The sequence below is a fragment of the Copidosoma floridanum genome, unplaced genomic scaffold (assembly GCF_036245765.1).
Source record: "Copidosoma floridanum isolate Cflo_tuat_1 unplaced genomic scaffold, Cflo_Japanese_pri ptg000040l, whole genome shotgun sequence".
NCBI lineage: Eukaryota > Metazoa > Arthropoda > Insecta > Hymenoptera > Encyrtidae > Copidosoma > Copidosoma floridanum.
Genome location: NW_028321917.1, coordinates 5,244,352 through 5,526,329, shown reverse-complemented (window position 1 = coordinate 5,526,329; position 281,978 = coordinate 5,244,352). Strand labels below are relative to the sequence as shown.

At 35.4% G+C, this 281,978-nt stretch overlaps 2 protein-coding genes and 1 long non-coding RNA gene across 3 annotated transcripts; 2 read left to right on the top strand and 1 right to left on the bottom strand.

The window, feature by feature from the left end:
• Positions 1 to 74,732: 74,732 nt before the first annotated feature.
• On the top strand, positions 74,733 to 244,939 carry igl (IQ calmodulin-binding domain containing protein igloo). Its single transcript, XM_014356023.2, has 4 exons — positions 74,733 to 75,156; positions 191,420 to 191,692; positions 191,960 to 192,072; positions 243,656 to 244,939. The coding sequence occupies exons 1-4, from the start codon at positions 75,021 to 75,023 to the stop codon at positions 243,797 to 243,799; spliced, it is 666 nt and encodes a 221-aa protein (XP_014211509.2). The 5' UTR covers positions 74,733 to 75,020; the 3' UTR covers positions 243,800 to 244,939.
• LOC149373136 (uncharacterized) lies at positions 91,962 to 92,262 on the bottom strand. The gene is made up of 2 exons (XR_016293441.1): positions 92,174 to 92,262; positions 91,962 to 92,093 (listed from the first exon to the last, which is right to left on the bottom strand). It is a non-coding gene; the product is annotated as an uncharacterized LOC149373136 (long non-coding RNA).
• A 3,759-nt stretch (positions 244,940 to 248,698) lies between the features above and the next one.
• Positions 248,699 to 249,873, top strand: LOC106641552 (zinc finger matrin-type protein 5). The gene is made up of 3 exons (XM_023389791.2): positions 248,699 to 249,028; positions 249,117 to 249,254; positions 249,341 to 249,873. The coding sequence occupies exons 1-3, from the start codon at positions 248,899 to 248,901 to the stop codon at positions 249,571 to 249,573; spliced, it is 501 nt and encodes a 166-aa protein (XP_023245559.2). The 5' UTR covers positions 248,699 to 248,898; the 3' UTR covers positions 249,574 to 249,873.
• Positions 249,874 to 281,978: the final 32,105 nt, after the last annotated feature.

Below are 281,978 nucleotides of genomic sequence, written 5' to 3'. Positions count from 1 at the left end.
GTAACAGCAAACGTTAAATTTTTAAAAAACTGTGATTGCAATCGTCTGTGAGTGTACACTGACAATATAAATAATAATATACTCATACATAACACACGCACATTCGTGCGTACCTTATATTTCTACATATTTTTGATTTCTACGTTGTGATTCTAACAATACATAAATTTTATTTAAATACTTGACTTTAATTTTCTTAAAAGAAAATTTTTGGTTCCTTTTTTTTTTAAGTAATGAACTTTTTGTAAATACGTTTGAACATATCATAGTAAGCTTGAGATTTATAGTTGTACGCAAAATAATTCCTAACATCAAATGAAAAGAATACTAAGAAATTTTTTAAGGTCTTTTAAGTAGATGATCAAAAATATGACACGCAATTTTTTTTTCTGTTAAAGTTGCTCGATTAATACAGTGAAGTGAAAAAAATATAGAATTAATAGAGAAAATCATTTTAAATTCAATTGTTTTACTACGAACTAACGTGACTTCAAATTTTGACGAGCTCTGTACACCGCATTAATTTTTATTTAGGTATAGAAAAAAATTAAAAAATTTTTTTCTCATCTTTTTCGATAATCTAGGTGACCGATCTAATAAAAATGAAGAACAAATTTGGTGTTTTTTAACAGATTGGGACCTAAAAAAGTGTAGGTAAATAAATTGAGTTAAAAGATATTAAGAAGTTAAACTAATTAAGAAAATCTGCCCTTATGTGTAAATATGTGTAAACTGCTGAGTAACAAAAGTGGACTGCTATACTTACCGACTTGTGATTTTTCTTGATAATATATACATTTTTATGAGACCACTTATATAATTTTTTCGACTGCGCATCAATAGCTGGAAAATCTCATACTTACTTCTTTTTATACATAGATTATGAGAACATATGAAGAATACAATATGTTCACATAGTGTAAATTGTACATTAAAGAACGTAAGTAATAACTCTCAAGTAAAAGAAGAATTAAACTTTGTAGGTACCCTATGACATAAAAAGTGTATAATGGTACGCATTTTTCGTCACTTAAATCAATCAAATAATTGAGTCATGTTCGAGGTCATGTTCTTACTTTTTATTTCCATTTTTTAATGCTAATGTAGGGGCCTGAGTTTTTCTGATTTTTTTCTTGTCAACTAACGGTGTTGTCAAAAAAATATATATATAAATAGATACACCAAGTACTCTAATTAAAACTATCAGGGAATAGAATACACTTCTGAAAAATGGTATGTAAATTTTACTATCAAACTTTTCAAGGGTTTACTAAATCTTGCTGCCAAATCAGTGATAATGTGAATACGAATTTCCAGTTTAAGCAGTTTTCTTGGAAAAACTTTTTTAAAGAATAACAGTTTTTGCCAAAATTAACTACATACAATTTATGATTTTTCAGAGTCAATTACAAAAGATAAACTTCGCGAGGACACTACAAATACTGCAGTTTTCGTAAGTGGATCGAATGTCTGTGATCAATTAGGTTTAGGAGATGATGTGATAGAAAAAATTCGCCCCACGCCATTACTGGAACTCAATAATATTATCGATTTCGCAGCAGATGGGATGTTTTCTATTTGTATGACAAAAGACGACAGAATCATCTGGTTTGGTTGTAATGAAAACGGAGAGCTTAGTAGAGATTCTACCAAAATACCTGAAACGAGCCGCTGGATACGTTGAAAGTTTATGAAATGTCATACAAGTTGATTGTAGAGATTCGTTTGTAGCAGCATTACTAGAAGACGGGTCTATATTCTATTGGGGATGCATTAAGGTAAGAATATATAACTTTTTATTTTTAGAAAAATTACGACGTTAGTTAATTGTAATCTAATATAATTTATTAAACAATGCCCAGGACACTTACGGAAACATGGGACTGGTAAATTGAAAGTTGTTTTGAAATCATCGGAAGATTCGATGAAATATGTAGTCTTGGACTGGCCATCTGATACAGTAATTATATGGTATTGTAAAGTTATACATCATTTATAATTGTTAATTTCTTGTATTTTGAAATATAAATTAACACTGTATACACTCATTCCCACCATAACTGCATGACCTTCGTACACAATATTGTTTCACAGAAAATTTTTTTACACTCGTGATACTGTTGGCCAAATAATTTCATAGAAGTATAATTTCATTTTTGGGTAACCAAGCACTCACTGTCCACTGATGCTTTTATGACATGTTTTTTTTCCTCATTCTAACGCCATTAAAAAAAAATTCCAACGATTTTTTCGGATACTTTTTTTGACAATACATTATTTTTTCTAGGTAAAAAAAATTGTTGAATACATCATCATTAGATTAAAGAAGTTCTTGAAGTAATTATTTAAAAAGCCTTGGTCCCATAAAAAAGTGTTTGAAGTATAAAGTTCACTTTACAATTAAAGTTGTTCAATAAACATCTTTTAGGTAAAGACACCAAAAACATCCACTTAAATAATAATAAATCTGTTCTCCTGACAATTTTTTAGTGCTGTAGTTAAAAGCTTCAACAATCTAAAACTTTCATTAGCCTATTACTGATATCGTTGATATTATGATTATATTTAAATGTGATATTTTTAAATTCATTTGATCGAAAAAGTATCTCGAATGTTGTTGAATAATGTATCATAAACATCATAACGCACATTTTATCGTTTGTACTGTTAATAAAGGACCAAGTAAAATTATAGAAATTATAGACTAAAAAGCATAGGGCCTAAACTTTAAATTTATGGAATAAACTTGATCAGAAAAAATAAAATTAACTTTTTTTGTTGCAAAAACTTAAAAATGTTTGCAAAATTTTTGTTTTATTTGAGTATTGTGGTATCAAAATTAAATATAAAAATATTTATGGGGAAAAAAAAATATGGTGTTTGATGGGATTCGACCCCATGTTAGTTATAATCAGGAAAAAATGAAAAAAAAAAAGGAATAAATCAATTGATTAAATTACAAAAAAATGTGTGTGCACTCGGTGCATCACAATGGGTTCGAAGAGGTGAGGTCGTTCGCAAAGAGGGGTATAATCTGAGACAAGATTCTCTATACCCCTAGACGGGTCACGTACCATCGGTATCTCCTGGCAACTCAATGTTCAATATGCCTAGCGCCTTCATACGCGCTTAACCACTCGACCACCGAGCTCTTGTTTTCCAATTCGTTAAATAGTCGATTTGAAGCTAGCATAGATAAAAAATGCCATTAGGCAAGACACTCGTGGATGTGTTAATTGCTTAGCGTTGTAGTCAGTAAATCTATATGTCCGACCAACGTGTCTGCAATCGGTCATATAGGTATACTGGTAACGTGTTAAAAGTATTTACAAATCGTTCTAGAGTTCCTTGCTGGAGGGCGCTGTTTTTACATCTCTCTCGAAGTTAGCTGACGGGTAATAATGTGTAAACACAGCTATGGGTATACCTCTAAAGTATAATCACAATCTTCCATCTTAAAGCATATTAGAAAAAAACGACATTTTGGAGCCAATCCAATGCTATAAATAGCACATTTTGGACACTAACTCATAGTTTCTACACTCGCTCATGCGGAAAAAACGAAGTATGTATCGTGATCAACGTCAGCTTCTACGGCTAAATAGTACGGAAAGCGTGACACGTGATTAATTGAGAAAATATTTTGTTTATTGAATCGACAAAAAAAAAAAAGCTCAAATCTCTAATTAAAAGATTATTTATAATTAGTAATTAAGTGATTTGTTAGTGTCAAGTTCATACATTAGCGATTAGTACGTCGTTCGGTCAGATCTATCCACTTATAAAGTATAACTGTCTGTAAATATTATTTGTCGTCCATTGACTTCTCATGATTACGTTTAAGATGTAAAAGTGTATTACATAACTGTTGAGAAGTGTCATTTTTGAGAAAAAGTGTGACATAAGTGGATTTTCCTTGATTCTCTCTCTTTGCCCCCCCCCCCATGCCATACTTTCGGTTTTCCATACAATTCAGAAGGACATTACAGCACACCCCATCACTACAACACATATTTTGAATTTTTTAAATTTTATTTATTTTTTTTTTAACTTAGTTCCCACTCATCGTAGAACCCAGCATCTTCTGCACTATGGTCAAGGCCCTTATCTACTCTGCCATGGGCGTTACCTGGGGTCTTATTGCGTGCTTCGATGTACGCAATATGGTTCGAGATTTACCGTCACACCTCTAACTTTATGGCGAAAACGTAACAGAAAGTTATCTTTTTGATGTTCAAAGGTATATTGTGACAGTAAATCTCGAAAGCTATTGCGCATATTTAAGAACTTAATTAGAACCCAGTAGTATTGTACTTGACTACTTTATTACGTTGTATAGTTCGTTGGAAAAAAAATCAGATAAAAATATGAACACTTTTAGCACGCTTAACTACTTGGCTATGATGAGATGGTACAAGCTTCTTATATCACGAATTGCTGACATCGTACCAATACTATAGTTTTTTTAAAGTCATGTTATTAAACTGACTTTATAATTTTTCTAAAAAAATTTTTATGTGAACTTATTCAGTGACAATTAATTGAAACAATAAAAGTACACCTAAAATTGGCAGATTTAACACGATTTTAATGTTTATTGTAGATTATATGCTTAACAATACACTAATAAAATATTTTTTTATTAGAATTAATTGTAACTGAATAAATTTACATAACAATTTTTTTAGAAAAAATAGCAACTATGGTAACTTTCGTTAAATCTTAAGGGAGTTGGGTTACGCCCCTGGGGGGCATTAAGGGAAGCACGTATATGTACCTATAAGGCACCGTGATAAAATCTGCTGTTCTAACCAAGCCCGAAAAGCCGTGGCTACATAGACGCGTTCGACCGCGTCTGACTGCGTCCGCTCGCGTCCGTACGCGTTTGACGTCCGTCAGAATGGTGCCTATAGTTCTTCACTGCCAACGTGCAAACCTTAAAAAAACTACAAAAAAGTGTGAAAATACAAGATACGTTTGGGAGCTAGTTCATTTGAAGTTGGCAGCAAAAAACTAGGCACGGATTTTCACGGACGTCAAACGCGTGCGGACGCGAGTGGACGCGTCTATGTAGCTGCGGCCAAAAACGTCTGCTCTCTTGATTACGGAAAATGCATTTGTGTTTAAATTGCCAGTCCTCATTAGTGTATTATTAATATGGTTTAAAAAATTCAGAATACTCTTTAAGGTATCTAGTTTCTTAGAGTATAAATCAAGTCGCATACATTTTTTCTTGGGAGATCAAAAATAAAGCGTAAACGGTATAGTCAATCTGATCTTCTTTCGATAAAAGTGTGTTGTAAATTTTCAAAATTAGAGATTTTAATGATATAGCATGAAAGTACAAAGTTTCAGATCATAATTTTGAGTAGAATGGCTTATAGAAGCGATTTTGTGAAACACCATCGTTCCACATAAAAAGTCGAGCTGACGTAAGACAGAGTACTCAGTACGTCCTTGTCTCCTGCATCAGTGTAGTTTATGAACCGAAAACAAATTTTTTTACTTTTGTGCAAATATTTCCATAACTGCAGATGCACATAAACTTTTTTGACAAGTTAAATTTTAGTTCATGTTAAACACGACGAAAAATGAGAACATCATAAAGTTTTTCTTCAAATCTGTAGACGCGATTTTGTTCAAATATGGTAACTATATCCATGTCGTGTTTCTTTACAACACTTTTATTGTTAAGTAAACTGTGCCCTTACTCTTCCTTAAGAATACACGCTTAAAGTAACAGGAGTACCTTAAGGTTGTTCCATGGATATCTTAATGTATTGAAATATCGTTGAAACTTTTTTTTGTCAAAATTAGAACGTATGTGGCAGATTCCTGACAAACTTCAGAAAGATTACGTTAACAGAAATTTTTTTTAAAGATTTGCATAGAAGTTTCAACTTATTGACCCACATAACGTTAAGTGTCTTGACTTTAAGAGTTATAAAGAATGTTGCACAATTCAATATACTGTCCATTTACGTATAATAATTAACCGTACAAAGTTTTATTCCATCATTGTCTCACAAGATTTTAAAATAACATCTTGAAAATGGTAAAATAATACAGATCAATAAATTTTTCGGCAAACCATTGCATACAGTACGGCAACATTGCAATATTGTTTTTGGCACGGAAATTAAAACTCTTTTAGTTGTGTTTACGTAAAATAACCATGCACGTTCAACATGACTCTATGATTAACTCACTTTTCTGCATAAATGGAGATGTGTATTATCTTAGCAAAGAACACGCTTTAATCTACGGTCTGCCACATGCAAGTGTCCGTCGGTGACGACGGAAATGAACATTTAAGCCACCACCTGTCCTTTAGTCAACGTATACCTACGTTCCTCTGCATGCATCTATATATTTGTGCATTATGATGCATGCAGGAAGTTTAATCAGAACTTTTAAGTCAAAGATGTATTTTGTTCGCTATAATTCATGCTGGGCCTTTAAACACATATAATGTAAATTTTAGAATGACTAAGCAAATCGATTTTCTCATTCCTGAATATTGAAAGACTTTCTCTTGTAATTTTTGACGTATCACGTAAGTCATCGTTGTTGTAGAAATAAAGAGTTTCAGCATAATAATAATCAGAACTTTTTATTTAACGTCACTTATAAAATTTGTTTGGCAAATATTCTGAAAATGTTAATCATTTCCTTTGCCAAGTAGATGAATTACTATTATTTACCTACATCATAAGACAAAACTTACTTTCAGGAGAAATAAAAATTGTAAAATTTTTTACATTGTTTAAGATTGCCTACACTGTATGTATTAAATTTTATGCAAGATGCAATCAACATTAATGTCTAATCTTTGGTTACCGTTTCGAAAAAGTAAATTGGATTTTCTTTAGTAAAATGTTCAACATTCTCTCAGTAATTTATCGCTACCTTTAAGTCTACACTTTCAATGAGCTTTTCATTAATAATATAATAGCTTTAGATTCACACATTTATCAATTTCTTTCGTAATTTCATTGTGAGTCTTATTTGTAACAATTTCAAACTCTATAAAGTCTTAAAACTGTATTTCGGTGGTAAATGGGCGAATAGCAACTCAAAAATCAAGCAGCATAATTGGGATGATGATAGCAATTTAAAGCAGAAAGTTTTCATTATCCACATCACATTTTTTTATAAATAAATGCAAGAGAGTGATAGAAAAAAGGATACATAGCTTTTATAAAACTGTCTTGTGTACATTGCCCCATTCAACTGGGATTCTCAGTTTTAACATTAATTTTTCTCTTTCAAGCTATAAAATGTAAAATTTATTAAATACATTATATAAATTTATTACATTTTCTTATATTTCAGCTACTTCTAAGAAATTAATTAATAAATCTTGACTTTTTTTCACAGTATTTGTCGAGGTACTTGTGGCATGATAAGGTACTTCCTATTTTTCGGGAGACAAATTTTTTCCTGTGTGTGTGAAAAAAGGAGCAAGATCTATGTATCAACTATGTAGATCACCGTTATTTCAAGCTCCTCAGTATGCCGAACATTATCCAATGTTCGGACCTATTGAATGTAGTCCATTATTGTCACCTTCACCACTAACAGCACCACAAGATGAGAAACTGATTTGGTAAATGGAAACTGCTTTGTTATTCCTAAATAATCTCCAAACAAATGTGGAGAAAGATTCAGTTAGAGTCCACGCATAGTACTCTTGGTAAGCTAGCATAAAGGATTTTGCGTTATAGGTTACAGAATCATGTGAACATTCATATCTAAAGAAAATTTTTTGTTTGGTAAAAAGTACAATTTTAAGCAAATCCTGATTACATATTTAATGCTGTTTGTGCGGTGCATCCACTACTGTCTCTTTGGTTTTAAAAACCATAATTTTGCAGAGAAGCAAGCAAACGTTTTGTCTTTCCGAGAGGACAATGTAATTGGATTTTTACTTTTATTAATTTTTGTCACGAACTTTTTTTACGACAGGCATAAAAATAAATGCTGACACGTTGGTCTTGAATTAACGAGTTGTGATCAAAAACACGTAAAAAACCTCAACGGTACGTTTTGTTCGCTAATGAAAAGGAATGATTTCGTACTTAAAAGAATTGAACGTTTTATAGTTCAAACGCTTGATTATTGTACATGTTATGTATCTATAAAAATATTATCTTGGCGAGAAACGTTAATAAAAATGCGATTGAATGAGATCAAAGTATCAAGTATGCCCGACACAATATTTGGTTTTGTAAATTATTTGATATGACTTACATTTAAATGAATGGTGTAAGAAAAAATCAATTTTAATAAGCCATGCAGGTAAAATAACTTATTAATAAAAGTTCATGTTGTTCATGTTTTAACGAACAGTAAAGAAATTTGAGAATATTAACCAAGATGAACTCTTCATGTAGGTACTGAATTGCGTCAGTAAATTAAAATTACCAAAAAAAAAAAAAAAAATTCAGGGCACGTTCTATAGAAGTAAATTCTGTCATTCGTTACTTGGATCGTTTGATCGTTGAGTCAAATGGAAACTATTCTGATTCAGGAAGTAACTTGTAAAGTAGTAAACACTTTTCTCCTGAAGGTTAAGACCAATAATATTGATAATGACAATATAGGTATCTATCAGTATCATTTCGTTATGTATTCAATATGTAGTATGAAACAGGCTGCAGTGAACTTTTTTTTTCCCGAAAAACTTTTTACAAAATTATAAAAAAAATCCTAAGCACAACAACTTGACAATAAGGAACCTATACGTAAAAAATATGTACAGGAAAAAGATCAGCAGTTTTTAAATGCTATATGGAATCAAGGAAAAGTTTTTTTTTTAATTTCATCATTTGAGAAACTGGTATACTCATTATATGATGTAAGTATAACGCCATTGACCGAACACCAATTGAAATCACAAAATGTTTTAGAACAGGCATTATTCGATATCCATTACAGGAAATGTTGAAAGTTTCTATTTCTCAATCCAATTTTTTTCTATAATTTTGAAAATTTTTTATTATTAGAACGGATATTGACTTGTAATTTTGAAGTTTTTAATGAGATGCATAAAAATGATAGTTCCATAGTTTCTTAAATTTTAATACTTTCATTATTGATTTTTATGACTGCAAGAATTAATTTTACTCGTCCCCCGTGACGTACTTACTGACGGTCCCCTCTACACCACATAGCGCCACACCACACCTCACATTTTGAGCTTTATAAATTTTTTTTTTTTTTTTTAACCAGTTTCAAAAAAAAAGGAAAAAAAAAATTTTCCAAACAAATTTCAACTTCCGACCTTGTGTTCACTTATCAAGGCCCTTACACACTTTGCTATGAGTGGTGCTGACATAAAAAATTCGATTACTACATATTATGGAGTCCTTCGTAATTTTTTATGTAAATTTTTATTTAATGAATATTTATTCCTTTGGTGTAATTGTAAATTTAATTAATAAATAATTTATTTAATAAAATAATTTTTTCTTTTAAATGTTTTTTCAAAAAATTTAGAAATTTGTAGATTTTAGCAGAGCAGCTTTCCAATGTATTAAGAAATTTTTGTATGTATACAATTAAATTGTTACTTTTACAATAAACAAATGATTGCTTATACAATTTTTAATATTTTTCAAAAATTAAAATAAAATTTTTCGTATTGTACAAATACAATAATTAATTTTTATTGTATTTTATTCTTTCACAATTTTTTCACTCAGAATTGAAATGATTTTTTGACTCAAAGCTGTTTTTCACATACTCAGTGGGAGAAAAGTTTAGAGAAGTGGGTGAAACACTAATGTGTGCAGTAAAGCTAGCAATTGTTTTTCTTCGGTGGATGTACTCACATAAATGCTTTTACGCACACCTTATCCCCTATTTTAAAATTTATTTAAAAACCAACTTGTGGGGGGTCTATTTGAAAATTCGATAGGTTTATCTTAAAGTAATCTTTTAACCCAAAAAATTGGAAGATTCCTATAAATCATATAAATGCCATTTAACGTGATTTTTTCATAAGGTCATATGATAAATATCGATTTTTTAAAATTTAAACATATGTAAAATAATGGTACAGTCAAACGAGCTGCAATGTTCGTGGGTATTTTTTATGCTATTTCAATATACGTTTGACGTTTGAATGAAAGCTGTAGAAAAAACCTATGTGCAACGAACGTCCTGAAGGGACATTCACTGGAATGTAATACTACTCTATTGAAGAAAGCAATACTATAGGATGGTTTTTCTTAATTTTCTGTATACAATATTATATTTTGGGTATTAAGTATGGACTACAAATAAGTGTGGGAGCATATGTGATAGATGTAAGGATAATGTTACAGATATAATCAGCATAGGCAGTAGAAAGTTGTTTTGAAATCATCGGAAGATTCGAAGAAATATGTAGTCTTGGACTGGCCATCTGATATAGTAATTATATGGTATTGTAAAGTGATATATCGTTTATAATCGTTAACTTCTTATATTTTAAAATATAAATTAACACTGTATACACTCATTCCCACCATAACTGCATGACCTTCGTACACAATATTGTTTCACAGAAAATTTTTTTACACTCGTGATACTGTTGGCCAAATAATTCCATAGAAGTATAATTTCATTTTTGGGTAACCAAGCACTCACTGTCCACTGATGTTTTTATGACATGTTTTTGTTCCTCATTCTAACGCCATTAAAAAAAATTCCAACGATTTTTTCGGATACTTTTTTTGACAATACATTATTTTTTCTAGGTAAAAAAAATTGTTGAATACATCATCATTAGATTAAAGAAGTTCTTGAAGTAATTATTTAAAAAGCCTTGGTCCCATAAAAAAGTGTTTGAAGTATAAAGTTCACTTTACAATTAAAGTTGTTCAATAAACATCTTTTAGGTAAAGACACCAAAAACATCCACTTAAATAATAATAAATCTGTTCTCCTGACAATTTTTTAGTGCTGTAGTTAAAAGCTTCAACAATCTAAAACTTTCATTAGCCTATTACTGATATCGTTGATATTATGATTATATTTAAATGTGATATTTTTAAATTCATTTGATCGAAAAATTATCTCTAATGTTGTTGAATAATGTATCATAAACATCATAACGCACATTTTATCGTTTGTACTGTTAATAAAGGACCAAGTAAAATTATAGAAATTATAGACTAAAAAGCATAGGGCCTAAACTTTAAATTTATGGAATAAACTTGATCAGAAAAAATAAAATTAACTTTTTTTGTTGCAAAAACTTAAAAATGTTTGCAAAATTTTTGTTTTATTTGAGTATTGTGGTATCAAAATTAAATATAAAAATATTTATGGGGAAAAAAAAATATGGTGTTTGATGGGATTCGACCCCATGTTAGTTATAATCAGGAAAAAAAGAAAAAAAAAAGGAATAAATCAATTGATTAAATTACAAAAAAATGTGTGTGCACTCGGTGCATCACAATGGGTTCGAAGAGGTGAGGTCGTTCGCAAAGAGGGGTATAATCTGAGACAAGATTCTCTATACCCCTAGACGGGTCACGTACCATCGGTATCTCCTGGCAACTCAATGTTCAATATGCCTAGCGCTTTCATACGCGCTTAACCACTCGACCACCGAGCTCTTGTTTTCCAATTTGTTAAATAGTCGATTTGAAGCTAGCATAGATAAAAAATGCCATTAGGCAAGAAACTCGTGGATGTGTTAATTGCTTAGCGTTGTAGTCGGTATATCTATATGTCCGACCAACGTGTCTGCAATCGGTCATATAGGTATACTGGTAACGTGTTAAAAGTATTTACAAATCGTTCTAGAGTTCCTTGCTGGAGGGCGCTGTTTTTACATCTCTCTCGAAGTTAGCTGACGGGTAATAATGTGTAAACACAGCTATGGGTATACCTCTGAAGTATAATCACAATCTTCCATCTTAAAGCATATTAGAAAAAAACGACATTTTGGAGCCAATCCAATGCTATAAATGGCACATTTTGGACACTAACTCATAGTTTCTACACTCGCTCATGCGGAAAAAACGAAGTATGTATCGTGATCAACGTCAGCTTCTACGGCTAAACAGTACGGAAAGCGTGACACGTGATTAATTGAGAAAATATTTTGTTTATTGAATCGACAAAAAAAAAAAAGCTCAAATCTCTAATTAAAAGATTATTTATAATTAGTAATTAAGTGATTTGTTAGTGTCAAGTTCATACATTAGCGATTAGTACGTCGTTCGGTCAGATCTATCCACTTATAAAGTATAACTGTCTGTAAATATTATTTGTCGTCCATTGACTTCTCATGATTACGTTTAAGATGTAAAAGTGTATTACATAACTGTTGAGAAGTGTCATTTTTGAGAAAAAGTGTGACATAAGTGGATTTTCCTTGATTCTCTCTCTTTGCCCCCCCCCCCATGCCATACTTTCGGTTTTCCATACAATTCAGAAGGACATTACAGCACACCCCATCACTACAACACATATTTTGAATTTTTTAAATTTTATTTATTTTTTTTTTAACTTAGTTCCCACTCATCGTAGAACCCAGCATCTTCTGCACTATGGTCAAGGCCCTTATCTACTCTGCCATGGGCGTTACCTGGGGTCTTATTGCGTGCTTCGATGTACGCAATATGGTTCGAGATTTACCGTCACACCTCTAACTTTATGGCGAAAACGTAACAGAAAGTTATCTTTTTGATGTTCAAAGGTATATTGTGACAGTAAATCTCGAAAGCTATTGCGCATATTGAAGAACTTAATTAGAACCCAGTAGTATTGTACTTGACTACTTTATTACGTTGTATAGTTCGTTGGAAAAAAAATCAGATAAAAATATGAACACTTTTAGCACGCTTAACTACTTGGCTATGATGAGATGGTACAAGCTTCTTATATCACGAATTGCTGACATCGTACCAATACTATAGTTTTTTTAAAGTCATGTTATTAAACTGACTTTATAATTTTTCTAAAAAAATTTTTATGTGAACTTATTCAGTGACAATTAATTGAAACAATAAAAGTACACCTAAAATTGGCAGATTTAACACGATTTTAATGTTTATTGTAGATTATATGCTTAACAATACACTAATAAAATATTTTTTTATTAGAATTAATTGTAACTGAATAAATTTACATAACAATTTTTTTAGAAAAAATAGCAACTATGGTAACTTTCGTTAAATCTTAAGGGAGTTGGGTTACGCCCCTGGGGGGCATTAAGGGAAGCACGTATATGTACCTATAAGGCACCGTGATAAAATCTGCTGTTCTAACCAAGCCCGAAAAGCCGTGGCTACATAGACGCGTCCGACCGCGTCTGACTACGTCCGCTCGCGTCCGTACGCGTTTGACGTCCGTCAGAATGGTGCCTATAGTTCTTCACTGCCAACGTGCAAACCTTAAAAAAACTACAAAAAAGTGTGAAAATACAAGATACGTTTGGGAGCTAGTTCATTTGAAGTTGGCAGCAAAAAACTAGGCACGGATTTTCACGGACGTCAAACGCGTGCGGACGCGAGTGGACGCGTCTATGTAGCTGCGGCCAAAAACGTCTGCTCTCTTGATTACGGAAAATGCATTTGTGTTTAAATTGCCAGTCCTCATTAGTGTATTATTAATATGGTTTAAAAAATTCAGAATACTCTTTAAGGTATCTAGTTTCTTAGAGTATAAATCAAGTCGCATACATTTTTTCTTGGGAGATCAAAAATAAAGCGTAAACGGTATAGTCAATCTGATCTTCTTTCGATAAAAGTGTGTTGTAAATTTTCAAAATTAGAGATTTTAATGGTATAGCATGAAAGTACAAAGTTTCAGATCATAATTTTGAGTAGAATGGCTTATAGAAGCGATTTTGTGAAACACCATCGTTCCACATAAAAAGTCGAGCTGACGTAAGACAGAGTACTCAGTACGTCCTTGTCTCCTGCATCAGTGTAGTTTATGAACCGAAAACAAATTTTTTTACTTTTGTGCAAATATTTCCATAACTGCAGATGCACATAAACTTTTTTGACAAGTTAAATTTTAGTTCATGTTAAACACGACGAAAAATGAGAACATCATAAAGTTTTTCTTCAAATCTGTAGACGCGATTTTGTTCAAATATGGTAACTATATCCATGTCGTGTTTCTTTACAACACTTTTATTGTTAAGTAAACTGTGCCCTTACTCTTCCTTAAGAATACACGCTTAAAGTAACAGGAGTACCTTAAGGTTGTTCCATGGATATCTTAATGTATTGAAATATCGTTGAAACTTTTTTTTGTCAAAATTAGAACGTATGTGGCAGATTCCTGACAAACTTCAGAAAGATTACGTTAACAGAAATTTTTTTTAAAGATTTGCATAGAAGTTTCAACTTATTGACCCACATAACGTTAAGTGTCTTGACTTTAAGAGTTATAAAGAATGTTGCACAATTCAATATACTGTCCATTTACGTATAATAATTAACCGTACAAAGTTTTATTCCATCATTGTCTCACAAGATTTTAAAATAACATCTTGAAAATGGTAAAATAATACAGATCAATAAATTTTTCGGCAAACCATTGCATACAGTACGGCAACATTGCAATATTGTTTTTGGCACGGAAATTAAAACTCTTTTAGTTGTGTTTACGTAAAATAACCATGCACGTTCAACATGACTCTATGATTAACTCACTTTTCTGCATAAATGGAGATGTGTATTATCTTAGCAAAGAACACGCTTTAATCTACGGTCTGCCACATGCAAGTGTCCGTCGGTGACGACGGAAATGAACATTTAAGCCACCACCTGTCCTTTAGTCAACGTATACCTACGTTCCTCTGCATGCATCTATATATTTGTGCATTATGATGCATGCAGGAAGTTTAATCAGAACTTTTAAGTCAAAGATGTATTTTGTTCGCTATAATTCATGCTGGGCCTTTAAACACATATAATGTAAATTTTAGAATGACTAAGCAAATCGATTTTCTCATTCCTGAATATTGAAAGACTTTCTCTTGTAATTTTTGACGTATCACGTAAGTCATCGTTGTTGTAGAAATAAAGAGTTTCAGCATAATAATAATCAGAACTTTTTATTTAACGTCACTTATAAAATTTGTTTGGCAAATATTCTGAAAATGTTAATCATTTCCTTTGCCAAGTAGATGAATTACTATTATTTACCTACATCATAAGACAAAACTTACTTTCAGGAGAAATAAAAATTGTAAAATTTTTTACATTGTTTAAGATTGCCTACACTGTATGTATTAAATTTTATGCAAGATGCAATCAACATTAATGTCTAATCTTTGGTTACCGTTTCGAAAAAGTAAATTGGATTTTCTTTAGTAAAATGTTCAACATTCTCTCAGTAATTTATCGCTACCTTTAAGTCTACACTTTCAATGAGCTTTTCATTAATAATATAATAGCTTTAGATTCACACATTTATCAATTCCTTTCGTAATTTCATTGTGAGTCTTATTTGTAACAATTTCAAACTCTATAAAGTCTTAAAACTGTATTTCGGTGGTAAATGGGCGAATAGCAACTCAAAAATCAAGCAGCATAATTGGGATGATGATAGCAATTTAAAGCAGAAAGTTTTCATTATCCACATCACATTTTTTTATAAATAAATGCAAGAGAGTGATAGAAAAAAGGATACATAGCTTTTATAAAACTGTCTTGTGTACATTGCCCCATTCAACTGGGATTCTCAGTTTTAACATTAATTTTTCTCTTTCAAGCTATAAAATGTAAAATTTATTAAATACATTATATAAATTTATTACATTTTCTTATATTTCAGCTACTTCTAAGAAATTAATTAATAAATCTTGACTTTTTTTCACAGTATTTGTCGAGGTACTTGTGGCATGATAAGGTACTTCCTATTTTTCGGGAGACAAATTTTTTCCTGTGTGTGTGAAAAAAGGAGCAAGATCTATGTATCAACTATGTAGATCACCGTTATTTCAAGCTCCTCAGTATGCCGAACATTATCCAATGTTCGGACCTATTGAATGTAGTCCATTATTGTCACCTTCACCACTAACAGCACCACAAGATGAGAAACTGATTTGGTAAATGGAAACTGCTTTGTTATTCCTAAATAATCTCCAAACAAATGTGGAGAAAGATTCAGTTAGAGTCCACGCATAGTACTCTTGGTAAGCTAGCATAAAGGATTTTGCGTTATAGGTTACAGAATCATGTGAACATTCATATCTAAAGAAAATTTTTTGTTTGGTAAAAAGTACAATTTTAAGCAAATCCTGATTACATATTTAATGCTGTTTGTGCGGTGCATCCACTACTGTCTCTTTGGTTTTAAAAACCATAATTTTGCAGAGAAGCAAGCAAACGTTTTGTCTTTCCGAGAGGACAATGTAATTGGATTTTTACTTTTATTAATTTTTGTCACGAACTTTTTTTACGACAGGCATAAAAATAAATGCTGACACGTTGGTCTTGAATTAACGAGTTGTGATCAAAAACACGTAAAAAACCTCAACGGTACGTTTTGTTCGCTAATGAAAAGGAATGATTTCGTACTTAAAAGAATTGAACGTTTTATAGTTCAAACGCTTGATTATTGTACATGTTATGTATCTATAAAAATATTATCTTGGCGAGAAACGTTAATAAAAATGCGATTGAATGAGATCAAAGTATCAAGTATGCCCGACACAATATTTGGTTTTGTAAATTATTTGATATGACTTACATTTAAATGAATGGTGTAAGAAAAAATCAATTTTAATAAGCCATGCAGGTAAAATAACTTATTAATAAAAGTTCATGTTGTTCATGTTTTAACGAACAGTAAAGAAATTTGAGAATATTAACCAAGATGAACTCTTCATGTAGGTACTGAATTGCGTCAGTAAATTAAAATTACCAAAAAAAAAAAAAAAAATTCAGGGCACGTTCTATAGAAGTAAATTCTGTCATTCGTTACTTGGATCGTTTGATCGTTGAGTCAAATGGAAACTATTCTGATTCAGGAAGTAACTTGTAAAGTAGTAAACACTTTTCTCCTGAAGGTTAAGACCAATAATATTGATAATGACAATATAGGTATCTATCAGTATCATTTCGTTATGTATTCAATATGTAGTATGAAACAGGCTGCAGTGAACTTTTTTTTTCCCGAAAAACTTTTTACAAAATTATAAAAAAAATCCTAAGCACAACAACTTGACAATAAGGAACCTATACGTAAAAAATATGTACAGGAAAAAGATCAGCAGTTTTTAAATGCTATATGGAATCAAGGAAAAGTTTTTTTTTTAATTTCATCATTTGAGAAACTGGTATACTCATTATATGATGTAAGTATAACGCCATTGACCGAACACCAATTGAAATCACAAAATGTTTTAGAACAGGCATTATTCGATATCCATTACAGGAAATGTTGAAAGTTTCTATTTCTCAATCCAATTTTTTTCTATAATTTTGAAAATTTTTTATTATTAGAACGGATATTGACTTGTAATTTTGAAGTTTTTAATGAGATGCATAAAAATGATAGTTCCATAGTTTCTTAAATTTTAATACTTTCATTATTGATTTTTATGACTGCAAGAATTAATTTTACTCGTCCCCCGTGACGTACTTACTGACGGTCCCCTCTACACCACATAGCGCCACACCACACCTCACATTTTGAGCTTTATAAATTTTTTTTTTTTTTTTTAACCAGTTTCAAAAAAAAAGGAAAAAAAAAATTTTCCAAACAAATTTCAACTTCCGACCTTGTGTTCACTTATCAAGGCCCTTACACACTTTGCTATGAGTGGTGCTGACATAAAAAATTCGATTACTACATATTATGGAGTCCTTCGTAATTTTTTATGTAAATTTTTATTTAATGAATATTTATTCCTTTGGTGTAATTGTAAATTTAATTAATAAATAATTTATTTAATAAAATAATTTTTTCTTTTAAATGTTTTTTCAAAAAATTTAGAAATTTGTAGATTTTAGCAGAGCAGCTTTCCAATGTATTAAGAAATTTTTGTATGTATACAATTAAATTGTTACTTTTACAATAAACAAATGATTGCTTATACAATTTTTAATATTTTTCAAAAATTAAAATAAAATTTTTCGTATTGTACAAATACAATAATTAATTTTTATTGTATTTTATTCTTTCACAATTTTTTCACTCAGAATTGAAATGATTTTTTGACTCAAAGCTGTTTTTCACATACTCAGTGGGAGAAAAGTTTAGAGAAGTGGGTGAAACACTAATGTGTGCAGTAAAGCTAGCAATTGTTTTTCTTCGGTGGATGTACTCACATAAATGCTTTTACGCACACCTTATCCCCTATTTTAAAATTTATTTAAAAACCAACTTGTGGGGGGTCTATTTGAAAATTCGATAGGTTTATCTTAAAGTAATCTTTTAACCCAAAAAATTGGAAGATTCCTATAAATCATATAAATGCCATTTAACGTGATTTTTTCATAAGGTCATATGATAAATATCGATTTTTTAAAATTTAAACATATGTAAAATAATGGTACAGTCAAACGAGCTGCAATGTTCGTGGGTATTTTTTATGCTATTTCAATATACGTTTGACGTTTGAATGAAAGCTGTAGAAAAAACCTATGTGCAACGAACGTCCTGAAGGGACATTCACTGGAATGTAATACTACTCTATTGAAGAAAGCAATACTATAGGATGGTTTTTCTTAATTTTCTGTATACAATATTATATTTTGGGTATTAAGTATGGACTACAAATAAGTGTGGGAGCATATGTGATAGATGTAAGGATAATGTTACAGATATAATCAGCATAGGCAGTAGAAAGTTGTTTTGAAATCATCGGAAGATTCGAAGAAATATGTAGTCTTGGACTGGCCATCTGATATAGTAATTATATGGTATTGTAAAGTGATATATCGTTTATAATCGTTAACTTCTTATATTTTAAAATATAAATTAACACTGTATACACTCATTCCCACCATAACTGCATGACCTTCGTACACAATATTGTTTCACAGAAAATTTTTTTACACTCGTGATACTGTTGGCCAAATAATTCCATAGAAGTATAATTTCATTTTTGGGTAACCAAGCACTCACTGTCCACTGATGTTTTTATGACATGTTTTTGTTCCTCATTCTAACGCCATTAAAAAAAATTCCAACGATTTTTTCGGATACTTTTTTTGACAATACATTATTTTTTCTAGGTAAAAAAAATTGTTGAATACATCATCATTAGATTAAAGAAGTTCTTGAAGTAATTATTTAAAAAGCCTTGGTCCCATAAAAAAGTGTTTGAAGTATAAAGTTCACTTTACAATTAAAGTTGTTCAATAAACATCTTTTAGGTAAAGACACCAAAAACATCCACTTAAATAATAATAAATCTGTTCTCCTGACAATTTTTTAGTGCTGTAGTTAAAAGCTTCAACAATCTAAAACTTTCATTAGCCTATTACTGATATCGTTGATATTATGATTATATTTAAATGTGATATTTTTAAATTCATTTGATCGAAAAATTATCTCTAATGTTGTTGAATAATGTATCATAAACATCATAACGCACATTTTATCGTTTGTACTGTTAATAAAGGACCAAGTAAAATTATAGAAATTATAGACTAAAAAGCATAGGGCCTAAACTTTAAATTTATGGAATAAACTTGATCAGAAAAAATAAAATTAACTTTTTTTGTTGCAAAAACTTAAAAATGTTTGCAAAATTTTTGTTTTATTTGAGTATTGTGGTATCAAAATTAAATATAAAAATATTTATGGGGAAAAAAAAATATGGTGTTTGATGGGATTCGACCCCATGTTAGTTATAATCAGGAAAAAAAGAAAAAAAAAAGGAATAAATCAATTGATTAAATTACAAAAAAATGTGTGTGCACTCGGTGCATCACAATGGGTTCGAAGAGGTGAGGTCGTTCGCAAAGAGGGGTATAATCTGAGACAAGATTCTCTATACCCCTAGACGGGTCACGTACCATCGGTATCTCCTGGCAACTCAATGTTCAATATGCCTAGCGCTTTCATACGCGCTTAACCACTCGACCACCGAGCTCTTGTTTTCCAATTTGTTAAATAGTCGATTTGAAGCTAGCATAGATAAAAAATGCCATTAGGCAAGAAACTCGTGGATGTGTTAATTGCTTAGCGTTGTAGTCGGTATATCTATATGTCCGACCAACGTGTCTGCAATCGGTCATATAGGTATACTGGTAACGTGTTAAAAGTATTTACAAATCGTTCTAGAGTTCCTTGCTGGAGGGCGCTGTTTTTACATCTCTCTCGAAGTTAGCTGACGGGTAATAATGTGTAAACACAGCTATGGGTATACCTCTGAAGTATAATCACAATCTTCCATCTTAAAGCATATTAGAAAAAAACGACATTTTGGAGCCAATCCAATGCTATAAATGGCACATTTTGGACACTAACTCATAGTTTCTACACTCGCTCATGCGGAAAAAACGAAGTATGTATCGTGATCAACGTCAGCTTCTACGGCTAAACAGTACGGAAAGCGTGACACGTGATTAATTGAGAAAATATTTTGTTTATTGAATCGACAAAAAAAAAAAAGCTCAAATCTCTAATTAAAAGATTATTTATAATTAGTAATTAAGTGATTTGTTAGTGTCAAGTTCATACATTAGCGATTAGTACGTCGTTCGGTCAGATCTATCCACTTATAAAGTATAACTGTCTGTAAATATTATTTGTCGTCCATTGACTTCTCATGATTACGTTTAAGATGTAAAAGTGTATTACATAACTGTTGAGAAGTGTCATTTTTGAGAAAAAGTGTGACATAAGTGGATTTTCCTTGATTCTCTCTCTTTGCCCCCCCCCCCCCATGCCATACTTTCGGTTTTCCATACAATTCAGAAGGACATTACAGCACACCCCATCACTACAACACATATTTTGAATTTTTTAAATTTTATTTATTTTTTTTTTAACTTAGTTCCCACTCATCGTAGAACCCAGCATCTTCTGCACTATGGTCAAGGCCCTTATCTACTCTGCCATGGGCGTTACCTGGGGTCTTATTGCGTGCTTCGATGTACGCAATATGGTTCGAGATTTACCGTCACACCTCTAACTTTATGGCGAAAACGTAACAGAAAGTTATCTTTTTGATGTTCAAAGGTATATTGTGACAGTAAATCTCGAAAGCTATTGCGCATATTGAAGAACTTAATTAGAACCCAGTAGTATTGTACTTGACTACTTTATTACGTTGTATAGTTCGTTGGAAAAAAAATCAGATAAAAATATGAACACTTTTAGCACGCTTAACTACTTGGCTATGATGAGATGGTACAAGCTTCTTATATCACGAATTGCTGACATCGTACCAATACTATAGTTTTTTTAAAGTCATGTTATTAAACTGACTTTATAATTTTTCTAAAAAAATTTTTATGTGAACTTATTCAGTGACAATTAATTGAAACAATAAAAGTACACCTAAAATTGGCAGATTTAACACGATTTTAATGTTTATTGTAGATTATATGCTTAACAATACACTAATAAAATATTTTTTTATTAGAATTAATTGTAACTGAATAAATTTACATAACAATTTTTTTAGAAAAAATAGCAACTATGGTAACTTTCGTTAAATCTTAAGGGAGTTGGGTTACGCCCCTGGGGGGCATTAAGGGAAGCACGTATATGTACCTATAAGGCACCGTGATAAAATCTGCTGTTCTAACCAAGCCCGAAAAGCCGTGGCTACATAGACGCGTCCGACCGCGTCTGACTACGTCCGCTCGCGTCCGTACGCGTTTGACGTCCGTCAGAATGGTGCCTATAGTTCTTCACTGCCAACGTGCAAACCTTAAAAAAACTACAAAAAAGTGTGAAAATACAAGATACGTTTGGGAGCTAGTTCATTTGAAGTTGGCAGCAAAAAACTAGGCACGGATTTTCACGGACGTCAAACGCGTGCGGACGCGAGTGGACGCGTCTATGTAGCTGCGGCCAAAAACGTCTGCTCTCTTGATTACGGAAAATGCATTTGTGTTTAAATTGCCAGTCCTCATTAGTGTATTATTAATATGGTTTAAAAAATTCAGAATACTCTTTAAGGTATCTAGTTTCTTAGAGTATAAATCAAGTCGCATACATTTTTTCTTGGGAGATCAAAAATAAAGCGTAAACGGTATAGTCAATCTGATCTTCTTTCGATAAAAGTGTGTTGTAAATTTTCAAAATTAGAGATTTTAATGATATAGCATGAAAGTACAAAGTTTCAGATCATAATTTTGAGTAGAATGGCTTATAGAAGCGATTTTGTGAAACACCATCGTTCCACATAAAAAGTCGAGCTGACGTAAGACAGAGTACTCAGTACGTCCTTGTCTCCTGCATCAGTGTAGTTTATGAACCGAAAACAAATTTTTTTACTTTTGTGCAAATATTTCCATAACTGCAGATGCACATAAACTTTTTTGACAAGTTAAATTTTAGTTCATGTTAAACACGACGAAAAATGAGAACATCATAAAGTTTTTCTTCAAATCTGTAGACGCGATTTTGTTCAAATATGGTAACTATATCCATGTCGTGTTTCTTTACAACACTTTTATTGTTAAGTAAACTGTGCCCTTACTCTTCCTTAAGAATACACGCTTAAAGTAACAGGAGTACCTTAAGGTTGTTCCATGGATATCTTAATGTATTGAAATATCGTTGAAACTTTTTTTTGTCAAAATTAGAACGTATGTGGCAGATTCCTGACAAACTTCAGAAAGATTACGTTAACAGAAATTTTTTTTAAAGATTTGCATAGAAGTTTCAACTTATTGACCCACATAACGTTAAGTGTCTTGACTTTAAGAGTTATAAAGAATGTTGCACAATTCAATATACTGTCCATTTACGTATAATAATTAACCGTACAAAGTTTTATTCCATCATTGTCTCACAAGATTTTAAAATAACATCTTGAAAATGGTAAAATAATACAGATCAATAAATTTCTCGGCAAACCATTGCATACAGTACGGCAACATTGCAATATTGTTTTTGGCAAGGAAATTAAAACTCTTTTAGTTGTGTTTACGTAAAATAACCATGCACGTTCAACATGACTCTATGATTAACTCACTTTTCTGCATAAATGGAGATGTGTATTATCTTAGCAAAGAACACGCTTTAATCTACGGTCTGCCACATGCAAGTGTCCGTCGGTGACGACGGAAATGAACATTTAAGCCACCACCTGTTCTTTAGTCAACGTATACCTACGTTCCTCTGCATGCATCTATATATTTGTGCATTATGATGCATGCAGGAAGTTTAATCAGAACTTTTAAGTCAAAGATGTATTTTGTTCGCTATAATTCATGCTGGGCCTTTAAACACATATAATGTAAATTTTAGAATGACTAAGCAAATCGATTTTCTCATTCCTGAATATTGAAAGACTTTCTCTTGTAATTTTTGACGTATCACGTAAGTCATCGTTGTTGTAGAAATAAAGAGTTTCAGCATAATAATAATCAGAACTTTTTATTTAACGTCACTTATAAAATTTGTTTGGCAAATATTCTGAAAATGTTAATCATTTCCTTTGCCAAGTAGATGAATTACTATTATTTACCTACATCATAAGACAAAACTTACTTTCAGGAGAAATAAAAATTGTAAAATTTTTTACATTGTTTAAGATTGCCTACACTGTATGTATTAAATTTTATGCAAGATGCAATCAACATTAATGTCTAATCTTTGGTTACCGTTTCGAAAAAGTAAATTGGATTTTCTTTAGTAAAATGTTCAACATTCTCTCAGTAATTTATCGCTACCTTTAAGTCTACACTTTCAATGAGCTTTTCATTAATAATATAATAGCTTTAGATTCACACATTTATCAATTTCTTTCGTAATTTCATTGTGAGTCTTATTTGTAACAATTTCAAACTCTATAAAGTCTTAAAACTGTATTTCGGTGGTAAATGGGCGAATAGCAACTCAAAAATCAAGCAGCATAATTGGGATGATGATAGCAATTTAAAGCAGAAAGTTTTCATTATCCACATCACATTTTTTTATAAATAAATGCAAGAGAGTGATAGAAAAAAGGATACATAGCTTTTATAAAACTGTCTTGTGTACATTGCCCCATTCAACTGGGATTCTCAGTTTTAACATTAATTTTTCTCTTTCAAGCTATGAAATGTAAAATTTATTAAATACATTATATAAATTTATTACATTTTCTTATATTTCAGCTACTTCTAAGAAATTAATTAATAAATCTTGACTTTTTTTCACAGTATTTGTCGAGGTACTTGTGGCATGATAAGGTACTTCCTATTTTTCGGGAGACAAATTTTTTCCTGTGTGTGTGAAAAAAGGAGCAAGATCTATGTATCAACTATGTAGATCACCGTTATTTCAAGCTCCTCAGTATGCCGAACATTATCCAATGTTCGGACCTATTGAATGTAGTCCATTATTGTCACCTTCACCACTAACAGCACCACAAGATGAGAAACTGATTTGGTAAATGGAAACTGCTTTGTTATTCCTAAATAATCTCCAAACAAATGTGGAGAAAGATTCAGTTAGAGTCCACGCATAGTACTCTTGGTAAGCTAGCATAAAGGATTTTGCGTTATAGGTTACAGAATCATGTGAACATTCATATCTAAAGAAAATTTTTTGTTTGGTAAAAAGTACAATTTTAAGCAAATCCTGATTACATATTTAATGCTGTTTGTGCGGTGCATCCACTACTGTCTCTTTGGTTTTAAAAACCATAATTTTGCAGAGAAGCAAGCAAACGTTTTGTCTTTCCGAGAGGACAATGTAATTGGATTTTTACTTTTATTAATTTTTGTCACGAACTTTTTTTACGACAGGCATAAAAATAAATGCTGACACGTTGGTCTTGAATTAACGAGTTGTGATCAAAAACACGTAAAAAACCTCAACGGTACGTTTTGTTCGCTAATGAAAAGGAATGATTTCGTACTTAAAAGAATTGAACGTTTTATAGTTCAAACGCTTGATTATTGTACATGTTATGTATCTATAAAAATATTATCTTGGCGAGAAACGTTAATAAAAATGCGATTGAATGAGATCAAAGTATCAAGTATGCCCGACACAATATTTGGTTTTGTAAATTATTTGATATGACTTACATTTAAATGAATGGTGTAAGAAAAAATCAATTTTAATAAGCCATGCAGGTAAAATAACTTATTAATAAAAGTTCATGTTGTTCATGTTTTAACGAACAGTAAAGAAATTTGAGAATATTAACCAAGATGAACTCTTCATGTAGGTACTGAATTGCGTCAGTAAATTAAAATTACCAAAAAAAAAAAAAAAAATTCAGGGCACGTTCTATAGAAGTAAATTCTGTCATTCGTTACTTGGATCGTTTGATCGTTGAGTCAAATGGAAACTATTCTGATTCAGGAAGTAACTTGTAAAGTAGTAAACACTTTTCTCCTGAAGGTTAAGACCAATAATATTGATAATGACAATATAGGTATCTATCAGTATCATTTCGTTATGTATTCAATATGTAGTATGAAACAGGCTGCAGTGAACTTTTTTTTTCCCGAAAAACTTTTTACAAAATTATAAAAAAAATCCTAAGCACAACAACTTGACAATAAGGAACCTATACGTAAAAAATATGTACAGGAAAAAGATCAGCAGTTTTTAAATGCTATATGGAATCAAGGAAAAGTTTTTTTTTTAATTTCATCATTTGAGAAACTGGTATACTCATTATATGATGTAAGTATAACGCCATTGACCGAACACCAATTGAAATCACAAAATGTTTTAGAACAGGCATTATTCGATATCCATTACAGGAAATGTTGAAAGTTTCTATTTCTCAATCCAATTTTTTTCTATAATTTTGAAAATTTTTTATTATTAGAACGGATATTGACTTGTAATTTTGAAGTTTTTAATGAGATGCATAAAAATGATAGTTCCATAGTTTCTTAAATTTTAATACTTTCATTATTGATTTTTATGACTGCAAGAATTAATTTTACTCGTCCCCCGTGACGTACTTACTGACGGTCCCCTCTACACCACATAGCGCCACACCACACCTCACATTTTGAGCTTTATAAATTTTTTTTTTTTTTTTTAACCAGTTTCAAAAAAAAAGGAAAAAAAAAAATTTTCCAAACAAATTTCAACTTCCGACCTTGTGTTCACTTATCAAGGCCCTTACACACTTTGCTATGAGTGGTGCTGACATAAAAAATTCGATTACTACATATTATGGAGTCCTTCGTAATTTTTTATGTAAATTTTTATTTAATGAATATTTATTCCTTTGGTGTAATTGTAAATTTAATTAATAAATAATTTATTTAATAAAATAATTTTTTCTTTTAAATGTTTTTTCAAAAAATTTAGAAATTTGTAGATTTTAGCAGAGCAGCTTTCCAATGTATTAAGAAATTTTTGTATGTATACAATTAAATTGTTACTTTTACAATAAACAAATGATTGCTTATACAATTTTTAATATTTTTCAAAAATTAAAATAAAATTTTTCGTATTGTACAAATACAATAATTAATTTTTATTGTATTTTATTCTTTCACAATTTTTTCACTCAGAATTGAAATGATTTTTTGACTCAAAGCTGTTTTTCACATACTCAGTGGGAGAAAAGTTTAGAGAAGTGGGTGAAACACTAATGTGTGCAGTAAAGCTAGCAATTGTTTTTCTTCGGTGGATGTACTCACATAAATGCTTTTACGCACACCTTATCCCCTATTTTAAAATTTATTTAAAAACCAACTTGTGGGGGGTCTATTTGAAAATTCGATAGGTTTATCTTAAAGTAATCTTTTAACCCAAAAAATTGGAAGATTCCTATAAATCATATAAATGCCATTTAACGTGATTTTTTCATAAGGTCATATGATAAATATCGATTTTTTAAAATTTAAACATATGTAAAATAATGGTACAGTCAAACGAGCTGCAATGTTCGTGGGTATTTTTTATGCTATTTCAATATACGTTTGACGTTTGAATGAAAGCTGTAGAAAAAACCTATGTGCAACGAACGTCCTGAAGGGACATTCACTGGAATGTAATACTACTCTATTGAAGAAAGCAATACTATAGGATGGTTTTTCTTAATTTTCTGTATACAATATTATATTTTGGGTATTAAGTATGGACTACAAATAAGTGTGGGAGCATATGTGATAGATGTAAGGATAATGTTACAGATATAATCAGCATAGGCAGTAGAAAGTTGTTTTGAAATCATCGGAAGATTCGAAGAAATATGTAGTCTTGGACTGGCCATCTGATATAGTAATTATATGGTATTGTAAAGTGATATATCGTTTATAATCGTTAACTTCTTATATTTTAAAATATAAATTAACACTGTATACACTCATTCCCACCATAACTGCATGACCTTCGTACACAATATTGTTTCACAGAAAATTTTTTTACACTCGTGATACTGTTGGCCAAATAATTCCATAGAAGTATAATTTCATTTTTGGGTAACCAAGCACTCACTGTCCACTGATGTTTTTATGACATGTTTTTGTTCCTCATTCTAACGCCATTAAAAAAAATTCCAACGATTTTTTCGGATACTTTTTTTGACAATACATTATTTTTTCTAGGTAAAAAAAATTGTTGAATACATCATCATTAGATTAAAGAAGTTCTTGAAGTAATTATTTAAAAAGCCTTGGTCCCATAAAAAAGTGTTTGAAGTATAAAGTTCACTTTACAATTAAAGTTGTTCAATAAACATCTTTTAGGTAAAGACACCAAAAACATCCACTTAAATAATAATAAATCTGTTCTCCTGACAATTTTTTAGTGCTGTAGTTAAAAGCTTCAACAATCTAAAACTTTCATTAGCCTATTACTGATATCGTTGATATTATGATTATATTTAAATGTGATATTTTTAAATTCATTTGATCGAAAAATTATCTCTAATGTTGTTGAATAATGTATCATAAACATCATAACGCACATTTTATCGTTTGTACTGTTAATAAAGGACCAAGTAAAATTATAGAAATTATAGACTAAAAAGCATAGGGCCTAAACTTTAAATTTATGGAATAAACTTGATCAGAAAAAATAAAATTAACTTTTTTTGTTGCAAAAACTTAAAAATGTTTGCAAAATTTTTGTTTTATTTGAGTATTGTGGTATCAAAATTAAATATAAAAATATTTATGGGGAAAAAAAAATATGGTGTTTGATGGGATTCGACCCCATGTTAGTTATAATCAGGAAAAAAAGAAAAAAAAAAGGAATAAATCAATTGATTAAATTACAAAAAAATGTGTGTGCACTCGGTGCATCACAATGGGTTCGAAGAGGTGAGGTCGTTCGCAAAGAGGGGTATAATCTGAGACAAGATTCTCTATACCCCTAGACGGGTCACGTACCATCGGTATCTCCTGGCAACTCAATGTTCAATATGCCTAGCGCTTTCATACGCGCTTAACCACTCGACCACCGAGCTCTTGTTTTCCAATTTGTTAAATAGTCGATTTGAAGCTAGCATAGATAAAAAATGCCATTAGGCAAGAAACTCGTGGATGTGTTAATTGCTTAGCGTTGTAGTCGGTATATCTATATGTCCGACCAACGTGTCTGCAATCGGTCATATAGGTATACTGGTAACGTGTTAAAAGTATTTACAAATCGTTCTAGAGTTCCTTGCTGGAGGGCGCTGTTTTTACATCTCTCTCGAAGTTAGCTGACGGGTAATAATGTGTAAACACAGCTATGGGTATACCTCTAAAGTATAATCACAATCTTCCATCTTAAAGCATATTAGAAAAAAACGACATTTTGGAGCCAATCCAATGCTATAAATGGCACATTTTGGACACTAACTCATAGTTTCTACACTCGCTCATGCGGAAAAAACGAAGTATGTATCGTGATCAACGTCAGCTTCTACGGCTAAACAGTACGGAAAGCGTGACACGTGATTAATTGAGAAAATATTTTGTTTATTGAATCGACAAAAAAAAAAAAGCTCAAATCTCTAATTAAAAGATTATTTATAATTAGTAATTAAGTGATTTGTTAGTGTCAAGTTCATACATTAGCGATTAGTACGTCGTTCGGTCAGATCTATCCACTTATAAAGTATAACTGTCTGTAAATATTATTTGTCGTCCATTGACTTCTCATGATTACGTTTAAGATGTAAAAGTGTATTACATAACTGTTGAGAAGTGTCATTTTTGAGAAAAAGTGTGACATAAGTGGATTTTCCTTGATTCTCTCTCTTTGCCCCCCCCCCCATGCCATACTTTTGGTTTTCTTGACAATTCAGAAGGACATTACAGCACACCCCATCACTACAACACATATTTTGAATTTTTTAAATTTTATTTATTTTTTTTTTAACTAAGTTCCCACTTATCGTTGAACCCAGCATCTTCTGCACTATGGTCAAGGCCCTTATCTACTCTGCCATGGGCGTTACCTGGGGTCTTATTGCGTGCTTCGATATACGCAATATGGTTCGAGATTTACCGTCACACCTCCAACTTTATGGCGAAAACGTAACAGAAAGTTATCTTTTTGATGTTCAAAGGTATATTGTGACAGTAAATCTCGAAAGCTATCGCGCATATTTAAGAACTTAATTAGAACCCAGTAGTATTGTACTTGACTACTTTATTACGTTGTATAGTTCGTTGGAAAAAAAATCAGATAAAAATATGAACACTTTTAGCACGCTTAACTACTTGGCTATGATGAGATGGTACAAGCTTCTTATATCACGAATTGCTGACATCGTACCAATACTATAGTTTTTTTAAAGTCATGTTATTAAACTGACTTTATAATTTTTCTAAAAAATTTTTTATGTGAACTTATTCAGTGACAATTAATTGAAACAATAAAAGTACACCTAAAATTGACAGATTTAACACGATTTTAATGTTTATTGTAGATTATATGCTTAACAATACACTAATAAAATATTTTTTTATTAGAATTAATTGTAACTGAATAAATTTACATAACAATTTTTTTAGAAAATATAGCAACTATGGTAACTTTCGTTAAATCTTGAGGGAGTTGGGTTACGCCCCTGGGGGGCATTAAGGGAAGCACGTATATGTACCTATAAGGCACCGTGATAAAATCTGCTGTTCTAACCAAGCCCAAAAAGCCGTGGCTACATAGACGCGTCCGACCGCGTCTGACTACGTCCGCTCGCGTCCGTACGCGTTTGACGTCCGTCAGAATGGTGCCTATAGTTCTTCACTGCCAACGTGCAAACCTTAAAAAAACTACAAAAAAGTGTGAAAATACAAGATACGTTTGGGAGCTAGTTCATTTGAAGTTGGCAGCAAAAAACTAGGCACGGATTTTCACGGACGTCAAACGCGTGCGGACGCGAGTGGACGCGTCTATGTAGCTGCGGCCAAAAACGTCTGCTCTCTTGATTACGGAAAATGCATTTGTGTTTAAATTGCCAGTCCTCATTAGTGTATTATTAATATGGTTTAAAAAATTCAGAATACTCTTTAAGGTATCTAGTTTCTTAGAGTATAAATCAAGTCGCATACATTTTTTCTTGGGAGATCAAAAATAAAGCGTAAACGGTATAGTCAATCTGATCTTCTTTCGATAAAAGTGTGTTGTAAATTTTCAAAATTAGAGATTTTAATGATATAGCATGAAAGTACAAAGTTTCAGATCATAATTTTGAGTAGAATGGCTTATAGAAGCGATTTTGTGAAACACCATCGTTCCACATAAAAAGTCGAGCTGACGTAAGACAGAGTACTCAGTACGTCCTTGTCTCCTGCATCAGTGTAGCTTATGAACCGAAAACAAATTTTTTTACTTTTGTGCAAATATTTCCATAACTGCAGATGCACATAAACTTTTTTGACAAGTTAAATTTTAGTTCATGTTAAACACGACGAAAAATGAGAACATCATAAAGTTTTTCTTCAAATCTGTAGACGCGATTTTGTTCAAATATGGTAACTATATCCATGTCGTGTTTCTTTACAACACTTTTATTGTTAAGTAAACTGTGCCCTTACTCTTCCTTAAGAATACACGCTTAAAGTAACAGGAGTACCTTAAGGTTGTTCCATGGATATCTTAATGTATTGAAATATCGTTGAAACTTTTTTTTGTCAAAATTAGAACGTATGTGGCAGATTCCTGACAAACTTCAGAAAGATTACGTTAACAGAAATTTTTTTTAAAGATTTGCATAGAAGTTTCAACTTATTGACCCACATAACGTTAAGTGTCTTGACTTTAAGAGTTATAAAGAATGTTGCACAATTCAATATACTGTCCATTTACGTATAATAATTAACCGTACAAAGTTTTATTCCATCATTGTCTCACAAGATTTTAAAATAACATCTTGAAAATGGTAAAATAATACAGATCAATAAATTTTTCGGCAAACCATTGCATACAGTACGGCAACATTGCAATATTGTTTTTGGCACGGAAATTAAAACTCTTTTAGTTGTGTTTACGTAAAATAACCATGCACGTTCAACATGACTCTATGATTAACTCACTTTTCTGCATAAATGGAGATGTGTATTATCTTAGCAAAGAACACGCTTTAATCTACGGTCTGCCACATGCAAGTGTCCGTCGGTGACGACGGAAATGAACATTTAAGCCACCACCTGTCCTTTAGTCAACGTATACCTACGTTCCTCTGCATGCATCTATATATTTGTGCATTATGATGCATGCAGGAAGTTTAATCAGAACTTTTAAGTCAAAGATGTATTTTGTTCGCTATAATTCATGCTGGGCCTTTAAACACATATAATGTAAATTTTAGAATGACTAAGCAAATCGATTTTCTCATTCCTGAATATTGAAAGACTTTCTCTTGTAATTTTTGACGTATCACGTAAGTCATCGTTGTTGTAGAAATAAAGAGTTTCAGCATAATAATAATCAGAACTTTTTATTTAACGTCACTTATAAAATTTGTTTGGCAAATATTCTGAAAATGTTAATCATTTCCTTTGCCAAGTAGATGAATTACTATTATTTACCTACATCATAAGACAAAACTTACTTTCAGGAGAAATAAAAATTGTAAAATTTTTTACATTGTTTAAGATTGCCTACACTGTATGTATTAAATTTTATGCAAGATGCAATCAACATTAATGTCTAATCTTTGGTTACCGTTTCGAAAAAGTAAATTGGATTTTCTTTAGTAAAATGTTCAACATTCTCTCAGTAATTTATCGCTACCTTTAAGTCTACACTTTCAATGAGCTTTTCATTAATAATATAATAGCTTTAGATTCACACATTTATCAATTCCTTTCGTAATTTCATTGTGAGTCTTATTTGTAACAATTTCAAACTCTATAAAGTCTTAAAACTGTATTTCGGTGGTAAATGGGCGAATAGCAACTCAAAAATCAAGCAGCATAATTGGGATGATGATAGCAATTTAAAGCAGAAAGTTTTCATTATCCACATCACATTTTTTTATAAATAAATGCAAGAGAGTGATAGAAAAAAGGATACATAGCTTTTATAAAACTGTCTTGTGTACATTGCCCCATTCAACTGGGATTCTCAGTTTTAACATTAATTTTTCTCTTTCAAGCTATAAAATGTAAAATTTATTAAATACATTATATAAATTTATTACATTTTCTTATATTTCAGCTACTTCTAAGAAATTAATTAATAAATCTTGACTTTTTTTCACAGTATTTGTCGAGGTACTTGTGGCATGATAAGGTACTTCCTATTTTTCGGGAGACAAATTTTTTCCTGTGTGTGTGAAAAAAGGAGCAAGATCTATGTATCAACTATGTAGATCACCGTTATTTCAAGCTCCTCAGTATGCCGAACATTATCCAATGTTCGGACCTATTGAATGTAGTCCATTATTGTCACCTTCACCACTAACAGCACCACAAGATGAGAAACTGATTTGGTAAATGGAAACTGCTTTGTTATTCCTAAATAATCTCCAAACAATTGTGGAGAAAGATTCAGTTAGAGTCCACGCATAGTACTCTTGGTAAGCTAGCATAAAGGATTTTGCGTTATAGGTTACAGAATCATGTGAACATTCATATCTAAAGAAAATTTTTTGTTTGGTAAAAAGTACAATTTTAAGCAAATCCTGATTACATATTTAATGCTGTTTGTGCGGTGCATCCACTACTGTCTCTTTGGTTTTAAAAACCATAATTTTGCAGAGAAGCAAGCAAACGTTTTGTCTTTCCGAGAGGACAATGTAATTGGATTTTTACTTTTATTAATTTTTGTCACGAACTTTTTTTACGACAGGCATAAAAATAAATGCTGACACGTTGGTCTTGAATTAACGAGTTGTGATCAAGAACACGTAAAAAACCTCAACGGTACGTTTTGTTCGCTAATGAAAAGGAATGATTTCGTACTTAAAAGAATTGAACGTTTTATAGTTCAAACGCTTGATTATTGTACATGTTATGTATCTATAAAAATATTATCTTGGCGAGAAACGTTAATAAAAATGCGATTGAATGAGATCAAAGTATCAAGTATGCCCGACACAATATTTGGTTTTGTAAATTATTTTATATGACTTACATTTAAATGAATGGTGTAAGAAAAAATCAATTTTAATAAGCCATGCAGGTAAAATAACTTATTAATAAAAGTTCATGTTGTTCATGTTTTAACGAACAGTAAAGAAATTTGAGAATATTAACCAAGATGAACTCTTCATGTAGGTACTGAATTGCGTCAGTAAATTAAAATTACCAAAAAAAAAAAAAAAAATTCAGGGCACGTTCTATAGAAGTAAATTCTGTCATTCGTTACTTGGATCGTTTGATCGTTGAGTCAAATGGAAACTATTCTGATTCAGGAAGTAACTTGTAAAGTAGTAAACACTTTTCTCCTGAAGGTTAAGACCAATAATATTGATAATGACAATATAGGTATCTATCAGTATCATTTCGTTATGTATTCAATATGTAGTATGAAACAGGCTGCAGTGAACTTTTTTTTTCCCGAAAAACTTTTTACAAAATTATAAAAAAAATCCTAAGCACAACAACTTGACAATAAGGAACCTATACGTAAAAAATATGTACAGGAAAAAGATCAGCAGTTTTTAAATGCTATATGGAATCAAGGAAAAGTTTTTTTTTTAATTTCATCATTTGAGAAACTGGTATACTCATTATATGATGTAAGTATAACGCCATTGACCGAACACCAATTGAAATCACAAAATGTTTTAGAACAGGCATTATTCGATATCCATTACAGGAAATGTTGAAAGTTTCTATTTCTCAATCCAATTTTTTTCTATAATTTTGAAAATTTTTTATTATTAGAACGGATATTGACTTGTAATTTTGAAGTTTTTAATGAGATGCATAAAAATGATAGTTCCATAGTTTCTTAAATTTTAATACTTTCATTATTGATTTTTATGACTGCAAGAATTAATTTTACTCGTCCCCCGTGACGTACTTACTGACGGTCCCCTCTACACCACATAGCGCCACACCACACCTCACATTTTGAGCTTTATAAATTTTTTTTTTTTTTTTTAACCAGTTTCAAAAAAAAAGGAAAAAAAAAATTTTCCAAACAAATTTCAACTTCCGACCTTGTGTTCACTTATCAAGGCCCTTACACACTTTGCTATGAGTGGTGCTGACATAAAAAATTCGATTACTACATATTATGGAGTCCTTCGTAATTTTTTATGTAAATTTTTATTTAATGAATATTTATTCCTTTGGTGTAATTGTAAATTTAATTAATAAATAATTTATTTAATAAAATAATTTTTTCTTTTAAATGTTTTTTCAAAAAATTTAGAAATTTGTAGATTTTAGCAGAGCAGCTTTCCAATGTATTAAGAAATTTTTGTATGTATACAATTAAATTGTTACTTTTACAATAAACAAATGATTGCTTATACAATTTTTAATATTTTTCAAAAATTAAAATAAAATTTTTCGTATTGTACAAATACAATAATTAATTTTTATTGTATTTTATTCTTTCACAATTTTTTCACTCAGAATTGAAATGATTTTTTGACTCAAAGCTGTTTTTCACATACTCAGTGGGAGAAAAGTTTAGAGAAGTGGGTGAAACACTAATGTGTGCAGTAAAGCTAGCAATTGTTTTTCTTCGGTGGATGTACTCACATAAATGCTTTTACGCACACCTTATCCCCTATTTTAAAATTTATTTAAAAACCAACTTGTGGGGGGTCTATTTGAAAATTCGATAGGTTTATCTTAAAGTAATCTTTTAACCCAAAAAATTGGAAGATTCCTATAAATCATATAAATGCCATTTAACGTGATTTTTTCATAAGGTCATATGATAAATATCGATTTTTTAAAATTTAAACATATGTAAAATAATGGTACAGTCAAACGAGCTGCAATGTTCGTGGGTATTTTTTATGCTATTTCAATATACGTTTGACGTTTGAATGAAAGCTGTAGAAAAAACCTATGTGCAACGAACGTCCTGAAGGGACATTCACTGGAATGTAATACTACTCTATTGAAGAAAGCAATACTATAGGATGGTTTTTCTTAATTTTCTGTATACAATATTATATTTTGGGTATTAAGTATGGACTACAAATAAGTGTGGGAGCATATGTGATAGATGTAAGGATAATGTTACAGATATAATCAGCATAGGCAGTAGAAAGTTGTTTTGAAATCATCGGAAGATTCGAAGAAATATGTAGTCTTGGACTGGCCATCTGATATAGTAATTATATGGTATTGTAAAGTGATATATCGTTTATAATCGTTAACTTCTTATATTTTAAAATATAAATTAACACTGTATACACTCATTCCCACCATAACTGCATGACCTTCGTACACAATATTGTTTCACAGAAAATTTTTTTACACTCGTGATACTGTTGGCCAAATAATTCCATAGAAGTATAATTTCATTTTTGGGTAACCAAGCACTCACTGTCCACTGATGTTTTTATGACATGTTTTTGTTCCTCATTCTAACGCCATTAAAAAAAATTCCAACGATTTTTTCGGATACTTTTTTTGACAATACATTATTTTTTCTAGGTAAAAAAAATTGTTGAATACATCATCATTAGATTAAAGAAGTTCTTGAAGTAATTATTTAAAAAGCCTTGGTCCCATAAAAAAGTGTTTGAAGTATAAAGTTCACTTTACAATTAAAGTTGTTCAATAAACATCTTTTAGGTAAAGACACCAAAAACATCCACTTAAATAATAATAAATCTGTTCTCCTGACAATTTTTTAGTGCTGTAGTTAAAAGCTTCAACAATCTAAAACTTTCATTAGCCTATTACTGATATCGTTGATATTATGATTATATTTAAATGTGATATTTTTAAATTCATTTGATCGAAAAATTATCTCTAATGTTGTTGAATAATGTATCATAAACATCATAACGCACATTTTATCGTTTGTACTGTTAATAAAGGACCAAGTAAAATTATAGAAATTATAGACTAAAAAGCATAGGGCCTAAACTTTAAATTTATGGAATAAACTTGATCAGAAAAAATAAAATTAACTTTTTTTGTTGCAAAAACTTAAAAATGTTTGCAAAATTTTTGTTTTATTTGAGTATTGTGGTATCAAAATTAAATATAAAAATATTTATGGGGAAAAAAAAATATGGTGTTTGATGGGATTCGACCCCATGTTAGTTATAATCAGGAAAAAAAGAAAAAAAAAAGGAATAAATCAATTGATTAAATTACAAAAAAATGTGTGTGCACTCGGTGCATCACAATGGGTTCGAAGAGGTGAGGTCGTTCGCAAAGAGGGGTATAATCTGAGACAAGATTCTCTATACCCCTAGACGGGTCACGTACCATCGGTATCTCCTGGCAACTCAATGTTCAATATGCCTAGCGCTTTCATACGCGCTTAACCACTCGACCACCGAGCTCTTGTTTTCCAATTTGTTAAATAGTCGATTTGAAGCTAGCATAGATAAAAAATGCCATTAGGCAAGAAACTCGTGGATGTGTTAATTGCTTAGCGTTGTAGTCGGTATATCTATATGTCCGACCAACGTGTCTGCAATCGGTCATATAGGTATACTGGTAACGTGTTAAAAGTATTTACAAATCGTTCTAGAGTTCCTTGCTGGAGGGCGCTGTTTTTACATCTCTCTCGAAGTTAGCTGACGGGTAATAATGTGTAAACACAGCTATGGGTATACCTCTGAAGTATAATCACAATCTTCCATCTTAAAGCATATTAGAAAAAAACGACATTTTGGAGCCAATCCAATGCTATAAATGGCACATTTTGGACACTAACTCATAGTTTCTACACTCGCTCATGCGGAAAAAACGAAGTATGTATCGTGATCAACGTCAGCTTCTACGGCTAAACAGTACGGAAAGCGTGACACGTGATTAATTGAGAAAATATTTTGTTTATTGAATCGACAAAAAAAAAAAAGCTCAAATCTCTAATTAAAAGATTATTTATAATTAGTAATTAAGTGATTTGTTAGTGTCAAGTTCATACATTAGCGATTAGTACGTCGTTCGGTCAGATCTATCCACTTATAAAGTATAACTGTCTGTAAATATTATTTGTCGTCCATTGACTTCTCATGATTACGTTTAAGATGTAAAAGTGTATTACATAACTGTTGAGAAGTGTCATTTTTGAGAAAAAGTGTGACATAAGTGGATTTTCCTTGATTCTCTCTCTTTGCCCCCCCCCCCCCATGCCATACTTTCGGTTTTCCATACAATTCAGAAGGACATTACAGCACACCCCATCACTACAACACATATTTTGAATTTTTTAAATTTTATTTATTTTTTTTTTAACTTAGTTCCCACTCATCGTAGAACCCAGCATCTTCTGCACTATGGTCAAGGCCCTTATCTACTCTGCCATGGGCGTTACCTGGGGTCTTATTGCGTGCTTCGATGTACGCAATATGGTTCGAGATTTACCGTCACACCTCTAACTTTATGGCGAAAACGTAACAGAAAGTTATCTTTTTGATGTTCAAAGGTATATTGTGACAGTAAATCTCGAAAGCTATTGCGCATATTGAAGAACTTAATTAGAACCCAGTAGTATTGTACTTGACTACTTTATTACGTTGTATAGTTCGTTGGAAAAAAAATCAGATAAAAATATGAACACTTTTAGCACGCTTAACTACTTGGCTATGATGAGATGGTACAAGCTTCTTATATCACGAATTGCTGACATCGTACCAATACTATAGTTTTTTTAAAGTCATGTTATTAAACTGACTTTATAATTTTTCTAAAAAAATTTTTATGTGAACTTATTCAGTGACAATTAATTGAAACAATAAAAGTACACCTAAAATTGGCAGATTTAACACGATTTTAATGTTTATTGTAGATTATATGCTTAACAATACACTAATAAAATATTTTTTTATTAGAATTAATTGTAACTGAATAAATTTACATAACAATTTTTTTAGAAAAAATAGCAACTATGGTAACTTTCGTTAAATCTTAAGGGAGTTGGGTTACGCCCCTGGGGGGCATTAAGGGAAGCACGTATATGTACCTATAAGGCACCGTGATAAAATCTGCTGTTCTAACCAAGCCCGAAAAGCCGTGGCTACATAGACGCGTCCGACCGCGTCTGACTACGTCCGCTCGCGTCCGTACGCGTTTGACGTCCGTCAGAATGGTGCCTATAGTTCTTCACTGCCAACGTGCAAACCTTAAAAAAACTACAAAAAAGTGTGAAAATACAAGATACGTTTGGGAGCTAGTTCATTTGAAGTTGGCAGCAAAAAACTAGGCACGGATTTTCACGGACGTCAAACGCGTGCGGACGCGAGTGGACGCGTCTATGTAGCTGCGGCCAAAAACGTCTGCTCTCTTGATTACGGAAAATGCATTTGTGTTTAAATTGCCAGTCCTCATTAGTGTATTATTAATATGGTTTAAAAAATTCAGAATACTCTTTAAGGTATCTAGTTTCTTAGAGTATAAATCAAGTCGCATACATTTTTTCTTGGGAGATCAAAAATAAAGCGTAAACGGTATAGTCAATCTGATCTTCTTTCGATAAAAGTGTGTTGTAAATTTTCAAAATTAGAGATTTTAATGATATAGCATGAAAGTACAAAGTTTCAGATCATAATTTTGAGTAGAATGGCTTATAGAAGCGATTTTGTGAAACACCATCGTTCCACATAAAAAGTCGAGCTGACGTAAGACAGAGTACTCAGTACGTCCTTGTCTCCTGCATCAGTGTAGTTTATGAACCGAAAACAAATTTTTTTACTTTTGTGCAAATATTTCCATAACTGCAGATGCACATAAACTTTTTTGACAAGTTAAATTTTAGTTCATGTTAAACACGACGAAAAATGAGAACATCATAAAGTTTTTCTTCAAATCTGTAGACGCGATTTTGTTCAAATATGGTAACTATATCCATGTCGTGTTTCTTTACAACACTTTTATTGTTAAGTAAACTGTGCCCTTACTCTTCCTTAAGAATACACGCTTAAAGTAACAGGAGTACCTTAAGGTTGTTCCATGGATATCTTAATGTATTGAAATATCGTTGAAACTTTTTTTTGTCAAAATTAGAACGTATGTGGCAGATTCCTGACAAACTTCAGAAAGATTACGTTAACAGAAATTTTTTTTAAAGATTTGCATAGAAGTTTCAACTTATTGACCCACATAACGTTAAGTGTCTTGACTTTAAGAGTTATAAAGAATGTTGCACAATTCAATATACTGTCCATTTACGTATAATAATTAACCGTACAAAGTTTTATTCCATCATTGTCTCACAAGATTTTAAAATAACATCTTGAAAATGGTAAAATAATACAGATCAATAAATTTCTCGGCAAACCATTGCATACAGTACGGCAACATTGCAATATTGTTTTTGGCAAGGAAATTAAAACTCTTTTAGTTGTGTTTACGTAAAATAACCATGCACGTTCAACATGACTCTATGATTAACTCACTTTTCTGCATAAATGGAGATGTGTATTATCTTAGCAAAGAACACGCTTTAATCTACGGTCTGCCACATGCAAGTGTCCGTCGGTGACGACGGAAATGAACATTTAAGCCACCACCTGTTCTTTAGTCAACGTATACCTACGTTCCTCTGCATGCATCTATATATTTGTGCATTATGATGCATGCAGGAAGTTTAATCAGAACTTTTAAGTCAAAGATGTATTTTGTTCGCTATAATTCATGCTGGGCCTTTAAACACATATAATGTAAATTTTAGAATGACTAAGCAAATCGATTTTCTCATTCCTGAATATTGAAAGACTTTCTCTTGTAATTTTTGACGTATCACGTAAGTCATCGTTGTTGTAGAAATAAAGAGTTTCAGCATAATAATAATCAGAACTTTTTATTTAACGTCACTTATAAAATTTGTTTGGCAAATATTCTGAAAATGTTAATCATTTCCTTTGCCAAGTAGATGAATTACTATTATTTACCTACATCATAAGACAAAACTTACTTTCAGGAGAAATAAAAATTGTAAAATTTTTTACATTGTTTAAGATTGCCTACACTGTATGTATTAAATTTTATGCAAGATGCAATCAACATTAATGTCTAATCTTTGGTTACCGTTTCGAAAAAGTAAATTGGATTTTCTTTAGTAAAATGTTCAACATTCTCTCAGTAATTTATCGCTACCTTTAAGTCTACACTTTCAATGAGCTTTTCATTAATAATATAATAGCTTTAGATTCACACATTTATCAATTTCTTTCGTAATTTCATTGTGAGTCTTATTTGTAACAATTTCAAACTCTATAAAGTCTTAAAACTGTATTTCGGTGGTAAATGGGCGAATAGCAACTCAAAAATCAAGCAGCATAATTGGGATGATGATAGCAATTTAAAGCAGAAAGTTTTCATTATCCACATCACATTTTTTTATAAATAAATGCAAGAGAGTGATAGAAAAAAGGATACATAGCTTTTATAAAACTGTCTTGTGTACATTGCCCCATTCAACTGGGATTCTCAGTTTTAACATTAATTTTTCTCTTTCAAGCTATGAAATGTAAAATTTATTAAATACATTATATAAATTTATTACATTTTCTTATATTTCAGCTACTTCTAAGAAATTAATTAATAAATCTTGACTTTTTTTCACAGTATTTGTCGAGGTACTTGTGGCATGATAAGGTACTTCCTATTTTTCGGGAGACAAATTTTTTCCTGTGTGTGTGAAAAAAGGAGCAAGATCTATGTATCAACTATGTAGATCACCGTTATTTCAAGCTCCTCAGTATGCCGAACATTATCCAATGTTCGGACCTATTGAATGTAGTCCATTATTGTCACCTTCACCACTAACAGCACCACAAGATGAGAAACTGATTTGGTAAATGGAAACTGCTTTGTTATTCCTAAATAATCTCCAAACAAATGTGGAGAAAGATTCAGTTAGAGTCCACGCATAGTACTCTTGGTAAGCTAGCATAAAGGATTTTGCGTTATAGGTTACAGAATCATGTGAACATTCATATCTAAAGAAAATTTTTTGTTTGGTAAAAAGTACAATTTTAAGCAAATCCTGATTACATATTTAATGCTGTTTGTGCGGTGCATCCACTACTGTCTCTTTGGTTTTAAAAACCATAATTTTGCAGAGAAGCAAGCAAACGTTTTGTCTTTCCGAGAGGACAATGTAATTGGATTTTTACTTTTATTAATTTTTGTCACGAACTTTTTTTACGACAGGCATAAAAATAAATGCTGACACGTTGGTCTTGAATTAACGAGTTGTGATCAAAAACACGTAAAAAACCTCAACGGTACGTTTTGTTCGCTAATGAAAAGGAATGATTTCGTACTTAAAAGAATTGAACGTTTTATAGTTCAAACGCTTGATTATTGTACATGTTATGTATCTATAAAAATATTATCTTGGCGAGAAACGTTAATAAAAATGCGATTGAATGAGATCAAAGTATCAAGTATGCCCGACACAATATTTGGTTTTGTAAATTATTTGATATGACTTACATTTAAATGAATGGTGTAAGAAAAAATCAATTTTAATAAGCCATGCAGGTAAAATAACTTATTAATAAAAGTTCATGTTGTTCATGTTTTAACGAACAGTAAAGAAATTTGAGAATATTAACCAAGATGAACTCTTCATGTAGGTACTGAATTGCGTCAGTAAATTAAAATTACCAAAAAAAAAAAAAAAAATTCAGGGCACGTTCTATAGAAGTAAATTCTGTCATTCGTTACTTGGATCGTTTGATCGTTGAGTCAAATGGAAACTATTCTGATTCAGGAAGTAACTTGTAAAGTAGTAAACACTTTTCTCCTGAAGGTTAAGACCAATAATATTGATAATGACAATATAGGTATCTATCAGTATCATTTCGTTATGTATTCAATATGTAGTATGAAACAGGCTGCAGTGAACTTTTTTTTTCCCGAAAAACTTTTTACAAAATTATAAAAAAAATCCTAAGCACAACAACTTGACAATAAGGAACCTATACGTAAAAAATATGTACAGGAAAAAGATCAGCAGTTTTTAAATGCTATATGGAATCAAGGAAAAGTTTTTTTTTTAATTTCATCATTTGAGAAACTGGTATACTCATTATATGATGTAAGTATAACGCCATTGACCGAACACCAATTGAAATCACAAAATGTTTTAGAACAGGCATTATTCGATATCCATTACAGGAAATGTTGAAAGTTTCTATTTCTCAATCCAATTTTTTTCTATAATTTTGAAAATTTTTTATTATTAGAACGGATATTGACTTGTAATTTTGAAGTTTTTAATGAGATGCATAAAAATGATAGTTCCATAGTTTCTTAAATTTTAATACTTTCATTATTGATTTTTATGACTGCAAGAATTAATTTTACTCGTCCCCCGTGACGTACTTACTGACGGTCCCCTCTACACCACATAGCGCCACACCACACCTCACATTTTGAGCTTTATAAATTTTTTTTTTTTTTTTTAACCAGTTTCAAAAAAAAAGGAAAAAAAAAAATTTTCCAAACAAATTTCAACTTCCGACCTTGTGTTCACTTATCAAGGCCCTTACACACTTTGCTATGAGTGGTGCTGACATAAAAAATTCGATTACTACATATTATGGAGTCCTTCGTAATTTTTTATGTAAATTTTTATTTAATGAATATTTATTCCTTTGGTGTAATTGTAAATTTAATTAATAAATAATTTATTTAATAAAATAATTTTTTCTTTTAAATGTTTTTTCAAAAAATTTAGAAATTTGTAGATTTTAGCAGAGCAGCTTTCCAATGTATTAAGAAATTTTTGTATGTATACAATTAAATTGTTACTTTTACAATAAACAAATGATTGCTTATACAATTTTTAATATTTTTCAAAAATTAAAATAAAATTTTTCGTATTGTACAAATACAATAATTAATTTTTATTGTATTTTATTCTTTCACAATTTTTTCACTCAGAATTGAAATGATTTTTTGACTCAAAGCTGTTTTTCACATACTCAGTGGGAGAAAAGTTTAGAGAAGTGGGTGAAACACTAATGTGTGCAGTAAAGCTAGCAATTGTTTTTCTTCGGTGGATGTACTCACATAAATGCTTTTACGCACACCTTATCCCCTATTTTAAAATTTATTTAAAAACCAACTTGTGGGGGGTCTATTTGAAAATTCGATAGGTTTATCTTAAAGTAATCTTTTAACCCAAAAAATTGGAAGATTCCTATAAATCATATAAATGCCATTTAACGTGATTTTTTCATAAGGTCATATGATAAATATCGATTTTTTAAAATTTAAACATATGTAAAATAATGGTACAGTCAAACGAGCTGCAATGTTCGTGGGTATTTTTTATGCTATTTCAATATACGTTTGACGTTTGAATGAAAGCTGTAGAAAAAACCTATGTGCAACGAACGTCCTGAAGGGACATTCACTGGAATGTAATACTACTCTATTGAAGAAAGCAATACTATAGGATGGTTTTTCTTAATTTTCTGTATACAATATTATATTTTGGGTATTAAGTATGGACTACAAATAAGTGTGGGAGCATATGTGATAGATGTAAGGATAATGTTACAGATATAATCAGCATAGGCAGTAGAAAGTTGTTTTGAAATCATCGGAAGATTCGAAGAAATATGTAGTCTTGGACTGGCCATCTGATATAGTAATTATATGGTATTGTAAAGTGATATATCGTTTATAATCGTTAACTTCTTATATTTTAAAATATAAATTAACACTGTATACACTCATTCCCACCATAACTGCATGACCTTCGTACACAATATTGTTTCACAGAAAATTTTTTTACACTCGTGATACTGTTGGCCAAATAATTCCATAGAAGTATAATTTCATTTTTGGGTAACCAAGCACTCACTGTCCACTGATGTTTTTATGACATGTTTTTGTTCCTCATTCTAACGCCATTAAAAAAAATTCCAACGATTTTTTCGGATACTTTTTTTGACAATACATTATTTTTTCTAGGTAAAAAAAATTGTTGAATACATCATCATTAGATTAAAGAAGTTCTTGAAGTAATTATTTAAAAAGCCTTGGTCCCATAAAAAAGTGTTTGAAGTATAAAGTTCACTTTACAATTAAAGTTGTTCAATAAACATCTTTTAGGTAAAGACACCAAAAACATCCACTTAAATAATAATAAATCTGTTCTCCTGACAATTTTTTAGTGCTGTAGTTAAAAGCTTCAACAATCTAAAACTTTCATTAGCCTATTACTGATATCGTTGATATTATGATTATATTTAAATGTGATATTTTTAAATTCATTTGATCGAAAAATTATCTCTAATGTTGTTGAATAATGTATCATAAACATCATAACGCACATTTTATCGTTTGTACTGTTAATAAAGGACCAAGTAAAATTATAGAAATTATAGACTAAAAAGCATAGGGCCTAAACTTTAAATTTATGGAATAAACTTGATCAGAAAAAATAAAATTAACTTTTTTTGTTGCAAAAACTTAAAAATGTTTGCAAAATTTTTGTTTTATTTGAGTATTGTGGTATCAAAATTAAATATAAAAATATTTATGGGGAAAAAAAAATATGGTGTTTGATGGGATTCGACCCCATGTTAGTTATAATCAGGAAAAAAAGAAAAAAAAAAGGAATAAATCAATTGATTAAATTACAAAAAAATGTGTGTGCACTCGGTGCATCACAATGGGTTCGAAGAGGTGAGGTCGTTCGCAAAGAGGGGTATAATCTGAGACAAGATTCTCTATACCCCTAGACGGGTCACGTACCATCGGTATCTCCTGGCAACTCAATGTTCAATATGCCTAGCGCTTTCATACGCGCTTAACCACTCGACCACCGAGCTCTTGTTTTCCAATTTGTTAAATAGTCGATTTGAAGCTAGCATAGATAAAAAATGCCATTAGGCAAGAAACTCGTGGATGTGTTAATTGCTTAGCGTTGTAGTCGGTATATCTATATGTCCGACCAACGTGTCTGCAATCGGTCATATAGGTATACTGGTAACGTGTTAAAAGTATTTACAAATCGTTCTAGAGTTCCTTGCTGGAGGGCGCTGTTTTTACATCTCTCTCGAAGTTAGCTGACGGGTAATAATGTGTAAACACAGCTATGGGTATACCTCTAAAGTATAATCACAATCTTCCATCTTAAAGCATATTAGAAAAAAACGACATTTTGGAGCCAATCCAATGCTATAAATGGCACATTTTGGACACTAACTCATAGTTTCTACACTCGCTCATGCGGAAAAAACGAAGTATGTATCGTGATCAACGTCAGCTTCTACGGCTAAACAGTACGGAAAGCGTGACACGTGATTAATTGAGAAAATATTTTGTTTATTGAATCGACAAAAAAAAAAAAGCTCAAATCTCTAATTAAAAGATTATTTATAATTAGTAATTAAGTGATTTGTTAGTGTCAAGTTCATACATTAGCGATTAGTACGTCGTTCGGTCAGATCTATCCACTTATAAAGTATAACTGTCTGTAAATATTATTTGTCGTCCATTGACTTCTCATGATTACGTTTAAGATGTAAAAGTGTATTACATAACTGTTGAGAAGTGTCATTTTTGAGAAAAAGTGTGACATAAGTGGATTTTCCTTGATTCTCTCTCTTTGCCCCCCCCCCCATGCCATACTTTTGGTTTTCTTGACAATTCAGAAGGACATTACAGCACACCCCATCACTACAACACATATTTTGAATTTTTTAAATTTTATTTATTTTTTTTTTAACTAAGTTCCCACTTATCGTTGAACCCAGCATCTTCTGCACTATGGTCAAGGCCCTTATCTACTCTGCCATGGGCGTTACCTGGGGTCTTATTGCGTGCTTCGATATACGCAATATGGTTCGAGATTTACCGTCACACCTCCAACTTTATGGCGAAAACGTAACAGAAAGTTATCTTTTTGATGTTCAAAGGTATATTGTGACAGTAAATCTCGAAAGCTATCGCGCATATTTAAGAACTTAATTAGAACCCAGTAGTATTGTACTTGACTACTTTATTACGTTGTATAGTTCGTTGGAAAAAAAATCAGATAAAAATATGAACACTTTTAGCACGCTTAACTACTTGGCTATGATGAGATGGTACAAGCTTCTTATATCACGAATTGCTGACATCGTACCAATACTATAGTTTTTTTAAAGTCATGTTATTAAACTGACTTTATAATTTTTCTAAAAAATTTTTTATGTGAACTTATTCAGTGACAATTAATTGAAACAATAAAAGTACACCTAAAATTGACAGATTTAACACGATTTTAATGTTTATTGTAGATTATATGCTTAACAATACACTAATAAAATATTTTTTTATTAGAATTAATTGTAACTGAATAAATTTACATAACAATTTTTTTAGAAAATATAGCAACTATGGTAACTTTCGTTAAATCTTGAGGGAGTTGGGTTACGCCCCTGGGGGGCATTAAGGGAAGCACGTATATGTACCTATAAGGCACCGTGATAAAATCTGCTGTTCTAACCAAGCCCAAAAAGCCGTGGCTACATAGACGCGTCCGACCGCGTCTGACTACGTCCGCTCGCGTCCGTACGCGTTTGACGTCCGTCAGAATGGTGCCTATAGTTCTTCACTGCCAACGTGCAAACCTTAAAAAAACTACAAAAAAGTGTGAAAATACAAGATACGTTTGGGAGCTAGTTCATTTGAAGTTGGCAGCAAAAAACTAGGCACGGATTTTCACGGACGTCAAACGCGTGCGGACGCGAGTGGACGCGTCTATGTAGCTGCGGCCAAAAACGTCTGCTCTCTTGATTACGGAAAATGCATTTGTGTTTAAATTGCCAGTCCTCATTAGTGTATTATTAATATGGTTTAAAAAATTCAGAATACTCTTTAAGGTATCTAGTTTCTTAGAGTATAAATCAAGTCGCATACATTTTTTCTTGGGAGATCAAAAATAAAGCGTAAACGGTATAGTCAATCTGATCTTCTTTCGATAAAAGTGTGTTGTAAATTTTCAAAATTAGAGATTTTAATGATATAGCATGAAAGTACAAAGTTTCAGATCATAATTTTGAGTAGAATGGCTTATAGAAGCGATTTTGTGAAACACCATCGTTCCACATAAAAAGTCGAGCTGACGTAAGACAGAGTACTCAGTACGTCCTTGTCTCCTGCATCAGTGTAGCTTATGAACCGAAAACAAATTTTTTTACTTTTGTGCAAATATTTCCATAACTGCAGATGCACATAAACTTTTTTGACAAGTTAAATTTTAGTTCATGTTAAACACGACGAAAAATGAGAACATCATAAAGTTTTTCTTCAAATCTGTAGACGCGATTTTGTTCAAATATGGTAACTATATCCATGTCGTGTTTCTTTACAACACTTTTATTGTTAAGTAAACTGTGCCCTTACTCTTCCTTAAGAATACACGCTTAAAGTAACAGGAGTACCTTAAGGTTGTTCCATGGATATCTTAATGTATTGAAATATCGTTGAAACTTTTTTTTGTCAAAATTAGAACGTATGTGGCAGATTCCTGACAAACTTCAGAAAGATTACGTTAACAGAAATTTTTTTTAAAGATTTGCATAGAAGTTTCAACTTATTGACCCACATAACGTTAAGTGTCTTGACTTTAAGAGTTATAAAGAATGTTGCACAATTCAATATACTGTCCATTTACGTATAATAATTAACCGTACAAAGTTTTATTCCATCATTGTCTCACAAGATTTTAAAATAACATCTTGAAAATGGTAAAATAATACAGATCAATAAATTTTTCGGCAAACCATTGCATACAGTACGGCAACATTGCAATATTGTTTTTGGCACGGAAATTAAAACTCTTTTAGTTGTGTTTACGTAAAATAACCATGCACGTTCAACATGACTCTATGATTAACTCACTTTTCTGCATAAATGGAGATGTGTATTATCTTAGCAAAGAACACGCTTTAATCTACGGTCTGCCACATGCAAGTGTCCGTCGGTGACGACGGAAATGAACATTTAAGCCACCACCTGTCCTTTAGTCAACGTATACCTACGTTCCTCTGCATGCATCTATATATTTGTGCATTATGATGCATGCAGGAAGTTTAATCAGAACTTTTAAGTCAAAGATGTATTTTGTTCGCTATAATTCATGCTGGGCCTTTAAACACATATAATGTAAATTTTAGAATGACTAAGCAAATCGATTTTCTCATTCCTGAATATTGAAAGACTTTCTCTTGTAATTTTTGACGTATCACGTAAGTCATCGTTGTTGTAGAAATAAAGAGTTTCAGCATAATAATAATCAGAACTTTTTATTTAACGTCACTTATAAAATTTGTTTGGCAAATATTCTGAAAATGTTAATCATTTCCTTTGCCAAGTAGATGAATTACTATTATTTACCTACATCATAAGACAAAACTTACTTTCAGGAGAAATAAAAATTGTAAAATTTTTTACATTGTTTAAGATTGCCTACACTGTATGTATTAAATTTTATGCAAGATGCAATCAACATTAATGTCTAATCTTTGGTTACCGTTTCGAAAAAGTAAATTGGATTTTCTTTAGTAAAATGTTCAACATTCTCTCAGTAATTTATCGCTACCTTTAAGTCTACACTTTCAATGAGCTTTTCATTAATAATATAATAGCTTTAGATTCACACATTTATCAATTCCTTTCGTAATTTCATTGTGAGTCTTATTTGTAACAATTTCAAACTCTATAAAGTCTTAAAACTGTATTTCGGTGGTAAATGGGCGAATAGCAACTCAAAAATCAAGCAGCATAATTGGGATGATGATAGCAATTTAAAGCAGAAAGTTTTCATTATCCACATCACATTTTTTTATAAATAAATGCAAGAGAGTGATAGAAAAAAGGATACATAGCTTTTATAAAACTGTCTTGTGTACATTGCCCCATTCAACTGGGATTCTCAGTTTTAACATTAATTTTTCTCTTTCAAGCTATAAAATGTAAAATTTATTAAATACATTATATAAATTTATTACATTTTCTTATATTTCAGCTACTTCTAAGAAATTAATTAATAAATCTTGACTTTTTTTCACAGTATTTGTCGAGGTACTTGTGGCATGATAAGGTACTTCCTATTTTTCGGGAGACAAATTTTTTCCTGTGTGTGTGAAAAAAGGAGCAAGATCTATGTATCAACTATGTAGATCACCGTTATTTCAAGCTCCTCAGTATGCCGAACATTATCCAATGTTCGGACCTATTGAATGTAGTCCATTATTGTCACCTTCACCACTAACAGCACCACAAGATGAGAAACTGATTTGGTAAATGGAAACTGCTTTGTTATTCCTAAATAATCTCCAAACAATTGTGGAGAAAGATTCAGTTAGAGTCCACGCATAGTACTCTTGGTAAGCTAGCATAAAGGATTTTGCGTTATAGGTTACAGAATCATGTGAACATTCATATCTAAAGAAAATTTTTTGTTTGGTAAAAAGTACAATTTTAAGCAAATCCTGATTACATATTTAATGCTGTTTGTGCGGTGCATCCACTACTGTCTCTTTGGTTTTAAAAACCATAATTTTGCAGAGAAGCAAGCAAACGTTTTGTCTTTCCGAGAGGACAATGTAATTGGATTTTTACTTTTATTAATTTTTGTCACGAACTTTTTTTACGACAGGCATAAAAATAAATGCTGACACGTTGGTCTTGAATTAACGAGTTGTGATCAAGAACACGTAAAAAACCTCAACGGTACGTTTTGTTCGCTAATGAAAAGGAATGATTTCGTACTTAAAAGAATTGAACGTTTTATAGTTCAAACGCTTGATTATTGTACATGTTATGTATCTATAAAAATATTATCTTGGCGAGAAACGTTAATAAAAATGCGATTGAATGAGATCAAAGTATCAAGTATGCCCGACACAATATTTGGTTTTGTAAATTATTTTATATGACTTACATTTAAATGAATGGTGTAAGAAAAAATCAATTTTAATAAGCCATGCAGGTAAAATAACTTATTAATAAAAGTTCATGTTGTTCATGTTTTAACGAACAGTAAAGAAATTTGAGAATATTAACCAAGATGAACTCTTCATGTAGGTACTGAATTGCGTCAGTAAATTAAAATTACCAAAAAAAAAAAAAAAAATTCAGGGCACGTTCTATAGAAGTAAATTCTGTCATTCGTTACTTGGATCGTTTGATCGTTGAGTCAAATGGAAACTATTCTGATTCAGGAAGTAACTTGTAAAGTAGTAAACACTTTTCTCCTGAAGGTTAAGACCAATAATATTGATAATGACAATATAGGTATCTATCAGTATCATTTCGTTATGTATTCAATATGTAGTATGAAACAGGCTGCAGTGAACTTTTTTTTTCCCGAAAAACTTTTTACAAAATTATAAAAAAAATCCTAAGCACAACAACTTGACAATAAGGAACCTATACGTAAAAAATATGTACAGGAAAAAGATCAGCAGTTTTTAAATGCTATATGGAATCAAGGAAAAGTTTTTTTTTTAATTTCATCATTTGAGAAACTGGTATACTCATTATATGATGTAAGTATAACGCCATTGACCGAACACCAATTGAAATCACAAAATGTTTTAGAACAGGCATTATTCGATATCCATTACAGGAAATGTTGAAAGTTTCTATTTCTCAATCCAATTTTTTTCTATAATTTTGAAAATTTTTTATTATTAGAACGGATATTGACTTGTAATTTTGAAGTTTTTAATGAGATGCATAAAAATGATAGTTCCATAGTTTCTTAAATTTTAATACTTTCATTATTGATTTTTATGACTGCAAGAATTAATTTTACTCGTCCCCCGTGACGTACTTACTGACGGTCCCCTCTACACCACATAGCGCCACACCACACCTCACATTTTGAGCTTTATAAATTTTTTTTTTTTTTTTTAACCAGTTTCAAAAAAAAAGGAAAAAAAAAAATTTTCCAAACAAATTTCAACTTCCGACCTTGTGTTCACTTATCAAGGCCCTTACACACTTTGCTATGAGTGGTGCTGACATAAAAAATTCGATTACTACATATTATGGAGTCCTTCGTAATTTTTTATGTAAATTTTTATTTAATGAATATTTATTCCTTTGGTGTAATTGTAAATTTAATTAATAAATAATTTATTTAATAAAATAATTTTTTCTTTTAAATGTTTTTTCAAAAAATTTAGAAATTTGTAGATTTTAGCAGAGCAGCTTTCCAATGTATTAAGAAATTTTTGTATGTATACAATTAAATTGTTACTTTTACAATAAACAAATGATTGCTTATACAATTTTTAATATTTTTCAAAAATTAAAATAAAATTTTTCGTATTGTACAAATACAATAATTAATTTTTATTGTATTTTATTCTTTCACAATTTTTTCACTCAGAATTGAAATGATTTTTTGACTCAAAGCTGTTTTTCACATAGTCAGTGGGAGAAAAGTTTAGAGAAGTGGGTGAAACACTAATGTGTGCAGTAAAGCTAGCAATTGTTTTTCTTCGGTGGATGTACTCACATAAATGCTTTTACGCACACCTTATCCCCTATTTTAAAATTTATTTAAAAACCAACTTGTGGGGGGTCTATTTGAAAATTCGATAGGTTTATCTTAAAGTAATCTTTTAACCCAAAAAATTGGAAGATTCCTATAAATCATATAAATGCCATTTAACGTGATTTTTTCATAAGGTCACATGATAAATATCGATTTTTTAAAATTTAAACATATGTAAAATAATGGTACAGTCAAACGAGCTGCAATGTTCGTGGGTATTTTTTATGCTATGTCAATATACGTTTGACGTTTGAATGAAAGCTGTAGAAAAAACCTATGTGCAACGAACGTCCTGAAGGGACATTCACTGGAATGTAATACTACTCTATTGAAGAAAGCAATACTATAGGATGGTTTTTCTTAATTTTCTGTATACAATATTATATTTTGGGTATTAAGTATGGACTACAAATAAGTGTGGGAGCATATGTGATAGATGTAAGGATAATGTTACAGATATAATCAGCATAGGCAGTAGAAAGTTGTTTTGAAATCATCGGAAGATTCGAAGAAATATGTAGTCTTGGACTGGCCATCTGATATAGTAATTATATGGTATTGTAAAGTGATATATCGTTTATAATCGTTAACTTCTTATATTTTAAAATATAAATTAACACTGTATACACTCATTCCCACCATAACTGCATGACCTTCGTACACAATATTGTTTCACAGAAAATTTTTTTACACTCGTGATACTGTTGGCCAAATAATTCCATAGAAGTATAATTTCATTTTTGGGTAACCAAGCACTCACTGTCCACTGATGTTTTTATGACATGTTTTTGTTCCTCATTCTAACGCCATTAAAAAAAATTCCAACGATTTTTTCGGATACTTTTTTTGACAATACATTATTTTTTCTAGGTAAAAAAAATTGTTGAATACATCATCATTAGATTAAAGAAGTTCTTGAAGTAATTATTTAAAAAGCCTTGGTCCCATAAAAAAGTGTTTGAAGTATAAAGTTCACTTTACAATTAAAGTTGTTCAATAAACATCTTTTAGGTAAAGACACCAAAAACATCCACTTAAATAATAATAAATCTGTTCTCCTGACAATTTTTTAGTGCTGTAGTTAAAAGCTTCAACAATCTAAAACTTTCATTAGCCTATTACTGATATCGTTGATATTATGATTATATTTAAATGTGATATTTTTAAATTCATTTGATCGAAAAATTATCTCTAATGTTGTTGAATAATGTATCATAAACATCATAACGCACATTTTATCGTTTGTACTGTTAATAAAGGACCAAGTAAAATTATAGAAATTATAGACTAAAAAGCATAGGGCCTAAACTTTAAATTTATGGAATAAACTTGATCAGAAAAAATAAAATTAACTTTTTTTGTTGCAAAAACTTAAAAATGTTTGCAAAATTTTTGTTTTATTTGAGTATTGTGGTATCAAAATTAAATATAAAAATATTTATGGGGAAAAAAAAATATGGTGTTTGATGGGATTCGACCCCATGTTAGTTATAATCAGGAAAAAAAGAAAAAAAAAAGGAATAAATCAATTGATTAAATTACAAAAAAATGTGTGTGCACTCGGTGCATCACAATGGGTTCGAAGAGGTGAGGTCGTTCGCAAAGAGGGGTATAATCTGAGACAAGATTCTCTATACCCCTAGACGGGTCACGTACCATCGGTATCTCCTGGCAACTCAATGTTCAATATGCCTAGCGCTTTCATACGCGCTTAACCACTCGACCACCGAGCTCTTGTTTTCCAATTTGTTAAATAGTCGATTTGAAGCTAGCATAGATAAAAAATGCCATTAGGCAAGAAACTCGTGGATGTGTTAATTGCTTAGCGTTGTAGTCGGTATATCTATATGTCCGACCAACGTGTCTGCAATCGGTCATATAGGTATACTGGTAACGTGTTAAAAGTATTTACAAATCGTTCTAGAGTTCCTTGCTGGAGGGCGCTGTTTTTACATCTCTCTCGAAGTTAGCTGACGGGTAATAATGTGTAAACACAGCTATGGGTATACCTCTAAAGTATAATCACAATCTTCCATCTTAAAGCATATTAGAAAAAAACGACATTTTGGAGCCAATCCAATGCTATAAATGGCACATTTTGGACACTAACTCATAGTTTCTACACTCGCTCATGCGGAAAAAACGAAGTATGTATCGTGATCAACGTCAGCTTCTACGGCTAAACAGTACGGAAAGCGTGACACGTGATTAATTGAGAAAATATTTTGTTTATTGAATCGACAAAAAAAAAAAAGCTCAAATCTCTAATTAAAAGATTATTTATAATTAGTAATTAAGTGATTTGTTAGTGTCAAGTTCATACATTAGCGATTAGTACGTCGTTCGGTCAGATCTATCCACTTATAAAGTATAACTGTCTGTAAATATTATTTGTCGTCCATTGACTTCTCATGATTACGTTTAAGATGTAAAAGTGTATTACATAACTGTTGAGAAGTGTCATTTTTGAGAAAAAGTGTGACATAAGTGGATTTTCCTTGATTCTCTCTCTTTGCCCCCCCCCCATGCCATACTTTTGGTTTTCTTGACAATTCAGAAGGACATTACAGCACACCCCATCACTACAACACATATTTTGAATTTTTTAAATTTTATTTATTTTTTTTTTAACTAAGTTCCCACTTATCGTTGAACCCAGCATCTTCTGCACTATGGTCAAGGCCCTTATCTACTCTGCCATGGGCGTTACCTGGGGTCTTATTGCGTGCTTCGATATACGCAATATGGTTCGAGATTTACCGTCACACCTCCAACTTTATGGCGAAAACGTAACAGAAAGTTATCTTTTTGATGTTCAAAGGTATATTGTGACAGTAAATCTCGAAAGCTATCGCGCATATTTAAGAACTTAATTAGAACCCAGTAGTATTGTACTTGACTACTTTATTACGTTGTATAGTTCGTTGGAAAAAAAATCAGATAAAAATATGAACACTTTTAGCACGCTTAACTACTTGGCTATGATGAGATGGTACAAGCTTCTTATATCACGAATTGCTGACATCGTACCAATACTATAGTTTTTTTAAAGTCATGTTATTAAACTGACTTTATAATTTTTCTAAAAAATTTTTTATGTGAACTTATTCAGTGACAATTAATTGAAACAATAAAAGTACACCTAAAATTGACAGATTTAACACGATTTTAATGTTTATTGTAGATTATATGCTTAACAATACACTAATAAAATATTTTTTTATTAGAATTAATTGTAACTGAATAAATTTACATAACAATTTTTTTAGAAAATATAGCAACTATGGTAACTTTCGTTAAATCTTGAGGGAGTTGGGTTACGCCCCTGGGGGGCATTAAGGGAAGCACGTATATGTACCTATAAGGCACCGTGATAAAATCTGCTGTTCTAACCAAGCCCAAAAAGCCGTGGCTACATAGACGCGTCCGACCGCGTCTGACTACGTCCGCTCGCGTCCGTACGCGTTTGACGTCCGTCAGAATGGTGCCTATAGTTCTTCACTGCCAACGTGCAAACCTTAAAAAAACTACAAAAAAGTGTGAAAATACAAGATACGTTTGGGAGCTAGTTCATTTGAAGTTGGCAGCAAAAAACTAGGCACGGATTTTCACGGACGTCAAACGCGTGCGGACGCGAGTGGACGCGTCTATGTAGCTGCGGCCAAAAACGTCTGCTCTCTTGATTACGGAAAATGCATTTGTGTTTAAATTGCCAGTCCTCATTAGTGTATTATTAATATGGTTTAAAAAATTCAGAATACTCTTTAAGGTATCTAGTTTCTTAGAGTATAAATCAAGTCGCATACATTTTTTCTTGGGAGATCAAAAATAAAGCGTAAACGGTATAGTCAATCTGATCTTCTTTCGATAAAAGTGTGTTGTAAATTTTCAAAATTAGAGATTTTAATGATATAGCATGAAAGTACAAAGTTTCAGATCATAATTTTGAGTAGAATGGCTTATAGAAGCGATTTTGTGAAACACCATCGTTCCACATAAAAAGTCGAGCTGACGTAAGACAGAGTACTCAGTACGTCCTTGTCTCCTGCATCAGTGTAGCTTATGAACCGAAAACAAATTTTTTTACTTTTGTGCAAATATTTCCATAACTGCAGATGCACATAAACTTTTTTGACAAGTTAAATTTTAGTTCATGTTAAACACGACGAAAAATGAGAACATCATAAAGTTTTTCTTCAAATCTGTAGACGCGATTTTGTTCAAATATGGTAACTATATCCATGTCGTGTTTCTTTACAACACTTTTATTGTTAAGTAAACTGTGCCCTTACTCTTCCTTAAGAATACACGCTTAAAGTAACAGGAGTACCTTAAGGTTGTTCCATGGATATCTTAATGTATTGAAATATCGTTGAAACTTTTTTTTGTCAAAATTAGAACGTATGTGGCAGATTCCTGACAAACTTCAGAAAGATTACGTTAACAGAAATTTTTTTTAAAGATTTGCATAGAAGTTTCAACTTATTGACCCACATAACGTTAAGTGTCTTGACTTTAAGAGTTATAAAGAATGTTGCACAATTCAATATACTGTCCATTTACGTATAATAATTAACCGTACAAAGTTTTATTCCATCATTGTCTCACAAGATTTTAAAATAACATCTTGAAAATGGTAAAATAATACAGATCAATAAATTTTTCGGCAAACCATTGCATACAGTACGGCAACATTGCAATATTGTTTTTGGCACGGAAATTAAAACTCTTTTAGTTGTGTTTACGTAAAATAACCATGCACGTTCAACATGACTCTATGATTAACTCACTTTTCTGCATAAATGGAGATGTGTATTATCTTAGCAAAGAACACGCTTTAATCTACGGTCTGCCACATGCAAGTGTCCGTCGGTGACGACGGAAATGAACATTTAAGCCACCACCTGTCCTTTAGTCAACGTATACCTACGTTCCTCTGCATGCATCTATATATTTGTGCATTATGATGCATGCAGGAAGTTTAATCAGAACTTTTAAGTCAAAGATGTATTTTGTTCGCTATAATTCATGCTGGGCCTTTAAACACATATAATGTAAATTTTAGAATGACTAAGCAAATCGATTTTCTCATTCCTGAATATTGAAAGACTTTCTCTTGTAATTTTTGACGTATCACGTAAGTCATCGTTGTTGTAGAAATAAAGAGTTTCAGCATAATAATAATCAGAACTTTTTATTTAACGTCACTTATAAAATTTGTTTGGCAAATATTCTGAAAATGTTAATCATTTCCTTTGCCAAGTAGATGAATTACTATTATTTACCTACATCATAAGACAAAACTTACTTTCAGGAGAAATAAAAATTGTAAAATTTTTTACATTGTTTAAGATTGCCTACACTGTATGTATTAAATTTTATGCAAGATGCAATCAACATTAATGTCTAATCTTTGGTTACCGTTTCGAAAAAGTAAATTGGATTTTCTTTAGTAAAATGTTCAACATTCTCTCAGTAATTTATCGCTACCTTTAAGTCTACACTTTCAATGAGCTTTTCATTAATAATATAATAGCTTTAGATTCACACATTTATCAATTCCTTTCGTAATTTCATTGTGAGTCTTATTTGTAACAATTTCAAACTCTATAAAGTCTTAAAACTGTATTTCGGTGGTAAATGGGCGAATAGCAACTCAAAAATCAAGCAGCATAATTGGGATGATGATAGCAATTTAAAGCAGAAAGTTTTCATTATCCACATCACATTTTTTTATAAATAAATGCAAGAGAGTGATAGAAAAAAGGATACATAGCTTTTATAAAACTGTCTTGTGTACATTGCCCCATTCAACTGGGATTCTCAGTTTTAACATTAATTTTTCTCTTTCAAGCTATAAAATGTAAAATTTATTAAATACATTATATAAATTTATTACATTTTCTTATATTTCAGCTACTTCTAAGAAATTAATTAATAAATCTTGACTTTTTTTCACAGTATTTGTCGAGGTACTTGTGGCATGATAAGGTACTTCCTATTTTTCGGGAGACAAATTTTTTCCTGTGTGTGTGAAAAAAGGAGCAAGATCTATGTATCAACTATGTAGATCACCGTTATTTCAAGCTCCTCAGTATGCCGAACATTATCCAATGTTCGGACCTATTGAATGTAGTCCATTATTGTCACCTTCACCACTAACAGCACCACAAGATGAGAAACTGATTTGGTAAATGGAAACTGCTTTGTTATTCCTAAATAATCTCCAAACAAATGTGGAGAAAGATTCAGTTAGAGTCCACGCATAGTACTCTTGGTAAGCTAGCATAAAGGATTTTGCGTTATAGGTTACAGAATCATGTGAACATTCATATCTAAAGAAAATTTTTTGTTTGGTAAAAAGTACAATTTTAAGCAAATCCTGATTACATATTTAATGCTGTTTGTGCGGTGCATCCACTACTGTCTCTTTGGTTTTAAAAACCATAATTTTGCAGAGAAGCAAGCAAACGTTTTGTCTTTCCGAGAGGACAATGTAATTGGATTTTTACTTTTATTAATTTTTGTCACGAACTTTTTTTACGACAGGCATAAAAATAAATGCTGACACGTTGGTCTTGAATTAACGAGTTGTGATCAAGAACACGTAAAAAACCTCAACGGTACGTTTTGTTCGCTAATGAAAAGGAATGATTTCGTACTTAAAAGAATTGAACGTTTTATAGTTCAAACGCTTGATTATTGTACATGTTATGTATCTATAAAAATATTATCTTGGCGAGAAACGTTAATAAAAATGCGATTGAATGAGATCAAAGTATCAAGTATGCCCGACACAATATTTGGTTTTGTAAATTATTTGATATGACTTACATTTAAATGAATGGTGTAAGAAAAAATCAATTTTAATAAGCCATGCAGGTAAAATAACTTATTAATAAAAGTTCATGTTGTTCATGTTTTAACGAACAGTAAAGAAATTTGAGAATATTAACCAAGATGAACTCTTCATGTAGGTACTGAATTGCGTCAGTAAATTAAAATTACCAAAAAAAAAAAAAAAAAATTCAGGGCACGTTCTATAGAAGTAAATTCTGTCATTCGTTACTTGGATCGTTTGATCGTTGAGTCAAATGAAAACTATTCTGATTCAGGAAGTAACTTGTAAAGTAGTAAACACTTTTCTCCTGAAGGTTAAGACCAATAATATTGATAATGACAATATAGGTATCTATCAGTATCATTTCGTTATGTATTCAATATGTAGTATGAAACAGGCTGCAGTGAACTTTTTTTTTCCCGAAAAACTTTTTACAAAATTATAAAAAAAATCCTAAGCACAACAACTTGACAATAAGGAACCTATACGTAAAAAATATGTACAGGAAAAAGATCAGCAGTTTTTAAATGCTATATGGAATCAAGGAAAAGTTTTTTTTTTAATTTCATCATTTGAGAAACTGGTATACTCATTATATGATGTAAGTATAACGCCATTGACCGAACACCAATTGAAATCACAAAATGTTTTAGAACAGGCATTATTCGATATCCATTACAGGAAATGTTGAAAGTTTCTATTTCTCAATCCAATTTTTTTCTATAATTTTGAAAATTTTTTATTATTAGAACGGATATTGACTTGTAATTTTGAAGTTTTTAATGAGATGCATAAAAATGATAGTTCCATAGTTTCTTAAATTTTAATACTTTCATTATTGATTTTTATGACTGCAAGAATTAATTTTACTCGTCCCCCGTGACGTACTTACTGACGGTCCCCTCTACACCACATAGCGCCACACCACACCTCACATTTTGAGCTTTATAAATTTTTTTTTTTTTTTTTAACCAGTTTCAAAAAAAAAGGAAAAAAAAAAATTTTCCAAACAAATTTCAACTTCCGACCTTGTGTTCACTTATCAAGGCCCTTACACACTTTGCTATGAGTGGTGCTGACATAAAAAATTCGATTACTACATATTATGGAGTCCTTCGTAATTTTTTATGTAAATTTTTATTTAATGAATATTTATTCCTTTGGTGTAATTGTAAATTTAATTAATAAATAATTTATTTAATAAAATAATTTTTTCTTTTAAATGTTTTTTCAAAAAATTTAGAAATTTGTAGATTTTAGCAGAGCAGCTTTCCAATGTATTAAGAAATTTTTGTATGTATACAATTAAATTGTTACTTTTACAATAAACAAATGATTGCTTATACAATTTTTAATATTTTTCAAAAATTAAAATAAAATTTTTCGTATTGTACAAATACAATAATTAATTTTTATTGTATTTTATTCTTTCACAATTTTTTCACTCAGAATTGAAATGATTTTTTGACTCAAAGCTGTTTTTCACATACTCAGTGGGAGAAAAGTTTAGAGAAGTGGGTGAAACACTAATGTGTGCAGTAAAGCTAGCAATTGTTTTTCTTCGGTGGATGTACTCACATAAATGCTTTTACGCACACCTTATCCCCTATTTTAAAATTTATTTAAAAACCAACTTGTGGGGGGTCTATTTGAAAATTCGATAGGTTTATCTTAAAGTAATCTTTTAACCCAAAAAATTGGAAGATTCCTATAAATCATATAAATGCCATTTAACGTGATTTTTTCATAAGGTCACATGATAAATATCGATTTTTTAAAATTTAAACATATGTAAAATAATGGTACAGTCAAACGAGCTGCAATGTTCGTGGGTATTTTTTATGCTATTTCAATATACGTTTGACGTTTGAATGAAAGCTGTAGAAAAAACCTATGTGCAACGAACGTCCTGAAGGGACATTCACTGGAATGTAATACTACTCTATTGAAGAAAGCAATACTATAGGATGGTTTTTCTTAATTTTCTGTATACAATATTATATTTTGGGTATTAAGTATGGACTACAAATAAGTGTGGGAGCATATGTGATAGATGTAAGGATAATGTTACAGATATAATCAGCATAGGCAGTAGAAAGTTGTTTTGAAATCATCGGAAGATTCGAAGAAATATGTAGTCTTGGACTGGCCATCTGATATAGTAATTATATGGTATTGTAAAGTGATATATCGTTTATAATCGTTAACTTCTTATATTTTAAAATATAAATTAACACTGTATACACTCATTCCCACCATAACTGCATGACCTTCGTACACAATATTGTTTCACAGAAAATTTTTTTACACTCGTGATACTGTTGGCCAAATAATTCCATAGAAGTATAATTTCATTTTTGGGTAACCAAGCACTCACTGTCCACTGATGTTTTTATGACATGTTTTTGTTCCTCATTCTAACGCCATTAAAAAAAATTCCAACGATTTTTTCGGATACTTTTTTTGACAATACATTATTTTTTCTAGGTAAAAAAAATTGTTGAATACATCATCATTAGATTAAAGAAGTTCTTGAAGTAATTATTTAAAAAGCCTTGGTCCCATAAAAAAGTGTTTGAAGTATAAAGTTCACTTTACAATTAAAGTTGTTCAATAAACATCTTTTAGGTAAAGACACCAAAAACATCCACTTAAATAATAATAAATCTGTTCTCCTGACAATTTTTTAGTGCTGTAGTTAAAAGCTTCAACAATCTAAAACTTTCATTAGCCTATTACTGATATCGTTGATATTATGATTATATTTAAATGTGATATTTTTAAATTCATTTGATCGAAAAATTATCTCTAATGTTGTTGAATAATGTATCATAAACATCATAACGCACATTTTATCGTTTGTACTGTTAATAAAGGACCAAGTAAAATTATAGAAATTATAGACTAAAAAGCATAGGGCCTAAACTTTAAATTTATGGAATAAACTTGATCAGAAAAAATAAAATTAACTTTTTTTGTTGCAAAAACTTAAAAATGTTTGCAAAATTTTTGTTTTATTTGAGTATTGTGGTATCAAAATTAAATATAAAAATATTTATGGGGAAAAAAAAATATGGTGTTTGATGGGATTCGACCCCATGTTAGTTATAATCAGGAAAAAAAGAAAAAAAAAAGGAATAAATCAATTGATTAAATTACAAAAAAATGTGTGTGCACTCGGTGCATCACAATGGGTTCGAAGAGGTGAGGTCGTTCGCAAAGAGGGGTATAATCTGAGACAAGATTCTCTATACCCCTAGACGGGTCACGTACCATCGGTATCTCCTGGCAACTCAATGTTCAATATGCCTAGCGCTTTCATACGCGCTTAACCACTCGACCACCGAGCTCTTGTTTTCCAATTTGTTAAATAGTCGATTTGAAGCTAGCATAGATAAAAAATGCCATTAGGCAAGAAACTCGTGGATGTGTTAATTGCTTAGCGTTGTAGTCGGTATATCTATATGTCCGACCAACGTGTCTGCAATCGGTCATATAGGTATACTGGTAACGTGTTAAAAGTATTTACAAATCGTTCTAGAGTTCCTTGCTGGAGGGCGCTGTTTTTACATCTCTCTCGAAGTTAGCTGACGGGTAATAATGTGTAAACACAGCTATGGGTATACCTCTAAAGTATAATCACAATCTTCCATCTTAAAGCATATTAGAAAAAAACGACATTTTGGAGCCAATCCAATGCTATAAATGGCACATTTTGGACACTAACTCATAGTTTCTACACTCGCTCATGCGGAAAAAACGAAGTATGTATCGTGATCAACGTCAGCTTCTACGGCTAAACAGTACGGAAAGCGTGACACGTGATTAATTGAGAAAATATTTTGTTTATTGAATCGACAAAAAAAAAAAAGCTCAAATCTCTAATTAAAAGATTATTTATAATTAGTAATTAAGTGATTTGTTAGTGTCAAGTCCATACATTAGCGATTAGTACGTCGTTCGGTCAGATCTATCCACTTATAAAGTATAACTGTCTGTAAATATTATTTGTCGTCCATTGACTTCTCATGATTACGTTTAAGATGTAAAAGTGTATTACATAACTGTTGAGAAGTGTCATTTTTGAGAAAAAGTGTGACATAAGTGGATTTTCCTTGATTCTCTCTCTTTGCCCCCCCCCCCATGCCATACTTTTGGTTTTCTTGACAATTCAGAAGGACATTACAGCACACCCCATCACTACAACACATATTTTGAATTTTTTAAATTTTATTTATTTTTTTTTTAACTAAGTTCCCACTTATCGTTGAACCCAGCATCTTCTGCACTATGGTCAAGGCCCTTATCTACTCTGCCATGGGCGTTACCTGGGGTCTTATTGCGTGCTTCGATATACGCAATATGGTTCGAGATTTACCGTCACACCTCCAACTTTATGGCGAAAACGTAACAGAAAGTTATCTTTTTGATGTTCAAAGGTATATTGTGACAGTAAATCTCGAAAGCTATCGCGCATATTTAAGAACTTAATTAGAACCCAGTAGTATTGTACTTGACTACTTTATTACGTTGTATAGTTCGTTGGAAAAAAAATCAGATAAAAATATGAACACTTTTAGCACGCTTAACTACTTGGCTATGATGAGATGGTACAAGCTTCTTATATCACGAATTGCTGACATCGTACCAATACTATAGTTTTTTTAAAGTCATGTTATTAAACTGACTTTATAATTTTTCTAAAAAATTTTTTATGTGAACTTATTCAGTGACAATTAATTGAAACAATAAAAGTACACCTAAAATTGACAGATTTAACACGATTTTAATGTTTATTGTAGATTATATGCTTAACAATACACTAATAAAATATTTTTTTATTAGAATTAATTGTAACTGAATAAATTTACATAACAATTTTTTTAGAAAATATAGCAACTATGGTAACTTTCGTTAAATCTTGAGGGAGTTGGGTTACGCCCCTGGGGGGCATTAAGGGAAGCACGTATATGTACCTATAAGGCACCGTGATAAAATCTGCTGTTCTAACCAAGCCCAAAAAGCCGTGGCTACATAGACGCGTCCGACCGCGTCTGACTACGTCCGCTCGCGTCCGTACGCGTTTGACGTCCGTCAGAATGGTGCCTATAGTTCTTCACTGCCAACGTGCAAACCTTAAAAAAACTACAAAAAAGTGTGAAAATACAAGATACGTTTGGGAGCTAGTTCATTTGAAGTTGGCAGCAAAAAACTAGGCACGGATTTTCACGGACGTCAAACGCGTGCGGACGCGAGTGGACGCGTCTATGTAGCTGCGGCCAAAAACGTCTGCTCTCTTGATTACGGAAAATGCATTTGTGTTTAAATTGCCAGTCCTCATTAGTGTATTATTAATATGGTTTAAAAAATTCAGAATACTCTTTAAGGTATCTAGTTTCTTAGAGTATAAATCAAGTCGCATACATTTTTTCTTGGGAGATCAAAAATAAAGCGTAAACGGTATAGTCAATCTGATCTTCTTTCGATAAAAGTGTGTTGTAAATTTTCAAAATTAGAGATTTTAATGATATAGCATGAAAGTACAAAGTTTCAGAACATAATTTTGAGTAGAATGGCTTATAGAAGCGATTTTGTGAAACACCATCGTTCCACATAAAAAGTCGAGCTGACGTAAGACAGAGTACTCAGTACGTCCTTGTCTCCTGCATCAGTGTAGCTTATGAACCGAAAACAAATTTTTTTACTTTTGTGCAAATATTTCCATAACTGCAGATGCACATAAACTTTTTTGACAAGTTAAATTTTAGTTCATGTTAAACACGACGAAAAATGAGAACATCATAAAGTTTTTCTTCAAATCTGTAGACGCGATTTTGTTCAAATATGGTAACTATATCCATGTCGTGTTTCTTTACAACACTTTTATTGTTAAGTAAACTGTGCCCTTACTCTTCCTTAAGAATACACGCTTAAAGTAACAGGAGTACCTTAAGGTTGTTCCATGGATATCTTAATGTATTGAAATATCGTTGAAACTTTTTTTTGTCAAAATTAGAACGTATGTGGCAGATTCCTGACAAACTTCAGAAAGATTACGTTAACAGAAATTTTTTTTAAAGATTTGCATAGAAGTTTCAACTTATTGACCCACATAACGTTAAGTGTCTTGACTTTAAGAGTTATAAAGAATGTTGCACAATTCAATATACTGTCCATTTACGTATAATAATTAACCGTACAAAGTTTTATTCCATCATTGTCTCACAAGATTTTAAAATAACATCTTGAAAATGGTAAAATAATACAGATCAATAAATTTTTCGGCAAACCATTGCATACAGTACGGCAACATTGCAATATTGTTTTTGGCACGGAAATTAAAACTCTTTTAGTTGTGTTTACGTAAAATAACCATGCACGTTCAACATGACTCTATGATTAACTCACTTTTCTGCATAAATGGAGATGTGTATTATCTTAGCAAAGAACACGCTTTAATCTACGGTCTGCCACATGCAAGTGTCCGTCGGTGACGACGGAAATGAACATTTAAGCCACCACCTGTCCTTTAGTCAACGTATACCTACGTTCCTCTGCATGCATCTATATATTTGTGCATTATGATGCATGCAGGAAGTTTAATCAGAACTTTTAAGTCAAAGATGTATTTTGTTCGCTATAATTCATGCTGGGCCTTTAAACACATATAATGTAAATTTTAGAATGACTAAGCAAATCGATTTTCTCATTCCTGAATATTGAAAGACTTTCTCTTGTAATTTTTGACGTATCACGTAAGTCATCGTTGTTGTAGAAATAAAGAGTTTCAGCATAATAATAATCAGAACTTTTTATTTAACGTCACTTATAAAATTTGTTTGGCAAATATTCTGAAAATGTTAATCATTTCCTTTGCCAAGTAGATGAATTACTATTATTTACCTACATCATAAGACAAAACTTACTTTCAGGAGAAATAAAAATTGTAAAATTTTTTACATTGTTTAAGATTGCCTACACTGTATGTATTAAATTTTATGCAAGATGCAATCAACATTAATGTCTAATCTTTGGTTACCGTTTCGAAAAAGTAAATTGGATTTTCTTTAGTAAAATGTTCAACATTCTCTCAGTAATTTATCGCTACCTTTAAGTCTACACTTTCAATGAGCTTTTCATTAATAATATAATAGCTTTAGATTCACACATTTATCAATTTCTTTCGTAATTTCATTGTGAGTCTTATTTGTAACAATTTCAAACTCTATAAAGTCTTAAAACTGTATTTCGGTGGTAAATGGGCGAATAGCAACTCAAAAATCAAGCAGCATAATTGGGATGATGATAGCAATTTAAAGCAGAAAGTTTTCATTATCCACATCACATTTTTTTATAAATAAATGCAAGAGAGTGATAGAAAAAAGGATACATAGCTTTTATAAAACTGTCTTGTGTACATTGCCCCATTCAACTGGGATTCTCAGTTTTAACATTAATTTTTCTCTTTCAAGCTATAAAATGTAAAATTTATTAAATACATTATATAAATTTATTACATTTTCTTATATTTCAGCTACTTCTAAGAAATTAATTAATAAATCTTGACTTTTTTTCACAGTATTTGTCGAGGTACTTGTGGCATGATAAGGTACTTCCTATTTTTCGGGAGACAAATTTTTTCCTGTGTGTGTGAAAAAAGGAGCAAGATCTATGTATCAACTATGTAGATCACCGTTATTTCAAGCTCCTCAGTATGCCGAACATTATCCAATGTTCGGACCTATTGAATGTAGTCCATTATTGTCACCTTCACCACTAACAGCACCACAAGATGAGAAACTGATTTGGTAAATGGAAACTGCTTTGTTATTCCTAAATAATCTCCAAACAAATGTGGAGAAAGATTCAGTTAGAGTCCACGCATAGTACTCTTGGTAAGCTAGCATAAAGGATTTTGCGTTATAGGTTACAGAATCATGTGAACATTCATATCTAAAGAAAATTTTTTGTTTGGTAAAAAGTACAATTTTAAGCAAATCCTGATTACATATTTAATGCTGTTTGTGCGGTGCATCCACTACTGTCTCTTTGGTTTTAAAAACCATAATTTTGCAGAGAAGCAAGCAAACGTTTTGTCTTTCCGAGAGGACAATGTAATTGGATTTTTACTTTTATTAATTTTTGTCACGAACTTTTTTTACGACAGGCATAAAAATAAATGCTGACACGTTGGTCTTGAATTAACGAGTTGTGATCAAGAACACGTAAAAAACCTCAACGGTACGTTTTGTTCGCTAATGAAAAGGAATGATTTCGTACTTAAAAGAATTGAACGTTTTATAGTTCAAACGCTTGATTATTGTACATGTTATGTATCTATAAAAATATTATCTTGGCGAGAAACGTTAATAAAAATGCGATTGAATGAGATCAAAGTATCAAGTATGCCCGACACAATATTTGGTTTTGTAAATTATTTGATATGACTTACATTTAAATGAATGGTGTAAGAAAAAATCAATTTTAATAAGCCATGCAGGTAAAATAACTTATTAATAAAAGTTCATGTTGTTCATGTTTTAACGAACAGTAAAGAAATTTGAGAATATTAACCAAGATGAACTCTTCATGTAGGTACTGAATTGCGTCAGTAAATTAAAATTACCAAAAAAAAAAAAAAAAAATTCAGGGCACGTTCTATAGAAGTAAATTCTGTCATTCGTTACTTGGATCGTTTGATCGTTGAGTCAAATGAAAACTATTCTGATTCAGGAAGTAACTTGTAAAGTAGTAAACACTTTTCTCCTGAAGGTTAAGACCAATAATATTGATAATGACAATATAGGTATCTATCAGTATCATTTCGTTATGTATTCAATATGTAGTATGAAACAGGCTGCAGTGAACTTTTTTTTTCCCGAAAAACTTTTTACAAAATTATAAAAAAAATCCTAAGCACAACAACTTGACAATAAGGAACCTATACGTAAAAAATATGTACAGGAAAAAGATCAGCAGTTTTTAAATGCTATATGGAATCAAGGAAAAGTTTTTTTTTTAATTTCATCATTTGAGAAACTGGTATACTCATTATATGATGTAAGTATAACGCCATTGACCGAACACCAATTGAAATCACAAAATGTTTTAGAACAGGCATTATTCGATATCCATTACAGGAAATGTTGAAAGTTTCTATTTCTCAATCCAATTTTTTTCTATAATTTTGAAAATTTTTTATTATTAGAACGGATATTGACTTGTAATTTTGAAGTTTTTAATGAGATGCATAAAAATGATAGTTCCATAGTTTCTTAAATTTTAATACTTTCATTATTGATTTTTATGACTGCAAGAATTAATTTTACTCGTCCCCCGTGACGTACTTACTGACGGTCCCCTCTACACCACATAGCGCCACACCACACCTCACATTTTGAGCTTTATAAATTTTTTTTTTTTTTTTTAACCAGTTTCAAAAAAAAAGGAAAAAAAAAAAATTTTCCAAACAAATTTCAACTTCCGACCTTGTGTTCACTTATCAAGGCCCTTACACACTTTGCTATGAGTGGTGCTGACATAAAAAATTCGATTACTACATATTATGGAGTCCTTCGTAATTTTTTATGTAAATTTTTATTTAATGAATATTTATTCCTTTGGTGTAATTGTAAATTTAATTAATAAATAATTTATTTAATAAAATAATTTTTTCTTTTAAATGTTTTTTCAAAAAATTTAGAAATTTGTAGATTTTAGCAGAGCAGCTTTCCAATGTATTAAGAAATTTTTGTATGTATACAATTAAATTGTTACTTTTACAATAAACAAATGATTGCTTATACAATTTTTAATATTTTTCAAAAATTAAAATAAAATTTTTCGTATTGTACAAATACAATAATTAATTTTTATTGTATTTTATTCTTTCACAATTTTTTCACTCAGAATTGAAATGATTTTTTGACTCAAAGCTGTTTTTCACATACTCAGTGGGAGAAAAGTTTAGAGAAGTGGGTGAAACACTAATGTGTGCAGTAAAGCTAGCAATTGTTTTTCTTCGGTGGATGTACTCACATAAATGCTTTTACGCACACCTTATCCCCTATTTTAAAATTTATTTAAAAACCAACTTGTGGGGGGTTTATTTGAAAATTCGATAGGTTTATCTTAAAGTAATCTTTTAACCCAAAAAATTGGAAGATTCCTATAAATCATATAAATGCCATTTAACGTGATTTTTTCATAAGGTCACATGATAAATATCGATTTTTTAAAATTTAAACATATGTAAAATAATGGTACAGTCAAACGAGCTGCAATGTTCGTGGGTATTTTTTATGCTATTTCAATATACGTTTGACGTTTGAATGAAAGCTGTAGAAAAAACCTATGTGCAACGAACGTCCTGAAGGGACATTCACTGGAATGTAATACTACTCTATTGAAGAAAGCAATACTATAGGATGGTTTTTCTTAATTTTCTGTATACAATATTATATTTTGGGTATTAAGTATGGACTACAAATAAGTGTGGGAGCATATGTGATAGATGTAAGGATAATGTTACAGATATAATCAGCATAGGCAGTAGAAAGTTGTTTTGAAATCATCGGAAGATTCGAAGAAATATGTAGTCTTGGACTGGCCATCTGATATAGTAATTATATGGTATTGTAAAGTGATATATCGTTTATAATCGTTAACTTCTTATATTTTAAAATATAAATTAACACTGTATACACTCATTCCCACCATAACTGCATGACCTTCGTACACAATATTGTTTCACAGAAAATTTTTTTACACTCGTGATACTGTTGGCCAAATAATTCCATAGAAGTATAATTTCATTTTTGGGTAACCAAGCACTCACTGTCCACTGATGTTTTTATGACATGTTTTTGTTCCTCATTCTAACGCCATTAAAAAAAATTCCAACGATTTTTTCGGATACTTTTTTTGACAATACATTATTTTTTCTAGGTAAAAAAAATTGTTGAATACATCATCATTAGATTAAAGAAGTTCTTGAAGTAATTATTTAAAAAGCCTTGGTCCCATAAAAAAGTGTTTGAAGTATAAAGTTCACTTTACAATTAAAGTTGTTCAATAAACATCTTTTAGGTAAAGACACCAAAAACATCCACTTAAATAATAATAAATCTGTTCTCCTGACAATTTTTTAGTGCTGTAGTTAAAAGCTTCAACAATCTAAAACTTTCATTAGCCTATTACTGATATCGTTGATATTATGATTATATTTAAATGTGATATTTTTAAATTCATTTGATCGAAAAATTATCTCTAATGTTGTTGAATAATGTATCATAAACATCATAACGCACATTTTATCGTTTGTACTGTTAATAAAGGACCAAGTAAAATTATAGAAATTATAGACTAAAAAGCATAGGGCCTAAACTTTAAATTTATGGAATAAACTTGATCAGAAAAAATAAAATTAACTTTTTTTGTTGCAAAAACTTAAAAATGTTTGCAAAATTTTTGTTTTATTTGAGTATTGTGGTATCAAAATTAAATATAAAAATATTTATGGGGAAAAAAAAATATGGTGTTTGATGGGATTCGACCCCATGTTAGTTATAATCAGGAAAAAAAGAAAAAAAAAAAGGAATAAATCAATTGATTAAATTACAAAAAAATGTGTGTGCACTCGGTGCATCACAATGGGTTCGAAGAGGTGAGGTCGTTCGCAAAGAGGGGTATAATCTGAGACAAGATTCTCTATACCCCTAGACGGGTCACGTACCATCGGTATCTCCTGGCAACTCAATGTTCAATATGCCTAGCGCCTTCATACGCGCTTAACCACTCGACCACCGAGCTCTTGTTTTCCAATTCGTTAAATAGTCGATTTGAAGCTAGCATAGATAAAAAATGCCATTAGGCAAGACACTCGTGAATGTGTTAATTGCTTAGCGTTGTAGTCGGTATATCTATATGTCCGACCAGCGTGTCTGCAATCGGTCATATAGGTATACTGGTAACGTGTTAAAAGTATTTACAAATCGTTCTAGAGTTCCTTGCTGGATTGCGCTGTTTTTACATCTCTCTCGAAGTTAGCTGACGCGTAATAATGTGTAAACACAGCTATGGGTATACCTCTAAAGTATAATCACAATCTTCCATCTTAAAGCATATTAGAAAAAAACGACATTTTGGAGCCAATCCAATGCTATAAATGGCACATTTTGGACACTAACTCATAGTTTCTACACTCGCTCATGCAGAAAAAACGAAGTATGTATCGTGATCAACGTCAGCTTCTACGGCTTAACAGTATGGAAAGCGTGACACGTGATTAATTGAGAAAATATTTTGTTTATTAAATTGACAAAAAAAATAAGCTTAAATCTCTAATTAAAAGATTATTTATGATTGGTAATTAAGTGATTTGTTAGTGTCAAGTTCATACATTAGTATGTCGTTCGGTCAGATCTATCCACTTATAAAGTATAACTATCTGTAAATATTATTTGTTGTCTATCGATTTCTTATGGTTACGTTTAAGATGTAAAAGTGTATTGCATAACTGTTGAGAAATTTTATTGTTGAGTAAAAGTGTGACAGAAGCGGATTTTTCTTTATTCTCTCTCTTTGCCCCCCCCCCATGCCCGTTTCCTTCACATCTCAGAAGGACATCACAGCACCCCTCATCACCACACCACATATTTTAAATTTTTCAAATGTTATTTTCTTTTTTTTCAACTAAGTTCTTACTCATCGTAGAACCCAGCATATTTGGTCGGACGCGTCTATGTAGCCACGGCTTTTTGGGCTAGGTTAGAAGAGCAGATTTTATCACGTTGCCTTATGGGTACATACACGTGCTTTTTTTAACGCTACTTAGGGGCGTAACCCAACTCTTTTAAGATTTAGCGAAAGATATAATGTATTTAATAAATTTACATTTTACAGCTTGAAAGAAAAATTAAATGAAATATGAAAAAAAATAAAACAAGAAATAAAGAAAAAAATGAAAAAAAATGTAATAAAATAAAATATGAAAAAAAAAACAAGAAATATAAAAAAATAAAACAAGAAATAAAGAAAAAATAAAAAAAATAAATTTAAAAAAAAAACAAACCAGAGGGTTAAATGGGTCATGGGACCCACGGTAAGAACGAAGTTATAAAAAAAAAAAATATTTTACTACTCACGATGGTTAAACTTCGTGAGAACGTCGTGCATAAATACAGTACTCACGAAGTTAAACCATCGTGAGTAGTAATATTATTTATTTTTTTTTTTTTTCGTTTTTCAAGTTTTTGTTTTAGTAAACAACATGAATGCAGTACTAACGTTTACAGAGCTTCGTTCTTTCTGTGGGTCTGGCGACCCCCTTGTTACCTAAGAAATTGTGTCCATACTCATCTTATGTTTGAAGAACTTTATTCTTACCGTGGGTCTCATGACCCATTTATCCCCCCTGGTTTTTTTTTTTTTTTATGTTTTTTATTTTTTTATTTTTTTTATTTCTTGTTTTATTTTCTTACATTTCTTGTTTTTTTTCATATTTTATTTTATTACATTTTTTTTTCATTTTTTTCTTTATTTCTTGTTTTATTTTTTTGCATATTTCATTTAATTACATTTTTTTTCATTTTTTTGTATTTCCTTTATTTAATTTCTTTCTTATTTTCATATTTAATCTTTTTTTTTACATTCCCTTTTTTTTCATAAATTATTCCTTTTTTTTCATATTTAATTTTTTTTCTATTTATATTCATTCTTTTGTACTTCCTTTATTTCATTTTTTTTTTCATATTTCGTTACATTATTTTTTAATACAACATTTTGTTTGTTCAAATTTTATTTAATTTAATTTTTTTTTTTTTTGATATTTCATTTTTTCATATTTTGTTTCTTTTTTTTTTATATTTAATGTCATTACTTTTTTTTATTTACAACAGTAATTATTAGCATTACTGTAATGCCAAGAAAACCTCAGGTTTAATGAAAATCGGTCGGTATTTTATGCATCAAATGCATAAAATACAAATATTTAATGCGTAATAACGCGCCTTATTATATTAAATCTACATAACCATATTTATGCTACTTAAATATTTTTTTTATTTATTTTTTTATTTTTTTTTAGAGGTATTATTTAGGAAACAAATACATAATATTTATCATGAATTAAATGTAGTATCAGTGAATGCAGATAAAAATGGAATATTATAGTTACGAACCACACCGAAGTACAACATAAGTACAAGAAACCGAGTTTCTATAACCTGCAGCGCTCGTAGTAGAGTGGGTAAGTACAGGACTCATATGACAGGAAGTCGAGAGTTCAAAACTCCTTACTGGAAAATGTTTTTTTTTTTTTTTTTTTTTTTTTTTTTTTTTTTTTTTTTTTGTAAAAGAAAAAAAATTCAAAGTGACAGAAAAATTATTGTGTGAAAATAAAATTAAAGGTATGTAGAAGAGTACGAGACGGTTGGCAGATATACATATATAGTGGGGAGAGGGGAAGTGTGTAGAGAACACTAGGTGAGGGGGACGGGGTAAGGGGAGAAACTTGAGAGGAAGAGATTTCTGATTAAAAAAAAAATAATTTGTCGGTTTTAAAATTCCAGCCCCCCGAGTAACGCTACATAAAGAACTTCGTTCTAAAAAAAAAATATATATATATATATATATCCTACTCGTTAAAACGAAATAATATAGCACAGATCGAACGAAAACGCTAGAAGTATTTTATATTATGCACATACATAGCAGCAAAGCTCCCACCCGAATCCTAATCCATAACTCAGCTTGTCCTCGAGAACATCTCCGCCCCAAGACCGCACAGATGAAAATTGCCAGCAAAGCACGATCATTTCACTTCCTTGTACCCCCAAATACAATAACCGAACCAAATCTCTGTAACATCAAAGCGAAGGAGGCAGACTCGCGCGCACACATCGACGTAATGAAAGGGCCAAGATCCATAAGACAGTACCCCATGTATACGGGAGCAGTCCAAATTAATAGCCGCCCATCAGCGACCCCCTCGGCTATACATACGTACACCAAAGTACAAACTACAGTCACCTACAGCGCGCCGGCGTTTCACGATACACGAAATAAGGGGAGGGGGAGAGAGGTCGAACTGCCGGTGGTGCGCCGGTGGGGTATATACACACGCATCGGTAGGCAGCGAGCGCCCAAGCAAGGGCAGGGTCGTAGCAACCACGAGCCGTCCTTCGCTCGGCACCAGCTAGCTGTACACCGCCACTCGAGAACGGCAGCAGTGCGCCCCGCGACGCGAACGCCGATATACGCTCTGCTCACCCCGCGATCGTTTACAAATCGTTTGGTCGTATAAATACACCGTAGCTATCGTGCTGAGCGAGGTCAGTATCCCCGATGACGGCGGACAAACGGGAATAAACAGTATAAGGGGCGGACGGAAAAGCAGTGCTGTAGCGCTCGGTGGAAGGGTGAGTCACGGCGAGAGGAGGTGGCCGAGGAAAAAGGCCCGCTTGAGCCCCTTTCTTTTGCGTTTATCTTCATCGTCGGTTTTACGATAACCCTCGGGCGAGCGACTTTACCGCGTCCTTCGCGTGTACGCGCGAGCGACGAGAACAGCGACCGACACGACGCAACGGGGGAAACCGATGAAAAAAGCGTACGCGTTTTAGGTGTAAAGTGGTGGAAAAAAAGAAAAAAAAAGTCTACATGTAAGCAGCCGAGTACAAGTGGATCGAAGAGTAGGGGGACAAACAAATAAGTTCGCGAGGCCATTTACGCGCGTGGTTCGTGGATCGGCGCCGCTGTTGTCCGGGCTGGGAGAGCAGCGATGACGCGCGCAGTAGTACATCCGTAGCTACGGTCAGACGAGCTTGGTGGCGAAGAGCGAGCGCGGGCGGACGGTTGTTTTTCTTTTGTTGTTTATCAAAACTCGGGCCGGTGGTGTTTTTTGTGGTGCGACAAAGTGTGGGTGGACCGAGAAGGCGACAAGAGCTGGAGATCGGTGATTGTCGATTTTTGGTGTTCGGGAGTGCACGTGCCGGTGCGCGTTGTGAGTGACGATATGGGGTGCAACACGAGCAAGGAGAGCGTGCAGCAAGCTGTCGAGGAGGCGAAGGAAGACGTCAAAGGAATGGCCAAGGATATCGCGCGGGATCTCCTGAAGGACGAAAGTGCAAAGGAGGAACCCAAGAACGGTGGTAGGTATTATACAACACGTACAGAGTAACATTATAAGGTTTGGGACCACGCCGCTGAACACCGAGCGCGGTGAGCTGTGTGTTTTTTTATACCTAAATAAATTAAGCGGCGCACCTTGAACGTACAAGCGTCCACTTTTTTTTGCAAATAGTTGTGAATAAAATACGAGGTACATATTTTAAAGACGTTTGTACGTGCTATACAGTATCATTAATACGTAAAATGGTATGTAGGTGTGTTGTCGTTGGTTTACACGATAAATATTTCAAGCTTTCGATCGACGTTTTGCCTTTTACAAAAATTTCGCGGGTATACGTGTCGTACGATTGCTATTGTGAAATTTATTACGTGGAACCGGATGTTTTAGAGTACAATGGAAATTTTTTTTTCACTTAAAAATATGCTAAGGATGCAGTTACGTTGTCAAGTTTGTACACAACTAAGTAGGTAGTACTCTTTTTCATTTAACCGATTTGTTTTTAATTTCACAAAAAATCAACTCATCTAACTAATTAAAAAATATATATACAATTCACGTATCAAATGCCTACCCTCTAAATTTGAAATAGTGATAAGTATACAAATTTTTCAAAATAGTGCGTGTACACTGCGAAATAGTGAATGTATATACCATTTAAACAATGAAACAGTCAGTTTTAATATTTCAATGTTTTATACTTGTATCTTATTTGAACTAGTGAATATTTACTATATGAAATAGTGAATTTTGCCCAATAACTCAATAAAATTTCACTATTTCAATTAGTTGGTTAACTTATTGTTGGAATTACTCGAAATAATGTGTATGGGATGTACAATCATCTTCATTTGGTTCAAGATTGTTCATTAAATTACTGATAAATATGTAGAATTCAAATTCATAACGACTGGACGCGAATAAACGACTCTGGTTTTTCACTACTTGACCAGTAAAAATCTTGTTTACTTGCGTACACAATTTCAAATGTGGGGAGTAACTCGAGTCGCAAAACGAGGCCAAAGATCGAAAGTAATTTCCAAGCTCCTCATTAACTCGCGAGACACGCCGTGAAAATCAACTACAGCGTAAATCTCACTTGGCACCCGATGCGTGGCCCCGACGCCGATAATTATACTTGCGCAATTAACACAATCAGGCAAAAAAAAAAAAAAAGAAAAAAACCCCTCGTATCGCGCTCTCCCCCGAAAGTTTGGAGTACACATATACGCACATAAAACCAGCTCTCGCCGATCTGCAGATGCGCGCGCTCGTTTGTAAAAACAAACACGAGCAAAAGCACTCGCTACTCACTCGCGCGACATATAGATACACGTGGGAGTCGCGAGCGCGCGCTAACTCGACTGTACATCAAAGCTCTGGCGCCAGACTCGCCGGCGGCAACTGTATAACCAGCGCTCCCATAACGCGGGTCTCCGGTGCCGTATAATGGGCATGAGTACGACGCTCGCTGTCTGCGGATGTGCTCTCTCGAGTGGCTCGATGGCGCCGGAAGAAATCAATTGCGCTCGCTCGCGTGCGCCACGTGTGTATACAGCTTATAGCTTCGCTTTGTGTAAGCGCAAGTTGTTGGGGGTCGGGAGTGGAGAACACACGCGAGCCTCGCTTACGATAATTGGCGCGCGAGTCACCGTCTGCGGGTAGGTGTATTGACTTGCGGTCGAAAAAAGTGTCGGGTCTGGGTGTAGGCGCGGCGGAGACCTTTGTTAAGTGACTCTTGCCTGAACTCCGTTCGCGGTTGCCGCTTCGTCCTGTTACCTTCATGCACGTGCGTGTTAAATTGTGGCGAGACGATAACAGAGGCGGGGCTACTACGTGGACGTTCAATAATTGAGTGGTATTAATAACAAACGCAATTTGATCGTGATGGTGCACGCGCGTCGTACATGAAGTTATATAGTTTCACTTGCAAACATTATTTATTCATTGCGGGCTGATGTAGTCTATTTACGGACAGACTGTCGCGTACTTGGAGGCTTTCGGGTTAACTCGATGCTTTTGTAATACAAATGACGAGAGCTTAAATAAAATTAGTACGCGCCAGAATCAAATCCAATTGGCTCACATAATTGTCGATAACTAAGTATGTTTCAGTCAGAAAAATCTCTCAGTACCATCCAAAAATCATTCAAAGTCATCAATTTGATTTAATTTGATCTTTTGTTTTGATTTCAAAATCTATCATAGTTTTGAAAAGTCTTTTAAAGTCTCGAAATTTTTATCGAGATTCCAAAGTACGCTGCCATTTGAATGAGTTAGGCTTACAGTAAGATAATTTACCTTGATTTTGTTCGAGGCACGAGCTGTTAATGATGCATTGTCTCTAAACAGTTTTTCAGTGTCAATTTTTATGGAATTTTCACACCACCAAGCCTCCGAGGCCAGCGATAATTACTTATCACCTGTAATTATTGGCTACTATTTTCCTTCGACAGAAAGCGAGAAGATACAGTCCAATAACAAAAAGCTAAGAAATTAGTATTTTAATACCCAAATTGAATAATTAATTAACTGTTACAACATGCGCTCCCACGCTATTGGATTTAATGTTACTACATTTGAGTTATTATGATGTAAGTTACTATGACATACTAATCGAAATTAAAATACTTAAAGACCAAGTTTGGCGTGAACAAAGCATAATTTTAATACAATGAAAAAACAACTTGTCACCTTCGGAATAAAACTGGATGAACATAAAAACTATTGAATGCATTTTCTAATACCAAACTATTTTTTTTCACTTGAAAAAATCAAGGTAGCTGCTTTTTCTCAAACTCGTACTAGCTTTTTCATTCCTGCGGATACCACAATCTTTAGAGCATATGCTTTATTTATGAGTCAAACGGTCATCACTTAAAGTTAATCACTCTATATCCAGACAGGAGGAATTATCGTTCATATTGTACATTGCGAGGTAAGTGAGCTATAGCCTATTATTGTTCTGAATTAGTGAGCAATATCTCTACATGCTTGGTGGTTTCTATTTACATGCTGTGACACAACATAAAATAGAAGAAAAATGTGAAAAGAGACAGTTTTGTAATTTTTTTTTTTTTCTACATCGCTGATACACTTGAATTAAAATGTGGTCGATAAGCTTCTAGAGTAGAGGTCGTTGGCTTGGCTCAGGAGCAAACTCCTCCTTTTTCTGAATGTTCACACAATATTGTCTATGTACTTATTTTACAAAAAAATTGTAGTAGAACTTAATAGTATTGTTACGTAAATATACCAACTACTATAAGCATTAACTTACACTAGCCAACAAAGAGTGCAAAAGTTTTGTAAAACTACTTGCACGTCGATCGAATTGATCTGACAAAGTTCATCAAAGCTTACAACATTAAAAACGTAGAGTATTTGTGTGCATAAAGTCTTGTTACTTGTTGTGTTAAAATGAAATTATAGAAAGGAATCAATGGCTTGGTTACAATTTTTAAAGACATCTCTCATAAAATCGTAACAAGCCTCGTCCGTACATATACATACTATACGATTAATTTTTATCTTTCTACGCTAAACTAAAAATTGCAGCTAGTTTTACCAGTTAACATAGTTACTGGAAACATAACTATGAAACCTGTAAAGACGATCAATCCAACTCACAAACTTATTTCAGCTTGCAAATTAATAGTACAGATCATTCCATTTGTATGATCAAATGGAACGCATATGATCTCATTAAAACTTATACCTTTGAGGTAAACATATACGGAACTCCAATGGATTTTTTCATTAATTAATGTTCTATAAAGCTTGTAAGAGGTTCGTGTTGTATGTAAGGTGAAATAGAAACTTTATATGGGCATGAGCGATTTTTCCGCACGAGAGGCTCATTTAATTTCTTGTTTGTACAACAGCGAAATGCGTAATGCGGATTTTGACAACACGTATTATGAAACACTAGACAATAACTCTTAAAATAATTAATTACTTAAAAATACACTACATCTGCACTTTTACTGGATCGCATGCAAACGACACATCGTCTTCAACGAAGTGATTAGTTCATTCCAAATGACGCGAGAATTTTTATAACTACGATTATTTATGTGTCCTCAACTTACTGTACTGCATACGCCTTGTCAGCGTTTTATAAATGCTTCGAGAACACTTGTAAATGTAAGCACTTACGTCACGTGTTTGCACACTATTATATATATATATATATATATATATATATATATATATATATATATATATATATATATATATATATATATATATATATATATATATATATATATATATATATAGAACCAAAAGCTCCAAAAATAAAATGTCACTTTCTCTGTTGTAATGTACGGCACGTCTATTTTTACTTGCCGTTGGTGACTAGGAAAAATAGTACGACGCAAGATTTGTCTGTTCATGGCAAACGAAAGCAATAAAAGCTCAAGTTTCCAACTCCAAAGGACTTTAGTAGGTCTACTTTACTTGTGTTGGTTGAACCGTTAACGATCTGATGTTCCAAAGGTATACGTATTCTTGTATACTCTGTAATACCTGGAAGAAAACCAACTTTTTTCTCGTTTTAAGACACTCAACAAAAAAACTTTTAACAATATTGTTAGCAGGTGAAGTTCAGATCTGCAACGGCTTCGATAAAAATGTAGCCATCATGCGATGAATATTTCTAGCGTTCTCGCAACGAAACAAAAAGGTCTGCGAGTCAAACGGAATCGCCCTCGGCGATCGATATCCTCGCGCTCTCAATAATAAAAAAAAAAAAAAAAAACCTTTTTTCCCCGTCTTATAAGCACACATAATACGATAGCTGCATGTATACAAAAGCACATACGAGCGATTACACATCGAGCAATATGTAATGGTATATAGCGGCATCGGCAAGCGCACAGGTAGTTGGACGGGAGTTGTTCACGTGTGTGCCTCGTATGTACCCCCACACACACACATACACACACACACACACAAGCACTTATTCGATTTTCTGGATCGAGCGAGCCATTCGTTGCGTTCGAAGCTTGCGCTCGGCAAGCGGGAGTCAGCCATCAGGCAAAGATCGCGTGCGCGCCTCGGTGACCTCCTTAACGACATCTTGATAGGTGCAGTGAGTTTATGGGACTCGGGGCTCGGGGCCAAGACAAATCTTTAGCTATATATACGTTGCCGAGAACGACGCGACTGGCAAAAGCCCGACGACGAGACCCCCCCCCCCCAACTACCCTCAGCCCCTTTGCCACTTGTGTCGATATACAGACGGTTGTGTTTTGTGCTCTAGGGTAGGCGTACAAAGCAAAATCGTATGGACACACGAGTTTGCCAGCTAATTGTTGGGTAAACTACTCAATTTTAAAGCTATAAGCTAAGCACAGTAGCCCCTGGACTAGTATGTACTATATTTTGTGTGTGTGTGTGTGTGTGTGTGTGTGTGTGTATGTATGTATGGTTAACCAGTTTCCAGAAGAGCAGAGAAAGTGGCGAGCGATCGCTAAAAGTAGGCTGCAAGACCACGTGCACGAACGATACGTGTACCTATTCGTATAGACACGCAGTCCTGTCTCGAAATATAAAGAGGGGGAGCACGAGCGTTTTAGAAACTGCATATCGAGCACCTTACTTTTATTTATGCCAGATGTTGCTGATATACGAGAAATTGCTTGGATAAGGTTTTACCTTTCGCATTTTTTGCTGTAAACTCAACGATCCTTTCACTTGTGTACTATCATGTAATGGGTATCAGGTAATGAGCGTTTACCGCTCTGGATACGTCATGTGTGCTATTTTTATTTTTGCACAATATTTACTTGATGAAACATGATGAAATTTGTTTTTGTTTTTTTTCTTATTACCTCTCTAATATGAGTCTTTGTTTTTTCCCCAGGTGATGCAAAATACAACTTTGAAAACAGAGAATCAATAAAAATAAAGGAATTTACATTTTCAACACCTCGTGCGCCTAATTCAATGTTGTGCGCAAAAATGCACTTACCGCCCTAGTGTAGAAATCAAGCACTTTCTGTCAAAGCACGATAAATTACATTTCATACACAGAGTATTATAAATAGTAGATTTTCTACTGTGAGCGCTTTTTTATTTTATTTTTATTTTGACGTTTACTTCATCCTTGGTATGTAAAATAGCGATCACCACTGATGTGCATCCGTTCAGAGTGATCACAAAGGTTCCTTTGAGACATCGGGCACGGTAGTCGTCCTGGAGGTAACGCGCACCATTGACGAAAACAAATATTTTCAACCAATAATTAAAGCCAATTCGACGAACTACATCTTAATGACTAGAAAGCAAACTCGACACTTTCTTGACTCACAGGAGCGATCTCGACATCTCGGTAGAATAGAGTAGAGTAGGTTTCAATATCTTTATTTTCTTAGATGATAAGTAGGTAGGTGTTAATGACTTCTGAGATTGTATAGTGAACTTACTAACAAATGTGGTTACCTGAGATAACTCTGAACATAAAATAAGTATTGTAGCAGTTAATTGTAGCAGTTATACTTATTTTCGAATCTTTTCACGAAATAATTGAATTGAGCACACCATATGACGGATGCGTAAGATAGTATATGTATGATACAAAACTGGTTAACCAACATTTAGATGCCAGTTTAAAATGGGTTTTTTATACCAATACTAATCGATTCGTAAGATGACATTTTATTTAATTACACTTGTAAAAATATTCGATTAAATATTTTTTTTTAATTATTGATAAACATTCCTTAACTCATTAAAAAGTGTTATGAGGAGCCGAAAGAAGATCATAAGTGACAACAGTTTCTCTTAGTTAAAGTTAGTGAAAGCACGCTTGGTTTCGAAGGAAAAAAATCGTTTGCACTTACGCTCTTTTTTTGTGAGTTATGTGAGCTTGAGCGTCGTCTACAGAAGAAAAAGGTGTAAGTGCATAGCAGAAACTAAATTTGCTCGCTACTGCTACAATGCTGGAACTAACTGTCCGCTATTACGATTATATTCCCATTGGAAAATCTTTTTTACATGAAATAATTGGATAAAGCTTAAATCACCTAAGAAATGGTTTTTTTACAATAAAAATGAATTAATGCAATCATTTTTTTAACACACTTACTTTCTTCCACAGTAACAAGAAAATGTTTTGCTCGATTTTAATTTTTACCTACATTGTCCTTTTCATTCCCTCTTCACAGCAACTGCGTATGATAGAAGATGCATGTGACGTACAACACAGATAAATTTTAAAAAATGTAAAAGAATAACCCAGAGGTCGATTATGATATTCAATAGTTAATGAGAAACATTTACTTATAATATACATGACGTCTCTCAGTAAATTACTATATTCTTATGTCTCTGAATAGATTTTTTTTATTTTATATACATTATAGTGTCCAACGTTCAGGTACCACTAGGGACCACTACTTAAGGCACTCGACACTTTGGAAGGGGATGAGGAAAGGGACAGAAGACCTCCCATCACTGGATGGGGGGTAGAGAGCATAGTAGGCAATTTTGCTGCAAGAAGGTCGCCCATCCCCTCATTGAGAGGCATTGCGTGGTAAAAAAGCACACATGAAAATTACGGTGTTTGTTGAACGTGCCGTTCTGCTCCCAATTGTTTCCATGATTTCTTGAGGTTTTGTGCATAAGCACACGATCAGTAAGAGCTAATTAAGGAGTGAGAATAAAAACTCCAAAGTCAGGTGTTAGTTTGAGCAACGTTTCGTTGGTCTTAACGCCAACCTCATCAGGCTCAGTCTATATCGTTAAGACGATCGTTACAGACTGTTAGATAAGTTATAAACCAGCCGCCACTTCTATCGTCGATATAAAATAAAAATTTAACGTTATTTGTGATGTTTGCGGCAAGTTTTCAATACATTTTCTACCTAAATGTTGATCTTTTATATATTTGTACTTTCGGGTAAAAGATAAATAATAAACTTGCCGCAAATAGTGCAAACAAAATTATCTTTTTATTTTACATCTATGAAAATTGTTGCGGCTGGTTTATAATTTATTGTTTGGCTCTAGGGCCAAAAATGCCTAAAACTCTCGTTGAGAATTTTAGGGCTACTTTTTAGTTCAAAAATCCGCAACGCTAGATGGCGCTAATCAAATAAATTGTTACTAATACTTACAGAAGAGCCATTTTATTAATTATAAACCAGCCGCAACTAATCTTGTAGACATAAAACAAAAAGATAACTTTTATTGTACTGTTTGCGGTAAGTTAACAATTTATCTTTTATCCGAAAATCTACCTCCAAAAGTGTAAATATGTAGGAGGTCGATCACTCAAAAGTGCGCAGCACAATGGTATTTTTGAAAAATGTATACTTTCATAAATAGGTACTACTTGATATGATAACTGTTTCTTGAAACACGGCTAAAATATAAAATAATAAATAGGCCTCACCACGTGATCTAGACATATTTTAAGAAAAAACGTGAAATTTGTTAATCCAAGTAAAAATCAAAGTTTTTGCGCCTAAGAAAATATATTTATATTGGTACCTACGAGTTTGTATCAAAGTTATTGTTGATTCTGTTAATTTCAAGTAATATTTTTATACTTTGGTGTAAAATATTTTGCCTTTACTCAAAAAAACCCAACTTGTAGCGATTAATTTAAAACTTATGTGTGTTTTATAACCACACTTGTTTTCTTGGATGACAAATGGATTGATTGTACGTTTGTATATTAAAGCATATATATTTTTGTTATCAGTACAACAGTCACTGTACCAAATTATACGAAAAATTAAATAGCACAGCATGAAATTTTTATCAGATGTGAAACAAAAACCAAAATCATAAGTAAAGTGGTGTAAAATTTATTTTAAAAAAATATATACATATATAAATATTAGACTGTTACAGGATACGTATTCATGACAAACTGTATCGATTGTAGAACTTAATTGGTTTTAAAATTTTGCAAAGACTACTTGTGTTACTAAAGATGTACATCATTTTGGAGCAAAAAACAAATTGCACCAAATCTTACATGTAACGACATACTTTTCAAAGAGTCTTACAATACAATTCAATTATATGACATAGAAAATCACATATTCTGTTTTACAAAAAAAAATATATACATATATTAAGTACATCGATCTGTACCGATTTAGTTCTCTTATATTTACATACTATACAAGTCACGCACAACGGGTAAAACATAAAATGTCCATTTTTGGCAACGTGGTCAACAATATTGGGAGACCACTGCCTTGAAAATATCAAAAAAAATCGGATTCTGGGTCGACATTAAATCTACAAAATCCGGCTTATTGATGATATTCTTCGCATTAGTCGCGATAAACCGAAGAGCCCTGTGCCTCAACCTGTCGACGTCGTGTCTATCCGCGAGGACCATGTACTCGACAACGTTGTCGGCGCTCACTTTTTTCACGAGTTTGTCCACACACATCTTTTTCAGCTGCTCGATCTGGTACTTGTCCGCCGCGTACAAAAGGTCAACGGCAACGTCACCCAAACCCTTGACCTCCCCGGTGTACATGAACCGCAGCATTTCCCGCAGAGTTTTGTACTCAATGTCATCGACGTGGATGGTGCTCGTCTTCTGCTCCACCATCAAAGTGCGGAACATGCTGGCGAACACCGGACTCTTCACCGCCAGAACGCACCGGTGGGCGTACATCATTTTACCACCAGCCACGACAACCACGTCGCTGAACTGCTCGTTGTCCAGGAGCATCTTGTAGTCGTCGAACGCCTTGGCTTTTTGCCGCAACAGAGCGTACTTCTTCGGGTGTTCGTCCAACTTCTCCCAGTCGCTTCCCGAATCGTCGTCCTCCTCGACATCCGTCGTCAGATAAACGTCGACCTTGTGGAACCAAAACTCCACCATGAACACCTGTGGCCCGGCCCTCGTGTCGAAGCAATCGCACTCCAGCATCGTAGCCTCACTCGACCATTCGGTCCGTGAGAATTGGAAGCTCCGCGTGCCTGTGTTGTTGAGGAACCGCACTTCCACGTCGCCCTCGATTTTTTCCTCGTTTTTCAAATTACAATGCAATATCTGGTCGTATTCCGTTTTTTCGGAAGACTGTGCAAACGGGAACGATTGGGTGGTCAGTTGGAGCTGCCACTTGTAGCCCAGACAAGGGTCCTTGAACACTGGCGACACTACTCTCCCGTTTTGGCTGATGTCGCTCAGGAATACCGTCCACCGGTAGTGCTTCAGTTTCTGACCGATCACGCCGGACGTGCAATCGGTGTCCAAGTTGAATGATGCCATTTTCTTTCTTGTATTGAAATCGCACTGTACAACCAGTCCTTGGTCAACTGTTTGTTTTGGTGTTCTTTGACTAATGCCTTTGCGATGATTTTCAAAAAGTGAATATTCGAGGTGATACTCGTGGAACAGATAACTATTCTTTGACACTAACTTATTGTGGAGAACGTAAGCTACGACTGATGCCTTTGCAATGATTTTCAACGTACAAATATAACGAAGTGAAAATGGATATTTATCATCGTTCATTTAGTTGGTCGTTAATAGCCAACTCGGTCTTGGGATTGGTCAGCTACCTGATAAGCGCTTAATGAATTTGGCCCCGGGGCCTTTCTTTTAGACCTCCACGTGCGCTTTCGCTATGAGGTGGCGTACAAACTTCATGCGAAAAATTACGTCAGCTGTTAGTCCGAATTTGCTTCTCGACTTTCTAATAATATTTATAACATTATTAATATTTATTAATAAAAGTATACATTGCTCTTATTAATAAAAGTATAAAAATATAGTCATATTATGGTCCTTATAAGCTTGCACATTGGTAAAACTCTAGTTTATATTAATATCTTTTTTCATAAATACTTTGTAGTGTTTCCTACAAGTAACCAGACCAATTTTTTGTCGACTACTCCATCAGTTGTACCAAGTTTTGATGAAACAATTGACAAATAAAGGCCGTTAGATTCAATATTCTTGCGAAAAGTTTGAAATATTAGTGAATACAAGATATTCGAAGATAGGCGCATTGGGCTGTTTGCATCGTATCTGCATTTATCAGTATAGCCATGAAGAAAGTTGTCGATGAATGCATAGAAAGTCGAGAAGCAAATTCGGACTAACAGCTGACGTAATTTTTTGCATGAAGTTTGTACGCCACCTCATAGCGAAAGCGCACGTGGAGGTCTAAAAGAAAGGCCCCGGGGCCAAATTCATTAAGCGCTTATCAGGTAGCTGACCAATCCCAAGACCGAGTTGGCTATTAACGACCAACTAAATGAACGATGATAAATATCCATTTTCACTTCGTTATATTTGTACGTTGAAAATCATTGCAAAGGCATCAGTCGTAGCTTACGTTCTCCACAATAAGTTAGTGTCAAAGAATAGTTATCTGTTCCACGAGTATCACCTCGAATATTCACTTTTTGAAAATCATCGCAAAGGCATTAGTCAAAGAACACCAAAACAAACAGTTGACCAAGGACTGGTTGTACAGTGCGATTTCAATACAAGAAAGAAAATGGCATCATTCAACTTGGACACCGATTGCACGTCCGGCGTGATCGGTCAGAAACTGAAGCACTACCGGTGGACGGTATTCCTGAGCGACATCAGCCAAAACGGGAGAGTAGTGTCGCCAGTGTTCAAGGACCCTTGTCTGGGCTACAAGTGGCAGCTCCAACTGACCACCCAATCGTTCCCGTTTGCACAGTCTTCCGAAAAAACGGAATACGACCAGATATTGCATTGTAATTTGAAAAACGAGGAAAAAATCGAGGGCGACGTGGAAGTGCGGTTCCTCAACAACACAGGCACGCGGAGCTTCCAATTCTCACGGACCGAATGGTCGAGTGAGGCTACGATGCTGGAGTGCGATTGCTTCGACACGAGGGCCGGGCCACAGGTGTTCATGGTGGAGTTTTGGTTCCACAAGGTCGACGTTTATCTGACGACGGATGTCGAGGAGGACGACGATTCGGGAAGCGACTGGGAGAAGTTGGACGAACACCCGAAGAAGTACGCTCTGTTGCGGCAAAAAGCCAAGGCGTTCGACGACTACAAGATGCTCCTGGACAACGAGCAGTTCAGCGACGTGGTTGTCGTGGCTGGTGGTAAAATGATGTACGCCCACCGGTGCGTTCTGGCGGTGAAGAGTCCGGTGTTCGCCAGCATGTTCCGCACTTTGATGGTGGAGCAGAAGACGAGCACCATCCACGTCGATGACATTGAGTACAAAACTCTGCGGGAAATGCTGCGGTTCATGTACACCGGGGAGGTCAAGGGTTTGGGTGACGTTGCCGTTGACCTTTTGTACGCGGCGGACAAGTACCAGATCGAGCAGCTGAAAAAGATGTGTGTGGACAAACTCGTGAAAAAAGTGAGCGCCGACAACGTTGTCGAGTACATGGTCCTCGCGGATAGACACGACGTCGACAGGTTGAGGCACAGGGCTCTTCGGTTTATCGCGACTAATGCGAAGAATATCATCAATAAGCCGGATTTTGTAGATTTAATGTCGACCCAGAATCCGATTTTTTTTGATATTTTCAAGGCAGTGGTCTCCCAATATTGTTGACCACGTTGCCAAAAATGGACATTTTATGTTTTACCCGTTGTGCGTGACTTGTATAGTATGTAAATATAAGAGAACTAAATCGGTACAGATCGATGTACTTAATATATGTATATATTTTTTTTTGTAAAACAGAATATGTGATTTTCTATGTCATATAATTGAATTGTATTGTAAGACTCTTTGAAAAGTATGTCGTTACATGTAAGATTTGGTGCAATTTGTTTTTTGCTCCAAAATGATGTACATCTTTAGTAACACAAGTAGTCTTTGCAAAATTTTAAAACCAATTAAGTTCTACAATCGATACAGTTTGTCATGAATACGTATCCTGTAACAGTCTAATATTTATATATGTATATATTTTTTTAAAATAAATTTTACACCACTTTACTTATGATTTTGGTTTTTGTTTCACATCTGATAAAAATTTCATGCTGTGCTATTTAATTTTTCGTATAATTTGGTACAGTGACTGTTGTACTGATAACAAAAATATATATGCTTTAATATACAAACGTACAATCAATCCATTTGTCATCCAAGAAAACAAGTGTGGTTATAAAACACACATAAGTTTTAAATTAATCGCTACAAGTTGGGTTTTTTTGAGTAAAGGCAAAATATTTTACACCAAAGTATAAAAATATTACTTGAAATTAACAGAATCAACAATAACTTTGATACAAACTCGTAGGTACCAATATAAATATATTTTCTTAGGCGCAAAAACTTTGATTTTTACTTGGATTAACAAATTTCACGTTTTTTCTTAAAATATGTCTAGATCACGTGGTGAGGCCTATTTATTATTTTATATTTTAGCCGTGTTTCAAGAAACAGTTATCATATCAAGTAGTACCTATTTATGAAAGTATACATTTTTCAAAAATACCATTGTGCTGCGCACTTTTGAGTGATCGACCTCCTACATATTTACACTTTTGGAGGTAGATTTTCGGATAAAAGATAAATTGTTAACTTACCGCAAACAGTACAATAAAAGTTATCTTTTTGTTTTATGTCTACAAGATTAGTTGCGGCTGGTTTATAATTAATAAAATGGCTCTTCTGTAAGTATTAGTAACAATTTATTTGATTAGCGCCATCTAGCGTTGCGGATTTTTGAACTAAAAAGTAGCCCTAAAATTCTCAACGAGAGTTTTAGGCATTTTTGGCCCTAGAGCCAAACAATAAATTATAAACCAGCCGCAACAATTTTCATAGATGTAAAATAAAAAGATAATTTTGTTTGCACTATTTGCGGCAAGTTTATTATTTATTTTTTACCCGAAAGTACAAATATATAAAAGATCAACATTTAGGTAGAAAATGTATTGAAAACTTGCCGCAAACATCACAAATAACGTTAAATTTTTATTTTATATCGACGATAGAAGTGGCGGCTGGTTTATAACTTATCTAACAGTCTGTAACGATCGTCTTAACGATATAGACTGAGCCTGATGAGGTTGGCGTTAAGACCAACGAAACGTTGCTCAAACTAACACCTGACTTTGGAGTTTTTATTCTCACTCCTTAATTAGCTCTTTCTGATCGTGTGCTTATGCACAAAACCTCAAGAAAACACATGAAAATTCACAGAATACTTGCCCCCGAAAAAGTCGCACTGGTAAGGAAATCTCTATATAGATACTGCTTGTTAGGCACGACCAATGTATTCGAGAGTCATATTTTTGTCAGAGCGAAAAGTATAACCATTTTTAGGTCATCTTTTTTTGATATAAAACAAATTTTAAACTAAGTACAATGGTGATCTGAGTTAGTCCCTTAAGGTATGTATATATGTATGTATGTACGTAATCAAGTTCGACTTACCTAAGTAATAAATTGCTACCTCTCTTTTGGCATATTCACAAAAATATATTGAAAAAGGCAAACAATTAGAACATTTTTGAAAATCGAAAAAATTGTATGATGCCTATTAATTTAGAATCGTATATTTCTAAAGAAAAATTAAATATTGTATCCAATTGTATCCAATTTTATAAAGCTCCTTTTCCAGTGGAGGAATAGTTAATGCCACGCGGTGTTTCTCAATTTACTTGTACAAGTTAATCGTTCGTTTGTCAAATAACTATTATTGTTTATCGTCAGGTGATACCTTCGTACTATAATAACCTTTTTCACTATAAAATTGACAAAAAAGACTTAACAATTTGAACAAAGTGCAGAATGTTGAGAAGAAGAAGTTGGTGTACGACATTGCGAGTAAAGTAAGTCTGGTTTTAACTGTGTGTCTCAAAAAAAAATTTTTATTTTATAATTGGGGCCTAATTTGAGACATTTTTCCTAGCTTTCTTCTATACACAAGTATATAGGTACTCACACGTGACAATTAGAGCTGTAGGTACTTAAACGCGGAAGTCGTTACTTAAACTTTCAAGTCCCGTCATCGCACACACTCATGTACTCCTCTCTCTCATATACTAGTTAATAATTGGGAGTGAGCGAGAGACAAAATTGGTGCAAACAGGACCTCCTGCTAACAACGGCTACTTACGTTTCCCCGGTCTCCGTGAGCTAACTTTTGCGAGATTTTCTGTAGCGGACCCTCGAGCTGCACACCTACGGGTACCTTTAGTTTTCACTGGTTTGATGCGTCGGTCAGAGAAGCGGAAGAAATTTTCTAGTTATTTGTTCGCTGTTTCACACAAAGTTGTGATTTCGTCAAGAAATCTGGCAAAAAGTTATGGTAAATTGAGAAAATAAATTTTTTCATATGAAACTCTATTGTACACTAGCCTCAAAAAAAGTATCTTCTTTTCGAGGAAATACTTGACATTAATGACTTTTTAAGGTCTTTTGAGGTATTTTAAGGTTTTTTTTCTAAAACTGCGAGCCTCTTGTAAGATTTGACAAATCAATTTATTAATTTTTAAGTGCAAGTTACAAATAAAATTGTTAATTACATATTTTATCATTCTTGATCAATAGAAATACAATTTACTCTACACGTTATTAATTTTCGTGCATGTGTAATAATCGTGTTACACTCCGTAGTGGAAATAACCGAAAATTTTTGCAGCGAGTGGTGGTTATGCAGTCGTAATTTGATGTAACTGTTGTACTTATATATGTTCTAGTTTTATTTGCGGCTACTCGTGATGCTGGGGCTGTTGCATTAGCTGTACTGGTGAATACAGTTGTTGCTTAAGCTGCTCGAAATGCATTAGCTGCTCTTGTTCAAGCATATTCAATTTGAATCTACAATTACCAAGATAGTTTACCAAAATTTTTTCAGTGCTGTCGTTTAAAAAATTTATTAAAAAATTACTTGATGACTGTTATATTTTTGACAATTGCAAAAATTTAATATCAAAATAGTAAGAACTTTGTATGCGCGTTTTGAAGTTTAATCAAATTTTCAATGCCGATTCTTGCCGTGCAATCGTCTAATGGCAGCAGTGCATAAAAGAATTTCTCTGGTGAATAACTTTTATACTAAAATTTACAAGAATTTCAGCTCGCGTTCAATATTTACATGTTAGCGCACGTTGAACATTCGTTAAAATCTCAACTATGACAGTATTAAAAGTTAATTTCGTACGGGATATCTTGGTAAAATTAATAAATATATTAAATGGCACAATTATAAACTAAAGACAGACAAAATTTTTTAAGCTAACAATTACTTTTTTTTATTCTCATGTTACATTTATCGACATTATTTTATTGACATGGATGATTTAACATTTTTGTATTTTTAACATAATTTGTAACTGTTTTCATTTCACAATAAATCAATATGTTTGTAACAGTAATACATTAAGAGATTTAAGAGATCGTCCTTACATTAAGTTTGAAGTGAATATAATTGTATGAGATTGAAGTTTAACTTCAATGCTAGTTACTGTGTAGAAATTTAAGCAATAAAATGAATAATGAAATTGCGTATTACTTGGCGTAATTGTAATGAGCAGACGCACGGTATAGTACACATCGCTGGCCCAGAGCTTGTAGCATGTGGCATCCGTTTAAAAACTCCAGGCTGTTGAGTTGCCGGGGAGTATGGATGTAGCGATGGTTTCTGCTGCATATAACAATAAATTGGCTGTTGGGGCAGCAGTGATTCTTGTACCTGATGATGAGGAGTAAACGTTTTCTGATCATGATACGGAGGCAATGGCTCTTGTCGTATAATATATGATGGCAGCTTTTCTTGGAGCAATTTGTTGATACCGATAGCGCCCAACTGGCCTGGCATCGCCGTGGATGGCAGCGATGTACTCTTTTTCACAGTATTTTGACAATCGGGACAACTTTCGTTGTCTTTCTTGAACTTCTTTCTACGGTTTTGAAACCATAGTTTCACTTGAATTTCCGTGAGTTCTAACTGCTGCTCTTGTAATCTGCATCAATGTAAATACTGTCCTGCTTTTTTTCTTTGTACATTGATCTGTAAATGTAAAAACGCAATCATTGTACTCGTTTGAATATTTTTTTATTGCAAAATAATTATATGAGTATTATGCTTACTTTTCGTTTCCTGATCTTGAAGCATGTGCTCTTCAGCAACACCATCCAGCAGTTGTGACGGATACTGGATCTCCATTTTGTGCTGGACGTTAAAATCAAAGGCCAAACTAACGTGTAATGCGCGGACACACGGTTTTAAATACCCCAGTCGTTGTTACTTTCTACTTTGAAAAGGATTATAAGCCCATCAGCGGTTATTTCTTCTTAAGCACTTAAGGTGGCTCCAGCGCCTAGTGCCGTATCAAAATGGGGAGACTAAAAATTAATCATTATTTTCTTTAAAATATGGTATAAAATTATCGTAGAGACTGTTGTAAGCGATATTCTACATTTTATCTGTTACTTTAGTGAGTTAATATAAAAAAACAAAAAAGTTTTATGGTGCCCTAATTGATGAACTGTTACGGTACGCTCCCTAAGTTCAAGAGTAGTTATACCTATATATATGTACTCTGCAGAATGCAGACAGCTGAGAGCTGACTTGCACTCGCAACTGTATACTTAGTATCCGATTATTTAAAGATTTTGTTCGATAACAAGACACTTTTCTCATGTCATCGAAAACTGCGTAATAATATATACAAGATAGTATGTTTTTTACACCTTACGGGTTATTTATATAAGTGCAGCAGTAGGTTGTATATCGCGTAAGTTTGCATTTCCTATCTAACCCGTCTTAAAACTACGATTTTGTAAGCATGATTTCTTACAATTTTCATCGTATACCTTAATTTTTTTTTATACTAATAGAAAGATGGGAATTCAAAGAATATAATTCAATTTTATTAACCTCGGTTGGGTTATTTATAATTTTAACATTTAGGCCACTGGAGCCACCTTAAAGAGCAATGTTATCGCCATCAAGTATATTCTGCCAAATAGTTCTATTACCAATTGGCGCTGGCGTTTATCTATACGTGTGAAACTGACGATTACCGTAGAACGATTACTGTATGTGAGCAATGACTTTAACATTAGACTGTGCCGATATACGTCGTTTATCAAATCCATTGTGACTAAAATAAATTTTAAATAAATTCAAGTACCTACAGCTCTAATTGTCACGTGTGAGTACCTATATACTTGTGTATAGAAGAAAGCTAGGAAAAATGTCTCGCATTTGGCCCCAATTATAAAATAAAAATTTTTTTTTGAGACACACAGTTAAAACCAGACTTATTTTACTCGCAATGTCGTACACCAACTTCTTCTTCTCAACATTCTGCACTTTGTTCAAATTATAAATTCTTTTTTGTCAATTTTGTGATACAAAAGTTTATTAAAGGTTTTCGGGCCTGGGTGAATGCGAAACAGTGTTAGGGCTATAGCTATAGGGATTAACGGACCCGATGCCAGGCGTCGGGCAAGGATCGCCGGCCTTACCGGAGAGGAGTGGTCCCTGAAACATGGGGCTTCTTCGGGGATAGTAATTAGCCTGGATCCAATGCTTCGGCAGAGAGCGCCGGCTTAACCGGTGAGGAGGGAACGTCTTGGAATAATGGAGTCATCTCCGGGGAAGGGCTACACAGTGGTAAGTGGACCCGATGCACCATCGGTGCAGAGAGTGTCAGCTTAAGTGCCACTGAGCAACCCAATTCTTTGAATCAAAGAAAATTTCTTTACCCTCATTCCGTTAAATATTTTCTTTTAATTGAAACAAATTTAGTCGATCCAAAAAAACATTTCGTACAACTAAATGAGAAATTCGCAATTGAAAAAAGAAAATTTTAATTTAATAAAATATTATTTTCTATTAACTTAAATTTTTTTTACTCATAAGAAAATATTTAACGGAATGAGGGTAAAGAAGTTTTCTTTGATTCAAAGACTTGGGTTGCTCAGTGTGGCAAGGTGTTCCACCGGAGATACTCACACTGTGCCCATGGATTCAGGTAGGATATGAGGAAAAAGGTTTGTTAATGTGTGTGGCAATACACCCCCACACATAGGTGGTGAGTCGTTGGCCCCTGCGGATAGGCCAGTAGGCTGTCGTGGTAACCCCGTAGAAAAAAAAATAGTTGTTTGACAAATGAGTTATTAACTTGTACACAAGTAAATTGAGAAACACCGCGTGGCATTAACTACTCCTCCACTGGAAAAGGAGCTTTATAAAATTGGGGCACCATGAAGATCATACCTTATTTATGTTATGTTTTAAAATTTAGCGCACGTACAATATTTAATTTTTCTTTAGAAATATACAATTCCAAATCAATTGACATCATACCATTTTTTCTCTTTTCAAAAACTTTTTTGCATTTAAAAATGTTACTCAGTTGTGCTACAGTTACCAAATTAATATTTACAATTTTTTTGAGGTAAACAAAAATTTGCTTTTCAAATAATCTTGGATTAGGGATACCAGTTAATATTTTGTAATGGGTATGAGAGACCCCTTGTTATTGGCTACAAAAAAGCAATTTAAATGTTCAACAATTTCAATTAGGATAATAAGGAAATTATAATAAATAGTTTTTATAATTACCAGAGCTAACAGTTCAAATGCCTATTCAATGATCATCTGTTTCGTGAAAAAATTTTTTAATCTCAAATAAGTGGGGGCATAATATTTTACCTTACGTTCGTCATTAACTCCGTATGCGTAATAAAATTATTAAATAAACTTAATTTTAATTTTAATTAACTTAATTTTTTCGAACTGGGTGAATAGGTAGATGACTTTGTTGCTATATAAAAATGTCATACTTCTTAATTTGAGAAGTTATAATTATGAAGGGGTAGAGTTTGTGATTTTTTAAAATTTACATTAGCTATGTAATATTTATAAAATTCATTTTGCTCACAAGTAGGTCTAACTCATTGCATAAATTAACGTTCTACAACAAATCAGTAAATACAAAGTAGTGTATTGAATCATACTTTCTTTGTATGTGATTATCACTGCAGGATATAACGCAGATAGCATATATTACAAAAAAATACACAATAGAACGACACTAGCCTAAGGAAAAATAAAGAAACTCTTGTGACCTCCAGTGGGTTGTTTACGGTTTCTTACTAATCTTGTGCTGGTAGATTTCTTTTTCTGTAGTTTGGTGTAAAATGGATTTTTTTGCCCATTTTTAGTCATACACAACCTAAAACATTTACATGACTATCTAGAAACAGCAGCAGATGATTAAAAAGTTGTATTTAAATTAAATGTACAATAGTTTTTTTCGATATTTACTGGGGTAATTCCAATTTACTGGAGTAAACGTTAATTTTTAAAGTTCTCGCAAAATAATGCTTTTTTTTTCCTTTGAAATTGAATGATAAAAAGGCTGTAAAATTTTTTCTCCATTCTGATATCTTTTAGTATAAATCCTAAGGTGAGCTCAATTTAATGAGAAGTACTTGAGTTTATTTAGAAGTTTAATCCTGTGAATACAAAATTGATTTGACACGTATGATGTAATACGTTTAAACTATGCTTATATTAGGATTAAAAATTTTTCTCACTTTCTAAATGTACAGTTTTTATAGAATTACACTTTTTTCTTTGCAGACATTGAATAATATTCCAAAAAAGTTACGTTAATCACAGATTTTTTGAAACAAAAAAAATTTTAATTTATTGTCAAATTGCATGAATCATCATTTGTTGCGTAATTCCTTGTATCTCTTATATAAATACGCTTATTGAGCGATCCCTATCTCAGGTATTTTTGCCCTCAAGTAACTATTAAGGGTACTGACGGATATTCCTAAGAAAATAAAAAAATAGAACTAAAAGGAAAAAATATAAGTGACAAGTAATAACAAAACAGTACCAGCTTTATTTGACCAAAATAAAAAAAAATAAAAAGTCAACATGTCATATTTTTCAAGTATCCCCTCATATACACACAAAACTTATATTACAATCTAACATTTTAACTAGTATCACAATCTCGGAGTAAGTCAACATCTCGATGATGGCCAAAAAGGTGGAATCTAAATGTGGTAGATAAGTCCGAGGATAAGTCACCCATATCTTGTTGTTTTTTCCTCTCGGACAGTTCTAACGCTTACATCAACAAGAAGAGAGAGGGAAAGGCCTAGATCGACTACAATAGTATATAAGGACGAGGTAGGGGTAAACGGTACAGTTATTGATACCTTAAGGTAGTGATTGACCCCTGTGTAATTTGTATATCTATATATACAAAGGCTCCATTTAAAAATGCATGTGGCGGTCAATCACTATCGGGAAGTCAACAACTGTACTCTTTACCCCTAATCAAAGAATGGTATACAAAGTTGAAAGAGCAACGCATACTTTAGGCAGCTTCCCTCCTAGTGTTTTTAAAAATTTTTAATCAAAGTCACATCATTAAATCAATTTTAGCTTTTTTGCTCGTCTTGGCAATCATTGCTGTTTGCAATATTTGCATATCAGGAGAAAAAATAGGTATGTGTGTTTGACTCGAAGTTTTTCCGTTTGTTCTAATACTCAGAAAAGTTAAGTTCACACTGAAACACTAATTTTTTACTATTAAAGTGGTATATGCCAATTATGAATAATAATAATACATCGATACAAAGATGTACAAGATTAGGTTAGCCTTTATGGTATCCTTGCAATAAGCAAATTATTTTCTTAGCGCATCATTCTTTTAAATTTAATTTATTTATGTTACTTCAGGGGCTCAACCTTTGTTAAGAATCTATCGTATAGACGTTTGGATTCCGATGCTTTACTTAATAATAACGTGAAAAAAAAACAAATTTCTGAATTTTGTTACTAATATTATATTGCATTATAGTAAATATGACACAAGGTTTGAGTAAAACTTTTTTTTCAAACAATTACATAAATAATAATTCTCTTCAAATAAATTATTCATTATAAATACTTAAAATCAACGTAAGAAAATAAAAAAAAATTTTTAATTAATATTATACCTACTATATGTTTAAACTATAAGTTGTTGCAGTTATAGTTTGAGTGCTACGGTTTAGTTTTTTTCGTAACTTCAATAGCTTTATCATCGATAAAATGCAAAGTAAAATTGGATTTTAAAACCAAAAGTTAGTAATTGGAAAGACAAACCTTTGTCCGATACCAAATTTTTTTTACTACTCTACGTACACTTTCATCGTTCTATCTCACTTTTTTCTCATCATTTTACTGACTTATCAATCACGCATGTGTTGATACTTCAATACTATAACAATTATACCCAGTGCGAACAACATAACACATTTTAAATTTTACACAGATAAGTGATAATTTTAGAAACATTCGTGTATTAAAAAGTGCAGTTGCTTATACTGTGCTACTAAGAACTGGAAGAAACACAAAAATAAATCATTTTTATCAATGATATTACAACGTATTATGACCTGGGGAAAAAATTTAACTATGTAACCTAACGTGTAGAAAGCCAATTTAAAGGACCTAATCAAAGAAAGCTCTAGGCACATGGACGCACGTATACAAGTTCGACTGTGTTTGTTTATACATCAAAGAAAAAAAAAAAAAAAGAAAAAAAAAAATTACATAGTCCCACGGTTGACAGAAAAATTTTGCAATATAGTTTGTCTCCTTGACCTACAATGAGTCATACAGTATATAATAAACTTTAACCACGCATATCACGAATGAATCGATTTTGTTTCAAATTATTATGTTGAGAGAACTAATAACAGATATTTTTTAGAGGTTGTAAAGTGCCCTGTTGGATAAGTACCGACTCTTAGGCAAAATGTGCATATACTAGCTCCGTCAGAGAGAGGCTGTCAAGACTATGATAAGGTAAAATAACCTAAGAACAGCTTACCCCAGAGGTGCAAGATAATTTTAAAAGTGTAACATCTCTCTAAGTACATGAACTACCCTAAATATTAAGAACATTTGTCCTAATTATAGCTGTAAGTTATAAATAAAGTAATTTATAATTTTCCAATTATTATGCTTAATATTCTTTTATACAACTCATACAAAAATAAACTATGGTGACTATTAATTCTCCCTTTTGTTATAGGTTTCACGCACATATTATCTAAAATTAAGTAAAAATGTAGGCTTAACTCTGTTGTAATACAAAAAAATTAACGCTAAAATAAAAGCGCATGTAGTTGTGAGAGTCTAAGTATAAGATATTTTATTTTTATTCCATTAAGCGAATTTTTATAATCGCGATGCAAAAGGAAAAAAAAAAAAAATGTCTAAAAAGACAAAGATTCGAGCCAAAATGTAAGAACAGAGGTGACGCGCGAGCTCATAACACTGACCGCGCCACCGTCCTTGTGTACACGGCGATGAAGCATAATATGCAGAAGACTGAATGAGTGAGGTCGTGCAAATTTGTTGGCCTATTTATCCTAGATACATCGGCAGTAAAGTGAAAATATCGATCATAGCTTGGAAATGAAAAGTTGATTTTTTAGATTGAAATCATTCGTAGATATGGAATAGTTGCGTCAATAAGCGCGTTTAGTAAACGTTTGCGTGTTGCAGGTAAAGATCGTTAGGTAATTTGGAAAACTCTTAAAAAATGTAATAAAACAGTATTTTTTGCGGTGTCACATATTCAAGGAAAGGTCGCAAACAATTTTAAAAAACCAAAAAAGGACATTCTTGGAGTTTTTTTCTTTGTTATGTGATGGTTAGAAACTGAGGCTCTGCAATTGAATTATTAAATCGTATATAAATTTTAGTTGTTTTACAAAATCAAAATGGATTAAAAGGTGCGTCAATCCTATTAGGTAGAAAAAATAATAAGTACATAAAGGGAAGAGAAACAAAAACGTTTGAACCAACTTACGTACGTATTCTAACAACTGGTTTTGAGAGTGTTGTCATATTTGTCAAAATAATAGTCTCAGGCACAAATATATACGTACGCTAACGATGTATAGCCCTTGTGTTATTAGAGAAACAATACTAAGTTAATCAAATCATCTGAACCAAACGTCTTTCGGTATTCCATTTTATTAAATTTTTACTATATTAAGCAAATTTTTATGATCGCGATAGAACAAAATGAAAAATTAATGTCTAAAAAGACAAAGATTCGGGCCAAAATGTAAAATCAGAGGTAACGCGCGAGCTGTTAACTCTGACCGCGCCACCGTCATTGTGTACGGGGATGTAAAGCATAATATGCAGAAGTCTGAATGAGGGAGGTCGTGCAAATTTGTTGGCCTATTTATCCTAGATACATCGGCAGTAAAGTAAAAATATCGATCATAGCTTGAAAATGAAAAGTTGATTTTTTAGATTGAAATCATTCGTAGATATAGAATAGTTGCGTCAATACGCGCGTTTAGTAAACGTTTGCGTGTTGCAGGTAAAGATCGTTAGGTAATTTGGAAAACTCTTAAAAAATGTAATAAAACTGTATTTTGTGCAGTGTCACATATTCAAGGAAAAGTCGCAAACAATTTTAAAAAACCAAAAAAGGACATTCTTGGAGTTTTTTTCTTTGTTATGTGATGGTTGGAAACTAAGGCTCTGCAATTGAATTATTAAATCGTATATAAATTTTACTTGTTTTACAAAATCAAAATGAATTAAAAGGTGCGTTAATCCTATTGAATAGAAAAAATAATAAGTACATAAATGGGGATTGAAACAAAAACGTTTGAACCAATTTACGCACGTATTCTAATCACTGGTTTTGAAAAAGTTGTCATATTTGTCAAAATAATAGTCTCAGGCACAAATATATACGTACGCTAACCATGTATAACCCTTGTGTTATTAGAGAAACAATACTAAGTTAATCAAATCATCCGAACCGAACGTCTTTCGGTCTTCCATTTTATTTAATTTTTACTATATTAAGCAAATTTTTATAATTGCGATAGAACAAAATGAAACATTAATGTCTAAAAAGACAAAGATTCGAGCCAAAATGTAAAATCAGAGGTAACGCGCGAGCTGTTAACTCTGACCGCGCCACCGTCATTGTGTACGGGGCTGTGAAGCATAATATGCAGAAGTCTGAATGAGGGAGGTCGTGCAAATTTGTTGGCCTATTTATCCTAGATACATCGGCAGTAAAGTGAAAATATCGATCATAGCTTGGAAATGAAAAGTTGATTTTTTAGATTGAAATCATTCGTAGATATAGAATAGTTGCGTCAATACGCGCGTTTAGTAAACGTTTGCGTGTTGCAGGTAAAGATCGTTAGGTAATTTGGAAAACTCTTAAAAAATGTAATAAAACTGTATTTTGTGCAGTGTCACATATTCAAGGAAAAGTCGCAAACAATTTTAAAAAACCAAAAAAGGACATTCTTGGAGTTTTTTTCTTTGTTATGTGATGGTTGGAAACTAAGGCTCTGCAATTGAATTATTAAATCGTATATAAATTTTACTTGTTTTACAAAATCAAAATGAATTAAAAGGTGCGTTAATCCTATTGAATAGAAAAAATAATAAGTACATAAATGGGGATTGAAACAAAAACGTTTGAACCAATTTACGCACGTATTCTAATCACTGGTTTTGAAAAAGTTGTCATATTTGTCAAAATAATAGTCTCAGGCACAAATATATACGTACGCTAACCATGTATAACCCTTGTGTTATTAGAGAAACAATACTAAGTTAATCAAATCATCCGAACCGAACGTCTTTCGGTCTTCCATTTTATTTAATTTTTACTATATTAAGCAAATTTTTATAATTGCGATAAAACAAAATGAAACATTAATGTCTAAAAAGACAAAGATTCGAGCCAAAATGTAAAATCAGAGGTAACGCGCGAGCTGTTAACTCTGACCGCGCCACCGTCATTGTGTACGGGGCTGTGAAGCATAATATGCAGAAGTCTGAATGAGGGAGGTCGTGCAAATTTGTTGGCCTATTTATCCTAGATACATCGGCAGTAAAGTGAAAATATCGATCATAGCTTGGAAATGAAAAGTTGATTTTTTAGATTGAAATCATTCGTAGATATAGAATAGTTGCGTCAATACGCGCGTTTAGTAAACGTTTGCGTGTTGCAGGTAAAGATCGTTAGGTAATTTGGAAAACTCTTAAAAAATGTAATAAAACTGTATTTTGTGCAGTGTCACATATTCAAGGAAAAGTCGCAAACAATTTTAAAAAACCAAAAAAGGACATTCTTGGAGTTTTTTTCTTTGTTATGTGATGGTTGGAAACTAAGGCTCTGCAATTGAATTATTAAATCGTATATAAATTTTACTTGTTTTACAAAATCAAAATGAATTAAAAGGTGCGTTAATCCTATTGAATAGAAAAAATAATAAGTACATAAATGGGGATTGAAACAAAAACGTTTGAACCAATTTACGCACGTATTCTAATCACTGGTTTTGAAAGTGTTGTCATATTTGTCAAAATAATAGTCTCAGGCACAAATATATACGTACGCTAACGATGTATAGCCCTTGTGTTATTAGAGAAACAATACTAAGTTAATCAAATCATCCGAACCGAACGTCTTTCGGTCTTCCATTTTATTTAATTTTTACTATATTAAGCAAATTTTTATAATTGCGATAGAACAAAATGAAAAATTAATGTCTAAAAAGACAAAGATTCGAGCCAAAATGTAAAAACAGAGGTGACGCGCGAGCTGTTAACTCTGACCGCGCCACCGTCTTTGTGTACGGGGCTGTGAAGCATAATATGCAGAAGACTGAATGAGTGAGGTCGTGCAAATTTGTTGGCCTATTTATCCTAGATACATCGGCAGTAAAGTGAAAATATCGATCATAGCTTGGAAATGAAAAGTTGATTTTTTAGATTGAAATCATTCGTAGATATGGAATAGTTGCGTCAATAGGCGCGTTTAGTAAACGTTTGCGTGTTGCAGGTAAAGATCGTTAGGTAATTTGGAAAACTCTTAGAAAATGTAATTAAACAGTATTTTGTGCGGTGTCACATATTCAAGGAAAAGTCGCAAACAATTTTAAAAAACCAAAAAAGGACATTCTTGGAGTTTTTTTCTTTGTTATGTGATGGTTGGAAACTAAGGCTCTGCAATTGAATTATTAAATCGTATATAAATTTTACTTGTTTTACAAAATCAAAATGAATGAAAAGGTGCGTTAATCCTATTGAATAGAAAAAATAATAAGTACATAAATGGGGATTGAAACAAAAACGTTTGAACCAATTTACGCACGTATTCTAATCACTGGTTTTGAAAGTGTTGTCATATTTGTCAAAATAATACTCTCAGGCACAAATATATACGTACGCTAAAAATGTATAGCCCTTGTGTTATTAGAGAAACAATACTAAGTTAATCAAATCATCTGAACCAAACGTCTTTCGGTCTTCCATTTTATTTAATTTTTACTATATTGTCACGTACAGTATGTATGGAACATACTACGTGGGATGAGCTTCAGCTATTAGTATTAGGAAGGAGCACAAGTGGGGGAAGAGAGAGCATAAAAAGGCCCGCAGCAGTGGCCACAGGGCTCTTGAACGTCGGGACTAGAAGGAGGTGAGTCGCGATAAGTCACCCGGGACCGCAAAGCGCCTTCCCTCAAGGAATATAGCAATAAAGTGATTGATTGAGTTTAACTGCCGCGTTGTTATTAAGCACCCCGAACCTTTAGAATCCTACGTAACAGTTTTGGTGCTAAGTGTGGGGTAGGTTTTGTCGCGAAATAAAATTTTTTTTTACACGTGATATTTCGGAATTTTCGGGCAACAATCGGGAAGCACACATAGTGCAGTGCAACAACAGGCGCAGAAAATTCAAGGCAGTCACCTGCAGCTACTATCGAGTAAGGAAGGACTAGGGTCAACATCCAGTTTTAAAAGGAACTATCGTAAAGAGGATGACTTGGAGTATATTGGCGTTCACCGTCTTGTGCCTTCTTTCAGAGTAAGTAATAATTCTATTTATCATCCCAAATATATATACTTATTGTCCCTCGGGTTTTTAGCTAAGGAAACGACGTACAATATAAAATAATACTTAACCCGAATACGGCTAGTTCCGCTCGTTTTAGAAGCCAGTAAAATAGAAATACAGAATCGGAAATAAAATAAGGATCCTTTTTTTTTTATTATTTCTTCGTGCGTGGACTGAAAGCAACTAATATAATTAAGCTCACATCACTCTAATATAAAAAAAAGGGGGAAGGAAATAATGATGTCCGACTACGGGGAGGAGATTGATAACGGTACGAATGGTTTAAACGAAACTTTTTCCATGACACAGGAAGATTCAGATACAATAACGGTTATGCTTGAACACGACCCCGAATCGTATGCACTCTATGAGAAGATGGATAAGAAAAATCAAGTTCTTATGTTAAAGATATTTAAAAATATAAAACCAAAAATTTCATTTAAGAAAAATCCTAATACAAAATTAGCAGAGCCAACGAACGAAACAACAGAAATTGAGATGTTGGAAATGGCACCAGAAAAATCAGAATTAAGAGAGAATGCGATTAAGGAGAACATAGGGGTAGACAGGAAACGTGATCAATTAGGCGTGGAAGGGCTAGGCAAAACGAGTTGGCAGGAAAAGTATACCAAACGGCAAGAACAAGAAAATACAAACAGTGAACAACCTTTTATACCATTCTGCGATTGGCCACCTCTGCATTCAAATGACAAAAATTATAACTACTATACATCAAACAATAGGACAGATAGGCTGAGGTTTGGATACGAAGAAAATCATAATGACGTGTATACAAATACAGAATATCTTTTCCCTGCATGTGACCGACCAACCGAGCTGCCGATAAATAATCAGGCAGAATCTTTTTAAAGAACACAAAGTAACATACGCGATAACCCTCAGTATCAAACCATGCAATTTTTTCCTAGTAATAGGCAACAAACAGGGGTACCGTTAGCCTTAGGCTCGAATCTTAATATATTAGGCTACCTAAACAACGCAGTAAATGGTATACCACTGTATAATGGAGACCCCGTGCAGTTCCCCTTATTTGAGCAAATGGTAAGGATGATAAAGGGAACAATACCTGCCCAGTATGAAAAATATTTTATAGGACTTTTGGGAAATAAATTGCGAGGCATAGCGGACGATCAATTCTGCACGCGATTATCGTTATTTAATTCGATTGACGAGCTTCTGTCGGCTCTATCACGAAGATTCAATAAAATAGGAGGAATAGAGACACTTGCAGCGGAGCTTAAAACTGTCACGCAATGGAATAACGAATTAATTATGGAATATTGCGGGCGAGTCCAGCGACTACACAATGGAATCATGATGGCACATGAGGCGAACCCATACTCGACGCGGGCCGAGAAAGACGCGTCGAAAAAGAGATCAGACAGTGAAGCAGTGAGGCAGTTTCTGTACGGATTAAAGGCACCGTATAACTGGAACGTCGCAGGGTTCCAACCAAAAACGCTAGAGGAGGCTATTGAAGCTGCCATTACTGTAGATAATGAATTAAGCCTCCGCCGCTCAATGATAGTGCAAAAGAGCAGATTGAGAGCAAATAACGCCGAGAGACGGTATGACGCCATGGTGGGCCTTATCGGTAGCGACGCACCCGTGGGGAAGTCAGATACGGACGAGTGGGACGGTGTGGCTGATGTAAAATACTGTTCGTATTGTCGAGAGCACGGCGCCCATTCTACTAGTGGATGTGAAAAATTGTGGCAAGATGCAAAAAAAGGAATAATAAAAAATCCTAACGTTGACGAAGAACCAAAAAAAGAAACAATAGAAGAAGAAGGATGGTATGATAGGAAGGTAGCGTATAATGATTATCACCGTCGGTATGGAAACGATAGGATTTTTGATAGACAACAAGGGAATAATGGTAAAAGGCCTTACAACCAAGGGAATCGCTACCAGGGAAGAAAATATAACTATGATAGTAATAATTATTATAACAATAATAATAACAGTAATAATTATGGTGGAAATAGTTACAATGACAGAAAAGTAGGTCATAATTATAATAGATATGACCACAGGAAGGACGATTATCGGGACAGGCAAAATAACCAATACTCCAATCAGGATAATCGCAGGGATGATTATAGGAGAGATAATCTTAATAGTCAAAGTGCGAGGGTAAACAGCTCGAAAACCGGGCATTTAAACTCGCAGGATGTTCGACGCGATCCCCAATCGTCGGGCATGACAAAGCAATAAATGAAGAAATTTATGAGAGGAAGTTAGGAGTGTTAGAGGAGGGTATGGATAATGACAAGCATAAGGTATCGGAGACTTATGCCACGACGCGTGAAAATTCTAAAGCTGAGGGAAAAGATGAGCAGCAGCTATCTCGCACAGTGAAAATAAATTTATCGAAAATAGGATACACACCACCCACAGTAATTCTAAAAAGCCCTTATATAAACGAAGGTGCGACATTTTATGCCGATACGGGCGCGGAAATTTCAATAATTAAAGAGAATTGTCTCGATATTGGAGTAGCGGTAAATAGTAGGGAAAAATTAAAAATAAAAGGCGTAACGCACGGAGCTCGCCAAACTTTGGGATCTATAAGATTACCCCTAGAAAACTTTATGTGTACCCTACACGTAGTCCCCCATGACTTTCCCATAGAGGTAGAAGGAATCATAGGATGGGATATTTTTAAGTTGTATAACGGTCAGATAAATGCCGAAGACAATACACTTAAATTGAATGGAAGGAGAATTCCGCTACGAGAATCAGAAAGTTTTGAAATTGTGCCGAAGACGAGGCAAGTTATATATGCGTATATAAAAGAGTCGCACAGGAAAATTAAAGTGGGCTGGGTCCCACTACAAAAGCTTACAGAGGGTATTTTGTTCGGTAATTTTATCGCAACGAACAATAATGGTAGGGTGTATGCCGAATGTCTAAATATATCAAATGAAATAATAAATGTACCAGTCCCAGTGGTGGACCTTTTAGAGTGCGAGACGACGACGAAAGCTGACTCATCGGACGTCAATGGGGATGACGTAGAAGCATTAGAAAGAGCCTTTGTACGGATGTTTAGAGAAACTAGAAACCCTGAAGAGAATAAAAAACTAGGCGATGAGATAAGAAACGACGCCAGCTGCACATGTTCGAAGAAAAATATCGTGGGAAACGTGGGTTGTGATAAGGACGGCCGTGACAACGAGAATACTCAAATACTTGAGGAAAACATTAAAACAGACGTCCTAAGTTGCAGGAAAGAGCGAGTCGACAAAATAATGGAGTTAGTCGACATATCGGGGTGCAACGAAGAAGAGAAAAAACATGTGCGAGGGCTTATAGAGATTGACCCGTACGTTTTTGGACTCGACGGGGAAAAACTGAAAGCGACAAATCTTTTAAAACATAAAATAAACACGACTACGGATAAACCGATAGTAACGAAACGGTATAGATATCCGCCAGCTGTGAGAGAGCAAATGAAAGTTGAAATTAAGAAATTACTCGAACAAGGCATAATAGAGCCTTCAGAGTCACCGTACAGCTCAAACATGTGGATCGTACCTAAAAACGCAGGACCGGATGGCGAAAAGCGCTGGCGGGTAGTAACGGATTTCAGGCAACTCAACGAGATAACAATGGGCAGTTGTCATCCACTCCCCTTCCAGAGCGATATACTGGAACATCTGGCGACAGCACGCTATATTACAGTGGTAGACTTGAAGCAGGGATTTTTTCAAGTCGAAATACATGAAGACGATGCCCATAAAACAGCGTTTTCGGGACCGGATGGGCATTACCAGTACAAAAGAATGCCAATGGGTTGCACGGATTCTCCGAACACGTTTCTAAGAGCAATAACGCTTGCACTGGCAGGGCTGCAGGGCCATGAGGTAGAGGTATATTTAGACGATATAATGGTGTTCGCGTCCAATCTTAAAGAACATCGCAAACGCTTTATAAGATTGTTAGAGCGATTGTCGAGGGCAAATCTTACAATTGAGCCAAAGAAGTGCCAATTCTTAAAACGTGAAGCAAAAGTGTTAGGCCATATTGTAGGGAATGGTGAAATAAAAACGGATCCAAAGAAAATCGAGGCTGCAAGAAAATATCCAAAGCCTACAAATGCAAAGAAAATCAAACAATTTCTTGGATTTGTTGGATATTATAGGAGATTTATTAAAGGATACGCTAAAATTGCTCAACCGCTGTCGAGGCTTCTGAAAAAAGGTACAGAGTTTAAATGGGAAGAGCAGCATGAACAAGCATTCAAATCGCTCGTAGATGCACTTTGCAGCGAGCCTGTACTTAAAGCACCCGATCTAGAAAAACCATTTGTGGTGACAACGGATGCATCTGACTATGCCATTGGGGCAATATTGAGTCAGGGAGAAATAGGAAAAGACAATCCGTGCGAGTATGCCTCTAGATGCCTAAAAGGCAGCGAAATTCGATACCCTACGTACGATAAAGAATTGCTCGCAATAGTATATGCAAAAGAGCAGTTTCGACCCTATCTATTTGGCAGAAAGTTTACAGTGGTTACGGACCATGAGCCTCTTAAACATTTTCACTCATCAAAGAAGCCAGATATAAGATTTAATAGGCTTAAAGCAGAATTAAGGGGCTACGAATTTGACGTTGTTTATAGACCAGGAATAGCCAATAAGGCACCGGACGCACTGTCCCGAAATCCGATCATAGAGGATGGAGAGAAAAATCCTGAACTACCGCGACGAGAGTTATATGAACTTGCTGAAGAGCAGGAGAGAGATGGTCATGGTGACATAAATGCGCCACCCGCACGAATATTCAAAATGCGGACAAGAAGAGAGAGAAACATAATAAGAAAGGATAAGAAATGGCAGATAGAAATATCTGATTCAGACGAGTCGAACAAAAAGGTAGAAAGGAAAAAGCTTCGCAAGACGAATAACTCGGATGAGTTGACGGTCAATGAACACAGCGACGCTGATTCAGAATCAGAGTGGCCGGTGGCGAGTGAAAATATAGAGAGTAAAGGAGCAAAACCACATAAGAAACAAGGGAAAAGAGGCAGGCCGCGTAAACAGATAGTACAGATCGCAGAAGGGAATAAGGGGAAAAATATTCAAATAGGATCCTTAAACAATGGCGAAGAACAAATCCTATCACAGGGTCCGACGGAGGATAAATTAGCTTACATATGCAAAGAAGAAAATTTGAAAAAAGGGGTGGGAATAACAAGCACACCGTATTTAGAACTAGAAATACAACCGAAGGTGCAACGAAAAAATCGCAAAAGACAATTGGATACGCTGCATAGGCACCCGCCAAATTTTTCAGTAACACCGCAAATAGAAACTGTGTCGAAGGAAATTATCATAGCGAACTGTGACTCACCGGTGGCTTTAAAAGGAAAATCCGAGCCGGTAAAACATTGGGGATTCCAACTAGCCGCAGCTAGCCTAGCGAATGAGAAAGGTAAAGAGGAAGAAGAAACTGTAGGTACAGAGATCATAGTCATAAATGCGAATAATGATAAGCACGGGGGACACCAGCAGGCACAGGAAGGCCTGGTTACAGAGTTGATCGGAAAGAGAGAAAGAATGCTTGACCCTATAGATACCATCGAGATGATGAGTTCGGATGCAGGTATCTCAAGCAGAAATGCGAATAAAGGAGAGAAGGAGAATGACCGATGGGCCCAAGCTCACGCGCAAAGTGTGCTCCAAGAGAGTAACAAGCAGCAACAGAAAATACCGAATACGGTCGAAGGGGACCGACCGACGCCGAAGGAAGGGGCACAAAGCAGACCGTCTAGTGAGAGTGTAAGCGAGAAGCAAATAAATGAATCACGACGGGGTACACAGACGAAAGAAAGTCCAGAAAAAGGGACGAAAGTAAACAAAAAGCTCGGAGCGTCACTTAATAACTCAATAGATAACTTCCAAGCGAAAGTTAGACTAGATGTTAAGCGCCGAGACTTTAAAGGCAAGCCGGGAATCAGAATAGACGCTTGGGAATCCGATACTATCACCGATCGACTTCTGAGCGATCCGACGGTAAGTACAGATAATGATACAAACATATCTCAACAGCCCTCGAAGGAGAGAACGGGCTCAGGGGATAGAGAGAAATTCTTGAGCGAGGAAGATACCCCGTGTGAATCACCACAGATAAATGAAAACCCATCGGGGAATGAAAGAATAAGAGGGGTGACGGACGATTATACCGATGAAGGTAATAAGCTTGAAAGTAAAACAGGAGGCGGAAATGTAGCCAAACGGAATTTAGAACAAAACTGCATGGAGTCGAATAAAAATTTAAAACTCATTGAAGAACTTCCGGTAGAAATACCAGGTAATTGCTTATTCGACTCTCTTATTTTTTCCTGTGACTTGCAATTGACGGCGCGAGAACTCCGAGATGTACTACAAGGTTCGAAGTGGAAAAATATATGTGTTGACCCGGAGGAGGTAGGAAAAATCCTGCAGTCCAATACAGAATATGGTAATGATGATTGCATATTGTTGTTCGCACAAGAGTTCAGGAAGAATATTTGTATACATCTACAGGGTACTAAGAGGGGAAAAAAGTGTGAAATTTTCGAAAGTTTCACGATTAATGCCAATGAGGAATATGTACACTTGCATCTCCTCAACAACCACTTCAGGCCACTCGTTGCCGCATCCCGGCATAGCGAGGAGGAACAAAGCCCGGTGGAAAGGGAATCGCGGGTTAGTGACGAATCGGGCGCCAATATAAATTGGAAAAGTGAAGTAAACGAATCATGGAAAGGAAAAGAGGAAGGAGTTAAAGAAATAGAGCGTAATAAAAGTGACTCCATGGATGAGGAAGTTTATGAAGATGGGGACACGCCCCCACCTGATCCACCACCACCCCCAGACTCTTCAAGTAGTTCAGACTTACTAAACAATGAGAGTGATGAGGGGGCTGGTTTAAACAAGGCCAGACTGGAGTCGGAAAGCGAACCAGAGGAAGCAGACCTTCAAAAAAAAGTATTATCAAACCTCCCACAGCTAAAAAAGTACAGAGTATGCAGGACACGGTTGCCACATGAAAAACCACCGTGGCTACCGGGAAAAGAAACAGACATACAGCCATTCCAAAGAATGCATCGAGCAAAGGATCACCCATTTCATTATCTAGATAACCTAGCATTCGCGACGGTAACAGAAAGTGTGCCTGATACGGAAACAATAGACGCCCTATATGAGCGCGGATACATAGATCCAATAGCCCTAAATAATGAAAAAAAGATGGTTGGTGACGTCATGAGAGCAAATGTGAGAAAGGTCGCGGTAATGCGAATGTATATTAAATCACATTTTGAAGATACGGCGCTAAAATCGGACATCAAGAAATGCATTACGTCACTCAAGGCACTAGTAATGATAAATAAAATAAAGTCTATAGGCGTGATACGTGACTTGGCAATACTCAACATGAGCCAATGGATCTACTTCGTGGAACAATTTGAGGAAACTTTCAAAAACCTCAAGGTCACAGCGACCTTTTACATGAACACCTTAGTTATACCACCAGTGGATCAAAGATATAAGGTTATTAAGGAGTATCACGAATCAACAATCGGGGGTCATAAAGGAATGAATAAAACCTACAATAAGATAGCAAGGAACTATTATTGGAGGCACATGAGGGCCGATGTAAGGCAATTTATACTTGGATGCAGATCATGTCAGACTAAGAAACTAGTGCGCGTAAAAACAAAGCAAGCTATGCTCGTTACAGATACGCCCAGCAGACCGTTTGAAAAAATCTCGATTGACTATTACGGACCAATTAATAAGCCTTCAACAAACGGCTATACACATATTCTGTCAATACAGGATTGGCTAACCAAGTTTATTGTATTAATACCGGTACAAAGAGCAACAGCTGAAGAAACGGTAAGAGCCTTAACGAATAAATTTTTAGCATACTTTGGAGCGCCAGAAAAATTATTATCAGACCGAGGAACGCATTTTATGAACAAAACGATGGACGAGTTTACGCGATTATTCAAAATTGAAAAACTTGGGAGCACGGCATTTCATCCTCAGAGCAACGGGGCAATTGAACGCATGCACCACGTTTTAACAGAATACTTAAAAGCCTACATTAGCGAGACCGAAAAATGGGACGAACTATTGCCGTTGTGTATGCTTGCTTACAATACGTCGGAACACGAGAGTACAGGCTACACACCCTACGAGCTTATATTTGGTCAACAGGCAAAACTCCCGTCAAGCTTCAAGAGGCCAGAGGTGGGTCAAACATATACAGAGTTACTGCTGCAAATAACGGGGACACTCGCGCAATTACGATCGTTGGCAGCAATGACCCAAACACAGAACAAATACAGATCAAAGTACTATTATGATAGGGCGCTGAACACGAATTTTTTTATGGAAGGTGAGATGGTGTATGTACTAAAAGAGCCATCTAAAGGGAAATTTGATAACCAATACGAGGGCCCTTACGAAATAGTCGGCATAGATTACAGGAACCATAATGTGAAGTTACAGAGAAATGACGAAATACGGGTCTCACATGTGGACAAAATAAAAAAAGCTTGTGTATTGAAATCTCCGCGTCCAAGGGATGAGATGATAAGAAGAGGAGAAGAAGAAAAGTGAAAGGAACCAAGCGGCAACTTGCTCCCCACCCCAATAGTTACTTGCGAATAATAGCATTATAGACGAATAGGGGGTAGAAATAGACGTAAAAATAAATACCACTTCTCTCGGGAACTCCTTTTCTTTCGCGGCCCCCGGACGCGCCGCGAAGATTCATTAAATACAGGCATACGGGAGAAGACACGTAACGAAGGGAAATATATTACGTTCAAAATTATCACAGACTGAGGAATTAAGGAGAAGAGAGAAACATGCAATATAAGAATAATAATAACAATCATAATAATGAGAGGGAATTAATAAATAACTTGTATAATAAAGTGATATTCTATTTTTATTTTCTTTGTTACTCTTTACATGAACGATGATTGAGGTGGGTAAAAAGTGCGTGTGGCTCTATCTAACTAGCGTTAAAACCATGTCAATACAATTATCACATAAGTGTACACTTAGGAGACATATGCAGAATATAGGCAAATATATATGTATAAAAAAAAAACCTTTTTGAGTTACATATTTGTACGGCCGGGAGGAGCATGGAGGAACGGTGAATAGAAATAATGGGGGGTAACCGCAAAAAAAAAATTTTTTATCACACTTTTATCGTGGGCCACGAGTTCGCGAACTAGGACAGATCTTCCTCTTCCCTCTTCCTCCCTCCTTCTTTCGCCCGCCGTCAGGGACTATCCTGCCCCCGCCATAGTCACTCCTGGATAATAACAGCGCCCGTGAACGGCGCACGCAGTCGTCATGAGACAACACTGAATCGGCGGTCACGTCCTTGGCGATGAACAGACCGTCCACTGGACCGTCCACCTAAGGTAATTTTTCTTTACAAAAGTATATAACTGGCAACTATGACGAGAAGTAAATCAACTGATAGCGCACCTGGATTATCGGTCAGCTGTCGAGAGGATAGGAAGCAGCGTCGAACTGCACGTCGACTACCACCACCATGAAGGCCCGGTGGCAAGTACACCCGATAACAATAGTATAAGTCGCCCCGGACTCAAGACTTCGACAGTATTTCTTCAGCACGCGGCCGTCGAATGACGTGCACGCCACCGCTTCCTCGTGGTCCTGGAAAACAAGGAGAAACGGTACCCCTAAGGGGCACCGAACCTCACAGGTTTCAACACCTCTACAGTATGGGTACCACCGCAAGGGCAAGGGGCCACGTTGTGAGACCACCCTTGCTCACACAGAGGCTTCGGTACGCCGAAATAAGCGTACGGATCAACAACGAGCCGCGTACCCAACTAAAACAAATTTTTTCTTAAACTTCAGAAACTCGGGCAACCGCACGGAAATATCAAAAATCGCACTTGCACCAGTCATAGTAAAATTTTTTTTGCGTTGTGTGGAAACAACAAGGAAGAGTACCGGAAAAAATCAGCGAGTACACAGCCGGGAGAGCAGCAATGAGAAAAGGAAAACCCAACAGAATCCCTTTGACATTCCCTCCTTGAATTCTGTCACATGAAAAGAAAGAAATAAAAAAAGAGACGGAAGGAGATAAGGTATAATTAGGGGAAATGAGTGAAGTATTGGTCCCAACATGACATACTGCTCACTACGGAAAGGCGCGATCATCAAATCATCTACTCCTCCAGGCTCATCCCAACCAAAATAGGGACAGACTGTAATACAAAGCGGTACCTTCCAAAGGTACAATAAACAAATACATACACAAATGTCGCAAGAATCGGCGAAAACAACGCTGTAAACATACAGACACGCATATACCTAACCCGCGACGTGGGAAAGAAAACATAATTTTGAGCAAAAAAAAGAAATTCCTAAGGAATAAGACTATTATGTACCTTATGTTTATAGCATACACATACGTAGTGTAACAAATATAGATGTACATAAGTATAACATTAATATTATATGCAACGATATACCCTGAATGTAAAGACGGAGCCACACTCGCTACTTACCGTAATAACCAGTCAAGCCCTAATACTAGATTGCATTTAATGATTATTAGGAAAATATGTATTATGAATTGTATGGCATGGTCATTTGTATTTACACAGAACGTTAAAACAAAATAAAAATAAAGAAATAAAAATAAAATAAGAAGGAAGGTAAAATTTTTCTCTCTCTCTCGTAGTTGTTCTCTCTTTCCTTAATCAAGGGTAACCTAGGAACCTAGGATATTACGATAAATGGGAGTGAGAACGGGAAAAAAGGATAACTATTTCATGTTTTAGGGGTGAAATAGCGTTGGGGGCGGCTGCAGGATCGGTCGATATTTTTAAATGGGGGGCCCCACTTATACTAAATTTATATAGAATGTTTGCAGAAAGAAGAACCAGAAACAATGTCGCAAGAAATGAAAATCCGGGGAATTCTATGGCACTACAGCCAATACTTATCCAAGTACGGGGTGAGCGGCGACAAGAAGATCAACCGACGGGCAGTAACAAACAGTTACCATAAAAAACAAACAAACCTTAGCTAAGTTAAAAGTAGAGCCTTAATACCTAAGCATTGACGATGTCTAGTAAAAAAAAAAAAAAAAAAATACGTATGTAATAATGATGATAATGAAATAAAAAAATAAAAAGATTTTTGTCATGTTGTGTGGAAGACGCTGCGTGAAATGTAATGAATATAGTATAACAAGAAAAAAAAAAGGAAATAAAAAAAAAAGAAAATGAATACACAAAACAAAAGTTGTAAGTAAAATAAAACCGAAAGAAGGAAAATAATAATCATGAGGAGGAAAATGAACATGTATGAAAAAACTATAAAAAAAAAAAAAAAAAAAAAAAAAAAAAAAAAAAAAAAAAAAAAAAAATGTAAGTAAATAAGTAAATATTAAACTAGATGATAAGCAATAAATGGTAGTTGAATAATCATCAATGAAAGTAAGACCCACAAGGGCATATTTATCAATTTATTATGTAAGAGGGAAGAGCGCAAACACGAACAATATATGTAATAACACAATTATAAACTTGCGCAAAACTAATCAAAGCCTGTAAAAAAAAAATTAACGAGGATATTCATAGGAACACCTCATTAATTTCTCTTATATGATTAGTATACATTACAACACGAACAACATGATACAAACACTAATTAAACAATCATTCCCGAGGTGGTACAGAAAAGAACGTTGTCGAGGGCGAAAACGAAGCGGCCTCGGACGTGTCACGTACAGTATGTATGGAACATACTACGTGGGATGAGCTTCAGCTATTAGTATTAGGAAGGAGCACAAGTGGGGGAAGAGAGAGCATAAAAAGGCCCGCAGCAGTGGCCACAGGGCTCTTGAACGTCGGGACTAGAAGGAGGTGAGTCGCGATAAGTCACCCGGGACCGCAAAGCGCCTTCCCTCAAGGAATATAGCAATAAAGTGATTGATTGAGTTTAACTGCCGCGTTGTTATTAAGCACCCCGAACCTTTAGAATCCTACGTAACAATATTTAACAAATTTTTATGATCGCGATAAAACAAAATGAAAAATTAATGTCTAAAAAGACAAAGATTCGAGCCAAAATGTAAAAAAAGAGGTGACGCGCGAGCTGTTAACTCTGACCGCGCCACCGTCATTGTGTACGGGGCTGTCAAGCATAATATGCAGAAGACTGAATGAGTGAGGTCGTGCAAATTTGTTGGCCTATTTATCCTAGATACATCGGCAGTAAAGTGAAAATATCGATCATAGCTTGGAATCGAAAAGTTGATTTTTTAGATTGAAATCATTCGTAGATATGGAATAGTTGCGTCAATAGGCGCGTTTAGTAAACGTTTGCGTGTTGCAGGTAAAGATCGTTAGGTATTTTGGAAAACTCTTAAAAAATGTAATAAAACAGTATTTTTTGCGGTGTCACATATTCAAGGAAAAGTCGCAAACAATTTTAAAAAACCAAAAAAGGACATTCTTGGAGTTTTTTTCTTTGTTATGTGATGGTTGGAAACTGAGGCTCTGCAATCAAATTATTAAATCGTATATAAATTTTACTTGTTTTACAAAATCAAAATGAATTAAAAGGTGCGTCAATCCTATTAGGTAGAAAAAATAATAAGTACATAAAGGGGATAGAAACAAAAACGTTTGAACCAACTTACGTACGTATTCTTATCACTGGTTTCAAAAGTGTTGTCATTTTTGTCAAAATAATAGTCTCAGGCACAAATATATACGTACGCTAACGATGTATAGCCCTTGTGTTATTAGAGAAACAATACTAAGTTAATCAAATCATCTGAACCAAACGTCTTTCGGTTTTCCATTTTATTTAATTTTTACTATATTAAGCAAATTTTTATGATCGCGATAGAACAAAATGAAAAATTAATGTCTAAAAAGACAAAGATTCGAGCCAAAATGTAAAAAAAGAGGTGACGCGCGAGCTGTTAACTCTGACCGCGCCACCGTCATTGTGTACGGGGCCGTGAAGCATAATATGCAGAAGACTGAATGAGTGAGGTCGTGCAAATTTGTTGGCCTATTTATCCTAGATACATCGGCAGTAAAGTGAAAATATCGATCATAGCTTGGAAATGAAAAGTTGATTTTTTAGATTTAAATCATTCGTAGATATAGAATAGTTGCGTCAATAGGCGCGTTTAGTAAACGTTTGCGTGTTGCAGGTAAAGATCGTTAGGTAATTTGGAGAACTCATAAAAAATGTAATAAAACAGTATTTTTTGCGGTGTCACATATTCAAGGAAAAGTCGCAAACAATTTTAAAAAACCATAAAAGGACATTCTTGGCGTTTTTTTCTTTGTTATGTGATGGCTAGAAACTGAGGCTCTGCATTTGAATTATTAAATCGTATATAAATTTAACTTGTTTTTTAAAATCAAAATGAATTAAAAGGTGCGTTAATCCTATTGAGTAGAAAAAATAATAAGTACATAAGGGGGTTGAAAACCAAAACGTTTGGACCAACTTACGTACGTATTCTAATCACTGGTTTTGAAAGTGTTGTCATATTTGTCAAAATAATAGTCTTAGGCACAAATATATACGTACGCTAACGATGTATAGCCCTTGTGTTATTAGAGAAACAATACTAAGTTAATTAAATCATCTGAACCAAACGTCTTTTGATCTTCCATTTTATTCAATTTTTACTATATTAAGCAAATTTTTATGATCGCGATAGAACAAAATGAAAAATTAATGTCTAAAAAGACAAAGATTCGAGCCAAAATGTAAAAAAAGAGGTGACGCGCGAGCTGTTAACTCTGACCGCGCCACCGTCATTGTGTACGGGGCTGTAAAGCATAATATGCAGAAGACTGAATGAGTGAAGTCGTGCAAATTTGTTGGCCTATTTATCCTAGATACATCGGCAGTAAAGTGAAAATATCGATCATAGCTTGGAATCGAAAAGTTGATTTTTTAGATTGAAATCATTCGTAGATATGGAATAGTTGCGTCAATAGGCGCGTTTAGTAAACGTTTGCGTGTTGCAGGTAAAGATCGTTAGGTATTTTGGAAAACTCTTAAAAAATGTAATAAAACAGTATTTTTTGCGGTGTCACATATTCAAGGAAAAGTCGCAAACAATTTTAAAAAACCAAAAAAGGACATTCTTGGAGTTTTTTTCTTTGTTATGTGATGGTTAGAAACTGAGGCTCTGCAATTGAATTATTGAATCGTATATAAATTTTACTTGTTTTACAAAATCAAAATGAATTAAAAGGTGCGTTAATTCTATTGAGTAGAAAAAATAATAAGTACATAAAGGGGATGGAAACCAAAACGTTTGAACCAACTTACGTACGTATTCTAATCACTGGTTTTGAAAGTGTTGTCATATTTGTCAAAATAATAGTCTTAGGCACAAATATATACGTTCGCTAACGATGTATAGCCCTTGTGTTATTAGAGAAACAATTTTAAGTTAATCAAATCATCTTAACCAAACGTCTTTCGGTCTTCCATTTTATTTAATTTTTACTATATTAAGCAAATTTTTATGATCGCGATAGAACAAAATGAAAAATTAATGTCTAAAAAGACAAAGATTCGAGCCAAAATGTAAAAAAAGAGGTGACGCGCGAGCTGTTAACTCTGACCGCGCCACCATCATTGTGTACGGGGCTGTGAAGCATAATATGCAGAAGACTGAATGAGTGAGGTCGTGCAAATTTGTTGGCCTATTTATCCTAGATACATCGGCAGTAAAGTGAAAATATCGATCATAGCTTGGAAATGAAAAGTTGATTTTTTAGATTGAAATCATTCGTAGATATAGAATAGTTGCGTCAATAGGCGCGTTTAGTAAACGTTTGCGTGTTGCAGGTAAAGATCGTTAGGTATTTTGGAAAACTCTTAAAAAATGTAATAAAACAGTATTTTTTGCGGTGTCACATATTCAAGGAAAAGTCGCAAACAATTTTAAAAAACCAAAAAAGGACATTCTTGGAGTTTTTTTCTTTGTTATGTGATGGTTAGAAACTGAGGCTCTGCAATTGAATTATTGAATCGTATATAAATTTTACTTGTTTTACAAAATCAAAATGAATTAAAAGGTGCGTTAATTCTATTGAGTAGAAAAAATAATAAGTACATAAAGGGGATGGAAACCAAAACGTTTGAACCAACTTACGTACGTATTCTAATCACTGGTTTTGAAAGTGTTGTCATATTTGTCAAAATAATAGTCTTAGGCACAAATATATACGTTCGCTAACGATGTATAGCCCTTGTGTTATTAGAGAAACAATTTTAAGTTAATCAAATCATCTTAACCAAACGTCTTTCGGTCTTCCATTTTATTTAATTTTTACTATATTAAGCAAATTTTTATGATCGCGATAGAACAAAATGAAAAATTAATGTCTAAAAAGACAAAGATTCGAGCCAAAATGTAAAAAAAGAGGTGACGCGCGAGCTGTTAACTCTGACCGCGCCACCGTCATTGTGTACGGGGCTGTGAAGCATAATATGCAGAAGACTGAATGAGTGAGGTCGTGCAAATTTGTTGGCCTATTTATCCTAGATACATCGGCAGTAAAGTGAAAATATCGATCATAGCTTGGGAATGAAAAGTTGATTTTTTAGATTGAAATCATTCGTAGATATAGAATAGTTGCGTCAATAGGCGCGTTTAGTAAGCGTTTGCGTGTTGCAGGTAAAGATCGTTAGGTATTTTGGAAAACTCTTAAAAAATGTAATAAAACAGTATTTTTTGCGGTGTCACATATTCAAGGAAAAGTCGCAAACAATTTTAAAAAACCAAAAAAGGACATTCTTGGAGTTTTTTTCTTTGTTATGTGATGGTTAGAAACTGAGGCTCTGCAATTGAATTATTGAATCGTATATAAATTTTACTTGTTTTACAAAATCAAAATGAATTAAAAGGTGCGTTAATCCTATTGAGTAGAAAAAATAATAAGTACATAAGGGGGTTGGAAACCAAAACGTTTGAACCAACTTACGTACGTATTCTAATCACTGGTTTTGAAAGTGTTGTCATATTTGTCAAAATAATAGTCTTAGGCACAAATATATATACGTACGCTAACGATGTATAGCCCTTGTGTTATTAGAGAAACAATACTAAGTTAATCAAATCATCTGAACCAAACGTCTTTCGGTCTTCCATTTTATTTAATTTTTACTATATTAAGCAAATTTTTATGATCGCGATAAAACAAAATGAAAAATTAATGTCTAAAAAGACAAAGATTCGAGCCAAAATGTAATAAAAGAGGTGACGCGCGAGCTGTTAACTCTGACCGCGCCACCGTCATTGTGTACGGGGCTGTGAAGCATAATATGCAGAAGACTGAATGAGTGAGGTCGTGCAAATTTGTTGGCCTATTTATCCTAGATACATCGGCAGTAAAGTGAAAATATCGATCATAGCTTGGAAATGAAAAGTTGATTTTTTAGATTGAAATCATTCGTAGATATGGAATAAATGCGTCAATAGGTGCGTTTAGTAAACGTTTGCGTGTTGCAGGTAAAGATCGTTAGGTAATTTGGAAAACTCTTAAAAAATTTAATAAAACAGTATTTTTTGCGGTGTCACATATTCAAGGAAAAGTCGCAAACAATTTTAAAAACCAAAAAAGGACATTCTTGGAGTTTTTTTCTTTGTTATGTGATGGTTAGAAACTGAGGCTCTGCAATTTAATTATTGAATCGTATATAAGTTTTACTTGTTTTACAAAATCAAAATGAATTAAAAGGTGCGTTAATCCTATTGAGTAGAAAAAATAATAAGTACGTAAAGGTGATGGAAACAAAAACGTTTGAACAAACTTCCGTACGTATTCTAATCACTGGTTTTGAAAGTGTTGTCATATTTGTTAAAATAATAGTCTCAGGCACAAATATGTACGTACGCTAACGATGTATAGCCCTTGTGTTATTAGAGAAACAATACTAAGTTAATCAAATCATCTGAACCAAACGTCTTTCGGTCTTCCATTTTATTTAATTTTTACTATATTAAGCAAATTTTTATGATCGCGATAGAACAAAATGAAAAATTAATGTCTAAAAAGACAAAGATTCGAGCCAAAATGTAAAAAAAGAGGTGACGCGCGAGCTGTTAACTCTGACCGCGCCACCGTCATTGTGTACGGGGCTGTGAAGCATAATATGCAGAAGACTGAATGAGTGAGGTCGTGCAAATTTGTTGGCCTATTTATCCTAGATACATCGGCAGTAAAGTGAAAATATCGATCATAGCTTGGGAATGAAAAGTTGATTTTTTAGATTGAAATCATTCGTAGATATAGAATAGTTGCGTCAATAGGCGCGTTTGGTAAGCGTTTGCGTGTTGCAGGTAAAGATCGTTAGGTATTTTGGAAAACTCTTAAAAAATGTAATAAAACAGTATTTTTTGCGGTGTCACATATTCAAGGAAAAGTCGCAAACAATTTTAAAAAACCAAAAAAGGACATTCTTGGAGTTTTTTTCTTTGTTATGTGATGGTTAGAAACTGAGGCTCTGCAATTGAATTATTGAATCGTATATAAATTTTACTTGTTTTACAAAATCAAAATGAATTAAAAGGTGCGTTAATCCTATTGAGTAGAAAAAATAATAAGTACATAAGGGGGTTGGAAACCAAAACGTTTGAACCAACTTACGTACGTATTCTAATCACTGGTTTTGAAAGTGTTGTCATATTTGTCAAAATAATAGTCTTAGGCACAAATATATATACGTACGCTAACGATGTATAGCCCTTGTGTTATTAGAGAAACAATACTAAGTTAATCAAATCATCTGAACCAAACGTCTTTCGGTCTTCCATTTTATTTAATTTTTACTATATTAAGCAAATTTTTATGATCGCGATAGAACAAAATGAAAAATTAATGTCTAAAAAGACAAAGATTCGAGCCAAAATGTAATAAAAGAGGTGACGCGCGAGCTGTTAACTCTGACCGCGCCACCGTCATTGTGTACGGGGCTGTGAAGCATAATATGCAGAAGACTGAATGAGTGAGGTCGTGCAAATTTGTTGGCCTATTTATCCTAGATACATCGGCAGTAAAGTGAAAATATCGATCATAGCTTGGAAATGAAAAGTTGATTTTTTAGATTAAAATCATTCGTAGATATGGAATAAATGCGTCAATAGGCGCGTTTAGTAAACGTTTGCGTGTTGCAGGTAAAGATCGTTAGGTAATTTGGAAAACTCTTAAAAAATTTAATAAAACAGTATTTTTTGCGGTGTCACATATTCAAGGAAAAGTCGCAAACAATTTTAAAAACCAAAAAAGGACATTCTTGGAGTTTTTTTCTTTGTTATGTGATGGTTAGAAACTGAGGCTCTGCAATTTAATTATTGAATCGTATATAAGTTTTACTTGTTTTACAAAATCAAAATGAATTAAAAGGTGCGTTAATCCTATTGAGTAGAAAAAATAATAAGTACGTAAAGGTGATGGAAACAAAAACGTTTGAACAAACTTTCGTACGTATTCTAATCACTGGTTTTGAAAGTGTTGTCATATTTGTTAAAATAATAGTCTCAGGCACAAATATGTACGTACGCTAACGATGTATAGCCCTTGTGTTATTAGAGAAACAATACTAAGTTAATCAAATCATCTGAACCAAACGTCTTTCGGTCTTCCATTTTATTTAATTTTTACTATATTAAGCAAATTTTTATAATTGCGATAGAACAAAATGAAAAATTAATGTCTAAAAAGACAAAGATTCGAGCCAAAATGTAAAAACAGAGGTGACGCGCGAGCTGTTAACTCTGACCGCGCCACCGTCATTGTGTACGGGGCTGTGAAGCATAATATGCAGAAGACTGAATGAGTGAAGTCGTGCAAATTTGTTGGCCTATTTATCCTAGATACATCGGCAGTAAAGTGAAAATATCGATCATAGCTTGGAAATGAAAAGTTGATTTTTTAGATTGAAATCATTCGTAGATATAGAATAGTTGCGTCAATAGGCGCGTTTAGTAAACGTTTGCGTGTTGCAGGTAAAGATCGTTAGGTAATTTGGAAAACTCTTAAAAAATTTAATAAAACAGTATTTTTTGCGGTGTCACATATTCAAGGAAAAGTCGCAAACAATTTTAAAAAACCAAAAAAGGACATTCTTGGAGTTTTTTTCTTTGTTATGTGATGGTTGGAAACTGAGGCTCTGCAATCAAATTATTAAATCGTATATAAATTTTACTTGTTTTACAAAATCAAAATGAATTAAAAGGTGCGTCAATCCTATTAGGTAGAAAAAATAATAAGTACATAAAGGGGATAGAAACAAAAACGTTTGAACCAACTTACGTACGTATTCTTATCACTGGTTTCAAAAGTGTTGTCATTTTTGTCAAAATAATAGTCTCAGGCACAAATATATACGTACGCTAACGATGTATAGCCCTTGTGTTATTAGAGAAACAATACTAAGTTAATCAAATCATCTGAACCAAACGTCTTTCGGTTTTCCATTTTATTTAATTTTTACTATATTAAGCAAATTTTTATGATCGCGATAGAACAAAATGAAAAATTAATGTCTAAAAAGACAAAGATTCGAGCCAAAATGTAAAAAAAGAGGTGACGCGCGAGCTGTTAACTCTGACCGCGCCACCGTCATTGTGTACGGGGCCGTGAAGCATAATATGCAGAAGACTGAATGAGTGAGGTCGTGCAAATTTGTTGGCCTATTTATCCTAGATACATCGGCAGTAAAGTGAAAATATCGATCATAGCTTGGAAATGAAAAGTTGATTTTTTAGATTTAAATCATTCGTAGATATAGAATAGTTGCGTCAATAGGCGCGTTTAGTAAACGTTTGCGTGTTGCAGGTAAAGATCGTTAGGTAATTTGGAGAACTCATAAAAAATGTAATAAAACAGTATTTTTTGCGGTGTCACATATTCAAGGAAAAGTCGCAAACAATTTTAAAAAACCATAAAAGGACATTCTTGGCGTTTTTTTCTTTGTTATGTGATGGCTAGAAACTGAGGCTCTGCATTTGAATTATTAAATCGTATATAAATTTAACTTGTTTTTTAAAATCAAAATGAATTAAAAGGTGCGTTAATCCTATTGAGTAGAAAAAATAATAAGTACATAAGGGGGTTGAAAACCAAAACGTTTGGACCAACTTACGTACGTATTCTAATCACTGGTTTTGAAAGTGTTGTCATATTTGTCAAAATAATAGTCTTAGGCACAAATATATACGTACGCTAACGATGTATAGCCCTTGTGTTATTAGAGAAACAATACTAAGTTAATTAAATCATCTGAACCAAACGTCTTTTGATCTTCCATTTTATTCAATTTTTACTATATTAAGCAAATTTTTATGATTGCGATAGAACAAAATGAAAAATTAATGTCTAAAAAGACAAAGATTCGAGCCAAAATGTAAAAAAGGAGGTGACGCGCGAGCTGTTAACTCTGACCGCGCCACCGTCATTGTGTACGGGGCTGTAAAGCATAATATGCAGAAGACTGAATGAGTGAGGTCGTGCAAATTTGTTGGCCTATTTATCCTAGATACATCGGCAGTAAAGTGAAAATATCGATCATAGCTTGGAATCGAAAAGTTGATTTTTTAGATTGAAATCATTCGTAGATATGGAATAGTTGCGTCAATAGGCGCGTTTAGTAAACGTTTGCGTGTTGCAGGTAAAGATCGTTAGGTATTTTGGAAAACTCTTAAAAAATGTAATAAAACAGTATTTTTTGCGGTGTCACATATTCAAGGAAAAGTCGCAAACAATTTTAAAAAACCAAAAAAGGACATTCTTGGAGTTTTTTTCTTTGTTATGTGATGGTTAGAAACTGAGGCTCTGCAATTGAATTATTGAATCGTATATAAATTTTACTTGTTTTACAAAATCAAAATGAATTAAAAGGTGCGTTAATTCTATTGAGTAGAAAAAATAATAAGTACATAAAGGGGATGGAAACCAAAACGTTTGAACCAACTTACGTACGTATTCTAATCACTGGTTTTGAAAGTGTTGTCATATTTGTCAAAATAATAGTCTTAGGCACAAATATATACGTTCGCTAACGATGTATAGCCCTTGTGTTATTAGAGAAACAATTTTAAGTTAATCAAATCATCTTAACCAAACGTCTTTCGGTCTTCCATTTTATTTAATTTTTACTATATTAAGCAAATTTTTATGATCGCGATAGAACAAAATGAAAAATTAATGTCTAAAAAGACAAAGATTCGAGCCAAAATGTAAAAAAAGAGGTGACGCGCGAGCTGTTAACTCTGACCGCGCCACCATCATTGTGTACGGGGCTGTGAAGCATAATATGCAGAAGACTGAATGAGTGAGGTCGTGCAAATTTGTTGGCCTATTTATCCTAGATACATCGGCAGTAAAGTGAAAATATCGATCATAGCTTGGAAATGAAAAGTTGATTTTTTAGATTGAAATCATTCGTAGATATAGAATAGTTGCGTCAATAGGCGCGTTTAGTAAACGTTTGCGTGTTGCAGGTAAAGATCGTTAGGTATTTTGGAAAACTCTTAAAAAATGTAATAAAACAGTATTTTTTGCGGTGTCACATATTCAAGGAAAAGTCGCAAACAATTTTAAAAAACCAAAAAAGGACATTCTTGGAGTTTTTTTCTTTGTTATGTGATGGTTGGAAACTGAGGCTCTGCAATCAAATTATTAAATCGTATATAAATTTTACTTGTTTTACAAAATCAAAATGAATTAAAAGGTGCGTCAATCCTATTAGGTAGAAAAAATAATAAGTACATAAAGGGGATAGAAACAAAAACGTTTGAACCAACTTACGTACGTATTCTTATCACTGGTTTCAAAAGTGTTGTCATTTTTGTCAAAATAATAGTCTCAGGCACAAATATATACGTACGCTAACGATGTATAGCCCTTGTGTTATTAGAGAAACAATACTAAGTTAATCAAATCATCTGAACCAAACGTCTTTCGGTTTTCCATTTTATTTAATTTTTACTATATTAAGCAAATTTTTATGATCGCGATAGAACAAAATGAAAAATTAATGTCTAAAAAGACAAAGATTCGAGCCAAAATGTAAAAAAAGAGGTGACGCGCGAGCTGTTAACTCTGACCGCGCCACCGTCATTGTGTACGGGGCCGTGAAGCATAATATGCAGAAGACTGAATGAGTGAGGTCGTGCAAATTTGTTGGCCTATTTATCCTAGATACATCGGCAGTAAAGTGAAAATATCGATCATAGCTTGGAAATGAAAAGTTGATTTTTTAGATTTAAATCATTCGTAGATATAGAATAGTTGCGTCAATAGGCGCGTTTAGTAAACGTTTGCGTGTTGCAGGTAAAGATCGTTAGGTAATTTGGAGAACTCATAAAAAATGTAATAAAACAGTATTTTTTGCGGTGTCACATATTCAAGGAAAAGTCGCAAACAATTTTAAAAAACCATAAAAGGACATTCTTGGCGTTTTTTTCTTTGTTATGTGATGGCTAGAAACTGAGGCTCTGCATTTGAATTATTAAATCGTATATAAATTTAACTTGTTTTTTAAAATCAAAATGAATTAAAAGGTGCGTTAATCCTATTGAGTAGAAAAAATAATAAGTACATAAGGGGGTTGAAAACCAAAACGTTTGGACCAACTTACGTACGTATTCTAATCACTGGTTTTGAAAGTGTTGTCATATTTGTCAAAATAATAGTCTTAGGCACAAATATATACGTACGCTAACGATGTATAGCCCTTGTGTTATTAGAGAAACAATACTAAGTTAATTAAATCATCTGAACCAAACGTCTTTTGATCTTCCATTTTATTCAATTTTTACTATATTAAGCAAATTTTTATGATTGCGATAGAACAAAATGAAAAATTAATGTCTAAAAAGACAAAGATTCGAGCCAAAATGTAAAAAAGGAGGTGACGCGCGAGCTGTTAACTCTGACCGCGCCACCGTCATTGTGTACGGGGCTGTAAAGCATAATATGCAGAAGACTGAATGAGTGAGGTCGTGCAAATTTGTTGGCCTATTTATCCTAGATACATCGGCAGTAAAGTGAAAATATCGATCATAGCTTGGAATCGAAAAGTTGATTTTTTAGATTGAAATCATTCGTAGATATGGAATAGTTGCGTCAATAGGCGCGTTTAGTAAACGTTTGCGTGTTGCAGGTAAAGATCGTTAGGTATTTTGGAAAACTCTTAAAAAATGTAATAAAACAGTATTTTTTGCGGTGTCACATATTCAAGGAAAAGTCGCAAACAATTTTAAAAAACCAAAAAAGGACATTCTTGGAGTTTTTTTCTTTGTTATGTGATGGTTAGAAACTGAGGCTCTGCAATTGAATTATTGAATCGTATATAAATTTTACTTGTTTTACAAAATCAAAATGAATTAAAAGGTGCGTTAATTCTATTGAGTAGAAAAAATAATAAGTACATAAAGGGGATGGAAACCAAAACGTTTGAACCAACTTACGTACGTATTCTAATCACTGGTTTTGAAAGTGTTGTCATATTTGTCAAAATAATAGTCTTAGGCACAAATATATACGTTCGCTAACGATGTATAGCCCTTGTGTTATTAGAGAAACAATTTTAAGTTAATCAAATCATCTTAACCAAACGTCTTTCGGTCTTCCATTTTATTTAATTTTTACTATATTAAGCAAATTTTTATGATCGCGATAGAACAAAATGAAAAATTAATGTCTAAAAAGACAAAGATTCGAGCCAAAATGTAAAAAAAGAGGTGACGCGCGAGCTGTTAACTCTGACCGCGCCACCATCATTGTGTACGGGGCTGTGAAGCATAATATGCAGAAGACTGAATGAGTGAGGTCGTGCAAATTTGTTGGCCTATTTATCCTAGATACATCGGCAGTAAAGTGAAAATATCGATCATAGCTTGGAAATGAAAAGTTGATTTTTTAGATTGAAATCATTCGTAGATATAGAATAGTTGCGTCAATAGGCGCGTTTAGTAAACGTTTGCGTGTTGCAGGTAAAGATCGTTAGGTATTTTGGAAAACTCTTAAAAAATGTAATAAAACAGTATTTTTTGCGGTGTCACATATTCAAGGAAAAGTCGCAAACAATTTTAAAAAACCAAAAAAGGACATTCTTGGAGTTTTTTTCTTTGTTATGTGATGGTTAGAAACTGAGGCTCTGCAATTGAATTATTGAATCGTATATAAATTTTACTTGTTTTACAAAATCAAAATGAATTAAAAGGTGCGTTAATTCTATTGAGTAGAAAAAATAATAAGTACATAAAAGGGATGGAAACCAAAACGTTTGAACCAACTTACGTACGTATTCTAATCACTGGTTTTGAAAGTGTTGTCATATTTGTCAAAATAATAGTCTTAGGCACAAATATATACGTTCGCTAACGATGTATAGCCCTTGTGTTATTAGAGAAACAATTTTAAGTTAATCAAATCATCTTAACCAAACGTCTTTCGGTCTTCCATTTTATTTAATTTTTACTATATTAAGCAAATTTTTATGATCGCGATAGAACAAAATGAAAAATTAATGTCTAAAAAGACAAAGATTCGAGCCAAAATGTAAAAAAAGAGGTGACGCGCGAGCTGTTAACTCTGACCGCGCCACCGTCATTGTGTACGGGGCTGTGAAGCATAATATGCAGAAGACTGAATGAGTGAGGTCGTGCAAATTTGTTGGCCTATTTATCCTAGATACATCGGCAGTAAAGTGAAAATATCGATCATAGCTTGGGAATGAAAAGTTGATTTTTTAGATTGAAATCATTCGTAGATATAGAATAGTTGCGTCAATAGGCGCGTTTAGTAAGCGTTTGCGTGTTGCAGGTAAAGATCGTTAGGTATTTTGGAAAACTCTTAAAAAATGTAATAAAACAGTAATTTTTGCGGTGTCACATATTCAAGGAAAAGTCGCAAACAATTTTAAAAAACCAAAAAAGGACATTCTTGGAGTTTTTTTCTTTGTTATGTGATGGTTAGAAACTGAGGCTCTGCAATTGAATTATTGAATCGTATATAAATTTTACTTGTTTTACAAAATCAAAATGAATTAAAAGGTGCGTTAATCCTATTGAGTAGAAAAAATAATAAGTACATAAGGGGGTTGGAAACCAAAACGTTTGAACCAACTTACGTACGTATTCTAATCACTGGTTTTGAAAGTGTTGTCATATTTGTCAAAATAATAGTCTTAGGCACAAATATATACGTACGCTAACGATGTATAGCCCTTGTGTTATTAGAGAAACAATACTAAGTTAATCAAATCATCTGAACCAAACGTCTTTCGGTCTTCCATTTTATTTAATTTTTACTATATTAAGCAAATTTTTATGATCGCGATAGAACAAAATGAAAAATTAATGTCTAAAAAGACAAAGATTCGAGCCAAAATGTAATAAAAGAGGTGACGCGCGAGCTGTTAACTCTGACCGCGCCACCGTCATTGTGTACGGGGCTGTGAAGCATAATATGCAGAAGACTGAATGAGTGAGGTCGTGCAAATTTGTTGGCCTATTTATCCTAGATACATCGGCAGTAAAGTGAAAATATCGATCATAGCTTGGAAATGAAAAGTTGATTTTTTAGATTGAAATCATTCGTAGATATGGAATAAATGCGTCAATAGGCGCGTTTAGTAAACGTTTGCGTGTTGCAGGTAAAGATCGTTAGGTAATTTGGAAAACTCTTAAAAAATTTAATAAAACAGTATTTTTTGCGGTGTCACATATTCAAGGAAAAGTCGCAAACAATTTTAAAAACCAAAAAAGGACATTCTTGGAGTTTTTTTCTTTGTTATGTGATGGTTAGAAACTGAGGCTCTGCAATTTAATTATTGAATCGTATATAAGTTTTACTTGTTTTACAAAATCAAAATGAATTAAAAGGTGCGTTAATCCTATTGAGTAGAAAAAATAATAAGTACGTAAAGGTGATGGAAACAAAAACGTTTGAACAAACTTCCGTACGTATTCTAATCACTGGTTTTGAAAGTGTTGTCATATTTGTTAAAATAATAGTCTCAGGCACAAATATGTACGTACGCTAACGATGTATAGCCCTTGTGTTATTAGAGAAACAATACTAAGTTAATCAAATCATCTGAACCAAACGTCTTTCGGTCTTCCATTTTATTTAATTTTTACTATATTAAGCAAATTTTTATAATTGCGATAGAACAAAATGAAAAATTAATGTCTAAAAAGACAAAGATTCGAGCCAAAATGTAAAAACAGAGGTGACGCGCGAGCTGTTAACTCTGACCGCGCCACCGTCATTGTGTACGGGGCTGTGAAGCATAATATGCAGAAGACTGAATGAGTGAAGTCGTGCAAATTTGTTGGCCTATTTATCCTAGATACATCGGCAGTAAAGTGAAAATATCGATCATAGCTTGGAAATGAAAAGTTGATTTTTTAGATTGAAATCATTCGTAGATATAGAATAGTTGCGTCAATAGGCGCGTTTAGTAAACGTTTGCGTGTTGCAGGTAAAGATCGTTAGGTAATTTGGAAAACTCTTAAAAAATTTAATAAAACAGTATTTTTTGCGGTGTCACATATTCAAGGAAAAGTCGCAAACAATTTTAAAAAACCAAAAAAGGACATTCTTGGAGTTTTTTTCTTTGTTATGTGATGGTTGGAAACTGAGGCTCTGCAATCAAATTATTAAATCGTATATAAATTTTACTTGTTTTACAAAATCAAAATGAATTAAAAGGTGCGTCAATCCTATTAGGTAGAAAAAATAATAAGTACATAAAGGGGATAGAAACAAAAACGTTTGAACCAACTTACGTACGTATTCTTATCACTGGTTTCAAAAGTGTTGTCATTTTTGTCAAAATAATAGTCTCAGGCACAAATATATACGTACGCTAACGATGTATAGCCCTTGTGTTATTAGAGAAACAATACTAAGTTAATCAAATCATCTGAACCAAACGTCTTTCGGTTTTCCATTTTATTTAATTTTTACTATATTAAGCAAATTTTTATGATCGCGATAGAACAAAATGAAAAATTAATGTCTAAAAAGACAAAGATTCGAGCCAAAATGTAAAAAAAGAGGTGACGCGCGAGCTGTTAACTCTGACCGCGCCACCGTCATTGTGTACGGGGCTGTGAAGCATAATATGCAGAAGACTGAATGAGTGAGGTCGTGCAAATTTGTTGGCCTATTTATCCTAGATACATCGGCAGTAAAGTGAAAATATCGATCATAGCTTGGAAATGAAAAGTTGATTTTTTAGATTTAAATCATTCGTAGATATAGAATAGTTGCGTCAATAGGCGCGTTTAGTAAACGTTTGCGTGTTGCAGGTAAAGATCGTTAGGTAATTTGGAGAACTCATAAAAAATGTAATAAAACAGTATTTTTTGCGGTGTCACATATTCAAGGAAAAGTCGCAAACAATTTTAAAAAACCATAAAAGGACATTCTTGGCGTTTTTTTCTTTGTTATGTGATGGCTAGAAACTGAGGCTCTGCATTTGAATTATTAAATCGTATATAAATTTAACTTGTTTTTTAAAATCAAAATGAATTAAAAGGTGCGTCAATTCTAGTGGGTAAAGATAATAATAAGTACATTTAGGGGTTAGAAACAAAAATGTTTGAACCAACTTACGTACATATTTTAATCACCGATTTTAAAAGTATTGTCATATTTGTCAAAATAATAGTCTCAGGCACAGATATATACGTAAGCTAACGATGTGTTGTACCCGTTGTGTCATTAGAGAAATAATACTAAGTTAATTAAATCATCTGAACTATACCTCTTTCGGTCTTCCATTTTATTTAATTTTTACTCTATCAAGCACATTTTTATGATCGCGATAGAACAAAAAAAAACATAATGTCTAAAAAGACAAAGATTCGAACCTAAATGCAAAAATAGAGGTGACGCGCGAGCTGTTAACTCTGACCACGCCACCGTCATTGTGTACGGGGCTGAAAAAGCTTAATAAGCACAAGACGGAATGAGTAGGGTCGTTCAAATTTGTCGGCCGATTTACGATTTGCAATGGAACGAAAATTTATGTGCTTATGCTTGTAATTTTTTAACAAAAATAAATTTTCCGAAAAAATTGTTTATCTAATTGGTAGGCGTTCATCTATTTGGTAGTTCACCCGTACTATTTTTTCGTTTGAGAACCGAAAATCAAGCGTTACTTAAAGGTGCTAGTTTGAGTTTAGAAGGCGGAAAAAATTACATCATGAGCCATGAAAAGAAAGCGAAAAAAAAAATTTCGATTCTTCGCTTATTGAAACTGGTCCACATTTTCAAACCACATATTTTAATTTTTCATCCCTTAGTAAAAACATGTTTTTATAGTTTTAAAGAAAAGTTGAGTTGTAATGGATACGAAGCTACGAGAAACTGGAATGCCTATATCCCGGGTTTTTGTATTCAAATGCGATTTTGATTGAGTACACTTATCTACTGAAATTATAAGCGATCGTAGCTCGATAACCGTGGTATAGAAAAAGTGATAGAGGGGGTAAAGACGGCAAAATATGCACAGATAAGGATAAATAGAGAGAGAAAGTACACATAGGTACAGGCAGGAGCAAAGAGCCTGAAAGCCCGCGTCAGGTGGACTTCCGGGTCTTTGACCGGCCTAGCGATCGATTTCCCGGCGAACATACGCTCAACTTGTACACCTAAAACACTCCGTCTCTTCTACCCCTGAACTGCTCTATACCTATATCCTGTAGGGCACTATTTGTATACACACACACGAAAGCGTATTGTACCATTGATGCGTTCGCAGGAGCGCCTCTTTGTAATGCACGTATACACATGGAGTATAGACGCGAAAAACGTGCCGTTTCACCTCGATTATCAGACTAGCCGATCGTCGGATATAGCCGCACAGCGAAGGGAAGAGACTTGGAAATTCCACGCGATGATGTATATTTCGAGTCGATACGACGTCTAGCACGCGTTCCTGCATGTGTATATTCTGTATATTGTATGTAAGTACTACATGTGTGCAGTCTTTTACTATCGGCGATGCAAGTCGACTGGATGATGGCGACAAAGGAGAAACTAAGTAGCAGGGGGGCTGAAAAATTGTTGTGACGAACCACGAGGTTGCTTCCAATGTACATAAATGTGCGTGTACCTTTTCATTGAGATTATAAAAAAAAAGGAGGGGTGGAAAGATGATTCACATCGATTTGGAGCCCTGCCTTTGTGAATATTAGTGTAATTATAAAAGTGACGCTGTCGAAATTCTAGCACGGATATACAAGGAAAGAAATTAATGAAGTCAAGTTATCAAAAAATTAAAAAATTCGTTGTTATTCATTCGATCGATATTTTGATATTTTACCTCGCATTTTACCCGATTTTTTGAAGTATAAAATAATCAAACTAAAAAATGTGTATTCGTTCAATGTTTAGGGGATTCAACCTTGTTTTTGTAAAAAAACCATACAGTAAAACATTTCTGATTAATAATTTTTCTCATCATAAAAACACGTACATCAGTTTATGAAAGCAATAACTGGACTTCGTAATAACGCGAGCAATAAAAACTCAGATAAGCCGCCAAAGCCGTGAGCTTAGCACGCGATGTTATGATGCAAAGGACTCTAAAACATAAAACCATTAGCTTTCTTTTTATGAAAAATGTTTACGTGGGATTTTAGTACATTTTCATTTCACCAGTGTAAAATATTTGAATTAAAAAAAATCTCTTTCTTTGGCCAACATGGTAATAAAAGTCCAACTGCCGCAAGTGAAAATGTACTAAAATTGATATTAAAATATTAAATAAGCTTCTTATGAATCACCAAAATTAAATATTATGAATAAAGTCATCTAATGGAATCATAAAAAATTACTGTACAGTACTAAGTTTTTACTTTTCGGTATTATTTCATATACTTAGTAACGATAAATGTTAAAACATCTTCGCTTATGAAAACAAAATATTTAGAAGCTGTATGAATACTTTTCATTGACATGGAGCCAAACTTAATAAAAACATATTTTACGTTTCATGTCAGTCGGACCGGTATGCTTCCTAAACTGAAAATTAACTCTAAATGCAAAAGCATTCGAAATAAACTCATTATACCAATAAAGTAGGTGGTGCCAGGTAAAGATCGATAAAGCCGGATTGAGCTTGAGTTTTGGGCTAAGCAACTTACGTCACGATTACTACTGTTCACGCTAATCTAAAAATAGCCCAAAATCGAACCAATTGTCTAAAATTACCTGTGACGTCAACGCTATTTGAAAAAATTTGAATACAGAAATACAACTCCAAAGAATATATTTGAACGTTCTCTTACATGCATTCGATTTTTCTTTTGAATACAATCACGTTTTAAAAGAATTTTCGTTACTTTTTTAGCATTTTTCAACGTTTTTTTCAAAAACCTTTTACATATAAGTACACACGCAATTGAAACTTTCGCCAATAAGGTAGAGGACCCAATACTCGACCACTTTACACTATTTAGAGGTTGTTTTGACCAAGGCAATATAATAAGTATGAAAATTTAACACTACGATTGTTGGACAGCATAAACAAACTACTTCACAATATAATAATACAAATAAAAAAGGAATTTCCTTCTAAAATTTTATCACCGTAAAGGTTTACAAACTTTACACCTTTTTTACCCAACAAATCGATCACCTAAAACCGGATGGAACTAAACTCGATCAGCCTAGTGATCTTATAATAAATTTATCATAAGATTACTAGATCAGCCCAGATCCCAATAATTGATCAGAAAAATGCAATATAATTAATTGATTCATATTAAAACATGCTGAGAAACATCAAAGGAAGTTGTTCAATAAAAAGCTGAAGTATACGTGACCCTCGAAATTGAGATTTTACTTCTCGAAGGAAGATCGCTCCCTTTGAAAAAAGGACAAATTTATTACATACAGAGACCACAGAGGCATTAAGAACGTTCTGCCCGGGTACTGCTAACTTTATATCTCGTACTTGAGTAACAGGATGTACGTATACATTAACTTTACCGTTTACGCCTTTCGCTCTACTTATTAGTCGATTCATTATTTTGCAAGTGATCTCGATACTTACTATAAAACGACAACTAATTTTTTTGGATAACTAATAATCTGTGAACAATTTTTTTGAAACGGTTGAATTTTAAAAAGTGGAACATACGAAGTAGGAGTTGAAAGGAATACAATCGCTCGTAAGGTTGAATGTTAAGTTTACAGACTCAAAAAAATATAAATACTAGGAGGAATAGGTGTTATTTATCTAAAAATATAATACACAAAAAATCTTTTAGCTGTCAAATAAGTTTTTTGTCTATGTGCTGGTCCTTGCTGAAGACCAGTCTACGTGTTGTACTACAGAAAGTTGCTTTGTGTTATACCTTTCAAAAATTAAAAAAATTACATGTATTGTACAATAATGACATGATCATGGTGTGCACTACCATAAGATCGACGAATAGAATACAGTGGGTGACTGAAGTAGAGGCAGAATAAAGTCACCGTGACGGACGCACCCCAATGCAGGATCTATGGCAGAAATAGTGTAGGAGATTCAACTTGCCTGTACATATTCATTTTTCCAACATTGATGAATCTCACACCGACATTGTCCTTTAAACAACTCAATATGATTTCAGTGCGATTAAATAGATATATAGATGAAACAAACTGCGGTGATAGAAGCAGACATTGGCCAGTAGCTATTGAAAAAAGAACGACAAAAGACAATAATGGCAACGCGTTGATCAATACCGATAAATATAGTCGCACGTACCAAATCACGAAGATGATGACTATGAAATTCTCTGCGCTCTGAAACTCACTCATAAACAAAGATACGTACATTTTTCTCGTAAATTTCATTGTTTCCACCACAAAAATCGATTTAAAAAAAATATGATTTAAAGAACCATAAGCAAAGGAATAAAAACAGCAAGTCAATTAACCCTAACACATCATCTTGGAAAATTCTTTCCTTAAAAAAAAACCTGTAATGGCTAAACCAAGAGAAATGTGTGGATGGTAGGCTAGTCGTGCACGGGTAAGCCACAAGAGCAGCGCTCGGAGACAAAATATTTTTTCCGAGGATGCAAGGTTTAAGTTGATGGCACCTTGCATCTCCGATTCCAGTTCCCAAGTCCAAACCGCTCCCGTTCTAAAGCGCGAGAATTTGAATTACAATTTATAGACACTTGAAAAAAAAAAAATGTATAATCATAGGGAAGCCAGTGCAAATTGCATTAGAGAGCAGTAATGTATAATTTATAAATATATTTGTATAATTACTAATACATAACCTAATATTCGATTTCAATGAGGCTCTTTTACCGTCAAGCTTGAATAACATGGTGCCAGGGCACGTCGCGGCTGTCATGGCCGTTGCACTTACACACCGTCAAATTTACAGTAGTAGTGTATTGTGTCCGTGAGCCTATCTGTGTGATGAGCAAAGCATAAGACATAACCTTTGTAAATGATTGCTGTTGTTTGCAGACAATTTTTGTTTGCATTTACGTTTAAAGATAGTAGGAAAAATGAAGTGCAGTGTAATATCCTGCGATAAGAAAGTGCAATTTAAATTTCCTTCTGATAGTGTGATAAAAAAAAGTGGCTCGAAGCAATTGGGAGACCAATCATTAGTAAACAAATACATAAATAGCCTTGTAAATATAAACTAAAATGTACACTTACCTGTCCACGAGTTCTGCTTTTCTTCCACTGACTCTTGCTCCTTTCCCTTTTAAAAGCTTCTTCAATTCTGAAACTTTTAAGCTCCCATAATATTCTTTCTTGTCTTCCTTATTCATTTCAAAATTTCAAATATTGCGCTTTACCACTACACTTTAATTTCCTATGTACATACAATACTGAAAAATAATGTTGTGTGAGTGAGACGGCCATGACAGCCGCGACGTACCCTGGCGCCATCTGATTCAAGCTTGACGGTAAAAGAGCCTCATAGATGTTAACCATAACTATTTTTGTTATTTATAAAGTTGCTATTATAGTACAGCAATACTATTTGATCTATAGTAATAATAATAATGATAATTATAACAATAAAATTATTATTATTACAATAATAATAATAATAATAATAATAATAATAATAAAACTTAATATGATTACTATTATTAATTACTGAAATGACAAAATATTGTAACTATTCGCATGGAATTCTCAATTTTTTTATTTTTGGTCTTGAAATAAGGATTTGTCATTATAATATTCCGAAAAATTCAATCCCAAAAATAATTAAACCAAAAAATTGTGTATAACAAGACTATTATTTTGTTAATTACGAAATGATACGCAAATTTGGCTCGACAATTGAAAACACCACTTAGTCAAAATTTTTGTTATTTACTTACGAGGCTTGATGAAGTTATTCTAAAACAATAATCTAGTTCTTTTGATCTTTAAGTATATTACTTCCTATACAAACAAATATATAAGTTTTTCTGCAGCATACCAGCGTTAGACATTTTCTGCTTGTACGGCAGTAATTATGTGAATACAAAATAAAAAGTTTACATTGTTTATGCTGTTGGCGGCAAGTTTACAATTTATCTTTTACCCGAAAGTATAAATATATAAGAGGTCGATATGCAGGTAAAAGATAAGTTATAAACCAGCCGCCACTTCTATCGTCGATATAAAATAAAAATTTAACGTTGTTTGTGATGTTTGCGGCAAGTTTTCAATACATCTTCTACCTAAATGTTGATCTTTTATATATTTGTACTTTCGGGTAAAAGATGAATGGTAAACTTGCCGCCAATAGTGCAAACGAAATCATCTTTTTATTTTACATCTATGAAAATTGTTGCAGCTGGTTTATAATTTATTGTTTGGCTCTAGGGCCAAAAATGCCTAAAACTCTCGTTAAGAATTTTAGGGCTACTTTTTAGTTCAAAAATCCGCAACGCTAGATGGCGCTGATCAAACAAATTGTTACTAATACTTACAGAAGAGCCATTTTATTGATTATAAACCAGCCGCAACTAATCTTGTAGATAAACAACAAAAAGATAACTTTGATTGTAATGTTTGCGGCAAGCTAACAATTTATCTTTTTTCCGAAAATCTACCTCCAAAAGTGTAAATATGTAGGAGGTCGATCACTCAAAAGTGCGCAGCACAATGGTAATTTTGGAAAATGTATACTTTCATAAATAGGTACTACTTGATGTGATAACTGTTTCTTGAAACACGGCTAAAATATAAAATAATAAATAGGCCTCACCACGTGATCTAGACATATTTTAAGAAAAAACGTGAAATTTGTTAATCCAAGTAAAAATAGAAGTTTTTGCGCCTAAGAAAATATATTTATATTGGTACCTACGAGTTTGTATCAAAGTTATTGTTGATTCTGTTAATTTCAAGTAATATTTTTATACTTTGGTGTAAAATATTTTGCCTTTACTCAAAAAAACCCAACTTGTAGCGATTAATTTAAAACTTATGTGTGTTTTATAACCACACTTGTTTTCTTGGATGACAAATGGATTGATTGTACGTTTGTATATTAAAGCATATATATTTTTGTTATCAGTACAACAGTCACTGTACCAAATTATACGAAAAATTAAATAGCACAGCATGAAATTTTTATCAGATGTGAAACAAAAACCAAAATCGTAAGTAAAGTGGTGTAAAATTTATTTAAAAAAAATATATACATATATAAATATTAGACTGTTACAGGATACGTATTCATGACAAACTGTATCGATTGTAGAACTTAATTGGTTTTAAAATTTTGCAAAGACTACTTGTGTTACTAAAGATGTACATCATTTTGGAGCAAAAAACAAATTGCACCAAATCTTACATGTAACGACATACTTTTCAAAGAGTCTTACAATACAATTCAATTATATGACATAGAAAATCACATATTCTGTTTTACAAAAAAAAATATATACATATATTAAGTACATCGATCTGTACCGATTTAGTTCTCTTATATTTACATACTATACAAGTCACGCACAACGGGTAAAACATAAAATGTCCATTTTTGGCAACATGGTCAACAATATTGGGAGACCACTGCCTTGAAAATATCAAAAAAAATCGGATTCTGGGTCGACATTAAATCTACAAAATCCGGCTTATTGATGATAATCTTCGCATTAGTCGCGATAAACCGAAGAGCCCTGTGCCTCAACCTGTCGACGTCGTGTCTATCCGCGAGGACCATGTACTCGACAACGTTGTCGGCGCTCACTTTTTTCACGAGTTTGTCCACACACATCTTTTTCAGCTGCTCGATCTGGTACTTGTCCGCCGCGTACAAAAGATCAACGGCCACGTCACCCAAACCCTTGACCTCCCCGGTGTACATGAACCGCAGCATTTCCCGCAGAGTTTTGTACTCAATGTCATCGACGTGGATGGTGCTCGTCTTCTGCTCCACCATCAAAGTGCGGAACATGCTGGCGAACACCGGACTCTTCACCGCCAGGACGCACCGGTGGGCGTACATCATTTTACCACCAGCCACGACAACCACGTCGCTGAACTGCTCGTTGTCCAGGAGCATCTTGTAGTCGTCGAACGCCTTGGCTTTTTGCCGCAACAGAGCGTACTTCTTCGGGTGTTCGTCCAACTTCTCCCAGTCGCTTCCCGAATCGTCGTCCTCCTCGACATCCGTCGTCAGATAAACGTCAACCTTGTGGAAACAAAACTCCACCATGAACACCTGTGGCCCGGCCCTCGTGTCGAAGCAATCGCACTCCAGCATCGTGGACTCGCTTGACCATTCGGTCCGTGAGAATTGGAAGCTCCGCGTGCCCGTGTTGTTGAGGAACCGCACTTCCACGTCGCCCTCGATTTTTTCCTCGTTTTTCAAATTACAATGCAATATCTGGTCGTATTCCGTTTTTTCGGAAGACTGTGCAAACGGGAACGACTGGGTGGTCAGTTGGAGCTGCCACTTGTAGCCCAGACAAGGGTCCTTGAACACTGGCGACACTACTCTCCCGTTTTGGCTGATGTCGCTCAGGAATACCGTCCACCGGTAGTGGTTCAGTTTCTGACCGATCACGCCGGATGTGCAATCGGTGTCCAAGTTGAATGATGCCATTTTTTTTCTTGTATTTAAATCGCACTGCACAACCAGTCCTTGGTCAACTGTTTGTTTTGGTATTCTTTGACTGATGCCTTTGCGATGATTTTCAAAAAGTGAATATTCGAGGTGATACTCGTGGAACAGATAACTATTCTTTGACACTAACTTATTGTGGAGCACATAAGCTACGACTGATGCCTTTGCAATGATTTTCAACGTACAAATGTAACGAAGTAAAAATGAATATTTATCATCGTTCATTTAGTTGGTCGTTAATAGCCAAGTCGGTCTTGGGATTGGTCAGCTACCTGATAAGCGCTTAATGAATTTGGCCCCGGGGCCTTTCTTTTAGACCTCCACGTGCGCTTTCGCTATGAGGTGGCGTACAAACTTCATGCGAAAAATTACGTCAGCTGTTAGTCCGAATTCGCTTCTCGACTTTCCAATAATATTTATAACATTATTAATATTTTGTTACATCGAGGCTGCGCTCGACGTACCTTTTTTTTTCTCTCCTCCTCCTCTCCTTATCCTCCTCGTAAAGCCGCGTTTTCGTAGCAAGCTAAATGACATACACGCACACATACACCAAGTACCGAAACTAAGGCTTCGTGACACACAAATAAGAAGAAACCGAGCAAGACAAAGAAGAACTAGTCTACATCTCCCTCCCTCCTTATACGTCGACATCGCCTGATGAAATTTAATAATTTTCTATCCTTTCCCTCTTCTGTGTCCTAACCATTCGTAAATAACCCGACGCGCGAGCCGGGATGTTGATCTACACATCGGCCAGCGTTCATGCAACGCGACTTGACAACAGCATGCTATACTCCTACCACCTTCTTTCTCTAACACTCACATATCCAGAGACGCCAAGCCGAAAAATAACGCGAACTGTAATACGACCTAATCCCGATAAGCAAGCACTGGGACCAGTATCGTTACTATATTATATTCTTTAGCGAGTAAGCATCACCCCAAAACCAAAACAACATATGTAAAGGAAGACGGAAAGCATATAGGAAATCTTTCCCTCTCCCTGCCATGAGATGATGCAGACTAATTCTGAGAACCTATGTGCGTCTCGTCGTCTCTGGCCGTAGTGGCAGTGATAAGGAGGCAAGATCTTCGGCTATATAAGCCCATGGCCTCCTGCACGAGCAGCTCAGTCTCAAAAAAATTCGTTCAATGGTCAGGCCAGCCTGGGTGTATACCTAGAGCAGTAGCCAGACTAAAGGCATACGATCTGGAGAACCCGGTCGATGCATTCAACGGTCAGGCCAGCTTGGTGAACCACCGAGAGTAGTAGCCAGACAGGAATACACGACCTGGAGAATCCGGTCGAAGCCTATTCGTGACCTGGAGAATCCGGTCCACAATTTCAATTTAAATTATATCCGGCCACCCGGATCTTGCCTCGAGAGCCACTTATATTCCCCCTTTGTTTCTTTTTAATAAAAGTAAGTAACAATACTTTTTAAACTTAATTTTCATATATCCCCTAATAGTTTTTTTTTTCTTCTCTTCGTAAAACCCACTTTGCGTGCCGTTCAATCCGGATATTAATGGCCAAGCAGGTGGCGGGAAAATTTTTAATTCAAAATTTTAATTTAAAAAATTAAGCAACGCTAAGTTGTGTGCCGGTTGGTGCAAATGCCGATGGCCAAACAACTAGCCTCCAATTAAAAATCAAGCAACGCTAAGTTGTGTGCCGGTTGGTGCAAATGCCGATGGCCAAACAACTAGCCTCCAATTGAAAATCAAGCAACGCTAAGTTGTGTGCCGGTTGGTGCAAATGCCGATGGCCAAACAACTAGCCTCCAATTAAAAATCAAGCAACGCTAAGTTGTGTGCCGGTTGGTGCAAATGCCGATGGCCAGACAACTAGCCTCCAATTGAAAATCAAGCAACGCTAAGTTGTGTGCCGGTTGGTGCAAATGCCGATGGCCAAACAACTAGCCTCCAATTGAAAATCAAGCAACGCTAAGTTGTGTGCCGGTTGGTGCAAATGCCGATGGCCAAACAACTAGCCTCCAATTGAAAATCAAGCAACGCTAAGTTGTGTGCCGGTTGGTGCAAATGCCGATGGCCAAACAACTAGCCTCCAATTAAAAATCAAGCAACGCTAAGTTGTGTGCCGGTTGGTGCAAATGCCGATGGCCAAACAACTAGCCTCCAATTAAAAATCAAGCAACGCTAAGTTACGTGCCGTGGGTACAAATACCGATGGCCAAGTAGCTAGCTAACCCTTCTCTAATCATCTACCCTGTTCCTACCCTAGTGCCTCGTCTTCAACCCTTGCTGTCGTGTCCCCAGGCTATTGAGCGAAAGCTTAGGCCTAAATACAGAATTTACTATTACGCCGTCTTCGACGTAACAGAGAATAATTTTTGGAGGCTCCGGAGGGATAGATAGTGTTAGGGTCGCCGTAGCGACGACGTAGAGCACTTGTGCAACAGAGGAAGTTAAAATTTCCAAAAGGAATTTTTTTTTTTTTATCTATAAAAGGATTAGGGCGAAGAAAATCAATTAGTTGACCCCCTTTTATTTTTATTTGTATGTGTGTGAATTCAAGTTTTTCTTTCTTTTCTTAATTAAGTGAGCCTTCAACTCACCGAAGCTGCTAAAAGACGGATCGAACAGGCGCCGTCAGAAGCAGATAAGAGAAAAATTATACGATATATAAAGAAACAACAGAGGTGGACCCTGAACAAACGAAACAGAAAATTACTTGGGGCCTATCAAAAGAGAGGAGAGTCCCGGGAACCATCCAAGAGAAATCCGGACTTACCAGTACCGCTGTGGCCAAAAGAAGAGAGTGTTGCGGTGAAATCAAGTCATCGCAGAAAGCGATCTTCCCGGCCCAAAATTATCAGCGACGTTATTTTACCTAAGACATCGCACATAAAGGCAATATATCCACCAGCACTAAGAAGGACGTCACACGATCCAAACGCTTATGATCCTGATTATCCGGAGATAGTCACAGCTGCTGATCGCGAAATAGAAGCGATCTCACAACAGCGAACGCCCTTACCCGACCGTCTGCAGCAGCTAATATACGATCCGGAACCTGCTCGTAAACAACCGGAACGCCCAGTGACGCCGGGCAAATGGTATGTGAGCGGGAATACAAGTGCAGGTGCGAGTGCGAGTGAGAGTGTGCAACAATAAAAAAAAAAAAAAAAAAAAAAAAAAAAAAAAAAAGGGGAACACACACACAGAAAAACTAAAGTGATTTGAGTGTAGTTTTAAAATAATAATAAGTGAAATGTCCTTAAAAAAGGGAAATATTTAGAAATAAATACAGTAAATAAGCGCATTTCTTGTGTTAAAAAAAAAAAAAAAAAAAAAAAAAAAAAACCTTAGATTAATTTGCTTTAAATAATAACGAGTTTTACAAAAATACAAAAATACAGCTTTGGTTGTTCTTTTTATTTGTGGTGCAGGCGGGCTACTAGATTTGACTCTGAAGTGACGCGACTCTAGTGCATTCATTTGCGCAGAGGCGTATCGAGTAAGCTAAGTCCCTGTGCATTCAATTGCACGGGCTGGCCGTCTCTACGCAACGCCTCCCTTAGGAGTTCAAATTGGAAGCTTGTACGCTCCAAATAACACCTCATCTCTATAATACACTAAATACTATATTTTTTTTTTTTTTCTTTCTTTTTTTTTCCTTTCTTTCTTTTTTTTTTATCAGTAATTATTGTTTTTTTTTCTTTTCCTTTTTCTTCTTTTTTTTTTTTTCAATTCTGTTTAATGAAGAGTCGAAGGGCAGGAAAACACAGGAGGCGATTTTTAGAAAAGGCACGGCTAATAAACGGGTCAGTTTCAAATCAGAGGACGGTCCAGAGCACCGCCTCAACTCAAACTGATAAAAACATATCAATTAATAAAGGCGACTACAAAATATTGCAGCCTCGCCACCAAGGGCCCATACCCGTAGCCGTAGTAGCACCATTGCCTAACCCGAATCTACCAGCGCTCGACCAAGTTGCTCAATTACGCGCGATACAACGCATGCCCATACATGTTCTAGGCATTATCGAACTCGAATAGACGATTTAAACTAGGAATTATTAAAATAGTATAAATATTACTAATAAATTAGAAGCATAAAACATTCGGTATTTTAAGCATACTAACTCTTGTAAGGATAACGGGTAACTAAGCCCGCACCTGTATAACTAAGGTAGTAAAGAGATAAAGGCAAGCCTTGTATTAGAGCTAGAAAGAAGAAAAAGAGAAATAACTGTCAGCAACGACCGAACAGAGATTCTAAAATATTATCTCAAGGTCAGGGACCGTTACGGCCAGACAAGAAGTCAAGGGCTTTTAAAGGAAATAAGAGCGAGGAAACATACGAGAGCTCTCGTCTTGACAATAGGCCTCTATACGTACAAATACGTTGACCGCGGAAAATTCTCACATAGTTATGCTCGAAATTGACGATATCATCGAATTAGAGATCGAAATTGAAAGGGTAGAGCGAAAAACTCGCAAAAATTCATCGTTAATTTTTATGCACGCTGACAAACTTGTCGAATTCGAGGAAAAATTAGATATTTTAGACACTTTTGACAAAGACCGCTGGGCTACTGTCGCCTCCCTGTGCGATCAAGTAAAAGCCCTGCAAACGTACATCAAAACCTTACACCGAGTCTTGGAAAAAAATCTAAGTGATAAAAGGGATACGGATTTCGACGAACTGAGTAATTTATTCGCACAAATGCATATAGAGTAAATAACACTCAGCGTTTGGATTATGTCACGTGCAAACGCGAGCCTTACGGCATTTGAGAAGGCCGCTTTCAATTTGCACTATTCAGCAGCTATCAATTTAACGGAAGCGTTCTACATCTCAAGGCGCGAAGTAAGAGTATATTTTTATCACAAGAACGGATGTAGATCAGGAATTTTGAAAACCATTCCATACAAGGGACGCATTATAAAGTATTACGAAATTGACGCGACCGGTATTATTCCGGTCACTTTCTGCGATTTGCCCATAAATATCGAATATAACTTGAAAACTGCTGCATCACTATTATGCGATAATGATTATCTTTGGCTCGATGCATGTTCTGGCTATTTCATTTCCACTTGGGTCATTTTAGATTTTGTAGCAAGTAGACCGGAAACGCTATATAGGAACCCCTTTTACTTTTTGAACAACAATTCGTTGCAAGAATACGCCAGACTACTTTGGGATTGCCATACGTTCGCTATCGATGAAGCTCCTACATTTAAGGAAGTCGACATTCGTATGGAAAGACTTATAACATCTTGGGAAGAAAAATTAAGGCTAGAAATACGTCACATTTAGCGCACTCTTACTATCATGTATAGTAATGAGCGGTAAACGCATTACACGGCAACAAGCTTTGCAAAGTAAAACACTTCAAGGCGAAGTCGATAAATTCGCACAATTTCAGCCTCGTTACCCGAATTTAAATACCAATGAAAGCGAATCGTTAGATGATTCGAACTTACTCTTTGATCGAAGTTCAAGCATCCAATCATTTGATATTGATAACAGTGAGTTAGACGAAACAATACGAGAAGTGAATATTTTTCACTCTACCGCAAGAGAAGACAGTGAAGACACTTTCAATAATACTGCTATCGAAGTAAAGGAAGAAAGTGTCTCACCCCCACCGGTCGAGCCCCCTGTGCCTAGACCTGTAAACCCATTAGTAAAAAATATGGCAGCTCAAACTGTCACATTGAAGGACGCCTTAAAGGTGGTACCCGAATTCGACGGAGAAAATATACCATTGAGTGTATTTCTCGAGGGCTGCGACGAAGCAAAGGAGATAGTAAGCGCCGCAGATGAAGCCAATTTGACCAAGCTATTGAGAAGCAAGCTAGTTGGAGAAGCACGTTCAGCTATACATGGAGTAGTCTTCGAAAATATCGACGCCCTCAAAAATCACGTAAAAACTATTTATGCGTCAGCAAAAACCATACACCAATTACAAGGAGAAATGGGCAACGAATTCCAAAGGGATGATGAGTCTGTGATAACCTACGCTAATAGAATCAGAGATATACAAAAACGAATTTTAGAGGCTAAAAGGTTAAAGGACGGAGCTGCCCCACCTGCAGCATTTACTGCAGCTCTTCAGCAAAGTACTGTAGAGTGCTTTAGAAATGGACTTAAACCCGAAATTGAAACTAAGCTAAGCACTATTGCCAACGAGGAAATAAATGACGTACTAACAAGAGCCATCCGAGCTGAGAAAATACTTGAAGTACAACGAGCTTTACGCAATCAAGGAGTAAAACAGGAGCCACGTATAGAAAAAAAACGGTATACTCTCCATTGCAACCTATGTCAATCAAGCGAACACACCGTAGATGACTGTGTACTAAAAACAATTTGCCAACTGTGTAAAAAGAGAGGCCATACTGCAGACAAATGTAAATCGATAAACCAAGAGACCGCTGAAAAATGCAGAATTTGTCGACGAAATAATCACACTGAAGAACAGTGTAGATTCAAACAATTAAGTTGTCAAATATGCAGAAAGGTAGGCCATACGGCAAGAGATTGTTTCAGAGCCAACAATCAGAATACTCAAATTGTATGCCAATTATGTAATGCCATAAATCATACTGCCACAAATTGCACCAATGTAGCTAGAACGCCATTATTTTGCAATATTTGCAATAAACAAGGGCATAGCAGAGACAACTGCTATCTTGCTAAAATGGTTTGTCAAATATGTGACACGTCAGGCCACATTGCTAGAAATTGCACACAACTTCAAACGCAAGCCAAGAATTCGCTGCATTGTCAACTGTGCAATAAAAATGGTCATACTGCCGCTACCTGTAAGGTATGCGCGTATTGCAAAAACACCGGTCACACGATACAAGAATGTAGAAAAAAACAATATAATGAGCATAAAAGACAAGAAAACCAGGGAAACGATTCGGCCCCTCAGGTTATGAGCGCAACTTTAGGGACGCCGAACAACCCGACGCGCTCAGCAGATCTGAATCGCTTACTCGACGAGTTAATACCCTTGGTATAATATATAAAAATGAATGCATACCTTACGTAAATTTTCACTTAGGCGGAAATCCGATAAGCCTCATGATAGATTCTGGATCTCATGAAAATATAATCAAAGTCGGAAGTTATCCTAATGGGATTGACATAAACTATCACGACGCAGTAGAATTTCATGGAATAATAAACGAAACTATTCCTTCAATTGGAAAAATTATCTTGAAATTATTTGGGATGGAGGTATCATTTTATGTAGTTGAACAGTCATTTGCCATACCGCATGATGGAATTTTGGGGATAAAATTTTTACAAGATACTAAGTGTGAACTGAATTTTGAGCACAAGCTCTTGAAACTCCCAGGACGAGTTATAGGGTTTAAACAAATTTTTGGGTGTAATCCAACACCTACATGTCACTTGAATATTAATGAGACTCGTGGAGAATTTTTATACTTTAACATATATAGACCGAAAAAACAACTACTAGTAGACACTGGATCGGAAATCAGCATAATAAAAAAACGGCTAGTTTCAAAAAATTGCAAAATAGACAAAAGTAACACTAGACTTATAATGGGAATCGGGCAAATTCAAAAGGAAACTCTCGGTTTAACTACTATTAATCTAGGAGGTATTAATGTAGACTTTCAAGTAATCAATGACGACTCTAACCTACCATTTGAAGGGATTCTCGGCTCAGATTTCCTCACTAAATTTAAGACTAGACTCAATTTTTCAAATAAAATCATGGTAATAAATAAAGAAAAAATTCCCCTTTCAGTAAGAGACGCACATGTAGAATTAGAAAACCAAAAAGAATCCGAACTTAGATATAGCGATTCGAATGAGTCAACGAGTGATGAGATTGATGCGTGCGAATCACAAGCAGAATCGCTCTCAGAATTAGAAGACGATGATATTGAAGACCTTTTCAGTAACGGAGCTATAATCAACGAATTTTATAGCCTTGGTGAAAGGGAAACATACATAAACTCAATAGACGAAACTTTTAATGAACTCGATATACCAATCAAACCAGTGGATGTGTATTTCATACAAGAAGATAGCAGCAAACCTGCAAACACTATCCCTGGGCCAAGAACAGCTCAACTAAAAAAAATAGTGGATCTAAATAACTTAAGTAAACTCGAAAGGGAACAAGCTTATAAATTGCTTGAGCGACACGACGAAAGATTTTACTTAGAAGGAGACGAGCTTACGGCCACTAACATAGCCACACATCGCATACCAACAATAGACGACCTTCCTGTAACTACTAAGCAATACCGGCTTCCCCATGCCTTAAGGGACGAAGTTGAGCGCCAAGTACAGGAACTACTTGAAAACGGTATTATACGGCGGTCGCGATCCGGCTATAACACAGCTCTTTGGATCGTTCCAAAGAAAAGTCCCGATGGGAAGCCTAAATGGCGTGTAGTTCTCGATTTCAGGCCCTTAAATAAAAAAACCATACCAATGAGTTTTCCTCTCCCCAACATAACTGACATATTAGATCAAGTAGGAAACTCTAAATATTACACAGTCATAGATTGCAAGTCAGGATTCCATCAAATTCTAGTACACCCCGATGACGTACATAAAACAGCGTTTTCTACCCCAAACGGACATTATGAATTCGTCAGAATGCCTTTTGGCTTAAGGAATGCCGCTGTCGAATATCAGTCAGCTATGTCACGAACTCTTGACGGATTAATAGGCAAGGGAACTTTTGTGTATATGGATGACATTGTCATTTACGCAAAAACACTCGACGAACACGAGCGACTTTTCGACCTTGTAATGGAAAGATTGAAAAAGGCAAATTGGAAATTAGAGCCTAGTAAATGCAAACTAATGCAACGAGAAGTGAATTACTTGGGGCATATAATAACCGAAAAAGGGTTAAATCCTGATCCTAAAAAAATTGAAGCAGTAAAGTTATACCCTCGTCCTAAAAACATAAAAAATGTTAGGCAATTTTTAGGATTCGCAGGATATTACCGGCGTTTCATTAAAGACTTTGCTAAAAAGGCCAAGCCCTTAAGTAAATTGCTCCAGAACAATGAAAATTTTCATTGGACAAACGATCAAGAAACGGCCTTTCAGGAGCTAAAGGAAGCATTGTATACGGCACCGCTCTTACAATTTCCCGACATGAGTCAGCCGTTTATTATAACAACAGATGCCTCAGGCTACGCTATAGGGGGTATTCTGTCACAAGGAAAAATCGGAAATGATTTACCCATCGCATATACTTCTCGCGTATTGAGAGGACCCGAGCTGAGATATGACACATATGAGAAGGAAACTCTAGCGATTTTACACTCTGTGCAAACTTTTCGCCCGTACATATACTGCCGAAGGTTTACCATAGTCACGGATCATCAACCACTTATATGGTTTCAAACTGCAGACCTCAATACACGAATACAGAAATGGCGATTCAAATTATCCGAATATGATTATGAAATAATCTACCGCCCAGGTAGACTGAATTTGCCTGCAGATGCACTATCCCGTAATCCGATAGTAACAGAACAGGTAAATGTGTTAACCAGAAGACAAAAAGCTCTACAAAATCTCGAAGAAAAACCCTTAGAGGAAAGCGAAGGTACTAAAGACGTGCCAGAACCTAAGCCACGCGCTATGAGGCAGCAAAAACACCTCAAAAAGGGCTTGACGAGTGTCACACCAAATTTACCAGATAATACTAAACAAAAAATTTCACAAGTAAGAATCAAAAGGAAAAAACAAGACCGAACAAGAAAAACGAAAACCAGTGATAAAAATAAGGAAGAAATCATTGATCAACAACGCTTAGAGCAAGGAAAGGTCAAGAAAAAATTAAACGATCCCACAGACCCGGAATCATCAGACGATAACATCGATCAAGAAAGCGAAGCTGAAGATCTTAACCTTAACAACGATGAACCACTACCTAGGAAGGACTCTATTACCATTTGTGATGAAATCAGCAACACTCAACATGGTGTTAGCAATATCATCGAAACAAAGGACTTATTGGAGCATAGATTAGATAACGTAATATATTTTGTCGACACGACGGGCGCTCCGCTAGACGAGGGTGCGCGTAGATTATTTAAGGCTAATAAAATACCAGCTAACCAAAAATTAGAATTAGGAAGCATTAAAATTAAGAAGTTAACGAATAAAAGATATCAATTAGCTCTTTGCATCACTGATAAAGAGCAAGTATCGCAAATTATAATAAAAACCCAGATGCAAGATTCTTTCAAAAAATTGCGACTTGTTTTGACAGATAAAAATTTAACTACCATAAGCATATCTAAAAATATAACCATATGTAACTTAGATTGGGCAGAAATATATAGTATGCTCAAAGGTACATTTAATGACAGTAATATCAAGGTCATAATATGTAAAAATTCCCTTAAATATGTAGAAGATAAGGATAGAGATAAAATTTTTTACGAACTCCATAAATCACCCGTTGGAGGACACAGAGGTGTCTCCAAAACTTTTGGTCGCATACGCCAAGAATACTACTGGGAAGGACTAAAGGATGATATACAACGACGTATTCAGCAATGTCTAGAATGTCAATTAAAAAAATTAGTAAGATTAAAAACTAAGCAGCCAATGCTAATAACAGACACGCCTGGCACCGTATTTGAGAAGGTTGCACTAGATATTGTCGGACGCCTACCTAAAACTAGAGAAGGAAATGAGTATATTTTAACGATGCAAGATCAGCTGTCGAAATTTTGCATTGCAGTACCATTAAAGGATGCAACATCTTCCACGATAGCCGACGCATTTATACGACGTTTCATCTGCATTTTTGGAGCACCTAAGGTGATTTTGACAGATCAAGGAAGAAATTTTCTAAGCAACCTAATGAAAAATGTTGCGAAACGCTTCAAGATTAAGAAAGTAAAAACAACAGCTTTCCACCCCCAATCAAACGGATCACTAGAGAGATCGCACCATGCATTGGGCGAATATCTCAAGCAATACGCTGATAGTGAAAACGACTGGGACGAATGGGTAGAGCTGGCTATCCTCAACTATAATACTTGCATACAAGAAAGCACCAAACATACGCCCTACGAAGTTGTGTTTGGAAAACTTGCAAGGTTACCATCATCTGCACCACCAACGAACGAGGATCATCTGCCTACGTATCAAGATTATATTATTAATTTAGTATCTAAGCTTAACAACATTAGAAAATTAGCGTATGATAACTTAGTTAAGACAAAAATTAAGTCTAAAGAATATTATGATAAAAATATAAACGAAAAATTCTTCAGAGTGGGCGATTACGTTTACTTATTAAAAGGAGTTAAAAAGGGTAAATTCGGAGATTATTTCACTGGGCCTCATAAAATTCTAGAAGTGTTAAATAAATATAATGTTAAAATACAGATAGGAAATGAACACAAAATAGTTCATGCAAATAGGTTAAGAGTATCTAAGATGCTTCCTCCCAACAGAAAGAAAATTAATACGGACTCTAGCGAGTCAAGCAATGAATAAATTACCGAGTAAGGGCTAATTTTGTACATACAAATACTACCCATCCTCCCACCGATACCTTTCTTTTCTCTTTCCTTCTTTCTTCTCATTTCTCACTTATCCAATATGTATGATTTCAGACCTTCAAAATGATGATTCTTGGCTTATCACTCCTGATAACAGCCCATATAGCTTACGCTATAGTGGGATTCGATTGTGGAGCTCAAAGCGTGAACGTAACAACCCTACAGCTACTAGAAGTCGAGCCTTGCGATATTCCTTTCGATACCATTAATATAACCAAACGCTACATACAATTGTTACAACTAAATAATTTCGCTATAACACACGTTGTGCAATGCAAAATAACGATCCAAAGAACCATCAATTATTGCGGCATGCACTCACACAGTTCTATAGTGCATAACGGTGTAGCCAATTTCATAGATAATATTAATCGTGATGAATGTATGAAAATATACAATACTGGCATGTATCAGCGTGACCTACTGACCATAAATAGTGTTGCGGTAAACAGATCAACTAGTGCCGCTGTGACCTTCGCAGGTTCGGTAAACTCTGAAGGAAAATGCAGCGGGGCATACTACGCAGATCGCTATGGGTCATGGAGTGACGTCACCGTAGTTGGTACCCTCCAAGTAAAATTACAAGAGTTTTACGCTCGTATAAATTTGCTTGAAGATAAAATAATACTACCTTCTGGAGTTAGGTGCCCTTTTAACGCTGGCCACTGTATAGACCTAGACAGTAGCAACACCTATTGGGATGTACTACCCAGATCTTCTTGCAACTTCGAATTATATGACGTTTTATTTGAAGGTATTGCTGACCGACTGGTGGACATAGAAAAACCTACAGGGGAAATAATATATTCGTTCAAGTCGGACGACGTAACATTCGCTTTGACAGTAAAAGAAAGAGATAATATTTGCGGGTACAACATAATCAGAACAGAACATCCAAAACTTCTAATCTTCGAAACAGAAAGAGGTCAATCTTTTGCCACCAATAATGTAAAAAACCCCGATAATATGGATTTATTCGCATACATAAACTCCAAGTTTATCTACGTAGAAAAACACCTTCGATCACAAGTCAAATCTTTATACAAGGACATCTTGACTCAGCGTTGCAGAGTAGAGCGCATTGCGCTGCAGAACGCTTTGGCAATAGCTGATAAATCTCCAGATCAATTTGCTTACAATGTTATGAAGGGACCCGGATATATGGCCACAATTACCGGCGAAGCCATACGTATAATCGAGTGTATTCCAATAGAAGTAGCGTTAACAAGGACCGAAGAATGCTACGCCGAACTTCCAGTAAATAACAACGGAACTACAATGTTCCTAACACCTAAAACACGCGTACTAAAAAGATATGGTACGAAAATTACCTGTGACCATGTTTTTCCACAACTATATAAGATAAACGATAAATGGTATCAAATATCAGGTATTCCAGTAGAAGTAAAACCGCCCAAGGCCTTAAAACCCATGACACAGGCCACATGGCACTATATCAAGCCATCTAATTTAGCAACCAGCGGCATTTATACAGCCAGTGACTTGGAAAAATTAAGAGATCGCATAATGTTCCCGATTGAGCAAAATTCACTCCTCAACGATCTAGCCCGTGATATGCATGGCCAATCATCCGGCCACGAAAAAAACTCTATATTTAAACTACTGAACGAAGAATCTCTTAAAAAGCTAGCCAACTCAACGTGGAAGAGAATCTGGGACGGACTAACCAATTTCGGAACTGCAAGTGCCGGTTTCATAGCGTTATATATCCTATTTCAATTCATAAAAACGCTAGCAGAAGCAATGATAAACAGTTACCTACTACATCAAACTTATGGATGGTCTGTACGAATGCTCGGAGCTTTATGGAACAGTCTAGCAAATTTGCTACTTTTTCTTGGCGAAAGAAATAATAATAATTATCACAGGCCTAGAAATGAAACTCAATTTCATCAAGAAGATGTAGAACCCCAATCTCCGCAAATTCCTCATCAGAATCCAACATCAATTCAACAAGAAAGGTCAACAATGCAAGAAAAGATTCCATACTACCCACAAATTATATACACTCCCATGTTAGCAAACCAAGGAAATACCCCACCTTCTTCAACCATTACACAAGCTACAATTCCAAGTGCCCCAGCCGTCCAAGCCATTCCAATTATTAACAAACAAAACGAAAACCAATTCTTCGCTGTTCAGTAATTAACATACCTCACCAATTTACATGTGCACTGTTAGACTTTACTCCTTAAAATTTTTGTAACTATTCTTGTTCGAGGAAGCTTCTAAAATTTAATAAATGATTAAGTAAACGATAAGTTGTACCTACGAAATTATAAGCACATGTCTGCGCAATACCATAGGTTATACATGTTTTAACAAATATATTTTAAACCTATAACCTAACTAACACTTAGTTTGTAAGGGAAATTATAATCTTTACCAATACTACATTATGAATTATATACCATTATGTACCGTCCTTCTCCTAAGGCAATGTACTCAGCGGACTGTTCCCAGGTCATCATTGGAAGCCCTAGTACCAGTTTTAGGAGGGGGGTGATAGGAGAGAATTCGACTAAAAATTATAAAAAAATACCATTTTTTTTTTTAGGTGTAAGTTCTTGCTAGTTACCATTAGAATATCACAATCATATAACCAATAAAATTAACATTAAAATTAAACAACTAACATTACAGTATAAAAGTAGTAATAAGTTTTTGCAAAAACCATTATGTAATAGTTAGTAAAACCTAGTGCGATAAGATTTAATGAATATATATTTTCACACAGCGAACTGTTCCCAGTTCTTCGTCCGAAGTCCTAGCAACAGTCTTAGGAGGGGGGTGTTACATCGAGGCTGCGCTCGACGTACCTTTTTTTTTCTCTCCTCCTCCTCTCCTTATCCTCCTCGTAAAGCCGCGTTTTCGTAGCAAGCTAAATGACATACACGCACACATACACCAAGTACCGAAACTAAGGCTTCGTGACACACAAATAAGAAGAAACCGAGCAAGACAAAGAAGAACTAGTCTACATCTCCCTCCCTCCTTATACGTCGACATCGCCTGATGAAATTTAATAATTTTCTATCCTTTCCCTCTTCTGTGTCCTAACCATTCGTAAATAACCCGACGCGCGAGCCGGGATGTTGATCTACACATCGGCCAGCGTTCATGCAACGCGACTTGACAACAGCATGCTATACTCCTACCACCTTCTTTCTCTAACACTCACATATCCAGAGACGCCAAGCCGAAAAATAACGCGAACTGTAATACGACCTAATCCCGATAAGCAAGCACTGGGACCAGTATCGTTACTATATTATATTCTTTAGCGAGTAAGCATCACCCCAAAACCAAAACAACATATGTAAAGGAAGACGGAAAGCATATAGGAAATCTTTCCCTCTCCCTGCCATGAGATGATGCAGACTAATTCTGAGAACCTATGTGCGTCTCGTCGTCTCTGGCCGTAGTGGCAGTGATAAGGAGGCAAGATCTTCGGCTATATAAGCCCATGGCCTCCTGCACGAGCAGCTCAGTCTCAAAAAAATTCGTTCAATGGTCAGGCCAGCCTGGGTGTATACCTAGAGCAGTAGCCAGACTAAAGGCATACGATCTGGAGAACCCGGTCGATGCATTCAACGGTCAGGCCAGCTTGGTGAACCACCGAGAGTAGTAGCCAGACAGGAATACACGACCTGGAGAATCCGGTCGAAGCCTATTCGTGACCTGGAGAATCCGGTCCACAATTTCAATTTAAATTATATCCGGCCACCCGGATCTTGCCTCGAGAGCCACTTATATTCCCCCTTTGTTTCTTTTTAATAAAAGTAAGTAACAATACTTTTTAAACTTAATTTTCATATATCCCCTAATAGTTTTTTTTTTCTTCTCTTCGTAAAACCCACTTTGCGTGCCGTTCAATCCGGATATTAATGGCCAAGCAGGTGGCGGGAAAATTTTTAATTCAAAATTTTAATTTAAAAAATTAAGCAACGCTAAGTTGTGTGCCGGTTGGTGCAAATGCCGATGGCCAAACAACTAGCCTCCAATTAAAAATCAAGCAACGCTAAGTTGTGTGCCGGTTGGTGCAAATGCCGATGGCCAAACAACTAGCCTCCAATTGAAAATCAAGCAACGCTAAGTTGTGTGCCGGTTGGTGCAAATGCCGATGGCCAAACAACTAGCCTCCAATTAAAAATCAAGCAACGCTAAGTTGTGTGCCGGTTGGTGCAAATGCCGATGGCCAGACAACTAGCCTCCAATTGAAAATCAAGCAACGCTAAGTTGTGTGCCGGTTGGTGCAAATGCCGATGGCCAAACAACTAGCCTCCAATTGAAAATCAAGCAACGCTAAGTTGTGTGCCGGTTGGTGCAAATGCCGATGGCCAAACAACTAGCCTCCAATTGAAAATCAAGCAACGCTAAGTTGTGTGCCGGTTGGTGCAAATGCCGATGGCCAAACAACTAGCCTCCAATTAAAAATCAAGCAACGCTAAGTTGTGTGCCGGTTGGTGCAAATGCCGATGGCCAAACAACTAGCCTCCAATTAAAAATCAAGCAACGCTAAGTTACGTGCCGTGGGTACAAATACCGATGGCCAAGTAGCTAGCTAACCCTTCTCTAATCATCTACCCTGTTCCTACCCTAGTGCCTCGTCTTCAACCCTTGCTGTCGTGTCCCCAGGCTATTGAGCGAAAGCTTAGGCCTAAATACAGAATTTACTATTACGCCGTCTTCGACGTAACAATTTATTAATAAAAGTATACATTGCTCTTATTAATAAAAGTATTAAAATATAGTCATATTATGGTCATTATAAGCTTGCACATTGGTAAAACTCTAGTTTATATTAATATCTTTTTCCATAAATACTTTGTAGTGTTTCCTACAAGTAACCAGACCAATCTTTTGTCGACTACTCCATCAGTTGTACCAAGTTTTGCTAAAACAGTTGACAAATAAAGGCCATTAGATTCAATATTCTTGCGGAAAGTTTGAAATATTGGTGAATACAAGATATTCGAAGATAGGCGCATTGGGCTGTTTGCATTGTATGTGCATTTATCAGTATAGCCATGAAGAAAGTTGTCGATGAACGCATAGAAAGTCGAGAAGCAAATTCGGACTAACAGCTGACGTAATTTTTCGCATGAAGTTTGTACGCCACCTCATAGCGAAAGCGCACGTGGAGGTCTAAAAGAAAGGCCCCGGGGCCAAATTCATTAAGCGCTTATCAGGTAGCTGACCAATCCCAAGACCGACTTGGCTATTAACGACCAACTAAATGAACGATGATAAATATTCATTTTTTCTTCGTTACATTTGTACGTTGAAAATCATTGCAAAGGCATCAGTCGTAGCTTATGTGCTCCACAATAAGTTAGTGTCAAAGAATAGTTATCTGTTCCACGAGTATCACCTCGAATATTCACTTTTTGAAAATCATCGCAAAGGCATCAGTCAAAGAATACCAAAACAAACAGTTGACCAAGGACTGGTTGTGCAGTGCGATTTAAATACAAGAAAAAAAATGGCATCATTCAACTTGGACACCGATTGCACATCCGGCGTGATCGGTCAGAAACTGAACCACTACCGGTGGACGGTATTCCTGAGCGACATCAGCCAAAACGGGAGAGTAGTGTCGCCAGTGTTCAAGGACCCTTGTCTGGGCTACAAGTGGCAGCTCCAACTGACCACCCAGTCGATCCCGTTTGCACAGTCTTCCGAAAAAACGGAATACGACCAGATATTGCATTGTAATTTGAAAAACGAGGAAAAAATCGAGGGCGACGTGGAAGTGCGGTTCCTCAACAACACGGGCACGCGGAGCTTCCAATTCTCACGGACCGAATGGTCAAGCGAGTCCACGATGCTGGAGTGCGATTGCTTCGACGCGAGGGCCGGGCCACAGGTGTTCATGGTGGAGTTTTGGTTCCACAAGGTTGACGTTTATCTGACGACGGATGTCGAGGAGGACGACGATTCGGGAAGCGACTGGGAGAAGTTGGACGAACACCCGAAGAAGTACGCTCTGTTGCGGCAAAAAGCCAAGGCGTTCGACGACTACAAGATGCTCCTGGACAACGAGCAGTTCAGCGACGTGGTTGTCGTGGCTGGTGGTAAAATGATGTACGCCCACCGGTGCGTCCTGGCGGTGAAGAGTCCGGTGTTCGCCAGCATGTTCCGCACTTTGATGGTGGAGCAGAAGACGAGCACCATCCACGTCGATGACATTGAGTACAAAACTCTGCGGGAAATGCTGCGGTTCATGTACACCGGGGAGGTCAAGGGTTTGGGTGACGTGGCCGTTGATCTTTTGTACGCGGCGGACAAGTACCAGATCGAGCAGCTGAAAAAGATGTGTGTGGACAAACTCGTGAAAAAAGTGAGCGCCGACAACGTTGTCGAGTACATGGTCCTCGCGGATAGACACGACGTCGACAGGTTGAGGCACAGGGCTCTTCGGTTTATCGCGACTAATGCGAAGAATATCATCAATAAGCCGGATTTTGTAGATTTAATGTCGACCCAGAATCCGATTTTTTTTGATATTTTCAAGGCAGTGGTCTCCCAATATTGTTGACCATGTTGCCAAAAATGGACATTTTATGTTTTACCCGTTGTGCGTGACTTGTATAGTATGTAAATATAAGAGAACTAAATCGGTACAGATCGATGTACTTAATATATGTATATATTTTTTTTTGTAAAACAGAATATGTGATTTTCTATGTCATATAATTGAATTGTATTGTAAGACTCTTTGAAAAGTATGTCGTTACATGTAAGATTTGGTGCAATTTGTTTTTTGCTCCAAAATGATGTACATCTTTAGTAACACAAGTAGTCTTTGCAAAATTTTAAAACCAATTAAGTTCTACAATCGATACAGTTTGTCATGAATACGTATCCTGTAACAGTCTAATATTTATATATGTATATATTTTTTTTAAATAAATTTTACACCACTTTACTTACGATTTTGGTTTTTGTTTCACATCTGATAAAAATTTCATGCTGTGCTATTTAATTTTTCGTATAATTTGGTACAGTAACTGTTGTACTGATAACAAAAATATATATGCTTTAATATACAAACGTACAATCAATCCATTTGTCATCCAAGAAAACAAGTGTGGTTATAAAACACACATAAGTTTTAAATTAATCGCTACAAGTTGGGTTTTTTTGAGTAAAGGCAAAATATTTTACACCAAAGTATAAAAATATTACTTGAAATTAACAGAATCAACAATAACTTTGATACAACCTCGTAGGTAACAATATAAATATATTTTCTTAGGCGCAAAAACTTCTATTTTTACTTGGATTAACAAATTTCACGTTTTTTCTTAAAATATGTCTAGATCACGTGGTGAGGCCTATTTATTATTTTATATTTTAGCCGTGTTTCAAGAAACAGTTATCACATCAAGTAGTACCTATTTATGAAAGTATACATTTTCCAAAATTACCATTGTGCTGCGCACTTTTGAGTGATCGACCTCCTACATATTTACACTTTTGGAGGTAGATTTTCGGAAAAAAGATAAATTGTTAGCTTGCCGCAAACATTACAATCAAAGTTATCTTTTTGTTGTTTATCTACAAGATTAGTTGCGGCTGGTTTATAATCAATAAAATGGCTCTTCTGTAAGTATTAGTAACAATTTGTTTGATCAGCGCCATCTAGCGTTGCGGATTTTTGAACTAAAAAGTAGCCCTAAAATTCTCAACGAGAGTTTTAGGCATTTTTGGCCCTAGAGCCAAACAATAAATTATAAACCAGCTGCAACAATTTTCATAGATGTAAAATAAAAAGATGATTTCGTTTGCACTATTGGCGGCAAGTTTACCATTCATCTTTTACCCGAAAGTACAAATATATAAAAGATCAACATTTAGGTAGAAGATGTATTGAAAACTTGCCGCAAACATCACAAACAACGTTAAATTTTTATTTTATATCGACGATAGAAGTGGCGGCTGGTTTATAACTTATCTTTTACCTGCATATCGACCTCTTATATATTTATACTTTCGGGTAAAAGATAAATTGTAAACTTGCCACCAACAGCATAAACAATGTAAACTTTTTATTTTGTATTCACATAATTACTGCCGTACAAGCAGAAAATGTCTAACGCTGGTATGCTGCAGAAAAACTTATATATTTGTTTGTATAGGAAGTAATATACTTAAAGATCAAAAGAACTAGATTATTGTTTTAGAATAACTTCATCAAGCCTCGTAAGTAAATAACAAAAATTTTGACTAAGTGGTGTTTTCAATTGTCGAGCCAAATTTGCGTATCATTTCGTAATTAACAAAATAATAGTCTTGTTATACACAATTTTTTGGTTTAATTATTTTTGGGATTGAATTTTTCGGAATATTATAATGACAAATCCTTATTTCAAGACCAAAAATAAAAAAATTGAGAATTCCATGCGAATAGTTACAATATTTTGTCATTTCAGTAATTAATAATAGTAATCATATTAAGTTTTATTATTATTATTATTATTATTATTATTATTATTATTATTATTATTATTGTAATAATAATAATTTTATTGTTATAATTATCATTATTATTATTACTATAGATCAAATAGTATTGCTGTACTATAATAGCAACTTTATAAATAACAAAAATAGTTATGGTTAACATCTATGTGGCTCTTTTACCGTCAAGCTTGAATCAGATGGCGCCAGGGTACGTCGCGGCTGTCATGGCCGTCTCACTCACACAACATTACTTTTCAGTATTGTTTGTACATAGGAAATTAAAGTGTAGTGGTAAAGCGCAATATTTGAAATTTTGAAATGAATAAGGAAGACAAGAAAGAATATTATGGGAGCTTAAAAGTTTCAGAATTGAAGAAGCTTTTAAAAGGGAAAGGAGCAAGAGTCAGTGGAAGAAAAGCAGAACTCGTGGACAGGTAAGTGTACATTTTAGTTTATATTTACAAGGCTATTTATGTATTTGTTTACTAATGATTGGTCTCCCAATTGCTTCGAGCCACTTTTTTTCATCACACTATCAGAAGGAAATTTAAGTTGCACTTTCTTATCGCAGGATATTACACTGCACTTCATTTTTCCTACTATCTTTAAACGTAAATGCAAACAAAAATTGTCTGCAAACAACAGCAATCATTTACAAAGGTTATGTCTCATGCTTTGCTCATCACACAGATAGGCTCACGGACACAATACACTACTACTGTAAATTTGACGGTGTGTAAGTGCAACGGCCATGACAGCCGCGACGTGCCCTGGCACCATGTTATTCAAGCTTGACGGTAAAAGAGCCTCATTGAAATCGAATATTAGGTTATGTATTAGTAATTATACAAATATATTTATAAATTATACATTACTGCTCTCTAATGCAATTTGCACTGGCTTCCCTATGATTATACATTTTTTTTTTTCAAGTGTCTATAAATTGTAATTCAAATTTTTGCGCTTTAGAACGGGAGCGGTTTGGACTTGGGAACTGGAATCGGAGATGCAAGGTGCTATCAACTTAAACCTTGCATCCTCGGAAAAAATATTTTGTCTCCGATCGCTGCGCAAGAGCCACTTTCACGCACTGTAACCCCGCAAAAAGAGGTGTGTACTCATATGCTTACATTATTTTTTTCCTAACGTTGGCTATTCAAATGTAACTCAATCCTGGCACGCGAAGACGCGTGTACGAGCCGCGATCGAACAAGGAAACGAGCGTCCAAGTCCAAGCAAGCAGGCAACCATACAGTCACGCTCTCGTCGTCTAATAGCGTGATTGACTCCTGATTGCCGGTAGGTATACTCTATACTTTTTCTCGCACCCGCTGGGTGCTTCTTTCGAGACACTGTACTGTTTTCCTTTCTTCCTTCCTTCCCTCCTTCTTCAATGTTCTTGGCGCGCTTTCGCGATAATGTAAGTCCTTTATGGATCATCAAGTTATTGGACACGCGATCGAACGCCCGACAAGGTAATTACTGAAGCGATGCATTAGCAGGGAGCGGCGGAAAACAGTAGATTGAATAGCTCGAGCTGGTGGACGTATAAATTTCACTGCGTGGAAAATGACCGATGGTAATCAACTTTGGCCCGACGGAGCTTGCCGAGCTGGCTTTGATGGATTGGAATGTTATTGGATATTGAGATTGATGTATCTTTTTTCGTCTTTTCGTGGTTCCACTATTGGATTAATCTCCGCTGGTGTGCCATTCTATCTGCGTGTTATTGAATTCAATTTTACGTTTTGTACTTTATTTCTATTTTCTCAGCAACCGTTACGTTAAAAAATGAAATATGAAAGCAATGCAAATGCGGTCAAGGTTTTCGTTGAAAAAATCAGAAACAAAAACGTTACGTTTGTTTACACCGAGAGGCTTCTCTTGAAGTCATTAAAAAAGACTTTATAAGTCACTCAACGTCTTTCAAAGACTTCAGAAAACTCAAAAAGACTTTAGATGTTGTATCAGGACTTCAAGAATGCATATCCGAGGTGTTACGACTACTAGCGCTGCCCTGGTGATTGGATTTCGAACTACATGTTTTCCAAAGTATGCGTCCAAATTGTGGCGGTAGTGGTAATGAGTTTTAATTGTTTTAACCGGATAATATATTCATAATCAGTGAAATTCATAAGAATGAGCTGCAAAAAGCCGGTATTTGCACAATCAATGATTGGTGACGAGATTGGTGATGCACAGATTACTGGCTTTTTATTTGAAAGTAAATTGGTGATGACGAGATTATCCTACAATCTTCATTCTTCAAGAATAAAATTGAACAAGCCTTGCTATCTGATACCTGGGAAAAATCATTCAAGTTTCTATACCCTATTTTCAACTGCCCTATCAAGCTTTTTGAATTTTCTGTAAAATTTGTTTGTTTCATTTTAACTGCAGTTTCGCATTTCTCATGTTAATGCATAAAAAAATACCTTCATATAAAAATTTCTCTAGCTTCATCCAATTTCTGAGGTATCAAATGAGGCAATTTGTATTAGCCCATTTTAATCTGGCCATGGCAAAAATTTTTGTTAGGTGTAGTTTCGTACATTGCTTTTGCAACACTTGTTGAATTTTGGCCCTATGTTTTCTTCAAATCAGTACATGATGCTACCTCGATTTGCAACGTTTGGTTTTTAATGTGAATATGGTGTAATTAATTTTTTAGGAATGCTCGTTATGTGCTTACCAGTGTTTATAAAATATTTTGTTTTCGTAACCTCGTTAAATAAATAAGTGCACCAACACTGTGCTTAAACTTTCCTCCAGAGCTAGCAGGACAAGTGCAATAACAATTTAAACCTTTTTCAATCCTTAGTTATCTATTTTTACTTTCAACTCGTGAGGCGGCCCATACAAGTCAGTGGATTTCAAACATAAACACACTAATTTGACTTCATTTGAAGATTGTGCATCTATAGCACAGTAAAAGATGTGATTAGCATTGGCAACATTTTCACCTTCTACGTATTTGCGCGAAACTTCACCCACGTAATCAATTAAATCGGCCAACGAAAAAAAAAAACTCATACTTGTATGATATTATTGCCACCCTAATTTGAATGCTTACTTTGAAAAACTTGTAGTTCAAATTCCAACCACTAGGGCAGTGCTAGTAGTCGCTTAACACTTGAAATAGCTTAAAATCATTAAAAAAGACTTTCAAAGTCTTTCAAAGATTTCAGAAAACTCAAAGACTTTAGACGTTGTATCAGGACTTTAAGAATGCATATAGCTTAAAATCATTAAAAAAGACTTCATAAGTCATTCAAAGTCTTTCAAAGACTTCATAAGTCTCAAAAAGACTTCAGAGTGAGCAGCCCCTCGGCTTGAACTACTGATGTATGACTGTTCAAAAACTACAATTACTAATAACAGTGATGCAGATAAATACATTATCAGATTCAATTTAAAAATTTTTGTTTGAAACAAGTTTTTTTTTTAGATTAACTGAGTTCTTGCTTGGACGTTGGTGAAACATTTTAAATCAAAATGTTATTCATCACTGGGTTTGTTAATAATAATTAAAAACTTTTGCTTTGTTTCACAATTTATTTCGGCAATAGCGTAACTGCCGAAACAGCTGTCAGCCTTACTTAGAGTGAGAAATAAAATGTGAAACAAAGTAAAACTTTTCATTATTATTAATAAACCCAGTTATTAATTTTTAACATTTTTTTTTGTTTACAAGCTAATAAAATGTGCGAAAAATCAGGAATGCAAAGTTCTCGGCCATTCGAGCAAGTGTCCTATCAGAGAAAATTTAAGCCCTAGCAGACTTATTTATCTCTTCCTGTAGTTCTGAAATCCTCAGTGACGCATGGGACCATTATTTGGTTCATTCATCCTGTTGTCACGCGACTACAAATGAATTCCGTCGAGTGAACCGAAATAGTTTCCCAGCTCCCTTTTAGTCGCATCCTTTGATTCTGTGTACACAAGTACGCTTGGCCCAATGTTTTAATTCGGATGAAAATATTTGCGGATACTTGATTTCAAAAACAAGAAAAAATTTTATTTTTTAGTGGAAGCCATTTGTTACGTTTACTCGGACAATTTTATAAAAAATATTTTTCATTCATACACCTATGATGTATCTTCAGAAAAATGTGATTCTATTATATTTGGAGGATAATACATCAAAGTATATTTTATTTGAACACACAAATGGGATTGCGAATAATAAAAACCTACATCTGCATAGGTTATTTCAAGTGAACGAAACACATTTTTTGCACGATTGATTTCCAACTTTTCATACTCAAAGGTAATATTGACACTAGTCCAAGAGGACTGAATAAAATATCGGACACACAAAGAGGAAAAATGACCTTATCGTCAACGAATCAAGCCACTGATAGAATATTACAGTGCACCCGGTATGGAGAAAGAAGCGAAGAAAAGGCAAATGCAAAATAACGGAGGATTGTGAATTTTCAATGCCACGGCGTTTGATCGATGCGTGGCCGCGATGAATATATGACGCCACTGAATACAATAACGCGCTCGCTGTGCTACGCGATTCTGCTGTCCTTTGCTTGTCGAAGTGTGCTGTTCATTTATTGCGCGATTTTTTTCATCTGTAGGCTATAAAATAGAAATTAAAATTACGCTTACAAATGGTTATTGTGGTAAGAAAAGAGGAGATGGAGGCGTATATCGGACCTAACGCAATTACAATTTTTCACATTTTTCGTAATGTATTTAGATCAAGCCTTTTTTTTAATTCATAGCAATCTCTAAACGTACATTACAGAATTTATCTTTAAAAATGGTCGAATTTCGTCTGAAAATTACTTAAAGTATTATAAGTGTAATAATCACAAATTGTGATTTCCTGCAAATTATAGCCACATAGTAATTATAATTTGCTAATGATATCAAGTTGATGGTTTCATGGAATTCAAGTTTTCTCAAAAAAAAAACAAGAAAGCTCATCAAGTTCTCGAAGATGCGTTACTGAAAATGATGTGTTATGATAAATAATACAATAATACCTACTAAGATCCTTTTTATAGTTAAAATAAATATTGAGTTTTAACTAAGTTTGTAAAACAGATTATTTTATAAATTTATTTTATTTAATTTGATGTACAGCATCCGTACTATGTTTTGATGAATTTTTTTTTTTTTTTTTTTTTTTTTCTTGAAAGGGGTTTTTTTTATATTTCACAGTCATCCTGAGCTTTGGGCTTCTTAAATCTGAGCTTTGAACGTTTTTGTAAGAAACTTGATTTTCGCAAGAACGATTTTAACTTCATTTTTTATGGAATATGCAGAAAACTATTTGTTACATTTAAGTTTCAGCCATCAATGAGAATAAAGAATTTCAAGGAACAATACATAGTCTCGAAATAATTTTAACGATACTTCAGATCGAAACTGACCCGTTAATCATAAAAGACCTTCACACCTTTAGACTGATAAATAAATTGTATCGAAGAGGCGAAATATTAAAACACGCCATGTATGAAGGAAAAGCCCTCGCCTCGTGCGATCGAATGCAAAACTTACCATCAGCCATGGATTACCAACCCTGCGCTACCATCAAACACAAACTTATCCACCCTCTAGTTGGCCCTGACTCCCTACCTTATCGGCCGTTCCTTCAAGTTACTCGCTTACGATCACGCGGTTAGATGTCGGCGAAAGCTCGCAATCCGAGCTTTCGCTCTATCGATCGAGCAACTGAAGCCGTTGCGTCGGTGGGATCGAGCTTGCGAGTTATCTTGGTCGAGGCAATATTGACACATTAAGATTGGCTCCGTAACTTGGTACAATTGCGAAGCTCCATAGTCTGAAAAGCGCACCCGGCGTCGCCTTTTGATCGGCACCTCTGCCTCCTCCCCCCCCCCAGTCTGACTGTCAGTGGACTGAGCAGCCAGAGCTAAGCCTTTTTCTGTACACTTTCCGATACTCTCGTTCCTCTTTGGCGCGCTTCGTTTGCGTTTTTGATTAAAAAAGCTCAACAGAGAGCTTTTTTTCTTACTAATTCAGCTTAAGCTGTAAGCCCAACGAAAAAAAATTGTCGAAACAGCTGCGAAAAGCGGATAAAGGTGCTCCAAGCCATTTTTAATCTTGTCCGATACGTGTGCGAAGGTTTCGTAGTACCTACCACTGATGTTTTTAGAAGTTTGTTTGGAGCCAATTAGCGCTTGCGAAAAACTTTGCACGATTCGAAAGCTTGTTTCTACCGCCAAATGATAAAAAATTGTCGGCAAAAAGCTCGACCAGACCTTTTTGTTTAAAATACATTTACCAAGTATCGAATGTTTTGGGATTAAACAGTACCTCAACTGTTGATCGCAACAAATACAAAACCCTCGGTCACATTGATCCATACTTTACCCACTGTATGTAATAAATATACTTGAAGCTCACTCTGTAGCTAGTCGTAGAGAGTAAACTTTTTAAGTTAGCGATTGCTATTTGGTAATTTTGTTATCCTTCCAAAGCAGCTTTCAAATTTTCGTCAGGTTATTTAAAAAGCAAAGTAAAGTAACCTTTTGAAGGCTATAGTATGTGGGTAATATAGATAAAACAGATGTTAATCAAATTAGATATTTGACATGTTCTATTCAAGCCAAAAAATCGACGTGTACGAGTAAAGTGGCGGAAAAGTGCTCAAACGAACGCAAAACGCGCCGAAATCCAATCAATTTTCATGACGAAAACTTCCTCAACGAAATTATCTGTCGACGAAACGATCCAAGCGACAATCGCAATCGGTCGACGAGTGTCACGTATACTCGTCAACGCGCACCCGACGGGCATCCAAGCTATATTTTCATCGATTAATCGTGTTTTCCGACAACAACAGGCACGACACATTGGATGAAGGACCGATCGTTTTCATCCACCTCAATCCCAACCGCGTATTTAAGGACTAAAATCATCCCGAAAAAGGAAACGCTCGTTTACAGTCGTAAAAGCCTATAGGGCTCCATTACCCTAGTCCACTGAGCGTACTTTCACTTGAAAAATAAACCAACAGTCACAGCCAACCGAAGTGTACTTAATGCAACAGTGAAAAAGAACTGCATGGGTCGTAGTTTTGTAAGAAAAACGTGTAAGCCAGAGAAAAACAAAGTAATTTCAAGGCACGGGGAAACGAGAAAGCCTCGGCTCGGCGCGTAATAAAACATACGAAAGCGTTACTATGGTCTAAGAGCTCGTGTAATAACGGTGTAAATGGTGCAGGAGAAAAAGGGACGCGCAATTAGCCTCGCAGAGTTCACGACTAATGGCTTGCACGGCAGGGCCATAGGGATTACCTCTTATATATATATACCCTGCAACCTACCAGATTGCACTCACGTAAGCCTAAGCTGGCGCGAGTTGAGCTTTTCTTGACTTATAGATAAGCACATGGCTTCGGGGCAAAATTTCCGAAAAAGCTCCAGAACTTTGAGAACTGCCGATTAAATGAAAATCATGGAAAGTCCAGTTCACCGCATGTTGGACCGTTGTCTAGTTGAATTGTGGTTGTGGCGTTTTGGCAACACGATCGAGTTGTTGATTCCGGGGCTTCAATTTGATTCAGTTTGCACTCGGTTTTATTGAATCGTATCGAATATCGCGTAGGGGATTGTTTGAAAATACGAGCTGCGAGGCTGTTGCGTCGTAATTGCACGTCGGTCCGCAAATATTGAATTTTCGATGAGTTGCGTTATGCGGGGAGAGGCAATACATAACAGTACTTTGGGGGACTTTAAATGGATGCGATGAAGCGTGAACAAATGTTGCTTCCATTATTTTTTAACGAAACACTGGTTAAATCATAAATTTGTTTTCTAAAAATAATGTGAATCAACGGCCATACGTGTGCCAAGCATTATTTTACCGCCAAGATAATAATGTATCAATTTGCTGTACAGCTCCTCCCCAATATCACTCCACTCGTTTTTACAGACCTTAAAAAAAAAAAATACGACGTAGTAAAAAAAAAAAAAAATTCTTGTCGAGGAACAAAGAGAAATGTCCTTTTTGCAGCTATGACATCCAGAGGGCACGGACAACTCGCAAAAACTTGGTAACAATGAGCTCATCCCATCCCAGTGCAGACAAAACTGCTTTGAAACTTTCAGAAGCGGGGAAATCAAACTCACCAAACACTTTTTATCCAACTAACGGGTCCCCTCCCGAACGCATTTGCACCGCCGACGGAAAATCCATCGCGAATAATTAGATCCGAACAATAATCTCGCCGCCGTAAGCTTGGAAAAGCCGCCAGGGACTTTGACTAGCGGAAGACGCTCGACCGAACTTTAATTAACTCCCGCCGTACAAGGTAATAACGACCAAGAAAACAGTGCCGTCCTATTCACCTTCGGCTGATCAGCAAGAGATCCGAGCCTCCGTACTCCCGTCTCACTGTAGCTGGGCTCGTTCTACTTAATCCCGCGCGCAAAAAAAATCGTATACTCTGCGCTCGCATCCCTCACCCCCGTTCCCCTATTTTTCACGAGATTATGACGCATCACACATCATGAGTTTTCATCACGGAGATCTGAATATTCTTGAAATTTTCGCGCGCGGAACAAAAGTAAATAAGATTACCGTCTGACCTAATTTGGTTTGTTCTACTTCTCGGGCGAGCGGTAATTGTGACTGAGGTTTTTCGTGATTTAAACATGCGCGAGAGAATGTTTTTCACGACTTTTCGTCTTTTTTTTGTTTTTTTTTTTATACACTGTTAGTGGTGTACATGGGTAAGAGCAAGCAAGATGTCTTTCTTTGCACAGGTGAATTTTTATTTGGAAGACTAACGAAACGTTGCTCAAACTAACACCTGGTTTTTTGGAGTTTTCATTCATACTCCCAAAATTAGCTCTTACTGATCGTGTGCTTAGGCACTGACCCTCAAGTCATCATAAACGCAGTATATGTATTAGATCTTTTATACTGATTGTTTAAATATTTATCATTTTCTGTATTATAGGAAATAACTTTTCACATTACGTGTACCAGATCATACAAGAGAAATAAATATCGATCTCCTGCCACACTACGGCGTTGTAATATGCATTTGACGTCCCTACGGAACTGCAGATGTGACACTTTAACTTGCGTAATCGTAATCATAAAAAACTCTCTCATAAAAGTATGTATTACGTTCATAGTTGATTTCTCGAAAACACCGAAGCTAACGTGTCTGAAATGTTTTAACTTTTTAAATATTTAATAATTTTGAATCCTTGACGAGCGGCACCTCTAAGGAGCGCTTACGCAAAAAAGGCCTCCTCGCCAACAAAGGCAATAAACGCCAACTTTAACTGTCCATCTCACCCATACTGCCGACCAACAGAAAAAAAGGTAAAAGTGACATTTTTGTCGAAAATGAGTTATTTGTATACCAATCCATTCGTCAGAAAATTCTGGGTCCAGTAGCATATCTAAAAATTAAATATCTTATAACGTGATTTAGTAATAATTTAACAAAATTGGAAAAACTGCTAATAATTTTGAACGATGAAAAAAAGGGTAAGTGACACAAAACGTGGAAATCGGGCCAGGCAGACAGCGTAAGTGCACTTACCCTTTTTTTACGTTGTAAAGTCGATGATCATCGCCTTGGAATAAGCTGTATTTTTGCACTTACCCTTTTTTTACGAGGAAATTGCGCCGAGTTAGAAAAGGGTAAGTACAGATTTTCATAGTTCCCATCGAAAAATCCTTTTTCTTTTGTGGAGATAGAATAATTATCTCATATTTATATAAAAAACAGTTGTTCCGCGGTCCAATACTCAAACTATCAATGATTTTTGAAGACACTTAGTTTTCCTTGATTTTCTCAGTTTGTCTCTCATGTCACTTATACCTTTTTTTCCGTTGGACGGCAGCATGGGACTTATCATGCACGTACCAAGCAAAAAGCCCCTCACAGGTGGTATGAGACTGCGTGGCGCGAGCACGGACGTACAGGGCGGCGCGCATCGGCCGCCGATCTCGCCTCCTCTCTCGTTCCCTTTCCTCCGCCTTCCCGAGCTTATAAAAGCCCCTGGCGCGCGACCCGACCCGCCAGTTGCACACACACTCACGTACCGTGTCCATCTACTTTTTACCCTTTGCACGTGTTCACGTACAGATAATTACTCAAATAAAACAGATACGTCGATAGTGCAGTATACTCGATTCTACAGTTTTTGCGAGTGCGGTACTCGACGGTTTGTGCGCGGTGGAGCGGACAAAAGTTTGTTCCGGCTTTTGACCTCTTCTTCCTCAGGTGAGTGTCGATCAGAGTTTTTCGCGGGATCACCCCGTACCGTGGCATGGAATTCTCTGTGGCAAAAGACATACCATTACACGATACGATCGATTGTGCCTTACTTTACCTACAATAGGTTCGTCGCACTCGCGAAGAGTATATCAAGTGGATTACTTGTTAACGATCGCTCGCTGAAAAATCGCCCGATCCAATCACTCGAGAGTTTTTTCGATAGCACCGATGTATACACACACCAACCGATCGAGCAGTCGAACCGATAATTATATTAAATTACCAGCGTGAAGCAGCAGAAAAGTATTTTTTCCCTCCAAAAGACTCCCGCTTTCCACTCCAACCCCAACATCCGAGCGCGCGCTACTCTTTTCCTCAAACCCAGGTGAATAATTCACGTGGCCCTCGCTGGAATAGAACAGCTCATAAATGACAAAAGCCCGCGCAAAGGCGGATGAATGCGTAATTGGCACGGATGCGCTCCCGCGGGGGAGAGGATCACCGGCCCCGACCCCCACACCCCCTCAAGAGAATCGATCCCCGCGCACCCTTGATCCCGTAAAGAAGCGCCGCATTCTTATACGAGGTGTTGCTGTTGTCGAGTTCCCTATTGTGCATCAAACGAGCCGAATCGCGTGCCGACTAGACTGACGTTTCAGAGATTTGGTTGGGCAGCGTTTTCTTTGGAATTTGGAATTAAGTTGACGAGTCTCGTACCATCGGGCACGACAGCGCACCCTCCGAGTTTACGACTGATTCGACGTTCGGAAATTGCTCGAGCGGTGTACAAATAAAACACACTGCACAGGAACGAGATAAAGAGAGAGAGTGAGAGTGTGTGTGTGTGGGCCCTTGAAAAGGGATCTGTTGTAGTTCAATAGGGAATCCCTACGCCGTGGTTGGTGATACGGTGCGTAAATAGAGTTTCAGGCTCAGCTCTCGCGAGAAACGCACGGGGCCGCCTCGTTTTGTTGGCTTTCGGGATTCGCTGCTGTCGGACCAAGTGGCGATTGATGATGTAAAAAAAAGATTCATTTAGGTCCGGCTCCCCACGGAAAAATGAAATGCGATTTGGAACAAAGATTCTATGCAGCGTTATTGTATTGCAGTAGCTTTTCGGAAAATATTTTAAACGGTATTGAAAACGTTATAGTGTGAAAAAATACAAGTAATACAGTACTTTATCGTACTGTTAGAATCGAGTCATTTTTCGTGGGAAGCTCTTCGATCAAGTCCGTCAGAGTGAGTCATCCGGCGGAAGGAGGTCAATCGCGGCATCCAAAGATTCTTAAGTTCGAATCTTGGTTTCTCCGACCTCGTCGTGTTTTGCGGAAACTACGTGAAAGGGCTTTTCCAACCCAATGACACGCGACGTGGTAAGGTCAACATAGCTGGGTTAAAGTACCAGCGGGAAATTGTTTTTCCCAGAAGCCAAGCGCGCGACGCACGTAACGACAAGCCATAAAAGAAAAAAAAGGGGGGGGGGAGCACAACAAGCGGCCGAGTTCGCCGAAATGGAATTACCCGTCGGGCCATAGCCGAGTTATTGATGGCCCGACAGCGCGTCGTCCCTAATTTTTCAACCCTCCCTCGTCACCGGCCGCTCGATTGTGTACTGTGTGTGCTTCCTCAATGACTCTCCGACGTCGCTCTCAATTACGCAACTTTTGCGCCGAGTTATACGCGAGTTGGTCAGCCGTCCGACTCCTGCACCGTAGATGATCGAAAAGTTCTTCTTATTCTTGGAACTTTGTGTGCTCGACAATCTTTTTCGTCCTCGGTTTGAATTTACACCGATGGCCAAGTTGGTAATTCGAAGCCAGGCTTAAGCGGATTCGGCAAAGGATGCATACAGCTCTCTTGACTGCGATGAATATTAATGCCGTCGAAAAGGTCGGGCGCGTGAAAATTTGCGACGTCCTAATTCGGTGAATTTTCGCACTGCGTTTGATACGCTCGTTTGCATAATTGTGCGGAGTATGGTCGGGTCGACGTGGAAATTTCGAGTAGTAACTAGCCCGTTCTGTACTCTGATTTACATGCGCCAACTGAGCGTCCCTCCACGATTCATTTGCTATTTTTTTTCACCATCTCCAGTCCAACTTTCGTTTAAGGGAGCTATCGTGATATTTCGTGTCTTACATAGTCTTCTAAAAATTATGACGCATTAATTCTGTCACCACAACATTGAATATTTGGTTGGAAAAGTACATTTTTACTTTAAACTAGGTAAATTTCTTACGGGATAACATAAAAAAAAGAGTGTACTAATCGTCGCTGTGATTAAAACCAATTTCATTGCATTGAAGATTTATTGACTCGCATAGTTGTTGCATGGTGTTATTTATACACCAGTTTAGTGGCACAGGTTAATAAAAAATCAATATTTATTAGCTAATTGATAAGAAAAAACTAAAAAAGGCTGATTCGCACGTTTTGTAGTTATGTTAAAAATATTTGGACTTGTAAATCATGTATAAGTTCACTATACCACGATGAGGACTTTTTGATGTTCCAAGAAAACAGACCATCAAAGGTAACAGCGAATGACCGAAATTTCCGAAAGATCGTGTTGTATCTTTTGCACTGCCACCGAAAAGAAAAGAAGAGAAAAGAAACAAGTCCAATAAGTTTCTCTCTCCGGAAACGAGAAAGTCTCCCGCCCGTCCCTTGTATTGAACCTCTCTGCTGCTCGTCGCGCGAATAGACAGCCGATACACGTCAGAAGTCGTTTCCCTCGCCTCCCCGGCTGACTCCCTTTATTCCCGACTGTCACCGAGTGGCCACTGTACTTTTCCGCCACCGCTGCCATGTTTAATGAAGCCCCTCTGCTCTCGACCCATCTCTTCTTCCGGGAGAAAAGTTCGACGCTCAAAAAATACGTGTTTTCTAAGCTCGCGTACGCGCCCACAATGGATCCACGAGTACACCCCTTCTTCTTCGCACCATCCTCGTGGTATAAAGACGAAAGCTGCTTCGTTGAAAAATTGCGGCACATACTCCCGTCAGCCCCGCACTACCCCCTTTGCTTTTTCTTCTACTTCGTTTCTTTCTTTTTGCTGGCACTCCACGTTATGGTGCGTCGGTTCGTTGAAGTGTGAAATTTCCTTTGACAACCCGCGAGATCGATTGGGTACTTAATAAGGTGTCGAGCTTTGGTGTGGATGCGTGGCACGTGTTTTTCTCGTTTTTTTTTTTTTTTTCTTTGCATCACCCATGGAAATAGAGCTGTTTTCGCTTGGGTATATTTTATCGAGCTTGTGAAGTACGTGCGAGGGTTCACGTTATGTGTGTTCGAGTCGAATGTATGGCAAAACGGCTCTTTGTACTTTCCGGGCACGACGAACTACGTACATTTTTGCTATACGTACGATGAAAAGATTTTCATTTGTTTTCAAAATAAATTTAAAATTATTCGGGTGGATAATGTTTCACTTTTTTCACGAACAAAAGACAATTATTTACAATTATTCTTTACAACAGTGCCAAAGTCAACATTAAGCATTGGATTTTGGGATATTTCACAAATTCAGTCTTTAATTCCTGAAAAGCAGTTTTTTAATTTTTTTATCACCAATAAGTTTTTCTAAAAAAAAAGTGTATAATTGAAAACTTAAGGAGTGTAAAAAAATTTTTTTTTTTTAATTGTACGTAAATGTATACTTTAAGTATACTTTTAGCTTGAAAATATAGTAGTTGCATCTAAGACAAAATACCTAAATGATTTGTACAAATTTCGTCACTTGTCCAAATGTTATCCTCTGAGTACACACAACATCGACTTATTACACGATTCTTCAAATTTTTTTAACAAAAGACCATTAACACTCAAATTTCCTTGTCGAGAAACACATGTTTGTTTATGGATTTATTTTTGAAGTACAACTTTAGTTACGTAAGAACAATAACAGAATAAATTGTGGTTCCTACTAAAAAATTTGAAAAAATGTTTTTCGTTAAAAGATCGAGCTTTAATATTTCCCGTGTCGTAACGCAGACTTGAAACGTTAAGTATACCTACAGGTAGTATTATGGTATCATCTTAAGTCCAAATTAGTATAACGATGGTAATCAATGTCACCAACAAAACTTCCCGAAGTAGAGCACACTAAGAAATCACGACACGAAATCGAGAGCACACCTTTCTGACAAGTGCAAATCAGCATCAGGAGTTTTTGTGCCATTAGCTCTCTGTTCGTGACATTGATTCATCACCACCAACACGAACACCCTCTCCAGTAGCTGCACCTTTTTTTCCCCCAAATCGATTTTTTTCTGCCGCGGCACATTACTGCTGCACCTTTGAGATTCCGATTTCTCTGAGCGCATACCCATTCGTTTACGAGCGCCATAAATGGTAGCATACATATACGGCAAGTAGATCAAATAAACAATTTGTATTAGTATTCGCATAAATCAGCATTAATTTTACCGTTTCAGCGTAGCTCAGATTTACAATTGTGTGCACAAGTACACAAAAAGTTTTTTTGTGCACCTAATGCCTTCTTTGCATTGCGCGTTTTTTCGGGGGGAAAATTTGAATGCGCCGTAAAAAAATCAACAATCAAATGATAGCCACCACTTTTTATTGATGCGTTTCTATACGTTGTTGTTATGCTCAAAGTGTAAAAAAAAAAAAAAAAACAAACAATGACCGTCGTCGCTTTTGTCCTCGTGACGGTGATAGGAAACCTGCTGCGACAAGTTAGAATTATAACATTTATTCATTGTTAACGCGTAGTTGCTGTCAATAGATAAGATCTCGACCATACACTACTTCCCAATGCTCGTGTAATTACAGAAATTTGACGTGTGTTTTCTTTACGAAGGACAAACTCGCTTACTCGACACTTTTTTTTTTTTTTTTATTTCACTCGACGTAGAAATATCGACAACGACAATAATGTTTATCGACAACGAAACATATTTTGACGATGACATTGGTATAGCCTTCTTCCGGCGCGCAGGAGCATGACTCCGAATAAATTTGTTGAAATTTCGTCGCTCTGCCTTGAACAAAGTTGAAACGAAGTTATGTCCACAGTACACCCACACATAACTCCAGACAAACTTTCGCCCGTCGTTGCTCCACTTCCCTTTCCTGGACACGCGCATCAAAGACCCAGACCATGTACTGTTTGTCATCCTATTTGCTCTTTGGGAGGTTTTTTTTTTTTTTTTCTTTTTTTTTTATTGACAACACAGTTTCCCTAATGACACACGTGCGATATGAATTTGGTTTCCCTCCCTCGGCCACATCCATTAGTGCCAGCACCGATTAAAAAAGAAACCAATGAACCGACATCCCGCACCCCCGGCCTCCCCCAATGGGCCCCCACGCGTGGAACTTTGTTTTTTCTTCCATCAGAAAAAAAGCACCCTCTCATCGTCGGGAAAGTGACAAAAGAGTAGCCCAAGGACGCGCGAGGGCCGAAAAAGACCGAGTCATGTGACGGTGAGCGCGTGCTCGGAGGAGCGTTTTCGACACTGCGAGATCGATACTAACAACAGACCTGTCCCTGTCTTTGAAAAATCGGTAACGTTTGCCTGCCACGCGGTACAGTTTCTCTTTGAATAACGCAAAAATCTTGCACGATCGTTTTTTCATTCGGTGCAGGACCGCGTGCCTGAGTTTGTGTGTGTGCAGTTGCACACGCGCGCCCGCGATGGAGTACAAAAGAAATAAGGTCACTCGCTGCTGACGAAGCGTGACAAAAAAAGCTCGCGCCAAGGGAGGATGGGGTGGGCGAAGGGTCAGTTTCTGCGCGAGCCCTCGCATTGTGTCGGGGAAGAGAAAAGGGGTTGGTGTCGAGATGCGCTTTTTGAAAGAAAGAGCAAAAGCACGATTGGGCCATTGTGAACGGACGATGAAATTGTGTTGCTGGTGTTTTTATTTGATTTGAAAATTGAAAAAAAGGGGTACTCATTGATGAACAACACGCATAACAATAGGTAAGAGCTTAAACGTTAATGGGATTTAGTGACACCAGGAAATTACGCAACAAGCTCTGCTCGACTTGCGTGTGAGAAATGAAAAGCTGCTTTTTTATGAACCAAAGTTCAACACTTATAAACATTTTTTTGTAAAGCAATATTGTCAACAATAGTTAGAAAAAAGTACACATAAAAAAAAACTTTAGCTTGCAGTGGATACGAGATAATACGACGCAGAGCTATTACTTGAAATGATGATAACCGATGTAAATTGTGAAGGCTATACGTTTAATGGAGCTTTATTACATTATTTGCTTCAGATACGCGAAAAAATGATTTTAATAAGTTACCGTAGCTATTACAGTGGACGGTAGACGTGAACTAATTCAATTGTTCCGAACTGAGAACTAGAGGTGGTATGGTTTTTTAAATTTCCTCAGAAAAAATCGCAGGTATTACACGGTCATTAAAATAAAAAAACCTTAACGGTAAAATAGTGTATTGAGTAAAACATGCGTGATGATGTGTAAGCGTTTAATTGACTATTTTTTCTGTAACTGGTGAGACATTCAAACTATACGTGAACAACAAAAAGTAATATTTTACGTATAGGTCTACGAACAAAAAAATAAAAGATTCACTCGAGTTTTTGTGTAAATAAAATATCAAAGCTGGGCATGAAAAATCGAACTTTGGTGACACTAAGCGCCAAAAAGAGCGAATAATAGTTACTGTGTGTCTAAAATTCAAACAAGAAACATTAATAGAGCAGTGGAAAACAGAACCACGACCACAATGTACGGGGCAACTTTAGCCTATACTTGAAACTTTTAACGAGCCAAGCGCTAATTACGTCTATTAAAGGTTTAAAAATTCTTCCTCATTCTACCTGAAATTGGATATTCTGTTTAGTAAATATACGTCAACGGTATGTACTCTCTTTCTGGTATAACGTAATTATAATCACATCAATCGACCCAAATTGTGCCCCGTAACGTGCACCATCTCATTATACTGTATATCGACGATTATACGCGGAAGACCAAAGTAATTACATGAATCGAAAGATCGTAAAACCTGAGGGGTCGGCCATTCAGTAATTAAATTAACTTTGAATAAAAATTTATGTTCAAGAGCGGCGTAAGAACACGTAATTTCCTAAACTCGAAAATTACGCTGTAGGACACGTGTACCCCCTCTGCAATTCAACCGCGCCACCCAAACGTAACAATAACAGCCCTGGGCGAAAACTCCCCTTCCAGTCCCACCCGAGCGAAGAAATAAGACGCCAGCTCGACGAATGATATAAGCGCTGCTTTGACCCGACTCGGCACGTAGCCGGGGCAGATCGATTGCCAAATGCGTTTACGTCAAATTGGATCGGACGGCCCTTTGTGTGCGTGTGTACACACATAAACGTGTCGAGGAATGAGAATGCCCACCAGTCGGGGTGTACAAATATAGGGGAGGCTTGTCTTTAGATGCGCGCGCGAGAAAGTGTCAGTGGAAATGGGATAATCCCGATTATCCAATCAAGCGGGCACGAGGAGTCGATCGTCCACTGCTTTTCCGTTAATTAAGGCTGCGCTTGCCAAGACGGAGCAAACTGCCTCGGGGTTCCGTCTACCGGGGGTGGATGTACTTTGCGAGCCTGAATTTTATTCATTTATCGGGACAGCGTTGGACCGACAACGGCATTGTTCGCCGAGTTGACGTTGCTTTGAATTTTTTTGGTTTTCGGAAGCTGTCGAATTAATTACTTATTTTTACACTTTCAAATAATTTGACCTTCTATCTGTCGATAGTGGGACAATGAATCGAAACTGGCCATTGATTTTTGATCTAGCTTCGGTATTTCATTATTTTTTTTTTTTTTTAACATCAAATACAAAGTTAGGTCTCTTAAATTTCTCAGAAGGCATCAGAGCATGACGATGACGAAAACGGTGATGCTAAAGAAAGTGATTGTACTTGCACTTATATAATTACGGCAATGAAGAGAAAGAAAATCTTTTCCATTGGACAAGTTTTTCCGTAGTTTAATGCTTATTTAGCTCCGAGAATAAACAGCCAATACGCCAGCAAGTTAAAATATACTTCTATCTATACCTGAATTTTATATATACAATTTAAAATTTTCCAAGTTTTAAATTAAAACTAACGAAAATTACAAAATAAAAAAATTACTTGATGCACGACTCGTGATTATCGATAATTTTATCATGTCCTGAATAACCTTTTCGGTAACCACTAAAATTTAGTAAAAATTGTATTCAGCAAAAGTAAAAAATAATTGGTTGAGAGAACAAATTAATTCCTTACATGTCGCAATTCTGATTACGGAGCAAGTGTTCTGTACGAGTCACACTGTCTACATCAAAACAGGAAAAAAAAGCTTCAAAGTTATTTTTTAACATAAAAAGCCAATCAATTGACCGCACAACGCACGACCAATCGATAAAACTGTACTCGTACGGGATCGAGAGCATTAAATTTTGAACAACAGCTGCATCAAACGTTGAGTAAAGCATTGGCGCACGCAATTATTAATTTAGTCGCGAGTTCAACTGCCGCCCTACAAACAAACGTGCGAGAGATAAACGGGGCCAATTATAAATCCTATTCCAAGCGACGCTCGAGTCTTAAGCCAAACTATCTACCTCTTCAATACTTTTGTGTTTTTCATATTATTAGATACGATAAGGAGGCTCCTATAGTTTTGCCAAAGCAAAAAATGTGAGTACCCTTAAAACTTCTTTTTTTTGTGTAAAAAAAATATTGGTAAAAAAAAAATTGCGATCGTGGACCTCGGTGTCAAAGGTGTATGTATATGTATGTATGGACGTAACCAAGTTTTTTGACCAACTCATGCAGTTTTTGTCGAATTTGTCACGTCTTCATCCTTTATGTCTTACGTGATGATTATAAATCGGCAAGGTTTCCTGTTTTAGAAAAAAATGGCAGCCATTTTAAAATGTTATACTTTCAGTGAAAAAAAAATCAGTTTTTCGGGTATAACTTTGTCACGTGATACTTTCGAGGCTTGCTGTGAAAGACAAAGTTGGAGATCTCATTGAAATACAACTTTTTGTATAAAAACATTTTTACTTAGGATGTAACCAACACGTTCTAAGAGCCGAAAAGTGCTTATAAAATGAATAAACAGTCATATTCCCCTATCCAACTTTTTTGTTTTGCATTTTAGATCACAAAGTTAATGTAAAACTTATAGATCTTGAAAAATTATAACTTGTTCGTAAATCGCAAAAAATGATAAAATAATAGCTTGTTCAGAACATTAACGCTCGAAGCAAAGTCAAGTATGCAATAATCATTGTGTTCTGAAGCTTTCAAGATAGTGTCTGATAGTGTGGTAATAACAGTACTATACTCCCTCATGTCAGTCGTGCCTTATAATATGCAATAACGCAGTTTTTACATAAATTTAGCCACTAGTTTTATCTTGTATTCATTGTCACTCATCCGAAACGTAATGTTTTTTTCTTTCTGATCTAACACGGTCGAAAAAGCGTGCCCTCAAAGTGAATTTCGTTGCAAGGTAGCGAGCGCATATACTCGACAACAACTTTCGACGGCATTCATTAACACCCAAGCTCTCGAGTCTAGAATCCCAAGCTTACGTGTACAACGGCTAAACTTTGTTCATTCTCTTAACTGTATAGCGCTCCAAGCTGCAAAGTTGCAATTTCAGACGACACCAGCTGGCGATTAAAAATTCATTGCCCACACGTGGAAACCACACGAACTTATACCCTCCTTGGCACATATATATGTGCAAGCACAAAGCGTATGAAACTATAACTCTAGCCTAAATACACGTTGGTTCCGTCCAAGTCACCGCCTCTGTTGTCCATTACAACGTTATAATGTATGCACTGCATTATGCCCAAAAGCGCGTTCAAGCGAGATGGAGATAGACTCGCACAATTGAATAACAGTCGCTCGAGTGACTACACGAGAAGAAGGAGATAGTATATACGCTGAAGTCACGAAGTTTATTGTTGCCCGTATCCACGTGTATCCTCTTTGTCCTCGTCTTTGTCTGTGACCCACTTTTCGTGGACAAATTAAAAATTTGTCCAGCGTTGAGCTGAGGTCGAACTGTGCTTTTTCACCTATCTTTGTTCGACTTTGTTCCAACTTTTTTTTTCTTTTATTTACAGGGTGTACGACGGAAGACCACGTGGTGGTCTGGAAATCGGTGAGGGCATAATAAACATCGTTGCGTGGCATAGATATCACTTCGTTCGATGAGCTTGAACGAGCTTGTCTTTTCAGTTCACGGCTCGCTCAACAGGTGGGGCGCTGTTTATAGGTTATAGTTACGACGGTGTAATGTTATGAATTACTTCGCGTGAACGCGTTTATGTGCATTCGTATGAACGATGAGAGAGAATTTTGTCGACTGCAGTGAGTACTAGCTATTAATACAATCGCGAAGGGAAGGAACACGTTTGAAAAAGTATGGTGTACATTATGCTTTTGAGATAACTTAGGGTGGTTCCATAATAGTGTGATTCTCGAATCCATAGAACACCTAAAAAAAAAATTTAAGGGAATCCGAAAGTTACCATAGTAGTATACTCTATCAGTAAAGCATACTTTTTCAATTATATTTATTTAAAAGTAAAGTCAATACAAACCTCAGGGTCGCAGGCACCTTACAATACCATTATTTACTATTGTACAAAGGTAGGAATGGATACCTTTATCTTGATCTTAACGACTACTTGAAAAATACTACTTCCGAAAATTTTATTTTTGTTTTGGTCACCAATTGTTTGTGTTATTCTTGATGTATAAATTCCAAACTTTGTGTAGTGTACAATATAACGCTATTATAAAATGTATGTGAGCTTCGATTTTGATAAAAAAACGTTCGGGTGTACAACGGTCACAATAAAAAGGAAATCTGACTATATGTTGTTTTATTAGCACTTCCAGTGTATGCAGATGGAATAACAGCGGCTTTGTTGGAAAAACACTTTAAAACTAGAGTATATTACCTAAAGTAACTTAAAGTACCTTGTGTGGCTTTGAATCATCGGAGTATTTTATATTTGAAATTGAAACCGATTTGTGAAAAAGAATTTTATTAAAAACTTTCATAGCTATCGAGTCAGGTTAGAAGTACGTTTAAATATAAAAAAGAAGGTACGTACGATTCAGCTATTTTAGTCGAAATTTCGCCATTTTAATATCTCGAAATAATCAAGAGTAGGCAAAATGTCCAAAAATAATTTTTCCCCAAAGGTGGTTTACTGCTCCTGCCGGTGCACGTACAATCATCTCATTTCAAAGGCCCCAAGCAGCAGCAGCTAAAAGTTATTTCTCTGCGAAGAAAAATATGCAAGCCAAGTGCTTTTTTTCAGCACAAACACGGTGGAGATAATAGCCACGGACCGGAGAATAATTTTAATCGTCTGGCCGCGCACGCGTCACCCGTTAATATTCACGATAAGTTGAAAAAAAAAAAAAAAGGCTATCGGACTTGAACGCGGGGATGCAAGTTGGTCAACTCTGAGGTGCAATATACTGGGTCACGTTGATTAGGATACTCCTCTCGTAGAAAATCCAAGTGAAACTTTCTCGAATCAAAGACAGAAAAGAGCGAAAGGGAAAAACAGCTCAGAGCATATTCCTTTGTACTAACAAGAAATTGCAAACTTGGCAAAGGGGAGAAAAGCTACTTCTCGGGGTTTTTCAGAATAATGCTAGATACGACCTACGGACAACTGAAACGTATTTATTTATTACTTCTGGCCCAAAAAATACTGTCCTACATAATATTACATAATATTATACATTGAGGCAAACGTTTAAAGCTTTTAGAATATAGGCTCTTGAGTTCAAATTCCAAGACGAAGGATCATCAGGATAAGTTATATATATATATATAAAAAAAAAAAAAAATACACTCATCCACTGTAAAACTTCGGTAATCTGTTTTTTTTTTATTGTGTCGCGAATCACCATTAATTTTTTCATGTACAGCTGCGTAGAATTCTGATCCTGCAACTTTTTACCTTTGACGAAAGTGTGCACGAATTTAATGCGAGAAAATAACCATGTCCATCGATATTTTGTTATTTTCTGTGAGCATCGGCTAATGCAATCAAACGTGTTTTCACGACTACGGAAAAAACAAATAACTTTAGACCAGAGATAGAAAAACATAGCACGAGGCTTTCAACGGGAGAGTTTGTTTTATTATTATTTTTTTTCTGTTTGCGCGTGTCAAAGAGTCCAATTTCGACTTTTCGCGTTTAAATGGAGTGCATTTTACGATGCGTTTCAAGAGAGGCAGAGCGGGCTGGTTTTATTTTCTCTCCCTCTCTCATCCAGGCTTTGGAGATCTAAATAAAATGACCGAATTGGCTGTGCAAATAAAAGTCGGTCGTATAGTACAAAAGAACAAGAGCAAGTGCTAAAATTCGTTGTCAGTGCAGGCTAGAAATTAAAAAAAAAAAAACCATCTTTTTGGTTAAATATTATTCGCCGTACACCATAGTCCCTCCTTTATATCACCAAGGAGCTAACTTACGAACTAGCACCGCAATAATCTCTCAAAGTCAAGTCATGCGCTTTGCGGAAGATTGAAATCTCGGAAGACCATCTGCATCGCTACTACAGTATATAAAGGCGAAGCGCGCAAACTTTGTCCCTGAGGTCCTTCCTGATTGTTTCTTTGTGCCTTTATCACATTTGACGCACGACGTAGCAGACAGTAGAGATAAACGTATAGGTATACTGTAGCGGAGCTTCTTGCGGCACGACGCTGTACAAAACTTAACCTGCCCCTTCAGTATGGACTGTGGACGCTTTTTATCGCACGACTGATTAGTTAACTTTATTAAGTCGGCTATATACGAGCGAACCGAGTCTTCATTGCTATTTTAAATGGACTTATCGTTTTTTTTTTTTTTTTTTTTTTTTCCTATCGATTTGCGACTTATTTAATACGTTCGACGAGCAGTTCGGCTGTTATAAAATATAGTTGTAAATAATTTTTTAAATTTTAATTTAAGAATTTAATTTTTTGTTGTTGTTGAAACTGATAATTTTTGTAAGTGACTGCCTTCGATTCTAAAGTAGATGCAGCTTGCAATTTTATTGATTTCCGATTTTTTTTTAATCAACGAAAAATAACGTGAAGCATTACAACAAACTTTAGAGAAAATCGGCTTTATTAGTATAGGCCACGTCCGTAGTCAACTTTATTACTAACATTTCAAAAAATTGAAGAAAATTTTTAATAATATTTTTAACTAATCTTATCCTTCATTGTTCCACAGTTTCAAAAGTATCTAAATGTTGCTAGAATGGCATCAGTCCCTATGAAGCATTTCTTGTCCGAAAGTTCTTTAACTATGACTATAAAAATAGATATTCTCTTTAAAAGGTGAAGAGAGCATTTGTGTGTTTAAATTTATGGTCAAAAAGCTTATTGAGTTCTAAGGTACGTAAAGTCTGTCTATATAATGTTTAAAATTTTAATTGTAATAAATTAAAGTGGTTAATCTCCAAAGTGAATATTTTGTAGCAACGTATAATTAAAAAGCTTTATTAAAATAAGCTAGATTTAAAAGTGCGACTTTTCGAAGCACAAACCCATCACGAAGAGCAACTTGACATGCTCGACTCAAAGTGCATCGATCTTTTCCTAATGATATTGTTAATTTATTGAGTTAAATAAAGTACACCAAGGGAGCGTAAGCACACAGAAAAACCCGATACAAATACGTTAAAATCAAGCGCCTTCCGCTAGCAAAGCAGAGCTCTAGACCTGCTTTGATTTGCCCCGGGCTCTTTATGTGTTCCCTCGCCGTTGCTTTTTTATCCCCGAGACTTTTATTTTCAACGAGTCTACTCGAGAAAATGCCGCACAAATCAATTTCATCTTTAGGCGCAGCTGCTGTAGCTTCGAGGAGCTTTACTTTACATCGATTTTCACAACTGAGGATGCTTTGATGCTGCCTGAGTTGTTAAGAATAGAAAAAAGGGTAATCTACATTTTTTATGAGTGGAATGGCTGTATCATTCGGAATACAGAGTATGGAAGTAATCTGGTGGTTTATTGTGTCCCTTGGAATATTAAAATACTTTCACTTGAATAATTGACGAGCACACATTTTTCTTTTTGTAAGCTGCATACCATTAATTCCTCCTATCTTTTGGTACTTTCGCTAAAAACGCGCGTAAAAGTGGAAACTAAAAATAAAACGCCTCCAAGTTTATGTAGGGCAGAGGAAGGGTGGGAAGGGGCGAGTGGAAAAAAAAGCTTTTGATTAAAATTGATTAAATTGAAAAACTAGGATACCGAACTTAGCTGAATAAGGTCGACACACGTGCTTCCTAGCTTCAAGACAACAAACCTCGAGCAACAATCGGGAGCACACACTCCACACGCTATACACACCCTCTATATACATAGGTCGCGTGTAAACATATCAGCGCCTTAATCGGATGTCCCGCGGATCGAATCTACTTAGGTATCGCCGTGACTCTGCTGCAAAAAAACGTAGCTTCTTTTATCTCATCTTCTCTCTTTCCCGCTCTTCTCGCTTACCTATTTTCTTGTATTTATATGAGTAGAATCTCATTTAAGTTTTAAACATCCCGTACCCTCGGAAAAAGGTTAAACTTTTTTCTAGTCTTCCATAGGTCTGGTCTTTTTAAAAAATGTATCATCAATGAAAAAAGTCAGAATAAAATACATACACAAAATAAACTTAAAAGCAGAAAATCATTTTTCATCGTACGCATGATTAGTTAAATCAGGAGTCATCAGGTTTAATTATTTATGCATTAATACTTCATTAAAGATCCACATCTACTAGAACAAAATCGGTTTATTGAAAAGAAGAATATATTTGAAAATTATAAACAATACGCTTTTGTTAATAATACAAAAAGTAAATATATAACTTTTTAACAATTAGCTGTAAGACTATTTATTAATAACAATGTACACCAGTAAAGCCTAATTCATAAGTGACGTGTAAAAAAAAAATTATTTTTTATGTTTTAGTTCATGACTTGAACCGTATTCTCATCATTATTTATACATACTTTTTTCTAATTTTTCGTTATAATTTTAATACATAATCGAACAAGATGGTCCACAAGAAATTTGCATTTGAACCCAAGCATTCATTGTCAACTAGATCAAATAGAAACAGACAAGTTAGGTAAGACAAACCATTGACGACAGAGAAATTGAAGTGACCTAACTTAGTCTATATTGAAAGTCTTTTATATATAAATTTGCAAAAACTATAAAATAAACAAATTGACCGTAATATGTTTATAATGTATTTAATAACAATTAAATAGGTACAAAAATCAATCAATTTTTCGAAGCCAACACAAGAAAAAAAAAATTAATTAATAGACACTTTCACCTTTAGGGCAACAATTATAATAATAAAAAAAAAAAATAATAATAATAATAATAATAATGATAATAATAATGATAACAACAGAAAAAAAAACGATTACGAAATTTTTCGTGCATCAAGTACCTACCTTTTATGAAGGAACATCATTAAAAGTGAGTATTTGCGAGGGAACAGAGGGCACCCTCTCCATGCATTTTCCCGCGATTCACGTAGCTCCACAAAGTAAGGGAAAAAAAAGATCCATCTGGAATAAAATACTCACCGTGAACACACACACAATCCACTGTGTTTGTTGGCAGTGCAAAACAAACAGCCCCCGCCCCTTTGGCTGTAGAGCTTCGCTTGCACACCCGTATCGAAGCTAGCCTTTCACTCTTTCGCCCTGCTACGACACCCCCAAACTGAGCACTCGCGCTTACAAACGTATACATACATGCACGTTCGTCCGAATAAACGAAAAAAATCGTCGTAGTTGACTATCAATTTCCATCACAGTCACTCGTGCGGCTCCGTGCGATTCGATTACAACTGAACAACTTGAGGTGGCCAACTGTCTCAAACGGGCGTTTTGAGTCCAAGTGTAGGGTACTAGTTTCGTCTCGTTCGGTAGTGGCTGCCACTCTGAGAAAGGAAGGTGGTATCCAACTCTGCCCAAAGGTCAATTAAACGGAATATAACTTTTGGTGCTAAACGCTTGGATCGCATTTTTGTAATCAAAATGGATTTACTACTTTGGAGTACACTATTTAATCTTTCATTGACTTATTTATTTATTTCTTTCTTTATTTATGCAGGACATTTGTGGGCGGAATTAATCGTTCAGATGCTATGCATTTCTTACATATAATACTTGCCCTCGGCTTTACCAAAACTTTTATTTATATCTTTATCTCCCTGAGCACGAGTATTTACGAGTACTTCATAAATGTTTGAAATGTGGTCTAATAAATTTTTATCCACACTTTTATTCAGAAAAATTGAAAAACAAAAGTTTTTCAAAAGCAAAAAAAAAACACTTTCCAAATCCTTCAGGTTATTTCGTGCAAAAAAGTAGATAACTCTTATATATAGATGTATATAGATAGATTATTGCAATGTAGCATCATTTGTTCAACAAGCCCGTACTCGGAGATTAAATCATCAAATGATTTGAAAAAAATTACACACGTTCCTCATAGTGTCTATGTAACAACAGTATTGATCTGATAATCCAAAACATTATCATTAATGCACGAATAATTCTAACCTAAAAACATGAAACATGTATATTCAGTCAAAAAAAGTCTATTATAAATTTTCGAAATCTATACATTTTTCTTTGTACGACTTTGTTCAATCAGATCTCTCTCAATTCAGTTCACAGAAATGTGTACAAATTTTCAGGTTATCATATTAAACGAAAACAGTTGGGGAGCTATTTTAAAATACACTGACTCCGTTGTTTTTTTTTCTCTGAGTGGTATATATATATTTTAGATGTATTAAATAAGATATATTATTTCATGTACTTACGTGCAGTTGACAAAAAAGCCCTAACAAAAAAAGAACTTTTAAGTGGTTTCTTTGTAAAAGCAAATTTCGAGTTCAAGAAATAAAAATACATTTAAAAAACCTTTTAGTAAAATTATGAACTTGAATGAAGCTATGGAGCTATATACCACCAAGACTATTGCTGAAAATCGACACAAACGATGAGTGTGGCACATTGCAATATCACTGGATTACTAGCCCATCTCTCTACATCGCTTAAATCTCATGGAGACATACATACATACATATAGGCAAATCTACGAAAGTTTCACCCTTAGTGACTGTAAATTTGAGTCTTAAGAATTCTCGTTTAACTTTATTTGAAAGGTAAGAATAAATGTTTGTTGTTGCTATTTTTATTAAGTCTATAGCGTGTTTGAATTTTAAAGTCAACAAATTGCTTCTCTTTTAAGTTATGAACGCTTGAATACCAAGATGCACAAAATTACTTGTTGATAAAAAAAAGAGTTATTTTTTCTTAACAAATTCATTTTTATAAATTTTAGTTGATTTTGAAAATCAAAAGTTTCGTGGATTTTCCCATGTAGCAAATCAGCTTACAATCAGTGTACCACCGTATCGCCCGATCAGTTCTGCATAGATAGTACTAATTATGCCAGTGCGCATCCGTGTGCAAGCGCCACGTTATCGTCTCTCAGCTCGATTACTATTGATGTTTCAATTTCACCGATTACACGTACCTATGGGTGCACTATACATGTACGTAAGCCGCGCGTTGTCTAATTACAATCATTGCTTGTGTGCAAGTTTTTGACGAATATTATTTGCATTGTGGAGCATGATTATTTTTGGGTGTTGAATCATTTGCGTGAAATCCGAATTGGAAGTTTGGAATCCACCAATCACGCCAGGATTTCAAGATATTTGAAGGTTATGTACTCAAAGGTAAAATAATTAGCTATTGCGTAAGAACCAATTACTTAGTATTTGGATGTAAAATAAAGTTAATTTTTTTGAGTAGGTAAAATAATTTCAAAGGTGAATTAAAATAAACATGTTCAATATCATTTAATTTTTTTCAGAAAAACTCCGCGATATACTATTTATAATTGATATTAAACAGCGATTCAATGTAGATGATTTCGTAAAAATATCATTGTTCTCTGAATAATAAAAAGTTTTTCTAACTGACGCATTTAGAAAAATATAAATAACATTTTAATACGCATTCTTATTGTTTATATGAATAAAAAAAAGAGTAGTATTCATACTTTAAACCTTCCATTCATAGGTTTGGCGCTAGTGTCGGTTAATACATGTATTTTAAATGCAAATTGGGTGTCGAAGTTCCAATTTTTTCCATTTGTGTACAGAGCGAATAGTGCTCGACAAAATTAAGTAGTTACAACAGGTAAAGAATGGTTACAAGTAAGAAAGTGTATTAAACAGCTATCGTTGGCAATGATCAAAAATATCACCTAAGAACATTAATATAGTTGGTCGAAAAATTTCCTAGTAATTGGGTATTTTTTTCTAGTGCCACTCTTTCCCTCCAAAATGAGCTGTCACATAATCATCTACAATTTTTCCTCGCTAAGTTACGACCTTTTCATATCACATCACGGAATACATCCCTCGGATCGTTATAACCTTACAATAAGACTGTAGGATTTCACGATAAGATGTAAAATTGACGACAGTTTTGCGAGAAAATCTCTAAATAACTATTAGATCATTTATTTCTGAGAGAAACAAATGGTACCACGTGATACAGTTGAAGAAGAAGAGTAGGATAAATTGATACATTTTGGACATAACCTCAAAAATATTCTAAAAAGGGATTGTTTTATTACAGAACCTAATACATTGAAATCCTGACGTGGTGGGTCAATTATGACTAAAAATTTGAATCCTACAAAAATTGAATTAAACTGCATGGTCTTTCCTCAGGGAGCGAATTGAGATTACACCGAATACCTCGTGTAGCGCGAACTCGAGTCTACAAAGCATACGAGCAGTGAACCTCGAAAAAAGGAGCCTTTAACCTCAGGCTTGGGGGACAAGGGAAGTTAGTCAGCATTTCCTCAATTAGAGAAGAGTCGGTTGTTCGTCCGCTTTTACAAGAGAAAAAACGCAACTGGATGAAAAACCAAGGGAAAATTGCTTTTCCGCACTCTTTTACGGTTCGGGAGACGAGCGAACACGATAAAGCCGAGCTCTTGGAGAAAAAAAAACGTTTTTTTTCCAAGACCCGAAGTAATGATAGGGAGAGTCCCCTCCGTTAGGAGATGAAAGAGAGTCTAAATCACACGGTTGTTTCGAACTTGTTTGGGATGAGCCATGCGATTTTTTCAAATACACGTTTGTTTGCGTAAAATAAGTTTTTGAACCTGATGTTCAACACTAATGTAAAAGTACTTGGCATTTTAATACTCAATTACTGATTTTAAATGTTTTTCGAGTGTAATCAATGTTTAAAAAACCATTCACAAAGGTACTGTGTATCTAACTACATAAAAAGGCAGTGAGTGCTTCAGACAACTGCCATCTCCAAACGAAAATGTTAACTATAACCCGTTGTGAGCAGTCGTACTTCAATACCATGCATACCAGGCCAAGACGTGCACCTAAAATAGTCAACTGAGACAAGATTTAAATAATATATGCTGTAAAAAAACAGTTACTGCAATTCATTCTATTTCAGTGCTGTAAAGTTTAATTCATAATGAACATAAAAAATGTACTACTCTTTGAATGACTATAGGTACTTTGAAAACTCTATTTCTACATGACTTTATCTTATTATTTTTCTAATGAACTCTACAAATAATTTATGGTGGTTCGTTATACAAATCCCCAAAGTTTCGTTCTATTCGCAAGACTTTCGACGTAGCGCTGAACCTTGAAGAAATAAGGGGGATCAGAGTACTACAAAGATATAAATCACGTGCTTCATTTTTGTACGTACAAAAATGCTCTCTTTGATAAACCTACACCTACCCATGAAACGTAAAAAGCGAAAAATTTATTTATTTTTTCGTCATTCGTATGCAAGGGCTCAAAGCCACTGAGCCAAATAGGAAATATCAAGACTTGGACACGAGAGCATGCGAATTAGTCTCTTTGGCTTGGCAGGTTATAAATTGTACGAAGAAATGTTCGTTCACAATGAAATAAATAAAAGAGGGCATCTTGAAAAGATAAATCCAGTTTATCTATCTCGTGATGAAACCCTGCATGGAAACCTTAATTCAATTTTCTGCCATAAATTTTCCGATATCGCTGGCTCTTCCCTCTTTGGAACACTACATACACACACACACACACACACGCAGAGAGAGATATACCGTACACTCGACAGATAGTAATCTTGGCCAGCATTTACATGACAATCCCTCTTTTTTCCTCGTTCTTCTTCACCCACGCAATCCAGAATTAACAAAGACTGCCATTCCGGAAGGGTGGAGGAAAAAAATGATCATACGCATGGTACAAAGACACAACGCACAGGGTAGCGCTAAAAAATAAAGGGGAGGCTCGAGCGCGGACAGAACCAGCCAGAGAGAGATCAAACACGCGTGTCTCGAGCGTCTCCCTCGACAATGACTCAACCGAGCTCTTTCCCTCCTTTTCTTGTGCGCCGCGGCTTTTTTCACTCAACCTCGTGCTCTCTTTTTCTTGCCCCTTATCCGAGCGGGGATTTCCTCGCTTGTACTCATGGGCACCGGAGAAGATGAGCTCCGTACAGTGCACGCCTCGAAAGCTAATTGCCGCTGGAGGACAAAAAAAAGCAGGGCTTATCGCGCGACAAGCTCGAATTTACAGGGCTCTGCCTTTTTTCCCTCCCAGCCTCGAATCCATCATCTTTTTCCTCCATGAAACTCGGTAGCCTCTTTTTTCCTTTCGTGAGTCACGGAGCTTCTAAACGTTTTTGGGAATGTATCCCCTTCGCAACGCGTCGGCGACCGCGTCCGGAAATCGAGAGGCAAACCTCTCTTTTTGGCCCTCTATTGGCTTTCTACGTTTCTCCAAGTGTATTTGTACTAATGCAAATCGGGGGAACCGATTCGGCAATCAAAGAGATTTGCAGGAGTTACAAGGAAAAAAATGACTTGGAAAACTCGTATAACCATATACTTTATTTCAAAGCATCAGCAATGTGCCAAGGGGTAAACGAAGCACCCGCAAAATGTGTCTGAAAAGTTTTCATCTCACATATTGTAAATATTCTACCTATATTCCACCTTACAATGAGATAAAACTGACTTTTTTGATTACAAAATGATTTACAATGTGGTAAAAACTAAAAACGACATGTCATGATAATTTTTTTTTTTAATTTTATCATAAGTGATTTACCCATTTGGTAAGGCAGGTTTATTAGTTTGTTGTTTAATAATAATTTTTTCCTGTACGTCAAACATCTCTTGCTACCCGCATAAAAATTTTTACGTTTGGCCAAACTTAAAAATTTTTACGCGAGTAGTTAGATGATTTACAAGAATTACTGCATTTAGCAAATTATACTGTTTTTTAGGCTTTTATTTTTCTGATTTTTTAAAACTGTTCATTGTTGCTCACTGCTCAAATAAGTACAGATCAAGTGAGATCAGTTTAATTTCTGTGTCTGTCCAACAACGGCTGGTCTTACCTTACTCGTATGTTTCTACTTAATTTTTCAGAAGATAAAAAAGTCTTAAGCTGGGAGTCAAACAAACTATAGGAAAATGGTTTTGTTTGAATGCAAAAAGTTTAAAATAAAAGATATTCAGAAGTATATAAGAATACGTTTTCATGAATAGATTGAAAAGTAGAGGATAATTTCGTGTTACATGCTTTTATCAATAATGTGTATACGATGAAAAACTGACTCCTACTTCTTTTGTTCAATGTTACTGAAGCAGATTTTTGTAATTTTCGTTCAAGCATCAAAAAAACTCTAAACAAAAAAATGTACTTACAAGTAACAGTTTTTATAAGCTACTTTGTAAAAAAAAAAAAATTCGGTCTCGTCCCACTGTGCGTCAACCCGGAGATCAAAACGTGCGTCCAGCATAGTGATGTTCACGCCCCCGTTATCTTTTGCATTACAGACGTTCCGAAGTCGGTGGACACCGCACCAGCCGCTGAGGAGTCCACGCCAGCGGACAGCGCGAAAGAGGAAGCAAAGGACTCCGCGAGCCAGGAGGAGGACGATAAGAGCAAAGAGGAGGAAGCAGCGACGCGGATACAGGCGGCGTTCCGTGGACACCATACGAGGAAGAACCTCAAGGAGACCGAGCCCGAGACCGCCCGGGAAGAGCAGCAGGAGACACCGCTCTCCATCAAGGACAAGCTAAAACAGGAGGTGCAGGGGGAGGTCAAAGGTACGAACCGCAGAATCACATTGGCGCGCGACTTTTTTAGATGATTCGGTCTTTCTGGGCTCGTGGTCAAATATTCATGGGGTTTCACTTGGATGACGTGTCCCTTTAGGTAATAATATACATCGACCGCGACTCGTGTGTGCCGAATTCTCTTTTGTGCATTTCGATGTTACTTTCTTTATGCGAAGGGTTTGCTCCTCGGTGGTATAAATTATTCGGGGTAAGGCGAGCCGGGAGTATATTGACGTTAAAATTTAACTGTTGCAGAGCTGTGTGGCGTAGCGTCGAAAGCCCAGGAGTCTTTGCGGGAACACATGTCGAAAAAGGTCGAGCAGGCGGCTGGCGCCGCTAAGGAGCTGGTGGAGAAGGTCGAGGAGAAGGTGAGTTGGCATTGCTTTTTCTTTCCTTTTTTTTTCTCATCTTTTGATTTATCGAGAATAAGGTACGATGGACAATCAAATCGTATTGGGACAAAAAAGTCTTTTAATTGTCAGATGACTCTGACGAAAATGTATAATGGAAACGATTACGTTGGTAGGGATGAAGGTGTCGTGGTATTATTTCGCCCAGCAATGAAATTGGTTGTGTTTGACTCGATCTAATTGGGATTTTATGGAAAAAAACTCTATTACAGGCCCGTCAGGTTCTATTGGAAATATTATGCAGGCAAAAGTCAACAAAGACAAAACTATATCAAGGAGTCGGGGAGGAGGGGATTTGTGAAAAAATTTGAAAAATGTACCCTATATTGTTTGATAATCCACCCAACGGTCTAAGCAGAGTAAAAAAAAGTTTTTACAAAATATACAAGAAATTAACCGTTCGCGAGTTTCTGACGAAACAAGCAAATAATTTTACCAAATCCCAACAAACAAACAAGACATCCAAACGTAGACCGTACAACCGACCGATAAATAACACCCGTGCGTGAAAAACCGCCAACAAACTATCGCCACCCACACAACTAGCAGTAATGGGGCTCTAAAGCTCAAAATGCCCCAGCCAACGTAGTACGGGGGGCTGAAGGGGGAGGGGCAACATTTTTCTATCGGGAATGGCATTTTTATCGCTCGAGCGTACCTCCTCCGTGAAAGCGATGCATCTCCTCCTTGGATGCTTCACAGCAACTTTGCAGAATGAGGAAGAAAAAGTCGTAGCCGCAAGCTCTGAGCCCCGACGGGACACTATATTCGCACAGCCCCACGGGGACTCGGATGCATCATTCGCGCGATATTATAGCACGGACTTTACAGGGAAGTCGGCATCGACCGCCAAATTTTGCATGAGATCGCAAAGTAAGAAGAACAGGGCAAAGTCACCAAAAAGCTTTCGCGAGTCGGAAAGTGCACAAGGAGGATCGACAGAGCGCACATTTACTCACACAAACGGAATGGCATTAAGTTATAACGCCAATGAATAATTCAACCGCGAGGGCTCGCAAAGCGCACTCTCTCATCCCTACGCTGCACTGAGCATATGCATATGAGCCTCTCTCGAGTCGGCCTTTCAGCGCGAACGAGCCGTAATCCCGACTAACCTGATTTGCAGCGGGATCCCCACGGCTTTTGTTTTTTTTTTTTTTTAATTTTCAACAGCCCTGCGTTTGCAAAATTCTGGGTCCACACGTCTAAAAATACCGATAATGCAGGGGTGGGCGGGTCCTGTAAGCGCGAAATATGCGAGGGGCTTTTTTGTCTTTCTCTCGCGAGAAGAGGCAGTGTTGGTTTCGACTCTGTACGTATTTCGGTACTGAAATGCAATATTCGGATCGCGATCGTGAGAGGCGCTGATGTTTGGTGAGTTCGAGGGGATATTTGAGGTTTAATTTTCAGCCCGGCGCTGCAAGCGAACAACAGAATTACATAGTACAGGAGGTATATAGGTTGGGTGCACATTTTCCGGTATACTGCACGGAGAAAGATATCACATGAATTTTGACCGTAAATTTGTGATTAACGAACCTTAACCAAAACTTGCAGCGTATCTTTGCGGTCATTTTTAGCAGAAAGATTCATCTTAGCTACACGGTAAACCGTGGAGCTATAGTTTTTTCCTTTGATTGAAAAAAAACATGGCATATCAAACTTCCATAATAAGTCGATAATGTAGGTAACTATGTTTTTCATAACCTCAATTTATCAATAATTTTTGTATCCATATATATTATTGACACATTATCGACATTTGACGTCCTATTTTTGCCATAGCTTCAGAGTAAAAATTATAGCTGGCTGAGATTAATTTTTCAAGAAGAAAAAAATTCTTGTTAAGCTGCAAAAAAGTTAGTTTAAGGATGAATTAATCACTACTTTATAATTGTTTTTACAACGAAACTTCTTAACTTTTTTTTCAGTGCGGTTTTTAGTAACGAAAAATGGCACTATGTACTTGTTTTGTTGAAAAGGAGAGGTTTGAAAGAAAGGGAGTGCAGGTGCATGCCAAATATGCTGGAGGAAAGGGTGGGTTGGAGGCAAGAATAACACGTTCTATTTTTTTCTCTCTTATGCCAGTGTTCGCGCGCGCAGTCAAATAAAAGATAATGGAGCTTTTGCAAGTATCGCGCGCCGAGAAGAGCTTCGGTTGCAGACTCCTCGAGAAACAAACTTTTTTGGTCCGAAGCTTTCGAGCTGCTTTTTCGGGCACGGGAGAGGGAAAAAAATCCAAATCTCCGTGCGTTTAATTTTTAAAATTACTTCTTCGAGCAGGTAAGACGTGCAGTGGAGCTTAGGTTTTCTTTTTTATTTTAGTGCAGCACTGGAAATGCCTAAAGTTTCTTTTAGAAGAAAATTCATGTTTTGTTTTTTGGTTTCAAGATATTTTAGAGACCAGGACGTTGTATCCCTTGTCACCAAAAATAGCAGCAAAAGCTTGTAGAATGTTGAGTTAAGACTTTAAGTTGTAGGGATAGGTGGTCTAAAGTAGGTAGGTGCTTGTTTTTCGGCCCATCAAACGCAAGGGGCAAGGTGTGGGTATATGTCGAGATTCGAGATTACCCCGAGTAAACTGCCAGTATCACCCAGTCGCAAACAAGTCGTTACACAGTGGTATGGCGTATTATACGCAATTTCCAAAAAATGAATAATTTCATTAAAAAAATTAGAGGTATGTATTTTGTGATCAGTCAAAAATAAATATACTTATTGTATCGGTAATACTTTTCTATTAACTTGAGCCCATCAAAGTTGAAATTGAGCCAAAAATATTGGCACTTTGTTTTTATTTCTGAGATAAGCATTACGTAAACAAAAAACGTGTGCTTGTGCAAAGCAGGTTGCTTAGCAGGTATCCGACTAGCGCTTACATTATTCGTTACACTGAGAGAAAAAAAAAACTATAGAGGAGTTCCGGTAAAAATTACCATTTTGCACAATAAATCGAATAGAAGCTGGCAAGAAAGAAAAAAATTATTGTTTTTAACAGTAAAAATTATTGTTTGAACAGTTAAAATAATGGTTCAAAAGTAAAAATTATGGGTAGAACCGTAAAAATTTCGATGCGGGAAAGTAAAATTTATTAATCGATCCTTCTAAAGTTTATTGCTCCAGCATAGTAATTTTACTGTATTAACCATTAAGTATTTTAATTGTTCAAACAATAGATTTTACTGTTAAAAATAATAACTTTTCCCTTTTTTGCCAGCTAGCATCTGATTCACTGTGCGGAATGGTAATATTTTCTGGAATTTCTCTATAATTTTTATAATTTTTTTCTCTCAATGTATGACCAATAACCTGACCCCCCCCCCCCCCCCGGGCGAAGCGGTTTTTTAAAGGGTATCTTTATTTTTAATAGTTGATCAGAAATTAATAGATAACGACACACTGTTGCTTATTCATTTCCAAGTCCTATGTGCCCTCTATAAAAAAATAGAATTTATTATTGTCATCATAAAAATACTACATTTTATGTGCCCTAAACGTTAACATACCCGCTTTAGGCCACCCTCCCCAACATTCCTACTACGTAAAAAATCACACAAATGTGACTGAATCACCACGTACACGTGTTGGATATATTATTTTTTTGACACTCAGTCTGCAAACATTTTAAGTTTGAGAGCTCTCATTTGGGCTATTATATAAAAATCCGTGCGCAAAATGAGCACTTGGTGCGTTGGGCTCAAACGTAACATTTCACTGTCAAATCCAAGTGTGTTAGAGTACACGTTTAAAGCGTGTAATCGAAATTTCTGTTTTTTATAAAATGCATTGTAGTTGTCTTGATAAACGTTTTAAGGAAAACCAAATCGATGCTTCGTAATCTATTTCACACATTCTATTAAACTAAACATCTGTTTTTCTTCTACAATTGACATAAGAAGGCTGTAGAGGGTAAAACATTAACGTCATAGATTTTACACATTTGTGAACGTTTTAAATCTGTGACAGCCAAGTTTTTTGACTCCACAGTTTTCTTACATTGGTTTTTCCAGTTAAAAAACGTCAGATCCATGTTCTTTTGGATTTAAAGCTTAAAAGTTTTCCATTTTCATCTAATTTTCTAAACATTCCATGTGTTAATAAGTTGGAAAAATTACAAGGGACCTTTTTTTCTATAATGATCAAAAGAACTAGTATGAAAAAACTTGTTTCAGCCTAATAAGTAATATGAACTTGTCCAAGAAAGTTAGTTTGAACAAAATTGTACGAAATTTTCCCTTGGCAAACTCTACTCGTTTAAGAGCATACCCCGAAAGTAAACATGAAAAAAAAAACGAATCCAAAAATTTTTCCCACGGAAGCAGGGACAGCACCTTCACTCGTCTACATAGAAAAAACAATGAAAACTCCGAACAAAGAAAAAATAACTAAATAATACATCGAGTAAGTATAACCAAGAGTTTTTGTTGACGACTCCAACACCAACGTGACCAAACAAGCCCCGAGCGCATAAATACATCCATACTCTGTATTTGTCGGAATGGCTTCTCGGTTACACCACACCCATCCGTTTGAATATTCAATCGACCCAACCAGTCGAGCGCGGAGCCCCGAGAAAAGTATTCGGCTCCTCGAAGCCGTTAAGCCCGTTCGATCCGTTATAACAACAGCTCGCGAGGCTAATGAGATACGAAAGTGTATACATAAAAACAGCCACGATCGATGCGTCGAACAACAACCCCCTGTAAGGACAACCCAGTTCTCGCTCTCCCCTCGCGCCAACTACGGAAACCAGTGATTCACGAGAGTGCCGGAACCACGTCACTCTTGGCTTTCCCGGACGACTCAAAGGCAGCTTGATTCCACCTCACGCCATTCGAGGAGCGAAGACAAAAAAGTGGGGGGAGGGGTGAAATCTCAAAGCCACGGGGACAATCCCAGCCCCACTAAAGCCCCCGCGACAAAGACGGCGCCGCGTTGTCTCTCGGTCAAAGGGCGCCATTAGAGACCGCGCCTCGGCGACACGGTGATTCGCCGGTATGTGGAGCAAAGCGAGAAAGGGGTGAGTTGTGTGTACGATGCAAGCGCGCCAAAAGCCTCTTTTTTGGTATACACATCCGCACATCAAGCTCGCATTGTCGTGTTAAATGCGTTCTCGTTTTTTCCGCTCTATGTGCTTGATGATGATGGTACACGTGCTGCGAGCCAAGAACTGCCGCGTGGCCGTGACATCGAAAGCCTGGCAACAACAACAACAGCAAAAACAGAGGGCGGTAATAATAACAGGGGCAAGCTGGCGATGATGTATGGGGACGGAGGGGGCGCGCGTGGCCGGGGCTTATGGAGATATCGCTGCTGTATATAGGGCGAGAATCCATCGAGGAGGAGGAGGAGGTGAGCCGTACTATTGTGAGCCCTCCGCAGCTCGGACGGATGGAGTGACCTGGAGACTGTTGGGGTGATGCTTCGGCGGAGGTGAGGGCCGAAACGAAGACGAGAAGTATCACGGTAGAGTCGAGCGGAGACGACGATGGTGCGGCGATGATAATAACGATCGCGGGCACACGGGTATGGGTGTGTATACATCGTGCGCTGCCGGGTGAAGAGAGGGAGATATCGATCGATCGACCCGCCCCGTCTTACCTTCGTGTGCTGCTTCTACGGGTACTTGTACACGCTCCGCCGATGTATTGGCAGCTCGCGGGAGCAAAAGGCTTCCCTCTGTATACTGTAGTTGTACACCCAGATGTGTACGTGCGAGTCGAGTCTTGCTCGTGGGTTTCTGAGAATTTTTATTGAAAGTGTGTATACTTAGGGATCGTTTTATCGAGATGTTGGCAAGAAAGTGTAGCGTAAAAAGTTAGAAGAATTGATTTGGGGGGGATGGGGGTCGAATCTTTTTAGGATTGTTTTTTGCCTTGGTTTTTTTAATGCTGTTTTTGTGATGAGCCATTTGGCGAGAGCTTGATTTTTTTTTTTATTTGCTATCGTCGAACTTTGATGAATATTTTCTCGTAACTAGTAATAAAGTCCAATATTTGGGGAGCATGAATAAACAGCGAGGGGTCGTTTAAAGCGAGGTTTAAGGTTTGAATACACACCGGTACGAAATTTGAGAAGGAGTTGACGGAAAACACGACACGAAAACACTGTTTGAAAGTAGAATGTCTCATATATAGCTTTTCATGTAGGTCAGTAATATTGTAAAGATGTTTACAAGTACAACGAATGACAAATATCTTATGAAATTCTGAAGAGATTTATGGAGGAACCTGAGCTGGGATGAGTATTAGTCTTACTTGTAGGGGTTTTTCCCATATTTTTCATAAAAAACTATTTCAATAACTGGAAATTTTCACAAATGGTATTCCAACGCATCTTCAAAGATGAACAAAAACAAAAGAATAATTATATTTTATACAAATGAAAAAAATATCCACATCACCCCAGGTTTACTAACATTGAATACATATTGAAAAATTCTTATGATCCCAAACACAATTTTATCCAAAGTGATTTGAGCATATTATGAATAAGATTCTTTTTTTTGAGAGGGAACACAGTCTCACATATTTTCATAACTACACCAACCAATACCATACCGAATTAGTAAAAGCTTTAATTTACTGAGATATAACTTTTTTAACAAAAATAGTAATAAATAATAATACTAAAAGGCCAAACTCAAAATCTTTCTCTGCACGATGTATCACCCACCTTTCCGTATAATTTAAATAATATTATGCATACTCACGAAATAATGGTGCAAAAAGCATTTTTGAAACTATTACTAAAATGTTTATGATTGTGAAAAAAACACCACAACTACAAGATGGAGTACTGTATGCGTAAATTGTGATCGTGTAAGACCCCTTAAGTAAATTAAATCTAATAAAAAAAAAAAGGAACCACTAATTTAGTAAAAAATAACGTCTTCTACCGTTTAATGATTTTTCCAATGTATTTTATTAATTTCAATCATTAGCAAATTAAACTCCATTTGCAAATAATGAAACATGCAAAACAAAAATACAATAAATATTTCCAAAATTAGGTACAAAAAACCATCACATTACCAAATAGAGCATAACATATTATACCTCGAGTTATTCAAGGGTAAAATAATGATGACATTAACAGACCAATTGAAACCTCGAATGATTTTTTTTCCTTGTCTTCAGAGTCGGTGATAACAATGACTTCAATGGACTCATTATTTTCATAATTGAAGGAGACTTTTTGCCGTTCGAAACATAAGTCACCTCGATTGTGCTCTTTGTAATGTATCGAGAGAAAGGAACATATTCAAGTCAAGACAAATTCTATGTCTTCTCGGAGAGGCAGAAAGAGAGGAGAGGACAAACGACCAACCTCATTTAGCACGACGGAAATGGTCTTTAAGTTTTTCGGTACGAAAGACGGGCGACCCGCTCCTCTCTCGACTGTCTTTTCCACTGCCCGCGGATGGCTTTAGCTAACCTATTAAATCCTCACCGTCGCTTTCAGAGATGCGAGTATATCCGTGGCGGACCTGCTTTTGTTTAAAAGGGACTAGCAGTTGAGGCTTCCTCCGGTCACCGCGAGATTCATGCCTCCATAAATATATGTTTTAATGTGGCTGAGGATAAGCCGGAAAGATGAGCGGTGACTGCTAAAAGGGCAATTTACTGCATTTTTTTTTAATTACTTGATTGGCTGTAAAAGGTAAAAGTTTGATTGAATCGGGTATCTCAGCTTCGGAAAACCCATCCCACGAATCGAAGTTTAATTTTACACTTTTATTGCACGATACAATATGTACCTACAAATTTTTTTTTTAACTAAAAAACATTTAACTGATTGGAAAAAATGTTTTATTCGATTTAATTGATATTGTTTTCCAAGAATTTTCATTAAATTGAAAAAAAAAAAATTCAATAGAGTGAGGATATGGATTTTTTTTTAATTCAAATTATTGGGTTACTCAGCGTAGTACACAATAAATAACGCGTTTCAATAAATTTTTATATATCCCGTAATCCGTTTACAACAGATAGTATAGGAAAGATCATAGTCTAAGTGAACGAAGAAGGATCATCAGATGAATGAATTGGAACATAGATCATTTCCAATTGACATAGAGTTATTGCAGTGACATGGGCATCCATTTGAGTCAATGTCAGAGGGACTGCATTTGCTAAACTTTGGAAGTCACTATAATACACTTTTATCTAAAATGTCAGAGGGACTGCATTTGCTAAACTTTGGAAGTCACTGTAATACACTTTTATCTAAAATCTTTTTAGATAACTTCAAAGTCATTGAACGGCTGAAAATGACCTTGAACGATTTTGACGGACTTTAAAAGCCACATTCAATCATCGACATCACCTGAACTATAAAAAATAATTCGACGCATCCTTTAATCATGCGACACTTACTTCGTATGTTTATATTTTTCATTACCTAAATTGATTTTTCATTTTTGACGTAGTTCGCGGTATTGGCCTCTGCCGTTAAGTAAATAACAATTACCAGAGCTTCACCACCATCGCGCCGTGGATACCGTACAAACATACACGGCACCCGGCGATGACGATCTGAGTCAATACTCAACTCGCTGGCAAACCCGATCGAAGCGCCAGCGGTTATCCAGTGGCCTGCAAATATACGCAATCATATAATTGTATGCGCACCGAAAGGACAACATATTGCATGTGGCGGAGGTCGCGGGCTCGATAACATCTTTACAAACACGGCCAATAACGCACGCGTTGCATTAAAAATTCCATTCCCTCGTGCCAATTACGCCGACACTGGTGTTTTTTTCTTCTTTTTTTTTTTTTACTCCTAGCTCGCTGGATTTTATCGCTTGCTCTCTCGCGTGGGAGGAGTGCATTTGTTTTTACAGAACGTGCATTTTGATCTGGTGGAATGGGTAGTATCGTAGGAGTTTTTGAGATACTGGATTTTTTTTTTTTTTCTACTCTGGGATTCCGGCTGTTGTAGTTTTCCGGGGTCTAGCTCGGTGAGATTCTCAATATGCCAACTTTTTGGAGACTACAAGCCGCGATTGTACGGGAGACTTGATGGATTTCAAGGGTTGTTTGGATATCCAACATTATATACACACATACACTCGTATATTATTATAGAATAAGTAGAAAAACTGAGATATTACTCAAAAAATTCTCAAGCCGATGCATATAAGCAGCTTTTAAACGAAATATTATTTTGCGTTGAGAATTGTATCCATATCCTGCAATTGTTTTTTTAACGTGTAGTGGCAAATAGCGCGAGTCAAATAAATATTTTTGGCAAAAAATTTTTAAATGCTTTTATTATCCTGTCTTACAAATTAAAACTTTGAATTTATAATAAGTATTACAATAAAAAATGAAAAAGTTCCTAGCTACGATGATTATTTTATGTACACTAGGAAGAACCTTAAAAAAAACTTTGTGGAAAAATTGTAGTTCAACATACGAGTCGCGTGTTCACAAGATTCATTATTTTTACAAACTAAAATTGTCAAGTCCAATAATTGAACCTTACAATTTTATAACAAGAGAGTCGCGATACTTTAATTACGAGTGCTTTTAACTTTATTTAACTGCAGAAGTTGTATCACCGTAGCTCTGGTTTTTTTTTTGAATAATACAAGTGCTCATGTGACCAGTTGACACCATGAGAAAGGAAGTTATCAATTATTTTTAATTAGAAGGTTAAGGTTTATAATGTTACGAGCATTCATCAGGTTTTCATTTTACAAATGCACAATTTTAATTAAGTTGGGCTAAGAAATGATGTGCGTTAAAAATGTTCGTAATAAGAGCACGATGTTAATCTTAGTTACGGTACCTCATATAATACGACAGTTCTTAGTTACCGTCTCGACTCTGATAATAGATTGAATAATTTTTATTTTGCGTATCAAACTTTTTACGTTAATATTTTGTAGAAATTTCGATCAATAAACAAAAAGCTTAATATTGAATATTAAAACACATCTCACAAACCAAATTGTCAAAGAAACATCAAAAGAAAGAGAGAGAGAGAGAGAGAGAGAGAGAGAGAGAGGGTAGGGGAGAATATTCATCATGAAAATAAATCACACGAGGCAGAAGAATAGAACACAGAAGGCCAAAAGGGGTAATAGTATTTACATAGTCGAGGACATTAGAATCACGCGCCAAACGTGTATATATATGCCATCACTAACGAATCACCTACTCATTCTTTATGGATTGCACTAAAAATGTTTAACCCTTTCGCGTTTACGGTGTGTGCAAGAGCTTGGAAAAATAATTGCGCACGAGCAATTGACTTTGAATGGTTGCACCCGATTATGGTAATGTATACGTGTGGGTCATTGCAGAGTTGGATCGTTGTTAAAAATCCTTTTGCTTTTTTCATTGTTGGTGGTTATTGAGTGTACCCTTGGTTTTTTTGACGCGTGCTTGCAATTTTTATTTTACTTCATGAGTATCGGTTGCTTTTTTACATTAATTACCATTAGGGCGAGAAAACATGCTCTTTTCGAGTGATATACATGATGACGGAATTAGTGCTACATAGGCTGGAAAATGATTTTTCTAAAAATTATTGCTTTCATACTTTGTAATGGCTAGTAAATTGTCCTTAAAAAGACTGCAGTACAAATAATAGTGATATTAAACGTTAACAAAAGTTTTGTTGCTAGAATTTGGTATCTTTGTTAGTTTGCAATCGATTTTCCAAGTGTTATTGGCCCGACATCTGTTTGCCGAACAAAAACTATTTGTTATGTGGCGAACCTAATATTTGGAAGCTACTGCCACTTTTGGCTAATTATAAACCGGATACACCATATTAAAAGAACTCCTACACTAAAAAATAACAATGATAAACCCAAGATACAAAAATTTAAAAAAAGAATAATAATCTAATGTGGCTAAGATCATTAAAGTGCCACAACGATGAGTCCTGATTATTGTTGAGGAGGAAACGAATGCAACCTTTCCCATTGGGTTCTCTTTTTTTTCTGTATAATTTGAGGATTTTACAGTGAAACGAAGCCAAAAAACTTACGAAAAAGTATAATATACGCACGATCTAAGTGGGGTGTGTAAGATAAGATGTTCATTAATAAAAATATCGTACAGATGACTAAAATTCAAAGCATTTAATAACAACAACAATAATAATAATAAAGAGAAAAAAATTTTCGTAAGTGCCGACAAAACCGTATAATTAACTCAACCAAAAAACACCTCGAGGCCTCGCGTCAGAGTTTCAAGTAGTAATGGCACGCGTTTAGTCAGACGGGCTCATCCGGTCCAATTTCATTAAAAGCAGCCAACGCCGGGCGCGGATGAATTTTCACACCCACGTTCAAGAGTGCCTCGCTCTTGGTCTGGCACACACGAAAGAGACCCCAACTGCACTGCCTTCCCCACCGAAACGCGAGGAAATCAGAGCCGGCGAGGACGTACAAGTTTAGGGCTGCACGAGGCGACGCGGGAGACGCAATTATACCGCACGACACTACAGTTGACGTACGCACACGAGTGTATCATACGCTGGCTCTCTTGCATTCGTTCGGCATGTTATGTTCTACCTCCATAACCTGCAGGACGGAAGCCCGCGAGCGTATCGAATACCGATAAATCGCATATCGGGTCTAATGAGCCAGCGCTGGAATGACTCGATCGGGTGGAAATGCTACGACCGAGATATCAGGGTTCTGGGGGTCGGACCGATGGTGCTTTTGCTACCCCCACCGGCGCGTCCATTATAGTCGATGGGAGTTTGATTCGCTGTACTGGCTGGGGTTCGAGTACGTGTGCACGATTTTCCTCCGTGGCTGTAGAGAAGGGATCAATTGCTCTATTTTTCTTAAAAGAGGGTTTACAGCAGAGTTCTTTTTTTTATATATAGAGAAAGCAAAATCGTCCTCTATTTTACACTTTGAGCTGTAGATTGTGACTTTCAGGGTAGAGCAGAACTTATCATCTCAAATAACAGAGACAGAACTCTAATTTGTACCGTGTAAGTATCAAAATACGGAATATCAAAATGTTACATTATTGACGATGTTAAAACTTTAAGTTCAGTTTTCGTGTGCTTATCGCGTTGATATGTCAACGCTGGAAAATAACCATCCCAAAAGAAAATACTGAAGGTACTAATATTTTTTCCCACGCACAAATCAATAGCTCGGTAAAAGCAGAAGCTAATTAAAAATTTCACTGAAGAAGCAGACCACCCAGAGATTTTTACTTACGTTTTGGGGGGGATCACTTTACGTGATCCTGAGAGCGAGGGGAGATCGTGTTTGTTGAGCTTATAAATAAAGGAACATTGCTGCCACTACAATGTTAAAAAAAAGTTAGAAAAAAAGCTATCGGAGTTAGTTAAGTTTCCTCTCTGAACTATAGCTGTGCATGTTTATTATTTCACCGATTTATCAATAATTGACACGAAAACACTAGACTTGCAGTTCTAATCCGAGAGAAATGACGTACCAGAGGATCTCGTTAATACAACTGTTGTGTTGAAGAGAACTTTTGTCATTAATTACTCAGAAAGACCATAAATAAACGTCGCTCGAAAGAACAAATCCAAATCTTATATTTCACGATTAGATGATACATATATCCTAAAAAAAAAAAGAAAAAAAAACGAATTCCCATCTTTCATGAAAATTAAGCACCAACGTCACCAGTGACGTTGAGTATTTAATCCTCCGAATGGTATTGATTGCACAGCACGCGCTGAAAGGGATAATTATTTTTGATTTAATACCGGTGATTACGCTAGCTTTTGTTGGAACGTAACTTTCGTTATTTGTAAAATACGTCAAGAAATTTTAACCTGTGCAACTCGATACTTTTGTGTCAGCTGAAAATGACACTTGGAAAATCCGATGAAAATAAAAATTAATTCTCATAATCGTTAGAACTTCTGCTCGAGCTTTCACTTAGTATTCTTTCACCACAATAATCGTTCCGTCGAATGCAACAACAACCCACGAGTATTTTTCTCGACGAACCAGCGTTACTTTAGTTGCTCTCGTTTTACCGCACAGACTCACCAAACTGAAATAAAGCTCGACTCGCTCGTTATTTTTGGCGGCACTTATTTTCGCAGTAACTGCACACACCAACACACGATTGTCGAATTGTTGGCTGTAGTGCGTCCCCGTATGCTATTACTGCATACGGGGGGGCGTAAATAAAAGCCCACGTGACTTCTTTCGAGCAGCACATGCATAACCGATAACGACTGGATTAATCGGCTAGCCGAGTAGCTTATTTGCGCCAAAGGATGCCGGTCAGGTCAAGGAAACCCTACACTCTCTCTCTACCCGAGCTCTGTTCTCGCTTCGGTGCAAAGCGCGACGGCGCGGTCACGGTATTTCCAATCGTAAATCCGCGAGGATTAGCATGAGCCGCCTCAACGCCTTCATCAGATCAATTAGCCGACGTGTTCAATGTGCCTTTATACCAACGTAGGTGCGTACGAGGCGGCAGATGGGAGAAATTGAATCTGTGCGTGTCGGCAAATCGTTTTTTTACATTTTATTTCCAAGATTGGAGTTTTTAGTTTTTGTTTTTTGTTGTTTTACTGTTGGTTATCTATTAAAAATACTCGTTATTTTGAAAGTTTATTTAGTATATTAAGAAACGTATTTAGTATACATATTATACAAACATTGCTTTGGTCAATTTATTTTAAAAAATCATACATCCATACCGATGTGTGCTTACAAATGAATTTGATATCTCGACACATGTAGCTTTTTTATATTTAAGGAAGTTCACTCGTACCTAACCTTTTTGACGCATAAGATCAGATTTCTTGTTACCTGTATGACTATATATACAGATATAACGTGACGTACTAACGGTAGCTGTCAAAGGAGAATTATTGTACTCACTAATTTATTGCTCATTCCATAAGCTACGAGTGAAGATGAGACTATAGCTACGTAATCACCAAGTTTTTAGCTATTTTCAAAAAAAATTTCCAATTAAATCTGGACGTTGATTATCCACATATTGCAGGTTATGTATCAGAACAGTACTTATTCTTATAAGACTCCACGTTGATCAAAGGTTTTTCGTACACTAATTCATCTCTGTTCAAAGTATTATCAATATATTCACGTTAATTCTCTTGACGAGTGAACTTCCTTAATCACGGATTTTTGATGTGTCTTTTTCACACCTCAAAGGAAAAACTACGGGGTTCATCTGTCGTTGCGATAAAAGTAAACTTTTTACACAATCTTAAGGCAAATATTCGTTATTTGACCAAATTTTAAACTGATTTATTCTTTAAAAATTAACCTATAAATTTAAAAAGTTTTAAAAGATTTTTAGCACAGTTTTTTATGGGCAAAATTTTAAAACTTATAAATTAAGGTACTTCTGATTATGAAAAATTGAGAAAAAGAATGAATGATTGCGTGAAACAATGGCAATGTTGCAAACGCTCCGAGCACCCACTTTGTTTGAAGTTTTTAATTGTTACAAGATTTTAACTCGCAACAATTCTGAACACCTAACTAGATTTTACGTCCAGTTACATTACATCTCCTTCGTCATACGTAATTGACAGTTTTTTCTACTGCGAGTGACAATATACCTTTGTAAAGAAACTAGTTTTTTCTTGCTGCAAATACACGTTTCCGCTTACATCTCTGCCTTTCCATTTGAAAATTTAATTTTTGGTACAAGTACTAATAAATCATATAATTATTTCATTGATATAAATATCAAAAAAAATTTGTTTATGTAAGAAAACGTAATCTTATTTTAAGAGATTACAGACTTGCGACTATTGTAAGACATTTTCTTTTAGTGCAGTAGTAATTATTTCTATTAGTTATAATATTTTAAAATATGAATTCAGCATTACTTATTTTGCTAATGTCAAACTATATTTGAAATATTCCGTTACGATGATGAAACATTTTTTTCCGTCAAAAATGTCATTCTCAACAGTTGGCAATAAGGTAAATAAATGATATTGAGTTGAATCATATTTTTTGTGTTGGAATTGAATGTCCAAACTATTTTTTAATATGGTTATGAGGTTCTAGATGTGGCTTTATCAGAGTTAGAAAGGTTGAGATTTTCCTAGATCAAATTAGGCAAATATTTTTTGACTTTATTTCCTAACTTGGACACGTTGCTCCTGAACTTTTGAGGTCTGCTGTTCTCTCGTTAAGAAAAAGTAATGTTCGCAAACTAGAGCGCATCCCAAGCATAAAGGATCCTTGCGTAAAATTTGATCAAAAACTATTTTTTTTTTAAACTTTATAACAGCAAATGCATTTTCGAGATTAAAAAATATCAAATAAAGAAATAAAAGTTAAAATTTAGGTTTCTGAAAACCATTATTTCACAGATTACATTTTCAAAGACGGAAAATACTCCGAGAGTATTTCCAAGAGTCACGATGCATCAAGCTCCCCTATTTCCGCGCCCAATTCGCGGCAGAAATAAAAGCGAATTTCCAAAAATGCAGAGGCGACCGTAAATCTCCTTCGACCCTCGATACGCATACATAAAACATTGTATCTATTACATGTATATTCGGGGATGCACCCTCAGGTAAAAATAAATATTCGCTTCAGCAGGGCAACGAGGGTCCAGCCCTCTCTCTCCGAGAGTCCAAGGTCAAAATTATTAGACTCAAGAGTGTCGCGCACTCCATTGAAGGAGCTTTGAAAAAACAATCGATAGCTCCTCCCGCCGTATTTTTCCTTCCAACCCGGGAGTATAACCCCTAGTGCGGCTGACTAGAAAAATTCTCAAGAGTTCCGTTTCCGACCCACGATGAAACGTTTAATGAAAAAAGTTTTTTCAAACGGCAGCCAGAGCGCGAAAAAAAGGGGGTCGTCCCTGTACCTACCATCGAGTGGTGGGCAGAGGTCGGAAGTACAAGAATGTAATGAACTCGAAGCGAACAATCCACCACCGCTTGGATGCGCATTTGTGGCGTGCGGCTGTAACTTAAGGGTTGGAATTTCTCCTGCTTTTAGACAATTTGGCGAAAAAAAAGGGGTTTCAAAAACAAAAGAACTTTCGTTCGCTGAACTACAGGAGTAAAAAACGCAAATTTCAGTACATAAAACTGTAAAATGTCCAAGTGTGTTACGCTACGTTTGAATAATATAGTCAAATTTGAGCCCCGATACTGTTACAATTTTTTTAAACGTATACTTTTTTTCAAAAAAGTGTATGGTGCATTATATTACACAAAAAAAAGAAAAAATTATCTTCAACAAAGACAATTTGAATGAAAAAACAATTAAGAAAAAGAAATAAAGAGTCAAAATATTTCGATATTTAATTTTAAATACTTTACAATAAAATTCAGTAGATAAAATAAATCGCACTTATCTAACATAAGAAGAAATATTGTAAATTATTGCATTTTAAACGGTATTCAGGAAAAAAGATTTCTTTTTGATTGTTTCAAAATCTATTAAATAATTGTTCCTTAGTTTTCTTTTAATGATCATTTATATTGTTTGTAACGTGCATTGCAGTAATGGTGACATTTATTGTATTAATAACAAAAAAGAGGATCCTTTCACTATTTGACAAACTCTACCAAATTGAGCCGAAACACAGGGAGACTATACGATCTAAAACATTCATGTCCAGTGTAATGCCTTCCTGTATTAATCTTAGCTCTTTAAAATAGCAATATTCGATGTAGACGGTTGAACAGTCGACAAAACACGGAACAACGGATGCAATAGTCTATCAAAAATTGATCAAGACTACATTGTAGCTCTCACTGCTAAATGGACGCCAGGGAGCTATTTTCCGAGAAAAGTAAAGCTCCCACGCACGCGTACGGCTCTATTGTGCCACCACTCTCTCCTCCGGCTTCTTCTCCCCTTCGTATTTCATCATCGATCCCTACAACGGAGCAGGCAGGTATGCATTGCAGCGAGTCATTCCCGCGCTCCCGGCTCACCTGCTCCTGCCATCTTATCTCCGTTAGCCGGCACAGCCAATACCGCGACTCTTCCCGAGGATACACGCTCCCTCGGATATAGTTGCAAGTCGTTATCGATCGCTCAATGGGTTTCCACCCCACCCCCCCTCCTTTTCCGTGTAGCTATAAAATACACTTGCCGCAAACGAGCCGTTCAGTGATAGGCAAGGAAACTCCTCGGGAAACTCGAGTTCCCCCAGTAATTGCTCATGATTTCCAAGAGGATCAAGAGGGAAACCCAACCCAAGCTCTTTTGAGTACAACAGCATGTCCTACGTCGTAAATAAACAGTTCCCTCACCGCTAATGATTGTAAAAATGATACGTCTCCACTTTGTTTCATTGTGATGACGATGGCGCAAAAAAAAACTCTTTTCCTGCGGCATAAGGATGGATCCGCTCGTGCCCGGCAGCCGCAGCAAAGTGTCTATTCAACCGAAAGGCACACATACATCTCGTCTCACTCGTCTGGCTTTGCTTCCCGGATCCCTCCACTTTTATCTCCAGTAGCGCATCCCCCGGCCACACATATATAAAGTTTCCAAACTGTTCCGTGAACAGAGCCCCGTACGCAGATACTGTTATTACCGAGTCAAACTCGACAACAATTTCCAGCTTGTCTTGACATACATATAAGCACACGCACACACACACACGAGTCGTTGCCAAGCCACCGCTGCAAGCTCCAGCTGCTCTCCGCACGCGAGGAGTCTAGTGCCTTTCCCCCGCTCGGGAATAACAAGACCGAGACGCTGCGGTTGAATAGGTACAATCATAGGCACTGTAACGTACCCCGAGGCAAAGCCACGGAACACACACGAGGCTATTATATCGGCCAAGCAGAGCATGTGAGCAACGAAATTAAAAAAAAAAATAAAAATAAAAAAAAAAAGCATACTCGTGTATACGTTTGTATATCGGTGAAAGAATGGCTTCCGAAAGCTTTGGTTACTCCCTTTTTTGGGAGCCCGCTTGAGTGGGTGGTGCTGCAGGAAAAAACGAGCGCAGTTTCGATGGTTTTTCCTTCAAGTGGGTGCGTAAGAGCTGACGGGCAACTATGAATTGTACGTGATCCGTTATAAAATGACGCTTCGGAGATTTAAATCTTCGGATGTGATTGTGATAGGTTTTTTTTTCTTTTAATGATGCAAGTCATAATCGAGAAATAAGCATTTGTCGTGATTTCCGAGTCGAGGTGAGCGTAACAAGTTGGTGATGACGCTAACGAAGCTTGTAAAATAATAACAATATAAATGAGAATTTGGAAACTACTTTCTTGTGCAACCAGTTCTTTTTTTTTTTTTTTTTTTTTTTTCGATAATGTACAATCAATCATGGGTGGAAGTGTGTGACACAAAAAAAAATTTATCTTTATCATTGCACAATGCGAAAAAACTGTAAGTTGTAAATTTATAGCGATGAATACTAAGTTGTGAAATTTTCTTTAATTTATAGTAAACTAGCAGCCCCCCGTCTCGGCTTCGCCCGAGACTTACTAAATAAGTGTGTTGACATGTAATGTGAAACATTTTTAGTTAGAAATTTTACACATATTCCTGATACATCTCAGAACAAAAATCTTCTTATTAAAAACAAATTTTTTTCGGAATCCATGCAGTTTATTTGGTCAAATAATATGGTGTAAAAACTCAAAAAAATAATTATGCTGAAAAGTACCGTGGGTTCTTTATGCCATAAAATAATCGGTGGCCATAAGAAGCCGTTGATTTACAGTTTCTCCCGTGTAATTCACGAAAACGGCTATTTTTTGAAGCTGTTAAGATTTTAAACCCCCAAAAAATTTCTATTAAAAAAAAAATTTTTTTCTCGTATCTCACAACTTTATTACCAGAGCAACAAAGTCCTGGACCTTAAACCCTACATTGTTATTGCCACAAAAACACAAATACATTTTCTACTCATTAAAAAATCTGAAGTAGGATCTTTAAAGATTTCAGAGATTGCTGTGAGGGTACAATGAAAAGCTGATCTCTCACGTAATGGACTCTTCAGTTGTCGATTTTGACGCTGCTGTTTCAATTTCGATAAATTTTCTGCGTCAGTTTCTTGACGCCTAAGTAAAATTGTATTTATTAGATACACTTGAAGTTTTTCTTCCAATTCACCCTCTTGCGACTTTTGGCATGCTTAAAATTTTTGTGACCCCTAAAAGCTGTTTTCTGTCAACTTTGTTAAGTTCTAATATGTTTGTTGGCAAGGTAGTTCGACGTCCGATGGCCCTAAAAAAGACCAATGAGCTCCATAAGTTAACTCTTTCTTGACTGCAGTTAACAGCAATTGTGAATGCCTGGATACCTCAGGGTGATCTTCTCTGGCTTGCTGTTGAAGACCCAGACTGATTGGGAGAAAAATTACAAAGTCCGGAGCTTTGGGGCTAGTTGTAGTGCTCTTTCCCAACGTCTCCCGGTATAACGTCGAAGACGTTGGTGTCTAAAGCACCTTTTTTATTTGCAGATTCAGTTGTTTTGGTGATCTTAGATGGGGAGATTGGTTAGTGATACTTGTCCAGTGGAGGCTGTTCCGTTGGCTCAATTTTTTTTTCCTTCATAGCTGTTATAGGTTTTCCCAGCGCAGACCTTGGAGAGGATCAGTGATTCCTGGTTGAATGCTTAGAGTCGAGAGGGTAGTATAGGGTCGTCAGTCACCGGGTTTTCCAGCCTTGCGAAGAACAACTTCGCAGGTGACGTCTGCTAGTGAATGGCTGACTTGGTTTAATAGTGCCCGTCTTTAGTTAATATAGTTTTTGAGTCGACGAATCGCTTCCGGAAATGGTAATAAAAATGTATTTGTTGGCAAGGTAGTTTACACTTAGGTGGATCCTAAAAAAAACCGATAAAATTGATGGTTAAGTAGGGAACGTAAATACTTATAATGGCCCTAAAAAGCGCCAGTGGTGAAACTTCCAGGCTATTCTTTATTATTATTCCTGATGATGAAGAGCTGGCTACGGGTTGCTTGATTTTTACCCTGGGAGTCTCGATGTACGGAGACTGTGATGGAGGGAGGTACGCCGCTGACCAAAGAATATCTCGTCTCGGGTCGTTCCCCGGATAACCAACCGCTCGCTTACATTTGTAGCCAAAAATTCTCTAACTGCACCAGGTAGGATGGTGAGACTGCCACACAACTCTGAAGAGTTGGTGCAGATTGTGCTCTCGCTAGATATGTCTACTGGTATTGTGGCAGAGACGGCATCCGTTGGAACTAATTTTTTTTTTTTGATCGCACTCTTCGAGATTCAGGGTGAATGGACACCTAGGTCCCTTTCCCATTAGAGAAGAGTTTTGTTTGTAACCGGGATATCCCATCAGCAAAACTATCATCAGCATTCTTTGTACAGCTCGTTGAATTGCTGAAGCTCGACTACATCACTATCGAGACGCTTCGGCCTATTATAACCACACTTATTTAATTATGTTGCAAGTAGCTTCGATTTTATGTCGACGCCACCTAGCGGATTTTACTGAACTGAAGTAAAAAGCTGGCGTATTTTTTCAAAACTTTGAGCTCATTTATTGCTATTGTTATTAAATTTTTTAAGATAAAAACTATACTAAAACCATTTAGGAAGTATCATGAATCAGTGTGCAAAATTTCAGCAAAATCGGTTCAGTAGTTTTCGCGGTTAGCGATTACAACGGTTTTAGCGACTTTGCTTTATATATTAGTAAGATAAGATAAGATTAAAGATAGATTACAGAAAAACAAAGTAATTGTTACCAATTTATTGACATTAAACTTTTGCATCTTATTTTTCAAAATTTCATGATCTTACATTCTTCTGTTTACTATTATGCAGAGACGCAGCGTTTGTTCGTATGTTCGCAAAAATCTCAAAAGTACTAAACCAAGTGTTCTCAAATTTTGACAGAAAGTTAATTAATAACAAGGTCTTATAAACTAGATATGAGTACGTTTATGAAAATATTTTATTTAAACATAAACGAGCGACATAAAATGAATATTTTAAACATCACTTTATGGAGAGCGGGCGAAGTGACGTAGAGAAATGCTAGTAAGTTACACAGTTTTACGTGTTATTGAAACAAATTGATTATAATCGTAAAAATACAGTACTTTACAGAAAATCATAGACATTTGAGTACATATTATTTAAAATAACGTAACATGACGAAGTAGTACATTACGTCACTAGTGCACAAAATTCGCTTTGAGCGCAATTCCGAAATCGCGCCCCCACTGGGCACTTTGAGAACGTTTGGTCGTGATTAGAAGAGGTAATTATTGTGAAATCGATTGGTCGGGATTAGAAGAGGTAATTATTGTGAAATCGAACTTCCGGCTCCATTCCCAGGTGGCCAACCCTAAAATGTCACTTTTCTACAAGCATGTGGAAATCAATTCATAGTACTGTTCTCTTCTAATCACGACTAATCGTTCTCAAAGTGACCAGTGGGGGCACGATTAAAGAATTGCGCTCAAAGCGAATACAAACATGAGCACCCGAAGGGCTTAGCCTCAGGCGTTTATTCACGTGAAATCCAAGACATTCTTAACCTCCGAACGTGGTGCGTATTCTGTTTTTTATCAAGCCTACTTTCGGCGCAGTATGATGAAAAAGAATTATTTGACGTATCGGGTAACTTCCTCACATGGAAGTTAGCCTATAATAGACGTTAAAATTATTTTTTGTCAACTTTAAGCTAGACACAGGCCCATGCAAATATGGGTGGTGTAATGACTCCAGTTATAATTCCAGTCATAAAATAAATCCTTTTTCTTATTTACATTGTTTCGTGTGATGAAAGGCAGTAAAAAGCATTTCATTTATAGTTAGAGTATTGTATATTATATATACTCAATCAAGTATTTGAAAAATCATTGCGAAACCACAAATATTAATTCAGCTCAGAATTCCATCAAAACAGCTGGTTGACAAAAAGGAAAAAAATGTTCTCGTTGAATGTACTAACTATTTTACAGTCTTTGTTAGAGAGTAAAATATTTTTTACACAAAACATTTTTTAGTAAAGTCTTTTTTTATAATCCAGAATTAGATATGACTTTAGACAGGCCAGCGTTGGAAAAACTAATTACCTGTTAGATTATACGAGCCTATTAAATACTCATTAATACATCATTGAAGTTATAACTACCAGTGCTTGGAATATGAAATACTTTAGAAAAGAGTAAGTCGCCTATGCTAGAATGAGTTAGCTTTGTTTAACTGATACAAAAATTTATGTGTAAAGACAGCATTTGTGTATCTATTTGCAAGAAAGGATTTTTAAGGATACAGTGCCGAGTATTTTGTAATATTGTATAAATATACCTACTTATTAACAATACGTATATATATATTCATTCAACTTTAGTTACGGAAGGTAAGTTTTTATTTTAATAATGTGAAATAATGTTGTAACCACAAGTTTAAGTTTCACGTGATATTTAAAATATTGACAGCTCGGAGGAAGAAAGGCTACTTTTTAATTCGATTGAAAAAAAGTGCTTCTAACTTTTGTTACAGAAAGTATTATTTTAGAATACTTTTTGCGACAGTAAGCGAAAAATAGTTGATAAATTTCATCACTAGCGTACATCTCATCTAGAGCAATTACATAGGTCCCTCGGACGTAACTTCCAATGCACTCCTGGGCCCGAAGGCCTTTCTGGCAACATTATTTCTCAACTTCAAGTCACCCTATACGGACTTGAAACTTTGAAGTGAGTATTTGTGTACTTGACTTAACCTGAAGTAAATTTCCTATCAAAATTCTTGTAGATAAATCTATAATACGACAATACTTTCTTAACTTATAAAATTTTTGAAAACAATTGTTACATAACACTCTTTCAACAGTTTTAAAAATGTATGAAACACACGCTGTTAAACTTTAAGTAACATAAGTAACTATTTGTATCAAAATTTAGAACAGCCTATTATTTTTATAATTTAGGGAGAGAAAAATTTTGTTACTCCAAGTTAATCCAAGATAGTACTTTTTTCCACGAATGAAGTAGCTTTGACTTGTACTAAATTGTTAATATCTACATATAATATAAATACGCTTTTTAGTGCTTTTGATATTTTAAGACCATTTAAGTATTTACACTAATATGTTTATCAATTTTTTGAGTATATCGACTAACGCAATATGCGTATGGCCTATTGGCCAACACTCTTACCTGAATACAAAAATTGCTTTCTTCGTTTGAACATCACTTTAAAAAAAATAGTAAAAAACTGAACTTATTTTTCAAGTTGCTTTCCTCGGTTTTTTCTACAGACGTTCCAATTTTTGAGAATTCCTGTACGTCGGACTGAGAAATATCATAAGTTTAACTATGCATGATGATATAGGTGTAAGGATTAAACTTTAGTACCAAATAGCGTGCTATTTACGGGCTACGAATAAAAATAAAATGACAGTATTTTTAAAACTATTAAAACTATTAAATATTAACTGTGAGTATTTATACGGGTGTAAGAAGTTATTTCATTAAGGAGATAGGGGTCACAAACCAAAAAAATTTCTACGTATACAATTGTCATTTCAAGTCAGAATAATTATGTCACGTCAAGACGTTTGACATGATATACTTTTTCAATTTTTTTATTAATATAAGTGAGGATGCTGATTCTAACCTTATAAGGACAAAATCCCTTATCCTGACTCCTAGTCCCTTGCTATATCTAAAAAAACCTTAAATCCAATCCCTTCTTCATCAACTAACCTTTCTGTTTCCTTAAACACCCCTTGAACCAGCTTTCGTTTTAAACTCTACTCAGAACACCTATGGAGCCTATCCTCAGGTTGCCCTGAAATGCAGAACCAGCCAAAAGATTCAAGAACAAATTTCAGTTGAAATAGTTTCTGACATGCGTTTCATGGGTACTATTCTTAAAGTTACTAAGATTGTAAGTTAACCAATGCATATCACGGAAATATGTCTTCCTCTGAAAGCTTGCGTACGAGATGCGCTCACCCATATATGGTATGCCGTACTCGGTTATTAGAAGGAACAATAGACTGTCCCTTAGAATCTGAGGTACCGAACCTAAAAGAAATGTGATGTCTCGTAGAAGCTTGTGTACGATATGTACTCACCCATAGATGGCATGACGTTCTCGGTTATTAGAGTGAACGGTAGGCGGTACCCTCGAATTTGAAGTACCGAACCTGGATTGCACGCGCACGTTATGCGAATAAATTGATGACTGAGTCAGACTATAAAGGGACAGAAACAAATATTTACTTAAGGTACCGTCCCCTCTATTATTATAGTACGTCATGCCATCTATGAGTGAGCGCATCTCGTACGTCAGCTTTCAGAAGAAAACATATTTCCGTATACGTGTAGTAATAGTTGACAGATATACTGACACTCAGTCGGCTAGGTCATGGATTGGCACGCGGGAGACCGCGGTTCGATTCCCGGCCAGTGCGACTTTTCGGGCAAGTACCTCTGTGATTTTTCCCAAGTGCTTTTCCACCACGCAGTACTCTTCGAGAAGCGGATAGGCGACCTCTTCGCAGCAAAATAGCCTAATTTCCTCCTCTAACCCCTTCCAATAATGAGTAGCCACTCATCCTGCTTTCCTTCCTTCTCCCAAGTGCTCAGTGCCCAAAAGTAGTGCCCTTATTAGGATCTGGACGTACATATAGCACTATGATATATACATAGTGTGTGTATACTCACAAGCTAATTACACTCCTGCAGTTTTAAAGCTTTTTTTATGTCCTTATTTCTAAGGACAGACAGCGTATATCGCGCATCACTGAGAGAAGAATTTGTTTACTATCAACGTACAAGTATGATAACAGAAAACTAGTTTACACGTTTTTTATAACTTTTTAAATACTAACTGATACAGACGGCATGTTAATAATTAACATGCCATATTTACGTTTGACATGCGCCACGTTAGATGGCACCACGTGGGATACATATTATACGTAAGTTGATAGTGAACACATAAAGTTAATTACTAATAAATCCTTCTCTTAGTGGGCAGACTTTTACATAGTCTTATGCCATCATGTGTAAGTTAGCTTATTCGATATTTCTAAATTACGACGTACAAGATTTTAGAAATTTCTAGAGTTAATAATGAGACAAAAAGATAACATATAATTAAAGTTTTTTGTACCTTAATAGTTCATATAAATTTATATTTATTTAATCCAAACAGTGTTTAAACAAACACAGCAATGATTGCATATGTTCAAGAGATGATAAGAATGGATTAGAATCTTTTTCAGACAAGTTGGTTCTTCGAATCAATGGTATTTACGAATTTTAGGTAACAAATTCATGAAAATCAAATTATTTTATTCTAAAAACCGTAAGATATACATACTTAATTAATTTATGAAAGATCAAAATTAAAAATGACAATGATCTATTGTAGTTAACGTATCTAGAAATGCTTATAACATTTCGGAATTATTAAATTTCATAAAATAATCACATGTAACATAGCGTACTTGAAATACAATATTTTCATTTTTATTAAGTTATGCACTTGCAAATTCTGCGATATGATTCCAAAGATTGACTTTTCGGAAAAAAGATATTAATCCAAACAAAAATCAACCGAGCTTTTACAAATAATTCTTCAATCAAATCAGTAATAAGTAATTCATCATTCGACTGATTTTTCATAAATTAAAAAAAAACAAAAAGATATAAGCAATACAGTACTAAGTATACTATTCAAAAATTTTAAAACTTCTTTCGAAAAAAACTCTTATAAAATAATCAAGATTGCTTACTATCTATGTCAAACAGAAACAGTTTATCAAGCCAACCATCTACATCATCAAATTTTGGACGACGAGAGTACCGTATAAAATACTACCAGCAGTTACAAGAACTAAGCTACTACTGCGTCAATTGAATCGCAGCTGGTGTGCAATTTTGTGGCATATTTTTTATGAGTATGGCCGAAGGAAGCAGTTCTCATTTTGGAAATGTAAGCGATAAAAGTTGCAGACCAAATGACAGTAAGATTTACATAGATAATAACTTCTGTTATTGCAGAAAAAATGGCAAAAATTCCATTTTAAAAAATTACCTTACAAGTAACGAGAAGCTTTTTACGGCTACTAAGTCCTACGAATGCAAAATATGTTTAAAAAGTTTCCTTAGTCAATCATATCTTAGAGTACACCAGCAGATTCATACTGGTGATAAGCCCTACAAATGCAAACTTTGTTTAAAACAGTTTTCTTGGAAATCACATCTTTCCGTGCACGAACAGATTCACATGGATGATAAGCCCTACAAATGTCATTTGTGTTCAAAAAGTTACAGAAGTAAATCATATCTTACAGTACACCTGAAGATTCACACTGGTGATAAGCCATATGAATGTAACCTATGTTCGAAAAGTTTTAATCAGAAATTCAACCTAAAAGTACACCAGCGTCTTCACACAGGTGATAAACCTTACAAATGCGAATTATGTTCAAAAGGTTTTACCCGAAAAAAATATCTTACAAGACACGAGCGGAGCCATGCAGGTAATAAGCCATACAGCTACAAACAGGGTTCGAAAAATTTTACTCAGAAATTACATCTTACGAGACACGAGCAAAGTCATACAGGTGATAAGCCCTTCAGCTGCAAACTGTGTTTAAAATCTTTTACTCAGAAATCACATCTTACGAGACACGAGAAGATCCATGTCGACAAGAAAGCTTATGACTGCAAAATTTGTTCGCAAAGTTTTACCCAAAAAGTCTATCTTAGTATACATGAGCAGACTCATACAGGTGATAAGCCCTTCAGCTGCAAACTGTGTTTAAAATCTTTTACTCAGAAATCACATCTTACGAGACACGAGAAGATCCATGTCGACAAGAAAGCTTATAACTGCAAAATTTGTCTGCAAAGTTTTACCCAAAAAGACTATCTTAGGACACATGAGCAGACTCATGCAGGTGATAAGCCCTACGAATGCAAAATGTGTTCGAAAAGGTTTTCTCGGAAATACACTTTAAAAGTACATGAGCAGACTCACAAGAATGATAGACCTTGTGATTACAAACAGAGTTTGAAAAGTTCTACTCGAGAAGCTTCTTTAACGTCTCATGAGGAGACTCACCCTAGTAATTCGCTAGGTACAAGTTCGGTTCTACCCTCATTTTCTAGTACTTTCCAACGTTATAAATAGTGGAGTTCAATCAGTTAAAGCAACCATCATCTGGTTCATTACAGGACTTTCCCATAAAAGTAAGTGTTCGAGTACAGTACCAGTCCATTCTCCAACACTTTCTGAAGGATTCACCAATTAATAATATCTTGATTGGCAACGCATGTCGTTGCTTGTGAGAAAGATAGCTGTATTTTGGATTTTCTCTAAGAAAGTTTTCATTTCGTAATTTCTCTAAAAAAAGGTTTCGTTTCAGGTTTCTTCTAATAAAAGTCTCATTTCAGCCGAGCGCTAAGACAAGGCCTATTTTGATTGAGAGCCAGAAAAAGGCCTGTTTCGATCGTGAGCCAGAAAATGGCCTATTTCAAGCCAACACTTGTAGTATAACTTACGATGCCACTGATTTGTGTCTAATTTTAACATATAGTAAAATGTTCAACAAGAAAAAAATTAATTTAAGCCACGTAACGGAACGTATTTATTGAAGGAATACGTTTAATGAAAGTTGTAGCAATCAATATATCATATGCGTTGGGCCGAAAGAGGCCCTTTCTTAGCACTCGGTTGAAATGGGACTTTTCTTAGAGCAAATCTGAAACAGCGTCTTCTTCTTCCAAACAACGACATAGTATTGCTTTGAGATATTTGTCAGTAGATGGAGTTTTACATCTCTTATAGTAACAATAAGCTCAGCGTCTGTACCTCAAGTGGCTTTAAAAGTATTGGAAAAGCAATGTCAAGAAAATAAGGACAGCCTGGGACAGCCATCCAAAGGCAGCAAAAACAATTCTTCGTCAAACATATCTTATTGATGCATTTAGTGGAGCTAATAATGTGTCGTATTCATTTATAAAACTGGATTAGCTCGTGCCAATTTAAGTGTTTTTTGAAGCCACAAGGTGAGACAAAGTCAAGATCATTGCTCAATGATTGGTAGGCATTTGAGTTCCACGCTGGTTCAGCGGTTGGCAATGGCTTTACAAATACATTTAAAGCTTTTGAGCCTTATATGCCATGCTTACAGAAATATCATTAATTCTGATTGACTATAAAAAAAAAGAAGAATAGCGCTAGTGACGGTATTTTAACTACCACGATTATAATTTTGCTGAGCGTGCCATCTTGAGCATCTTAAAACATATCACTTTTCAGCTACGCCAGCTGCCTGATAAAACAGACTTCGTTTGGTGTTCAATCATCTGGCATTACTTCTATTCCTCTAGCAGATCTTTGTTGCAAACCATGTCAGTAAAATACCACAGCATCATTTCACGATGGGTAGAGTTATTTGTAAAACCTGACTGGTATCACCTTTAGAAGTTTCAACTCCATACAGTTTACCGAACACGAACTTAACACCGTTGACAAATCTCTTTTGGCTTTTGGCAGTTACCTTCCTCCACTGTCCAGCTAGAAGCAATGACAATGTCATTGACAACGATGGTTGATACTAGAATAAATATGTACAAACGCTTAGAAGAAACATCATATATGAAATACTTGTTAAATTTTCGTCAGAATAGAGGTGACCGAGTCACCAGCACACTCTTTATTAGTCAAACTAATGCTATTTATTAACAGCAGATGATTTTGTTTAAGTTTAAGGAAGACTATTACATTCACGCCTGCAGTTTAATGAGAATATCCTTCAACTTTTCTCGGAAACCGTGTGACGACTGTAAGTTAGCTAGTAAAGAAGACACATTGACTTACATTACATAGAATCATATCTGACAGATTCTGTCGTATCAACAGCAATTTCGATATATTTGGAAAAATTATAGTAAGTAATTGTTTCCAGATATTTTCGGCCCTGTTTGAGGTACTAGTGTTATTTACGGACACGCATACAACAATGAATGAATCCTCTACCAGCTGGTAGACTTACGGCACAAATGACCTTTTACCATCACTGATCTGGATTACACTGGTCCCGTACCAATTTCGTTTTCAAGGGAAAGAGGAACAAAGCCAGTCAAAGGTTACATTGCAATATTCATACATGTGTCATTTTACTCGTAGTACTTACTCAAATTTTTTTGACCAGACAATAGAATCTTTTTACAGTATACATTTAAGATTCATAGCCAAATAAGGTAACTGTACAACTATTTACTTGGACGAAGAAAAAAATTTTCGAAGTGCAGTGAATAAGATTGGTAGGCCCTTAAGTAGACTAGAATGATCAACAAAGCGTTTACTGATATTCCATCGATATTTGTATCAGCTTTCAGAGTTGCTAATGTTAAAAACTAATGTGCAAACTGAAACACAGAAGTGGTTCAAAGTGATGACATATCTTCAGCCCAGACTTGTGTAGTGATAATCAAGGATAAACTTTCTCCACCTGCGCGTTGGCTTTCGGCTGATATTGAGAAAGTCTTACTCCAGAAAATATAGTTTGGATAGGATTGTTACGTTACAGATGGTCATACCAACTTTTATACAGCCAATAGGTCAAATTAATTTGTAACAATAATGTTTTAAAAATTATTTGTAAAAAGTGAGCGTACTCTAACACATTATTTCTAAAAAATTTGAAATTAAAATTTTGCTCAACACTATCATAAATTAATCTAGAGTTTTACATACGTGTAATGTTAGACGCGCTTCGCGCGTTCTATTTTATTGTCACTGTTATTATTATCATTATTATTTCTATACTTCGTTATTAAAAGGCTTTCCATAATTTAACTAAAAAATTTATTCAAAGTTCTTCGCTTGTTTTGCCTCTTCATTTAAATGCCTCAAAGTATAATTTATAAATCTTTTTCTTATTAAAAGCATCATGTCTTAAGAATATCATGAAATTGTCAAGTATGATTTTATATATATATATATATATATATATATATTCAATTTAATTTAACATTAACATTACGACGATTTTTTAATTTAAATCTTACTTTTGAAAGGACACAATATTTTCATAGTATAAACTTATTTTATTACAAATAGGGCTCCAATCTAACAATGAATAAAAAAGGACGCTGTCACGTGACAATCAATTTTTTACTATGTACTTCTATTAATTTAATAAACGTTTTATTTGTCATTGAATAGATTGAGTCAAATTTTTTTCCAACGCAAACTAACTTTTTTTTTTATATTCAAAGGGTACTGTGATTCTCAAGTCATGAATTCAAAAAGCATCCTACCTTGCCTCACTCCTAGACGCATTTAATCAGGAATAAATACCATGAGAAAATTCGTTTCACGTGTCTTTCAATTTTATGATTTTGAATAATTAGATTCATTCTTAATAATTTCATCTCAGGAATAATAATAAGTTTCTTCATTATTTATAAATTTTCAAGCTTTGGTTAAAGAGTGTATGGAACCTCCAATTAAATCCAAACTTCCACTGTCAATAAAAATTTATTTATCAACGATATAATGTCTATTGTATTTTAATGTCAAAATAATCAATCTTTTAAGAATTCATTATAAGTACGATTGATCATCTTAAGGTGCAACCAAGTATCAACCACTTCAAAAAATTTTATCAATAACGTAAAAAGGTTATAAAAATACTAGTGGTCCCCCGTCTTGGCTTCGCCCAAGACTCACTAAATGGCCGTAGTGTGCTGACATGTAGTGTGAAACGTTTTCAGTTAAAAATTTTACATATAGTTTGACACTTCTCAGAACAAAAATCTTCTTATTAAAAACATATTTGTTAGGAATGCATACAGTTTATTTGGTCAAGTAAAAAGCTGTAAAAAGTGAAAAAATAATAATTATGCTGATAAGTAGCGTGCATTCCTTATATCATAAAATAATCGTTCATAGCCTTAAAAGGCCGTTCATTTGCAGTTTCTTCCGTATAATCTATGAACAGTGCTATTTTTTAAAGCTGTAAAGATTCAAAGCTCACAAAAAATATATCATTAAACAATTTTTTTCTCTTATCTCACAACTTTATTACCAGAGCAACAAAGTCCTGGAGCTTAATCTCTACGTTATTTATCGCAATAAAAATCCAAATACATATTTTACCTATTTTAACGTCTGGAAGATTCAAGAGATTACTATGAGGGTTATAGTGAAAAGCTGATTTCTCACTTAATAAATTCTTTCGTCATTTTTTTGACGCCTAAAATTGTATTTATAAGATGCATTTGAAGTTTTCCTATTAATTCGACTTCTTGTAACTTTTGGCATAAATAAGACTTGTGAGCCCTAAAGACTATTTTTTTCAACTTTTTTAGGTTGTAATACATTTGTTGGCAAGGTGGTTCGACGTCCGATGAACCTGAAAAGGACCAATGAGCTTCTTAAGTAAAGACTTTCTTGACTAAAGTTTCCAGCAAACATGACTGCCTGAATACCTCAGGGTGATCTTCTCGGGCCTGTTATTGTAGTACCATATTGATCGGGAAGAAAACTACAACGTTTGAAATCAATTATATTTCATTTCTTTGCCCGAGGATATATGTATATGTTTAGAGCTGGTATTTAATTTAATTATTTATTGAACAATCTTACATGTATCTTTAATTTATTAGTGTTAGTACATTATTTAACTAAGAACTGATTGGAATTAGAGAGCATAAAAGGTAAACTACTGAAATATGTCTTGTATAAGTTGAAGATTTCAAATCTAATTTATACTCGCTCCTCTAGGATCCTTGTTACAAAATTATTGCTTCGATCGATGATGGGTTTGTTGTATAACTTGTTGAATACCTTCGATGTTTCCGACCAACCTGCTGCACCTTTTATGATGCTGAGGCTTAGTCCTTGTGCTTTTGCCTTCGACGTGGCAGCGTGTTTTGTGGAATGTGCGGATAACTCCTCCTGTAATCCTGCTTCAGCCATCGTATCCCTGATCCAGTGACTAATTGCCTGTGTTCCCACTTCTTTGTGTGGTTCTTTTCAAGAAAGGAAGAGCTGTTGTTTGTTGCCTCTGAGAGGCTTCATTCTGTCCATGTAGTCTTGGACTGTTCTTGCTATGCAAAGCTCTGGTTTGTGAAAGTTTGGTATGAGTGCATGAGGCTGACTGACACCCGGTTTGGATGTTTTTATCAAATCTGCCACTCTGAACTCAATTATATTCTTGTGCCGTTTGATGTTCCTGATTTTTATTAGTTGGAGTATTTGAACTCTAAAAGCTGTTCCTAGCGCCAGTAGAGTTGCATACTTCAGGGTTAGCTTCCTGGAGTCGAGGTGTGTGATTGATCCCCATGTCTCTAGTAAATTTATACCATTCCAACATCCCACGTTGCTGTGTATTTAGGTGTTGTGGGCCTTAGTTTAAATACTCCTTTGAGAAATCTATGAATTAAGTCTGATTTTGATGTATCAATTCTGTTAATTAAGGATATGTCCGAGCGAAGAGTGTTAAGGGATCCATAAGCTGCTCCCTCCTGGAATTTTAGAGTAAGGCAGCTCACCACCGTCACCTCGTTTGCTTCGAAAGGGTCGTGATTGTGCCAAAGGCAGAAATTCCACCAATATCTCAAGGCCGTGTTGTATTATTTAACGGTGCTGCTTGCTAGTGATGCCTCCAAGATGTCTTAAGTGTCTTCAGCGAGGTTTAATTTGCCGTAGGTTTCCGTGATAAGATGCCGGCAGCCAGAATAAGGTTGTAGGCCAGTGGGTGGACTAGAGACCTGTTTGGAGAAGTTAAAAGATTTACTGATGGGCCCCAATGTATTATTTTTCTAGCCACGAGTTCCTGAAACACAGGAAACCAGGCTTGCCAGAACTCCTCGGTCCAGTGTAGAATGAGCGCGTTGATGGCAATCGCTTCTGGATCCCTATCCCATGCGCAGTATCTTTTGCATTTTGTGTTTGTTCTTGATGCAAAGAGGTCAATTGAGGGTGTGCCGAATTTTTCTATGATTTCTTTAAAAGCGTAGTCGGCCAGTTGCCTCTCTGTATCTACGTTTGTAAGCCTTGAACCTTCGTCGGCGATGTTGTATTTGGATGCTACGTATTCGGCGAAGAGCCAGATATCCCTGTCAATGCACCATTCCCAAATATGCCGTGTGAGTTTGTGAAGTTCTGGGTGCCTTGTCCCGCCCATCCTGTTTATGTAGGCTAGTGCTGTTATGATGTTCACCCGTAGGAGGATTTGAATACTGCGTGCATCTTTAGCCCAAGAAAACTGCAAGTATTTCTAAATAGTTGATGTGCTTTGAGCATTCCTCCTCTGACCAGGAGCCATGGGCTTCTTGTGTTTCGCAGACTGCTCCCCAACCTGAGCGTGAGGCGTCTGAGAAGATCTCTAAATCGTATTTTGTATTCCGGAGTTTGTTGCACTCATGATCTATGTGGTTAAGCCACCACTTTAATTCTGTAACTGCTTCAAGGGGAAATTTTACCCACATTTTTGATTTGTGGCTTGTGAATGCAAGAGCTATTATTTGTGTTTTTTCTAGAGTTTTACAATGTAGCCAACTTTATGCAATGGCTGGGCAGGCTGATATAAGTGTTCCTATCAGTGATAGTAAGCCTCTTACGCAAGCCCTCTTTTTTTCTAGTGTTTTCTCAATTATTGATTTAATATTGGCACACTTATCTACTGGTAGTTGTACAGTCAGGTTCAATCCATACCAAGAAATTTTATTCTTGATCTAGGTTCAAGTTCACTCTTTTTCGTGTTAATTATAAAGCCCAGTTCCTGCAGAAGACTTTGTACTGTCAATGCGTGCTTTCTGCAAGTTGCTTTGTCCCTTGCCAGTATTAAAAAGTCATCTAAGTACGCCGTTATTCTAATGCCTTTCTCTCTTAGCACCGTCAAGACGAGCTTCATAATTTTCGTGAATACTCTCGGTGCTGACGAGAGGCCCGGCAGCATCTTGAATTGAAATAGCGTACCCTTAAATTTAAATCTTAACAGTTTTTTGGACTCATTATTCAGCGGCACCAGCAGATACGCGTCCTTTAAGTCTAGTCCACACATATAATCTCCCTGGTCCATAAGGTTGATGGCCGTTCTTAGGTCTTCCATTTTGAAATGCTGTTTGGGTATGTACTCGTTTAGTTCTTTTTAAATTGAGTGTGAACCTATGAGTTCCATCTCCTTTGGGTCTTAGAAAAAAGGGGGATAAGAACTGGCTCTCAATGGCCGAGCATTCCTCCACCACTTCCATGTCTAACAGTTTTTTTATTGCTGCTGACACGCTTTCGAGATCTTGGTCAGACACCTGTATCGGCGGTAGCAGTTTGTTGTACTGTGGCGTAGCTAGTAGTTCAATTTTGTACCCCATTATTGTTGAAAGTATTGTTTGGTCCGAAGTTATTTTAATCCAGTTATTAGTAAAAAGTTTTAGTCTGCCCGCTGTTTTTACCTGACTTGTTTGCGTGTTGGTTGCGTCTGGGTGTAAAACCTCTTAGCTGGTGCTTGGGCGCGTCTTGGCTAGATAATCCCTCTGCAGTAGCCGATTGTATGGGCTTTTGTAGTAGTTGTATCTGTAGCCCCCCCCCTGATCTCTGTTCACCGGGGGGCGCCTGGAGTTTAAATTCACCTGGCCGAAAGCTTTGCGTAGTGGACTAAATTCTTTGACTGTTTTTTCTATAGCGCGTGTGTTTTCTACAGTTGTCTTTAGACTATTTCCGAATAGTAAACTCGTAGATTCTGTATTTTTTGACACCTTTTGGATTTTTTCATCAAAGTGGCCAATCATGAAGAGTATCATATTACCTGTGTAATGTAAGTCTTTATCCTCGGTGTCCTGGTGCTATTATGACAAGGCTGCTCGAAGTCGTGCTGATTCGCTGTTTAAGAGGTGAAGTCTTACCTCTATCTCATTGCGAGAAGCCATGATGGTACCTGTCTCATACTTGTTGCACTCCTGAGAGGATTGAATGAAGGTTGAGAATTGAATTGTCCTGAGGGACACTGCTGACCAAAGAATATCTCGTCTTCAGGCCGTTCCCCGGATAACCAATCGTTCATCGGTAATCAGGAAAGTGGGCCTGGAGAATACCCTCTCTGTAGATATGCCATTGGGACGACTATTAAGGAGGCCGTTGTGGCTGCCCGTACTCTTCAGGGCTGCCTTCCCTGGCTCGCATATACAGACGAAAATTCTCTGTCTGCACCAGGTCGGATGGTTGAACGGCTACAAGGCTCTGAAGTGCTAGAGCAGGTTGTGCTCTGGCTAGAAACGTTTCCAGGTATTCTAGCGGAGATGTTGACGTTCCAAACGCCTGTTTTTCCGTGGCACTCGTTTATTTTGGGGATCTGGGGTAAAAACCGTTTTATTTCGCTTAGTAGAGTATTATCAGTAGCCGGGATGCCCAGCTGCACCACAGACTCCTTTTTTCTTGTTGTAGTGGGGTTCCAGTCTGATCGATGGGGCATTTTATAACCACTTTTCACTATATTTGATTGCGGGTGGCTTCAATTTTACCTCGACGCCACCTAGCAGATTTTACTGAACTAAAGCGCAAAGCTAGATTATATTAGCAAAACTTTGAGCTTATTTATCATTACTGTTATTAACTTTTTCAAGAAAAAAACTATGCGAAAACCTTCTCAGAATCATCAAGAATCAGTATGCAAAATTTCAGCATAATCGGTTCAGTAGTTTTCGCGGTTAGCGATTACAAGGGTTTTAGAAACTTTGCTTTATATATTAGTAAGAGTAAGATAAGATAAGACTAGTAAGATTCGTAAGACCTAGAACTCTTTTTGACTCTTTATTGCCCTTGACCATCAAACAACAATGTTGCCAGGAAAAATAGTGTATAATATATGAAGCACGATGGAAACAAACTAAGGCACTTTTTCCGAGTATAAATCGTATAAAATCTTGGGGAGGAGAAAAACAGTAAAATACTCTTCTATGAGCAGCAAATGGGATTTTTCACTCAGAAAGAAATATGGGAGCTTTTACCCCCAAAATCAGCAAAGAATAATAGCAGTTTAATGGAGGCTATGTCAAAAACATCATTATTAAACACGCTTTTATGTACAGACATTGGATATAAATCCAAGTCTAGGTATTTGCGAGTATTACAGTTACAGAGCACATGATGTGCGAGAGATATAGAGTCACTCAATTCAGTTTCCCTTTTGACCTAAGCTTCGATGCAAGTACATTTACGAGCAGTTAACTTTAGTCATACGTTTCAATACAACTAATGTATACATATTACATTCTCAATACATTGTTATTTTTGTATCGTTTACTGTTATTTTTGTACAAGAAGTAACACCCAAGTTCAGATCACTTAGTAAAACGCACTTCACCCAACTCAACTCGTGATACGTATGACAAACTTTCGACAAGAGAATCAACGACATGGAAAAAAAACTCCACCTCATCCCCTATTTACCACTTGTCAATCACTTCCAGGGACATAAAAATGCAATTCCCAGAGACAAAATATTTATATAACACCTCTACAAATTCCTCGACGATTGTATTCCCTCCTGCACGAACACTTGAAAGGCCCACGCTTATTTTGCGATTAGTAGCGTTTCCTTGAGTCCATCGGCGCGCGGGAAAAGTCATGTCCCACGATTAGCGCTCACTCGAGCCAAATGGAAAACAAATCGAGCTCGCAAGTATTTGCATTAGGTATACATGTAGGTACATCGACCACGTACAACACTCCGCTCCCGAACTATTTGAGAGTAACTTCTTCACAGATAGCTGGATGAAAGTTCAAGAGAACGAGCCCCAATAAGAAAGCGAGGAGGAGCAAAAAAAGCTCAAGCAAGAAAGCCAAGTGAGACGTTGGCACGTACGTGAGGGTGGGGTTTGATTCGTTTGCAAGTTCTCGACGAGACCAGACTGCTGAGTGGAAGCGCGTGGCGGACTGCACGGCTCGAGCCTTTAATTAATGACACTCGAGCAAAACAGCGGGCGAGGAGAGCGCGATTCCATCCTTGAGTTCGTGCGCGGGCACGTGCGCGACAACTGCTCGAGGAGCGTTTACTGTATGCGTACCCTCTCGACCCCTGGGATGCGGCTCGCAGTGCATACGTGAACGCACGCGGGGTGGTAGAGAGGTATGGTCTCTACTTTGTGGGTGCACTACGTGCGCGCAAACCGGTGCTCGTGTGGAGGAGGGTCCTGTTTTTTCGTGTAAGCTTCCAATTGAGAGTCCAACGAGCGCATTTCTCGAACGTGAACGTCATTGAAAGCAGCCCGGTAAATCGTTTGTGGTTTTATCCTATTTGTATACCCACCTATATGTTATATCTTGGAGGATGATGTTGGCAGTACTTCTTTTGATGAGAAAATCTCAGCTGTTTCCAAAAAAAAAAAATTTTATGCATTTCTGTTCTGTTTAATGTGACTACGTGAGGTTTGCTGGGTTTTAAAGATGGACTAGCTGGAAACACAGAAAGATTAAAAATAACAGCCAACCTAATAATGTGATTCGTTTGAACTGTGATTACCTACGTAGCTGTGATTCAAATGTAATCGGTGGGTGATGATAATCGGTTTGAAAGAGCATTGAAAAAGTCTTTGAAGCGCAGTAGATATATGCAGTGAAACTTCCAGTCTGGTAGAGAGATTTGAGATAAAATGAAAGAAAAATTAATGTTCTCACCCCCTACAATCTCATTTTATGCCAAACGTGTGCCTTTAGAGTATCAGACAATAGGAGCCTCAGTTACACAAAAATTTATATTTATGAAACAAAACAAAAACAAAAGTTAGTAGTAATATGTTCAGTTAAACGTTAAAACAAAGCTGTGTAACTTTACACTACAAAATAGTAATGTATCATGCGAGAAGCAGGAACTAATTATTCCAATGCAACAATTAGATATCTCGCCCTGTCAGTTCATCCAATTAAATGTTCAAAATCCAGTACAATATTTTGGATTAAAAATACCATTTTTTTCTACGTATATACGGAGTATAGTCATTATATAGTATGCACCAAATCAATGAATATACTCCGACGTCAATCAAGATGCTATTTGCTTTAGATCAACTAACGTGAAAAAATCTCAACACACAATAAAATACCGGAGAGCTTGAAAGGTATAGAATCAACGAGCCGCGAAGCCTCACGCGATATAACCACTATCAGCAATATAGCACCGGCGTTTTTTGTCCAAAGCCAGCGAAGCAACAAGCGAGATACGATTCACCAAAAAGATCGATCCCCACTTTTTTTAGAGCCAGATAAAACCCAGCCACACGGTCGCTTGGTGCTAGTCATCTCTGATGCATCGCGGGGTCCCGATCGCCCCTTTGGCTTGAAAAAAAAGTTACCTCGCATCAAATGAAAGAAAAACCAGAGCGCGATCGATGAGGGAAAAAAAAGAGCTCTTTTTCCCTGGGTATCGCTGCTCGGGGCGGTGTTTCCGCTGTCGGGGAGAGGGGCTAATATTGGCCAAACACGAAGAAGAGCGATAAAAGTGGGAGAGAGACCGACGAGTCGGCAATTGTGGTCTTGTATAACCTCATCCCCGAGAGTATACGTGAATGGATTGTCTGGTGTGAGGGAAGCACGCAGTAGAGAGAGGCTAGAGTGTCTCTCGAGTGTCTTTTTCACGAGTATATACATGCGCTCCGGAATAAGCGCGGGAAATGAGCTGCTGATTAGGAGGCTCGCTATTCTTTTCGTGCGGCCTGCGACGGTGCCCTACACGTAGTAGAGATTGACTGGTCTCGGGCTAAATTGAGATTTCGGTGGTTGGGCCATTGTTGGGTGGTTCAACAAAGGGACCTTTTCTCTATTCACTGTATTTTGGTAATAAATAAAGTGAGCGAACTATTTTCGGGAGATTTTTTTTCATCTAATTTTCGAAATCACTACGAAAGCAATCTGCATTTTAGGTGCTACATGCACGGTCGAGCAGGAACATACACGTATGCATAATGCGAGCTGTGACCTAGTTTGGGATTTTTCTACAGCTAAATCTCTGCTATGTTTATCTATCCATGATGTCAACAGTTTGCTTGCAAATACGGGGGTTTAGGATACATGGGGCTGGATTAGCGAGGCTCATCTTTTCTTTGGAGGGTAAATAATTCCGTTTGCACACGTCGAGCTGACAACTGAGGGAATTATCCATCGTGAGATTCAGGTAAACTCGTACGTGAACAGGTTTAATAGGGTTTTTTTTTATCTCAGGAGTGGACATGATTATATTTCCGATTATAATCCATTCCTATGTGATTACAGTTTTATTTCTTTTTTGGTGCAGAACAATGGATTGTACGTCCAGAAAATTAAAGCATACAATGAAAAAGTGTCACAGTACTTTAAAAAAGTTATTTAAATATTCTAAAAGTAACTTTATTCTCTAAAACAAAAATTCATACATTGAGGTACTATTTTAGCAAGAACATTTTTTTTCTACTTTGGGCGTTTTTTTTTTTTTTTTTTTTTTTTCTTCGAACGTTTACTGTGTCCTTAGTAAAAAAAAAAAAAAAAAGAGTTCGCACTTAGTGCACATCCAATCAGGACAAACACAAGGAATCTATTCTATTCTATATCATTTGCATGATTAATAAAAGTGGAGATCTCATTGGTATATTGTTGTAAAGAAATGATTTGGAGACTCCATCAATTGTGCGTACAATGAACAATTACTTTATATTTTTTAGCACATAAATGTGAATGAATATTTAAAGAATCCTTATTTTTATTAAAACTATGTTCATTTGAAGTGTATTATTGACTTTTTCATTAAAAGTGTACTACATAAAAAAGGTGAATTTCAGTATGATTTACAACTTACAACCTACAAAGCAGTCATGCCTCGAAACCAAAAAGTTTCGGTCGATTTTCTATCCAATCCATCTCATTCCCAGATTAACGATCCAACTATTTCAAGAGCAAAAAAAAAAGGGAAAGAAGTCGAAAATCACTCCCGAATCAACCTTATTGTAATTCACGGAACGGGACACTAAGCCGCACGCTCCCTAAGGATAAAAAGAAATAAAAAAGAAAAAAAAGAAAAAAAAAGCGATCGCTCAGCCAGACTCTCTCGATAGAGCACGTACTTGGCGCGAAATCGCACGGCGTCACTCCTGAAAGTGCCTCTCGTAGCATCGCGGCGCTAAACGTGCCATTAGGCTCGAACAAAAGGCCATCGCTCCTTCTTCGTGATACCACACGCTCCACGCAAGCTCTTCCTTTCCCTCATCCACCCCATCTCGGGCACGCTGCTCCATGAAGGGTCATTTTGGTGCGATGATTTATTAGCTCGCAACAAAATTGAACAAAAAAAAAAAAAAAAAAAAAAAAAAAATGAAGGGAATGTATATTGTAAATAGAGTATATTTTTGTGCGACGAGGAAATAAAAAGCATTCGCGCGCCAAGAGACACAGTGCCCATCGCACCCCTCCCCCTCGCGAAAACTTGGCGCGACGCTCAGGCGCGAGAACATCCATAGCGAGGGGGGCAGATGTTTTCGGCTTCGTTGTTCGACGAGGTCGCACGTGGTTGGCTCTGTTATCTGGTACGCGTGGCTTTTATTTATTTACTTTTTTTTCGCTCCTTTTCGGGGAACTTTTTAACCAGTCGAGACATTTGTTTGGTGGTTGACTGTCTTTTTTTTTGTGCCAGTCAGTACCCGCTTCTTTTATTTGTGGAAAACTTAGATCGAAGTATCCGTCGAGCCGGAAATTCATTATAACTTTTTTGTGCCAAATTAAGTTTGACTTTGTAAAAGCAACGCTTCGCAAATTCTCATACAGCGCGTACAATGCATTAGATGAAAATTGATTTTCAAGGTTAACATTATTTGCTTTCGGATGGTAATTTTTGTTATATTTTCAACAAAGTATGTTATATAAGGAAATAAAATGATAATAATGAAGCCGAATGTGAAGCATCAGGCTATTTTTTCGGAAATTAATTACAAAAGTTTAAGCAAACGATAGTACTTTGAACACAAACATTATTCTACCTTTTGCGAGGTACACATTTGAATATCGATAACTTTCAGTTAGTTCTATAATAAGCTGAGTAGCAGATATAACGAGGAGAAAGTTAAGTAGTACTTTTTAAACTATTCGAAAATGTATGAAAACTCAAAAATCCAAAAACTAGATGCAGTTAAAATACCTGTAAAGCATACTTTAACAGTACTTTTGTTATTATTTCTTTAAAAAATTAATACACAATAGCAGTCAAAGAGATTTTTTTTACATTTTAAAACACCAGTTAGTATACTTTAAGAATTGAGTTCTAAACAACAATTTTATGTATGTTCAGTGTCCATGAAACAATGTTATTTTTCTCTCAGTGTTCGAATTGAACACTTACTTGTAAGACTCTTACTCCTGTATAGGATATTTATACATCCATATTGACGGAGTGATTTGTAAGTAAAGAATATGACACCTTAAATGCTGATTTTTTCATTGTTATCTAAATAATTAAATACTGATTTGATATCAACTGTTATAGATGCACTTTGAACATGATTTTTCATAAAAATCACAGATTAGAAGTGTTAATAAAGTAACTCAACTACAAGCCACGTCTTTATGTATTCACGCATCGAGAAACCCACGTAACACAGCCTATAGGGGACAACTCCCACTGATTATTTGTAGGAAGAAAAAATCCTCCGACAGATAATGAAAACTAAATTTTCAACCCTTAAAAAGCATCCAAGAACCGAGAGTCAATGACGGTACAAGCCTTGAGTAACTCTGACTGCAACCCAACAGAGGAGAAATAAGCTTTTGGATCCTCAAATTTTGAATGACTTACACACACGCGAAGGAAGACCCAAAGCGCGAAGAGGTTCCAGTGGGTGAGTGCAATAGTTGAGGGGAGAAATCCGCAGACGACGAGCGCGCTATCTTTCCGGCATCCGTGTGAAGCGTGAAAAATGCGGGGGAATTATTAACAGAGTCTCGCGCGCGAAAACAAAGCGCAGCCACCCGTGAAGGGCGAAACAGAAGCGAGGAAAATTAGAGCGCGGAGGGAAGAGAGGTAGACCGATCGGGCAAAGTGAAGAAACGGGACGCGAAAATTAGCTGAATAATGGAGCCCGGCTGCCCGCGGGGTCGTGCATGTTTTTTTGCAAATGGAGCAGCTTGGAGAAGACGAGCTCGCGGCCCCGTGGGAAATCCTTTTGTTTGTTACTTGCGAGTTTACGCAACGAGATTGGCGTTAATAATGAGCGATGCCTCCAACTACCGCCAAGGGAATTTCCCGGGCATCGCGAAATGTTTTTCAGGGAGGCCGTTATTACACGATGCACGAAAAGACTGTTGGTAAAAGTTTTTCTCTACATTCGACGTTGATATGATGATTATATTTTCATCCCATACTTGAGAAAATGTACAGTTTCTGTTTCACTTTAACCTCACTAAGAAATAAAACATAGCCACTTGTTGTTTATAAATTGAAACTCAATATTAACTTTCGTGAATATGCATTTTTTAATCGCTCAATTTATCTAATACCTTCGATCAAACTTATCTCGCCTATGGGGTGGTTTTTGACTTTTCTTACGTAAACTATATACCCTATAGCTCTTAAACTAAATTTGGGACGAAAATAAATTTCTAAGGACTAAATTACTTATACTTCGGAACACCATAATCAAGAAATTTTGAATTGTAGTTTCGAAGCTGCGATCAATGAAGTGAAATGTTACTAGTAACAAGATTGTCTGCTTGAAACGAGGCAATTGAATTTAGTAGCAAAAAGTCACAAATCCAAACGAGGCACCGCTTATAAGCTACCCTTGCGTGGCCTGTTGTGAGTATTACAGTAAACTTTTTGCTTAACGCGATTAAAAATTCGCAAGAACATTTTATACTTCGTTCTTCCACTTGAACACTTCAGGTACTTCGACCAAATTGCCTGAGAAGTAAAAACACCGTCTTAAGAACGTTATCCGAAACCTTATGCACACACAAGGTGCACACGCCAACTACTGCATCGCATACTCAAGCAAACAAGCTCGATGCTTTCGAGAAAACATCACGAGCTTATCTCCGAAGTACAAACCGATCCCGAGTATGGAAGGTGGTGATGAAAAAACGACAAGGGGGGGAAAAAACTGCCCTTTCCTTCCTCGCGAAATCAAGAAAGTGGATACGTGCTCCACTGCTAGCGAGGTCCTTTTCTCGATCTTTCATCGCGGCAGCAGCGACGCGACCCGGAGCTGCTCTTTTTTCGTGACCGCCCGCGATGTTTTTCTCCTTCCACCCCTTGCTCGCTTCCGCTTCCTCTTTCGCTCCGATGCCCATCCCCCTGCCTTTCAAAGTCACCCCGGCGATATCGCGATGCTACTTTTTTCCCACACACACGCGTGGCAAGTACAGTTTGTTTTATTGTTTTTCACTGTTTTACTTTTAATTCAGCAGTTTTTCGTGCACTTTTTCCTTCCCCTCGAAGGGAGTGGGTACGCGGCAGCTGAGCTGGAACACAACAGCGCAGAGTTTACTTCTAGCGAAAAGTCTCGTGCCAACTTTATGGCTCCTCAAACGGGGGGAGGGGGCGAAGGATGATTCAAAATGCACCGGGAGCTAGTGGAATAACGGGTTTAGCGACGGCGAAAAAATACAATTAGCGGTTGCAGCTTTTAAAATTTCACGACGAGCGCCCGAGCGAGGTTGAAAAGCCTCCCCCTGCAGCAGCTATCAAAATTTAACTTTGCGCCGCGCGCTTAACCCCCTGGAGTTGTGTTTTTTTGCTTCCTCTTGTTTCCTCTTCTACAATTTTCATCTTATATTCGATTGACCTACTTTGGCGGATTTTCACGTACCCTGAAAATTGAATTCTGTCCGAAGAAGAGCTTTTTGTTCCTGCAATCTCTCACCTCGTCTGTTCGGATCTAGTGTAACCGATCACGACTTTCCACTGACAACACGAGATCGTTTTGTTTTGTGTGTCTCTGGCATTCTTACTGCACGGATTTGGGGACTTGTTACGTCGTTCCCATATTGATTGAAAATTTGACTTACATGTGCTGATCAATAAAACATGGGGTCAAAGAACGAGTCTAATTTTTTCGAAATCAAATTTTCATATAATTGTCCTATCTCAGAACATTAACTTTCTGTTTGGAGACGTTTACAATAAGTTTGTAGAAAATTTTATCGAAGCTAGATTAAAATTCGATATTATACATTTATCAATCAGACGATAAATCAGTTTTATGACAAAAAATGGAATTTCCCATGGTTTCGTCAATTAAAATACTATTTATGAAGATTTGGTTTCAAAAATTTTTGTTTGAATAGTAAAAAGTTATTTTTTATTGAAGTTACAACAAAACCTAGATCATAAAAAGCAATTTATTTGTTTTTAACAAAAAAAGGGCGCTAAATTGGCATTACGAGCTCGTGCTTCATTTAAAAATTTTTCGCTGTTGACGGCGTCTGTAAGCAGACTACAGCTTCTTAATTAATGTTGCGCTATAGGATCTCAAAGTTATTATTTGTATAATTAAGAAACAAAATGTTTATAAGACTTCAATGCTGTGAAAGAAGTAGTCACAGCTCATGAGTGTACTTTTTGTACTTTACGGAGGTTCAGTGCATTGCAGACGTTTTTACCCATTTTTGCATGCCGACAAGCCGGCGCTACAGCCTCGCGAATCCGTAAAGCCAGTCTCTCCACAATAAAACCTCAGAGCCTGTAACAATTTTGAATGCAGTATATATCATTGCAAAGTGTTGAGTTATCCACTTAAAAGGTAATGGATTGAAGTATAGCTGTAACGTACAAGAAAAAAGTGGAAGGGAGAAGTTTCATTTTCATTTGGTGCGCCTTGAATCTTGATATTACGACTTTTTTCAGACCCTATAACGCTTCTGTTTTTTTTTTTAGAGCCTGTCATGCTGTACCCATTACATTAGTATTAAAAAATTTGTATCCGGCAGGGCTGAAAAAATGAAAACTTTTTTTGAAATATGACGCTTATTGTATAACAATGACCCATATTCGTTATTTTTGAAATTAATTTGATTCGAAATTTAATTATTCCTATAAAAATTAAATAACTGTTGAATCCATTACTTAACATAAAATGTATAAAACTTTTCAGAATAACACATGAAGTAAAAAGACATTATTACATTCTTGTTTTTAATATCAAATTATTTCGTAAGTACATGTCATTTCGGGTACATTTAATTTAGGTATTCTATCAATTTAATAATGTAGTAAATAAGTAATATCAAATACTAAAGTACATTGCTCTCTAATACTTGATGAGAAAAAAATACTTTAATCTAACATGAACTACTCGTGCTTTTGCTTATGTACAGGTACCTGTCCAACTACATCGATATTTATGTATGAGTATAAGGAACTCCACAAAAAATATCCCGTTTTGTTGCCGGTTATTCAATAAAATTTTTTTTTTGAGACCCCCCCGTAATATAGGGCACATTTTTCTTGCAGTGCTCTGGTAGAAACTTACTACAGTTTCTGGCCAGCATTTCACGGTATTATGGATACTCAATTGACGAGTTTACCGACTATAAGCATTGCCAATTTCACTACATTATATCTCGATATGCTCGCGATAAACTCAGCAATGAGCTCGACAAGGTGGTACTGTCTTCTGCTCACTTAGTCTCTCTGTCGGTCTCACTCACTGCAAGCTCTACAGCTGCGACAGGTGTAGTAAAAACTAACAATCAAAGTACAAATTGTCAATGATTTCGTAAACTGAATGTTTAATTACTTTTGAGAATCACTATGGCTTTATTACCTGTGTGAATAATACAAATAAGTTTTTTTCTCGTTTATTTAGCATGCACAATGAGGTTAGGTAACGCAAGATACATATTCACTACTGAGGTATAACCCAGTTGTTACCGAGTTTATTGTCTAATCACCAGTAGGTAAGAGCAGTAAAAGCTGGTGAGCTAAACTTGCTAAGAGCTACTCAGTTGACTAGCAGAAATTAATGCTCAAATTTCTACCAGAGTTGAGATGACATCTTTTTTCCGTGGTTTACATGTAAAAATTCCATATCTATAGATGATGTGTGTGGATTCAATAATAGCATATTTATTTATTTATTTATTTATTCATTGAGGTGATGGCATATATAAATTGCGGAAAAAGGGTGACACGGAGTCACCACCACTGAAACCTGTATTCTTGACTTTTCTATTATAGTACGTGACATTGCGAGCAAAATAACCCCCATATTGAGGGTGTGCCTCAAAAGAAAAAATTTATTTGAAAATTGGGGACAAAAACGGGAAATTTGTTTGTGGATTTCCATATATTTTATCATATAATTGTTATGTGCCATAGTATAAAATAGTGGTATGTTTATATTAAGCTCTTCTTTATGGACATCTTTCGTGATCATCTGTATTAAAAGATAGAATGGCAATCACTACAACTCTTTAGTTATAAGACTTTTTGTAATTTTCATAGTCATAAAAAAGCATCAAGTGTCAAAGAATCGATACCCACTTTCTGACAAAGTTGATACTTGATATCGTTATCGCGGTAAAGGTGTTGAATAAGAAATAGCACGATTGAAACTTGCACACGCTCCAGAACCCCAAACATAGAATTTAGCATGAAAAAAAGATAAAGAAATCTCTGAAATAACGGCAGACAAATAATTCCGCTTTGAAAACGTCAACGAGCAGCCGTGGGTAATAAATACTCTTGATTTGGAAATTCAATCTTCGCAAAAGTGCGGTCGATAACGTACACACGCGCAGTGCCCTACTTGCACACGGAGCACACTTTGTACGAATGAAAATAAAGGCGCTCTGAATAAATAAATAAAAAAAATATGTACGATCTCACTCGGACCTCCCCCCTATCGACATTATCGGACGAGCATCAATTTTTCATTCCCGAATATTTTCCGTGTACTCGCGCCTGTACAACGTCGCCCATCGATACGCGGCGTACATATTGTACACACATGCATGACAAGGCAGTTATAGGCGCTGTACAACGCTGCGAGCGCTGTCGAGTCCTCGAGTTACGAATTTATGTAGATTGATCCATTCATATTTTAGGACATTTGTCAATGTCGATTCCAGGTGGGCCCAGTAGTCGCGTGTAAGCGGTAGCTTATTTCCGAAAAACGATGAAAGAGTTGGCTTATCATACGGAGAGGAAGCAATTTTCGACGGAAAGTTGAATTTTCTCTTTTCTCGGGTGCTTTTTTCCGAAACTCCAGAGTCGACTGTGAGGGATCGATTTTCTGAGCGACGAGTGTAGCTGTTACAACCAGGGTAAACAAGAGTTTGTTGAAATAACACTTTTTTTTTTTTATTTCGTTTGAAACAACAGCGGCATATATGCACGAAAAATAAGGGCTTCGGTAAATTTCACCGCAAAACTGTGCTAAAGTGAGGATGCAAATATTCAAGTTGATGACATTTTTGCCTCGATTTTCTGTAATTCTCCCCCCTTTTTCAATACTATTTTTATCGCAGTTTAATTTACGTTAATATTACTATGTACAGTTTTACGGTAAAAGTTCCAAAAGTTTACTTCTTTTGAGCACGTTTGAATCACCATTTCACTCGTATCCAACAATTGCAGCTACCGATCAGCTTTCAATAAATTACACTGTAACGACCGCAAAAAGCGTACTTATCGCAAATACCTATCGTTCTACCGCAACTCGTGCATACTTTTCGGACCCTTGAGTTAAAAAAAAAAAAATCGTCTCGTCATTTCGTCACGTAAACCTTCCTCCCCTCTCCCCAACACGCGATCGATTAACCAAACGCGTGTAGTTTGATAAAAGAAAAAAATATATCACGCGAGCCGACACTTAGCACATTAGGGTCGCAAAATTTACCGAGTGTATAATTATAGCTGAATCGAGGGTATCAAGATTTTCGGACGTAAATACCTCGCAAGGGAACACAACTGAGTTACGAAATTTTCAAAGGGAGGAAAAAATAATTCCTCCTCTCCCTTTGCGTCGCACAATCGTGTGCTTTTAACGGAACGTTTATCGACACATCCAGGCCTCCAGAGCTATTTTCGCGAAAAAAACATGTCCAACCCTCAAGGCTTGAAGGTGCAAAATCCATCACCGAGTACTTTTTTTCTCCTGTACCTCGAGCGCCCGGTACACTCGCTCGCGTCAACTGGCTCTCGATCTCCCTCGAACAAGGCTTTCAAAAAACACTTTTTAGCCCCCAAGGCTAAACCGATTCCCGGCCGTCGTACCTGCAAAACCGAGCTGAGCCACAATACTGCACAACGAAAGTTGTCATTGCAAACAAAATGCCTATACATATATATATACGCCTGAGCCGCACATCATGCCCAGCCTTTCGTGAAATGGAAACCCCAAAGCGCCCCTGGCGAAGCTCATCTCGTGAATTTCCACGTACGCGCGGCGAGCGAGCCTCGGTTTATCGATTTTCGGGAAACGCGCGGCTGCATAGCTGTATTGTGTACACGAAGGCATACACGCTAACCCAAACACAAAGATGAAAAAAGGCGGGCGTATCGAGCGCCCCATAACATACGGGGTGCTGTCGTCGCATTTTCGGGAGATATTAAATTTCGACCGGGCACGTGAGCTTTAATTAATTCATCGAGGAAGCGAGGGTAAGTGACTGTCAGTGGGGGAGGGGGATTATTTTGTTAACACTCGTCAAAAGCTAAATGATATTGTTTTCCTTCGCCTATATAATTATTATAGGGAGGGAGAAGTTTGGGTTTCGGGGGTATACGAGCTTTGGGTGTTGTTTATTTTCAGTCGACTTTTAGGGCAATTTTTCTCATTTTAATAATGAACAATGAATATTTCACAAGATTTCTCCAAACGATAAGTTCAGGTGCAATGGTAATGCCGGCATGTGTAGCTTAGTATGTTGCAAGTGACGCTGCGTGCACTTATTTTATCACTACAAATATATATAACAAACCAAAATTTCAGAAGATCCAGCTTTATATGGGGTATGAGAAAAATTAAATTGTAAAGACTTACGGATACATGCCAGGTCAACGTAAGGACCATTACGGGCAGATAGTTGCAATGTGATGCCTAAGACAATTTTCTACTTCAAAGTTAGTTCATTTCTTAAAAAACACATATATGGAGCTAAATGCGTTAGAGTTAGTTCTAATTAAAAATCATTACATCAAAGTTATTGCATGATTTTATTGGCTTATAAATTTAGTGGCATTGGTCAAAACAAACTACAATTTGATTAGTAATTTAGTACTAATAATTTGTAATTGTTTTTTTTTCTTTTTTTTTTTTTTTGTTAATTTTTACGTGTGTAGTCAAACTGTAGATTTCAATCGTTTTGACCAGTAATACTCGTATTAAAAGTCTAAAACTCATTTTTGAGCTTTACTTGTGCGATAAACTTTTAAAGGAAGTTAGTGTGCTATTAGAGATATGTATCCGTAAAGATGGAGTTTTTGTTGAGAGAATTATGCGTTTGTTGTTGTATTGGCGATAGATCAGCTCAAAATAAATCGTTAACGATGCTAAAATCGACAATTTCATATTAAGGTGTATGATTAATGAGGGGTGCAAATGGAGGGACTATCTTGAAATTTAATGGCTCGTCCAAGCCCCAGAAGGGGTATTGTGCAAATTACAACATTAATTATTTTGATGAAACTATACTGGTTAGGTAGACTCGCCTTGAATTCTAGTTTGATGTTAATGGAGGAGGGTCGCGAGGGACAATTTCGAGGGTCCAGTGTAAAATTAAAAAATAATTTTCGTATGAAACGTGAGAAATGGGTCAGCATGATTTTCAAAGAAATAATTGGCTCGGTTCGTTTTATAAAATTTAATATTTGAAATTTCACGTCACGCTGATAAAATCTCTTTCAAATTTCCCACATACTATTTTACAGGCGTTTTGGAATTACCCGACGGCTTTTGCGTTAATTACACGCGCTAGAATAAATCCTTTCAGTAACTTGCTCATTTCAAACATCACAAATGAATGGGTTTCAATGGAAATAATTTACCTCGCAATACATACTTTTTTTCCGAATTAACGCAAAATCGTCTTTCCATTAGAATAACAATAATCACACTTTTGTGCGAAGTATTTGACAAAAAATTACAAGTCCATCCCTCTAAATTTGAAATAGTGAAAATTTCACTATTTATGCAAGTAAACAATTTTTTCACGGGAAAATCAGTGTTGTTTATTTGCACCTAGTTGAAATGAATTTGAATTCTATAAATATAAATCAGTAATCCAATGTACGATCTTAACTTGAATTGTACATCCCATACACATTATTTTGAGTAATTCCAAGAATAAGTTAACCAACTAATTCACATAGTAAACGTTATTGGGTTATTGGGTAAAATCCACTGTTTAACAGTAAATATTCACTAGTTTAAATAAATTATAAGTATACAACCTTGAAATAGTGAAATCGACTGTTTCACTGTTCAAACAGTGTATATTAAGAGTATATGTACTATTTTGAAAAAGATGTATACTTATAACTTTTTCAAACTTCAAGAGTATAATACACCATTATAAAGAATTTAAGAAAAAAAAAGTTAAAAGTATAGGTATACGTTAAACGCGCATGATGGATTTTGAAGGGTGCGGTTTTTTACGGATTCTCGACAAAAAGTTTCAAACAGAACACACATATAAAACCTCGAGGTATCACCGTCAAATACAAGGGGAACGTTATTGCAGAAAAAAAGGACATTTTTCCTGAAAAAGCTAAAAGAGGATCGTTAAAAGTCTCGGGCATGAAAAAATTCTATTAATATTCCTGGGGCATATGAATTCCGATGTTAATTTCATTTTCATGGAAATGGGCCGTTACGACTTTGTATTTTCTTTGGGATATTATTGCACTGCTATTTCTGATACAAAGTGGCCTTAAACGCGGGCCATTAGTCAGATACATCCGCTTCCGAAAACTTTTCAGGAAATTTATGCTTTTTTAACGCAACCGTTATGGTTTAAGTTTTAATGGGGTAGTACAAAAAGTTCAATACAGTCGTCATGTGGACAATAAAATAAATGTATACGTCTACAAAAAACTTTTTCCAGTAATTTATTTTTATTTTGTTGATCCTGTGATACGTGAAGAAAAAAAATTGAAGATATTTTTGTTTTTATAGGTTAAACTCGATAGCTAATGTAAATTAAACAAGCATATTCCGATGGACTAGTTGAAACGAAAAAAAAGTAAAAAAATATAAAAATGTTCGAAGTAGATCAGCACTTTTTTAATAAATTAGAACTCAAGCTTTTTCTACTGAATATTACGACTTTAAATTTTTGTACCCGCACGTAATATATAAACAAAACAATGCACTATATGTTATAATAAATATGTTAACTTTTTTAAATAAAACATTTTTTCATGATGGGCAAAGATCGAAAGTAACGAAACGTAAGGAGGATAAGTTAGGTAATTTTTTTAATTAATTAAAATCCAAGTACTGCCAATCCCTACAGGTAACTTGTTGTCTATTTGAGGGCGGAGTTTTGCAATTGACTACCAATGCATTCACAGTACTACCTTAAAGTATGGAGGGAAAAAAAAAGAAGGAAAAATGAACCAAGCGGCAAATTAACGATTTGTCTTTGTTTTCCGTGTTCCCAGGTGTCCGACACGGTGGACGAGCTGGAGGGGATCGACCTCTCGGACCCGGACCTGCACAAGGCCGCAACGAAGATCCAGGCGAGCTTCCGCGGCCACAAGGTCCGCCAGGAGGTCCCGGTCCCCAACGTGGACGAGAAAAAGTAAGGCCCGTCGACGCGGCGGGACATGGCGACCGTCGTCCACGGACACGTCGCCGAGCAACAACACGGGGCGCCGAGCGCAAGCTGCACCCTATACGCTCACACACATTCCAGGACGCCATGCGTACAAAGAGATAGACCAGACGGAAATCGATAAAACTATATACACTCACGTTTTCACTCGAGCGCGCGTGTGTGTGTGAGAGTTTGCTCGTTATTATATATATATACGTCGTATGATATGTATAGCACGTAGACGCGAAGAGGCGCGCGAATTTGCACTTTATTCTTTTTTCTTTTGTAATAAAATCAATTTTCACTTCCACGCCATTGCGTTCGACGGGAATCGATAGGGTGGACTGGGGAGCGAGGCTTGAGGGCTAGTCGTGCGCACGTTGGTACAGGTCATACTATATTATCTGTAATTATTCGATCCAATCAGTAAACAGCTGTGAATGCGAAATTTGTACGGGAATGCAATGCTAAGAACATGAATATCAGATGTGGTAGCGAATATTGTTGCGCTTTAGTACGTCGTGATGCGAGTGTTTTGGAAAAGTACATGGCACCAGCTGCATTTCGGGTAACGATGATGGGTACTGGTGCGGTTGAGTACATCAACACCGAGAATATAGTGTGGCGGAAAAAGCGAATGAAAAAGGAAAGAGTTTTTCTTTTTTTTTTTTTTCTCTCTTCATTTTCCGATGAAAACACGCATTACCTGTTAATCGATGCGCTCACTCAGCAGAAAACCAAAGCAACGCCCACAGTAAAACATTAAAAGTACCTAAAATAAAAAAGAAATGCGTGTACCTGCGTGTTTTTGCGATTCGACTTGTACGATAACACCTCAACAATATGCTTACGCATACATGATATGCATATAAAAATATAAATAGGTAACACATGGTATAATTATACTATAAAAGAAAAAAAAAATATATATATATATAGATGATATAGCGAAGTGACACATGCGAAAGCTGTACGCGAAAAGGGAACAATTTTCTTTCTCCGCCTGCCCTCAACCTTATCCCATGGACGCATCCTATCGTTTCCACTTTCTCTCTCTTCTTTCGTCACTTAAATATAAATTATAGACGCCTTCGATGTATGGAAAAAAAAAAAAAAAAAAATGATCACCGAGAGTTTGGAAAGGCTTCAGAGTCGAGTTGGAATGCGAAACTAGTATCCGCTGGTGATGCATTCGATACGCGTTGTGTTTAATTTGTTTGGCGCAAAGACATCCGTGTAATCGAATTTCTGTCGCAAGACGCGAACTTTACCAAGGAAAAAAAAAAAAACACGATTCAACTCATTTTTCACGTGTTTAACATCTTCGCTGAAAAAAAAGCACGAGGTATTTGTCGCATGAGTTGTTCATCGAAGGCGAAGGTATTGTAATTATTATTGTTATTATTTGTATTGTTATCATTATTAGATTCAGTAGGTTAACGATGATCAAGTCAATTTACGGAGATTTCAGTCGATGTATTACTATTATAAAATGACAAAAGTTAAAACTCAAATTTTAATATAATATATTATATACACGTATAAATATATTTATCGATACGTCGCGGAAAAGTCGTGCGATTAATCTCTAGAGAATTTTCGAAATAATGTGCTTATGAATTTTGTATCGAGTAACAAAAAAGTGACGAATCAACCGTACCGATAAAAGGATTAGAGACGCCTGCAGTCGAGAATGGATGTTAAAGAATTTTCGTTCCACTCCAAAGTTGATTACCAAATTAAAAGTGCAGCATGGAATAAATTTATCTTTTTTCGGAGAAAAAGAAAAGTTGACCAATGATTTTTCCATTAAAATTAATAAAAAACGAAAAGTAAAAAAAATTGTATGGTACACTAAACTCCTCTTGCACAAGAAAGCATAAAAGCCCCGGTTTTTACGATCCTCCGTTCCGCGCAAATCAAAGGTTTCCCAGACTAAGCGCAAAAAAGCTCATCCATACGTTTCAATTTGCCGCCACAAATAGACAGAAGCCCCCCCATTACAGTAAAAAGCCTCACGCGACGCTGGACAAACATCCTCGAACCTCCTTAAAAAACATCATGTCCGAGAAAAAAGGCGCGGACACGAATAACGCATGATGATAATCTACCTTCAAAAGTCTCGTGATGATTTTAAAGTTTTTAAAATGGACCGATGATTGTGGGCGAAAGGGGACCCCATGGAATTGCAGAAGCCCACGCGGTGATAATTTTAGGAAGGACAAGAAAAAGGACGAGAGGCTGATTGAATCCGTATCGCGAACGACAAAACTGATTAGGGATATGGCGTCCGTGAGTGTCTGCTGCATCTGGCCGTAAAAAAAAATCAGCTATTGTTTGGAAAAAAAAAGTTATAATAATAATCGAGTGATCGTTTTATTCTACGTTTGTTCTTTTTGTGCGAGATAAATGTGTCTCTGTTGAAGCGAAGCACTCTTATACATAAAGCAAGTGTGTGATCAGACTTGGGCACAACTTTTTACAGATTTTAAAACATTACAAGTTTTTGGGTAGAAATTTTTTGCTAAATTACTGTACTCATATTACAATATTAAAAAAAAAATTTCGAGCAGAACGCAATGCGATATGTTTTTCGGAAAATCATGGTATTTTCTTTCAGTTTTTTTGTCTCCTCTAAAATACAACGCGTTACTTTTACTGGTAAAAATTTTGACAAATACTCTGCTACAAGTAATAAAAAAAAGTTTGTCATTACAGAGGATTCATTACATTTCGAGAAAATACGTTGTAACGCAGGGCAATTGAAAAACAATACATGCCCAAGTCTGCGTGTGATATATACATATACCTTCAACCACGAGTAACAATAGTCCGTAGCTGTTACCTCACGAATTTTCTGATTGGCTTGTGACAACTTGTCGGCGAGCATTTACTTGTACTTTTAAAGCTCGAAGCATCAGTTTCCTCGTGCGATGAGCGAAATTATTCTCACAAAAATCACACAATAATTTGCGCAGTGAAAATCGGACCAAAGAAACAAAATAAACAAATAAAAGTACACGCGGCTCGCGGGGTTTTGTAAGTAGAGCGAGTGACATTCCGAGTAATTTTAATTAAAAACCAGTTACTGCATGAGACGTTACCTCTCCCTCACCCCCCCTTTTTTTTCGTTGCTTCGACAAATTCCGCGTTTAAAAAAAAAAAAACGCTCGAGGGCGCAGCACGTGAAAATGAAAAAAAAGACGAACCGTATTCCCGAGGATTCACTTTTCGTTCTGGCGACTGGAAAAACCACCGGCAAGGAAGAAAGGAAGAAAATCTTCTCGAATTTTAGAGGCACTTTCGGAAATTAAAAAAAAAAAAAATCTCTACCGTTCCGTGCTTCGGGTATACGTATTTACGCTCTGTGCTGCGGACGGTAATGATTTTCAAGGCCGGTGCCGCTTCTTGGGCGCGTCAAGTTGTCGGGAGCTTGTTTTTAGCGGGCCTAAAAACTGCATGCACTTGAAAAAAAAAAAAAAAATAATAAATAAATAAATAAAAAATAAAGGAAAAAATAAAGTAGTGTTATAAAAACAAGAAAAAAAAAAAAATCCAAGCCAGCCACTCTTACAATACTGAACGACGCAATAATACATGCATAATATACAAACGGAGCCAAAGTTAAACCAAATACTTTTCCACTTGAGTGTACGACCAATGGTGCAAACGCAGCCACATGACTCCAATACCATACGAAAATATTACACATCACGGTGCTCCATAAATTTCCCACACACCCGTCCCCCTCCGAATAATCATGCAGCGCGATGATTCCCCATCCGATAGCCTTCGTTTCGAGGTATTAATAGATTCGGGAAAAAAGGGAAGGCCAAAGGTACGCGTTTCCACCCCTGAGGTACAACGTGAGCTCGATGCGCTTTAGTAACGAAAAACGTCACGTCGAGCTAACAAATCCACCGGCCCCTTATACTTTTTGCCCGCCGCGTCTCTTCTTCGGATCCTCTTATCCACCGTTCGAGCCGCTAGAGTCGGAGCTGCACGTCCACGACTAAATTGACGTCAATCCCACTCCCCCCCCCCTCATGTCCCTTTCGGCTTTGCTTTTACGTCCACTGCCCGTCATATAGCTGCTCTGGTGTGCATCTGTGCTGAAAAAAGCTCTAAAAGCTTTTCCCATTTTTTTCCCCCTCCCTATTTATTCTCTCCAAGGTGAAACGAGAATACTGGAATGTAGGATATGGACACGAAAAGGGTGTTGAAGATGAAAATTGCAAAAAGCATTGTACTGCGCATCGAAAACCGTATTGGATTGGCGTGGACTTTTCGTTACTCCACGAGGTAAATGTCAAACTGTGTCGAGTAGTTTCACGCCCTTTTCGTCTCCTACACATATACAGTCCTCGATTCTCATACCAATTGACAAAAAGGCGTTATTCAGAAAAAAAATAAAAAAATAAAAAATACTCGCAACGCTTGTACCGATTGATCATTATTTTCGTGTTCTCCCTTGCTCATTTGTATTTGTATAGTGCAAAAACTCACGATTTCTACTTAGTAGCGACGCACGCGGTGCTGAATATTACTGTACGAGCTAAAACGCGTTTTAGATGGCGAAGAGGATTATAACGAGAGAAATGAGAAGCAGTGACACGTGTAACGAGCAGTTGTAATTACACTATCGAGCGTATGGACAAGTATTATAATGTAATCTGTTTGTTTAAAATAAACTCATCACCTACTGAAAAAAAAAATTGTCTACCCATGTGTATTTATTTTAAAAATTACCAATGCATAGTTCACGAACGAATTTGAATTTTGGCGCCTTCGCTTCTAAAGCTCCCCAGCAGGTGGCGCTACGAAAGTCAACTTCCCTCTGGTCTAACCTGACCTAAGAGAAAAACATACACTCTGCAGTGTTTGTTTACGTATTCCAGAAGCATCGATTCATTACGTCTGGACTGTGTGATTTGAAATAAAAAACGTTTTAATTTATCAGTGAAAAAATTACTCTTGGATACACTCTATTCCTTAGAGTACTGAGTAATTCGTTGGCATGTGAAAGTAATCAAGTTCCAGAGGAGAACGAATTTAGGTTAATTGGTCTTGGGCAGACCAGCGAAAGACATGGGAGGCAAGCACTATTACTGCGAGTACTGCGACCGGTCCTTCAAAGACGAGGCTGGGGTGAGAAAAAAGCATCTGGCATCGATGCAGCACGTGAAGAACAGAGAAAATCACTACAGACAATTCAGAGGTAAATCAACATTTGGTACCGCACACTTGAGTTGTAACGAGTGCTTTCATCGTGTGACCAGTTCAATCAATCTTTCAACGAATTTCAGATCCAAAGCAGATTTTGCAAGAAGAACTCGCCAAGAAGCCGTGCAAGAGGTTCTTGAATAATGGGGAATGTCACTTTGGTCACCTGTGCAAGTTCTCGCACTGCCCACCTTACTACATTCAGCAGTTGCAAGCTGCAGGTAAATTGTTCAAAAAATGTATACATCCAACAATGCTTTGAATGAATGATTATTGTGTACTTTATGGTGAAAATGATAAATTTCAGTTGCAGCTAGCGAGCAAGCGAAACATCAGAGGGTCTATCCAGAACCAGAGTTCATCGTCAAAGAATTCTTCGATTCAGCTTTAGATCCTGAAGAGCTGGTCGAGGAAAACTTAAATCCATGGCCCCTTAGCGACGAGTACAAGGAGTTCGAAAACAGCCTGCCAATTTCCATGAGGCCCATGACGCTGAAGGACTTTGACTCTGCGGACTTTGCCGAATGGGGCAAACAGTGAAAAGCTCCTGGTGCTTCGAAGACCACCTTTGTGTTTTGCACTCGAGTCATGTAAATAGTTGTATCTACCCGTACCTACTTTTCTAAATGTTTAGAAATAAAGTCCATTTAAATAACACAATGATATTATGAGTGCGAGTGCTTTCACAAGACTCGATTCATGTGGCTCTCTTATCTCGCTGAAACAGAGCATCCACGCAGAACGGAAAAGTCATGCATCTGTACGTGAGTTATAAAACGGCGCATCCGATCATTGAGGCCCAGCCGATTAAACCTCTCTACTATCTGCTGGCGCATAAAAGAGATTCATTGATAGCCATTTGGAGACGTGTCTCCTCGTCGCCGATAATCGATGAATTGATCTGCGCGCGCGCGCGCGCGCGTGGAGACCGTTATTGTACGAGTCCCCTCCCGGGCGAACAATGCCCATTGACCATCCTCGATCTGGTCGCGTTTTCTTTTTCATCTGCAGTCCTATTGAAAACTGACTGTCCGCGCAGTTGGACTCTGCATGGGTGTGTTTGGAGCCGAAAGCATCACGGAGGGGTGGAAAATCTCGCCGAGGCGGAAAATCAGGACGGCTGGTACCTACACGTGTGGTGCGCTAGTGCATGTACGTGCACAAGTCTGGCCTTCCGGGCGTGTGGTGGTGCGCCGTGTTACAGTCGCACGACACATACGGGAGGAGGAGCTAGAGAATGGAAGGTATACGATGTAGTGCCTATTGTGCACTTCCGGAGTAGGTATATTATAAGTATACGTACACCGCGCATAGGCCAATTTTCCGTCTCCTCTTTTGTATGCGCTCCCTGTATAGGTACTGTGAAGGAGTTGCCGCATGTGTAGGTATACGGTTCACTTGAAGCATATAGTACTAGAGAAAGGTAGAAAAAGCCAGAGCGATTGTCAGTTTTTTTTTTTCGTTTTTTCTTTTATTTTTTTTTTTCCTTTAATGATGGTACGTTATTATTCTACCTCGTAACAAATTTTTTGTTGAACGGAGGACTTTTTCATTCAACAAAAAAGGAAATTGTACGGAATGACTGTTGTTTTTGATGTAAAAAACGAAAGGTACAAAAAATTCCGACGGACCATTACCGAGCAAAAGCAATCGTTGCGATTACGCGTTTTTTTCCTCCTACGAAATTCGACTCGACGCTTCGAAAAAATCAATGACCATTCGCGTAATGCATTTGATTTAACTTTTTTTTAAATCAAACAAAAAATTGTTTAAGAAAAAGAAGCGTCAATGAAATCGATTCCACTACTAAAATCGGCCGTGGCACAAATTTCCACGAGTTGAAATGCACAGCGATATTATTCGAATGAGAATAAAAGTAAGAAACGATTACGCTTCCACGAACAGTCATTAAAAGCCAATAAAAGTCGCGCGAGCGATTCCGTTTCCCAATCTAAACATTATACCTACCGTACAATTTTTGACTGCTCGAAACAGCGACGAAAAAAATCGGTTCCACATACTTCTCTCGATCTCGGTGCCGCATAAACACCCATGCCTCCACAACAAACACATATAGCTTCATAGCTCCGTTTCGCAGAGATAATATAATTGTATCCCCCTTTGGCTCTCCTCTTCCTCTTCCCAACCAAACGGAGTATAAAAATGCCCTCGTATCCTCCCCTCTCTGTTACATGTATACAATGCTCAGAGATCCCCGGCACGATATCTCGACTATATATATAAATGAGGCCCAGAGCGCTCGCAGAGGCCCGTCGCTTCTCGGCCAAGCTCGGCTTGCACCATCAGCTGCCCCATCGGGCCAAGCTCTTCGGACTCCGGTTCCACACTCCCCTTTTCCTGCACCTCCTGCTACACGTATATATAATAATAATAATACATATATATATATATATATACACTTATCGAGCATCTGCCCCAACGGCGGCTGCTGCGCTTCTCTCACGCACGTGTGTGTATATACATATATATGTGTGTACATATGCTTCTCCCATCACCGATACACCCATGTATGTATAGTATATACAACAGAGCGCGCGAACGATAGCCCGGAGGAGAGAAGGAAAAGAAGAAGGAGAAAGAGAGCGAGTCGAGCGACTCGTACTCTCGGCGCGCACGACGACGATTTTAGTATCGCATTAGCTGTTTGGAGCGCCGAGTCGCGCGAGCCTCCATTCGGCCGATTTGCCTCGTATCGTGCGTTATTAATTTATAGATTCCTCATCCTGCTCCGATTTTATCCTTGCCCCACACCGACGACTCCGAAATCTCGCTCTCCAACACCCCCCCACTCGGAGTGCCGATTTCAGTGCTGTATTATAGTACGCCGATGCAGTGGGTCTCTCCCACGCGGCTGATATACCGAAAACAGCGGAGAGATATACTTATTAGGTACATACTTGCATCGCGATTACAATTGTATCGTGAACCGGCTGCTCTGATCACCTAGCGGCGGCGATAGTACACCGTAACAGTGCCGGAACAATGAGACGCCGCTCATCAATCTCCACGTCGTTGCGCTAGACTTCGCGACAGTCCATGCATATCGTACTCCGGCAAAAAGTATAATAAGGTAAAATGTATAACTTGTACGGGCTCTTTTTGTTTGTCGTTCTCGTGACTTTGTGGTGCTTATAACACCACACCAAGCGAGTATGTACGTACATACCCTTAGTATCGCGTGTAATGGGGTGGCATGTGGTGTTCTATGGCGTTGCGCGCGCCGCTTTCTGTCTGTCTCTGCTGCTGCGACAGAGGGAGAATAAGAAAATCAAAGAAGAACGCGAAGAGGCAGGGCAGGGAAAGAGAGTGAGAAGCGTTTCTGCACATTTTTATACCTGCGTATATACCGATACTATGTACACTTGCTTGCATGCAGGGAGAATAATATCAGCCGTTTGCCGGCTAGCTCTTCTCTCGTGTCCCGTGCGCGTGAAGCTCCATTTTACTGGTCTTTCGTATTTTTAGTTTTACTTTCGTAGGTATATACGTGTATCAGCACACCTACTGCTTTATTTAACTGATGTATCTATATTGTGCACCTTGTACACGGGCTTTAGAGAGTGTCTATAATATATATGAAACAGACTTCAAGTCTTGTAATGATACATTTTTTGTATTAACACAAAATAACCAATTTTCTGAAGAAAAATAGAAAAATTGGAGCCCACGACTTTGATGCCACGAATATGCTTACGATTTTACTTTGTTAAGTCATTGAGTTTAGCTTCAAACAAGAAAAAAGCGCAAAGACTGTAACCATGCGTTCAATGTGCGATGATTTTGTCAGTTGGTCTTATTGCTTCCAAGTCCGAAGCTCCAGCTCACGTTATTTCCAAAGCAAAAGAGGGTTGCCGATTTTGCTTGGTAAACTCAACGAGTTCATGTTTGGCCAATCGGGGTTATTTTCTTAATTTGCGTTACTTGTCTGAATTTTTTTTTGTTAATGTTCATTTAATTATAATTAACTACTTAAACGAAATATAAAATTTCTTAAAAACGATATTACATGCGGAAATTTCTGACGTATTAATTAGTGTAAGCACGTCAAAAATTTTTTTTTTTTATGAGACGACTGAATATTTGAATAAAATACATAATAAGTTCTCGCAAGAGTTGAAAATTTTGGTTTAGCTAATTTATGAATATGTGTAAACATATGGTTTTTCTGAGAAACACGAATTGACGCTGCTTATATCTCATTAATTTCATTTTTCGTAATGTTTGGAAATAATGTGTAGATTAGTAGGTGTATTACATGTCACAATTCATAATCTTACTATTTAATATGATCTCAGTAATAAAATGCAAAAATATGTTAACAGTATAGAATTTTTCAATTATTATTTTGTTATCAAACTATGAAAGCTCGTTTAATTTATTGATCATATCTAATCTTTTTTCTATGAAAAGTTGACAAGCCTGAAGTATGTGGTCAGCTGTCTCAATTCTTTTATACATTTACAGAGATTTGCATACTTGTAAATTTATGTAATATAATTATCGTATATGAATGTTATACGTAGATATTATGTACAATGAACTACTTAGAGTCGTATGTCGTCTTACATTCTGCTCGTTCTTTTTTAAAGATATCCACGTATGAACTGTTTTATGTATTATTTTTTTTATTATTTATTTAACTATTGCCCAATTTATTCGGACTACAAGTTAAGTTTGGTCGTGTATCATAAGATTATTTTTTATTACATTAGTAAATACAAATTATACAATGATTTGGTTCAACTCAACTAATTTAAAAACGTTTAGTAATGATAAGCTAGAAATTTTCTAAACATCAATTCACTTATTTATCACTGTCTTGTTCATAATTTTTAAGTGATGAGTATACCTTTTCTATACATCCTTATCCCTGTTAGAAATTTGATAGCAAACTGGTAAATCGACCAAGCCTGCCCAACTTCGGACCATCTTGCAATGGTAAAGCCTGCATTGGATAAGAATACAGAGATGTCGTCTTCTCAGTGAGTGTTTATATACCGACTCGTCTGTTTATCACGTCTAATATACTTTTACGACTTTAGAAACTTTGTTTATTGAATTAATTTCGAGGAGATAGGTGAAAGAAAGTACGATAATTAGGTTTTTGTATGAAAAATTCCATTTGGTCCGTCTCGTACTATGTTGAAATATAATCAACACGTAATTTTTTTCTTTTTTTTTTTAATTGAAAAATTCATTATAATACATTCGAAAAACAGTCATTTTGATTTTTACTATAGCTCGAGTGAAAATAAATATTTTTTCTTGAAACTTTTAGGAATACTTGGATTAGTACTATGTAGACAAGGTTAAATTTTGAGAAAATTTGATGTACCTAATCGTTTATTTTGTGTGTTCGACACTTTCTTCAAAACGCTGTATCTTTAAAAGTTTTAAACCGTTTTTTATGTTTTTGGGCTCATTTTTTTGTACTTAATTGTAGAACATTCACACATAATTTATACTTCACAACGTCACATATATATGGTGCTCTCTGTAACTTTTAAAAAACCATAATTTTAAGGTACTATAATAATTTTTTTTAATGTTTATTTTTAAGAAAAAAGAAAAAACACGTATAACGATTAATTTTCAAAATTATACAAGACGGACCAAATAGAATTTTTCATGAAAAAACCTAATTACAAAAATTTACCAACAAAAAAAAAGTTGGAAAATGTTAAGTTATATATGAATCAATGAATACAGGTATACTCCAAGTGATTTTTGAAGTGACAAAACAGCTTGTATCAATGATAATGATGATGTGCTTGGATACAAGCCATCATTACAGGCTTAGGGTGTTGATGATCCCTTGCACTGAAATTGTCCTGGTACAACACTTGAGGATGACGAGTGACGCCGGCTATGCAGCTTTAATTCTTGTTCTTCTTGTGAACGCTGCAATTCATTAACGGAGCGCGTAATCGCTCATTCTCCGTATGCGCTGTGAACTTCGTTAATACGTTTAGAGCTTGTACAACACCAAACTCAAACATTGAATTTGTTGTTGCAATCTACTCTGCGGGAACCTGGGTATACCGATTAAAGTCATAACAGCTCCACGTATGTCATCAGTTTTCATCTTCTTTTGACATTCTGTATGCCATAACTCGTCTAGCTACGGATGTTCTGTGCTCAAGTTGGTGTGCGCTTACGCCTCTGACGCTTCCTTCAGCGTAAAGTCTTGATCGGTTAAAAGATCGAACCAGTTTGGTGCTCAAGTAATGTCGCTCCTGTTTTATAATTTTGTTCGAAATTTCGTATCCAACCTGCAATGTATGAGAAAAGTACTTCTTAACTTAAAGAGAATCTCTGGAAATCTGTATTAAAACCTTCTTCTGAGATTCCACAGTTCTCTATTGTTTGTCTCTGCTCATTTGAAAGCTTGACTGACATCGCCTATCCTAATAAGTTTGCGGTTGATCGTGTCCTGTGGTATCGATCGAGGTATCGATAAGGGTCGTACACACTGCCATCATCGCTTGAAGCTTCTGACTTCGTGTATTCAACTTCGCCAGTATCTTGTTTCTGTTGTTCTAAAATGTATTGCTGCTCTTCTTGGATCGCAGCACTTAATTCGACATCGTCACCGTTATTGGCAACGTTCTGTTCTTCAACTGCACCTTCCAGAGGTGCTAGAGCATCAGTTATAGCCTCTGGCAACATTTCGAGAGGTATGCTATCTTCTGGTAGATCTTAGAATCTATTGCGCGTTTGATCAGTCGTAAAAGCGAAATCTTCAATTATGTGCATAGCTGATACACCGGTCGCAGGATATGACTGTTAAATAAAATGAGTCATAGGTGTTACACGCTCATAAAATCCTGATACACCATTGAACTCTTCTGGTCCTGTTAAGATGCGTTGGGTGATATGTGTTATATTCCTCTCTGAAAATTTGCGTTTTAGTATATTCCTCTCTTAATCTAAAATTTGTGTGTCTTCAAAATCAAACTTGCTGTCTTCATTTTTCACACTTCGAACAGTGCAATTTTTTTCTGCGTTGGTAGTTCTATCCTTTCTCAATCTAATTACTAAAAAGTACGAAAATTGTTGGTATCAAATACGTCCTAGGTATCTTAATGATTTTACTTTTAGCGGAAAAATATTCTAAAGTTCAGTTTATTCTAACTGTGATGGGTGATGTGATGTCTTCTAGCATGATATACATTCACCAAATAATTTAAAAGTATGTTTACAAGGAATCTGGCTCAACTTTTTTTTAAGTAAGTGCTTGACTTAGTTCTATTTTTACTGCATACGAGCACTTGAAAGTCCAAGAGTATATCTCAAAAAAGAGAAAACAAAAAACAAAAACAAAACGAAAAAACCAGACAGCCACACAAGCATAGTTGCGAAGCATTGCTCTTTCTTACTTTTTACTGAACATTCAGCGCTGCTATTAAAGTATAGGGAGGAAAGAAATTTCTCGGGTGGGTGGAGTAACTCTAGCCATAATGATGTTTATGAGGGAAAGATGCGAGCCCACACAACTTTGTTTACGTGCGTGCTCGCATGTGAAAAATAAAGGTTTTGTTGGCGCGGAAGAGTGTATACAAAAGTTTTCGACACTGAGCTTTTTCCTATAAATGCGCTGATTTTGATATGTTTTGAGACAAAAATATAGGTAAGATTCATCTGGAGTAAATTGAATTAGTTAATCACATTGCTTCCAACGAATTATAAGCTCATGTGTCAATGGATGCGAAACAAAAGTAACTTTCATAATTTAGATAGTACAACAATTAACTGTAAGCAACTAGTAGGTAAATACTACAATCGTCAGCAAGTCTCGAGGTGCAAATTAAGAGTTAAACCGCGAAACAACGTATTTAGTTCAGTCCGATTGTACGTACTCGCGTAGACTAGAGTTAGTAAGTACTGACGTCTGTCTTTTTCTCTGTTTGTAAAACTAAATCACAGTAACAGCAGTGTAGCAGCGACCTAACCTTTCTTGGTGTTCTCAAATCGTCTGTTTACAAAACGAAACGCGTCCCCGGCCCGCCACGACGTTGTTGCGAAAATCGTTAAAATTCAGCGCGCGTGTATTACGTAATTAAACTTGAGTTCAAAGCAGTACGGATGTTTGTGTACATGTGTGTGTGTTCGAATATACAATCTGTACTATAGCATACGGTGTATGGACATAAATTTATTTATTATACAAGCCGAGGCTGCTTAACGCATTTTGGCTGTATATGTCAACTCGAGTTATGCTATTTTTTCTATTAAATATCCGTACATCCATCGTGATACAGTAGTTGATTCATTGGAAGTAATTTTCATTACAATGAATTGAAAGATGATTTTTTTTTGGTGTACAGAATATGCTAAAATAACAAAAAAATACTAAGGTACTGTGGTACACACGATGTTCCGATTATTTTTAAATTATAATCGATAAAACACGGAAGATTAATATTTAGATCGTACGCAACAAAATTAAAAAGTTCTAAAAAAAAATCCAAGTTTTGCAATAGATTTTTTTTTTCACCAATATTTCCAAGACTTACTTTCACACTTTTCAAAATCGTTGTAAATAATTAATAAAATAAGTTGAAATAGCATCTTCAAACAATTTTAAACAATGTTTTAAAAAAAATTACTTCCATTCGATATACAGGTTTTAAAATTAAAAGTCAAAGAAGACATTGGGAACGACAGAATTACTTACTTGAAAAGTCAACTTCGAAAAAGCGTTTGCCAAATTGAAATGTTTTAGTACAGGCCCGTAAATTTGGACTCGCCGAGGCATGATGTGCCTTCGTGGTATCGATGACGATAATTTTAAGTAAAAGATAATATTTCTCCATTTAATAGACACGGTTTAGCCGAGACCTGATAAAACATGCTAATCAAAAATCCTCACGAGCACCGAAGACGATTGAGCAAGTAACGTGTAACCGAAAAAAAATTAATAAAAGTGGAGTCGAAATATCGCGGCGCTGATAACTTGGAGCTTTTATCACTCGGCAAACAGCTTACACGTTGCAGCCTATAAAAGTCGAAATTAGTCATGTGTCAATATTACGCGGATATGACTGTATTTTAATTGACGCTTTTGGCTCTTGCAAATAATATTTTCTAGTATGGTAGGGACTAGCAAACGGTAATAACAGGTATCTTGTATTTCTATTTTTCATCGTATTGTCATTGTAGAAGGTACACGGAAGATGGTACTTTTTGCGGGAAAACAAGAGCCTTGAGATAACTTTATGCAAATTCGGTCAGATCACAAGGCTGTATACGCCACTTCCTTTTTTTTATGTGTATACGTGCACCTAGTAGTTGGCGTTTCACTTTCAAGTTCAGTCACACACTGTTGTTTAATCACCGAGAAGGACAATTGATTTTTTTCTGCATAATAGAAACGCACAGTGTTCAACCACAGATTGTACACTTGAGTAATAAAATTTGCATGAGGCTTTTTCCAAGTACAACAAATCATCCTTGAGTGAAAAATCAATGCTCGTTAAAAAATATTTACTTTTCCAGTAAAATGTAAACTGTATTAACAGTTGCGATAAATCTTGCGATTTATTTAAACGCCTCGATTTCATCGGAGAGGATAAAATTATTCATTAAAAAACTTGACGACTTTATCTTCATTTTTGGCTCACGCGATAGTTAATTAATAGCAAAATATCAACGAAGCTCATCGCAAGTGATCCTGTAATAGATAAAAAAAAAATGGAAGCCAAATTAATCTTTATCAGAGTAATTGATACGCTTTGATTTCCCTAATTAAGAAAAGAGGCAACGGTCTCATCTCATCACATTTATAAATCATTAGTTGATGTGTATCGTATCGTGAATCCACTAAAAAACGAATCAAAACAAATCGAAGCTAAAAAGATTTAAAAAAATAAAAAAAAGCCGCGATCAAGCGCCCAGTCAATTGGCCTGAGCCGGTTTCCTTCGAGAATTGCACACACGAACGAGCAGAGAGTGCAAACCGTATTAGAGGGAGAGGGAGCTTCGGACGAAGGAAGCCAAGGTCGCGAGAGCGGCGATTTGCCTAACTTTGCGATCGATCCGCGTATATGCTATTAAGAGGAGGCCGGAGAGCACAACCGGTGTGTGTGGGTATATGTGTGTTACCTGTGGTATTTGAGTTATACTTGAATCCCCACGTGCACACAAGCACACAGATGCTGAAGTCCCGGTCTTCGTTACTCACATGGTTTGGTGTACTATTAGAGTGGAGGTAAAAAACGATGACGAGTTTTAAGGAAAAAAGGTTACTAGTTGCAACTGATTCTACTACAACTGCATGGTATCTGGTTTGAAATTATTCGTTGGTGTAAACCAAGTGCACAGAATCTACAATACTTATGCAATTCGGTAGTTGCGCACAATGTCAAGTAATATGATAACTGAGAGAAAGAAAGAAAGAGAGAGAGAGTATTATGCTTAATTTCCCTTTTTTATTCGAAAATTCGCTGTAGAGGTTGTAATTTTCTAACTTCCTACTGCAGACTAAACCCCGAAAGAAGCGCTCGCTATCGGCGGTTGCCGTCGCCATTGCTTCCGCGCATCTCTCCTTGCATTATCTCTCTCTCTCTTGCTCGTTGCTTATTTTTACACAGCCACTGCTTTATTCACAGGCCGCCAAGTGTGATTTTTTTTCGTCCCCTTTTGTCGGCGCTTTTGTCCCTGCGGCCCAGCTGCCTATCCGTTGGTGCCCCGTTATATTTCTCTATACGTGTAACAGTTACCGGAAAAATTAAAAAATAAAAACTTGATATTAATGAAAATTCTCATTAATACGATGTACCACCATATTAGAAAGACCATGTGCATTGATTTAAGCGCGTGCATAGGTAGTTGATATTAAAAATTATTTTACATTGAGTACTTGTAACGTTCTAATAACCATGAACACTTTAAGTACAAAGTTGTCAAAAAAAAGACGGTACATGATTAGTAGCACATCCTACTCCCTATATTAATCCAAGCATTCAATGACTTTGAGATTACTAATTATAAGTACGGAACCAAAATTCATTTTGTCTATGGAATTCAGATCTCTCTTACCATGATTATCTATTATAGCAGTATTGATTATCATTTGTAAATGGGCAACGTATTTACCTATTACCAACATTAGGCACTTTTGAACAGCTTTATCCACACTTTTACTTTAATTTAAGTAGTTATCTTAGATTTAAAGTGTTGCAGATCGAAGATGAGTTTTAAATTCTAGAATATTACAGGTAGAATAATTCGGAGTCATTATTTCTGAATATTAGTCCACATGCTAGATGCATACTCTGGTTTTGTTCTCCTTGGTTGTAAAGTTTAAGTTAATATAATATGATATCGTTTTTTTTTGTGTTATACTCCGTTGGTGTCAATCCGTCGTCCAGTGGCTTTTTTTCTTCTCTAAATAAATTTAAATTTAGTAGTCGTCACCGAACATTTTCTATAAACTGTAATTTCTTAAGGACAATTTGCAACCATACTTTTCCTCCGTAAGGTACACAATAAGGCAGAAAAAAGGGTATTTTCAGCTAAAGGTTAGGCAATAGCAGTGCACAAAAATATGACAGGTACCCTAATTTCAAATAAATCTTAAATTAATATACTGCACTGCCTTGACACTTGCGCCTTTGTCGATATTAACAATAATAATGGATAAATGATTGGTGTGTGGAACATGACTTTATTTACTTAAATCACAATCACTATTTCGTCATACTACTGACGACCACTTTAATTACTTTAGCTGATGTTCCGATAAAAACTTACTTTTTGATACGCCGTTGTCATCATAAAGGCAATAATAAAGCAAATAATTTGGTTTCTTTTCTGACCACACCACCATATTTATGTATATAATCCCAGTCAATCGCAGTAAAATCACCTAAAATATATCTTGGTAACGAATATCATTTATTTTATTCACTTTTAGCTTAGTAATGTTATATAATGTTTTTTTTTTCTTCAGACAAAAGTATTTTTATGACGAATTAAAAATGATTAACGTTTTGGAAGTTAGTTAAATCGTTTAAATCATGTCAGTTAGAAATGCATGTCTATAAATTGATAAGTTTTAAAAATTTAAAATTTATTCGTTACACAAATGTATTCCAAGCAAAAAATATAAAACCCGTTTTGATCCATCGGGCAGACTATTAAAAATATGAATTTTTTATTTTTTTTATTCACATAAACATAAACCGTTAAAGATATAGCGCATCCAAGTTCAAGAGTGGGGCACATAACATCGCGAAGGTAAATTAGCTTTGAACGCGCTCTATTGTTATCAGCTTTTTTGTGTAAAAAAATTTGTACCCAATATTATTTGATAAGCCATTTATCAAATGTAATGAAATAAAAATGATTTTAGAGCAAGGATTTTTTATAGATAAGTCATAGAAATAGTGTCGTTTTAAATTTTTGTGCGGTAGATACTGGTGCCTTTTCAAAGAAATCAATATTTTAACGCAAGTATTATTATAGTGCGACTCAAATGTCTTACTCTCTCGATTTTTCCATAAAATGTAAAAACACAGACGTGTTGAAAAAAATATGTGAGGCTGCACACTGTTACGTAAATCATGGTGTTGTGGAGAAAGTTATGCGTTAACAATAAAATGAGTGAGGAAGTTTAGATCAGAGTACATTGTGTGAGGTTACGCATTATGCGCAGACGAGGTAGTTTCAAATTTAGTTTGGTTATGTAGTGGTAACGCGAAAAACTGTTCTATAAATTATATAAATTATAATAATATAAATATACTACTTATAGAGAGTTTTTATATTGTATAATTTCTAGTTACAAATTTATTTAATACACCAAATTCTCTATAATACTATTCGCTAAACACATGTGAAGAGAACATCATTTTGATTTTGTCACTTTTGAAATGTTATATTCTTACGAATTTTCTAATTACAAATAAAACTATACATAAATGAGTTCAACATACGAATGTCCCCATCATCACTTTGTATTTGCCAGAAACAGATAAAGCATTTTTATATTCTACTCTAACAATAACATGTGTATGCATTAATAAACGAATACCTGCATACACGTGCATGTACATATTTTAAAGAGAAATTTCATTAATATTTTCTTACGCAACGTGAAACGATGCAAAATACCATATCGAAGAGAAAAAATCTGAAAAGCAGGAATTCCTACTGCACGCAAACGTAAAAATCGCATAAAGTCCATACATAATATAACACAACACGATCACTTCTATTTATAATGAATTTATGTAACATGCGATACATCGCAACGATACGCTTTTCCTATGCAGCGTATACGTTATGCCTATACTATATTCATGAACCATTTTGTATATTTTATCATAATGTGCGCAAGCTGTGTGTTTACGAAATCAAATATCTGTAAAAGTAAAGCATCTACTCTGGTACTTAAAAAAAAATCACGATTTGCAATATGTAAATAACGACGCTTTGATGAAAAAACAAGAGTCTTTGATTACGAGTTAAAAAAAGTAATACTGGGATTTTTAGTGGGAAAACATTGTCTTGAATGGATGCTATGAGAGCTAGTTTATTACGTATACTTTTCTTCAAATGAGTGTTTGCAGTCAAATAAATTTTTGTACTATTTATTTGATCTTCCTTGTAGAAAATGTATATCAATCAAACATACACTTTTCTGAAAATTAAGAATTAATTTGATTCGAGGAAAATTTTAGATTTAAGATAGTTTGTATATTCCTGTAAGAACAAGGTAATACTATTTTCCTTAAAAAACAAAAAATTAATTTTTTCTTCAAGGTGTTGATACTTATATTGTTTCATCAAACAGTTGCGTCGTTTATAAACAAGTGATTTTATTTCATGATGATAAATACTTCGTAGAGCTATTAGTAACAAATAGATAATTTACAACCAACTTCAAAAGTAATTGAATTGAATGATTCAATTGTATGTAAGAAAAAAGCAACTTAATTAAATTTAATTGATTTACAAGTAACGAAGTAATTATTCTAAGTGAGTGACATTCATTAAGTTGTTTTTAACTTATTTAATTAAATGAAGTTATTTTTATTTGATAATTTAAACTAAACAAATTTAAGTTGGTAAAAATTATTACTTAGTTACTTTTACAAAGTTGATTGTAATCCAGTTAGGTCTATCAAGTTGTCATTTTTTAATAACAACTTTAATTTCATCTAATTTAATTTAAGTATGTATGGTACAATTGTCTGTTACAGTACTTGGCTTTTTCTAAAAACTGTAGCTATTTTTCTAAACTACCCTGTTTAGCTTTAACATTTGTGAAAAAATACAGGCTACCCCCTACCCTTAAACGAGATTATACTACGTTAGAGTCACTCATCAAATTTTTGAGTATTATAAAAAAAAAAAAAAAAATTGTCAATCAAACAGGATTGGGGAAGTGCTAGCACAGTCCGTACGTATTATGTAAAGGAGCAAGTAAATTACTCGATGATCGATCGGCGCAACTAAGTTGACAGAGCACGCGCGTATCATTCTTCTCCCTCGAAAAACTCCATCGGTCGCGTGTGCATGCACAGATGGGAAAAGAGAGATATGAGTCGAGCTTATGCTCTCGATCGGGAAAGATACTTACAGACAATGCCGACGGTGATTTATGGGAGCTGTAAGTATATACGTTGTGACGCGCACGAGGAAGTGGAGGCAGCTAGGAGAGAGGAAGAGAGACAAGGTGAGGATTGTTTGTTTGTTAGGTACAAAATGCAAGCGCAAGAAGAATTTGCATCCATGCGCAAAACAATCGCCACACAAGTAGAGCTACTGAATGTTTTTTTTTTTTTTTTTTTTTTTTTTTTGTCAAGTTCATTTGTTTGCTTGGTTGGCTTACGTGTGGTGTGTTGAAGGATATTCTGTTCAGAGAGATTGCTTTTTTTCTGGTTTTTAACAAAACTTCTTCACTATTTTGAAAGTGCAAATTTTAGCCACTGTAATACAACTATTTTTTATTTAAATAACACGTAAAAAACCTGTAGTTAAATTTAAATTTTTTATAAAAAAAACATCGCAGTAGAATTACGAAGTGCGTTTTAGAAAGTTAAATCGATAGTTCGTCAAACTCGGTGATTAATTATAACTCATGTTGGTTATTTATACTTATCAACATTGCTGTGATGTATTTGTATTTGTAAATCAGTGCTTTCAATTGAGTTATTTCCTGAAATGCTGATGACACAAGCGAAAAACAAAAATAACAGTACTGCTCAGCACGTATTTTCATTTAAAACACAAGTCAGCAACAAGGCAAATCGAGACCTAAGGATAAAGTTTGAATAACCGTGAAGGTGAACGCGTAAATTTCAAAAAGAATAAAACAAGTGAAAACTAAAAGAAAACAGCAACAAGATTAACTTTGTTGAAACATACTGCATGAACACGCGCATACCAAGTTAAGCTCTTTGCATTATCCGGAGTTATCATAAATAACTTACGCGAATTTGTTACTTATTCTCGCTCAAAAGGTACATAACACCATTAGCCACGGGGAATGAAGATATTTCAAGACTATACAATAAGTATGGCGTTGGCTTCGCGAATCACATCTTGGAAAACACTATACCTACACCTCAAGCGACTCGCACCCCATCTCGTATGAGTCGTAACGCGCGTAATAAAAATTAGCATACGTCCACAGTCGTTGGCAAAAAAGGTACATTCACGTACAAACGAACACAAGGAGAGGTCGAAAAACACGATAGGGGACCCTCTCTCGTGCGTTGCACGGTAAAAAAAAAGAAATAAAACATGACGGCGTGAAGAATTCCCAACTACACGATCCAAGTGATGCTACACTGGTGTGTATGTATATAATATACGTATGCATACAGGCGACAGCAACAGGACGCCCAAAAAATTCTCGACTCCACAATATACACATCCGAGGGGCTACCCACGTGATTTAAGCGATTTAAATCACTGTTCCGATGCTTTAAATCGCAGTTAAATCTTTAAATCATCTTTAAATCACGATAAAAAAAAAATTTTTTTAAACATAATTAAACGACCTAGATACTCTATATACACGAAATGTATATAATTTTGAAGATAAATCCAACCACAGTCCGTAATTCAAAGATAATCGGTAATGATTAGGCATGAATGTACGCACAGCACACAGTCATGTTAGCATGCGATTCACCCATACAAAACGCCTTATAATTCAAAATACTGTATGACTCCTTTCAAATGACACTATAATTTTTAGTTGCACTTTTGCCTGAATTGCAAATTATTCAACAATAAAACGGTGATTCATTACTAATGTAGATCACACTTTACTTGGTTACTTTACTATTTGAAAAAAATCAATATCTGCGAATTAAGTGTGGCTTTTTTCCACCATATTTAGCTGTTGATACCTAAAAAAATTGGCAAATAGTGTGCCAAAAACAAACGAAATTGTTTCAAAAAAGAATTCTTTTCGACAAACATTAATTTTTCGAAGTTGGGTATACCCTAAAATGTATACACGTCCATTTTTCGTAACTCTCTTTTCGAATGCAGAATGAATTATCTTGCTTCTTGTTATTATAAGTGACTTCAATCGAACATACTGAACAAGAAACTTGGCACGTTATGTTTAAGGATCGAAATATTGAGAAGAAAAACTATTACTTTTCCTGTCATTGGCAAAATTTTTTTTGTGATTTACATGGTTTTACTGTGATTTAAATGCGACTTAATGCGATTTAAACGTAATTTACGTTTTAAATCACGCCTCATCATCAGACTCCCTTGTAAGTAATATCAATGGTAAGTCTTGATTCTTTCCAACACTAGAAAGCTTCAAGAGATGTACAAAATAATAAATTATATTAGAGTAAGAAAAGAATTTATTTCCACTTACATAATACTTGGCTAAATTATTATTTTTTTTTTAAATTGTTATCACTGCGTTTAAAGTATGAGCTACTGCGATCATTATAATTTAAGTGTAACAGGGACTATAATTTTCAATTGCTCACAGTATTTTTAACTTATTTTTCAAATACAATCAACTCAAAAATTAATGGTAAGACATAATTGTTCCTAACGTCAGGTAGTTTCAAGACACGTACTAAATAAGAAATTTTATTCATTGTGTTTTAGAATTGAAATATTCAAAATGACAAATTTTTTTCCTTTTACAACGGATAGCGAAATTTTTTTTTGTAATTTACATGGTTTTACTGTGATTTAAGTGCGATTTAATGCGATTTAAACGTAATTTACGTTTTAAATCACACTTTACAATCAGACTTCTTTTTAAGTAATACCAAATGGTAAGCCTTGATTCTCCCCAACACTAGTAAGCTTTAAGAGATATACGAAATAATAAATTAAATTCATAACGTCAAAAATTGGAACGAGTAAGAAAAAAATTCATTCCCACTTTCATAAAAGTTTGCGTAAATTTATTTCGTTTATATTGTTCTTACTGCGATTTAAGGATGAGATACTGCGATCATAACAATTTAAGCGTAAAAGGGACTTAAATATTTGATTGATTAAAATATTTTTTACTTATTTTTCAAATAAAATCAAATCAAAAATTAATGGTAAGACATAATTGTTCCTAACGTCAGGTAGTTTCAAGACACGTACTAAATAAGAAATTTAATTCATTATGTCATAGAATCAAAATATTAAATAAGACAATTTTTTTTTCCTTTCACAACGGAAAGCAAAATTTTTTTTTTGTGATTTACATGGTTTTACTGTGATTTAAGTGCGATTTAATGCGATTTAAACGTATTTTACGTTGTAAATCACACTTTACAATCAGACTTCTTTTTAAGTAATACCAAATGGTAAGCCTCGATTCTTCCCAACACTAGTAAGCTTTAAGAGATATACGAAATAATAAATTAAATTCATAACGTCAAAAACTGGAACGAGTAGGAAAAAAATTTATTCCTACTTTCATAAAAGTTTGCGTAAATTTATTTCGTTTATATTGTACTTACTGCGATTTAAGGATGAGATACTGCGATCATAACAATTTAAGCGTAAAAGGGACTTAAATATTTGATTGATTAAAATATTTTTTACTTATTTTTCAAATAAAATCAAAGCAAAAATTAATGGTAAGACATAATTGTTCCTAACGTCAGGTAGTTTCAAGACACGTACTAAATGAGAAATTTAATTCATTATGTCATAGAATCAAAATATTAAATAAGACAATTTTTTTTTCCTTTCACAACGGAAAGCGAAATTTTTTTTTGTGATTTACATGGTTTTACTGTGATTTAAGTGCGATTTAATGCGATTTAAACGTATTTTACGTTTTAAATCACACTTTACAATCAGACTTCTTTTTAAGTAATACCAAATGGTAAGCCTCGATTCTTCCCAACACTAGTAAGCTTTAAGAGATATACGAAATAATAAATTAAATTCATAACGTCAAAAACTGGAACGAGTAGGAAAAAAATTTATTCCTACTTTCATAAAAGTTTGCGTAAATTTATTTCGTTTATATTGTACTTACTGCGATTTAAGGATGAGATACTGCGAACATTACAATTTAAGCGTAAAAGGGACTTAAATATTTGATTGATTAAAATAATTTTTACTTATGTTTCAAATAAAATCAAATCAAAAATTAATGGTAAGACATAATTGTTCCTAATGTCAGGTAGTTTCAAGACACGTACTAAATGAGAAATTTTATTCATTGTGTTTTGGAATCAATATATTCAAAATGACAATTTTTTTTTCTTTTACAACGGAAAGCGAAATTTTTTTTTGTGATTTACATGGTTTTACTGTGATTTAAGTGTGATTTAATAAGATTTAAACGTAATTTACGTTTTAAATCACACCTTACAATCAGACTTTTTTTTAAGTAATACCAAATGGTAAGCGTTGACTATTCCTAACACTAGTAAGCTTTAAGAAAAATACGAAATAATAAATTATATTCATTACGTCAAAAGTTGTAACAAGTAAGAAAAAAATTTATTCCCACTTTTATAAAATTCTGTGAAAATTTATTTCGCTTACATTGTTCTTACTGCAATTTAAGGATGAGATACTGCGATCATAACAATTTAAGCGTAAAAGGGACTAAAATATTTGATTAATTAAAATATTTTTTACTTATTTTTCAAATAAAATCAACTCAAAAATTAATGGTAAGACATAATTGTTCCTAACGTCAGGTAGTTTCGAGACACGTACTATGTAAGAAATTTTATTCATTATGTCATTGAATTAAAATATTAAATAAGACAATTTTTTTTCCTTTTACAACGGAAAGCGAAATTTTTTTTGGCGATTTACATGGTTTTACTGTGATTTAAGTGCGATTTAATGCGATTTAAATGTAATTTACGTTTTAAATCATACTTTACAATCAGACTTCTTTTTAAGTAATACCAAACGGTAAGCCTTGATTCTTCCTAACACTAGTAAGCTTTAAGAGATATACGAAATAATAAATTAAATTCATAACGTCAAAAACTGGAACGAGTAAGAAAAAAATTTATTCCCACTTTCATAAAAGTTTGCGTAAATTTATTTCGTTTATATTGTTCTTACTGCGATTTAAGGATGAGATACTGCGATCATTACAATTTAAGCGTAATAGGGACTAAAATTTTTGATTGATTAAAATATTTTTTACTTATGTTTCAAATAAAATCAAATCAAAAATCAATGGTAAGACATAATTGTTCCTAACGTCAGGTAGTTTCAAGACACGTACTAAATGAGAAATTTAATTCATTATGTCATAGAATCAAAATATTAAATAAGACAATTTTTTTTTCCTTTCACAACGGAAAGCGAAATTTTTTTTTGTGATTTGCATGGTTTTACTGTGATTTAAGTGCGATTTAATAAGATTTGAACGTAATTTACGTTTTAAATCACACCTTACAATCAGACTTTTTTTTAAGTAATACCAAATGGTAAGCGTTGACTATTCCTAACACTAGTAAGCTTTAAGAGATATACGAAATAATAAATTTAATTCATAACGTCAAAAATTGGAACGAGTAAGAAAAAAATTCATTCCCACTTTCATAAAAGTTTGCGTAAATTTATTTCGTTTATATTGTTCTTACTGCGATTTAAGGATTAGATACTGCGATCATAACAATTTAAGCGTAAAAGGGACTTAAATATTTGATTGATTAAAATATTTTTTACTTATTTTTCAAATAAAATCAAATCAAAAATTAATGGTAAGACATAATTGTTCCTAACGTCAGGTAGTTTCAAGACACGTACTAAATGAGAAATTTAATTCATTATGTCATAGAATCAAAATATTAAATAAGACAATTTTTTTTTCCTTTCACAACGGTAAGCGAAATTTTTTTTTGTGATTTACATGGTTTTACTGTGATTTAAGTGCGATTTAATGCGATTTAAACGTATTTTACGTTTTAAATCACACTTTACAATCAGACTTCTTTTTAAGTAATACCAAATGGTAAGCCTTGATTCTTCCCAACACTAGTAAGCTTTAAGAGATATACGAAATAATAAATTAAATTCATAACGTCAAAAACTGGAACGAGTAAGAAAAAAATTCATTCCCACTTTTATAAAATTCTGTGAAAATTTATTTCGCTTACATTGTTCTTACTGCAATTTAAGGATGAGATACTGCGATCATAACAATTTAAGCGTAAAAGGGACTAAAATATTTGATTAATTAAAATATTTTTTACTTATTTTTCAAATAAAATCAACTCAAAAATTAATGGTAAGACATAATTGTTCCTAACGTCAGGTAGTTTCGAGACACGTACTATGTAAGAAATTTTATTCATTATGTCATAGAATTGAAATATTAAATAAGACAATTTTTTTTCCTTTTACAACGCATAGCGAAATTTTTTTTGTGATTTACATGGTTTTACTGTAATTTAAGTGCGATTTAATGCGATTTAAACGTAATTTACGTTTTAATCACACTTTCCAATCAGACTTCTTTTCAAGTAATACCAAATATTTTAGTCCCTTTCTCGCTTAAATTGTAATGATCTCAGTATCTCATCCTTAAATCGCAGTAAGAACAATGTAAACGAAATAAATTTTCAACAATTTTTATGAAAGTGGGAATAAATTTTTTCCTTACTTGTTACAACTTTTGACGTAATAAATATAATTTATTATTTCGTATTTCTCTTAAAGCTTACTAGTGTTGGAAATAGTCAACGCTTACTATTTGGTAATACTTAAAAAGGAGTCTGATTGTAAGGTGTGATTTAAAACGTAAATTACGTTTAAATCTCATTAAATCGCACTTAAATCACAGTAAAACCATGTAAATCACAAAAAAAAAAATTTTGCTATGCGTTGTAAAAGGAAAAAAAATTGTCTTATTTAATATTTCAATTTTAAAACACAATGAATAAAATTTCTCATTTAGTACGTGTCTTGAAACTACCTGACGTTAGGAACAATTATGTCTTACCATTAATTTTTGAGTCGATTTTATTTGAAAAATAAGTAAAAAATATTTTAATCAATCAAAAATTTTAGTCCCTATTACGCTTAAATTATAATGATCGCAGTATCTCATCCTTAAATCGCAGTAAGAACAATATAAACAAAATAAATTTACGCAAACTTTTATAAAAGTGGGAATGAATTTTTTTCTTACTCGTTCCAATTTTTGACGTTATAAATTTAATTTATTATTTCGTATATCTCTTAAAGCTTATTAGTGTTGGGAAGAATTAACGCTTACCATTTGGTATTACTTAAAAAGGAGTCTGATTGGAAAGTGTGATTTAAAACGTAAATTACGTTTAAATCGCATTAAATCGCACTTAAATCACAGTAAAACCATGTAAATCACAAAAAAATATTTTGCTATGCGTTGTAAAAGGAAAAAAATTGTCTTATTTAATATTTCAATTCTATGACATAATGAATAAAATTTCTTACATAGTACGTGTCTCGAAACTACCTAACGTTAGGAACAATTATGACTTACCATTGAGTTTTGAGTTGATTTTATTTGAAAAATGAGTAAAAAATAGTATAATTAATTAGAAATTTCAGTCCCTATTACGCTTAAATTGTAATAATCGTAGTATCTCATCCTTAAATTGCAGTAAGAACAATGTAAACGAAATAAATTTTCACCAAATTTTATAAAAGTGGGAATAAATTTTTTTCTTACTTGTTACAACTTTTGACGTAATGAATATAATTTATTATTTCGTATTTCTCTTAAAGCTTACTAGTGTTGGGAATAGTCAACGCTTACCATTTGGTATTACTTAAAAAGGAGTCTGATTGTAAGGTGTGATTTAAAACGTCAATTACGTTTAAATCCTATTAAATCGCACTTAAATCACAGTAAAACCATGTAAATCACAAAAAAAAATTTGTTATACGTTGTAAAAGGAAAAAAAATTGTCATTTTGAATATATTAATTCCAAAACACAATGAATAAAATTTCTCATCTAGTACGTGTCTTGAAACTACCTGACGTTTAAAACAATTATGTCTTCCATTAATTTTTGATTTGATTTTATTTGAAAAATAAGTAAAAAATATTTTAATCAATCAAATATTTAAGTCCCTTTTACGCTTAAATTGTAATAATCGCAGTATTTCATCTTTAAATCGCAGTAAGAACAATGTAAACGAAATAAATTTTCGCCAAATTTTATGAAAGTGGGAATGAATTTTTTTCTTACTTGTTACAATTTTTGACGTAATGAATATAATTTATTATTTCGTATATCTCTTAAAGCTTACTAGTGTTGGGGAGAATCAAGGCTTACCATTTGGTATTACTTAAAAAGAAGTCTGATTGTAAAGTGTGATTTAAAACGTAAATTACGTTTAAATCGCATTAAATCGCACTTAAATCACAGTAAAACCATGTAAATCACAAAAAAAAAATTCGCTATCCGTTGTAAAAGGAAAAAAAATTGTCATTTTGAATATTTTAATTCTAAAACACAATGAATAAAATTTCTCATTTAGTACGTGTCTTGAAACTACCTGACGTTAGGAACAATTATGTCTTACCATTAATTTTTGAGTTGATTGTATTTGAAAAATAAGTTAAAAATACTGTGAGTAATTGAAAATTATAGTCCCTGTTACACTTAAATTATAATGATCGCAGTAGCTCATACTTTAAACGCAGTGATAACAATTAAAAAAAAAAATAATAATTTAGCCAAGTATTATGTAAGTGGAAATAAATTCTTTTCTTACTCTAATATAATTTATTATTTTGTATATCTCTTGAAGCTTTTTAGTGTTGGAAAGAATCAAGACTTACCATTGATATTACTTACAAGGGAGTCTGATGATGAGGCGTGATTTAAAACGTAAATTACGTTTAAATCGCATTAAGTCGCATTTAAATCACAGTAAAACCATGTAAATCACAAAAAAAATTTTGCCAATGACAGGAAAAGTAATAGTTTTTCTTCTCAATATTTCGATCCTTAAACATAACATGCCAAGTTTCTTGTTCAGTATGTTCGATTGAAGTCACTTATAATAACAAGAAGCAAGATAAACCATTCTGCATTTGAAAAGAGAGTTACGAAAAATGGACGTGTATACATTTTAGGGTATACTCAACTTCGAAAAATTAATGTTTGTCGAAAAGAATTCTTTTTTGAAAAAATTTCGTTTTTTTGGCACACTATTTGCCAATTTTTTTAGGTATCAACAGCTAAATATGGTGGAAAAAAGCCACACTTAATTCGCAGATATTGATTTTTTTCAAATAGTAAAGTAACCAAGTAAAGTGTGATCTACATTAGTAATGAATCACTGTTTTATTGTTGAATAATTTGCAATTTAGGCAAAAGTGCAACTAAAAATTATAGTGTCATTTGAAAGGAGTCATACAGTATTTTGAATTATAAGGCGTTTTGTATGGGTGAATCGCATGCTAACATGACTGTGTGCTGTGCGTACATTCATGCCTAATCATTACCGATTATCTTTGAATTACGGACTGTGGTTGGATTTATCTTCAAAATTATATACATTTCGTGTATATAGAGTATCTAGGTCGTTTAATTATGTTTAAAAAAAATTTTTTTTTCATCGTGATTTAAAGATGATTTAAAGATTTAACTGCGATTTAAAGCATCGGAACAGTGATTTAAATCGCTTAAATCACGTGGGTAGCCCCTCGTACACATCCACATGATGCACCAGCCGAGAGACTGGCTCTCGCGCGTCTCCTCTTTCTCCGTGAAAATCGAGACTTCCCCCTCGTCTACTCTCCGTTTTATTTTTAATAACACCAAGTAAGCATTGCACTCCACAGACAACACGACAACGACCAGCAGCATAATAGTATCTGAGCGTAAGGTGTATATACAGCCAAGACATATTATACACACACACACACACACACACTAAGGCGCCCGTATGGGTTTAAGTAAGGCCAATCAAAATAAACGATCCTAAATTGTCTGGCTAGCATCATCGGCACATGCAGCAACTCACAGTTCAGCCGGTTTGGTTGGACGCTCCATCCTTTACGTTTGCGACCAAAAGATATAAGTTGGTCCAGTACTCAAAATGTTTAAAAGTTACGCTATCAAGCGAAATATTACTTGATCAACCATTTAAATGCAAAATCGCTTTTGTGTTGTTACAATAAGCTCATTGTTATTTTTTTAAATTTAATATTGTTCGTACTATTGAAAAAAAGGTGACGGTGCTGGATTAACTCATTCGCACAGACAGTATCATTATTATGGCCTGGATTCTCACGATGTATACTTGTACAACAGGAATTGGGGATTTTTAAGGGCTACAAGTATACATTTCATTACACTAGTAAATATATGAGTAGTACTTACGTAGCTCATTTACTTTTTAGAAATCCAAAAAAATACGCTGATTGTCTATATTCAAAGAGATCCTCGTACGAGAGAAATGGCTTTCGCTCTCTCCAGTGATGGTTGAAACCGTAACTCGTAATAATCATCAAGCAAAATTAATTACTTTTCCAATTGACGTAATAATTATAATGATTGCCAGATTAATTTATAAGTAGTTATAATGAAATTAATTGATTCAATTGTGATTGATAAAAATTATTACTTTGGATTATTGCAAGAACTTGACATAAAAATTTAGCTGAGCTTTTTGATTAAACTCTCAAAGACCTTAATTTTAACCTCTCAACTACGATGTCTATATGACGCAAAATCGACAATGCAGGACTTCTTTTTTGAGGGTCTTTCATTATAATATAGTTGATATGGATGTACCACTCTGGGTTATCTTAAATTAGGCTCATTTTTACTCTGCCTGGAAAGTGCAAGTCAATTTTCGTGAGTAGAGCTCATTCTTTATCCTATTCTTCATTCATGCACGGGCGAAAGAGAGTAAGAAAGCGTTATCGCCAATATCGTCAGTGATACAATAAATATATGCACTGACGACACTTTCAGCACCGCTAACAATGTCGCACGATAGGCAGTTTGAGCTGTTTCAATGATCAACGCTAAAATGAAATTGGTTACAATCGAAGCAAAGCAAATTTAAATGGTTATGATCTCAGGTAACTCAAAAATAGTTTCAATTTAATTTATTTTAATTACTTTTGTATTTGGCAGAGCGAATAAAACTGAATTTTTTCATTACGATTGCAGCTTACAAAAGTCATTGAGTTTTGTGATTATCGATTAGAATTACTCTACGAGGAAATAAGCAAGCAGTTAAAACGAATAGACTTCATTTCTAATTTATTATGTTTAACGAAAATAATTGGAACAATAAAAAGTTTTAGTGCATAGTTACTTTTTTAAAATAACTGTATATTTAAACTCATTTATGTAAATTATGTATTAAGTTAAATAAATTGTTTACTATTATTGAACCATCGAAGTATTGGTTAGTTAATTATTAATTCATAAACAAACAAAGTTATCAGTCGAAAACCAAAGAAATAAGTTACTTTTAATTACTTTGTTAAAACAATAGTAAATAATATTAAATTCAAATTAAAGAAATTGAAACAGAACACATTTTTCAATTACCCATTGTTTTTTTTGCGCTCTCTTGAATCACACGGTGCATTGTAGTAGACACGCGTATGATGGACCGACTGCATATTGTGCCTATATTTACGATGAAATTGAATGTTTTTTATGGGAGGCTGAAAGTTACTCGCCAGATACTTTCGACGCACATATAGCTATTAGGATGGAAATTGAAGGATCTGGTTTTTTCTCTCTCCCTCCCGAGCGAGAGTAAGTAACAGAGAGACAAGACTTCCTGTAATGAAGTCATTGCGGCGTATTACGGTTTTGCGTTACGCGCTGCTCTCTCGGATATGATACAGGCATATATATATAAACGTATACTGTCATACGGGATGTGAAAGGCGTATGAGACGCGTATTGGGATGTGTGTACGTATGTGTGTATATATTCGTACATATACGGGGATATTGATATGCGCGATGAATACTTGATTATCGATTTCCGTTCGGAGAATTCGATTAAGAGAACATACGCGGGTTCGTGGGCGTGTGTGCGTGTACTTATAATACGACGTATAATCGTCAGGGATTGTAGTTATTATTGGTATTATTTTCATGCAATTAATTTTATCATTTTTTTTTTATTTCCTCCTCTCTTATTATCGAGATTTTCACGCAATTGTTGTTGAACGTGTGTTTTTTTTTTCTATCGTGGAAACAATTGATCCAGTTCATGTTGGATGCTAGACTTATGATCAATAAAGAATATAAGCTGTTTCCAAAAAAAGCATCGTTCAGGTACGTGGATCGAATGGAAATTAAAATATGGTGTTTCAAACACCTTTCAGATTGATGTTGTTGTGATCAAAACGTTACGTAATAAACAAGTTGGTGATCCTCTGAAGCTGATGTATTTCTTTTTCTGAAAAGTTTTGAAGTTTTAAAAATTTGGAAACGCTTACATCTAGGTAACCCAACTTTCTCCACCAGACGTTGGTAAAAATTTAGAAGAATATGCAAAATTCAGTGCAAATTAAGTGCCGTTAGGTCAAGAAATACCGTCTGAAATTTCGTGTGGTTTTAATTTACTCTCTTATTTTGCAAGCTTTTTCTTCATAATGAGTTGGTATGAAAAATGCTACACTGAGAGAAAAAAAAAATTACTGTGCTAGAATGGTAATCTGTCGTTATTCCTTCTAGGAACTTTTTACTTTGGCCAACCCAATTTTTACCATATTCTGGACAGTAATTTCTGTTGTACAAACAGTAAAAATCACTGTACTTACAACAAAAAATACTGTTTTAAAAATTAAAAATTATTGCTCAAATAGTAGAAAATCTCTAACCTACTGACCAGTACCAGATTACCATTTTAGAAAAGTAATTTTCATTGTTTTTTTTCTCCAAGTGCACTTTTGACGATCGTTTTTTCACTGGAATGAAATGCGCGCGGAAAAAAAATCGACGAAATGGTCCAATTAATTTTTTCAAAGAAAGTTTTCGAGTTGAAAAGTAACTCGAGAAACGAAAGTTCCTGGCAATTTGTTGAATTTGTCCAGGCAGTAAATGTATCACATAAACGTGATTTTTGCGGAACTACTCATTCACGCGTCGAAGTTAATTATAACCAAATCAAGCGAGCAAGCCTAACCGCAGCAAAATTGATTTTCATCGTCCACGTTATTAATAAACTTTCCTGACTCCAAGTTTCACAATAATCCGAGCTCGCAGAGTCGATGTGTATACGAGCGGTGTTGAACATAAAACCATCAAGACAGGCGGTCGGAGTGCCGTCAACCTCGCCGTATAATTAATAGAAACGCGATATACCTCCCCCAGTATTTATATCACAATGCCCTGACTATCGGAAATTATGTTAATTCCCAGGGATGCGGAGTGTCAATCGGTTTATCCCGATAACTCGTACGGTTCGATTATCTATTAACTTTGAGAAAACTCCATTACCCCGAATCAAATTAATTGGCCGTGAAATACAATTGCTTTCGCTGGATGATCCAAGCGTGCACTACATTTTATAGTACCAACTAATTTGGTGTCACCGGCTCGTTTGATGATTACACGCGCTCCAACCCAAGTAATCGATACATCGAAAAGTCCACTCGACTCCTTTTCAACGTAGTAAAACGTAAAAAAAGTTGTTAACTTTACTTTGGTGGAGCCCCTGATGTCACACGGCGACGCGGGAGTTAAAATGTTTCTCTCCTCGCCAGACTCGACGAGTAAACTTTGAAATTCCCTTGACATCGTTGGGAGGACGGCAAACACTCGGAAAATCCAGAAAACTCGACGCTCGTTCAAGTATTCATTAACCATCCAACTTTATCCAAACTCACTTGGGGGAAAAAAAAAATTACAGCCTCATTTGGTCATATATCGAATGGAATCTACGGAGCTCCAGACACTTCGATAGTATCGAGTTCTCTGTCAACAGGTACAGGTATCGGATATCATCTTTCTGAAAAAAAAGGAAAAAAAAAGACAATAATCGGGCATCTTTACGCGCTACTTGATCCTCTCCACAAATAGATGCATCGTCATCTCGCCAGTCTCCGAAATTAAATTACCATCCGTCCAAAGAGTCGAAACGTAAACACCGCATCGATCCACACAACTTTCAAGCGAGAGATACTCGTATGTACTTGGTGCGATGACGAAAAATCCAAGTCCTCCTCCCACGCCTCCCACCCGGACCTCGCGCCTGAAAATTCCGCTTTCTCGTCGCGGCTGGACCCAACCACGTACGACACGGTCGAAAGAAGCTGCAATGAGCCGCCACGGTCGCACGTAGACACACACACACACATACACACACACTCGGGGAAAAAGAGAAAAGAAGCTGCGAGAGGGACTGCACGCAGCGGCGAGGGGGAGAAAGAGAAATTTCGTGGGCGACGACGAGGGGGAGGGCCTGTATGTGGGTTACGCGGCACGCGAAACTGACGCGCCTGCTCTTATTTGGCACTGGGGCCGGCTGGTGCATTTAAATTTTCGGGTGATGGCGCGACCAAGAGGGGAAGGGAGGATGGGGGCGGACAAGTGTGTGCTTCCCGGTGGAGGCCTTTGAGGATGGTTTTTTAGCTGGAAGTGCGTTCCCTGGGACTGCGGAGTACTTCATTAAGGGGGAGAGTGGATATTACTCCGTGCCTGTTGCTCGTTTGATTCACGAGAGAAGTGCAGTGGTTTTCCTTGACTTTGGGCGGGGGTATTTTTATAAAAATCTTTGGTACAACTATAGTTATCTACAACACTGACTGAACTTTTTTTGGGGGTGAGTTGGATTCTCGTCTTCGTGTTTTTAGGCACGGCTGCTACGCACGAGAGTTCCATGTTGTTTGATAAAACAAAAAAGGAATTACACAATCGTCTATGTATAGCGTGGAACTAATTTTTAAACAAAACATACGTGTCATCCGGCTGTGGCGTGTATTACAATAGTTGTGTGTACATATATTTAGATTACGTAAAATTAATAACATTCAATGTAATTTAAATTAAGTGGAACATTTTAAATAAAATTTTTTTTAAATCTCGAACAGAGTTTATCCTACTATATTAAAAGTTAAAAAGATCCACACATTTGTTATTGAATAGTTTTATTAATTTATTAACAACGAAAATTAAAGAAAGCCTTTAAAAATATGAAATGAAAATCAGCATTGCGTCTTACTTTTATGACTTAAAACTCAAAAAACGCTAAAAAATGTCAAATTCAATTAATTCTCTTGTAGTATCATCAGTAATTGATATTTAAAATTTGTATAAAGTTTAGAAATTTAATGAATTATCTGGAGAGCTCAATTTTTTTCCTACTTTTTTGTATATAAATACTAAGGTATCAGCTAGGAGTATGAGTATAACAAAATTTAAACAAATTTCTGAAAAACTAACATTACTCCATTTAAAATTCAACCACATCTCGTATCAAAAATTTTAGTCGGTATGGTTTCTAGTATGGCAAAGAAAATAAGTAAATCGTAAATCAGTTATTAGACGAATCATGATTATGATTTATAAATTTTGTATAGGCTTCTATACGCTTCATTCTCACTCTCGTAATAGGTATATTGAAACAAATAAAACTATTCTACGTAGGTATAGGTATTGTGATGAAAAATAAAAAGACAAAAAGGCAAAGAAAACCAACCACCACACTCTGGTTTTTACAAGCAGTTGCACACACTATTACATGTTCCTAACGCTCGCGCCCTGATCGTAGAAAAAAATAAAAAAGAAAAAAAAAATCACTTGACGACCCAACAATGGCAAACAGAGTAAACAAACGAGTAAAGTAACAAAAAAAGGAAATAACAAGGTGTCGTATAGCGAAAACACTCCTCGGAAGTCTGTTGCAGCCGCGTGACTTGAAGTTTTCGGCGCTCCGGCGTTGAATAATGATTCTCTCGGCTCGGGCATAGCGGGCATAGCAGTTGGTTCGAAAAGGGCACGGCACAGATTCTTGCAATAAAAGGGAGAGATAAAAAAAAAAAAAAAAAAAAAAAAAGTGCAGAAGAAGAAGATGAGAGAGAGAGAGAGAGTCGAAGAAAAGAAAGAATGACAGCTCGAGAGAGATGCGGCGGACAAGAGAAACTCATCAAGAGGGCGCTCTCGGAAAGAGAAAGAAAGCGAGAGAGGAAAAGAAAAAGAGCGTGTGGAGGGCCGATGCGATGGCAGATGGGTATATATTTTATATAGATAGGTATACATGTACACCGCGCGTTCCTCCTCCTCGGTATAAGGTATACCATATATATATGTTAGCAGCCAAGGCCGTTCGACTTCCCATTCCGGGGCATCGTCTTCGCCGATCTCGTTTACATGTATATATTTGTGTGTGTTATAGGGTGTACACACCCGCACACGCGAAAGCAATACTTGTGATACTTTTTCCGTCCGATATGAGAAAGACGCCTTATATGTATGGTACACGTATACACACACGTAAGTTAAAACGAATCGAGAGAAACCCCATTTTGGGGCACAAGAGATCTCGGACGGCCTGCAGCACGACGATGATCAGCTCTTTTGTCCAGCGTAAATTTATGCCACGTGATTCGCTCGCGAGCCCTCGGTTCTTTTTCGGTAAACCGAGTCTTATCGCTCCCTCGCATGTTATAAGTATACACGCGGTGTACCTTATTTCTTTTCCTCTCTTTTGCATTTTCGTGTTTATATTTTGGAGCGCATACTTGTATGTGCGCGTGCGACAAGAAGAGCCTTTTGTGGGATACCCACGTTTCTTAGCTTTATTTACGCGAGCAACGTGTGTTTTGACGCATACGTAATAGACCAGCCGAGGAATCTGGCCAAAAAAACGCAAACAAACTGCAGTTTCATGGCCAGTCGTAGCTCTATCATTGGTGTTTCATCGTCTATAGAATGACATTTTGTCATTTGGCATTTTTTTCGAATTATATTTTAGGTTCCGGAACCACTAATGGCTCTCAATTATAGAGTAGGGCTGAAACACTATAAAGAGGTTGTTAAGAAATTGTACTTAATTAAAACGTTTTTGTAAAAAACGAAATGACAAGATTTTGGTATTATTTACAACGTATTGAAATTTCAGTGGGACTGTCGCTACATATCACATTATTTTTATCATCGCTTTGGTAAAATTCAATTAGCAAATGCTTGATGAAATAAAGTAGTACTATTCTTATGATCACAAAAAACACGTGACATTAAAATCTGAGAAAGACTGGTAGCGCTATTTTCAAGATATTGTAATTTAAACCTTTACGAGCGTAAGTAATGCTACAAGTGTATCTGCGTAGTATACTGTCAAGAATGAAAAATTTTACACTAAATTAATGTCGGAGAGACTTACTGGTTAATTTACTATTTTGCGATATCTTGTATTCATTTATACGAAATGGTTTACCTGATTTTCAAAAAAATAATCAAATCAGTGAAATATTTATGCTAAGATTAACTTTTAACGACAACTTGCTCAAATTCCTCACCAACTTGTAAAACGTGTAATGTACAATTACACGACACTTCGAAGTTGGCGACGAAATATCTGTTGGGATCTTCTCCAAGCAAAATAAAACAAAATCCTTGAAAAAGAGAAAGGCATTTAAATTGAAAGTTCTACGGTGGATAAAGTTTTTTTTTTTTTTTTCGTAAAAAGAAGAAAAAAAATAAAAGTAAAGCTGAGCAAAGAGCTTCGGCAGAGGAAACGACCTCCTGGCAAATATTTGCGAAAACTCGAGCCGCGAGTATCAGGTGGGTGGTACGAGAATGACAAGAGGGAGCACGTGAAACAACCCAGAGGGCTTTTGCGGAGCACGACGGTGTATAGCTATCTCGCTCGGCTACGGCAAAAACGTCGTACGTATAAGAGCCCATGCAAGCGCGAGCTCTGCAATTAAGATGGGGATGTTTGTTCGGCCGACGCGAGTAAGAGCTTACCTGTGCAGCACTGGAGGAGGAGGTGTAACGGGAGATCTACATTTTTCGTGTTTTATTTTTATTTTCCAATTACAGAGTTAGACTTTATGAATCTATTGATAGCGTTTTCAAGAATGCCATCAAGGCTACGAGTGTGCAGAGGTTTATTAATAAAGATATTGATCAAGTATACACGATTGCAGAAAGTTTACCGAAAGCATGTTTTGAGAGAACTGGACGAAAAGTGGGGACTTTATTTCGTGCATACTAATATTATTACTTTAGATTTTTTTTATTGTGAAAATAAAATGATATTTTTTGTTTAAATTGACACGATAATAAAATCCACCACAAATTTACCTCCAAACGAGACTTAAGTGTAAACCACAGTCTTTTTCCCACTTAATATAACGTTGAAATCCGCGTAATTGTTAGACCAAACAAAATATGTAGATTAGAGAGAAATATACGCCCAATTTATTATTGAATAATTTTTTCAAACAGCGATGGTAAGGCACTTCTGTTCCCCCTCTGATGTCATTTAAAATGGATTTAGAAATAAGACACCATACAATT

Coding starts and splice junctions, on each gene's coding strand:
- LOC106641552 (XM_023389791.2), top strand. CDS start 248,899: ATGGGAGGCAAGCACTATTACTGCGAGTACTGCGACCGGTCCTTCAAA. Junction 249,029..249,116: donor TCACTACAGACAATTCAGAG/GTAAATCAACAT, acceptor AACGAATTTCAG/ATCCAAAGCAGATTTTGCAA. Junction 249,255..249,340: donor TCAGCAGTTGCAAGCTGCAG/GTAAATTGTTCA, acceptor GATAAATTTCAG/TTGCAGCTAGCGAGCAAGCG.
- igl (XM_014356023.2), top strand. CDS start 75,021: ATGGGGTGCAACACGAGCAAGGAGAGCGTGCAGCAAGCTGTCGAGGAG. Junction 75,157..191,419: donor GGAGGAACCCAAGAACGGTG/GTAGGTATTATA, acceptor TTTGCATTACAG/ACGTTCCGAAGTCGGTGGAC. Junction 192,073..243,655: donor TGGAGAAGGTCGAGGAGAAG/GTGAGTTGGCAT, acceptor CCGTGTTCCCAG/GTGTCCGACACGGTGGACGA.